Genomic DNA, 237,349 nt, shown 5'->3' on the forward strand with positions numbered 1-237,349 from the left:
CTCTCTTACTAAATAAAGGTGTTTTACTATGCCAGAAAGCTTCAGAACCTTTCTGAAAAACCTTTCTGTAGTGAAAAAAGGTTCTTTAGGTTATATAAAGGCGGTCATTCATTATCTCTGACTAACACATTCTTCAATGCATTACCTGCAGAAAATTCAAATCTAGTTTCCAAATTACAATGTATATGTACCGTAATTCATTTGCAATTCATTCAGGGGACCTGCCAGCAATCATCGTCACCCCGGCCCACATCCAAAAACAGAACGTGAAGCTACAGGAAGGGTCGTGAAAACGGTTACGATAGGGTACACCTGAGGTTTACTGTGATTAGCATAGCCGTGAATCCATCAACGCTTCTCTCCTTCAATGAGCCGGAGACTCTTCCACAGCGGATATGCAACCGCACCTGCATCCAGACTGGCCCTTAGTCATGGTCACTCCATCACTACATCCACATTTCTGCTAAAAGATACTTGACATTAACAACTTTTCAAATCAAGTGAAACTGTTATAGGGAAGCATTTACCAGTAACTGGGCTCTAAAAATGGCTGGGTTATTTTTGACCCATAATGAATAAATATTGGACAAAAGACACCGCTGGGTTAAAATTGACCCAATGCTGGGTTGTTTTAACCCACCTGCCCATGGTTGCACAACAACCCCCCAACATTGGGTCATTTTTTTATCTAGCATGTGTTCTGTCCAATATTTACCCATTTTGGGTAAAAAATAACCCAGCCATTTTTAGACTGCATTGTGTGAACCGTCATGTACCCAAGTACGTTTGACCCCAAAGTACCAGAATCTGAAACTTTAGGTGTACGGGTCAGAATCCACGTACAGTACAGTACTGTGAGTGAGTCTGTAACAATTCCTTATAAGCATCCATTCTTTGATTTACTCATTTGGTTAAAGTGAATCCATTACTTGGCTTCACCCTTGCCTGCTTCTGATAAGTTATCGCATTAAATTATATACAGTATTATCATTCACTGTTATATAAATACGATTCGAGCAGCTGCAGGATTTTTGCCCGCTGTGTTTCTCTTTTACACTTATAAGCTCAGGGTTTATGGAGCAGAACCATGATATTCATTCCTTTAGCCTCGTAAAGCTTAACCATTTTGTTACAGACTCAGACAGATTGATCATAATAATGTGAATGTCTTCATAAATACATAATTAAATTTAACACCGGAGGAAACCGCACAAAAATGTCTGTAAAACAGAATGGATTTCAATTAGATATCCCTATAAAAGTAAGCGAGAGGGCCAAAGTAGCTATAAACTGTCAATTTGGACGACAAAGTAAGACCTATAAACTTCACTACATAAACTGAGCAAACGACATACATTTCAAACGTGTATGCCTACTGGATTTTCTGCTTTAAAACCTACCAATATGACTAAGCATAGGAATGAAAGTTTCCTAAACTTAAAAGAAAATTTTTTTGCTTCAGGATTCAGATGATGTTTTATATAAATCTTGAAGTCAACAAATGTTTTTCTGCTTCTTCTGTGCAATCGACTAAATTCTTTTCCCACAGATGGGCCGATTAAAGACAACAGTGAATCAATAAGACAAACGACTGCACAATAAATACACTTTCAACCTGACATCTTGTTTTAGACTCAACGTTTTACATATTGCTGGTTATACTGCAGAATGACAGATTTGACATTGCTCATATAAATATACGCTTGCATGTTGTCACTGTCCAATATGAGGTTTTGAGTTTGGATCCTTAAAAACGCATTCATTATTGATGACTGTATGAAATTGAACACCTGCCAAATATTTCAAAAAATTCTTGCATTCAATACATCAAGATGTTCAACGCCATCTACAAAAGCTTTCCCAGGATGTGATCTTAGGAAATGAAAGGGCTGCGTGGGCACAGGCGGACAATTGATTGACCCATGAGTAAAAGAATAAGAGGCTGAGTCTCCTCCTGTTATCCTGCTACTATGGTGAGAAGCCCCAGCACCTAAAGGATAAAGGTGTTGTCAGGGCAACATGCTGGAGCCTTCTGGGTTCTCACATTTCCCGTGTTTTAAGTTTACAGAGACGGATTGTGAAAGCAAGACAAAGCGTGGATGATTTCTCAGTACACCTGCGCTTGACTATAAATCCAATTATATGAGATACGAAAGAATGTGGCTCTCGCCGTGAGTCTAATAACATCCAGCAAGCCCTGGCGTGAACTCCCAGGTAGTCCGTGTACACACAACAGATCTTGCTTTCTAACCGCTGCTGTCAACTTGAAATGTCTCAATGGGACAACAAATAGCTTTGAGGAATGACAGGGCAGCACCATTACAGCTACAGTATTGTATGTCTGATGTTATTAAGGAAATCCCACTGGTGATGGTTGAATAATGGCATGCTATAAATCATTTCAAGGTCATGTATACTACTGCAGCATACAGTACTGTACCAGCAAATGTGTAAAAATCAAACCCAGTGATCTGTGAAAATGTCAATGGGGTAAAGAAAGACAAATAGCAATAAAGACTTGGCTCGATATTAATACAAATATATCTTATGAGTTTTTATTGAATAACATACAGGGATATTTCAAATTCAAACAGGTGCATTTCTGCACCTCTTGCAAATATAAAATCTTTTTCAGCTTTAGTAAAACACTTTACAATAATATCGTATTAGATCATTAAAGTCATAAAAAGCTTTCAAACTAGATGGTTTGGGATAGTAAGTATTTAACATTAAAAAAATGACTCACCTCTTTACACCTTAGCACAAGGAAAATTTGGAGAATAGAAATTTTGGTTACAGTTTATTTTACCGTGTCCATGCTACAGTATAATAATGCATTTAAATACGGAGAAATAATGATTAGTAACACTGTAAAAAAATTATGTCAAATCAACATATGAAGAGTTTCGTTGCAAAACGAGAAAATTTTTCAGAAATCTTGTTTTTTGGTTGTGCATTTCAATTAATATCAATTCAACTGCATTGGGTTTGTTTTGATTTAAACCTTCATAACTTAAAAAATACAGCTAAGTAGCACCATAAACAAAATAATAACATGACAAAAATGTTTTGACAAAAATGTTAAAAACGGAGTTATGCAACGAAACTCTTCATATATTTTTGTTATTTAACTTCACAATTTAAGTTAAACAATTTCAACTTGTTTTTATAAGTTATGTCAAACTTATACGTCAAAACTTAAAATAATACGTTAAATTGACTTGCTAAACCAAGTTGTTTTAACTTCATGCTTTTGTTATAGTGAACATGTACTTAGCTGCATGTAATTATGCATCATTTATTGCTAATACTATATTAATTAATATGTAACAAATACACTGTTAAATGTTTCCTAAATTTCTTAATCTTGAATTTATGCTTAAAGTCCAAGTGTCTTTTAATAGTACAGTGCGGACACAAGGTGATACAAAATGTGGTTTACACAATGCTTTCACAAACGCTTCTCATTTAGCAATGCCAACCAGCTTATTTGAGACACTCTCAATCCACTCTTTGTGAATCTCCCGCACATTTTTTGAATGGATTTTGTTTCACAATCCTCTCCAGGGTGCGTTTATCCCTTTTGCTTGTACACTTTTTTCTACCACATCTTTTCCTTCCCTTCGCCTCTCTATTAATGTGCTTGGACACAGAGCTCTGTGAACATCCAGCCAGCCTCTTTTGCAATGACCTTTTGTGTCTTGCCCTGGTTGTGCAAGGTGTCATGGTCGCCTTTTGGACAACTATCAAGTCAGCAGTCTTCCCCATGATTGTGTAGTCTACAGAAATAGACTGAGAGACCATTTAAAGGCCTTTGCAGTTGTTTTAAGTTAATTAGCTGATTACAGTGTGGCACCAGGTGTCTTCAATATTGAACCTTTTCACAATATTATAATTTTCTGAGATACTGAATTTAGGGTTTACCTTAGTTGTTAGTTATAATTAGTGATGCACCAATGTATCGGCCACCATCGGCATATCGGCAACAGCACGAGAAAGGCCGATACCGATTGTTTATTAATTAACCGCATAAAGGCAATGAGTTGCATGTCTGTTGCACAACCAGCATTTTTAACAATAATTATCAAAATAATTAAATACTTCCCAAAACAAAATAAGTTGTAAAAATTATACTTTGTCAGACATGCAATGAAGGAAAAAATAATAAATCACGTAGTTAATCTTGTGAGATTACTCATTCAAGTGATCCATGCGGTCTAGAGTATTTCGGCAAAATGTCAGCGGTCTGGGCTTTCATCAAAATCTTGGATAAAGACTTAAAAATCACCATTTGCAACGAGTGTTCTGAGAAATATCAAGAGGAGGTAGTATTGTATACAAGTGTTTAATATCGGTATCGGCCAGAAGTTGTCTGTTTAAATTGGTATCGGCCCCCAAAAAAATCCTAACGGTGCATCCCTAGTTAAAATCATTCAAATTAAAAGAAATAAACATTTGAAATATATCAGTCGGTGTGTAACGAATATAATATAATATACAAGTTTTACTTTTTGAATGGAATTAGAAAATTAATCAGTTTTTTGATGATATTCTAATTATATGACCTGCACCTGTATATGTGTTAATGTTCAACACTGAATAGATTCTGCTATTGGTATCGGCTGAATTAATTGCATTACTTCTTTGGTTTACATTATTAATACCCTCACCAAAACGTCTAGGGAAAATCAATACAGTGCTGCTTTACAGTTGAATTTATTAATATCTCAATCACTTTATTTCCACTTCATGATTAATTACTGTCTATGGTTTTTATGAATGCGCGAGTGACGATGTTAGCGTACGCATTCTCTCGGTTGATCCTCGGCTCGAGAGCACACAATGGTTTCCAGACGTTCAGATAACGTGCCCTCTATCTCCATCCACCCAGGCCATTAAAAAAACATAAAACGCCTCTCACTCACGATGATTCATGCCAAAATCAATACATACTCTACATCCTAAACAGCCATTTAAGCTGCAGCACAACAGGAGAAGGGAGCCAATTAATTAGTGCCAAAGCTTTACTCGCTATACAGGATTAAAGGCTACAATAGTATGCATAGAAATCCTGAAGGGTAATGTGTCATTGAACAGAATTATTACAAAATTCAGGATTTGTAAAATATGCTGATTATGTGTAAGCAATCTGCAATTACTGATCTTATCATTTGTATTATAATAAGCAGATATACTTGCACAAAAAAAAAAAAAACGTGACATACATGTAGCATACTAAAATTTCAAACGTATGCTACTAAGGAACACAGCAATGAGGCTCTAAATATGTCCAGCAGGCTTTATAAATGGCTTTATCTTCTGCTGACTGCGCTATGAAGGGTCCTGAGGGGGCTCGAGCCCCAAGCTCGCTTCTAACCGAAAAGATTAGGATGATAAACCCAAGCATGCTCAGGGACTCAGACCAGTGACTTCATCAGAAAAAAATCCATTGAGAGCAGAGTTGAGGTTCAGTCAAGCTCCATATGAGGCTTCAATATACTTATACATCAAAATGCCATTCACTATTCACAATCTAGTGAAGAATATCGGAGAAAAAAAAGAGAGAAACTGAGCGAAATAAGGTGAACTGAAGGTCCAACATAACCCACAAAAAACTCATACAGTATTCAAATAAGAACATTAGTGTATTCATTTTACGACATTGCCTTTAACTTGGTACACAGAATATTATTACACTTTTAGTAATGTTTTGTTTCTGAAAGCAGCACAACACAAAGCAACATACAGTATAGTAATTCGGCGAGCGATATACAGTTCATACATTTCAGACGTACTGTATCTGAAACAGATAATCCAAAATGGCAACATGTACAGTATCATTTTTAACAGAAAGGTCCATGGAGTGGTTTTCAAAGTTGTATTGACAGACATTTTCACATAATATTTGACGACACTACAACAAGTCTCTGGGATAAACCACGTTTCTACAAGTGTCATAAATTACAAAATCGATGAAAGTAAGTTGCAGTGTGGGATTCTTGTGTGACAGGGCGAGACCGGTGACACATCTATAAGCAAGAGCAGCCTGTCAAAGCAAGACATATTGTGAAGTACATGCGTTTCCTATACAATACCAAAGAATGAGAGATGTGTCTCAATGTCATTTTATAAAGACTCATGCTAAACAAGCTATTAAATCTATAGTAATGAATATGGACTTTCGCTAAAGAAACCCTATGACAGCTCATGAGTCATTCATTACGGTTGTCATTCGAATGATACTGGTACCACTTTTCATTGCATTCATTTGCATTCACAGCATGTCCTGCTTACACTCCTAATAAAACGTAAACAGAAACAGCAAACGTTGAAATGATTAAACGTGAGCTGGACGAAGTGGGAGTAACAGTGTAGGTGCTTTTGTTGAGATGGAAGATATTTATCGTTTTGGTCGGTCAATGTCATCGATAGCTGCGAGGAGCTTCTGTCTCGCCTTCTTGTTGATGTGGGACCCGAGGCAGACGTTGACCAAGTTAGTCAGCTGCTTCATTGAATACTCCTGGACACAGAAAATTAAAATACATCTCTGTTAGAGACATCCTTTGCATCAGTGCTTTAAACCGACAGCTTACAACGGACTGTGAAAATCATTTGCATTTTTTAATGAGGAATTTAGCTGTGTCTCAAGAAACCTAGGCAGCATTTTTAAGCACGTTTGGAACGAGGCTGCTGAATACGCTTTGAGACACAGACACTGCCATAGTTTTAAAGGACTATCAGTTAATGCTAGATGATAATGTACACACTGCAATTTCAATGAGCTTTTCATATGGCCATTGAGTTCGCCAAATTAGATTTTATTTTTAATGCTATTAGATGATATCCATATCACATTTCAAGTATGTACAACACAAGTATGTGTTATTTAATAGCCTTGTGATTTTAACTTAAGCAGTAAAACAGTGTTATGAGTCTGAAAGGCCAAGATACATTGTAAACTCCACTAAAAAATTTGTTTGCAAGCTCACCTAAAAATAAAAAAATATTAAAATATGAAAAATGCTATACATGTATTTTTTTAACAATATTATCAAACTGTGTATGTATTTAGCATGTACAGTATGCATGTAAATACTGCTGTTTATTACAACACACTTGAAGCTGGACCACAAAACCAGTTATATGTAGCACGGGTATATTTGTAGCAATAGCAAACAATACATTGTATTTGTCAAAATTATAGATTCTTTTATGCCAAAAATCATTAGGATAATAAAGGGGACATATTTTGTTTAAGTGCTATAATTGGGTCCCCAGTGCTTTTATCAACCTAGAAAATGTGTAAAAGAACAACCCAGTAACATAGTTTTGATAAACCATTCTCTGCAAGCATGTGAAAAAATAGGCTCCCCTTGTGATGTCAGAAGGGGATAATACTGCCCCTTAATCTGCACTATCCAATCACAGCACTGCCATTTAGGGCAGAGATCAGCTCATTTGCAATTAAAAGGACACACCCATAAACGGCACAATTTTGCTCACACCTACAAGTGGCAATTTTAACATGTTATAATAAATTATCTATATGATATTTTGAGCTAAAACTTCACATATGTAAACCAAAGATTTATTTGAGATTTTAATAAAAAGTCTTGTGTTAAAAATGTCCTCTTTAAGTAAAGATCACGTTCCATGAAGATATTCTGTAAATTTCCAACCATACAGTAAATATATCAAAATGTCTTTATCATTAGTAATATGTGTTGCTAAGGACTTTATTCGGACAATATTAAAGGCGATTTTCTCAATATTTAAATTTTTTTACACACTCAGATTTCAGATTTTCAAATAGTTGTATAGGCAAATATTGCCCTATCCTAACAAACCATACATCAATGGAAAGCTTATTTATTGTTCAGATTATGTATGAATCTCAATTTTAAAATGAATTGACAGGTTATGACATTCAGGGTCACATATGTGATTACACAGCTAAGTCATGTTTGGGTAATTTACGGTTTACTAAAAAAACTTTATGATTGACAATGGGCCTTGAATTATTTGTTCAAATATTAGTTGAATTATTCATTGAATTATACCACGGGCCTGTTAAATGCTTTATTCTGATTGGCTGAGAAATGTTCTATGGGTGTTGATAATTTTTTTGTAAACCGCACACCTAACCTGTCAAATGTTTTAAAAATAGGCCCCAGAGGTGCGTTTCCCTAAAGCACCGTTTACCAACTACTGTCGATAGTTTCGCCGTTACTGACAAAGTTCAACGATTTGGTGTTTCCCGAAACAAATATTTACAAGCTGCATCACAAACGTGTGTGGTTTGAATGACAGCTCCTCACCTGTGGTTAGAAGCATAGTTTTTTGTTGTTATAATATGTAGACTAACGTTGATCATGCTTTTGAACAAAATAAGCAAAAAACATGTAGTGCATTCTATATCCATCATTCTAAATATATATATATATATATATATATGAAAAATATTTTACGTCTTTAAGTTTGTAAACAGAATTAAAGCGCTGCATTTGAAAACTGCGCATGTGTGCAGACTTACGAGCTTTAAGACCCTGGGGAATCCCTGTGAGAAGTGACGTAAGAGGAAACTTGCGCATGAATTAAATATCTTAAAAAAAACAACAACAGATAACTAAACCACGATAACAAAATCAGTCATCCGGTGCAAAATACGTTATTGACAGCAGTAATCTGACATTAAATCGACTTGCACAGATTAATTAGTACTTCACCTCCCACGTGACATCATCAGCTATGTTGTTGAACCAACATGGTTCAAACGATGAATGTGCTACAAAGTTACTATGCTTTCGAGAAACAGTCTTGACAAGGTAGTTAGTTTCTGCAACTATGCATCGTACTTCGGTGGTTCAGCAGCGAATTACGTCATTGTACAGGAAACGCGTTTGTGGTAACCGTGGTATAAGCGGAATAATTGACTACAATACACCTGCAGTGGAACCTTGGGTATGCATTATTTTCGAATAATTCAATGGCCTGTTGTCAATTATTTTGTACATAATGCACACAAAGTGGTAATGCACCACAGGTGTTCATTATTAATTTTAAATAATTCAAAGGACTGGAGTCAATTATTCCGCTTATAAAACATTCAACATGTTACCACAAACATCGCTCTGGTGCCTTTTTTTAAGACATCTGACAGGTCAGGTGTGCATTTCACAGAAAAATAATCAATACCCATAAAACATTTCTCAACCATTTTAAATAAAGCATTTAACAGGCATGTGCTATAAATCTTTAATATTGACTGAGTAAAGCCATGACAAAGATAGAAATCAATTTTTTTTTACAGTATTACATTACGAGATGTTCGCCTGTATTTCACAGATAGGGTCATACATTATACTATTGATGTGCCTTAATATAGATGGAGCTTTTATTGTGTCGTTCACTGCCTGCAATCTTACCCTGTGGTTTTTGATGAACTGCTCCATGTCGTTCTCAGTTAGGTAGTATGCTTTGATATAGGTCTCTACAAACTCTTTATCTGGAACTGGCCTGAGGTCTGTGAGTTTCTCCAGCTTCATCAGGAACTGCTGGAAGTCCAGCTGCATTAGCGCACGTCCTTCATTACTGCATTTCTTCACATTAGCGTAGCTGGCAGACAGCAGAGGAGAAGAGACGTGAGTGAGACAGATGCGGGGTGTCCATGAAGTGTTGACAGCGCACAAAACATTAATTGTGGGAACAGCCTGAGGTAAAGTGTCTGGCTCAAGGGTGATATTTATCCTATAGTTCACAGGTCACCTTGTACCCAAACTCTGAGTGAACCTTCAACTTATTACTCTAGCTTATTTATCTAGACAGACAGAGAGAGACGGACACACAGAGAGAGGCAGAAAGAGTCACCCTGCAACCTTCAACTGATTAAACAAGCTTATTTATCTAGACAGACAGACTGACCAAGAGAAAGACAGAAAGAGAGAGAGAGAAAGACCAATTCGAGAGAGAGAGATAGAGAGAGAGATGGATGGATGAGGTATGGATAGATTATTTAATAAATGTGAATGCAATTAGTTAATATTAGACAGACTGAGGGATATGACACAACTCATCCTTGACAGTTAAGAGGCACCAAACGCTGAGGGCCATTTCTGGTCAAACGCAACCATCACTTGTCATTCGTACGGTCACCCATTCATTTGTACATCTCGTGGGTCTGAGCTACACACGTGGGGCCCAGCATTCATCACAACAGTCGATTTACACTGTGGTCGCATCCAAGGCAAACAAGTAGCCACGCAGAGTTCAGCGATGTTGACACCCCTGTTTACTTTTTGGCTGACAGCACTGTAATTACTTTCTGTGAGGAAAAGGATATTGCAGGGCCTGTCGAGTGTTTCCAGTCGATTCATGTTTTTCCCAGCCTCCGCCCCTCACCTGTCACACTCCGGTTGATGGGTGGGGGCGATAAGAAACGCACCTCAGCACCACTCTGACTGCTCACAGGCACAATGGCTAATATTGGCACCTTACGTGAATAAAAACAAAGATGTGATCCTGGCTATAAAGATTTTTAAGCTGAAACTCGAGCCTAAAGTAAACTTCTGCCAGTGTGAGGTCAATAGCAGAATGTGCACTAGTTACCTGCATGCAGGTGTCTCTGTATTTGGAATTAAAATAAAATTGTGCTGGTTATTTGACTGAATGCACTACAGTATAAGGGGGCCACGAGGTAGTAGTGTGCACTGTCACAAAAAAAAAAAAACTGGCAGGCACCGCCTACTATTGGCTACAAAAACTATGTTCAGAAACCTTTGGGTGACGTCACAGACACTACGTCCATCTTTTTTTTACAGTCTATGGTTAACCCTAATATAAGTGCGCCCTAAGGTGCAAAGGGGTACTTTTTGAAATGGTACTGCCCAGTGACAGCTAGAGACCTTTTTTATTCAGACAGTGTTTAAAAGTTAACACATACAGTACATACAGTTAACAATAGCAGTAAAAGCTTGTTATCATAGGGGAACTATTTTAACTGCTATATAGCACCTACAGCATAAAGCACCTATGAAGAACCATCCGGGGGAGATATAGGTGCTATATTGCACTTTAAATGGTTCCCCTATGATTATGAGTCAGTGAACCACTTTTAGTGCTATTGAGCACCATTTGTGTGTACATCTAAAGCTAGAGGCAAAGATATTCAGGTAGAGGCCACTTCATAACTTTTGATGTGGCATTAATGTGTTGGCATAGTCTGACATTGGCATTTTCTCTTTGATTAACATTTAACAACTCATAAAATGACTGAAATAAGTCAATCTAAATAAATATAGTCTAACTTAAACAGCCTTAATAATGCTGAACCTGAAAACTTGCTGTGCAGACTAAAACAAAACTGTTCAAATGATGTAAGTATCAGAGAGGCAATGCTGCCAGAACGTTCAAAAAAGGCTATTATAGCTTGACACAGATGACTCTATTTAACTTCAAATGCTCTTTTTATCCCAAAAGTGTTCATAGCCATTTTCAACCAAGTCACCCTTGACTTTATGATGTAGGTATACTGTACAGCTGGATCCTGCCAGAAGGTGTTTGGTTATGCAGCATTATATAGCATTTATTTGTTTTGTCTTCCAACTGTACTGTTTTTGTCTCACGGTGGTACTGTAGACCATGTCATTTCTGGACCAACAGCCTTTGCTCCTCCATTACTTAAATAAATTCCCTAACCATAGACTAATCCCCTACAATCAGACAGAAAGATACAGTACATTGAAGACCCTATTACAACCCTACAATCTAACTGGTTAACTGCAATGCTGTTCCAGAAACGATATTGATCCAGGAACATGTCCTACTTGGGTAAATCGCTTTAGGCCCTCAGGGTGTGCAAGTATCTGTCCTCTTGGGTCTTTGGGATTGAACAATACAGGAAGGTTGTGTATATAGAAGGCTTCCTCAGATATACCAGGAACATACGGCAATCAAGGTGGTTAAATGCCCATTGCGGATGAGGACCATCTGTATGGATGACAATATAATTCCATCACTGGACTTCTCAGCTGTTTTATCCAAAGCCTGTTTACCTTGACAATCTCTGGAACCTGCATGTGCATCTTACAAGCTAGGCTATATAAACTATTAATAGCTCAAGGAACAAAAAATCTGATTTCGTACTTCTAAAGCGAGGCATTGCTTCTACAGGCTATGATAGAAAACCTCTCTGATGTACACAAAACTCGTGTCAAATGCAGATCTCCATAACACCGCGGAGGTGACAGGCTCCTCAGCATTTCCCCGAGCACGAAACACAGATTGTTCGCATACTGAACATAATGCGCTGGTATAGGTAAAAATGATAGAAAGACAACAGCTCCCTGGAGAGGACGCGAGGCCTCGTAGCTGCTCATCGCACTACGCCTGCAAATGTTCCTATCGTTCATTTTCTTAGCATGAGGAAACCGGCTCTCGCCTAATGACAAGCAGATGCTAGCTAAAAGTGGAAACGGGAAAGAAAAATAAATTTGAAGAAATTCAAATGACCTTGATGGATTCATCTACGAAGCTTTGGAAATAAAATGAGAAAAGGCATTCTGCTCATGGCATTTGATGAATCCTTACAAAGCTAATGCATCTCTGTGTACGCCTAAGGAATGAGGCAAAACTCCTCCGCATAAATGCACTGATGAAAGGTGTGCCAAACACAAGATTGATGAGGCAGCTGAAATTTTTCTTGCCGTTGCTTTAAATCAAACATTGCACGGGTGAAATTTTGTATACTATCCCCTAAAACTCAAGTGATGAATACATATTTTAGCCACAAATAGAAAAGGGCGTACATTCATTGAATCAAGGTGTGTAGATTATAACTCGTTTAGTGTAGATGTGTCTGCTTTTGAATGATGTGAGGCACATTGATCTACATCTATACTGAATATCCAATCCATATATTTATACAGTATAGATGCTAAATAATCCATGTACAAACGACTCGACCCAAGGCCAAACCCAGCACAGATCTCTCCAATATAAACCCCACAGAGAAAGGGTGGAGAGAAGGAAGCCACTTTTAAGAAAGAATAACATTAGGTCAAGCCTTGAATTCTGTAGATGTCATTTGAAATAAAAGTTCGTGGTCTGAGGAGGCAAAACTTGAGCTCCTTGACCCGAAAGCAGCATGCTGTGTTTGGCAAAAAAATCATGTTATACAAAGCCTGCTGGCAAGATCAAGCTCTGGGGCCACTTTTTAACAAAAAGGGAATTCTGTGTGGCGAGACAAATCCTTGAGGAGAAACTGATTGGGGGGTACGGCTGCAAACTTAAAAAATAAAGAAATGAACGTTCTTAAAAAATGGATAAAGGTAAAGGCTTGAGATAAATTAGTTGCGTTTCCTCAGGAGATTTGCAGGTTTAATATAAACATTAAAAAGAGTGGTAGAGAGCCTCTCTCTGTAGTAATACCCACTTCCATTAATACAACCACTTACTGCAGTATTGACAGAGTAATATAAGGTGCTTTGCTCTGCCCGTTGCTGCCCAACCCAGAGGGCCCAAAATTAATCAGTATTTATCTGTATGTGACCCAGCTGTAAGCTATTTTATTGTTTAGGAAAGAATGGAGTACTTGTTCCAGCAAAAACACTGTGTGGTAGGGAATTTATCTACAGTATGCAGGTGGTCCGATATACAGTACATTTGGATCAGGTAAATAGAGTACCTACCCCTCCACTAATGTCCTGTTGGCCAGACGGATACAGTGCTCCCATAAGACATTGGACACTGGCAGAGGAATCCGAACTATTTTCGAAACATCTCCAAGTCTCTGGTTGAACTTCTCAAACTCCTGCAGAAAAAAAAACATTTAGAGAAATGTGTTAGTATGCAGCATATTTGTCCAACTGGCACAACCTACTGTGAGCCAAATCAAGTGGCACAAGCTAATTTATCTTGTTTTTCATCTCGATTATGGGCAGTACATCTTTTTAGACACACATATTATTTAAAAAATAATGAAGAAATGTGCTTATTTAATTGACCAATCAATCTTAAAGTTGTCATATAAAAATTAAATATTGTGGTTTCTTTTTTACAAATGACTTATCTGTGATCTTAATTATTTTAAAAAATTAATGTGCCCTCATAATCTTCAATCAGAAACGCTAATCTCCTCCACCTACTCGAAATGATCTCTCTTTACTTCACAGGAATGACTCTAGGGCGGGCCCCGGGAAAAGATCGCAGCGATTGGCAATTAATATGACCCAACCCTTAACGATCCAATCAGTTCTGCTGTACCTTTTTTTTCTCATTTCAGAAGCCGTTTCACTTAGAATTTAGATATACGTCACAATGGGGAAAATAAGACAATAGATACGTCTGTTTCATGGCGACTTTAAGGAAGCAAGGTATAGTTAGGACAACTTGCAACACACTTTGGTCAATACAGGACATTTTGTTTATTCAAAAAAGCCCCAGCATCACTTGTCTTGAAATTAATTGTTGAAAAGGCAGAAATTTATTACACAAGTGAAGCTTTGATCGATGTAGCAATGGTGATTTAAAAGAGGATAAACTGCACAAAATCAACAGTATGAAAGAGCATCATAAAAATGTGGACAGCGCATTAAAATCCCCTGTGAACTCCATGCATCACTTGATTCATCGTCTTTAAAAACCTACTGCGCAACATATTAACTCTTTTTAAAAAACCTGCCAGCCAGCACCAGCATTTTTTGTGATTTTCACAGAAGTTTAATGCATTCCAGAAAATGTTCTTCTACCATACAATATATCAAGTGAAAAAAAAACCTCTGCTTTTAAACAAAAAAAGTGTTTCATCCTACATTCATTTGTTTTCTTTTTACTACTAAAGAGAAAATTCTTCCCTGCCAATGACGTGTTTTTTTGGCAATCCGTATTTCCCAACTTATAAAACTCGGAATTATTCCCTTTGGGCAAACAGTTCAAACTCTGTGTATGTTCTCTATCAAAAGTCCCTTCACAAAAACAATTATCTCAGCTTTTTGCCCAAACAATTTTGTCTTTTTGAAGAAACCTTACAATATTTGAGAGGTGACAAAAAAAGTTTTTCTGAAAGCAGAGGATCTGTTCTTTCATTTGATATGTTGTATGTTTATTTATTTAAAGAAGAACATTTTCTAGAAGGCATTAAACCTTTGTGAAAATAATAAAAATGCTGGTGCTGGCTGACAACTTTTAAAAAAAAATGCTGGTGGGGAAAGAGTTAATTGACTAGTCAGTTTGTGTATCAGCCAACAGTCGCCTCCTACTGTATTGAATGGTGCACCGGATGGTGTTGGAACCATCTGGATGAGGTGTCATACACAGACAAAATATTTTTTACCTTAGTACGCTGCAGAAATGCTAACAAATCTGCGAACTAATTACAAAATCGAAAAAGTGGAGACAGCAAAAACATCTATAAATATTTCATTTTTTTCGACCTTCAAGATTTGCTATCCCAAACCTCCCTTCAGCACATATGTTCAGATAAAGCTATGCCACGTACATAATCTGTGCCGTACAATCTGGCTGCTCATGAAGGTGTTGATTCAGCTGCGCTTAAGCCCATTTTTCTTTCACTTGTGACAGGAAAACACACCCATAACTTTCTTAACACTCTGACATATGGTTTATTCAAAAGCCAAGGATTACATGTACCGTGTATTTGCACCTTGAATGTTGATGCAAAGCCAGAAGCACTAAAAATGCTGCGAGCTGTCTGGGTTATTTTCCTGCATTTAACCCTTCTTTACTCATTTTTAAAATATCCACTTTAGTTTATAACTTAGATACATGGGTTTAATAAGAACAGAAAAGAGACAAAAATCTGCCTTTTGTTTCAAGGTTCAATTAAAATTTATAGACCCTACAAGAGACAACCCGCATGAGAAAGTAATCACGGATGAGATTAATGCTCTTAGTCATTCTGACAAGTATTCATGCAAATGTTGTGCGGATTTTGATTTCCAACAAGAAAAACAGGCTCACTGTAAAGAAATACAGTGATGTGGTTAAAAACACATGGACAGCTACAGTAACTCACTGTACTGTATATCCTAAAGCATTACTATGTCAGTCCTGAGGTCATAAATACTGCTTCATCAATGATTAACAATAACAATCTATCTTTAAGGAATATTTTACCTAAAGTCTTTTTACTCAGCACCATGTCTTTTTAAACCTGTATGACCTTTTCTGTAAAACACAATAGGAGTATTGCAAAATGTGTTTATTTTCAATCTAATGAAAGTGAATGGTGATCATGTGTTGGTGTAGCCCAATTAGTAGAGCACTTTGTTAGTAGCGCAAAGGTTGTGGGTTAACACATTTTAAAAAGATTAGGGCTCTGCGATATTGACCAAATTCATGCCTTTGTACTTTTGGTATGAATGGCGATTTTCAACAAAGTGGAATAAATGTGAAATGTCTCAATTACCTTTATTAAAGGGATAGTTCACCCAAAAATGTAAATTTTGTCATCATTTACTCATTCTCATGTTGTTACAATACTGAATAAATATCTTTGTTCTGATGAACACAAAGAAAAGTATTTTGAGAACGTTTGCAACCAAACCGATCAGAAACCCCGTTGACTTCCATAGTAGGACAAAAGAATACTATGGGAGTCAATGGGGCTTCTGATTGATTTGGTTACAAACATTTCTCAAAATATCTTTCTTTGTGTTCATCAAAACAAAGATATTTACTCAGGATGTAACAAAATTAAAGTGAGTAAATGATGACAGAATTTTAATTTTTAGGTGAACTATTGCTTTAAAACAGTGTATGATAAATTCAAAGACAGGGTTTTTCTTACAGTTTGAGAATACACAGCTGCACAACATGTGAGCTGGTTGAAAAGCTTATGTCTGACCCCAGTGTACATTTCTGCCAGAGCTTCTGTTGCAAAGGAGGGTCATATCAGACCATACTGTACCAATAGACGGTATCCTGGTAGGAAAAATATTGATATATTACCAAAACTTATGCTGCGTTCACACCAGCTGTGGTAGAGGGCACGCAGGGCGAATGAGGCGTTTCTCATTTGCGTGTCTAGTTTGCGCGAATTCAGCACGAATTCAGCATCTGGTGCGGTATGGCGAATGGTGCTTTTTGTGCATTTAGCGTTTGACGTGAATTTGCGGCTGAACTTTGGTGGATTTTCGCGCTGCGTTAACCAATCAGGAGCCTGCTTACTGCTGTGGCGACAGCCTCACCCAGACTCACTCATTCAACATGGAGAAACGCCTTTATATTGTCCGTGAGCAGTCACCCGAAGCTATACGACACAAGTTCTTACTTCTATAAAGACAGGAATAAACTCAAATAAACGCTTGGAAGAGTGTCAGTGAGGAAATTGGGCAACCTTTTAAGTAGTAAACACACATTTCACTTTTAAGTCACGTGACCTGCAGCATTTCCGCCATTTTTTATTCTATTTTCCCCCTATAGTACGGTGACCAAATACAAACCGGTAACTCTCTCGATAAATGCACGTTCAACATCAGCCATCTTGCAAACAGAAAACCGAATTAGTGCTGTCACTTTTTATTCGATATTCGAATATGCATTCGAACATGACGTGAAATATCCGTATTCGAACTATTAATAAACCATCCGGTTTTTAAAATGCCATGTGTGGTGCATTTTTTACAGTAACACCTCGTAATAGGAAGGAGGCTGAGAGTAAGACCAACGACAGCAACTGTGCGCACGAGAGGGAATCAAATGGGACCAAAATGAACCTCATGTGCATGTCAAGATAGAATTATAGTTTGTATATAAAATGGCATATTGTTTATAGTGTTAAGTATTATAGCAGAATAAAAATAGGTGTTAAAACGTTCGCATTAGGAAATTAGCATGTATGAAGATAATTTCATCATTTTTACAATGCAATGTAAACTTTATATTAAACAACAACAGCATTCGTCTTGTAAACGGATTTGAAATGATCATGTGCTGACTGCTGCGCGTCACATTGAGGACAGAGTCAAGTGAGATCTGCTTAACTCATCTATAAGTTTAATTTCATCTCAAGTATCAAAGGGTTTGTGCTCTCTATCATTAAAAACGGGTAAGCAAACAGGACGCGCAGGGTTAATGTACTTGTGAATGACGGCTCACAAACGCGCGGGATAGGCTTTGTATGTGTGCTTTTTGTCAATGAGATTACTTCTCACAAACACGCTCAAGCCCGGGATATGTGTGCTTGTCAATGACGGGCATTAAATCCGTCGAATTCCGCTGAGTTTTCTGCCGAAATCTGCGGGCGCGAATTCCGTTTGCGTCTGCCTATATACTCCTGCTGCTATTTAAGTTCTCACGTTATTGTTTGTAACTGTTCTGAATCGTTTTTTCTATATATATAAGTTTGTTATTCATAAGTTGAAAACCTGCTGTTTCAAACATTAAGTAAAAAAGTAATTCAGACAACCCTGTTTATGACTGTCACTGTTAATAATTTTGTGATTCAATCTCCATTACGGTGTTTTTTTATGCGCACGGGGGGGGGGGGGGTTTGCTAGATATTCGAATATATTCGGATACATTGCATGATATTCGAAATCCGTTCGAATTTGATTTTTCCCAAAAGTGACAGCCCTAAACCGAATAGCACTTGCCCCTCCCACAAGATGTGGATTTCGCCTCTGACGCGCGTCAAACCCTTTTTTCCACGCGCCTACTTCACTTCACTCAGTATAATTTTTTTACATGATAAAAAATGTCATATCATGATACCAATGATATAGCGACGTGATGACGTATGGTGCTTTTACGTTCCCAAAGTCACTTTGGGAAAAAACATTTGCCAAAAAAATAACTGTTAATCACTGACTTCGGTTCATACTGTATGGCTTCAGTGGACTTGGAATATGTAATATTTAACATGTATGCATTTGGCAAACGCTTTTCACATAATTTAAGCAATACTAGGGATGCACCGAATCCAGGATTCGGATTCGGCCGAATACTGGGCTTTTTGAAGGGGTTCGGGTTCGGCCGAATCCTAGATTTTTTTTCCACCAAACCGAATCCTAGGCTTGCGCTACGCTGGTCGCCGTCACGCGGCCGTTGATTACACACATCAGGTGCTGACGTGGAGATAAGTTTTTTCTTTCGGTGAGCCTTAGGGGCGGTTCACATTTCGCGGACGCACCTGGAAAAAGAGCGTGTCGCACCGCATCGCTTTCATTATGCATAGGCTTATGGTAATTGCCAAAATAGTTTTTCCCACTTGTCATCTTGGCATAATGTTGCCTTTCCATTTTTTTACAGTTAAAATTAAATTAAATGAAAAATACACTGCTGTGGACGTTGTTTACTTCATTAATGTGTTTTACTGTGTTCATAGAATAAGGATGCGAGTAGTATTCGGTTTCGGCCGAATCTTAAACAGTGGATTCGGTATTTGGCCGAACCCAAAAAATCTGGATTCGGTGCATTTCTAAGCAATACATTTTTTAATCAGTAAATCAATGCGTGTTCCCCGGAAAATTTTGCTCTACTGATGATGACGCAATGCTCTATGAACTGAACTACAGGAACACCTCACATAAGATACTTTTAATGCTCGAATGGCTTTGGGAGCTTGACAGCACCTTTGTGATCCACAGAAGAGAAGATGTGGAACGGCATGAATGATAATGACAGAGTTTTGTTTAATGGATGACCTGCTCCTTAAATCAATTTGCAGACAAAATCGATATAAAAAATCTCATTTGACCTCCAGAGTTTGCTCAAGCCCTGGACCGAGATCTAAAATTAGTTTCTAACGCTGGGGTGAAAATAACCTCTCCTTGCAAAATGATATTTCATTACACAAATAACAAACTGTTCACTCAGTCCACAGCAGTTAGTCATTCCTGCTGTACTGTATATAATGCAGACTATCGACTGTGTCAGGGCACCTGGACGTCATTTTTTCAACAATCTAAAAAAAGCAAGAGTGAGTCACTTCAGTATTTCCACAGTTACATCATTAATTCAGTCCCCTCGGTAAACAGAGACAAATTGGCTTCAACATACACGCTTGGCGTGGGTCTGAAATAATGGCGCTGGGAGTAACGGGCAGAGCAGCTCCACTTCATAGTCGCACAAAGGTGAGCATTGTTTCTTCATTAGGAGCCAAGCTTTCAACTAAAATTCCAACTAGGTTCAGGATTTATGTAAATCTGCCCTGCCGCCACATGATTATGCATATTTTGGGATTCACAGAGCCTTCTCTGCAAATAAGCCAAAGAGATAATTCAATAGTGAAACCCCATCTGCTCCACGAGCACTCTTTTATTTCAATGTATGTGTCAGCCATTTAAATGACATGCAAAATGCATACACAGGCTAATGAGTAGAGGTTATCCAAGACATGCGGACAAATCGTCATACGTCACTGCAAAATGAACTTTTCAACTGTTAAACTGGCCCCTTCAAATCTTGTTGCTCCCAGAGCCTGGACGTTTAAATAATTCACATCCGGACAAATAATTGATACCCATGATCTTTAAATCCAGAGAAATTCATCAGGCACAGCCATCAGGCAATGGGGAAAAGAGGAGAAATTAAAATATGTGAAGAAGCAGCTCTTCTACGGAAAAAAAATGCTCCTGAAGAATCTCAGGGAATACACACATCAATCAAGTCTGCTCAGCGGGCATACAATTGTTTGTTTGCTTCAGAGGAAGTCACAACTGGGTCTGTGTATTATAATGTAGAGGTAACATCCTTAATATGCCACATGTAAATAGTGACACATGGGAAAAAATAGCAGCATTTAACCCAAATCAATATGTGCGGGCATGGGCTATTCATCTGCTGGTTGACATGAATATTTACTATTGTTATAGAAATGTGCTACTGGGGGGTAAATGGTGTAAAACTTTACCCTTGAAGCACGAAGTTTTCCCAACACTATTTGAAGTAAAAACATATTTACATTTTTTTACAGATATAAAGAATAATTCCTTGAGACTCCCTGAAGCAGATATCCCAGCACTTCTTCAACCTATAACCATATCCATCTTTCCAATGATTGTTCGAGGGAACACTTGTCACTCTCAGTTAAACCTAACACGTCAACCTCAACTTTAGTCCTCTGTGTAATCTCCTGACAGTGACTATTTGACACTACACGTTTCGATTGCGGCTCGCCTTGTTTCCTGTAAGGTGAGTGCACAATTGAATGAGACAAGGCAGCTATGGGCATCGCCTTGAGTTTCTTTGAGATGAAACAAACCATGCTGTAATTGACTACAGAGACAACGTCCATTTTTTAAAAATAAAGCTGGCTGGTCTTTACGGAGTCGAAGCGTGTACCGACCCCCCTCCCCTACGGTGTTATAATGCGGCCCAACACATTACTCTCGCACGTAAAACCCATAGCACGACCGCACAAACACATTACCTTTAAAAGGACATCCACGTAGACGTTGTGCTGTGACATTATCTCTTTAATGTCCCATTTTACTCCCACCATCAGTAAAAGCATCTGTTCGTAATCTATGGCTTTGGCTGCCACTATCCAGTAAATGGGCTTGCGGAGTTCACTGGCGGTAGATACAGTCTGTAGAGGAAACAGAGCAGGTCAAATTAAAGAGTACTATAACAGTGTGGCTGATAAAAATGAGATTAGAAGCATCACAAAGCTTCATTTCACATTCATTTTAATCTTTGAGATGACCTCACTCAGACAATATTAGATATCAAGGTTACATTTTTACAGAATGTTCTTTACATTATTTATGTAAAAAACAGTAAATCATCAAAAATTATTTTAACTGTGTTATTAGAGGCAGAGTCATGTATTTCCTTGGAGAAACAATTGTTAGTTATTACAGTTTAACCTCTTCAACCCTGAGGACCCTGTCCCGGGTCCAGAATTTCGTATTTTGACTTAATATAAAATATTCTTTTAATCTTTGATACTCCGTCATGGACCCCAGTAACACATATGAGATACTGTTTGAAAGCTTAGAGTCTCTACTTTCTGCAGATATGCATCACTTTGACACATCTTTTACTGTAAGAAAGTTATTTACACTTAATTTACACTATCACCCCCCCAATATTTTTTGATATCATATAATATTCACATATTTCATATTTTTCAAAAATGACAAACATGGGCAAGTCTTATATCAAATGAAAGCTCTCACTCTCAGGAATAAGGCTACAGCATTATTTTTGTTCTAATATCAACACATATCCAACAATCATCAAATGAATAATATGGTAAAAAATTGTCTTTTGTAAACATATGTGAAACTTGAGTGTGAACTGCCTCAGATAGCACATATAGCCACAAATGATACACCATCTTTTATTTTAGGTCCTACTCTAAACAATGAGTCCATTCACAGCATTTTCTTTGGTTTTTTGCATAATTAATCCCTAGCTTTTTATTATATGTGCAAAACAAAAAATTAATATTTTTATGAAAAATGTATTTCCGCACCCTTCAGTAAAATGAGAATATCTTTTGAATGCGACATGCTAAAGAGATCATTCTTTTTTTGGGTGTTTACTGTCTGCTGCTGCTAACAACCAGAACTGTCTGCAGTCTGCTAGAGCACCCAGAACCAGAGTTATACACTATCAAAGACAGTGTTTACAACATAAAAAAGAAAATTTGGTGTTTCATCATATGAAAAACAACATAAATAACGATATTTGTCACAAACAGCAGCTTTTTATGTAACTTCAAAGGGTTTTCTTTAAAATGATATAAAGAAATTGCATTTATTCCACTGTATGTGGTTATGGGGACACTTCAAATGTTCTTAGGCAGAAATTGTATACAAAAAGGGTATTATTCCTCCCTTCAGTTGGAGTAAAATAACTTTTGCATAGATTATGATAGAGAAAAAATTCCATTTTCCTCTGTAAGCTGACAATTGCTGGAATCAAACAAAACTGTCTGCAGGGACCTGAGATACCCAGGGCCAGAGTTATATACTTTCAAATAAAAACTTTAGAAAAAAACATCAAAAAGCGCCTATTTATTTTTGTGTTTATTAGAGGACTGATATCACATACAACCATGTTTACCACTTTTAACAGTGTTTTATGTAATTTCAAAGGGTTACCTGTAAAATGATACCAAACTTTTGTATGTAAACCTCTGCATGTGGGTATGGGATGCTTTTGAAATTGGGTAGGCCAAATCCAGGCGAAAATCCCCAAAATAGCTTCAGGGTGTAAGAAGTTAACAAAGTATGCCTTGCTAAAGTACACAGACCATAATCTAATTCTCAAAGTCAATGATATTATAGCTCTAAGCAATGAAGCAGAGTTCATTATTTTGATTACTGCATGAAATATTCAGTAAAAAACAACAAACAGGGACATATTGACTTACACTTATTATCTTTTTTGAATTATCAACTAAAGCCTATTTTTTTAAAAAACTGCACTGTTATTAAATCAGGCTGTTATTTTAATATATTTAATGTACTGGATTTATATAAAAAATAATGCATATGGTTGATTTGTCAATTATTAAACATTTGTGTACTCTAAGATTATTTTATTTGTAAGTTTTCAAGGATACAACATTACAGCTTTAACTTAATTTATTAAATTATGTATTGGTGAGAACCGGGGCAAAAGTAACGTGGGACGAAAGTAACAAAGCGATTTTCTTCGAGCCCTGATAACATTTGCATCCCAAACTATGACAGCATCTTTAGCACACAAACCCTTGACAGACCTGACAAATATTGCGTTATTTAATCACCGTTTTGCGCGTGTAGATTCAGAAATGTGTTTTCAACCACGATAAATAAAGTCTTTTTTTCGCATAACGCGTTGTGTTTTTCGTTTATGTGTTACAATACTGATCAATCTACAGGTCATTTACTGCTCTAACACATCCTAAGTTTGAATTCTCGAGTTTTTCAACGTAAAAGTAAATCAGGTTTAAATGTGAAGAGATCCTGTTGGGACGAAAGTAACACTTGTTATTTTTGTCCCGCTGCTAATACTGTTGCATTATGTTGAACTTTTATATTATTCTAATTTGATTTCATTTAATTTCATAGTGTTCATACTGTTGAAAAATTCTCAAAAAAAAAAAAAAAAATTCTTAAAAGTTTTATTCTCAAAAATGTAAGTTTGTACTGTTGGTTGCTTTTGAAAACGTGGATAAAACTGAAATTTTAAATGAAAATTTAATTTCATGATTTTTTTACAAAGATAAAATACAAAATATGTTTGCAGTTACATATTTACAAGATCATAGTCATGCATATTTAATGCATATTGTTTTGACCTACATGTATGTTACTTTTGTCCCTGCAGGTGGGGTCGAAAGTAACAATTCACTACTTTTGTTTAAATTGAAATTATACTGAAGTTGTTTTACATTTTTACAAAATTCCACCTGGTATGCATAGACCACACTCATGAGTTATTGACCACAGCAAACATGTATCTCTGTTTAAACATTATCTTTTAAAATTAAGTTTTTCTGAAAAATGGTAATTTGGCCCCCACTCTCCCCTAAAGTGTTCTGTGCTGTTTTTCCTCCATAATACTTTGTTCAGCTATGAGAAAACAATGAAATTATAAAAATAACCTGAACTTAAAGACGTGTATTTGGCTTTTAGGTATAGATATTTATTTGTGACCCAGGACCACAAAACTAGTCACAAGGATACATTTGACAAAATTGAGATTTATACATCATCTGAAAGCTGAATAAATAAGCTTTCCATTGACTGATGTATGGTTGTTAGGATAGGATAATATTTGGCAGAGATACCTCTAATTAAAAATCTGAAATCTAAGGTTGCCAAAAATTCTTAGCAACACATATTACTAATGATAAATACATTTTTTATATATTTACGATAGGAAATTTACTAAATATATTCATGAAACATGATCTTTACTTAATATACTAATGATTATTGGCATTAAAAATCTATAATTTTAACCCCGACAATGTACAGTATTGTTGGATATTGCTACAAATATACCAGTGCTACTTATGACTAATTTTGTGGTCCAGGGTCACATTTAAGAATAAAGATGAAAAGGTAAATCATATCAGGAGCTCTGGTACATTATTGGCTGGTATCGAAGGGTGGCACAAAAGCCATTTTTCAGAAAGAAAGTAATACAGAAAAACTGAAATAGAGCTTCTGAGTCAAGAATTGAAGTGATAAAGTTTAAGTGATATTTGTGGCCACAACATCTACTATATAGTGAAGAAAGCATCATGCTGCGAGGTTGCTTTTATCATCAGAAGCTGAACATAAAATATAAAAATATATGACAAAACACAAGCAAACTGTGTACTAGGATCATTTCAATTGTTTTAAAGGTCAACATGCTATATCAGAATAAACTATGTCAGCTTTTACACTGTAGTGTCATTTACTTTTTTACTCTATCTACAGTAATCTTGTTGAAGTCCGTCATCAGGTTTTTTATATCATAAAACCCATCAAATCAACTGAATAGAGCTCATCAATAGTGCTTTTTAATGATATAAGAAAAGAGATTTAAAAGACAACACTGGAAACCTGCAGCAGTCAAGTGGGGAATTGAAATTGCTCTTATAGTGGGAGACGGAAAAGGTCAAATCCATAAATAGTTGGATGAAACTGACCTGTGAGTAGAACTGCTGGAGGAAGGGCTTCTTGGCTGAAGGCATCATGGTGTCGAGGTGGGGCTGAAGGAGCTCAAACTGCTCCGCCAGAAAAACGCTGCAGGAGGAAAATGAACCAAATTATACAGGTTTCAGGTAAGGCAGTGGTGTAGTCTACGTGATACGCAGGTATACGCCGTATACCCACTAGAAATTGTCAAGGATTTCCGTATACCCACTAAAAATAGCGCGAGGATGCGTAACAGCATGGTTTTGTGACATTTTTAAAGTTTAGTCATAATATAGATGTGAAGCATTGACCATTAGCATGCTACACTTGCTACTTTAGCGGGTTGAAATACATATTAGGCAATATACTTCATGCCGAACTGCGCGATCCGATCGGCGTATGAATTTCTATGAAATCAGATTTATAGTGACGCGAAAGTAACTGGGGAGCAGACTGGCGAGTGACAGCAAAGTGCCGTGAGAGAGACTCCAGTTATCACATGGAGAAATCTGCTTTGACTCGCTCTCGCGGTACTTTGACATCACCAAGAGGTCTGCTTAGCGCCAAATGAAGACGAACCTACAGTGTAGCTGCTCACGCGACACTGTAAACAAACAGTCCAGAGAAGTGAACGAGTGCTGCAACATAAAATCCATAGAGTTTACAACGCACATGTGAGTAAACAACATTTAAATCATCAGTCCAGTTTATTACTTTATCTGGAGGTAAGGCTCCAAATGCAATAAGATAAGCGCGTGTTTATGTCCTGATGGTTTTTAGCTGCCTTCAGTTCCTCTGCATGTTTGCTTGTGCTTCACAGTGTTAAACTTCCCTTCTATGTGTTCATTTATATATCTACGTTCAAGATGTATATGATCTTAAACTTCTGTTTGGTTTGGGTGTCTAATATTAGGCTACATGATGGTCTTGTAATAATAATTATCTATATGCCATTTATTTTCATTTTTAGACAATGCTTATATTATATGCAAAAATAAGCTTTTATATCAATGACTATGCAAATTAGAGTTAATTCATGGTCATCTTAAATGTGTATTCATTAAAAACATTTACACCATTAAATTACACATGGTAATGTTATCAATAGTTGTCAGATAATAGCTATTGAAAGAATTGAATATTTTTTCTCCTTTAATGCATGTGTTAGCCACAGATTGAAGATTTATTTAATTTTAATTAACAGTTAAATAACTTTTGTCCCTGAGTTAGATGTTGATTAACACTAAACCAGTCTAAAAATCAGTCCAGTTTCCCCAGCTGTAAACCCATTGGCTGTTAAAGTCTTTTTTTCTTATAATAAACTGACATGTTGATAACACGTTCAGTTTATGTGTTTATGAGTACACTTTCAGAATGCTCTTAGTTACATGAATATCTATACTGTATGCATCTGTGAGTGTGGTGGTGCTTATGAGGTGTCGCGCTAGGACGAGTAATAAGGGTGAGAGGGAAAAATCACAGTATACTCACTACAAAAATCTAGACTACACCACTGAGGTAAGGGGTCACTCACTCCACTTCTTCACTGCTTCTGTATTAGGGACTTGTCTCTTCATATGAAGAGCTCACATGCAAAAGTATGTCTGACATGATTTCTTGTAAATGAGCATTTTTTAATGTACAAAGCGGAATTGAATGGCCTGAGGCTGGAATTAAGTGGATTTGAAGCAAAAAGAGTTGATGATCACATAATACGTGCCGAGAGCATTCGCTTAATATCATTATGTCGGTGGCATTAAGTGGCTTTTGCATCTGCGTTCCTTATATCAGTCCCTCCAGAAAAACGCAATTATGTGATCGTATGTTTCAACGCATAATCAGCCAAAATTCTTTTTTTTAAATACGCCGCACTTTCGGAACATAAATTGCAGATTTCCGTACACAAAATATGCAAGGCTTGCATGATTTCATAATTTCCGCATTTTCGTAGCAAAAATCACATATATGTAAGCAGAAAGTAAAAAAATGTTGCATTTACTTCACACAAGCGCAGCCATGTCCCCTGTTGCCATGGGAACGTTACGAAGGAATGCGATTATGTGAACATCATTGAAAAGCTGCAAACAGTTTTTGCAAATTCCCGCAGTTTTTGCAAATTCCCGCAGTTTTTGCAAGTTCCCGCAATTTTTGCAAGTTCCCGCAATTTCATCGCATAAAATTGCATAAATATCCTGCATATTACAGCGCATTTTTTAAGAAAAGGTGTCACAAGATCAAGGATTTTTGCCTGCAACAATCACAAAAAACTGCTTTTTTCTGGAAGGACTGTTATTTGTTATTCCATTAAACTACACTGGATGATAAAGGACCGCCTTAACTAGGTCGTCCAAAAATATATATATATTCGCTGCACAAAAGGCCGTCAAGTGTATCTCGGAGAATAGCGCGCACGCTCTTCACACCACGAGCGGGCACGCGCGCCACACGGCCGAAATGAGAAAGACGTGGTCCGGACCGTCACTGTCTGGAGGATAACTAGCCAGTTGATAAAACATCTTGGAGAATAGCGCGGACGTGCTTCACACCGCGAGCGTGCACGCGCACCACACGGCCGAAATAAGATAAAGACTTAGTCCGTCATGTCTGGAGGATAGCCCGTTGATAAAACACGTGTCCGTGAGAACGGTAAGTGGTTTATTCAAGCCTGTTATTGTATTAGTCTATAATTCTTGCAAATTTAAAGTTAGCTAGCTGGTGATTTTGTTGTTTGAGCAACCTGCTAGCTAGGTTTCACTGTCTGTTGATTAGATATAATTGTTGAGCGCTCTTGCTCACTTTATTTATGTGCATTATTTACATGCTACAGTAGTTACACTCCTTTAAAATAATGTAATTAATAGTGGGAAATAATCAGTTTGTACAATCATCGCGCTATCTATCATCGTTCTCCAGACGTTCTGCAACATCTGCTTCAGTTTGTGTTTATTAAACCTTTAGTTTCACTTCATCACACAGCTATTTCAGTTAAAGGTAAAAACATTTAATTAATTAATAATCTAGTATGTGTTCATTTTCTGTCATCTTTTCTTTAAAATTAAGTTTTATTTGAGTGTTTTTAATAAAAATATTTTCATTTTCATCATGCCCCGCCCCTTTGATTGCCCCAGCCACATACCACCTTAACTAACACATTTTCTGCGGGAAACCCTGAGGACTATATTTCATGCCTGTTATTGTTATCTTGTATAGAGTACTGTACTAGAATAGCACAAAACACTGCTATATATAACATTGAAATTATTATGAATTAGGGTGTTTTCACATATACACTGTTTAGGTCGGCCCAAATGACGTGTCGCTCCGAGTACGGTGCGTTTGGGTCAGTGTGAACACAACAGCCGCACTCGGGTGCGCACTAAACAGCCGCTCCGAGACCGCTCTAAACAGGTGGTCTCGGAGCGGCTGTTGCCGAACTCTGGGGCGACCCACCTGTGGTGTGAACACTGCTGGACCTCGGGCCGAACCAAATACTGGAAGTTCTCCACATGTTTGAGCCCCTGGGCTTCCGTCGTGAGGTGAGCCGGGTGTTATATTGTGGGTTAACAACAAACAAGCCAATCCTGGTCCGTTGCATAGAGATTCGCTGTCTCCTTTACATTTGCGCTGATGATTTTATAAATGCATAGCTGTCCTCCACACACAAATAGTGACATTACGGGCTTTTAGCAAACGGCTCCGTGAGAAAGGCTTTAATAGAACAGCTACGCAATTTCGCGTTAAAGCAAAGAAACTTCGCAAAGACGTACAATGTTTATCTCCACATCTTGATAGCTGCGCTCTCCCTGTCAAGCTGGTTGTCGTGGAAACGTGGGGGTGGTCATGAGACGGTAAGAGCTGTCAGAGACCAATGACATCGCTGACCGTTGTCACATGGTGTACGGTGCGGCATTTCGAGTAAAGTAAAAAATATATATATGTGAACACGGACCGCACTAACTGAAAAATGATACAAATGTATTTTGGTGTGCTCCGAGGCCGCACCACGGTGCGCACCAACATATGTGAAAACAACCTTAGATTAGAACTTAAATATAGAGTACAACTTCACCTTGACTTTATTCACTACATACTATGTTGTTAAAATGTTTTTTTTCCTTATGGTTGAACAATTTCCGCTGGTTACAGCCATAATCCGCACTTGCATACTTTGCACACATACCTTTAGGCATGAATCCACTGGGTATAATGAGTATCTGCAATTTAAAGTACTGTACTTACTATACTAAAACACAACACTTTAATATATTTGTTACTGTATAATGTGCACATGACAAAAAACTATTGAACGTGTCTGTTTCAGATTATTTCTCAACATTAGCTACATATCGAAATCAAATGCCACGCTAAGGGTTTCTATTTTAAGATCTAATAATGAGATTGAAAATGACCATAATCAAGCTTAATTTAAACAGCTGAATTAATTTTTGTTCTGCCGTTTGGCCTTACACAGCATACCACTTAAAAAGCAAGATGATGCATTGTTACTAAAGAAGAAAATGAATGCTAATAGACTTAATAGTCATAAAATTCTGATTATAGCAAATTAACTGCAACCATTACACGAGTCAAAAAAATCTGCCTGCTTAGAAGGAAAAATGAACCTTTTAAACTGACTGAATCTGTAATTACAAATCACTGATTCTCATTGCTGCCAATGGCCGTGCACAACTGGGACCTTCAAAAAGAATTAGTGCCCACCCACCACCGGCACCAGCTGATTTATGACTAATGACTGCCCACACAGAGCGATAGGAAATCATTGTGGATTATGGGATGAATATTTGCATATGACTTCTAATATATTTCTAGAAATCAGGGTGTGCAAGCTACTGTACAGTTTACATTGCAGCAAAAACTCTGGATGAAAAGAGCAGCACTTATACGGTGGTTACTGTTGGATGTTAAATAATTGATATTCAAATGCAAGGAAGGGTTGTATAATTATATACAGTATGCTGCCAGCCAATTTAAAAAATAAAATTTAAGTTGGAATAAGAAAAATAAGTTTTTTCTCAATGGAGATATTTGGGTGATTCTCACGAAACCATTGAAACACCACGGCACTAATGATTTTAGCTATAAAATGTGTAATATAGTAATATTAAAAAGCATCAGAATTAACACAATACTGTGTTCTACCTTGCATAATGTGTAATTTCAACATAAGAATTTATAATTTCTCAATTTTATCTCATTTTCTGTTGAAATTCTCATTACCGCAATGTGTCCGGCTGTGTTTGAACATGCGTTATGTTGTAATTTAATCAAATTAACACAAAAATATTTAGAAAAAAAATAAATGGATGTTTTGCTAGACTACTTTAGATGACAGAAAAAATATTTACTGAATATTCATGTATAATAATAATGAAGAGAAATTAGGAAAATGAAGTGTCCATGCCTGATGTTCTCATCCTCCGCAACACTTTTTGAGAACAGTTTAAGCACACATGGACCAGTTACTTCAAGATGGCTACCAGGTAAGATCATTTTTTTACAGTTAATTTGAAATATTGTCTTGTCAGAATGCTTACACGACATTTTGATTATCATTACCGCAACAGATGCTTATTAAATGTTAATTTAATTAATAGAAGCATAATACTTTTATTTTAAATGCATGTGCACTGCAGAATCTCCAAATTATGTTATTTCAGGTTTGTCATGTCATTTTGAAAATATGTCAGTGTTGATGTTTTCTGACTGTTGCGGTAATGAGATTTTTTAGGACTAATTTTTTAAATTATGTAACAAAAAGTGTTAAATGATAAGTAAAAGTGTTTAAATTAATGTTCCCATTTACTCCAGACTTTGTTTTTCAATGTCTGGTGGGAAAAAAAGTAAATTTAAGCAATTTTTACATTTTCATGCTTGACATTTTTAAAACCAAGTTTTCGAGAGAATCACCCATGTAGGTGATAGATACTGAATAATAATATGTTTTGTATGGTTATGCATGTATACTGTAGCACATTTATCTTTCACACGTTTACGTGGCTCTCTGCTCAAACTCTGTGGCCTTCATTGATTATTCCCTTAGGAAGTAAAGGGGAAAGGAGCAAATAAGAGGATGTATAGACTTTAACCTTCTCAGAAAACAAACAGTGGTTTCAGTGCACTGCATTCTGAACATGTACATGGCCAAGACCTTCACCTCCGGGACGCTTTCGTTTTGTGCAAAGAAGGATCTGTTCTTTGCAGAGAGGAGCATTCTCTTAACGTTTCGGATCCGTTCTAATCCTCTGCAAACTTTTCGACTTCCAGCGCAGCTCTTGGCGGTAACCGAACGCCATCTGGCAGCGGCGTAACCGCGTCCAAGGCGACTATGGGGAGGATCAAACCCGCAGCTCATGTAGTCCATCTGAATTCGGGAGGGAGTATTCCCTGCTGTTCAGAAAAAGCTTAGGGTCTTGCTGAACAAGCAGTCGGATAGAAAAAAGGTCAGAAATGGAGGAACTGGAAGCCGAAACCATCTTTTAGGCTCAATGTCTCATCGGGATTATTGTGAAAAATCAGGAAGCTCCCATCGGCCCCTGCGGCCTCGCATCACTTAATGAAATGAACTCCCAGGCTGTCGCCGAAGCAGACTCGGTCCGCCTCTGTTGACTCATCAGGAGGAAAGCAAGGCTTAATGGGGTTCGCTGATTAGATAACAGCCACGCTGATAATATGACTGATTGGTTCAGACAGGCTCGGGTGAAACGTGATGGTGGGGTTAGGAACTCATCACCTAGCAACAGTATGCCCGAGCACAAGGCACATCTCATAAAAGTCAACCAGCTCTTTAATGTAAATGCATTCATTTGCAAGAGTCAGTTCGCTTCTGCTACAGAGACCGCTAAGGTACAGCTGGATATAGGATATGGATGCCATCTGGCTGATTTCTTTTTTTAATGCATTATGCATTAGTTCTTGAAACGTTGACATTTCTAGATGACACTAGTTAAAGGTACAGTTCGCCAAAAAATGACAATACTGGATTTCTTTTGGTCTCAAAACGCATTTTTTTTGTACGAATTTTCTTTTCCACACAATGCCAGTATACAGTGACTGTGTCTGTTTTCAGAAAGCCTAAAAATATATTGGCCTGTTACTTTGCAGAGCTTTACATGATTATGTTGATGTTTATAAGTTAAATTAACCATTTACGCAGTTTTTTGTGTTTTGGGGGCTTGACAAGTGTGGACATACGGAAACAGACAATGGAAATGTTTAATTTGGTTTTAAATGACATTTTTTATATTTATTTTTGGATAAACTATATCCTTTGCTAAGATAATTTAAAGTAAAACTTACAGTGATTCGGTGGCGACGACTCTCTCTGCCAACCCATAGAGCGATTCACTAGCTGTAAGGACCACAAGCTGACTGAGATGAGGGCTGGGGACTTTCTCCTTCCTTTCCTCAGGAGTTGCATGAGAACCTGCACTTTCTCCTCCAGCCTCCTACAGAGAAAACAGATAGATATTAGATATTTAGCTAATAACAACTAACCCCTCAGCACTTACGATATGAAAATTGCTAACGTTAGCATAATTCTTGCCGTTGTTTTAAATAGGCTACACAAGAATGATTGCTGGCTGCTAATAAAATAAATGTGCCTGTCTTATCAAAAATCATGTGTTAAATTTATTTTTGTTCATATCTTTAATATTGATTGAATAAGGTCACATCAAAGATTAAAATCATAATGAAATGAATGGCTAAAATCAGAGTTTGATGTTCATTATCTCAGAATTAAAAATTTTAAACTGTATTATGGTTATAACTGACAAAAAAAAATGTTTTGTCATAATTGTGCTGCTTTTTCTCACATATTTAGACATTTGTATCCATTTGTAATTGAACTATTGTTAGAAAAGGGCTGAATGAATGAATACAGTGTGGATACCTGTCTATTATAGACCGATATATAAACAATATCCACTTCAAGTATATAGACAAAATAGTATTGACAAATTTGCCTGCAAACTTAATTTTAAGCAAGTGTTACAACTAACCCCCTGCCCGTTACAATGAACCCCACCTATGGGGTAAGTTGTAACATTTGCATTTCTGTCACGTTTGGTGTTATTGTCCAAGAATGTTAAGTACTAGAAACAAACTTCAAATGTTCATTTGTAGCAGAGATGTGTGTGTTACTTGGGTAAAAATATAATTCATCAAACTCAAATATTTTTTGAATGATTGAGCCAAAACCAAAAAGCGTTAGGTTGTGCCCTGCTCTCCCCTACAGTAGGGTCTGTAAAATGAATGAACTTTTAAAGAAACACATTTTGGATTATTATATTTATATATAACACCATTATAACACTAATAAGCAAATCTGTGACAGAGACCACATCTTTTTCACAACAGGTAGGAAATCTAGGATCAGAAAAGTTTCAATCAGAAACATTCCCATTGTGGAATAACAGATGATCAGATTATGCCTAAATGTTTGATATCCATGTCATCTTAAATGCTTTTAGTTAGGGTGACACATCAAATACAAATAAATTCAGGAATTAAAAGTCTTGCATTACAAAAAAAAATGCACAATAAAAGCATTTCACTAGTTCTTCTGGACCCCTGTATTTCATATCCTACAAAAACATCTAAAAATTGTGTCACATTTCGAGACAACCAGATGATATTTATGGTTAAAAATATCACGTTTTAAACGTTGGCTTCAAAATCTGAATCTACAAAGAAAAATACTCACATACACCATAATGTTGAAGCAAAAATGCATGAACAGCCTGTGCTTTGTGTTGACTGCTGAAGCATGTGTTATGTTTTGGATGCTGGGTTTCAGCATGGGACATTGGCGTGCTGGTGTTCCCAGCAGGCTTTTTAACTAGGTTAACAAGCAAGATTTTTCTTGGTAGACCAGCTTTCCAAAATTCATGCTGGTCTAAGCTGGTCTATTAGGAAGGGTTTAACCACATGCATTCTCACTTAAATCCTATTTATAACTCAGATTACCACAAACACCATCAAACTGCAATCAAGTTCTTTTGTTCCATTTAAGTCTAATGTGCTAATGAGAATATAAAATATTACAAATATAAAAAAAGACACAACTATAATAAAATGCACATGTTAAGTACCAATTCAGCCATCACATAACGTTAAAGAATCATCTGACAAAATTGGTTTGGGATATTGCATGAGCGCATTGGGATTTGGTCTTTGTTACTTCGTCATTAACATTCAAAGCATTGTTCTTCACACAATATCCTTGCACAAACCCATGTTCTCACTATTCTAAATGAATTTTGAATAACATACGTGTGGACAACTCCCAGCAGAATGAAAACGTGTAATTCATTCACAATGCATTGTTTAACGTTAATGGATTCATGTCAGCGTGAAAACAATAAGATCCAGGTTTCTTAAGTGCATAGAAAATCTTCTCACGCAACATTTCTGCTGGATTCACAACCCGTGCATACACACACACACACACACACACACAATTGTTTTCACCCTAATTGTAATGAATGCTGATGAATCCAGTGCATGCCCAAAGTTGGTAATTAATATAATTCGGGCATAAACCATCCCCATGTTAGTGTTTCCTACACTCTTCTTTATGGCCATTCATTCTTCTTTGCAAATATATTCTTATCCTTGTGAAACACGGATTCATGTACAAATATGGGTGGATAATGACCCATTGTTTTTTCATGATTTTATGCATGAGCCTGTCTATGTGCATAGTTATTGACAGTCTTATTGTTTTCACACATGCATACACAATCTGACCTACTTGTTTAGTAGGCTACCACTATTTTAAGCATTGCTAGATCATTACACACTTTTCAGTTCAATATACTGAAACATCAGGAAGAAAAAGTTCATTTATAGTACTGACTGAAAAAGTACCAAGACTTGATATAGGTATTTTTTGTTTTTAAAACCATTTATTGAAGAATAATAGTATGTATTAAAAGCATGGGGAAAAGGCAACAGATATTCATTCAGAGAGCCGCTACCATAATAAGTGTCACTTTGTTTTAGTCTAAACATGAATGATCTGGTGAGATGTTACAGTATAAAGAGATTCAGGTCACTTCTTCCAATGTCCAAAGTCACCGTTTAGGAACCGCAAAGGAGTATTGATCTTTTGTCCAGTTTAATATGCTCAGAATTATGTGGGCACCACACTGAAAGAATGAATGTCATGGGGTCAGAACAAATGTTCCCAAGCATATTCATGTTGAAGGATTTAAGACGAATCTTTCATCCGACGGCTCTATAAAAAAGAGATAATGTCTGCTGTAGCGATCAGTCTGTCCATGAAATGACCTTTACAGGACCATGTTTGATAAAATGGGAAACGAAAGCTAAATACAATTCACAAAACTTCAAGTTCATGTTTCACGATTGTTGCTTTACGTAACTGGCATTGCTTGACAAAATCTTTTAAATGTCAAAGTGAAAACATTTCTTCAAGACCATCTGAAAAAAATCCAAAACTACATTTGTTTTAACTTGGACATAAAAGAATGAGCAGTATCAAACGCCCAGATAATCCTTTATTGTAAAAACAAAACACAGCACTACACCTTTAAACAGACACCTTTATATCCACCGTTCAGACTCTGCCAGCAGCCCATATTAATCTAAAAGCAGACAATTGTGAGCTTGACAAATGTAAACCTCTGATGTAAAACTCTGTGACAAATATAAAACTTCTAGACAAATCACACCTTTATTTTACTTCCCTGCGGGTAAGCTGAATGATCAAGACACGACTTGAAAAATATAGGCTCTGATATAGGCTCTTTCCTTTTGCACTTTTTGTATTTGAGCAGTTTGAGCTCTTTCAGCCCCATCTCGACACCGTAATGCCTTCAGTCAAAAAGCCCTTTTACTCACAGGTGCGACTATTTATGGATTTGACCTTTTCAGTCTCACCTCATATGAGGTGATTTCAATTCCCCACTTGCCTGCTACAGGTTCCCAATGTTGTGTCTTTCAAACCTCTTCTCTTATATAATTTAAAATCACTATTGATAAGCTCTAGTCATTTGAAGTGATGGGTTTTATGATATAAAACACCTGATGACGGATTTTAACCATATCAGATAGAGTAGGGAAAGTGAATGACACTGTAGTGGTATGCAAAAGCTAACCGTTTTTGCTCTGCTTTAATAGGTTGACCTTCAAAACAATTGAAACAGTCCTAGTGCACTATTACCTAGTGTTTCATGTCATATATTTTCATATTTTAACAAGATGTCCAGTTCCTGATTATGACAAGCACCCAGACAGCCTGAAGCTTCTATCACTATATTTCACTTTGATGTAGATGTGGTGATTGTAGATTTGAGCCACACATATCACTTAAACTATATCACTTAAATTGTTGACTTAAAAGATCCATTCAGTCCTACTGTGCCACTTTCATGTTTTTCTTTTGAATAATGGCTTTTTGGCGCCGCCCTCCCATACAGGCCAATTATGCCAGGGCTCCTAATACAGTATGACTGGAGCTGTGCCTGTCCTTTATTTTGTATACCTTCTTCAAAGAGTTCATTTGTGTTTTGAGGGATGAGCTTTTCTAGCCAATGTTTGGGTGTCAATTGATCATTAAATCAGCAGTGCCAACTGGGACAACCACTTTGTTTTACATGCCCTTTACTGTATTTTGTCTTTCTAAATCACAGTCCAACTTGGAAGTTTTTTGTGAGAATGTCATTCATTTAATGATTCAGAAGTACAGCAGATGCTTATGGTAAAGTATGGCATAGCCTTCTTAAGGCTTCTTATCAGCACAGTAACAAAATATCAAATAAACAAAATAAAAATGTCACATGACATCTCTGCTATAGTTTGCCCAAAGGCATGTGGCAGGCTCTGAAGCCAGCTGGAAGATGGTCTGACAACATCAAAAACTAGCTTTCTGGCCATCACACCAAACACATCCCCAGCATCATGCTGTGTGGATGCTACTTTGTCACAGGCCCTGGAAAGCTAAAAGGGTAAAAGAATGCAGCAAAATACAAGGACATCTTGGAGGAAATCCTGATGGGGTCTGCAGAACACCTGTGACTTGGGAGACAACTGGCTTTCCATGACAATGACCCCTCGTATAAAGGCAAAGCTACAGAGGAATGGCTTAAAAACAGCAATGTCAATGTCAGAGTTCAAATCTCAATTGGATTAAGACTTACTGCTCAGACTTAAGACTTGAGAGCCACCCCCCCCCCCCAAAAAAAAAACAGTCCAATAAGACTCCAGGCAGCAACTGGCAATGGTGCATCTTTGAAAAATGACTGTACTGAGGTCAAGACAAAAGGTTTACATTTAAATTTCTAAATGCATAAAATATTTATATATAAATTCTGACATGGAAAAGTGTTTTATGTTAGTACACTGTAAAAAGAGATTTGTTGGTTCAACTTAAAAAAAGTTACTTGGTTGAGTTCATTTAATTTAAAAATACAAGTTGACTCAAACAAGTTGTGTAAAAAATTGTTTTTATTTGAATTAAATTAAGTTACATTTAATTATATAAATTATGTTTTTAATTTACATTTTTTAAAAGTTTTTCAAATAAAAAATTTAAAGGCAACCAAGTAACTTGCTTTTTAAGTTGAACCAACTTATTTAGAAGTTTAGTATAATACTGATTAAAATAAATACCCAAAAATTCATTAAAAATAAATTTGTTCTAAGACTCCAAACTACAATGTTCAAATATTCAAATATTTTTTGAACACCCAAAGACCGCACCCAAGGAAAAAAATCAGTAAAGTATTTGTATTTGTATGTTTTTATGTGCATTTTGGAAATTTTATTTTTTAATTATTTTATAATTTGAAAATTATGTATCATTCAGTAAAATTTTTAGGTGAAGTTACATAAAATACATGGATTAAAACCCAGTTAGCCAGTTTAGACACTGGTGTTGTTTGATGGCGCATTGGCTTGCTGTTGGCATTCCAATTTATCCCAAAGCAGTTTAATGGGGTTCAGGTCTGAGCTCTGTGCAGCACAGTCAAGGTCAAAGATATCAATACTTTAATGGACGGTGTTTTGAGCAGAGGACATTGTAAAGCTAGAACACGGCTATTCTCAAACTGCTGCAACAAGAAACACAATTATCCAGAATGGTATTGCATTAAGATGCATCTTCATCTTCAAACTTCAATTAAAGTCACAAAGCAAAACACATTAAGTAAAAATGGGGTGTCCATATAATTCTGGTCACACAGTTCTTGAAACAACAGAAACAATTATATAATTATCTAAGCTTTCAAGACATTTTAAATATTTATTAAGTGTACATCCAAAGAAAAAGGAGGTAAAATGGTATAAAACAATCGCCGAGTTGTTTTACATCTGCTAATAATGAATTTAATGAGGTTAGGATTAACAGATTCTGTATCTGTTTAAAGGAAACATGAAACAGGATAATAGGATTAGTAAACATAATATCATACATAAATTGGGGATTAAGGACTAATAAATCTCCTTTCTACTCCCTGATCTTCTCAAAGGATACAGACTCGAATTACAAAGTCAGTTCTGTAATTCACTGAACACAAGAACTGTTGTGTGAATAATGACCTGCAGGATAAACAGCTATGTGAGAAAGATAATAGGAAAAATGTAATTGAAAATCTGTGCAAATAAGCAATGAGTAATGCCAATCATTGACTGTCACACATTACATTGCAAAAGTTGATTGAGACGCCGCACATAAAACATAAGGAAAGATTACAATTGCATTTCCATCCATTTATTATAATTGACTTCAATAACAACATATTCTCCTAGTCAATGAACTGGAAATACCGTAATCTTTACTTATTTAGACTGAGAAAATAAACACAGTGTAAATGTGGGCGACCAGAAGTTATTAATCAATGCAACATTTCAGTCATTGATCACATGAGAATTCATACTTATTTTATGAGTTGGCTAATTCGTATGAATTCGAAGAGAATCGTAGAAAAACATGGTTATCATTAAAAATAGCAAAACCCTTCCCTTAACCCCAACGTCACAAGGGCAAAAGGAAACTGTATAAAAATGTATAAATGTGGTCGTACGAATTGCCATGCAAATGCAATTTTGGTCTCTTTGAGTAAAGTATCTTTTGGACCGGATATTAAGAGCGACTTAAGAGTTGTCTACTACTGTAGTACATCATGCTCTACTGTTTACCAAGTATCAAGGGAAATTATACTGAATTAAGCATAATAATTATTGTGCACAGTTGCTGCCTTTCATTTGAAAACCTCACACAAAGAATCTTAAGGAAAAATGGACTTCAATAACAAGACCTGTATACACAGAATTACAGTATAGGATATAACAGCCAGTTTTAAAGTGTGGCTCATATCAACTGTTATGATAATAGGCATATCCTCACAAACAGATGTTGCAAGTAATTCGATAAAGGTGGGAACAACTAAATAATCTCAAAACACTTTTAGCTATTAAAAAGAGGTTTTTATCATGGCTTTATTACAACCCACACACCTTTGCATATCCTTTTTTCTTCCTGTTTTTCCTCAAGTAAGAAGACTTTGAGTGATCTGAACTTCCAAAATGCAGACATTCTGTGGAAATGTGATAACCACAGAATGTCTGCATTTTGGAAGTTCAGATCACTCAAAGTCTTCCTACTTGAGGAAAAGCAGGAAGGAAAAACAAGGATATGCAAAGGTGTGTGGGTTGTAATAAAGCCATGATAAAATGAAAAACAAAAAGATGAGCCTTGATATAAATAGTACTTTGCAAACTGCATTATCTGCATATGAATAGCACTCTGTAAAGGACTTACAATAAAAAAGTTCTCACTTAAAATGTTGTCGTAACATTTGTGTGACGTATAAAAAAAATTAGCAAAATACAATTTGTGAAATAACATTAATTATATAACTGTACAATAAAAAGAAAACAGTTACAATACTTTGGGAAAGACAGTGTGCCCTCAAACAAAGGCCCACATGCTGATAAAATGAATAATCGGAAAGTTGGAAAGCGCATGAAGCACCAGGGTGCAGCTGAACACCTGTTTTATCTCTGGTCTTGTCTTTTAAAAAATCTGAAAAGCTTACAAACACAAGGACACCCTGAAGTTCTTCAGTCACAACTTTAAATCAAAAAAACACAAACACTGAATAAACGTCTTTAATGATTTTCTTATGTCTTGCCATGTTTATAAGACAAAATGTGACCCTGCCTGTGCAAACCTAGATAAAGTAATTTTTTGTGATGTACTGTTTGCTACATAAAATCGTCCTAATGAAAAGACCATTCTGTAAAAACATAACCTTGATATCTTTAATATTGAATAATTAAGATTGAAATTATAGTAAAATTATTGATTTGACGCTTGTTATTTCAGAGTTTGATTTTAAGACTTCAGCCTGGATTTCAAATGCAAGAACGATCATTGGAAGCACCTCTTTAAGCCTAGAGTACAGTTCGTTTTTACAGCCGAACAAACAGCCGTGCAAAGCATAGTTAGTTTGACACATAAGTGTACACAGACGTTTGATGCATGCGCATTGCAACAAACTATAATACGTCTCCTGGCCCACATACTCCTGTACGTCCATGTGCGACCTGTGTGTACAGAGTACCTGCAGTTACAAAAATCCAATGGTATGCATGGATCTTGTCACACACACTGTATGCTGACCCTCATGTATGAGTACTGAACCATATTTCAGGCTACCCTATAGGGTGGGGTTATCTGTTTGTTCGACTAGTCAAATGAAGCAGAAGTGTGTTAATAAGCAGCTCTTACCAATCCTTTGGCCACATCCACACCAAGCCAGTGCTTCCCCATCCTCTTTTTTTAATCTGTTTTCCTCTGTAAACATGGAGTTGTCCCAAGAAATGTGTCCTGTGTGAACCACAGACTGTATAAAAATATGAACGAAGTGTCCATGATGTCACCCATAGGTTTGTGAAGAGCTTTTTTAAGCCAATAGTAGGCCGTGCCTGCCGTCGCGATCTTGGCTGCGCGTCACTCGCGAATAACCGTAAATGGGTAAAAAGGTGGGACGTGGGGGAACCACGCCCGCCTAGTTTGATTCTAGTGACAGCAGTGGCAGTTCACCCAGAGTCCAGGCCCTTAATTTGGCAGATCTTAATATAATTTAGTCGGATGAATTACATACACAGTTGTCTTTAAGGGCAAAATTAGCTATGTAGACCAAAAAACACGTTTTGTACCAGGCTGTAAACATATTATTTTGTATAAATTTGGTCATTGTAACATGGGAATTGACTCGCTTTTGGAGCCAGCCTCTAGTGGCCAGTCGATGAATTGCAGTTTAAATCACTTCCATATCGGCTTCATCAGAAGGTTGCCTCTTGGTGTGAATAAAAGGCAAAAACAATGCCTTAAGGGGCGTGTCTTAGTGAGGATGCATGTGTTATCGCAACAAGTTACCATTCAGCTCTTTAACACGGGTGTTTTAAATACAGATCAACATTCATGATGAGAAATGTGCAAACTGGAATAAGGCAGAGATCAAGGAGCTCCACACAATCCATGCTAAAACTGAGATCGATCGCCAGCTTCATAGAACAGCGCGCGTCATGCAAAGTTCATGATCAGATCAGAAAATAAATGCATGCACATGGTTTCTTCAGAGAGAACCAAATGTACACATTTTTTCATTGCATTTTTTGGAATCTGTTAAAGGGCTAAATATACTGATTGGTTGTATACACGAACATGCAATGGTGTAGGTTTCAAATGTATCCACTTTGGGACCCGGTTTCAAAAAATAGCGGATTCAGGCTCCGAAAACGCCAGATTGTCTGGATAAAACACAGATACTACACAACATATACAAATGAACGAGTCCCAGTGTGGAGAAACTGTAAAGTGCCGGTAAATTTACAGTAGTAGTTGCTTAACTCTTTCACCGCCATTGACGAGATATCTCGTCAATTAAGAAAAAACGTTTCCCCGCCAATGACGAGATGTTCCGTCTTTCCGCAATACCGCTATTATCCACTAGGATACTTTTTAAACCCGGAAGTATTGCCCTATGGCAACCGGCTGCGTGTCCGTGTCTGTTTTAAAGATCGCTCTAAATGGGATCTCTATGAAAAGTCCATCACAAAAATGGAAGTATCTACGCTTTTTGCTCAAAATGTGGTGTTTTTGCAGAAACCTACCCATATTCAAGAGCTGATTACAAAAGAACCACTGAAGGTAGGATGAAACGTTTTTTTTTTGTTTGAAAGCAGAGGGTCTGTTCTTTCATTTGGTATATTGTATGTTTATATATTTAAAGAAGAAAATTTTCTGGAAGGCATTAAACTTTGGTGAAAATCATGAAAAACGCTGGCGCTGGCTGGCAACTTTTTTAAAAAACGCTGGAGGTGAAAGAGTTAATGAACCAACTAGAAAAAACATTTTAATTTCTAAAACAGTAAGGAAACACAATATCAGTTCTGTTTTTAATAAAAGTTAATATTAGTTAATAGTAGTAATGCAAGCTAGACCGGTAGGAATGATTTATTACTACATCTTTCTAAATCAGTTATAATACATAGTTCGGCATAATTGTCTTCTTAATGACCTCTAAAGCTGCTGAAGTGAAATATAAAAGGGGATAAAGTTCCATCACACAAACCACTGCTTTATTTAAAAAAATCAATACCTCATCTCGAGACTCTTTTTCATGAAGTTTGCCTCACTGCAAATAAACTGAAGGCTGAAGCAGTGCCATCCACAGCTCAGCATGAGAGTTATTAAAAATGAGAAGAAAGGAAAAAAAAATGGAATCTGATAAAACGCTACCAAAAAGCAGAGCAATGGTGTAGCATTCGCCACAACCTCATAATGCTTAATCTAATCTGCTTCCAGACACTGAACAAAAAGACTAAGAGTGGGAATGCTGAAGCAAGGAATAATCCATTGCATTGCAAACACCGTTGAATTAAATTGAGAGCAGCGGCTCTCGTGGCTGAATACAAGTGGCCCTGAATTTAATGATTTACTCTGACTTCCTATTTGTAAGTTATGATCAAAAAAGCAGATTTCGAGTAACTTCACTTCATAAAACCATCATGATGCTGACAGCTAAAAGTATTTCAGTGTTGGGTGAACCCCTGAAAAACCTCCAGGCAACATATTAGCAAATGAGCGCCACATAATGCCTGCCTAATTACAATCTGCTGCATTTCAGATGCTTATGAGCAATCAGTAACTGGTGATCAACAGATTGCCAACTGCTGACCTAGCAAGCTCATGATAATTCCCAGCATAAAGCGATTTCATTGACACACACTTCATCAAGTGCTTTAACAACATTAATACCGAAATGCATATTCATTCAAGCATTATACACAAGCTTGAAGCATCAAGCTTTTGACATGAACATATTTTAACTTTTGACTGACAACACCTCATTAGAGGATAAATTAAAAAGCACCAAACTGAACTTCACTTGTCTCTATTTAATGACATTTTCATATGAATTTACTGTAGGCCTAATTAAACCTCTGAACTGTACTTTCGGGACTGTTTGTTGAATTGCAAATAATATTTGTATCCCGTCGGTGCTCTTTGCTTTTATAATGACAGCTTAGTTAAAGAAAACTGCTTAGACACAAACTTCACACACACCCTCATTTATTTCTGTCCAGTCACCATCAAAACCATGCTCATTACAGCCCTTATCAAGACAAAATTGATCCAAAACATTTTACGTTTTAACAGTCTCATCTTCCAGAGCGTTTCTCACACATTTCCCGTTTCCTTTGGATCCAGCTGCCCCCTTTTCTCCACTCCTCATAAAGTCCATTACTGTTACACTATGAGCCCCTTTTCTGTCCTCATGCCCACATGGGTACAAGCTGGTGTATTGTCACACAAATTAACTCATTGTCTTTGTGTGTATGTATTTGTGTGTCACCCTCGACTGGTAACATTGAGAGACCTCACTGTGCTCAGCCAGCAGGACCCATCACTTTGTCTGGCTGTCACTTTTGTTTAGCTTGAGACCCAAATGACTGTTATTTGCTTGATTAACTAGATCCTGTTCAAATCAGCTGGTATTTGAACTAGGTAAACACAGTATATGTAGACATAAATAGACAAAGATATATGGCACACAAGGGCAGAGCTTTGTAAAATAAACAAAATTTTGGCATCTACAACAAAGAATATCCAAAGTTCCTTGTAGGCAAGGCTTGATGTATTTTCATAACAACAACAGTACGGACCAATAAATAAACAGCCCTCGCACATCCGAATGGTTGAAGGCAGGTGCATCGGACAAGGGAAATAATACAAAGAAATAAAATCCTAAAAACTGCTGTAGCTTGCAACAAAATCCAATATTCATTGAGATAGCAACTTTTTGGTCAGTCGTCCTTTGAAATTGTTTGGGTCATGACTGAAACATTGCTATCTCAATAAATATTTGATGCATTTTTAAGCTACACTGTCAAATAAATGCAGCCTGAAGTTAAAACAACTTGGTTATGCAAGTCAATCCAACCTCCTATTTTAAGTTTTGACTAGTGATAACTTATAAACAACTTTGTTGCTAAATTTGTTAAAGGAGGGGTGTGTGATTTTTGAACAACACTTTGTAAACGCAGTCAGGCTGACTACCAAAACACACTTGTAGCCAATCAGCAGTAAGGGGAGTGTCTACTAACCAACATCGTTGCATGGGTTGCGTATGTGTGGGGTGGGTCTATCAAAAGAAGGTCCAGATTCTATTGGGGTAGGGGCGTGTTTGTTTAGTAGATTTCAAATATCAACATTGGCTTTCAGAGATCATGCACCCTGCCTTTAAATTAAAGTAACAAAAATATCATAAAAATAATCATTTTTACAGTACAAATACAGTGTGGGAAATTTTCATCTTTTTCAAGAAGCTACAGATGTTATTCCTCCATTAACATTTACATGATGAAATGATTATTATTAATCTTTAAATATTGCTGTAGTGTGATAAGCTGACTTTAATGTACTCAAATTTGGTGGGTTGGCTTAGTGTAATAATCTGTAATTACAATAAAGCACTTTTTTACATTTAGGTTTACCGATTTTCTAATGTGCCACAAACAAACGTTATCATCTTACAATTAATCTTCTTATAAAACCAAACTCACTGAAGAAGATATTAGGCAATACTGACAAATATGCAAGAAGAAATGTGAATTTCAACTGGAAAACAGGCTTATATGATATCTCTGTTATCAGTACCAAATGGTTTTACTCGTATGTGACTATTCCAAAGAAAAATTGTACAATGACTGGAAATGAGTTTTAGACAATCTCTTTTTAGTCAAGCTGATAACATTGTATGTCCTTTGCTCTCGTCTAAGACATATTGGCCTTCATTTATCAAGGGAGCGCATGACAGAAAACTGCGTACGATTGTTTCCACGCAAGACTTGGCATTTATCAAAATGGACATGAGTGCAATTAAATCTCACGTCAGGTTTCACATACTATGTCATACGCAAGGTTTGACTTAGCCTTAAGATATACGTTTTACTCGTTTAATACTAGTGAGAGAAATTGCTTTAAATGTATTCTATGTACGATTGATAAATGAGGGCCATTGTGTTTATTTTAGATATAACTGAAAATCACAATTACAGTGAGACAAATTAAAGCCTGCCAGGATTCTGATACTACAAAACAAGAGCATGCGGTGAATGTTGCCAACGCACTTCTACATACTTTTGTGGTACACACACAAAGCCTTGGATTTATAAGTAATATTTTCTGAGGTTTGGATTTGCACTTTGATGGCATCTAAGGCATTATATCCACAAAACTTTTCTTAATCCTCTTGGCTTTGAGGTATACCATCACGGTATCATCTGGAAAAATGCTATGTCCTCCGCACATGGTTCACCACAAGCCCACCCAGTTGAAATATGACTGTTGTTGTTGGGTCTTGTCTCTATAGCAGCAGCCGATAAATAGAGACATCGGAGTTGGACAAAATGCTCTATTAATGTACCTTGCCTCAGATAGAGAAGTGTTTCAGATAATGTGATGATGTGGTATTGGCATGATGGCGGATTTATTACTTTGAGGTATGAAACATCTACCTTGACATATTAACGAAGGCATAATGTGTTACAAATAAGCTATACAGCATGATAAACAATGTTCCTAGTCATGCTATACTTGAAATTAATTTTTGCATCTGTTTTGTGACAAAAAATCTTGGCTTTACAAGATGCTGAAGGCAGATGGCATTCCCCAGATACATTAAGGGTCCTTCAGAACAGAATTTTTACAATGCACTGGCTTTAATTTTACTTTGTACTTGTTTCGTTGCGAAACATGGTAAAAAAGTTGGCAAATACATTTCTTTGCTTCATCTTCTAGTAAAATGTGTCTCATTAGAAATACAGTCATCAATTGCATGTGTGGTGCAAGTTCATGGTTCTTTTATCCATCCTAATGTCCTTCTCATACAGTAAGTATCTCTTAAATTTAGAGGATGGGATCGCTCATACAGTATGCGAACAGCTATGTTGCTTTGGTGGGAAAACGAATATGAAATCTGCAGTCCCAGGGGCACACAAAAATATGGTCCTTTCAAATAGCAAAGATAAATTGAAATCATCATATTTCAACTGAGTGAACGCCATAGGCAATTGAATGTCGGTTTAGGAATTTGCGCAAACATTGATGCATCTTCTGAAAGATGACTTCTGGCTAAGAACTGGCATTTTAGGAAGACCAGAAACTCATGTTCAAATATATTTATTTACAGTTTTTTCTCTAAAAGCTCTACAGCTATAACAAATAATGGGAAATTAATTACAGAACGAGTCGCTAAGCTGGAACTTACTGAAAGTACCTTGCTTCACTGAATTTTTGCAAGAAGCGCTGTTTATTAAACTACCAATCCTCATGACAGATGAAATAAAAAGCAGCACTTAAGTGAACTTCCCGAGAGTGGTGGATACTAGGGTTGGGCGATGTCCCCTAAATTGGCAGTTGACGATGGTTACGTTAAACCATCACGATGGACAATGATATCGTTAGGATAACACACGTCACGTCTCAGGCATTTAGACTATAGTATTTAAAATAGCATATATGCATTAGTTATATTTTCAATTAATTTATAGAGCAATTCCCGCAAAGATTTTAGGTTAACTATAGTCTATAGAAGAGAGTTAGTGTGTGTCGACTCGCAGCGGAGTAGGGTGGGGGCATGGCATCATGATGGTGTCTTTCTCATGATATCGTCCATCCACACAACCCTAGTGGATACAAAGTGCAAAATGGCAAAGAAGCAGCAAATAGTTACTCACTCAAAATATTAACTCACAATTACTCACTGGCTCCAAACCCATATTTACTTAACACCAAAGGAAAACTTTTAAAGTTTTCAAACGTTTTAAATTAATTGATCACTATTTTTAAAGCTGATTGAACGGGGTATTTATCCTTGTTCTGTGATGTGACATGTAGACAAAAAAAATGTTGTTTGGGTCTGTAATGCCTTAGAAGCTTCCTAAAAACCTCTCTTAGATAGCTCTATTAGGGGGATTTTAAACAAGTGGTTTTGCACCTATTTGGCTCCCCCTACTGGCTTAACTTGCAATCTCATTACTGATTGGCTGACTTAGCTGCCACTCAAAAAATGTAGCCAATTACTTTAAAGTGGAGGAGCAGTGAGATGCCTGTGATGTCATAAGCATCAGTTTTTCAGATTGGGTTGTTTTCTGGCTGACATTTCTAAAAGAGGAATTTCTATGAGACTGAGATGTTTAGCATGTCTAGCAATTTTCGTATGTTTGTGAATGCGGGTAGACTACCATTATTCAACAAAGACAAGGTAAAAATGGTTTTTCATTCTCTGTCCCCTTTAACGCAATTACTGTATAATGAATTGAGCTTTCACATGACACAAAAGCTTTTGTCCACATCTACAGGATATGTGAAGTCATTAGACAGTTTATGAGTTTTAAGTCATTATTTACTTAAAGTCGTACTGTAACAGCAGCTCTAATTGAGCTTTAACTATCGCTAAATAACATAGTCAGTATGTATTCGTGAACTATACACCAAAGTCTTTATAAGGAAGTCACGTCACTCCGCCACCATGTTTGCAAAGTCCCTCCCACAGAGGATGACATCTAGTCATAGTTGGGGGTGTGGCAAAACTGGAGTCGGCGTGGGGGAAAACATCACGAACATCGTGTGTATTTGAAAGACAAAAATGTTGTATTGCGAGTCGTTGCCGGTCGGCAGACGTAGATTACAAAATTAACTGCAATAGCTTATGATTGCCCATATTTAATTAAAAACTGGTTCAATGACCCAACCAAATGGCCAGAGGTGTCGTTTCCAGACATATTTTATTGTCTGTTTGATTCTCCACGTAAGACATCGTGGTAGCTGTAGCGGTAACATTAGCCTATAACTCAATTGTAATTTACCAATTGTACATAATGCTTCACTCCAAACTATTAATCCTTTTGTAAAACATTGATCAGTAGTACGAAGTTGCAGAGGGACTGTGCTGACAGTTATCCCTAACTCACAGACTGCAGTCTGTATTGAGTGTAGACCTTGAACTACTCCGCGTCATTAACTAGTGATTGGCCTATCAAGCGAGCCTTCAGCTAATGACACTAATGTGAATGAGACATCCCTTATGAAAAACAACTATAATCTTGTAGTATTTTGGGACATACTATAGTATATAAGTACTATAGAGGTATTACTTCAATTCATAATTTGTTAGTTTATTGGCGGAACAGAAAACGACACTGCAACTCTTCGGCATGATTGTCCAGTGTATTTCAATTGGCGCGAAGGTAACGTTTCCCCCACAGGCTTAATTCACATCACGTGATGAGGCGTTCCCAGACCAACCGTCTGAACGTATAGCAGCGACGCATTTTGTTAATATTAAATATATTTGCTGTACATCACTCAGAAAAATGAATACATTTCTATTTCTTCAGGTAATCTTTACCTTGAAAGTTCAGTGTTGTGTACATTTTTCACCAGCAGTGACTTATTACAAACTGCCAGAACATCAAACAGAGCAGGAAAGCGCTCAATAAGGACACCCTTACCTGTCGGATCGTATCCTGTGGTAGGGTCATATGGACAGATGTCCTTATGGACCCTTTATAAGCAATGGGCAGAGAGAAAGTAGGAGGAAATAATTACAGCCTCACCCTGGGCAGCCATCATTCCAGTCTGTTACAGGAGCCAAGTCACAGTGCGTCGGCTATCGCAATCCTACCACAGGCTTAAGGTTAACAGCCAAGCAGTTGAATTAGATGGAAAATTGCCAAAACCTCTGTTACCTGGGAAAGAGTGATTCTCAAATGCATCGTGATGAGCCACTTTTTATCCGATTTCAAAATAAACCATGTTTGAAAGGCTCTCTTTCATTGAAAAAGGTCATTTTGTGATTGAGGTCAAATTTTCAAAATTTTAATTTGTGATTCTAGTTTTAGGAACATCTGTTCTGTGTGCATGCCAAGGCAGCTGGACTTTAGCCACCAAAACTGGAATTAATGCTGGTTGGAGAACCAATGGCAAGAGTTCAAGTAAACCCCTTGGGATTGACACAACGTAAAGAGTTTAAACGCATGGCAAGAGTTCAAGTAAAACCTTGCAACGTTGCTGGACCGGTGTGTGAGGTAGAAAAGTGAAAATACAATGTTTGCATGTTGAGAGACAGGTTAGCATCAGAGGATGGTAGCTGGCTCTGGGGACTTCACTATCAAACACTACGCTTCAGCAATGCCCAACGGCTGTCAGGTCTACTGTCTGCAAACATACACAGGTAAAAACACTCCACCTATATTACAAACTTTAGTGAGATATATCACTGTCTACTGCAACTCTACACTCCACAAATGCCACTCTGATGGGAAAACTCAACTCCTATTTATATTTTATTAAAGTCCCCATGAAATCATCAATTCTTAACTCTTTCCCCGCCAATGACAAGTTATCTCGTCAATTAAGAGAAAACGCTTCCCTGCCAATGACGAGAATTCCCGGCTTTCCACACTTCCGCAACTCATACAACCCAGGAATTACTCGCTTCATTCGCGCATGCAATTCTAAAAAAGTTTTAAAAGAGTTTACACGCTTCATTCGCGTATGCAATTCTAAAAAAGTTTAAAAAGAGTTTACTCGCTTCATTCGCGCATGCAATTCTAGTCATCGAGACATTCACGCGGAAATTCACATCATGGGAGGGGCTTCTGCGACTTCGCTCGCTTCCTGTAATCACGTCACTACTAGAGCAACTCCTGATTGGTTAACGCCGCATGTTTTTCTGCCAAAGTTCAAAATTTTCAACTTACGTGTTTGCCTCTGCAACGCTCAATCCGCGCAAACTATTCCGCCTCATTCGCGCCGTGAGACATCCAGACGTGCGTAAACGTGTCTTTACATTGACTTAACATTGAAATCACTCACGCTTGACACCTCTACCGTGGCTGGTGGGAACGTAGCATAAACGCAGCACAGTAAAATATTTCCGTAGAAATTACAGTATTACTGGTTATTACTGGCAACAAGCTGCCAGTAACTTACTTTAAATTTTACATTTATGTTCTTTACTGGCAACAGTTTGTTCAAAGTTAAATGAACATGAAGAATTTTCAGTCTTTATCTTCTACAGTAAGTTTCTGGCAATCAGCTGCATAATTACAGCTAATTTTTTACAGTGAGCATAATGATATCAGCAAGGCGACTTGGGCGGAAACATCCGTTAACTCCACCCCCTCCAACTTAAGGTCTGATGCCAGTACCATTTCTGAATGAAACATCTATCTTTCTATATTCAATCAAAGCACATGAAACGCAAGCCACACCCAATATTTTTCTTGTGTGATATTAATAAATAGCACAACTGTCTGGTTTTATAAGATCAAACTTCTTATCACTACTCAGTATTAAACTGGAAATGTAAGTTTATCTACAACTGACCTGTTCTCAACCCATCCACCATCTTTGATTTGAAGTCTGTAACTGTGAATTATGACATACAGGAAATACTACCCGACCTGTGTAAAACAAGAAGTCTCATAATGAACAGGATTTTTTTTGTGAGCACATATTATGCTTACAAATATAGCTGCCTCTGCCTCAACCCCTCCTCAAATTCACAAGCTTACATGGTAGTCAAGCAATTCATGTGAGGCAAACACCAATCCTGAACCTTTTTAATTCGCTGAATATCACAGGGACTCAGCTAGACAAAGTAATAAAGGAGTCCAAAACCGGCAGACAAGTAAATTTGAAGGATTAAAGGGAGGTGACTGGAAAAGACAGTTTGCTGTGGGTTTGTGACTGAACACTGTCAGTTTTAAGCCTTACATCTGTTTCTCTGGTCTTTGTCCAGTGAGTTGCAATTTTCATTAATCCAATAAAGAGAAGGCAATTATAAACATGAACGTGTGACATGAATGCGTCAAGCCTGAAAATGGATTTTACAAAATCAGCCAGTAAGAAGCTGCCGGTAACAATAAGTGGTAAATGGACGATTAAAATGTTATCTTATATTTGACTAAATTTCAGTGCATGAAAATCTGGCTGATCTTTATTAAAGTAATCTGCAAAACTAAGGAAAAGAGGCAAAACTTAGTTAATGAAAAAATTTGAGCTAGTTGAACACAAATAGCTGTCTGTGCGTGTAGCCTAAAGGTTTCACCGTCTAAACATTATGTTTAATCCAAGGAAAGCACGCAGAGGGTCTTGCAGGGCGGTTGGTCCTGCCACATAGGCAGTAATGTTTTAAAGAGCTTTCAATTCCATAGTCTGCACCACCCGCAGAATGATATCATTACATCTGGAGACAGGAGGTGCATATACTGTATGTACTAGAGGAAATACTCTACGCTCCCTTGTGCAGAAAAACAGCAGAGAAATAACTGATGTCTGACATACATTTCCTGTAATATAGAAGCTGGAAGGGAATTTTTTGGTTTTGGGATTTTCTGATCTGTACATCCTACAGTAATTCCAGCAGGGCCATATACATAAAACAGTCCATTGAGATGTTACAGAGCAGTAGATGTTTAATCTAACATGACATAATAAAAACCAGACTTTGTCAGCAAGAAGCACACAGTGTTTTCAATATGTAATACTATTGTGTACAGTATATGCATCTCTATATATGCCTTTGCAAAACTTTCTAGAAAACATGAATATGATTTATTTAATAAAATGCACTTTCCATTCCTTACAGACTCGTTTTCAATGCGTACATTTACAACGGTGTCAGTTCTCCCGTTTACTTTAACAATATACAACGTGTGAAGCCATAACAATTGATCAACATGAAGGAGCCAAATTTTAAATACCTGCCATCTCTTCAGCCATTATGCTTATTGCTTTCAAGACTCTTCCAGGCTTCAGCGCTATCAATTTTCAACGCTACTGCTGACACCTGAGGTTCTGCCGGGGCTCCTGGGATAAGCGATGCAGTGGTTTGATATGCGATGCGTGAGGTGCATAAGTCTTAAAGCTGATCTCTGATCTCTCCTGACAGCCAGCAGGAACGCGGTCCCTCAACGCTCATGACCCATAAATGATGGGGATGAAGATTATGTCTTTTTACTGCTGACAGCTAATGTGCAGCCCTTTATTTTCTGGTGAAATTAATGATAAGATTCTGAGTGTGAATAAAAACCCAGTTCTTTTTGGTTTGTGAATCAAGTTATCTACTGTACACAGACAGCATCCTAACTGCATCCTCATTAGTGTCAGATGTGAGTGGAGCAGAAACTTTTGTTAACAGCCAATGATATGCAAGACAGACCCATCCAAAGCTCTCTGCCGATTCTGACGCTTACATGTACAGTATGTAGCAACACAAAATATTAACAATGAGCAGAAGAACACAAGCACAAATAAATATTTTGAGGAAAATGAATACAAACAACACATTTGAATGACCCTAATGATATTTACGGATTATTAGAATCAAATAAACTGTAATTGACAAATATCATCAAACCCCTTGCTGAATTAGAAATACATTTATCATGTTTATGTTATGTTTCATTTTCAAGCATTTCCTTTAAAAGCTGCATAACAGATATCACATATCTCTCATAAGCCAACTAAATGGTTAATTTTAACACTAACACTATCTCATGGCAATTTGTAACTAAGGTGGCTAAATTAATATGTATGACCTAAGTTTTCGTAAAATGTGTTTAACCCTCGAGATGTTGAGTTTTGGGGTGGAGCTTTATTCTCGCTTTTTCTTAGATAAGTGTACATGTATGTTTCATGCAAAACTCTAGTTGTTGTCTCGTGAGATCAGGTTGATAAAATTATACAAATTGTCCTATCTGCATAGCCTTTGATGTTCTGCAAGCTGCAAGGCATCACTGATGCTCAAGAGGCAAAACAAAACACTAAATAACCTAAGGGGACATAAACTTCTAATAAAGATTTAAGAGATTTCAGTTAATGTAAATGCAACAACAAAAGAAACAAATTTTGCAGATTCTGCAAGGGCTTTATAAATGTAAAAAAAGAACCGTACATATATATTTAAATACCATAATGGATATTTAGATGTAATAAAAAATCTGATAAATGTTGCTTTAATAATTTTAAAAAAGCAAAGCATTTCACACTGCTTACGATGATTGTTCTCAGATTTATCTGCAATATTGGGCAAAAAATTCTTGCTGAGCACGAGCTTATCTACTGTATCAATGCTACCTGTAAACAAACCTTAAAGGGGACATTTTACAAGACTTTTTTAAGATGTCAAATACATTTTTGGTGTCCTCAGAGTACATAAGTGAAGTTTTAGCTCAAAATATCATACAGTATAGATAATTTATTTTAGCATATTAAAATCAGGACTTTGTTGGTGTGAGCAAAAATGTGCCGTTTTAAATGCAAATAAGCTGATCTCTGCACTAAATTGCAGTGCCGTGGTTGGATAGTGGAGATTAAGGGGTGGTATTATCCCCTTCTGACATCACAAAGGGAGCCAAATTTCAATGACCTATGTTTTCACATGCTTGCAGAGAATGGTTTATCAAAACTAAGTTACTGGGTTGATCTTTTTCTATTTTGTAGGCTGATAGAAGCACTGGGGACCCAATTATAGCACTTAAATATGGAAAAATCAGATAAAACTTTTAAACAATTAAGAGAAAACATTGCCCTGGCTGCCAATGACGCTTTCATGACAAGTTTTTACGGTCATCTTTATTTCCACTTTAATCCACTTAGTGGAAACTGAAGCGTCAGCTAATTCTACAACATTGTAAACACAGTGTATGCTTTGCTCATAGATCTAAATCTGATCTCTAACAAAAGTCCTTTACAAAAATGCAATTATTTCATTTTTTTCACTCAAAATTTGGTATTTTCTTTCATTTTAAATAAATGGTATGTTTATAAAATTTTACTGGAAGGCATTTTGTGAAACTTTTGTGAAAAGCACAAAAAATGCTGGCTGGCAACTTTTTTCTAAAAAGTCTGGTGGGGAATGAGTTAAAAAGTACAACATTGTACCTAAAGAGTGCATATTAGTACCTTGAGGGCACATAATGGTACCAAATGTATACATATCTGTACCTAAATGGTACACTTTAGGATCTTTTTAACAGCTTTTGTACCTTTGTTTCTGACAGTGTCTGATGACTAAATATTCTTCATACAGTGTGTGGTCAGCGAACTAAATATTAATATAGAGACATAATTCCATAATTCATATTAGATTCTACATCAAAACAAAGTAGATCGCAAGTTGGATAAAAGTTTGACTCGGCATAAAAAACAATGTTATATCCTACATAGACTGGTACCGTTCATTGCCCTTTGACATTCAAGGCATCAGGGATCTGAGAGAAAGGATTCAATTTAATGACAGCCTATTTGTGCGGATGTAGAAGTATATGGTGCATTGTGGGTACGAGGCCTTTGCCCCAGAGGGCCTTAATGGGTGCAACCATGGAAACCACAGGACATTTATTAGGAGCGCATGGCCGGCTAAGTGTGCCGGGGGTGATTAACTCAACTATGGCTGCTGTAGTTGAAAGTAGAAGGGGGCAAGGGAGAATAGGGCTGATGAGAGGCTATAAGGACCAGAGATAAATGCACACTACCATTTCCACTCAGATTCATAATGGTCGCACAAGAGAGCATGAACCACAAAAGAGAAAAGGGAGAGAAGGTGCGATTTAAGCACCAGGTTTTCACTCACCATATCTATAAGGCTCTCCTGGATCCTGCTAAGCGTAGTTCTCAACCTGCTGCTGATCAGACCTAACCCAGAAGATTCATACTGTAAGAGACAACAGAACACACATTGTGAGGAACAGGCGCCCTTTTCTAAAGCACACAAACACATCACACATACAAAGTAAACCCCACAGCACTAGACTGCACACGCTACCGATTTCCAGAATTTTTCAGTTCATATGCACACAGCTCCCACAGGCCTCAGTGTGTTTTACAACTTATGTTCATTAATTGCTATTTAGTTTTTCATTAAGACAGTAGGATGAATAAGATGGGAAATCCTCCTGTGATCATTCGCTTGAAATGTTTTTACAAATGCAGAAATTAATTAAACCAAGTCGACGTGTTGTCAATATGCAGTACATCTGGTCCCAAACTGGCAAGCTGACATCGATGATTTAACTGCAAACATCAAATCAAATTTACTATGGGCACAGAGCATACCTCTGGTTTCACAGACAATGCTTAAGGCTAGTCCTAGACAAAAACACATGTTTGAACGGTCTCAACTGAAAATAACTTGCACGTACAAATCTTAAAAACAGTGCCAATTATTTGTATTAAAGGAATAGTTCGGCCAAAAATGATATTAAACCCATGATTTACTCACCCCCAAGCTGTCCGAGTTGCATATGTCCATCGTTTTTCAGACAAACACATTTTCGGATATTTTAGAAAATGTTTTATATCTTTCAGTTGATTAAATGTAATGTCAGACGTCCCTAGTATATTTTCGGCTTTAAGCTCTTATCCTGAATGCGGACGCTACTAAGATGGCGGCTCTACTGGAAGGTAGTTATTTACGTTAATACACTTTTAAATATGGATATTTCTACAACAACACCGCGCGGATTACCCTCAGAAGACCTTTGTTTACCATCCTGGAGCCGTTTGGATTTAATTTGTGAAGGATGGACGCACTTTTTTTGGACTTGAAGGTCGTGGACCCCGTAACATTACATTTAATCAACTGAAAGATCTAAAACATTTTCTAAAATATCCGAAAATGTGTTTGTCTGATAAGCGATGGACATATGCAACTCGGACAGCTTGGGGGTGAGTAAATCATGGGTTTAATATCATTTTTGGCCGAACTATCCCTTTAAGACACACGCTAGTAGCATATTTTTCTAAAGCATGTTTATAAAAATGCTTCTTAACTTCTTCACTGTCTGTGAAACCGGGCTTTAATCTACTGCTGTTCAACTTTAATAGGAAGCTTTTAGGAGTAGCACTGAATATACATACAGTAGAGATAACATGTGTAAGTCCTGCTCCAGAAAACTGGAATATGTGCAGATAGCTGTTCCTGTGGCACATCATGGGGCATTCGTGTAAATGGACTAATTACTTCTAGCTATGTCATTAAAACTCATGGGGTCAGGGACACATTTTATGTGGTGGGTCTCTGTCCACAGCCCCAAAATGCAGGCTACAGTAAAAAGAGAGATGTGATTGTCAAAGCAATAAAACTGCACATACTGTATTGGATCATGTTATCATTTTTTAATAAACCAGATTTAAATCTTCAACTCAACAGGCTAAAGAGATCAATGAACTGAACTGAACTAAGTGAAAATTGAAAACCATTGGCACTGGGACCTTTGTGCCCACCCCATATTTGAGAGCCCGGGATAATGTTCAAGGATAACCTCTTTAGATAAAAGCCTAAAATCTTGCTGAGCACAAGCTTAACCAAAAAGGCTACCTGTATGGCTACCTAAAATGAAAATAATTATGGTTCCTCAACATACATTCAGTCATAAATGGATCTTCAATGGCAGGGGTTGGCAATGTTGGTCCTGGAGTGCCAATGTCCTGCAGAGTTTAGCTCCAGCTCTAATCAAGCACACCTGAACAACTAATCAAGGTTTAAAGCAAAGGTTCTCAACTCTGGCCCTTGAGATCCACTTTCCTGCAGTGTTTAGCTCCGAAAGTGACTGCGGTTACGCCCACTGAGTGGCAAAAGACAGAGCGGCAGAATTTGTGTACAGTGTGAAATTAGCAAAAACACGGTGAAAACTCGTCTAAATGGGAAAAAGCTGTTGTGTGATACTGTACTAACAGATTTAACACCAATTTGAAGTTAGCGTTTTACAGACTGCCAAGATACAACAAAAGGGGAAGTAAATAGATAGTTCATGCCAACGTCCACTGACCACAGGTGGGTTGACAAGTTGCTAAGGTCATTATGTCAGTGTTTTTCTTTGGAAAACATATATTCCAAAGCATATAATCATATTTTATTACATTTTATAAATAAAAGTTTTTGTTTTACATTTAATATTTAAGTGCATTAGAGGTGACACCGAATAGTCGAAGATTCGATGCATCGATAGGAGAAGCCTGATTCGACTACCAATCTCACAGTCGAATCGTCGCAGATGTGTTATGAATCCTTTAATTTTGGCCGTATATGGGTGCACTGTGCACAAATCTGATTTCACATAATAACAGCTTCCTCCCAATATATTAATATACAGCATATTATTATAATTCTGCAAATAATATGTGAAGTAGCAGCTTTCAATATTTTTAAAATGCGTTAATAAATTCAGCAACCCCTGTGACCGGGCTACACGTCCATAAGAGGTTCCTATGTTAAAAACCATTGCCTCTTTGTTTCTACATTTAAAAGAAAAAGCTGGCAATTCTGGCTATAATTTCATTCTTTTAATAATTTCTTTATTTTATTTTATTTATAAATCACTCTGGGTTATCTGGTGTATCTATTTGGCTTGTGTTTTGTTTTCGTGCACTTGAGGCATTTTGCACATTTGTTCTGCACTTTGTTACTTCTGACCTTATTTTATAAAAAAAAAAATGATTTATTACAAACGTAAATTCTGATCTAATTTAAGTCTGTACATTTTGGATAGCTTTTCGTTGTATAGATTTCGCACTATTGCGTGCTGGCTGGCTGGCCATGCTTGCATGCAATTTAGCCGAACGTGCTAGGTGCTCTTCGTCTCATATTTAGAAGTTCATCAAACTAAACATTAAAAAACGGATGTTTTCGACGGGTATAAGTTTTTAAAATGTATTTAAAACATAGTGGTTATCTTGTCAAACTACAAAACAGGTAAGCCGTTTCTTTAAATTTCGGTGATGAAACGGAAAATATCTGCACCGAACCTATTTTATGCCTGACACGACTGTCTTTCTTGTGATTTAATATGGTCGGTGTTCACTTTCAAATGATAGAAAAGAGATTCCTGAAATAAATAATATCATCCCGTCTTTCTGTTTCTAAAGTTAATACAGAGATGATCAAAGTCAAAGCAAGCAATCACGTATTTCTGTGCTAAATAATAACGCGTAGTGTCTATAAAATCATTAATTTCAGTGTTTTTCTTGTTATAAATTAACGTTTAATGAATGGTATATAAAGATTAGTTTTTATAATTTGCAGTAACAATCACAAATTATTTGTCATTTCTCATTTGTCGTTTTTTTTTTGGTCATGACTGCTTTGACGCGCTTAATCTCCAAATTAATTTACACTGTAAATAAAAAAACACTGAATTAGCCGAGGTTTCCAAGGCAGGATCACCTTTGTTATATTTTTAGGTTTTACTTATCAAAATGTATTTTTGTGTGATGTTCTGTAGATCGTGGCTTTAAAATGTTATGTGGAATAATTAAACAAATGTTGCCTTACATTTTACCTTAAAAATATATATATAAATGCATCGTCAGTTTTGTCTTCGTTTATTACTTGAAAGACAGTTTTTGTCACTTTATCAGAAAGTTGTTTATGTGTGCTGCTTGTGAAAGAAAATAAAAGTTATCAATTTGTACGTGGTCTGACCCCCTCCCAACCCATGCATACACACATAGATGATTCGACTATCGGTCGACTATGAAAAGATTCGACAATTCTGATTCGAATATGTAAATCCTTAGTCGAGGACAGCCCTAGCATTAACATACTTTTACTCAAGTAAAAGTACACAATTTTAATGTAATTAGGTATTAAATAAATTTTTATATGCAATATAAAAGAATACACAGTATGATTCTATGCTTTAGAATGTAGTGAAGTAAACACATTTCCAAGATAAACACCCTAATAAAGCACAGATGCTTGGAAAATGTAACTAATCAAACATTTAAAGTATTGTCCACCTCTGCTATCAAGTCCAACTAAATTCAATTTAAGCTGATAATAGTCGGTTTTACTGGCATTTTCGCAGCAGACGCCAAGAAAACAAGCCATTTCGTTGAATGTTTGGCACTTAACAGAGCGTGCTCCGGCGTGGTCACGTGGAGAAGTGACATCAATGCATACCCTCTATAGAGGATATGCACGTGACATCATCTTCGGCGAAAGTGACTGTGGTCACGCCCACCGAGTGGCAAAAAGTGTGTGCAAACACATTCAACAAAAATTTGGAGTGGTCTTTTTCCAGACTGCAAAAAACACTCAAAGGAGAAGTAAATCAGTAGCAATTTTGGGATAAAAAATCCTATAAAAATACACCAATGAATACTCTTATTCTATGTAATTGCAAAGTTTTGTCAGTGAGCCGTCATTAAAAAAACATCCATTATGATAAGCCTTGTGTTCTACAAAGGTGGGATGGTTTAATAGTGTTAGGCAGACAAACATATATGTCAGGAAAAGCTATGTCTGGCCATATGCCAATTTCCACAGACTGTTTGTTTGGCAAGTTGTTAGGGTCAGTGTTAAGGCCAACTAAATTCAATTTAAGCTGATAATAGTCAGTTTTACTGCCACTTTCACAGCAGCTGCTATGAAAACCAGCCGTTTTTTTGAATGTTTGCCACTCAACAGGGCGTGCTCCGGCGTGGTCACGTGAAAAAGTGACGTCAATGTATACCCTCTTACCAGAAAACTGCAGGCAGGTGAGGTTGATCAGGGTTAGATCTAAACTGTACAGGAAAGTGGATCTCCAGGGCCAGAGTTGAGAACCTCTGGTCTAAAAAGTCACCTGAAAACTACTAGTAGACAAGGTTTTATCAGAGTTGGAACTAAAATCTGCATGACGTCGGCACTCCAGGACCGACGTTGACTACACCTGTTCTATGGCATTGTTTAGCAGCATAATTTTTAAGAGTGTAGTTAGGACACATTATCTCATTTAGTTTATTTTTTAGGGATTTCATAAAATATGAAAATAATATTACATTTACTGTATACAAATAAAACATTTAAGAACATCACTGTTGCAATTCTGTGCATTGCAAAAAATGTAAGCAATATTTTTAATTAAAAAAATGAACTAATTTAAAATCTCTTTTAAAAACAGACACAAACACAAAAGTGCAATATACGGGCACACAAAATCTTAAAGCTATTTCGAATCGCAGGTTAAAAATAAATGCATAATGGGCACTCAACAGTACATCGATCATACCAAGTAAATGCAAAGCACCACCACAGATAACACGAACACTCAAACTATACCAATGGGTGAAAACACAGCACACAATGGCCCATAGGGTCCAAACTGCAGTCTTACCCAATAGGCAGGGGTTGTCTGTCTGGACACCCCAGCCTGAGAGCCTTGAGAAGGCACAGATGCAGACGGTATGTTCTTTGCATTAAGAAACAAAAAGCAAAAATAAACCAACAGAAAATACATTTGCAAGATAATGTTAAACTAAAAGCTTGCTTATAGGAGATGGGCTAAGAATATATTTCACTTACAGTCCTTGCCTGCCGTACTAAAGCATTGTATTAGTAACAGGTACATTATTTTCATCTAATAAATATTGATTTATGTAATTAATCCCTCAGCATAACATGTAATTAAATAAAAAGCTTAATTGATTAACAGCCATATATTTATTTGACACATATGAATTAAAATCCTGATTTACAGTAACTGTATGTAAAGACTTGCCTCAGAGAAAGTTTAACATCATATTTCACCATATACAATTTCTTTCTCAGCTTCGTGAACAAATGTCTGCCATGGGGGACAATAAAATCTTTGACTGATTTGAAATTTTTTGCCAAGTTTCCAAGAGCTGCATCTGTTAGCAGGTCAGACGCATTGGTGCATGCATCGCTCACTGTATCGGCAACATTTAATAAGGCTTTTCCATACACTAAAGCACTCCATCATTCTCGGGGTGATCCTATTTTCAGATGAGGCACTCGCCCTATTCTTTCCATTTATTGCCTTTAAGCTAAGTTATTAACTTGAGGCAAGAAGTAATGAATGGCAAGACCGATGCGTCTTAAATTATGCTGATACTCCGGCAGCGAACAATAGCGACCGGGCCTTTCAGATCGTAATGCTGTTCATTACTGAACTAAATGGCACAACACATGATCTCCATCTCAATGCGAGATTGAATGCCGTATGTGTTTAGAGTCAGCCATGGGTGAAAGTGAACCCAAACAAGAACATCAATGTCAGGCGCTTGGTAAATATTAATTTAAATAATGATATTTACTCATTTGTCTCTGTAGACTGTATACTGTTAGTATTGTGTGTTAGAAATGTTGAAAGCATCTTAAAGATACCGCAGAATTCACTCAATATATCTCTTTTCCTGCCTGGCCAGCAGAGGAGGAAATAAAATAAAATAAAGATGAGAACTGTTTTCTTATTTTATGTGCATCCAACCTGGCAGGGTTAAACTCTGGGTCTATTTCAAAGCAATATCAAACTACATGCAGTTATAACAGATTATAAAAATGGAAAATATTTTTAGATACAGATCATAGAAAATAGAAAAGATTCTGCTAGTATAAGTATAAAAGTGAATTATAATAACAAAAGCCATTTTAAACAACATTAGTGATGATGCTAAATTATACTCCGATTAAAAGAAACACATTTTCGGCTAGATAAAACAAAAAGGTTGCAAACCAAACTGTACTACAGTACTGTTCCCTATAGAATGCAAGGGCACTGAATTCTTATGTGATGATATACAAGTTTTTGCTTACATAGTTCAGCTGTAGCTGAACGGAGCAAACAAACAAATATTTGCAAAGTCTGTCTTGTATGTATAGCATAAACAGTGCAAATTAAATACGCTTGCTGTGCGTTAAAAATGTTAAAAGATGGAAATATTATAGCTGAAAGACAAAAGCAACCATAGGCTGATGGCACCTTTAGCCATAAAAGCATTATTGTAATGCTGAATGTTGAGCCATCAGGACCGAAGAGAAGAAGAGAAAGAACACCTTTCTAACCTGACCTGATATATAGCCGTCTGTGTGGTGAGATTAAAACTACTGTCAAATCCCATGACAGAAACACTATTTTATAGTTGATTAAAGCCAGAGACTCCATTTAGATGAAGAAGTGATGTTGGTTATTCAGGCGACAACCAATCAAGTCCAGGCTGACAGTTTGATATTACTGAAACCTTCAGTCTTGCTGAAAACTTCTTGTAAAAATGTCAGAATACCCACAATGGAACACTAAAAAGGCAATAATATTTGCACCAAATGGTTTAACGGCGCTACACCTATGGTTAGAATAGGTTTTTAAAACAAGAAGCTGTTTAGGTGGTCCAGCAGTAGGTGATAAAGGGGCCATGAACCTGTCGATTTTATTGTTTTATACAGTTGTCTGAGGTCTACTTATGATGTTCGTGTGGTTTTTACATTAAAAAAACCATCAAAAGCAATAAGTAATAGGCTATTTTGTAACATGGTTCTGATGCTGTCAGGAGAAATGGTTCATTTGAAGGAGCATGCCACATTGAAGACCTGGAAGTAAACGCCCACTGCTAGGATTGGATAGCTTCATTCCCCGTCATTACATGTGGGGAATTGTTTTGAAAACCTAAATGTGTAAAAATAGCAGCCGAACACATATATGTTGAGCCACAAAAGATTCTGGGTGCTAAAGATGATACACATAAATGACAATACGTATGGTAAAGTAAAAAAACATTAAACTCAACGTGACTAAATTACCGTATACAACACAGTAAGCGCGCATCAGAATCTAAACCGTGGCTGATAAGTCCTTATCAATGACTTTGTATATTTCTATCGTGTTGTAAAGTTTCTCTTACATACACGTAACGTTACATACCACAGTTATATGATAAAAAAGCTTTGTTGAGTGTTCGACCTTTCAAACCTAAATTACCGTTTACAACAAAGTAAGCAGGCATCAGAATCTAAATTGCGGCTGGCAAGTCCTTCCTTATCACTAACTTTGTATATTTCTATTGTTATCAGGGCCAGCGCTAGCTATAGGCAGAGTAGGCAAATGCCTAGGGCCTCAAGCTTGGAAGGGGGGCCTCCATAACTGCTAAGTCCATGTGGCCTGGTCCGACAATCACTACTGACAGCATTAAATAAAGTTTTAAGGTGAGTTCAACTTTATGCGGCGCCGCCACTGCAAGAATAAAGTTTATATTTTAAAAAGTTTGTATTTAAAGTCGAACAGCAAACAAAACTGGCGTTACCTAAAGTAAACTGTCTGTATATCTTGTAAGTCCTCTACACTTTATTTTAGTTTTCAAATCATGAAAGTAGTTTGTCTGTTTAACTTCCAGTGGCAGCTGATTTGTATGGATATTTAAGGTAGTTTATAAAAAGGTATTGCAATAGTCTGATAGATAACTTTATACTGTATATTGGTTAAGTAAGAGGGAAATTCTTCTTTATACCAAGTTAAAATAAAAAAAAAACAATAAAAGTTTTCTAGGAGGTGTTCACCTGTAATTTTTTTACGGTTAGGGTTTTGCAATGTACTGTTGTCTTTTTAATTTTACTCTTTGGAGAATGCAAAACTGTTATCCTGTGTTATCCCAAAAAGGTGGTGGTTTTTAATAAATGTGACTGCCTAAAATTTTTAACACATGTGGTTTTGCATAATTAGCATAAAGTTAATCAATTTGTTGATAAAATATCATATCCAATATTAGTGATGCTTTTAATCACAGTCTCTCTTCAAATCCAGCCTCAACTTCTGGCTTCTTCACAAATTAATCCGGGGTACACAAAGTAAACAAACACTCCACACGCGAGCTGGAACTTCTTTAAAAACAAACTTTAACCACGCAATCCTAATGTTATGTTCTGAGCCTCCGAGGTAAGGTTATACAGCGACTGTGTTCTTCCACAACCAAAAACTCAGTTTCCATGGGTACTCATAACAGATCACCACATCAAAATAAAAGTAATTTTGGTTACATTTGGCAATCTTTAAAGACATGTTTACTGATTGTTGAGACAATGCATACGTTAGCTTTGCCCCTGGCCAACACGTGTCACGCGAAGCTGTGGGCGGGGCTACAAAAGTAGTCGTTGCCTTTTGGGTTTGGAGGAGGGGTTTAAATTCAAATCTGACTTCACATTTCGGCACATTACTGAACTGACCGTTTTTTTTGTTTGGTTCCAAAAACTGTTAAATTTCAGTAACAAGGACTTTTTCAGGTCTGAATACTTGCAGGATGTCCATTTAAGTATGATGACCTCTTATATAACATATTATCGAGTTAAACCAGTTTAATCCGCTTACCCGCTTCCTACAGTATCCCTACCGTGTCTATATATATAAATATATATTAATTTCTCCCAAGGGTTTTTGTCCTTCTAGGAGTTTTTCCCACCGGGTTTTCTCCTAGGGGGTTTTTTCGTCCCAGGGAGAGTCAGCCAACTTTGGCTTAACTTAGCACTTTACTGTATACGTTACATTATTAATACGCTCGCTTGTACGGTTTAACCTTAGCCGCTATATTCTACTTCTTATATTATCTATTGATTTTCTTTGTTCTCCTCTACATCTACTCATGTAAAGCTGCTTTGCAACAATTAACAATTGTGAAAAGCGCTATATAAATTAAATTGAATTGAATTTAATTGAATTAAAAGTGATTTTGTTGAATCACCGCTGTTTTAAGAAAGCAGTACTGCTGTGAACAAATCGTTCTCTTCAGACAGACCATTTAAATGAATTACTTGCACTGTTTTGTGAGACTTTTACAAGACTTTTCACTGACATTCTTTTTCAGACATCTCTAAGTCTGTCATTTCGCAATGGTGGAAGCATGGTTCAAGAGCAGTAGGATTAATTGAAATGACTGATGTACTTTACAAAGGTCTGACAAAACTAAATCAATTTAAGAAGAGTTGACAGGCAAGAATAAGTGTCATTATTCAAAACGCTTTGGTGGCTAAGCTGGCATAAGTTACAGTATATGATCAGCTGGAGACTGTCCACAAAAGATAACTAGTGTGCCCTAGGGAGCAAGAAAACACTTCTCAACAAAGCTACCAAGGTGTGGGATATTAGAGGGATATTCCTGCTGTGACAAGAGCTGTAAAGTGTCTGTAGATACGGCTTGTTGAGGGAGTCTTGAAGAGTGAAAATTAAGAGGATAGTTGAGCGTCTGTCTAATTTTATTTGAGAAGGCAACTGATAGCCAATTCATGCAGCTAAATGTTAAGGCCGTACATTATCAAAAGTCTCCATTAAAATGATTTAACTAATATACAAATCTAAACTTTAGACGTAATTTTGAAATCTTCTAAACTCCACCTATGCATTTCATAGATTAATATGACTTTATTTGAAAAGCTCATATGCAAAACTTTCTAAGTGAATCTTACATTTTATGTAAATTAGCATTTTTTATCAGGATCTTGATGAATAAAATAAATGCAAAGTTTATTCAGTTAGTAACTGAAATTTTTTATTTTTACAAATGTCACTTTCATTTGTATTTGGGGGGGGGGGCTAAATTTATTACATGCATTCTTATTAACACTGTTTAAGAGTTAGCAGATTTCTCAAGCTAAACACAGGGAAAGTGTCAAAAAAGCATTTGAACGTACGACGGGTTATTTCTGTGCCGAATGTTCAAACATGAAAGATTCATACGTAACAATCTTGCTTTATTTCTTTTATGGCAAATTTTAGGGCAGGAAGTACAGTGGAAGTCCTTATATGGGCACTTTAACCGGAATATCGCACACATACACCAAACAACAGCTGATAAAATAAATCCGAGAAAACTAAAGACTCTTTGGATATATGAAGGACGTAATCCTGCTCTATAGGTACTCAAGATTAACATGAGATAAGCAGAAACAGCGTGTGTTATGTGAGTAGGGCTGGGCAAAAAAAAAAAAAGTACAAACATTGACACTTATGATAAAAGACTCCAGTCACTTTAATGTCCTTTCTAAATAAAGGTAAAATACTTAATAATTCAGTCAATTTCCTAATATATTCTGTAAACCTTTTTAAATCATGTAAACCATGCTGTTTAATGGATTCCGCCATCAAACTGGTATTTCTGAATGGCCTGTGGCTGAGATTAAGTAGATTTGAAGCAAAAGTATTTGATGAACGTATAATATATGCAGAGCATTCGGTCAGCTACACACTGAAGCTCACTGCAGTTTACCGCAAAAATAAGGGCTTTACATTTTTGGCTGGAATTGTTGGCATCACTTTATTATATCTGTTTGGTTCAGCTTTCACTATTTAAATTGCAATATGTCTAAATAACTGCAATTGAATTGTTTCAGCCACTAAAGTGACTGAAATTTAGCTCTAAATTTTTAGCCTGTTGTTCAATTTTCATCATCCATCATCCTCATGAGGCAAGCATATCATTAAGCGCTGGCTTACACGTACATAGAAGTAATTATAGAACAGTGAATGCCCAAAGGGTTTGCAGACATTACACGAAAAACAATGGTGGGTGTGCTTTTCTTAATAATGAGCATGCCATCCAGAGAGAATATGCAACACAACACAGCAACATCTATTTGTATTTAATACATACTTCATAATGTTAAGTATTAACACTCAAGGTGGAGGAGGGAAACAATGGTGTATTTGGTGCGTGTTTCATATTCATACCGTGTCGTTGCGGCCAAAGAAGGTGTAGACGGCATAAAGGTAATAATCAAAGAGCTGAGAGACACAGTGGATGACATCAAAGGCGATGGGTTTCAGAATATTCATCATCTGCATATATTTCCCTATGAAAGTGAAATAAGGTAGTAAAAATGAAATATTCACAACAAACACATACAGTTCAAAGATTTCAAGGGACTTGTTTGTTTATTTATTTTCTCTCTCTCTCTCTCTGTATATATATGTGTGTGTGTGTGTGTGTGTGTGTGTGTGTGTGTGTGTGTGTGCGTGCGTGCGTGTGTGTGACAAATTTTCATAATATGTCCCCTTTAATAGGGTTAACAGCAATAATTGTTAAGGTAGCAATGGTCAGTAATGTTTTAAGGTGGGGCTTAGCAATGGGACATTGAGTAAATTCAGTTAATTTAGCTCCATTGAGTATTTACATACAAATTGTCTTTGAGCTATTGCCCTGACCATCCCATCAAATATTTATTCAAATGAACTAAAGCCGTGAGCAGACATATGCACAAAATATACTTAATGACCGGAAGTTGAAGCTGAACACAGCTGTATCCATGAATGCACCTCTCTCATAACAATTCAGTTATTAGCCCGTTAATTCGAAAGCAAATTGAGGTCCCCTGCTTAGGGTCAACTTTATCATACACGATCAGTCTTACGCAGGCATGAGGTCAGAGGTCAATTACTCACCAACCAGGCGAATCACGTTGAGGGTGGTATTGGTAAGGATGGGTGCATTGGCTTTGTTCAAATTGTAGTCGGACCTCTTCCGGCTTCGGAGGGTCTCTCTGGACACGCTGATTGAGAGGAGACAGTGAATGCACACACAGATCCAAGATCAGTAATGCAGTTTAATGACCCTTAAAGCTGTAGAGACTCAGTCATACTCTTTCTTCATTAATCTCTTCTGACTGAACTGAAATCAGCCCATCTGGTTTGCAGAGTAGGTATTTATCAGAAATGTATGTCATTGCATATATGTCTATATAAAGAAAAATGTAAACCAATCATTGTTCTCAAAACAAAATGGAGACTTTAAGACGGGAATCGAACTTGGGTCCACATGAGCACACTGGTGCTTTATGTCGACGCACTTACTACGGGGCTATATTTTAGTTTATTTTAACTTGCAGGTACACATTTTTTATCAGTATGTGTGTTCCTTGGGTTCGAACCAATGGGCAACCTTCCGATCTCTCTGATAAAGCCAACACGGAAGTGACATAAACTGCAAATTATTGACAGGCCGCTAAAGGCTGGCTCCAAATTGTCCCCATAGACCCCAAGGTTAAAATGGCCAACTTTACAGCACAATTTTTTTTTGTAACTCATCCGTTTAAATGATATTAAGCCTTAAAGTTCTGCATAATTTAGGGCGTGGCCACTTGAGTGACGGTTGAACAGCCACTGCTGTCACTACCGTCGAGCTAGGTGGGCGTGGTTTCAGTAACCAGCCACATGAGTTTTACCCACATCCCGTCTCTCTTCACATTTTCAGTTATCAGTGATGTGCAGTGACGCACTGCCAAGATGGCGACCGCGGGTATCGCCAACGACTGGCTTCAAAAAAGCTCTTAAGAATCCTATGGGAGACATCAAAGACACTACATCCATATTTAGCAATGCTTTAGCAAATATTTGTTGTATTTTGTGACTTCATCAAACAACAAAAAATAAGCTCTACCAACTAACTCCAGCCTCTCCTGCCCCCAAAAATGTGAATGTAATGCTCGAGTTTATCAACCATTTAAGATGCATTAAACACCAGGCACAAAAGCCACATATTGTGAGCAAGGGTGAATTATTTTGTCCTTGTAGTCACGCAGGAAACTCATGTTATTTTGAAAATGCAAAATATGCTAGATCCCTCAAAATCTGGCAGTCTCTAACAATTAAATGTCACAACATGTAATGCCTCAGCTGATTTACTACAGGGAGAAATGTCAGTCATCTATGCAAGGAACAAACAGGCATTAAATATTCATCAGCGTACCCTACTTAAACAACATCCTTAATCAGAGTCTTGATTTAGCATAATATGAAGCAGAATATTTCTATCACACTTATAGCAAACCAAGAGCAATTTCAAATTGTGAAAAATATGAGTGTTTGCACACATTTACAGCTAACAAACAACCATGTGACACAATTCAGAAGGGAACTGTTTTAACAAACTACTTGAGACTTCGCTCTATTTGACTTCAAAGCTCAGAATGGCTCTAAATAGAGGCCCTGTGGACTTAAAAGGCTCGTTCTGCATAGAATAATTAAAGCTCTTCTCACCGATAAGAGGCTAATGATAACTGTGTGTGTTCACACCGTGCGAATATAAACTACATGAGCTGCTTGAGAAAGTGAACAGGAAGTCTGCCCTTGTCTTGGTCTAATGAACTAATTGATGGGGGCGGAGCTTAAGCTACTCTACTCTTTAAAGGATTAGTCCATTTTCTAAAAAAAATCCAGATATTTTACTCACCACCATGTCATCCAAAATGTTGATGTCTTTTTTTTTCAGTCAAGAAAAAATTATGTTTTTTGAGGAAAACGTTCAACGAAATTTCTTATTTTAATGGACTTTAATGGACCCCAATACTTAAACGTTTTAATGCAGTTTAAAATTGCAGTTTCAAATGACTCTAAACGATTGCAAACAAGGCATAAGAGTCTTATCTAGCGAAACAATTGGCATTTTTGGCAAGAAAAAAAATGCCCTTTTAATCCACAACTTCTCGTCTTCCTCCAGCTGTGTGACGAGCCGGCGCGACTTCACGTAATTGCATAATGACGTCGAAAGGTCACGTATTACATATGTGAAACGCACATTTGCGGACCATTTTAAACAATAAACTGACACAAAGACATTAATTAGAATCATTCGACATACAACAAACGTCAGAACGGTCCACTTTTTCCACACTTGTAAAAACTGGGGCGTAGTTTCGATACGTCATCCATGACCTCTTGACGTGATGACGTATTACGTGAGGTCGCACTGGCGTGTCACAGGACCGGGGGAAGACGAAAAGTTGTTGTTTAAAAGTGCCAAAAATGACATTCGCTAGATAAGACTCTTATGCCTCGTTTGAGATCGTTTAGAGTCCTTTGAAACTGCAATTTAAAACGGCATTAAAACTGTTAAGTATTGGGGTCCATTAAAGTCCATTAAAATGAGAAAAATCCTGGAATGTTTTCCTCAAAAAACATAATTTCTTCTCGACTGAACAAAGAAAGACATCAACATTTTGGATGACATGGTGGTGAGTAAATTACCTGGATTTTTTTTTTAAGAAAATGAACTAATCCTTTAAAAAGCCACAGTAAAAAACTATAATAAAATGCTTTTGAGTGATAATACCGACCTCTTCACAGGCACGTCTCCTGTTTGTTCATCCACGTAGTCTTGCTTAAGCTCATCAGGTACATCGCTATCACTGTCGTAGTCCTGATACACGCCCTTTTCCAGCTCATCTGATTCATACTGCACATAGAGGAAACAAAATGAAGAAATGTTAGATACTGTTAGCGAAGGCTTATGGCATGTTGCCCAAGGGTATTCAAAATTTAATCATGGGTTTGGTTTTCTTGCTTCATACTGTTCATAGTGTGATTCTATAAACTAGTTTTTTTTTTTGAGTGTATATGCTAACCCTGGGTTAAGATTATTTGCATGTACAGAAAGAAAACAAGATCTTTATGTGACCTCATTTTTTGTGATTGACTGTTTTCTACATATCTATAATAGACAATAAAATCATAATAAAATCATCCTACATAATGTAAAGAACATATAAATATAGCCTTGAAATTGATGTCAAATGTCAAAGATTGAAATTAAAGTGAAATCAGTGAGTGATATTAAACTTTAATGCTTCTATCTCATATTTAGATTATGAGACGTTAACCTGGTTTTCATACACAGAGTCATATACTGTAAAATAACCACTTGTCCATCAGGTTTGTTTTAAAGGTGCAATGTGGGACTTTTAAAAGGATCTCTTGACAGAAATGCAATATAATATACATAACTATGTATTATCAGAGTTGTATAAAGACCTTACAAAAAAAACTGTTTTTGTTTTTATTACCTTAGATTGAGCCATTTTTATCTATATTCACCACGGGTCCCCTTACATGGAAGTACTGTTTCTACAGTAGCCCGAAATGGACAAACTAGTAGATCGATAGATTGTGTTTGTCCTGTGGCGGCTACCTTAGCTTAACTATGCATTTCGAAAGGGAGGGGTGAGCTGTGGACTTAGCCGTTGGTTGTGATTCACTGTATCACCACAAGATTTCGCAAAAAGTCCCATATTGCACCTTTAACCTCCTAAGAGCCGAGCTTTGGTTTGTCTTTTTACTTACTTACTACGCCTACTTACTATGTATACTATGAATTTGGACATACTAATTGCCTCGCCTAGTGGTATTCGCCTATTATATAGTAACAAAGTGTGTTGTGTTGTCAAGTTTATTAATCACTGGAAAAATGTTCTTACAGGCACATCCCTATTGTGTATGTGTGGAAATGTCATGTTCTGTTCCAGTGCTACACTGTTTAATAAGCTTTATCTTTGGCACTACATTCAAGGTGAAATGTTTCATTAAAGCAGGGAAAAAATTCTGTGCCAGATCTCATTGATTAGTGCAGTACAGCCCTTTGAACAGAAATTTAACAAATTACAAAAATAAAACAATTATGAAAATCTTTATTCTCTGAGGATTAAAGCTGACCTTGAAATAAAATGTTTTCATGTATCAAAAAACATGCTGCGAAATCAGATAAATATAACATTATAACAATGCCTCCAAAAATTAAAAAGTTTGGTAATAAAAGCCTGTATAAACCAAGTGTAGATGTACCACATTTTATCTTAATACCCATCACAGTTGTTTGCAGTAACAAAACGTGGAATAATTAACAATGCTGCATCCATAATGTAGTGCACTTTGTTTCTTTAAGGGTTAAATCACTTCTACCAAGGGCTCTTACTCTCCACAGTCCACATTCAGTGTTTGTTTTCATTACAGCGATATCATCAGAAACGGCAAGCACATCCGAGCGTTCCTAATGATGAGTTTACTCGCCATATAAAACAGTGCCCTCTGTCAATGATTATAAGGACAATCAGGCAGTTAACGTTCCAAAATGTTTATGCATAATCACATTTTCGCTCTATTTATTTTCTCATTTCACCAGTAACCCAGTTCTGCAAGCACAGTTTATTGATTATTAGATTATAAGCAAGCATCTGATATAAACATATGTAAATTACAAAATAACCATTTGCTCTAGACTAATAGAAACGGCATTAAACAACTAGAATAAAGTTTTAATTTTAGATGGTTTAAAATGTCCATTTATCCAAATACTTTGAATGACTTATATAATCTAATCCTAACGCACATTTAGACACTACTTTTTACAGATAGTAAATAGTTTATATGTAATAAACATGTAATACTACCAAAATATAATATAAAGTGTACCCCGTTAGAAGCCAGGACGTCCTCCGTTTCTTCTTCCTTATTATCTATCTGCATCTCAAATGGGTTTCCACCCTGTAGGAACTGCTCAAAGAGAGAAAGATCCTCAGGTTTTGTGAATTCTGGTAGTCTGCTGGGAGATACCGAGGGAGACCGACACTGACCCATGAACTTAAACTCCTGAATAAGACGACAAACAAATGAGATTCATCAGATTTGAATTCACTTACTGTCATTATATTGCAAAACTGAGTATGCATTTGTTAATAGAATCTTAAAAGAGAAACACATCTACAGTAAAGCCCGGGATACACTGCATGATTTTTGGCTGTCCCAGACGAAACATTACCATCCTAAAACAATTGTGAACGTGGCTCTTCATAGGTGGTCCAATAATAGAGGTTCAAAGATGGACGTTTTCCTGCTCTTGCGTTCAAAGATGGCCTACGATAGTTTTCTGACAGTGTCAGAAATTCAGAATGATCAATGCACAGTGTGCCATGACCTGCGTACCAGGGTATTTGTTTACCAGTAGCGCATGCTGGTGATGTTGTGCTAACTTTTGTCGCAGTCATCACAGCCTATGATTCAATAGAGCCCTTTTCACAAAGACAAAATACACGGAAAATGCATCATGGATTTTTCCAAGATCATAAAATGTTTTGTTCATTCACACTGCCAATGATTTGCCGGCATCTGCAAGGTCCCGGAAAGACACGTGACCTGTTTAAAGTCCTGCATCTTCTACGCAGGCAGCGTCTGAAGTTTGAATGTTATTTATTATTTCTCTCTCCAAAAACCACTCGCGTGTATTTTTGTTTATGATAAGACTATAAAGAAGCGCGTGACGAGCCTTTCTATACTGGTGAATGATCTCAATTTCATAGTGGATATTTGACGAGATCCCTGACCTCTGCTTTAATCCAGTTTTTCAGACATTTCGATATATATCGAACGATATATGTTGTTGGGATGACGTGCAGGCATTTTTGTTTATTATAAGCTCAAATGAGCATGTGACGCGATATTCTTTTATGCATGAATGATCTCCGCTTCATCGCAGTAAGTGACGAGCTAACTTACCTGATATCTGCTTCAGTCCAGTTTGCTGACATTTCTCGTCGTGAATGTTGTAAATCCCTCATTTTAAAGAGTTGAACCAACTTCATGTTGCTATGACACGTGCATCCTCACTACAGCACGCGAATCATTGTTTATACGTCTCATTGATCATTTCCTGATAACCGCTTCAATCTAGTTTGCAACATTTCTAGTCGTGAATGTTGATACGCATGTAAATCTCTAGTTTTAAAGAGCTAAACCATAACTTTTGTTGTAATACGACACGCCCATTACGGCATTGTTTCGGCTTCTTGTTCACACAGAGGGTTTTCCGTGTATCTTACTAGGTCCTCTTTCCGGCAACAATCCCAGAAGATTTACGGGACGTGTTTGCGTTCACACAGAAGCTTGTCTGGCAATTTTATGGGTATTTTCTGGGACCAAACGTCTGTGTTAGTGATGCACCGATGTATCGGCCGCCGATATTTATCGGCCGATTTTTGATGAATTTGAAGCCATCGGCATATCGGCAATAGCACGAGAAAGGCCGATACCGATTGTTTATTAAAAAACTGCATAAAGAAATCCATTATATGTAAAAAATGAGTTAATGTTGTTAATAAAATAAATGCTGAATTGCAAAAAACACCTTTGAAGGTTGTCATGCTGTCTTATTATATTTGTTTTAGCTTAATTTGTGCCTCTTTTATTATGTTGGTCAGTTGAATGTTAATTAGATCCAATCCATGTTCAGAAAAAATTAATTGATGCAGAAATAAATTAGCTAATAGACCAACTGTATAGTATTGTATACAAGTGTTTAATATCGGCATCGGTATCGGCCAGAAGTTGTCTGTTTAAATCGGTATCGGCCTAAAAAATCCTAGCGGTGCATCCCTAGTCTGTGTGAATGGGGTTTAGGTGTCATTATTGTACAGTCTATATGCTTGTCGTACCCAAGTTAAAACAATGCATGTTGCACAGTGTGATAAGGAAAATCCTGCAGTGTATCCCGGGCTTTAGGGATCCAGAACCGAATTAAATATCTCACTGGCATTAGTGATGACCTCAGGCTTAATATGAGATATTAAACTATGTTTAAAAAACACTTTGCCCCCAAAAATGTAAAAATGTATCATTATTGAATCACTAATATATTGTTAATATATGTTATGCCTTCCCTGCTCTGTCCATACAACTTCAATGACACATGTACTGTAATGATGCTGGGATGTCATAGCACCAAAAAAAAAAGAAAAACAAGAAACCATAAACAGTTTGCAAGACTTTGCATTTCGCAGAAGAAACCATAGTTAAAAAAAAGTGACGCAGGTAAGTAAACGATAACAAACTGTTTGTTATTGGTTAAACAACTACATGAAAGTACACCTACAGTATCTTGCAGAATGAGAAGAAAGATATTTCCTCAGTTCTGCTAAACAGATTAAGCGGTATCGCTCAGTGACCTTAAACTTCTCTTAAACCGCTTTGCAAATAAGAGCTCCAGCAAGAAACCATTATGCAAATGAGGCTCATTAAACTGCACCACTGATTATGCCAGTCAGTGATGATACTTTCAAAGCCCCTGTTTTTTTCTACACATGAACTAAAGCCACTTTCTTTGAAAAAGCACCTGTAAGTCTATCAAAGAACAGTTTATTGAGTGCCAAAAGTACTATTTAGCATACAATAATTTAAAGAGATGCTTTTCGGTTTATTCGTTCAATCCTCTCTCCTGAATCTACTCACATCCCAAGATGTAATTTGTTTTGAAACAGATGACATCTTGAGTACCGATGGGATAACAACTTACACTAGAAAATAATCGGTGAGGACGCTTACCCTCATTTATCAAGCTGTCAAGGCATTCTTGAGATTAAAACCGCGTGTGAATGTGTCCATTACGACAGGAGAGCAAGAGAGGAAGATGACGAGAAACAAAGAGAGATAATATTTCCTATAAAAACCACCTACAGACTCATCTCATTTTCTCACATAAAAAAACACTTAACCTCGCAAAAAGTCAGTTTTAAACAAGTGTTATGTTTTGTTGACCACAGAGCCTGCAGCCATCTCACTTCGTTCTTTTTATTTTCATACGTAAATGCAAAATCTCTGTCACACTGCCGCATGACTTACGTGAAGCTGGGCAATACTGAAGTTTGACTTCACGGGACACAACTCCCAAGTTTCGTTTTCGAGAAACATTCGCAACTCCTCCAGGCGGGTTCTGTTGGTGCACAAAGAGACATGAAGAGAGGTCAGCACATGTCAATGATCCTTTGCCATTCAGCTCATTGAATATCAAATGTATTGACATGAATAGTTCAAAAGAAAAGTCGATCGTGGTTTGAGGGTAGTCAGGCTCTGAGACAAGCTGGCTCGCCGCCAGACGGGGTCAATTTAAGCAGCGTTGTACAAAATGTCAGCATCGCACAATTCATCATTACAATTCACAATGTGCATTACACATACAGAAGAACATAAATTCGAGTGTCGAATGCCAGTCATGATACGTTTCTCTCTTTGAAGAACAAACCAGCAGTTCATGTATTTATCAAGAACTTGCCTCTCAGGATTCAAATGAGGCACATTGGTATTCAACAATACAGCAGAGTGGGCCGGGTGTTTGACATTTGAAATATCTGTTCACATCCTCCATCCGTGATATTTTTATATACACCAATTGTATAACATTTAAAGGAACAATAGATGTAGAATATCACTTCTGACTTACTAGTCAGAGTGTGCAATATATATGGCAATGACAGCATTAGACGTGCAGCAGGCTGACAGATAATCGGTTTGTGGATGTCACCCAAGCGCTTGAATATTCAGAATAAATTTCAAGACGTCCTCTTCCTGCGCCCTCCCTCTCATTTGGCGAAAAATGCCTTCGTGCTGTGGATAAACAGCATTGGCTTGGCGGCCGCCTTTCCATGCTGGCCAAACATTTTCACACTTCAGTATCTAACAGTAACTTATACGCATTATAGATTTATTCCAGCAGAAGACTGGAATCTTAAATGGACATTTGCTTTTAACATGAGCTCCAGAGATGCAGGTCTGTGATATAGATGACATCATATAATGACTTCACACGGGTTAAAAGCTGCAAATACCAGACAATATCCAGAACGAAAAGTGATAGTGACTAAAGAAGTCAGCAAGGGCCATGAGCCGGTTATCTCACCTGTGATAGTTCTTAAAGTAGTTTACACTTTGTCTCTTAATGGACTCCTGCAATACCTCCGACTTGCTTCCGCAGAACTCCTCTCCCACCTGCATTAACCTGTCAGCCGAGAGACAAAAACCACAAAACAGACAAGAGAAGAGGAAATGAATAAGGGGTACAGTGCAGGCTGGAGGAAAGTGGTTCGCTCTCCTAATTAACCCCAGAAAAGTTACTTTACATCACGTGTCCCAACAGGGGCGGAAAATGGCGCCTCTTTTCACACAAGTCAGTGACCCTGGTGGAGAATCAATACAGAGGGCTATGGTTTCACACACAAAATGGCCTTTTAATTGAGCCCTGCTAATGGGAATGACCGCAACGACCCTTCTCATTGAAGAACAAGCGGTCTCTTTGATGCCCCCTGCTCTGGTTTTGTTTTTAGGGGGTTTCTCATGAGGTTGGATGGAGGGGGAAAACCACACAGTACGCCCCAGTAGGCCAATCCAATTAGCACTAATGAGAAAGTGGGTCCGTACCTGCTGATAACATCCAGCACCACAATGAAGTCGTCGTACTTGAAGTTAGACATGTCTGTTCCCAGCAAATAGGCTTTCACTTTCAATTGGACATCCTGGGGGTAGAGGTGAAAGGACGAGAGGTGGGGGGGTCGGTCATGAAGCTAATGAAAGAACGGAAAACGAACAAAAACTAAACTAGTAAACAAGTGCGCTCCCTACCTGCCAGATCCGTGTTAAGCCATGTTCCAGTTTCTTTTTTACATAGCTGCGGCCCACCGTGGATTCGTCCGAGCCTTTTGCACTGGGGTCATCTACAAACAAATGCAAAGACAAATAAAGTTGCTGATAGCTGCAAACTATACATATGGGTGATTCTGGCGAAATTAGACTTATGAGGTGTCATGAAACATTTTGATAAAAAAGGTAAATGCAAAGTAAGGGTATCAAAAACAGAAGCATACAGTTACAAACATCTCTTCATGTACTATTTTGCACATGATTTCAAATGACATCATACAAACCAATTTTGTTGTTTTTTCCACATTTAAGAGGGACATTTTCATTACCGCAATGTGTCCATGACTGGATTTGGGTTCTTTGACAGGGAAATATTTATAATTAAAAAATCTAAAAAATAAAACGCTTCAGTGCATGTTATACTATAAACATTTACAGTAAAGAAACATGTGATATTTGGTGATCATTGGTAAATGTGGAGACAATAATAGGGAATATTAATGTGTCTAAGACCAATTTTCTCATCCTTCGCAACAATTTTCAACCATTGTTTAAGCTCTCAAGGAACTAACATTTTCACAAAAAAAATAGTTGGAAGGGACATAATTGACTGTGACACTCAAGATAGCTACCAGGTAAGCAGTTCTTGTTTTTTTCTCTCCAGATAAAAGTTGAAATTTTGTTTGTCATAGTACCTAGAATTTTTTTTAGTTCTCATTAGTGAAACATGAGTTTGTAAATGCATATATTTAATGTAATATAATGTTGCGGTAATGATAATTTTTGATAATGATAATCTAAAAAAATTTAAATAATTCTATAGGAAATATTTTTTAAATCCTCTAAAAATAATGGTTATAGTAAGTTCAGACCTTAATCTTATGTGCAAAAAAATTGGCTTCAAGGGCTTATTAAAAATTCTGATGCTGGAGACCTTCATAATCTGGATTTCGTGAAAATCACCCCTATGCTTTGGGTTTTATTAATACACACAACTATACAGTAAGTAGTAACAGTTGACTCAAACCCTGATGAGTGCTACGGCTTAACATATATTCAACAAGTGCCCTAATCCCAAGGCCATGGAACTGATTTGAAATGACATGCTTATTTTAAATCAACACAAAATAAATTACACATGTGCACACATGCATAATTAAAATTTCTATAAGAATTAAACATGACATATGTTAAAATATATAAGTAACATTTTACTCCATGCTTGACATTGAGAATTTTGAAGTGCATGAAACTACTAAAACTGATTGCTTCAATCTGGTGTAGTCTTATCTATACAAATCTAAATGACATTCACCTGTGAAAACGGAGCATAGCAGATTGTGTATGAAAAATGCACCAAGCATAAAGAGCTCTCCAACCATTGGCAGACTGCAGCAGTGGTTGTCAGGATGACAAGGAGTTTGACATTGAATGTTGAGTGTTTTTAAGACCTAACTTTGTGTAATTGCTTGGCTTTAAATGGCGTATTCAGGTATTCAGATATTCAGAAAGAAGTATCTAGTGCTTTATTCATTTTATTGTCAAGATTGTTAGACTTTTGCTTCAGTTTAGTTTTGTCATCTGATTTTTACTGTGTAATGAATTGAACTAAAATGTTAATAATTTTATATGCGTACATTTAGTTGAAAATGCCTAATTTACCTTCATTCAAGAATTTCCTTAAAGGGACACTCCACTTTTTTTATATGATCATTTACAAGCTCCCCTAGAGTTAAACATTTGATTGTTACTGTTTTGGAATCCATTCAGCCGATCTCCGGGTCTGGCCGTACCAAGGACGTTAGTCCTTGATTATTATGCCAGAATGAGAGTATAGTTCCTAGCCATAACTGCTTAGAAAATCCCAACTTTTAATTTTCCGTCGGTCTTAGTACACAATGTAATTACAGAAGTGTCAAGTTTTAAATAGGAGAAAATAGAAACTCTGATTATATTTTAGCGCGATGCTAATGGTCTAATCAGATTTAATGAATTATGCCAAGCTATGCTAAAAGTGGTACCGCCAGACCCAGAGATCAGCTGAATGGATTCCAAAACGCTAAAAATCAAATGTTTAATTCTAGGGGAGCTGCACAATTAGCATTATTTTCAAAAAAGTGGAGTGTCCCTTTAAATTTCACTGATTTTTTTATGCCAGTATATAAAGTTCTTGCTTCATTCAAGATACCCCTGACACCCCATTTTACAATGAGACTGATAATGTGCTCCTCCTGTAACAAGGCAGCTGTCACTTCTCATCGCAAGTGTTCCTCTTGACATACCAAAATGAGCTTCATTAAAGAGGACACGATTCAGAGTCATCAAAACGTACCACCCACTTGAGTCATGTATTATGACAGTATCCGTTATGTAATATGCTGGATCTAAACTAAAACTGGGACCTTGCAAGAACACTGCGCCAGTTCTTTCTTCTAGCAGCATCCTAAAAGCCCATTAGTGACTGATTTGGAGCACTTTACATAGAGAACAAATCTACAATACATAAGCCACAAAAAGTGAGATCTGGATGGACGACTCGAATTGTAATGCACTGTACAAATGTCTGGAATGTGAAGATTATTTTTTTTATTATTTAAAAATGCTAGTACAATATGTAATGACAATAGCAAAAAAGACCATTCTTCAGATGTGGAATAAGCAATTTGTACTTAATTTTGAAATGTGGCTCACAGAATTTAGTAGTGTTTTATATATGGAAAAGATTACATACGAAATAACTGGTAAACCAAAAAAATTCTTACAGATTTGAAAGCCATTTTTTGAATACCTTAATAGTGATCACTGATTTTTTTTATGTGATTCCCTCACATATATAGTGGTTGCCTTTTTCTTAATATAATAATCTTTAGAGTGCAATAGTTTAAGTTTCTACATAAATGATTAAGTATTCATACAAGAACATTTATGGACAAATTTTTATTTACTTATTTGTCTTATTATTTTTTTTTATATTTGTTTATTAATTTATACATGTATACGTAGATGTATGTTTCTGCACACATACTTGTTTTTGATATATATGTGTATTTCTTAAGTTATTTATTATTTTATTTATAAAAATTTTATGCTGGCTTTGGGGGGGGGGTTCTTTGTATAATGCGAAAACTTTAAATAAAATATAAAAAATATAAAAAATCTATATTTTTATGCTACAGTTAAACCCGTTATTTGGATAAATGTATTGTAAATAACCATCACATACAAATGAAACATAGTGAAACACAGTAAACAAGACATCACATTTAACTTTTCTGTAAAATAATCTATAAAGATGTTTCCATATATTTTACAGTAAAAATCTCAACTATATTTAACAAGAAGACACAAATACTTTTACAGTTAAATACTGTTAAATATGGATATCACCAATTCCCTGAGACTCTTAACATGAAATATTACTTTTTTTGTCTATATTTGTTATCAATTAAGTACATTAGGGTGCTTATTTTTCATTTTATGTTGTTTAAGTAATGTTTTGTTTTGTATGCTTGTACTGTGCCACTGTTGTTTAATATTATCATGTTTCTCAGCTAATAGAATTATATTTTAGTAAGGACAAAAAATAAATGTTTAATTACATTATACTAGTTTTATCAATATTTGATATTAAATATCAAACATATAAACATTTCTATAGCATCTGCCGAAGTATATTTATTACATCTATTTTATTACTAAGCTTGTTGTAATGCATTCTGGCAATGCCTCGCCTATAAACAATACTTTAAATGCGACGCTGTCTTTCGAATTTGACCCAAAGTACATATTAGGGGCATAATAAGATTCCCTACAGTTTAAAACAGCCTTCTCGTCTTGAACATAAATAAGATCTCTTAAAATGCAGCATTCATAGGCAGTTTACTAGGATTTGGAAAAGATAATTCATAGTGCATCTCATCATTGCCATGGCCATTACACATCCATTATAATGGAAATGGAAGGAAACTTGCAATGGGAATGATAATATGACCCACAGAGACAAACACAGCATGAGACGAGTGAGTTAAGGGCAGCGAATGTGGGCGACTGACTGATCTTAACATCGACATGCGATAAGCGTGACTCAATGCAAAGCAAAGTCAACCTCAGGAGGAAAGAAACATACATTCACGCAAAAACCTTTGGGCAGATAGATGTTCTCTGAGGATGCGGAAAAGCCGTACAAATTTTAATGAGAACATAAAATTATGGAGTGGTGGAAATTAAGATTTGTGTCAGATGTCAGAGATATTATGACTACACAGTAAACAACAGGAAGACTATAGCCAGGAGTAACAAACATGAACTACATGACATATGCTTGCTTTTGCTTGATGCAGTTACTTATAAAACAATGTAAACCTAAAGATTTTATATTATTAATAAATAGCATGTTAATATACATTATAAATTGTATACACAATATTTCTTCTTGCATGGACTTTTAATGTGTGCGGCTTGGCCTCTTGCTCGAACCTGAACAAATGCGGCATGGACTCTTTCTAGCAGCTGAACTTGTAGACTCTTTTCGCAAATTAACTTTTTTGTTCACCAATCAATTGAGTAATAAATGAGTAAAAAATGACAAATAAATAAATAAATGAATAAACTATTGCCCCGCCCCCCAATACTATTGTGTATCGTCAATCTCACAGGCTGACAATATGACGATCTCAAAAATGGGGCATATCGTCCAACATTAGTACAGTCCCAGTACCATTTCTTTCTAAGTGCGCTTCATACACCTTCAACATAAAAAATGTGTAAACATAAAATGTAAGTGGAACACTTAAAAAACCTTATCGAACAAAAACCCTGCGAGGGATTTTATTTTCTCATTGCAAAAGTCACCACACACGCCACCGCCTGAGGGCTGCAATAAAACCACATGCTCTACAGACACCCTCCACCTGTCTTCTTTATTCTGCCAGTGAGACAGTGAAACAAGCCACAAGTATCTTGGGACTGTCAGATAGAAACCTGAAGCCAGGCATTGATGAGATTTTCACTGGCTGAAGCCAGCAGACTGATGCGTGACATTCAGAAAGCAGTGCATCTACAGAAAAAAAAACACATCGCTCCCTTAAACCCCAGAGAACCACAGTCATCACTCAAGAGTTTCTGCGAGGCGTTTGGTCTCATCTTAAATTTGCTGGGGAGAACTCGAAACCAAACTAGTTTCCCATTTTACAGGAAGTGCATGTAAACAATTGCCCCCCTTACAAATTCTTCAAACGCTGGGTTTGCATCATGCAAGCCTTATATACGCTAAAAGTTGCATGGACAACAACTGCAAATCAAGAGAAAACGCAACATGGTGAAATATTAATATTTCACATCAACAGAGCTTCAGGCTCGCTTTACCCTTTTCCACACTTAAAGCATGAAGGATTTTGATAAAACAACTTTTTATGGCTGTTGGCAATGAAGCCCAGGCTTTGAAAGCAAACCCAAACCAAGCAACGAAAAATAAATGAAGGCTGTCGATGTGTGTGAGCAAGTGAACACTTTGAATGACAGATTACGATTCTGCATGCAAGCATTTCTTTTTGTCCCCAAAGTTTAATATCTTCACACTGAATGGAGATAGGAAATATTAAAGGGCACTGTCAGAAAGAAAGGTACAAAAAGCTGTCACTGGGACAGTACCCTTTAAAAAGGTCCTAATATGTAGCATTTGGGTATGATATATGTTCCTCTGACTGAAAGTGGGAGTATGGTACCAATATGTACCTTTGAGATAATAACATGAACCCTTAAGGTAGAAAGGTTCACACTATCAGAAATAAAAGTACACAACTGCACCGTTTTTGTCGCTGGGTGCCCTATGGCTCTGTTTTGTACCTTTACAGGTATACTAAACACAATACGATGTTGTACCTTTTTGGGTACATTACTGCACCTTAAGGATCTATTGTGTTGGTAACCTGGAACAAATCTGGAACAAAATTGTTCCTTAATGGTACACAATATGTCCATAGGGTATAAAATTGTACTCCAAAATGTACAACATTTCAATGTATTGTATACCCATAATGGTACAAAAATGAACCTTTGAGAGTACTACCTCAGTGACAGAAATGGTACAGTTTTGTACCTTTTTTTCTGACAGTGTGGGGTTAAAAAACCTTCGAGACCAAGATCATGCATGTACAAAAAACAGATCAACAGCTCTGTATTATGGTCACTGATATTCAGGGTTAAGTCATGTGACCTTATTTCATTCACTTAAAGGAAAACACCACCAATTTTCAATATTTTGAAATTTATTATATTTTAGCATTTAGCCTAGCCCCATTCATTCCTTAGGATCAAAACAGGGATGAATTTAAAAGCCAGCAAACACTTCCATGTTTTCCCTATTTAAAGACTATATGATGTAAGTATGGTGGCACAAAATAAAACGTGGCGATATTTTGAGTGGATAAAAATGAGAACTATATTGTATGGCGGAAGAGCACTTCGTTTGCAGCACTTTGACCTCTGGCTCAGTAACATCATCATTCCTGATAATTCCCCCCTTTTGCTTAAACTCAGTGAGAGGGGGAGTAATGATGTTACTGTGCTCTGAGGTTGAAGTGCCACATTTTATTTTGTGCCACCTTACTTACTTGTATAACTACTCATGTAAAAGTCTTGAAATAGGTAAAAATGGAAGTGTTTGGTGGTTTCTAAATTTATCCCTGTTTGGATCCTAAGGAATGAATGGGCCTAGGCTAAATGCTTACACATTCACGGTGCACTGTGCAAATATATAGTGCAAGCATTGAAAAAAGACAGGTATGTAATAATTTGTTTAAGTTAAGTTAAGAACAAAGTAAAATAATGAAAAATGGTGGTGTTTTTTTTTAATGAGCTCTTGAAGTGAAGAGAGAATTTCTTTTTTGTTAAAAATTACAGGTACGTGTGAGTTTTTCCAGGTAAATATATTTCAATTTTTTTAGCATACAGTATGATGTCTCCTTTTCATTCAAGCTGACTTAACTTCACAAGGTTGTTCAAACCTAATGATTTGTGTTATTCCAGCATGATTTGAGAATATTTCAAAGTGCAGTGTGCTTCAATAAAGGCGAGAAATCTGACCTTTTGTACAAAGTAGATAACATGTTTAATGTCACAAGTGCACTTAAATTTGATTAGTGCCCGATAAATAATGCAGAATCTCAAATATTTCTCATATTCACTCAGAATCTCGTCTTTCCATTTAAAAAGAAATGAACTTACTGTCAGAGTGTCATTAGATTATATGAATAGGTCAAAAAACTACTCAATCAAATTGACCTAAAGTTCAGTATACATACTTTCTGAATAAAGCTAGGTAAGAAATACCCAAAATGTGAACGCTGGTCCCCTTTACAGTTACTTTGTTATATCTTGTAGTGTCTGTAGGCGAATCTAACTCAAATCTGATTGGCTTCAAACTGATGCTTAAAGGGACACTTCACTTTCTTAAAAATTGGCTCATTTTCCAGCTCCCGTAGAGTTAAACATTTCATTTTTACCCTTTTGGAATCCATTCAGGTGATCTCCGGGTCTGGCGGTACCACTTTCAGCATAGCTTAGCATAATCCATTGAATCTGATTAGACCATTAGCATTGTGCTAAAAAAATAACCAAAACGTTTAGATATTTTTCCTATTTAAAACTTGACTCTTCTGTAGTTACACTGTGTACTGACAGAAAATTAAAAGTTGTGATTTTCTAGGCCGATATGGCTAGAAATATACTCTCATTCTGGTGTAACAATCAAGGACTTTGCTGCTGTAACATGACTGCAGCAGACATAGTGATACAGGTATATGCACTGCCCGAAAATTGTCCCCTGTAAAAGTAACCAAGGGGACTACTATTTTCGGGTAGTGCATAATATCACTACGCCTGCTGCAGCCGTCGGTCTAAGTACACAATGTATAAACAAAAGAGTCAAGAAACTGGTTATTTTTTAGCGCGATGCTAATGGTCTAATCAGATTCAATGGATTATGCTAAGCTATGCTAAAAGTGGTAGCGCCAGACCCGGAGATCAGCTGAATGGATTCCAAAACGGTAAAAATCTAATGTTTAACTCTAGGGGAGCTGGAAAATGAGCCTATTTAAAAAAAACAGACTTAAAATACTTACATTAACCACACTATATTTAATTTAAAACATAATATTACCACATTAATCTAACAAAGGTAACCCCAATAGTCTCCAAAATGAAAATTATGCTTCTTTGGTTAAACCTGAAGATTATGGGCTTTTGGAGGTGAATCAAAGAGCTCCTTGGCTCCTGACAATAGAGTTGGACTTCCTCCCAATCATTTCAGTCCTTGAGGAGTGCAGCTATGCAGAGCCACAGAGTAAATCACAGCAAAGCCAAATACTGGAGAGGACAAGCAAAATATCATCTCCCTGGCAGCAGCTTCTCACACATATACACACATCTACAAAGCTGCATGTAAACAGTCTAGAGCACACTGCGGTGATTTCTGCATACATGGGAATTTCACAGGAAGAAGAAGAGCAGAGTAACCAGACACAGCAATGTGCTAAGGGAAATAAAAAAAGATTACGAAGGCGGTAGCACGACAGGCCAGAGTTCACTCACTAATGATTTCTAACACGCAGGACTTCTTCAGATCGAGCGTAATGAATTTACACAGGCACCATTATTGCATCTGAGGGACTGCCTTCAAGTTCCACTCCCTATCATTTTATTAAAATAGGATTGGGAGAAATGGTTTTAGAGCATTTTGTTTTTAGTCTACACTTTTAAAAATAAAGGTGCGATGCCATAGAATAATTATTTTTGGTCTCACAAAGAACCTTTCAGTGAAAGGTTTTCAGTCAGTCATTCATTCTGGGGAAACTTAAAACTAATATTACATATTGAAAAATTGCCATATTAGGTGACCTTTGAGTAATATGAAATAACAATACTTCTGCAGTAATAAATAATCTTTGTTCATTGTGAAGATTCTTGCCTTTTAAACACAGGAGCCACTGCTTATATTAAATGTCCTATTTGGACTACCGTTTATTGTCTATTTTTAGATCTAAAAGAAAACAGGGAAATCCATCAACATTCAGAGCCTGGTTGCATTGCTCTCCCCAGGATCTAACAAACAATTACCATAATGGTACACAGCTTATGCATTTGCTAATTGGCCGAAACCAAACCATTCCAGATAAGATGAATACAAGATTAAAAAACTAAGAAAATAAAATCAACACCAAATATTTTTCAAATGAAAATAATAAAAAATTATTATGCAATTACAAAAAGAAATAAAAATTATTGAAAATATATTAAACATTCAATGAAAACCCTTTAAATAGCAGACCTCCGACTCACGCTATCATGAACCGTGGCACAACCATAAAAAATAAACATGAAAATAAGACCCAGATCTCAAGCTCATTGTTTTTTTTTCAATTAGTAGCGTGCACTCTAGCAAGAGAATTAATATAAACAATAGACCAATTTCGTGTTTGCAAACAGAGATGACGTTTTTTTGTGGGCGGAGCCAAACTGGTTGCAGAAAGTGAAAGCTCCGCAGTAGGGTTGTTTAGCATTAAACCGTGATTTTTATGGATCCGGTGTTCTGTCGAAGTCTGATTCCCCTATGTTTCCCTTTAGTGCAATGTTTCTTATAGCGTTTTAATCACGTTACGTTTATTTTTTAGATAAAAAGTTTAAATGGCTTGGCTACTGATATGCATGTATGTAATGTATATGTATTGTTCTTTTTTGCTAAATCAATTAATTTTACAGTCTGAAGCGCTAAAGTCCATATAAAAGCAATATATCATTTATTATATATAATAGCGTTTATTAAATATTTAATAATTTTCCTGTTTTATATTATTTCTTCCTTATATTTATCTTACGTGTTTGTTCTAAAACTATTATAAAATATTAAGGTTTAAACATACATTAAAAAGGCCTGTTTATATATTAATAACACTTTACATCATGTGTGTGTGTCTGTGTGTGTGTGTGTGTGTGTGTGTGTGTGTGTGTGTGTGTGTGTGTTATATTTATATATTTATTAAGTATGTAAACATAATAATTTTAGAACAAACAGGAAGAAGACATTAGCTAAGATATAAGGAAATAAAAAGAAATAATAGAAAACGAAAAAATTATGAAATATAAAAAAAAAAAATAGGAGCTAGGGAAAATCGGGTTCATAATCGAGGAAAATCGATTCCGATTATCTATGCGATTTTGCCTAGCTTCTCGGTGAACTACGGGTCTGTGTATTAAATGCCGCTCCATCTGAAAGCAGCTGATGGCGATTTACTTCTAATCACGGAACCGGCTTTACTGATGACGCGCGCATGATAATCGCAGTCGATTTTTTGCACAGCCCTAGCTTATTGTAATCATAAACACCTATGTTTATCTTCAAATGGTGTCTTCGACGATGGTATTCTATAAAAATGAAAGCCGTCTTTTTTGGCATTCTTATTCTGACACTTAACAGCATAGATATGTATATAAAGGCTAGATGGCTCGTCCGCGCTGATGGCCAATTGAGTTGAACGTCCGCATTTTGGCGGCCATCTTAGGACAGGGCGCTCGCTCACTCGTAGCATTGAGTTTTAATGATGCAGGTACTTTTAAATGACCATAACTTGCTTAATTTTTTACCGATTTTCAAACGGATTGGTTTGTTATAAACATCAAAGATGTACCTATGACACTGAATACGTATACTAAAAATAAATAAAAAATTCATGAAACATGTTAAAGCATCCATAATTATAGCCACGTTAATAACGTTTTTAAAAAACCAAACCGTTTGTAAATCCGTCAAGAATTCAGCAAGTTACGAGCATTTTAGTTGGCGTATGTCACTCACCTTCCGTCCACAGCAGCAGGGAGCAGCACTATGGCAGCACTGACCTAAGATGGCCGCCAAGTGACGACACAGCTGACTCCGCCTTGAGCCATCTAGCCTTTATATACATATCTATGCTTAACAGCACAACAGGACATTTTCTAGTGAGTTATCTTGCTCTTTTCACTCGTGTCTAATTCATTTCCACTGTTTTTCTGCAACCGCATTGCGCGCGCAGCTTGCAGTGACGTAACTGTGACGTCTACTCTAAATTGGTCTATATATCATGCAGATGTATTAAGGGTCAAAATAGATACACAGCTTCTTTTTTAAATTCATAAACAAAATTGTGCCAATACAAATACAAAACACTGTACAAAATAAACATTTTCCAATAGAAAAACAAAAATAAACTAGTGTGACCTTAGCCATCACATTCATCTTAATTTCAGCATTAACACATCAAAAAGTTATGTGTTATCATTCGTTAATGCACAATAAACTAACATGCTGTACTGTACTGACATAAACTAACATTACCTAAGATTATTACACGCCACATTGAAATGCTTGATTCTGATTGGCCAGTAGGGACTTTCAAGATTACAAGATTATTCCAAGATTACAACTGCTTAAAACTAATAACACACAGATGTAACTCGGATACTGCAAATAATTTTGACAAGTACCGTTTAATATTACACAAAAATTTTATATAATTGTATCTTTTAATACCATGCCAGGCATTATATCTACAAACAATTAAACCAAATAGTGTGAAATTTGAACGCCTAGTCTTGCCTTATCTTATAAAAAAATGGGTTTTCCTCACGGAATGTCTGTATTCGTTAATAATCGATAAACTAATAAAATATTTCAAATCAATATTTAAATGTTCCTTACCTTACTTATGAGGTAAACAGCCATGTAATAAGCGGGATGATGAACAGGCAGACGGTTGTTATACAAGACCCTATCACACTGTTGGGGGTTATTTCTGCAATATCAACTGGCTGTCTATACATTATCCCTTGCTCAATCAATGCTGGAAACCTATTTGCTCATAAGTTCATGTTAGCTAATTCATTAAGTACAACCTTATTAGAAAGTGTTAGCAAAAAGGAATAACATTTCTAATAATTTTAACTGTGATCTAGTGTTGAGCACACATTGAGCCATAGAGCTTATGTTAAAATCCAAACAGTTCTGTCTCCATCTCATTCTACCCACCATTTCCTATCAACTCGCTGAATTCTTCAAAGAACTTCCATGTAAACATGATATATAAAAAAGGTTATCACTCAGTACCATAGTACTGTATTAGCGCTTTTCCATTGGATAGTACAGCCCGGTACGCCTCAGTACAGCTCACTTTGGGGGGTTCCACTACGTACAGTACCTACCCAGTGCCCAATAGTACCCCAGTACCACCTCGGATAAGGTTCAAAGTGAGACGTACTGATACTACAACGTGAGGTGTAATTCTGCAGATCACTGATTGGTCAGCGGGAATCGTCACTACCAGTGTCATTGCTAAATGCAAGATAAGCTTACCCTCATGCGCCCGCGGCACTACATTTTTATGGAAAAGCAAACAGAGCCAAAGTAAAGCGAGCAAAGCTGTGTGATACCGAGTCACGTCATACCACACAATGAAAAAGCTCCATACGTGTTCTATCTGCACCATAGTATTAAAACAATGCCGTCAATGACTCTGACACATCTTATCTAATGACCCTGGCATGTTTACAGCTTCAGTCTATTCAGAAGTAATAAGAAGTGTAAAATAAGACTGGTTTCTCAGAACCATCCATCATGATAAATCTGAAAGGATGCAGAGGTACAGATATTTTCCACTATGAACAGCAGGAAATGAGATTCTATTATAACACAGCTATTAGATTGTCAAGTTTCTTATTAAAAAAGAAATGTAATTCAAGAGAATCTCATGAAGGAAAATACACAAGTGATAAGTGCCAAGTACAGACACGAGTCATTCTGTGACCTGCAATGACAGGGCAACATGACACTGGAGGGCTCAAGGAAGGATTAGTGCTAATTCAGTTCAGCAGGCAAAAAACAGGTTTACAGGAGGGGCATTCGTGAGCAAATTAATGCTTAATCAGATGAGCATAAAATAAACAAAAGTAACTTTATCCAATCAGGAACACCATCATTGAAAACACATCTTCCGGGTACAGTTCATATATTTAGAAGTTTCAAAATAGTCCACTTACACAGCAGTTTGATCCCAGAAAATTTCCGTAAAATTGTCAGAAAGTCTTTTTTGTGAACACGAACACATCCCGTAAAATTGACTGGGATCGCTCCCGTAAAGGGGACCTAGGAATATTGCCGTAACAATTATGAAAGAGTTCTGGGTGAACAAAAGACAATGTCGTAATGGCCGTGCCGTACAACAAGAATGTATCATTTAGCTCTTTGACAGGAGTACAGATAAACATTGTCAAAGATTGTCAGAAGAACTGTCATTAAGTGTCATTCGTTCAATTATGTAATTTTAAATGCAAGGATGACATTGTTTGAGATGTCTTTGTTAAGACAACTTGAAATTAACCAATGCACCTTAACTTGTCATGACAACTTGACATTACCAAAACGACACAACTGGCCACTTTTTACCAGTAATACAAATTTAATTTGTCATTAAAATATCATTTAGTGTTAATACTCTGTCATATAGTTTTATAACAGCGTCATGAATATTTTTCTTGACCTCAAGTACAGTGGTACAAATATAATTTGTCATTAAAATCTCATTAAGTGTGAATACTCTGTCAAATAGTTTTATAACAACATCATGATTATTCTTCAGTTCATAATGTATTTTTAAGTTTCCTCCACGTGTTTAACAAATAAAATCAGTTATTAAATAATAATAATAATAATTAAAATTGAAAAAATTATATGTTATTGCATTTGGAGACCGATTCACCTAAAATTAAATGAAAAAAGTACAATAATGGGTTAAGCCATGCAGCGTTGTGTCCATATTGCTACAAAAAGAATTACATTCAATTAAATTAATTAAATGTTTTGCTAGTTTTTTTCTTCTATGTCAGAAAATTTCAGAACCCTTTGTGTGAGGAAGAACAAATTCTGTTAGTTGTCAGTTTTTTATGTATTGTGCACATACATCAAATTAAGTATAATCATGTCCTTAACATTTTGCTAAGGTATTTAAAATTATTTGACATAGTATTAACACTTATAGACATTTAAATGACAGTTTAATGTAATGTTAACCCATTAAGCTAAGTAGTTTCTTAACTTTGATAATTATTCTGCTATGTCATGTTTATGATAGATTTATGACATATTGGTTTATGTCAAGTTGTCCTAACAAAGACATCTCAAACAATGTCATCTTTGCATTAAAAAAATGACATAAGTGAACAAATGACATAAAAGTGCATGAAATCTCCTTCATGTCATGATTATGAAGGTGTCATGTCAGTCTTATGAACACCCCTTCAAGTAAAGTGTTACCAAAAAACATACCAAGTGCACTATAAATACATCACGTATCTTTACAGGATCTTTAGGACATGTGCATTGGCAGTGTGAATGAACCGAATCAAAATCCCGGATGCATTTTTCCTTTATTTTCCGTCATCTCTGCGTGAAAAGGGCTTCTGTCTCCTTAGGTCTAAACTGATTCCAGGTCAGCTATCTGCCCCATTTATTAAATGTGAAGATTATAAAGACATTCCTAACCCCATATTTACCCTGGGGTGTAAACACACAGCACGCAGAGCGCTGGAAACCAGACCTCTGTGTGGAAAAAAAACGTTGACTTTAGGAGAACCTCAGCATTAAAGGGGATCAAGCGAAAGGAAAACATAATCACACGGTCAGTCTTTCAAAACTGCCCAGTACATCTGTTTCTTCAGTATGTGACCTGAGGGAGGTATTAAATATAAAACTGTTCAAATCTATTTCTTTGAATGTACTCATTCCCATTTGACCTTTACTTGATATGGACAAACAACAGAATTTGTTACATATAAAACTAAACAATGATGAATGCCTCATTCAGAAAAAGCATCTTTCCCACATCACTCTGGCAGGCTCAAGCAATTTCTCCATTCTCACTCAATAAAGCGAAAACCTTCATCCAAAGTTACAACATCTCAGTCCGTTACTCAAGCGCATACTGTATGCATGCCCAAAAGCGAACAGATGGGCTTTCCCAGCAACTAAATGAAGTAGGGTCACAGACACCATTAATCTAAACCTCAAACTAAACCAAAGAACTGATCTTAAAAAGACCGACTCGGACACTAATGGATATTCCTTTCGACTGCTGGGCTTAGTTTTTCCACACATGGTTGTCATTGATTATGCACGTTGTGAAATTAGATAGCAGAGCAAGTCACAGGCCAGCGAAAGCAATTTACCTGTTGATAGCCTTGCAGGCTAAGAAAGTAAAGTCTTCTTGACACGGACGATGATGAATACTGCACGCAATCGTATGCAACGAGAAGTGTAATTGTCAATTTGACACAGGGATTGGTGCATTATTCAATGTTACGGACAAATGTCAGCGTAAGGAGTTAAGCATACTGGTCTTATGACATCCTGCGCTCACAGCGGAACAGAATAAAACTAGGATATATGAAAAAATCAAGATGTTCGATTTTAAAGTGAACCAATCGTATCACAAGAAATGCTTTCTTATCACAAAAACATGCTTTTTGGAGAAAGACACACATTTAATATCAGTAAGATTTGAATTAAGATTTCAGTGAACATATTAAAGGTCCAGTGTGGGGGTTTAAGCGGCATCTAATGGTGAAGTTGTGAATAGCAATTAACAGCTTAGTACACTGCTCACCCATCAATTTCGAAACGCAAAGAGAAACTACAGTGGATGTTACATGACAAAGCGATTTTAAACCGAACAGTTTGTCCATTTAGGGGTACTGTACAAACATAGCTGTGACTTTGATGTAAGAGGGCCCATGGTGTATGTAGATAAAACATCTCATTCTAAGGTAATTAAAACAATACAGCTCATTATGTAAGGTTTTTATACTCCACTGATAAAATAGTTATATATATTATATTGCATTTCTGTCAAAAGATCCTTCCCACACTGCACCCTTAAAGGGACACTCATTTTCCAGCTCCCCTAGAGTTAAACATTTGCTTCTTATCGTTTTGGAATCCATTCAGATGATCTCCGGGTCTGGCACTATCACTTTTAGCATAGAAAGAAAGAAAGAAAGAAAGAAAGAAAGAAAGAAAGAAAGAAAGAAAGAAAGAAAGAAAGAAAGAAAGAGAGAGAGAGAGAGAGAGAGAGAGAGAGAGAGAGAGAAAAAGAGAGAGAGAAAGAGAGAGAGAAAGAGAGAGTGAGAGAAAGAGCGGGAGAGCACTTCATCAGAAACTCTCCATTTGTAAAATGTCACTCTGGACATTTATGATTCAGTAACTCTAGAATCAATTATTATAGCTCCTGGCATTAAGGGCTGAAAATGTATTCAAGAGATTGAGTCTGTTCTTATCAACTAACCAAGATTAAACTTTTTTCTATATTTCACTGTGTCTTAATACGCACTTTACAGGACACTGGTTTATTGATGTTATGCACTCATAGTTATAGTAACCAGTTTCAGAAACTTCACAAACAACAATGACTGATGGTCAGATAAAAAAAAGAGATTAATTTACTTTCAATGTAATTTCATGAACACATGTTTAAAAAAAAATGCTTTTGTTTTGTAATAGGTAGGAAAAAACTTTGTTCCTAAGTGACTCAGGGTTCCCACACCTTAGTTAACTTCAAATTCAAGGACCTTTCAAGGACTTTCCAGGTCCAATACCCTCAAATTCAAGGACTAAATGTGGGGACACATTTCAAGTGAGAGCAAGGTTACATTGTGTTACCTTTTAAGATACATTGTTACAGTTCCCTATTGAGGGAACTCGTGCTGCATCACTGCCGTGACACTTTGGGGACGCCTCCAGGGGTAAGTGTGTCTGAATGTGTATAACTAATTCATGCAATGGTGAGGCTTAACGACAAAGACCGGGTGACGCGGGAGCCAGAAAGTATCGCTATCAAAATATTGCCAAAGACGGCGTTACAGGGACGCAGAAAGTATGGCAAGGGAGACGCAGCGTCTCGTTCCCTTCTAAGGGAACAACAGTTACATACGTAACCAAAGACTTTTTCATGTGTCAAACACAACTATGCAAAAAAGCATTTGGGTATGAATCAACATTCACATACAGAAGATATAAGCATTTAAAGCGAACAGTTTGGCACGTGTGCTTAAAATGATATGATATTGTCCTACACTACAGGAAATAATATGGATTTTTTCCAGAAAATGTCTTGCATAAAATAGATTCAAGCACTTTCAATGACCTGTATCTATTTATGTAAATTTCAAAAATTTCCCAGGGCCTTGAATTTTTCCTCCCAGATTCACAAACTTTCAAGGATTTAAAGGACCCATGGGAACCCTGGTGAATGAAAAGTAACGACTCATAAAAACCAATAGTTTAAACTCCTCCAGAACATCTTATTAGGCAGATGGTCGAAATATACCCAAGCCAGGTGCACAAATTGATGACACAAGCAAGATTTTCTCTGCTTATTCTCAGTAAGCCAAGATCAAACGCTTCTGCACAGCCAGAGGATTCTTTAGCGTTCTGTAACTCAGATTAGACCAGTCACATGGAAAGGTACACGTCGGCATGTAAAAATGAGGAAGGGAAGAAAAGACTGACATCATCATCATGAAGAGGTGACACTGCAACATCTTAAGAATATAAATTATGTATCAGAGCTGCAAACTATCTGCTTGAGTTCCTAATTAAAATGGCAATGAAAAGTATGACTTACAAGAATATGACACTCTCTGTGCCTGTTATATCTGAATCACAAATGAAGTTAATTATCTCATGCTTAATACAGACAGTGACAACATAGCAAAAAGGAGAATTTGAGGAACCCTAAATAGCCAAAGAAAATGTCAGAAAAAACTGATGTGTAGCAAATAAGAATAAGAAAAGTTTCTTTAGTGTATTTTGTTATATTCCACTGGCAGATATTTTTACTTGGCCGAGCATAATCCTCACAACTATTTTATAATATTGAATAACACTACGATTACTATATACAGTAAAAGCCATTTTTGCAGTGTAGTTGAAAAATTACCACTGTGGTGAAAATAATTGCGGTGTGAAAGATCCGTTTTTGGAGAAAAACATGGTGAAGTGCTGAGTTTACATTACATAATAATCAATTTGGGGAGCTACAGCTTAATTTAATGAATAGGAACAAGTAAAAAAGGATTACACTAACATGAAAAATAGTAGGACTACAGAGAGAAAATATCAAGACATACAGATACATAAATAAGCACAGGGAAATAAAAATGCACAAACACGGAAAATATTACTTTACCTTATTAAATATTTATAAAAACAACACAAAACCATCATCAGCAATGCCATCTATACGGCCACTAACTGTCTAAATGAACATCGTATGTTTCCTTCTGTAGGGGTTATTTGAAACTTCGATTCAATGAATTTCCAATGTCAGACATAACCAAGAACAAGCACCAATCTATCTCAGCACTGCTAGGTGACCTTAGAAATCGAAGCAGAGGAAAGAACAGAAAGGCAACCGATACAACCACACTGCACTTTGCTATCAGCACAGCAACCCTTTCAATTACCGGCTCAGGCTCCTTGACCACTGCTGTGTCGATTACAACCCCCCTGAAAGCCATTTCCTCTATATAGTGAGCATAAAGGCGTAAATTTAATGCTTATAACCATCACAACATTACTAGTTTCCTGAAACACCAGCTCTTGCTGCTAAAACTAATTTATGATTATATAGATAGGAGGAGTCAAACTACAGAGGCAGTCGTCATGCTGTTGTTGGTTCAAAAGAGCATGATGTGGATGTTCACTTTGAGAAAGGTTACAAAAAACACTGACACAAGTAAAAAAATAACTTCTTTAATCAGATAAGTAGTTCACATACTCTGAAATGTGTAAGGGCAGGTGGCGGACTTCAAAGTCACCATAAAACGGAAATAGAAATTGTCTTCTTTTTCATATCGTGACGGCTTCATGATGAATACTGAAATAAGAAAAAAATGTAGGACGGGACTGGATTTTATCCTTTGAGAAATTATTGTATTGTTGGAAGTTGGGCCATTTTGCTAATTGTTAATCGGTGTGATTTTTATTGGTAGATACAAGTCTTCGATAGCCCTGCCCTCACACCAGTACTTGTGACAGAAAGGGAAGAGAGGTCGTTTTTGATTAAAGATTATGAGGGCACATGAATTGGAAAAAAATAAAAATGAAGCACACAGATAAGTTATTTATAAAAACACTACAGTGTCAGAAAAAAAAGGTACAAAATTATATCTTTTCTGTCACTGGGATGGTACCCTCAAAGGATTATTTTATTTACCTTTATGGGTATACAACACATTGAAATGTTGTACCTTTTGAGCTACAGTATTATACCTTAAAAACCTCTTGTGTACCCAAAGAACAATTTTGTACCAATTAAATTTTAAAGGTACAAAACAGTTAACTGTTCCTTTAAAGGTACGCAATAGATAATGTACCCAAAAGGTAAACCATTATATGATGTTTAGTAGGCCTATACCTGTAAAGGTACAAAACCGAACCTTGGGGTACCACCCAGCGACAGAAAAGGCACAGATTTGTACATTTTTTCTTTTATTTAAAAAAAAATTATGTTTTTGCTTTTATGGTCACTTTAAATCTGGGTCATTTCTTGATTTATATTCTTCCTGTAGTTTCCCATTTCTCCACTTTTACCCTTTAGCATGTTATTAAAAATTATTTTAATCATTATCTTTGCCTTGCTTTCTAGCAAAAAAATCTATATCTCATTATATTAAGATAAATTAACATGGCAGGCAAAATTCATAAGACACAAAATAGGACTGTCAATTGATAAAACTATGTTGTCGAGTAAACAATATCCAAATTAATAAAAATCACCAATAATTGTGTATACAAATTCACTAAGACCTCCCAACATGTTGTAGAGTTAACTGCAAAATAACACTAGGATGATTTTTGCTACAGCGAATGACAAGGGAAACTATTATAGGTATGACGTAGAGGTCCTCAAGGGTCCACTTAGATCCGAAAACCCGAGGTCTGACTCGAGATCCGAGCGGGTTTGGGTCTAAAAGTTTCACGTTTGCCACAGATATGGGTTGGGTATATTTAAAATATAATAGCAGTATTGGGTCTCGGGTAGTTTAAAATTAATGTGTTTTGCCGAACAGACCAGAGATGACAAAAACTATCTTGTGTGTGTGCATAGATGTCCTTTAGTAACCTCTCCTCTGTCAAGAGCACTTGTGACATTGTGTGTCTAGCGGTAGGTTAAATTTCATAGACACACACACACCCATCAATCCATTTTAAATGTACATTTTAGCGGTTATCTGGGTGTCGTCTTCAGATAAATGAATCAGCGGGCCAAATTGGTTTACGAAGCCACCGGGGTTACTTTTTGTCAGACTAGTGTGTGCGGGCCTGCAGACTGCACACATGTTGGTGCCGTTTACATTCGGGTCTAGTAGGATTAAAAAAGCACCCATTTCATTGTTAAAAAACAACATTCATTTGTGTATTTAATATAATAATATGTGTTCACGTGGTTTATGGTTTAAAAAACACATTATTTTACACATAACGTACATTTTTGTAGCTCCAGATATCCTGTCTTCCTCAAATGCTTTGATTTTGTACAAAACTCATCGAATTGAAAAGCGCAGTGTCCCTGATTGGCCAGCTAATCTGTACGTTGTGATTGGCCTGAATACCTTTGACGTCAGCCAGAAATGTTACGCTCCTTACCATGAAAGATTTGCTCACAATGCAATGCTAACAAGAGTTAACTTACCGGTTGTGAGTCAAAGCGGGAGGAATTATGATAATGACGGTCGTGTCCACATCAACAGGCCCAGGAAGTAAACTGTTGTCTACAATCCGTGTGTTTGTTGTTGTGTTTGTTTACCTTGGGGTTTGTACCTTTTGCATATCGTTAACATGTACTACAAACTTACACGCTAAAGGAAATGTAACATTGTAAATCGGATAAAAGATGCTCTTTTCGGGTCATTTTGGGTCGAGTACATTTCTTTGGACCCGAGAAGACCTCTAGTTTGATGTAGTAAATATTTCATATATATTTGTGGAAGTGTTCAGTAACAGGAAAATCTACAAACTATAAAAAACTGAAACAATATGTCAACATCCATGTTTTTGTGTGTACACTTGTTTGTATTTATTTGTTAACCCAAGTAAAAAAAATCAGTGACTTTGACTTGGCTGTCACAATGCTCCATCTGTTGAGCTAGAAAGCACGCTTGACTTACCCGCTGCAGGAGTCGCCTCTTCTTCTTTGTAGTGCTCGTCGTGCCACTGCATGGTCAGGTAGTAACTGAGCATCACCTCCCACAATGCCTTGCAGAGGTCTGTCAGGCAGGGGATGTAGCTGTCTGGGGTAATGTGCTGTGGAGAAAAGATAAAAGCAAGGTGATGCTTCTGTCTCTCTGCATCAGCCTCTACAAACTCCTAAAGTTTCACTATGAGAACCACATGTATGTTTAGACTTCATGAAGCTGTCCATTATCAAAGAAAAACAGGAACTTATGATGGGCCAGAGACATCTCTGGTCTATGATTATAATATGAAAACAGTTCTGAAAGGAGTTATGTCAGGGTGTCAGATTAACAGGGAGAAAATGTATTGTACTGAAAAGTGTATATGAAAAGTTTAGTTGCAAAACAAGACAATTCTGTTAATTAAATTCTGAATGGAAGAAAACATTTGAGGAGAACTTAAATGTTGTGTAAGTAACATGTGGAAAATGTATGCTTAAATTGGAAGCGACACATTCATGGACCATGCATGCATATTTTTTGTTTTTATACAGGGGCGCATCTGGTACTCACAATCGTAACTATGGGTGCTCCACAAGAGGAACAAAATACCAAAAATTATAAGTGGATCCTGATGTGAGGCAAGAAAATCCACGCCCAGGCACTTACAGTTAGAAAGTGTATTTTCCTCTTTATTTTAAAGGTGACATGAATGATTGAATGGGGTATTTATCCTTGTTCTGTAATGTGACATGAAGACAACAACATTTTGGTTGGGTCTGTAATGCCTTAGAAGGTTCCTAAAAACCTCTCTCAGAAAGCTATATTAAGGTGGGGAATTTTTAACGCTTGGTTTTGCACCTGGTGTCCCTTTTGGCTTAACTGGCAACCTCATTATGAAATGCAAGCACTTGATGCTGATTGGCTGCCTTTGCTGCCACTCAAAAGAATGTAAACTTTGCAGTCTTCAGAACATGGACAGACCAAAATGTTACAGATAGAGGAGCACACCTCGGAACGCGACTCGACATTTCGCCTTGAACTTCGGGAACACTGCTGCAATTTACCGAAATTATATTGAAAAGGAGGGAATTGAATGAGAGTGCAGGGGGGGGGGGATTTTACGTATCATCTATCTGTTGTGCAGATTGGGCCATGTTCATAATGTCTATCACTTTTTGTATGTTCATGAATGCGGGTAGACTACTGTTATTCAACCAAGATAAGGGGACATATCATGGAAATATGACTTTTTCCATGTTTAAGTGCTATAATTGGATCCCCGGTGCTTCCATCAACATAAACAATGTGAAAAAGAACAACCCGGTAACTTAACTTTGGTAAACCATTATCTGTAAGCATGTGAAAAAATAGGTCATTGAAATTTGGCTCCCCTAGTGATGTCAAAAGGGGATCTTATTATAATAATACCACCCCTTAATCTGCACTATTCAACCACTGCACTGTCATTTAGTGCAGAGAGAGGAGTGGACCATTATTCACCATCATGGCAATCAGTGTTTGGGTCATTCTATGGAAAGTCAATTTTTCTGGCCCGTAGCCTTTACAGAAATATTACACTTGAAACAACCTTTAGGGTTACAATTTTTTTAATGAAACAATATGTTATTTGAACAATTACACCTTTTTGAGCCATCAATTTTTATTAATTAATTAGAATTCCAAGCACAACAGAAGTGCAGTGCTCGTCCCCAGAGTCATGTACAGAGGGAAAATGCTTTATTTTGAGATCAAAAACAGTGTTTTCTTCCATTTAAAATGCAATAATGTGTCCATAACTATCAAATATATGCTGTAAATTACATTAAAAGACAAAATGCTAAATAAATATTATAAAATATATAATGAAAGTAGTGGTCCCCTGGAGTTGTGTCACTGGTGTTACCGTTTAACAAAAAAGCTCTTATTTTTAAATCAAAATCACACTGATGACATCACTTGACTTCCTTCTTTCAATTTCCTGGAGATCTATGAAGAGACGCCCATATAAGTTCACGGTCTCTTTTCAGTTATCAGAAATCTTCTCAAGCTTTTAGTTTAAGTCATTGGTATGACCTCCCTTATATTGTTTGGGAATTGCAAAAAACTAGAATACAAATTGATTAAACTACTTAATTTAGTGAATATACAATGATTGACAACATGTGGTTTGATACTTTGCAGCAGAAATTTTGTAAAATGCAGTTTTCATGAAAATTGTCACTGTTACCTTCCTTATGGGTAACAGCAGTGAAGATCAGCAACACCAGTGACTGGTGATTTGTTGTGTCACTGGTGTTACTCTGTTTTTTTTTGTTTCACTTTAAATACAATCTTTTACATGTGACATGATGATACATTTTAATTTGTTGGATTCTGCTACACTTAAGAATCAAGCTTTAAAGCTAAATTTTTCTTAATAATATTTCATAAACACCTTTAATATTGCTGAAGAAGTAAGGTAACACCAGTGACAAAAGAAAAGGTTTATACAGTCTTTATGCACACAAAAAATAAAAAATCATTAAGCTGTCATTTATGTGTAGTAATCTAATAATGTGGTCTAAGTTTAAATGTAAGAAAAAGAAATCAATTTTAAGACATCTTACCATACCAAAAGTGGACGTTTCTGTAGAATGACTCGTTTGCATTTTATTAGCTCATTTGCATTTAAAAGGACACACCCAAAAATGGCACATTTTTCCTCACACCTACAAAATGGCAACCTCCTAAAACCCGAGCTTTGGTTTGTCTTTTTTTCAGATTTCTTCCAGCTATTTGGGGTTGAGAAGAACCAATAAATATAACCAATTTTTTTTCTTTGAACATGAAGCAGTGTTATTGTCCATGTTTGTGTACAACAGGTTCCAGTTACACAGAATTAAGGATTATGGTGTAAACAACAAAAAAATTTGATGTCCACGTATGTCCAGTTCTTAGAGGTCGAAATAAATGATCTATATGATATCTTGAACTAAAACTTCAAATATATACTCTTGTAACACCAAAGATTTATTTTACATCTTAAAAATGTCTTGTGAAATCTCCCCTAAGACAGGGCTATATAAAAACAAAACAAGTTTCAGCCCAAACAGGCCTTTCGTCAGGTCACATCAGGATCCACTTATCATTTTTTGTGAATTATTACAGTTATTAAAAAAAGTTAGCTAAACTACATATTTAATGTACATTAAAGAATGTTTTGCTTGTAAATGTCTCTTTGTAAATCTTTATTAAAGAAAAAACTTTATTTGGTAATTTTTTATGTGCTCCTAATTTTTTTTACTTAGGAGCACATGTGCTCCTTGGGAAAAAGTAAGTGTGGAGCTGTGAGTTACTGCAGTTAGTATTACCCCATGGTTAATGTTTGTAAGGGAGATGAGGTGATGAGGATTGGAAAGTGATCTAGTTTTCTCCTGTTTTCTTCATCAAGAATGTCAAAATGTTAATATGATATTCATGAGCTTCAGAACAGAGCCACTTGAGGTTTGTAACAGAGAATTTCGCATCAAATTCAATTGACTTGTATAGCAGTTCAAACAGGCACATGCAGCACAGCTCAAACTGAGAATTAGCCTGCTGAGTGTTAGCAGTATTCATCCAACCGACAGTAAAAAAACTTGCAAAAATTAATCAAATTAATTATTCAATTATTTGTATTTTTATTTAAATTGCATGTTAATGCCAGCTATTGGTGGTACCAAGGCAACAACATAACCCAACAGCTTTTGTGGCACAAATTTATCTTCCAGTAGAGTCACTCCAGAGTAGATTTCTTCAGATAACAAGCTAAATAAATAACAATTAAATTACCTTAGTTCAAATCATTCATAACGAATTTAACAACTTACAATAAAAAGACACTAAAGATCTGCTGAGGACCTCAAGAGAATGTGACATTACAGCATGTCTGCTTAAATGTGCGTGTGTGTCCTTAAATCTAGCCGAAGACATTTGGAGGACAGTAAATCTGACATTGCGAATACACAAGAGGTAATGATTGACCTGCTGTGGATCTTAATGAATATTTACCATGCGATCAATCCTTCAAAACCTCTGAGAATCTTATACATTCCTTGAAACGCTATAATTAGAATTAATACCATAGAGACAAACAAAACAGGCTCCTGTCTGGTCAGAGTCTGAGATGAGAGACGGTATATCAAGAACAAAGTGAAAAACAGTTCGGCTTTGCTCTGACTTCTGCGACATTGGACTTCTCAGAAGACATGCCAGACTCCCTTTGGTGGCCAATGCAATTTGTGGCCAGGGAACTCCGGCATAAACTTTGCCATGTCTGAGAGTGCAACATCGGAGACTCATCCACACACATATTCATCAATGCTGTCAGCTGTCTTCGTCTTTTCTTTTGACTGAGCCTGGAAACTGCAAACTGCCGGGGCTGGTAAATTACGATCGGATTGAGGTTCAACAGGACTATTTTTGGAGGAACGGCACATAGCAACATGGCCTTCAGCTTTGGAAAAGCCAACACATTTGCTTCTAAAGGAACAATTTGTGTTTTATAGTGGGTACTTTCCCTAAACAATTGTTCACAAATGGGGTCTCATAAATTAGGCGTCGCCGCTTGTAACCTTTTACCTTCGGAGTATTTACTGCCAAACATTTACCTAATCAACTTTATTGTGGTTTTAGTTGGGATCTACGATTGAGGTCATTGTGTATGAATTTTAAATATCTGTTGAGCAGATGGCACAGACATGTTGCCAGTGCATTTTTTAGTTTTGGGGAGAAAATAAAACAATAAAAGCATATAATAAAATTCGGAGAAAAAGTATAAATGAAGAGCTCAGATGCAAAAGCTGCTTAACACCACCTCTGTCAAAAAAATATGATGATATTGACCGAATACTTTCGACATATAGTATATGTTACTCAATTTTGCTTCAAATTCGCTTAATCCCAGCATCAGGCCATTCAGAAATACCAGTTTGTTGGCAAAAAATATTAAAAGTCAGGTAGATTTTTTATCCTCAATTCCGTGTAATACACAACCGTGCAAGGGCTTGACATTAACACCCGCCAACCCGCAAAATGCAGGTAGGTTTCGGCTGTGGGGGGTAAGCCAGCCAATCCCACTAGCCACTTTGGCAGGTTGAATATAATTTTTACAGCGCGAAATGATAAACAATGTGCAATGCTTCACTGGGAAACTACAACTCCCATGAGCACCCAGCGCAACGCACAGAGACCGTTTGTTGAGACATGCGTGCGCGCGATCAGCGGAGTGTTGCGGACCAAAGCGCCACCTTCCAGAGAGCACGCGAGAGCTGAGGGATTTGGGAATGCCCAAGAGGACGCAGTCTGAGCACATACACACTTCAGGAAAGATAAAACAATTGCATGGAAGTGATTGAAGAGCTAGAAATTGTGTGCTCACTCTCAAGGCAAGAGCGAAGAGAAATTCAGCGCATACCTGAATGCACACGAAATCAAACGAAACCAGCCAGTTGAGAGCCGTGCATCATTTTAATGTAGGCTACTTTGGGCAACAATAATGCACTCTCGACATTTGTCATTAAAAGTCTTAAATCACTTTAAACAGAAACCACGATCAAGCTTATAAAATATGATCTGCATAAACAAGTTGACAGTAAAATTCAGGTACATTTCTTGACAGTATTTACTGCTGTTGTTAATAAATATTTAAAGTGTTTGTCTTAGGTTTTTGTGTTTATCTTTTTAGTTAATCTTCTACATCCCTGCTCCACTTTTAATATATTCATTCAAAGTTAATCTATTGCTGCTTTACTAGCATGTTTTTCATGCACCTAAAGATATGATACTGATATACCTGGTATATAAATGTTGTCCTAATTTGGGTGCTCAGACTGCATTTGAAATTCAATCTACATCTAATTTAGCTAAACCAAGAAAATTTGCTCGAATTAAAGTCATTTTAGGATGCCAAAGTCAAGTTTAATCATTTAAAATGTATTTTACCAGCAACAAAATTGTGGCCAGTGAAAATGCTGAGTGGCTAGTAACTTTGGAAAACAAGTAGCCACTTTGGCTGGTGAGCAAAAAAGTTAATGTCAAGCCCTGCAACCGTGTTTACATTCAAACTCGTCTCCCTTGTGGGTACTAATGGCGCTTTTCCATTGCATATTACCCCACAGTTTGGTTTGGGTCAGATTACTTTTGGGGGCTTTTGCACTGGGTGCAGTACATAGGACCCGATACTTTTTTGGTACCACCTTGGTTGGGGTTCCAAGCGACCCGAGCTGATACCAAAGTGTGATGCGAAAAAACTGTAAATCACTGATTGGCCTGAGAGAATAGTCACTACCAGTGTCATCGCTTTAATGTAAAAGATTAGCTTTACCTTCATGCTAGCTTGCGCGTTCTCAAACAAACCTGTTGTCATGTGCTCTGCTACAAGTTCTCAAACTCCATTTTAGCGATGAAAAACATCCAAAGGTTGAGAATCAGGATTACAATAACATTCGCGACGCACACGTTCGCATATATGCTTAAATGCAACTTAAATGAGGCTCAGCGGAGCGCGTCGACTGGTGCCACGGGTGTTTGTACAGAAACTAATGTGAGATAGAAGTAGTGACAAAGGCGATGTGCAAACATATATTTGTGGTGGCCAATTTTAATTTCGTGGCGGACTGAGAAATAACATTAAATGAATATATGGGGATGTACAGCATTCCAACAACGCTCTCATTGGTATGATGTCACAGTAGTAGGCAGCGCAAATATAATGACACACCTATAATCCCTCCCACTCCAAGTGTTAGTAAACTCGATGGAAAAGCTAACAAAGCCAAAAATGAGGTGAGCTGACCAAACTTGACCCAAACCAAAGAGTGGGGTACTATGTAATGGAAAAGCGCCATTAGATCAGAATACAACCAGAGTATGGTAGCCACATGCTTTACAGTGCCCCTAATATGTGGTTCATTTCTTTACTTTTACCTTTTGAATTCTGACAAATCTTCATTTGCAATGCTACTACTAGCATCTTTAGTAATTTTGCAACTGTTTACTGTCTTGTCCAAAGGGATTTTTAGTAGCTTAGAAGAGGCTTTTGTTAAAAAAGTTGCATGCACTTAGAGGGTTTTGCAGCAAAAGACAGTTAAGTTTGTTGAATACCAATCAAAATGACTAAAGTGACAATTGTGTAAATAAGGCATTTCAATTATTGACTAATAACCTGTTCATTGCCATTAAAGTGAAATTACTGAACCTAAATGTAAGAGCCTGATTAAAAAAAGCTCATTTTCAAGAAAAGATGTCAGGCTCTTTAAATATTTTCCTAATTTAATCACATATGTTATTGCACGTTGTTCAAGTGGTCCATATGACTTTCAAGATCACAAAATCTTTCACATTTCACTGACAAATTTGACCTTGCCGGAAATTTTTCCTTTTGTGTTTTACAAATAAAGTCAGATTTGGAATGCAATGAGGGTGACGAAACGCTGACTAGTTTTGTCAGAGAAAATCTTCCATTTCAAACATCTGTGCAAATTAGATTTTAAGTAAAACATCAATGATATCTTGATAAACAAAGTGTTTTCCTTCATTTCAAGAAAAGGCCGCTAACGGAAATCACTCTAAATCTCATCTTAAGCGCCTGTGCAACCCATTGAGAATTTAAAACAAACAATCAAATGAATAAAATACACGGAGTCACTTTTGTATTCACACCCTCGTACACCATGCGACCTGATCCTGAGTGGCTGCAATAAATCTAATTAGGTCTGCGCTACACACCGAAAAAGCTCTGGGCATTCAGAGGTGATTCATCACTTATGGTAATACTGCAGTAACGGATAAATAAGCTCATATGAAACCATCCCACACAACTCATTACAGTACAGCGTCTGCAGCTAATGCAATGAACAGTGCGTGAAGTATTACAGAGAGGAAAAAGCGCAACATTTGCCGAAGCTCCCAAAATGTAATACCTCGGGCCGAAAGCAATAATACTATGAGCCGCTTGTCTCATTTGAAGTTGATTGATTGTTTAAGGAAGCTTGATCCCTTCTTTAAATAAAGTTGCCCAGCTGCCAGTTTTGAGTGAAAAGGGAATCTTACGGGTACCAAAAGATGCTGGGATGGATTAGCACTGATCCAACGGTTAGATTTTTGTTGATGTGTAATGACTCCTGTAGGTGAGCAGAAGGAGAAGTCAGCTATCTCATTCAAACAATCAATCCCCAATTCTCCCTGGATGACTTCCTGTTACGAGGTTCAAGATGAGGCATTGTTGCCTGGCAACAATAAAAATCCGGATGATAAATGTCTTCCTAATCTCAAACGAGACAGATTAGACAGACAGAGGAATGGAAACGTATCACACCCTGTGAGGGAACTTCGTGATTCAGGTTTGTGGACAGAAATGATAAGATAGAAATGACTGTGGTCTGTGAAGACTGATTGACTGGTAAGCCTGGGAGTACATGAAACAAAAATATGAGAAAGTTACACATTTTTTGGACTGTAAATACAGAAAAGAGAGTTAAAATTTTTAATTTAAAGGGGCATGTGGGTCATTAGCTTTAAAAGGATTTTATATTTGTAATGCATGAACGCCAAGTGACCAGCATAAGCTACTTACTGTAGTAAAGGCCTGGGCTTTCTTAATGCAAGCGAGTCACGTCCACTTTAAAATATGAATGTATTTTTCTTGAAAGTTTAGCAGGGAAAACGAAGTAAAGAAGTGTTGCTGCAGTCAGCAGGCTGTAAATGTGTCAAGTCAGCAAGTCTGTGTTGCGTCTTCTCTATCAAAAGCAAACAAAACTCATTCTCTAGATGGTCCACTCAGGACATTATGTGAATCTCATATTGGGCTACAGCTTGGAAAGTCACACGTGTATGGTATAAATACCAGGACAACAATAGAAAGTACCTTTTAATATAACTCCACAATGTTTATTGCTAAAAAGATAACATGACAAAGTAATGATTTTGTGTGTGTGTGTGTGTGTGTGTGTGTGTGTGTGTGTGTGTGTGTGTGTGTGTGTGTGTGTGTGTGTGTGTGTGTGTGTGTGTGTGTGTGTGTGTGTGTGTGTGTGTGTGTGTGTGTGTGTGTGTGTGTGTGTGTGTGTGTATATATATATATATATATATATATATATATGCAAAATGGCATTTTTGCAAAAACACTTGGAGTTAGGTTCCATGTGTTAAAACGGGTTACTGCATTACCTTACATGAACTAGTAATACAAAATTGAGATTATTATTATGGCAACAATAAAGTAAGAATGTAATTTACAACGCAGTAGCAGTAGTGCTGCAGGATTTAAGCACTTTTATGTGATATTGCATATTGTGACTAGTCTGAGATGCGAAGTTAAATCAGCTCTGTAAATCTCTCTGAAGCCCAGAAATCACTTCACTGAACGTCAAATATCACTCAGACTATTTTTTTGCCAAGAGTCGACCTCTGACACCCTCCACGGTGAGAAGCGGTGTTAAGCAAAACATTTTTTATACCGGTATAATGGAATGAGAAGTGATTTATATAAATGCCCTGACCTGGGCTTAAATCATAGCACTGCATCTAATAGGCAACTTCTCTGTACCTGGCAGCAGCTCATCTGAAAGTCTTATTCGTGGGTTTGATTCCCAGGAATTCACACATTGGAAAAAACATCTGCAAAGTGCATAAATATATACGTTCGCTTAAACTTGCTGCTAAAATGTCATAAATTTTACCTATATCTTACTACCCAATACTGTAATATAACTTTTACATCATTCATGCAACTAAAGCAAGTAACTTTCATTCTTACTTTAGATTAAAATCACGCTTAAATGCTCTTACAGATCTAATCCCAATGTCTGTGCGGCTCCCTTCACCAGCTACATCAATGAAGCCCCCTGCTGTCTTAATGGACCGAATTAATCAAACGAAATTCCACTGACAAAACTCTCCATGTCGTCTCAAAATTGTCGCACTAACACCCAGAGGATGAAAGTGAGCTATAAGTATGAGAGCTGGACAGCTCAGAAGATCAAAGCTAAACAGCTCAAAGTATGAAACCTCAACATCTTTAATTCTAGACAGCTCTGATGATATCTAATCAACTCACTATACACTCACCTAAAGGATTATTAGGAGCACCTGTTAAATTTCTCATTAATGCAATTATCTAATCAACCAATCACATGGCAGTTGCTTCAATGCATTTAGGGGTTTGGTCCTGGTCAAGACAATCTCCTGAACTCCAAACTGAATGTCAGAATGGGAAAGAAAGGTGATTTAAGCAATTTTGAGCGTGGCATGGTTGTTGGTGTCAGACGGGCCGGTCTGAGTATTTCACAATCTGCTCAGTTACTGGGATTTTCACACACAACCATTTCTAGGGTTTACAAAGAATGGAGTGAAAAGGGAAAAACATCCAGTCTGCGTCAGTCCTGTGGGTGAAAATGCCTTGTTGATGCTAGAGGTCAGAGGAGAATGGGCCGACTGATTCAAGCTGATAGAAGAGCAACTTTGGCTGAAATAACCACTCGTTACAACCGAGGTATGCAGCAAAGCATTTGTGAAGCTACAACAAGCACAACCTTGAGGTGGATGAGCTACAACAGCAGAAGACCCCACCGGGTACCACTCATCTCCACTACAAATAGGAAAAAGAGGCTACAATTTGCAAAAGCTCACCAAAATTGGACAGTTGAAGACATTCAGATGGTAGAGTCAGAATTTGGCGTAAACAGAATGAGAACATGGATCCATCATGCCTTGTTACCACTGTGCAGGCTGGTGGTGGTGGTATAAGGGGCTGGACACACCAAAACTTTTAAACGCGGCTGAAAACGCCTTGAGGACGCCGAATGCCAGCTGTTTTTCAGCTGAGTGCCAGCTTTCTTCAGCTGAGCGCTTTGATAGCTGTGATACTTCAGCTGCGAGCCGGTTGGTTGCTGTGGTAATGTCCCGCCCCTCCTCCACTGTGATTGGGCGGCCGTGTGAGAACTGACATTGACGAGCGGAGCTTTTCTCCCAAAGTTGAATCTCTTTCAACTCTCGACGCTCAGCGCAGAGCGTGGAAAAACCGCCGAGCGCCGGTTTTCAGCGCGGAAAACACCCGCTAGCTTCTGGCTTATTTGAAAAACGCCAAGCTTCCATTGGAAACAATTGAAAACATGCGCCGGCCGCGGGCGTAAAAGTTTTGGTGTACACAGCCCCTAATGGTGTGGGGGATGTTTTCTAGGCACACTTTAGGCCCGTAGTGCCAATTGGGAATCATTCAAATGCCACAGCCTACCTGAGCATTGTTTCTGACCATGTCAATCCCTTTATGACCACCATGTACTCATCCTCTGATGGCTACTTCCAGCAGCATAATGCACCATGTCACAAAGCTTGAATCATTTCAAATTGGTTTCTTGAATGACAATGAGTTCACTTTACTAAAATGGCCCCCACAGTCACCAAACCCTAAAGAGCATCTTTGGGATGTCGTGGAATGGGAGCTTCATGCCCTGGATGTGCATCCTACAAGTCTCCATCAACTGCAAGATGCTATCCTATCAATATGGGTGAACATTTCTAAAGAATGCTTTAAGCACCTTGTTGAATCAGTGCCACATAGAATAAGGCAGTTCTGAAGGCGTAAGGGGGTCAAACACAGTATTAGTATGGTGTTCCTAATAATCCTTTAGGTGAGTGCATAATCCACAAACAGCTCAAATATTGAAGAAAAACACCACCATTTTTCAACAATTTACTATGTACTTACTTCAACTTAGATACCACACATACCTATCTTTTTTTTCGCCGAGTTTACTTTTAATCTTTGTACAGCGCTTCTTGAATGTGTTAGCATTTAGCCTAGCCCCATTCATTCCTGTGGCTCCAAACTAAAGTTTTATTTTGTGCCACCATACTTACTTGTGTAACTACTTATGTAACAGTCTTTAAATAGGGAAAACATGGAAGTGTTTGGTGGCTTCAAAATTCATCCCTGTTTGGAGCCACAGAAATGAATGAGGCTAGGCTAAATGCTAACACATTCACGAGGCGCTGTACAAAAATTAAAAGTGCACGCATTGAAAAAAGATTGAAAAAAGGTATTTATTAATTTGTCTAATTTGAGGTAAAAACATAGTAAAATATTGAGAAACGGTGGTGTTTTCCTTTAAGTCACATCAGAGTATAAAACCAATGTCACATTATTTAGCATTGTATATCCAAAGTGTTCAAAAAATAGTATTAAGACACCTTAGAGCAGCGGTTTTCTAAATGGGTGGGGCGGGCGATACGGTGCCTCAGTTTTCTGACATTTTATAAAATGCCATTTTTTTATTCTGTAAAAAATATAGCTACCAACCAACAGCACTACATTGCATCATTTAATGTGGGGGTGTAAAGGGGTGCACGCTGAATATTTTGAGAACAACTGCCTTACGGTATGATACCTCAACAGCAGACAGTATAAAAACTAGAAGCTCAGAAGTTGACAGCTTGACAGTTTAATTCACATCCTGCTGAACAAGGACAGAAGACATCACAGTCTAAGCATATGCTCTACAGCACATGAAGGTGTCAGTGAACAATGTTTTGTAGAGATGAGAAAGTAATGGTGGATGTGAACACTATAATCCAAGTGTTTTGAGTCATAACACCAGTGCTCATGCGCTTGGCACGCTCTCATGTTCAGCTGCAAGGTCAATATCCACTAAAGCCCATCGAGAGCACTCTAGAGTCTCATTCAACTGCACTGATGGTACACATTGACACTCAACCATCCTGCATCCGAAAGAAACGCTTGTGGGCCCTTTTTCACCTTTCTTTTACCTTTTTTAGAAGGTTAAACTTATATCCAATGTGATCATGTGCATAAACACATACTCCTGCTTCTACCGCGTTCATTTACCTCTCTCGAAGCATCAGTCAAGACTCCGAGCCGAGAGACAGAATAATGACACGTTCATGTAAAATTCATGTGCCGCGCTTCTGCGTTACGACGTGACCTATGGGGGATTTCAGTTACGCTGCATTTTAATCCCACTGAAGTTCAGAGTTCAGTGCTGAAGTGATTGCCATTAGCATATTGCTCGCTGTTTACGATTGCACGCATAGGAGAGATTGCGTGATTGAGACCTAGAAGGATGACAAATTCGCATTCAAATTCTGCAATGCTGCGTGACGAGAGGAAGGAAAAAATCGACGAAAATCTCACTTATGTCAAAATACAGATCAACTATTCATTTTCTTTTCCTCTTGGAGGTTCTGAGGGCAGCACATTCAAAATGAAAAGTAAAACGAGCACGCTGCTCTGCTGAGAAAACACAGACGTCATTTTTAGCATAGCAATCTTCAGACAATGACAATCAAAAGTTTCACCTCAGACTGCTGTAACCGTTAGCCATACAATTTTTTGTGCAAATATACACAAAACAATACCGTCTCAACATTACACCCTTAAAACCAAGATACCCCAGAATGCAAAAATGAGGCAAGATGCAAAATAATCTGTGGCATCATATGGGGCATCACCGTCCAGCACGTTTCTCCTCTAACATCTGTTGATCATACCATCTGAACTTGGACATAAGGGAGGTTATTTTTACTCAACAGATAGTAACAATACTCCCTTCAGACACTCGAAAATAGTAAGACCAGGTGCTAAAGCATCTCTGCCAAATATCTGAGCTTTGTGCCAATAGTAGGTTGTAGGAAAAACTCCATAAACACCAGCAGCATGCTTTGGAAACAATGAGCATATCAATTTTAAGATGTCCTAATGAGGTCATTGGCCACACATATTACTAATAATAAAATTTGTTATATATTTATGGTAGGAAATTTATAAATATCTTCATGATCTTTACTTAAAGGGGACTTTTTTAAAGATGTAAAATAAATCTTTGGTATCTCCAGAGTACACATGTGAAGTTTTAGCTCAAAATACCATATAGATAATTTATTTTAGCATGTTAGTGTAAGTTGTAAGTGTGAGCTAATATTAGCCATTATTGGGTGTGTCCTTTAAATGCAAATGAGTTGATCTCTGCACTAAATGGCAGTTCTGCAGTTGGATAGTGCAGATGTAGGGGCGGTATTATCCCCTTCTGACATCACAAGAGACAAATTTCAATTACCTATTTTTTCACATGCTTGCAGAAAATAGTTTACTAAAACTAAGTTACTGGGTTGTTCTTTATCACATTTTTTAGAAGGGATGCACCGAAATGAAAATTCTTGGCCGAAACCGAAAAAGAGGAAACCAAGGCCGAAAACCGAAACACCCAAATAAATAATGCCAATTATTAGTACCATTGCATTTATTGCTATGACTGTGTACTAACTTTACTTTACTAAAATCAAGGCATTGCAATTGCATAAATTAAAATTAAAGTTTCAAAGAATAAATCAATTACAAATTATGCACATATTTATTTAGCACTTTGCAACAGTGTACAGTATAAAATAAAATTCAAACTAAAATGTTTAACTTTACCCCACTCATGTGTATAGGGGGCCCACGCTGTACAAAAGTAAGAAGCGATTTTCTAATAATATTTATTTAAAATTGTAAAAAAATTATATTTAAAATTTTATTATATTACTCAAATGCTATGCACAGATATGTAAGAGAATAATGACAGCATTTTTCACAATGTTCTGCTTAAAAATTATGTCAGAGAGAGGTTGGTTTTGGCGGTTGTTAATGAGTAACAGATGTAAATGATCACAACGCGCTTAAGCAGGCACGTTACAGGATAATAAGTGAACAGTGTCCCAATGTCAATTGAGCTAAAGTCCTTATCAGTGGCCGAACCGGCATACAAGATATACTGATTCACGACCTCGGGAGCTAGGGAACAAATTGAGACACAGGGATACTAAAATACGTCCGCACCGCAGATATGTTGCTTCAGAAAAGCATGGGCAGGTCGCGGTTTCTGTTTGCGTCATCACAACATCTTGGCCATATTGTTTCGGTGATAAAAGTCTTATTGGCCGAATATTCGGTTCATCCCTATTTTCTAGGTTGATTGAAGCACTGGGGACCCCATTTGAACATGTAAACATGGAAAAAGTCAGATTTTCATGATATGTATCCTTTAAATGATTTTTGGCATAAATAACAACTTTGACCCATGCAAAGTATTTTTGGCTATTGCTACAAATATGCCTGTGCTACTTATGGTTTTGTGGTCCAGAGTCACATATATTTATGATTGTAGTTACCTTTTAATTAACATTTTTGGTGTAAACAAGCCTTTAGTAGAGAGTAACAGATTTTTTTCAGAAAACTACTGACAGACACAAAGCAGCATACATAAAAAACCAATATCTAGGAAACGATAGGTAGGGCTTTATCTATTGCATAATATTTTTATTTACGGCACAATTACATTCATCTCCCACTTGTGATTACATACAATACGAAACTGGATAAAAGCTTTTTTGTTTAACATCTGAGAATTCGTTGCTTCCATACAAATGCAAATTTCACAGCATTTCGTGCAGAGTTGCTGCGAGGTGCCTGGCAGAAACTCCATTCTCTCCTTCTAACTGATATTAATTGCTTCATGACTTGCTCATGAATGAGATTGCTTGCCGTTCGCTGCGCTCTCACTACAGCTAGACAAATATTCGCAGTTTCCAAACGGAGGAATATAACCTATTTTACGCCTGTCTGGAGCACAATAATAATGGAAAAGCAATGATTTCATGCTCGAACAATGTACCTGCCTAACACAGGTAGCAGGTGTGTGTGTGTGTGTGTGTGTGTGTGTGTGTGTGTGTAAGTGTGTGTGTGTGTGTGTGTGTGTGTAAGTGTGTATTGCACTTATATGATTGTCCAGGACATATGTCAACATTTGAGTATGGATGGGACTGGGCATACCGTGCAAAGATCCCTGTACTGCATCTTCTGAAACTTGGTGTCGGCATTGCCAGCACACAGTTCCACGTATCCCAGAACCACCTGGAAGACGGTGTTGTGGATGGCTTGCGTGAAGTGCATGTGCAACTGGTCCATGGCCGTCTGGGGAGAGAGCGGGAAAAGGAGGAGTCAGTTGCTGGTTGAATTAAAACCTTTTATTATTTAGCTGAAAAAGCATATCAATATTGTGTAAGCCATTTTTAAAGGTCCAGTGTGTAGATTTTTAGCGCCGTCGAGAGGTGAGAATGTAAATTGCAACCAACGGCTCAATCCAAACCAATCCAAAACGCGCTCCGTAAAGCAGTTTGTCTATTTAGGGCTACTGAAGAAACATGACGGCGACTTACACCGCGGGTCCCCTTACATGGATGTAGATAAAACGGCTCATTATAAGGTAATAAAAAACCATATAGTTCATTTCGTAAGGTCTTTATACAGATAATATAGTGATGTATATATTATTGCATATATATTATGTATATTATATTGCATTTCTGTCAAATTAAAACTTATAAAAGTTACACAATGCACCTTTAACTTTACCCTTGCTCTAAAGAACAGTGTAGTATGCGTGTAGTACCTGCTAATGCTCAAAATAGCAAAAAACAGCTCTAAAAAATACCCAAAAGTCTATCAGAAGCCCCATTAACAACTTGTGGCCCTTTTACAGCAAAGGCATCCGATGGGTCTCAGGGGTAGATCTGTTTGAAGGTAAAACCCTGGGTAATAGTGGGCTCAGCTCATACTCTCCGAGGAGATGAATCATTACAGAACACCACAGCGAAGATCAGTACGGCCCCGCCGGGGAATGAATAGGCTTTGATACAACTTAATTACGATTCTTCCCTTTATCTTTATCTTTTCTCAACCTTGAGCGGATCTATCTCTAAGCTTCTGCCGAGTTAAATGGAAACGGCAACATATTTGCTATTCTCCTGCAGGTCAGTGCATTCAAATGATGGTGGCTGGAAACAATCAACTTTTTTTAATGCACAATGGAACTGATGGTAAGGTATCTTACTCTTCTGTAACTACCCTATAAGAAAAGAAGAATCTAAACACAACAACAAAAAGCAATAATACAGCTAAAAGGAAAATGCAAAGGAAATTAGTCGTGCCGAGAAAAACGAGCAATTACATCCATTAGACGAAAGTAACAAAAAACAAAAAAACACAGCAAAGATGAAAAGAATGAGAATTAGCAGCACAGTCAATAGGTTAATTGCGGAGATTGTGGGAGAAAACAGAAAGAAAAGCACACAAAATGTTTTTACAAATGACGTAAATACCAAAACAAGGTTCGCATTTGACGAAATCTTTGAAGCTGGTCGATCAACAAACATCTAGCTAAAAGCACGGTGGAGCATCAAGGTTCACAGTGACTTTGGAAAAGAAACTTTTAAAAGTGGTTTTAGCCCCTAAAAGCTTGTTTTTGCAAATTGCTCCCTGCATGGATTTAAACATTAGCATCCAATTTAAGTCCCATGAATCACCTAATGATCCCTTCAGCTCTCAGGGCATCTCCAGAGGACAAACTCTTAAAATCATCACAACTCTTTCCAAGGGTTATGCGTGAATCTTGGGAGTCAGTAAGCATTCTGTAATTATGTGTTGACCAATTAAAACACTTAATAAGTAACTACTGATCAAATGGCTGTAGTTTTAACCAAGATTGTACAGTAAATAAATTAAGCGTGTCTAGGATCCAAAATGAATGTTGTATGTTGTTGTGGTGGCTTTAAGTGATCCCCTTTGTATTTTGACACTGAATGTCTTTGAATCATATAATAAAACATCAATCCAAGTGGCATAAAGAGTGACAATATACGCAAACGTTAAGCAAACTATTTTTAATGACTAAATAAAACAAATATAATAAAAAAATAATAAATATGATACAACAACTAATATATTGTCAAGATAGATATCAAAGTATTTGGACACCTTCTGTTAATAAATTTGCTCCATGCATCCATTGAAAACAAGGTTTCTTCACTTTTAGGTTAAAGGTGCAATGTGTAATTTTTAGAAGGATCTTTTGACAGAAATGCAAAATAATATACAAAACTATATTATCAGGGGTGTATAAAGACCTTTTTATAATGGACCATTTTGTTTTTATTATCTTAGAATGAGACGTTTTTATCCACATACACAGAGGGTCCCCTTACGTGGAAGTCGCCATTTTGTTCCGCCATGTTTTTACAGAAGCCCTTAACGGACAAACTTTTTTTACTAAGTTGTCTCCGTCAATTACATGTTTTTCCGGTGGCGACTACCATAGCTTCTCAATGCTTTTCAAAACCGAGGGGTGAGCAGTGGACTGAGCCGTTGGTTGTAATTCACAACCTCACCACTGGATGTCGCTAAAATGTACACACTGCACCTTTAATGTCAAGTGAAGTTAAAGTCACGTGATGGTCTCGTAGGGTAGTCCTCCATACTCGAAATGTGACCTCTGCACTTAACCCATTGCAGTAAGTAGTGAACACATGTAGTGAAAATCGTGAACAAAAACACACAGAGAGAAAAAGAGAGAGCGGTAGGCTCACGGTAGAAAAAAACTATTTTTACCGTAGGGCCTGATGTGTGTAAATCCTGCTCTCTCTCTCACTCTCTCTCTTACTGTGTGTGGGCGAGCGAGTGAATGTATAAATGAATAAACGCAGGGCAGCTGCTAATCTACTCAAGAGGCTTTGATGATCAAAATGACATGTGGAAGGCTTTTTAAGATGAAGCAGGGGACACACACACACTTGCATACGTACACACAGACAGTAAGGACCACACACACATACAGTACACAGTATGCACAAAGAAAGACATGCATATCAACATTAAAAGGACATCGACAGTACAAATACACATCTTACGTTTCAGGTATTATCATAAATAGGACACAAGTACAGAACAATAGCTATGACCGCAAAAGCTGACACTAGGAGATCCCTGTTCAAAGGTGGTTGCAGTGTTTTATTTATTTCCCACTTGCTTTTCTTCCCATTCTCTGGGATTTCTCACCAGCCTATGTAACCATCCATGCCTTATATTAAATCCTGTAAAAAGCAGGTCTTTAATCCTGTGGCTCAATGACAGATCAACAATGGCAGTGTGAAATACTACGAGCACATGGTTTTATAAGGCGATAGAGAAGGAAAACCCTGGCAGGGGCAGAAGTCTGTTGATAATACAGTTAACAATAGAGGAATTTTTCCTGGATTTTGCTTTCGCTTTCGGCTCATTCTAAGGTAATAAAAACAATACAGTACATTTTGTAAGGTCTTTACACACCACTGATAATATAGTTATGCATATTATATTCCATTTTTATCAAGAGATCCTTCTAAAAGTTACACATTTAAGCACATTTAAAGGAGTAGTCCACTTTAAAGATGGGGCCCATTGACTTACCATAGTATTTTCTTTTCCTACTATGAAAAGTCAATGGACCCCATTTTTAAAGTGGACTACTCCTTTAAAGAACACTTTTTAAAAAAACATTTTCCAGCTCCCCTAGAGTTTTAGACATTTGAGTTTTACAGTTTTGGAATCCATTCAGCTGATCTCTGGGTCGGGCGGTACTACTTTTAGCATAGCTTAGCATAATCCATTGATTCTGATTAGACCATTAGCATAGCGCGTTTAAAAATAACCAAAGAGTTTCGATATTTTTCCTATTTAAAACCTGACTCTTCTGTAGTTACATCGTGTTCTAAGACCGACGAAAAATTTTAAGTTGTGATTTTCTACGCCGATATGGCTAGGAACTATACTCTCATTCTGGCGTAATAATCAAGCACTTTGCTGCCGTACCATGGCTGCATCAGGCGCAATGATTTTACGCAGTGCCCAAAAATAGTCCCCTGCTATTGAAAGTTACCAAAGGAAACTACTTTCAGGCGCTGCGTAATATCATTGCGCCTCCTGCAGCCATGTTACAGCAGCAAAGTCCTAGATTATTACGCCAGAATGAGAGTATAGTTCCTAGCCATATCTGCCTAGAAAATGGCAAATTTTACATTTCTATCGGTTCTTAGTACACAATATAACTACAGAAGAGTCAAGTTTTTAGCATTTTTAGCACAATGCTAATGGTCTAATCAGATTCAATGGATTATGCTAAGCTATGCTAAAAGTGGTACCGCCAGACTCAGAGATCGGCTGAATGGATTCCAAAACGGTAAAAATCAAATGTTTAACTCAAGGGGAGCTGGAAAATGAGCATATTTTCAAAAAAAGTGGAGTGTCCCTTTAAGGCAAATATTGCACAGGTATTAATCATCATCTGATTTTGGGGGGTGAAAGCTGTTGGGGAAGACTGATGTGTAGCTCATATAAAACATATGCCAGATTTCAATATAAATGTAATAAACAAAATTTGATGATAATATCAATTGGAAATAATCAATCATTAGCTATGAATTTGTAAGGGGTTGGGTTTAAAGTTACAGTGACTCACCTGTGTCTTGCCTAGAAGCTTATATGCCAGTTGAACTTTGGTGTAGTGAGAGACATCAAAGTGCTTGCAAGTTTTGGACAGAGCCACATCTAGTTGTTCCTGCATGAAAACGTGAAATGAACATGATCAGCAAAAGTTCACGGGCATAATAAGGTGTGTATGTGAAAAACACCCAGAGGAAAAAAGACTTGCAAATGTGTGAGAATGAGGGGATTACAATCACAGGTTTAACTGACAAATCGACAGCTTCATTTAAAGGTAAAGATAAGCCTACCCATTCATAATGAAATGGGGTGCACGCATCGCTACAGAAATAGAAGCACGTTGTGAATCGCTGTAATTGTGGCCCTGTGGCTGTGTTATCCGCTAATAACCGAGATGAGAGAGCCAACAAGATAAAAAAATGGGTAGAGGCGGGAGAAAGCAGATATGAAGAGAGAAACATGAAAAGAGAGGGTGAGGGAGTAGTCAATGAGTAGAGGAGTTGTGTGCAAAGCTGGGTGCCATCCAATTACAGAAGCCTCTGCATAAGTGTAGATGCCACATACAGGCATCACCACTGGGAAAAGCGTGGTAATATAAACTTAAAAACATCCACCAAACACTGAAAGGCAGAAATTGATTTAATAAAACACAGTCCATCTGCCCAGGGGCCTGAGGGACTAGATGTTGGCAGACTGACACCCTGGGTACCACTGTTAGACGTAAACGCATGGTCAAGTGTTGCATCTGATCTGTTTAATTCATATAGTGCTGAAGTACTAGGAAAGGGCATCTGCTGTTGTTTAATCTGCAATCTGCATGTAAGCGTTTTTAAAAGGAACAGGGTGATCTTTGTCATGGATTAGATGCTATACTGAGAAAAGGCTGCCATACTTTTTAGTCCGAAAATGAAAGATTTGAAAGTGACATACCTCTATTTGCTCCAAGGTGTCTTGCAGCTTGGAATTCAACTCACTGAGGAAACAGAGAGGGAGAGAGAAAGTTTTGATACTTCAGCGACAACAGGAATTGTTAAGCAGATGTGGGAAAAACATTTTCAGTCAATTGAACACCCCAGGTTGCCATTGTCCTCTGTTGGACGCAACAAACCACCAAGCACATTATACAGCAATGTGCCAAAGAAACAGCAGCTTTTTGATTGAGAGAAATGGGTCGTGGAGGTAGGAGCGCACTAAACAACAGAAAAGCAGACTTGAAGACAGACAATGACATTTTTTGCCTATGGTTAAAAAATTACATTGACATTTGAAAATCACAAATGTACTGTGTAGTTTTAACAAGTGTGGTTTGTTGTTCGTCTTGGACAGCTGAAAAAGCCCAGGGTGCTGTGTTTTGGTGGAGCTTTAAAAGGGAAAGAATAAGAGCTTCAACATCCTTAGAGTTTACTATGCTGACAGTCGACCAGCTTGATAAAACCCACTTTGAAAACTTAAAGGGATAGTTCAGCCAAAAATGATATTAAACCCATGATTTACTCACCCCGAAGCCGTCCGAGATGCATATGTCCATCATTTTTCAGACAAACACATTTTCAGTTATTTTAGAAAATGTCTTATAGCTGTCTAATGTCTAAAATCGATTCTGAATCGCAAGGCTCCGATTGTACTACGTGCGTGTACTACGGCTCTGTGATCAGTAGGAAGTCCTTATCAATCTAAATTTACTATGAGTTTGAGTCGTTTATAATGTGAATTTAAAAAAGGAACACTCGTCAAACACAATCATTCAAAATATTTTTATTATCATGAAAATACCTGAAACAATCTGAAAAACAGCGATATAAATATTCCTTTAGACATTTCCTGGAATAGCGTTTGTAATCCTACTTCTTCTGTGGCACAAATGGCATTTCTACACGAGAGCGCCCCCTAGCTTTTGGATGTGGCGGCATTTCACCGTAATTCATTCAAATTCATTCATTGAGAAAACGCACATTTGCACGATTAATCGTCACAGCCCTACCCTGCTCTCCCCTCTCCACGTATTGCAACACGTGTGGACAAATGCTGTAGTGGGGGTTATATAGCATGTAGCACACAGCTGTTGTGCCTTGCAGGTAATTCATTACAAAGGCAAAAAAATGTAATCAAACAAACAGGTTATAAAAAAATAAATGATAATGTCATCTGTAAACACAAATAGCGAATTCCATACATCTCTGGATGGTGAAAGCAACATTTTCCATCTTATGCTGCGTTTACACCAACCGCGGTAGAGGCACGAAGCGCGAGTGATTTCAATGATAAGTCAATGTGAAGACTCGTTGACGCGCGTCAAGAGGTCCCTTGGCGTGGAAGAGGGGTTAGGCGCGGAAGACGCGTTTCCGCCTATTTCGCGAAGGCGCGAATTGAGCGTTGTGCGCGGTGAGCGCGAATGGTGCTTTTTGTGCATCTTGCGGTTCACGCGAATTTGCGGCTGACGCTCGAGTTGAAAAATTTGAACTTTGGCGGAATTTCGCGGCGCGTTAACCAATCAGGAGCCTGCTTGCTGTTGTGGTGGCAGCCCCGCCCGGAATCACTCATTCAACCAACGCTTGATATTGTCCATAAGCAGTCACCCGGAGCTATACGACACAAGTTCTTATTTCTATAGAGGAGACAGGAATAAAAAGGACCTCGCTTGGAAGAGTGTCAGTGAGGACATTAGGCAACCTGGTAATTGTAATACACACTTCACTTTTGAGTCACGTGACGTTTATCAACCCCCTATAGTAAGGTTACCAAATACAAACTGGTAACTCTCTCGATAAATGCACAATCAACATCCATCATTTTGCAAACAGACAACCGCATAGCTCTTGCCCTTCCCACAAAAAGCAGAGTTTGCCTCTGACGCACGTCAAATGCTTGTTTTTTCCGCGCGTCTACTCCGCTCTACACACGTGAATGCATCCAAATTGTTCAAGCGGCAAACCACGCGCGGTAGACGCGATTTTGACGCCCGAAACGCGGTTGGTGTAAACTCAGCATTAGCACTTTTCTTCATGAGCTCATTAAACTTCGCCTTTGTTATTGTTTTGGAATGGCGACCTCTAGGGGTGAAATCCTACACATTGTGCCTTTAAGTCTCTAACTTATAACTCTAAAAAGTTTTTAGAACACCCAGATAAACTGGCCAAGTAATACCCATCCCTATTTAAGTGCTAAAAAGCAACATTTGTCAGAGGCTTTTAACAACATACCAGGAGCTACTTTCCCGGTGGATAAGCAAAATCACAAACCAACGATTAAAAATGACCACATTTTATTTCACAAGCAAACTCATCTTGACAAAAACTGCCCAGTGTCTTTGCTTGGCCATTGTTGGTGAAACATTAGACAGAATGCATAAAACTTTTCCATCCGGTGTGCTTTTCCTACCTAGGGAGGTGTTCCTGTAGTTTGTTCAAATTCATTCCCATAAGCACTCACCTTTTGCCTTGCATGATTCTAGATTTAGGAACAACCCCCTAAATATCAAACCCTACTGGAGTGCAGAAACAAGAGCCTTTTTAATTAGCATCAATGTTTTTCTGTCATGGCAGAAGACCAGAAAGAAGCTGCAGATAACAATGTAACCTTTCCGTGGAAGGAGTTTTAAAATCTTGAAAAGGCTGATGGGAGTATTTGCTGGCTTTGCTGGGATTGAGTCACGATTTCCTTCGGGCAGCTCAGAGGAACCCCATAGTCAAATGAAGTCCATCAATTACATCAGATTCTCTTAAAGCATGGCGTCTTGTCGAGCCTAGCCTTGTCCTTTGGGGAGGCCTTGTGAAATCACATTTTAATGAGCTTTCGCAACAGGATACGTGGCACAATAAAAACATTTCAATTCAAACAGTCTCTTGTCATTACCACACATTAGCCCAGAACATGCTGGGACAAAAGACAAAGAAACAAAGCAAATATTTTCATGTTTCAAAAAACATTTACACATAAAACATGATCAATAATAGCATGGGGGTGATGATATTCAAAGGATGTGGCTGGATTTGTGGACAGTGTTTGTAAAATATCTCCATGCTGGGCGGTAAAACAATGCTGGTGGGTTCTTCTGTGGCTTAGGTTTCTCAGCAATTAACTCTGAAGTCTTGCGTTTGACAAGTGAAGTGTCCATTACTGACAGAGATAAGCGCTGAAATAAATCACTTAACTACTCACAGACCAAGGAAGCAATTATTTCGAAACGTCTCAAAGATAACGTTAACACCCAGAACGTGTTTACCGCGAACGTCTTGTAAACCAAACAAGGGTTTGAGAGGCGCTTGGTGGAAAAACTTTACTTGGACAAAAAAAACTTGGAAACTGTTTAAAGCGTGCATGTAATGCCCATTTTTACAAGAGGTAATATAAGTCTCAGGTGTGTTCAGAATGTGTCTGAAGTTTCAGCACATAATTTTAAGAGCATTTCCAAAATGCCCCTATTTGGGTTGGAGCAAAAATGTGCTGTTTTTGTGTGTACTAAAAGAGACATTAAAGGAATAGTCAATTTTCTTTAAAAAAAATCCAGATAATTTACTCACCACCATGTCATCCAAAATGTTGATGTCTTTTATTGTTCAGTCGAGAAGAAATTATGTTTTTTTAAAGGAAAACATTGCAGGATTTTTCTCATTTTAATGGACTTTAATAGAGCCCAACACTTAATACTTAACTCAACACCTAACAGTTTTTTTCAACGGAGTTTCAAAGGACTCTTAATGATGCCAAACGAGGCATAAGGGTCTTATCTAGCAAAACGATTGTCATTTTTGACAAGAAAAATAAAAAATATGCACTTTTAAAACACAACTTCTCGTCTAGGTCCGGTCCTGTGATGCCAGCGTGACCTCACGTAAATGCGTAGTGACGTAGGGAGGTCACGTAATACATATATAAAACGCACATTTGCGGACCATTGTAAACAATAAACTGACACAGAGACATTAATTAGTATCATTTCGATTACAACAACGTCTAAACGGTCCTCTTTCTCCACACTGGTAAACACTGGGGCGGAGTTTCGCGTTCGTCCTCTGTGACCTCTTGACGTCATGACGTATTGCGTGGGGTCGCGTGGCGCATCACAGGACCAGACCTAGACAAGAAGTTGTATTTCAAAAGTGCATATTTTTTATTTTTCTTGTCAAAAATGACAATCGTTTTGCTAGATAAGACCCTTATGCCTTGTTTGGGATCGTTTATTGTCCTTTGAAGCTCCATTGAAAAAAAATGTTAAGTGTTGAGTTAAGTATTAAGTGTTGGGCTCTATTAAAGTCTGTTAAAATGAGAAAAATCCTGCAATGTTTTCCTCAAAAAACATAATTTCTTCTCGACTGAACAAAGAAAGACATCAACATTTTGGATGACATGGTGGTGAGTAAATTATCTGGATTTTTCTTTTAAGAAAATGGACTATTCCTTTAAGTGCTTTCAGTTAAAATAGCTCTGATTTTACTGAGAAGCGCAGAGAAAATAGCGGACAGTGTACAACTTGCAGAGGGCAGAAACTTTGGTAATATGGGACTGTCAGTCAGCAGCCGTGGGCAGGGCTTCAGCAGTGTGACATCACATTGCTAATCAAAACGGAATATCTAATGAGACTGCTTTGGTTTACGGTGATTAAAAAAGAAGGAGAAGTGGATGTTTTTTTTTTTTAATGGTGGTTGTGTTCACACACTGCCAACACGCATTTAAGTCCCAACAGCTTGTAAAAGTGGATTTTGTACAATAGGGGGCCTTTAAGGCAAATCGTTCTAAAAAATCTATTTGAAATTTTGAAGGTCAGTTAGCAAGCAAAACTGACAAGCACATGAACACCAGCAATCTATAGATTGACAAAAGCCTCATGAACGGGACACTGAATTCTTATTCCCTTTAAAATGTTGATGTTTACACTGACACTGTAGCTGTCTTTAAGACTCGGCTAAAAACCCATCTCTTCCACCATTACCTAACTTCCTAATTACAGATTTACTATCTTTATTTAGTTACCCTTCTCTTTATCTCTTTCTCTATCTACCTTCCTCTTTATCTAAAAAAAAAAAAAAAAAACTACTAACATACCCTTGGCTATGTATATTGTGTTGGACTTGATGAGACTATTTCCAGTGCACTTATGTATTGCTGTTCTTATGTTGCCATAATTGCTTCTATTGTTTACCTCACTTGTAAGTCGCTTTGGACAAAAGCGTCTGCTAAATGACTAAATGTAAATGTAAATGTAAATGTTTAACAGGGCACAGGGGAATGTGGATCTGAAATTGTCCTATCATAAGATCACAGAATTTTAACCTTAAAGGGCAGAGATAGCACTTTTTCACTTAAAAAGTAAAAAAAAAATATTCGCAGACTGACATTTCACACAGTGATATTTCCCATCGGTCTTCCCTGACTCACCGATCTCAGATACGCTGTACGTTGCTTCTGAAATTCCTGTCAGCACTCGCCTGCAGTCATATCGATAGCTGCCTCTAAACGCCCCATAGATCACCATCTCAATACATCCAATTAAACATCTTATCACTTCTCCCCGTAGAGAAAGTGATGAACAAACTGCAGCGCTATCCACATAACAACACTGGGATTCCATTAAACAGGCTGTTACTGACTGGGGCTGTGGCTGTTGAATATAACTCAACTCTCTTGGAGTATTGACTTAAGGCCTATACCATTCAATTCATTCTGAGGATTTTGGAGCGATATCACTGGGATCACTTTCAGATTGCTTTTTCCAGCTGATGAATAATAAAACATTGATAGTCATTCAAAAAATTTTAAAGAGCAACTATCGTACGATAGTTTACATTTCCTTTAGTGTGTAAGTGTGTATTAGTACATGTTAACGATATGCAAAAGGTACAAACCCCAAAGTAAATGATAATACAAGTTATCGTTTCCAGATAAATCTCTTCTGTTTTGGACTACAACAAACAGATTAGGCAACAGTTTACTTCCTGGGCAAGGCCGAAAATATCATAATTCTTCCCGCTTTGACAGCCTGTAAGTTAACTCCTGTCAGCATTGCATTGTGAGTGAATCTTTCAAACATGGTAAGGAGCATTATATTTCCAGCTGACGTCAGAGGTATTCAGGCCAATCATAACGTACAGATTAGCTGGCCCTGCGCTTTTCAGATCAGAAAAGGCGAGCACTTACGGCGCATTCACATGGGGCGTAAGCGTTGACGCTTCCCATTCACTTTTAATGGGTGACGTCAAGCGTTGGCGAACTGAATTGTGGATCCGTCGGCGCCGCGTCAGTGCCGTTGCTCGCGGCAGAAGTTGAACATTTCTCAACTTTTCAAGCGGCAACGTGTGCGTCAGCCAATCATATCGCCTTATGCAAATAACCTAGGCAGAGCCAGCCAATTACGTTTATGGAAGACCGGAGCTTGTGTTGCGGCCACAGTGATTGGCTGTTGGTCATGCTTCAGACAAGCCTTCCGTTAAGCGTTAACGCTTACGCCCCGTGTGAATGTACCGTACCGCTTTGTAGCAATGCATAGCAGAACTTAGAGGGGAATACCTTAGCATTTACAGGTAAATACCTACTGACAGCCTCATGGCCATCATGTCATTGTCCAACCACAAGCATTTTTAAGGCAGAATGTCAAGTTAAAATGTTAAACCTTTTGACATTTGGTATTCCATTCCATTCCATTCTGTTGCACCCCATTCAGCTGTTCTAACATAAACTGACTTGTTAAATGACCCAATACTAGGGTAGCATAAACAAAAAAAAATTTTTTTTTTTAATTGCTTAATTCGCATCACCACTAGGGCTGGGTATCGATTCAGATGTTCCAGATCGATTCGATTTCGATTCACAAGATCAAATTGATTCGATTCCTATTCCGATTCTCGGGACAATTTTGATACTTGATTCTCGTTTCAACTCAATGAGTCTCCTTGTTTTTAAATCTCGCCTTAAGACCCATCTTTTCCAGGTGGCTTTTATGTGATTTTTTAGGTTTTAATATTGGTTTTTATGGTTTTGAGATTAACATTGTGTATATCATTACTACTGACTGTTTTACTGTGTTTGTAAGGTGTCCTTGAGTGTCATGTAAGGCGCCTAAAAATAAAATTTATTATTATTATTAATATAGATTTATATTAATATTACTACAGCTTTTCACCTCTGCTTTACAAATCATGCATATAGCTTTGTTCTTGTTCACAACACTATTGTTGTTGTCTTGCTTGTGAAATCTAAAATGCTTCTATACCTCTGACTTTTTATGTGAAGGTGGCAACAACGTCAACAAAGCACCTAAAACTGCCATTTTAAGCACTGAATGAATGAATGAATGACAGGCTCGCCTCTTGCTCCTTGGTAACGTTCAATGTTTGCGGAAATAAATATGAAAAAAATCGATTTGTGGCCTTTGAAAATCTATTCTGAATCAACGATTAATCGAAAAATCGCCCAGCCCTAATCCCAACTCAAGATACTCAGCAGATGCTTGGGAACTATTGGTAAAATAACAGCCCTTCAAATTATCACAACTTAGTCACGGTTTAACAATGACAATCAACCTGACTCAGAGTAATTTAGAGGCTGACGTCCACACCCACTTGTTAAGAAGCTCATTTTTAGAAAAAGCATCCGAAGAAAACATAAACAACCAATGACGCATCTAATGCTGTTACATCCTGAACACTGCTAGAGTGTTAATAAACAAGCACAGCAAGTCTTAAACACCTCTGATAGTCACTGGCTATCAAATTAACAAACAAGCATATGAGAGGACATTATGAATCATTACACAAACAAATAATGTGCGCGGCCGATAAGCTCCATACTGTCCTCTGTTCATGTATGGTGAAATCTTTTTTAAGTCAACTGCTTCAAAAATGTTCCTGCTAAAGGTTGTAATATTTGTGCTACAGTGAAAAATTCAATAACTACACCCAGAAGTCCCAGAAGCAAAACACATGAACGAAACTACACCAACCGGACAGGAATTTTGCACTGATTTTTTTAAAGAATGAAAACATTACTCCTACTGACACAATGTGCTAAGAAAACATCCGTCATGACTCAAATCTAACAAATTTTACATTTTCGTAAAAAAATATAATCCAAACTGCTAAATAATGCCAATGTTACAAAGCACTGGCCTGTTAAAAATATAAATAACAAATATACAGCTGCATGGCTGGTAATAAATATTTATTGCTGGTAAATGTTCTCAGTTTTGCACTATTGGCAGGGGTGGCAAAAATGTGGTTAAACAAAGAGAAACTTAACAAACCAAACACTGAGTACAATAACTAAATAGATGCTCTGAAAATGTCTACACTTTCATTCAATTCTTCTTTTAAAGGGAGAGAGATTATTCGTATTCAGGCAGGTTTTCATGCACGGATATCTCAGTCTGCAGAGAGGACTACCTGGAGGCTGATCAGATAGAGTCAGCAGCCAATGTGTGTGTGTGTGTGTGTGTGTGTGTGTGTGTGTGTGTGTGTGTGTGTGTGTGTGTGTGTGTGTGTGTGTGTACATGGTAATTATCACGTTGTGGGGACCAATTGTCCCCACAAAGATAGGAATACCAGTGTTTTTGTGACCTTGTGGGGACATTTTAATGTCCCCATGAGGAAACAAGCTTATAAATCTAACAAGATGATGTTTATTGAAAATCTAAGGTACAAGAAAGGTTTTTGGGGCAGGTAAGGGGAATAGAATATATTGTATGGTATAAAATGCATTACGTCTATGGAATGTCCCCACAAAACATGGAAACCAGAGTGTGTGTGTGTGTGTGTGTGTGTGTGTGTGTGTGTGTGTGTGTGTGTGTGCCAAGGACTGAAAAAATGAGTGGACTGGTAGTATAATTCACCCCTATACATGAGCTATTCTGCACATTTCCTGTCTCATCTCAATGACATTTAGATAAATACACCTTATTAGTGCCGGTGCTGACATATTAATGGACAGCTAGAAGGTATATTTGCTCCTCAGTATAACAATTGCTGACAGAGCAAACCTTATGGTTCCTATATTTTTCAGACACAAAATGATACATTTCCATAAATATTGTTGTCAGTCATGATTACTGAATAAAGATTAAAATCGTAAACATTATTAGTGCTGAACATTACTGGACAATAGGGATGTGACGAGATCTCGTGCGACGAGATCTCGCGAGATTAAATGTGTATCGCGAGATTAAGTGTGTCTCGCGAGATTTCTTGTGTAGGTGAAATTCTGGCCGTTTCTCAAAAAAAAAAGGCTGCATCCTTCGGAGGTCGCATTTTTAAACTGCATTTACTTCATAAAGACTGTCTTTTTAGAGACTAACAATTATAAAGTTTACTAATAATTTAGTTAATCGCAAATTGTTGTAATATGCTCACGACTTGCGAATGTAATGCTCAGTTAATGATCTGAAATAAACCTTAATGACGTATGCAGCCTGCATATGCGACCTCCGGAGGAGGCAGTTGCAGGCGCCTTTTTTAAATGATATTCTATGGGCATGGAGCGTTTGCGTGCTGTTTATGCACGCTGAGCGCCTTGCGGTTTTTGCCGGCGGCCGCAGCACGCGCCTTTGAAGGAACGCTGAGAGCGGAGAAGCGCCCGACGTCATTCGCGTCTTTCCATTGTCCACTCGAATGAGGGGAGATGCGGGCCTTACGTTGTGGTGAGGGAAGTTTACAGTTGCTTTGAAGAACCGGACTCCACTCGCTCACTCTCTCCTGCGTGTTTGTGCACCTCTCACCCTCAAACAAGGTCAGATCAAGCATCCTCTTTTTAAAGTTTCTGCTAATATGACAGTCAACAGCAAAAGAGCGCACGCTTCAATATTTGATTGACAAGACAGCTGACTAGGTGGTTGCCTAGCAATATTAAAAGCCGCGTCGACACGCACTGCTCTTTTTTTTTTTAAAGGCAGTGCGTCGCGCCTTGCGTTTCCAAGCGTTTAAAGAGTGGTTGGTATAATTAGCCTCTTACAGTGCATGCATTATATTCTGTCTTTTACTGCATTTGCTTTTTTGTTTGGGTTTCCAATAATGTTCGTTTGGGAGCTCGTATGAAGTCTGAGACGTGTTGTGTTTTTCTGTAGATCAGTGTCAGATGTGAAGTCTCAGCAGATTAAACCATCACAGAGTTTACATGATTTAATGTCTGCATGTTCATTTCTATTGTAAAGAAATGGACGTATATTAAATATTCAAATGGATTTAAACATTGTTTGGCTAAAAAATAAGCGTTTTTTTCCGTCTAAAGTGAAAGTGAAAGTGAAGATAGCATCCGAGACGAGTCTACTATCGCCCCCTGCAGGCATTTGTTATAATATATACATAATGCTATTTATTTATAGACCACAAATGTAATGTGTTTGTTAATGTAATGTTGTTTAATGTAACTTGGTTTTAATACTTTATTTGAACCAATTATTATTGCATCTTCGTTATTATGTAATTTTAAAGGCTACTGCTCACTTGGGTCTATTTTTATTACCCAAAAATAACAAATTACTTCATTATCAGTTAGTAAAATAATTGTTAGGGGCAGTCCTTGATTAGTTAAAACATTTAAAAATAACATGATTTCAGTTTCTTATTCATTTATTTTATCATCGAGGGTTTCTTAAAAAGTGTAAAAATATCGTCTCGTCTCGTTCTCGTGAACCCAATCTCGTGTCTCGTCTCGTCTCGTGGATTAAGTGTCTCGTCACACCCCTACTGGACAATATGCATTCTATAGACCTTTTGCGAGTAGACGTCACAGTTACGTCACTGCAAGCTGCGCGCACAATGTGGTGTCAAAAAAACTGTGGGAATGCATTAGACACGAGTGAACGAGCAAGATAACTCACAAGAAAATGTCTTCTTGTGCTGTTGAGTGTCAGAATAGCAATGTCAATAAAAGATGACTTTCATTTATATAGTATACCATTGTTGAAGATACCATTTGAAAATAAACGTAGGTGTTTATGGTTGCAATAAGCCCTTAAACCAACAGTCTGGAGTGATGAAATCATTTGGAAATCTATTAATAATTAGAATAGAAAATAAGTAGACAAGATGTCCGGTGTTCCTTCGAAGTCTGTTCCCTCTATGTGTTTTTTTTATAGTGTTTTCATCAAGTTACATTTATAATTTATTTAGAAATAATAAAGATTTTAAAGAGTTCATTACATCAATAATATGACCATTTATTAAATATTTCATAATTTTTCTGTTTTTACCTTATATCTTAGCCTATGTCTCTTTCCTGTTTGTTCTAAAAATATGATGTTTACATACTTAATAAATATAGCACACACACACATGATGTAAAGTGTTATTAATATATAAACAGGCATATACAAATAAATTTTTATGTAGACATAATAGTTTTAGAGCAAATACATAGAATATAAAACATAGGATATAAATTTAAGGAAGAAATTATAGAAAACAGGAAAATAATAAAATATTTAATAAATTATATTATATAGAACAGTGGTTCTCAAACTGGGGACCGGGGCCGTGAGATGGTGCCGGGGGGGCCCCAGTCTTTTAACATTTAAAAAAAACATTAATTTGTCATGAATTCTGTGTAATTAAACCTAAAAAATATGGCTACTAACCAACAGCACTACTTTTTATAATTTAATATGTTTTGTTTCATTCAAATGTTACGTTTTAGAACAAATTAAGGGGCGGCAGTGGCTCAGTGGTTCATGTAGGTTGTCTACAAACCGGAAGGTTGGTGGTTCGATCCCCGGCTCCACTGGACCAAGTGTCGAGGTGTCCTTGAGCAAGGCACCTAACCCCAGCTGCTCCCGACGAGCTGGATGGCGCCTTGCATGGCTGACACCGCCGTCGGTGTATGAATGTGTGAGTGAATGGGTGAATGTGAGGCAACATGTACAGCGCTTTGGATGGCCATAGGTCTGTTAAAAGCGCTATATAAATGCAGTCCATTTACCATTTACCATTTAGTCATAAATGTTCTTTGGGGGGGCCGCGAAGGAATGGACGTACACAAAGGGGGCCTTACGCTGAAAAAGTTTGAGAACCACTGATATAGAATAGATATAGAATACAATAGTATTGCTCTTATTTGTTATTTAGCGATTCATACTGTAAAAATAATTGATTTACCAACAAAGAAGAATACATATACATTACATACATGCACATATATGAGTTGCCAAGCCATTTAAAGTTTAATTTATCTAAAAAAATAAACGTAATGTGGTGAACCCGATATAAGAAACATTACACTAAAGAAAAACATAGGGGAACACCGGATCCATAAAAATCACAGTTTAACGCCAAAACACTTCACACCAGTATTGCAGAGCTGTCACTTTCTGCCACCAGTTGGGCTCTGCCCACAAAAAAACGTGATCTCTGTCTGCAAACACTCAAAAGGTCTATGTATACTATCATATACAATTTTAAAATTATCTGAAATTCACATTTTTTTTAACTGTGGAAACACTGCCAATTTATAACTTAGGCACAACTTAGGTACTCAACTTTACATACTTTTGTGTCATCTTGACAAAATCCTAAATGATAAAGGCTGTATTAAATGCTTAAATGATCGATATCTGTATTAAAATATAAAATGTAAGGTGTCATATGATGTTAAAAAAAAAATAATAATATTATTTTGTGAATTTTGTGTAATGCAATGTTAATGGGGTTTAAAGGGACATTCCTTAAACCCGACCACACATTACTAGTGTCAATAACATGGTGGCGACCAACATACTACAGCGAGAATAAAAGATAAGCCTTCTGTCTTTGTGAATTCATTTAGGTGGTGTTACGCAAATCTTCCCACACAGTGGGGGCATGTTTAAATGAGGCATTTTAGGAAGGAAGAGCCTTCATTTTTATAAAGAATATCTCTATGGGTTTAAGACTTAAATCTTTGCAACTTTACGGATCTTCAATATGCACAAATAGCTTTAAACACTCCAAAGATGAGGAAAAACATGAAACTGCATCATATGGCCTCTTCAAAATAAAATATTAGTTTGAAATCATCAACCCAGTAAGTGATTCTTCACAAACCTTATACAGTTGTAGTGTTTGAAAGTGCTGGCGGCCTTCTGGCATTCTAAACACAACTGGATCGCTCCTGCATAATCCTCCTCCTGTAAAATCAAAGGGTATTTTTAACTGAATATCAAAATAAAAGTCCTGAATTCACTTCTTAACTATCAATGTCACAGCGAAAGTTTATAAACACATTTATATCTTCATGTTCTTTTTTAAATATTGGATGGACAAATATCAAACATAACCTTACCTCCAGCATCTCACTTAATCTAACATCAGTTCTTTGCTGTAGGAGACAGAGAAGAGAAAGTGTCTAAGATACATGGCATGGGATAATACGTCTAATAGAAACTTGGACAGAAATACTCTGTTTATCCATTAAAAATGGAAATGAAGAGATTACTAGAGTCTTTATGGTCCTCAAAGACTTCAGCAATCCTGTCAACAGCTGCCGGCGTCTCTGATTGGCCAAAAGCCCCAGACTGGCTTCAGTAAAGCCCCCTTTAGCAGTACGAAGCTGTCTGCAAAACGAGCCAAAATAACAGCTCATTTGTGCTCATCAAAGATAATACAAAGATAATTTTCAAAACTTTTGGAAAAAAGCTCTCTGACCTTCGCGCATTTGTGCAGATAACTGCAGCCAGCTGCAGGTTGGTCTGCAGAGATGTCACTCTCTCAAGCTCCTGCAACACAATAATGATTTTCATCAGACAAGCCTTTACTTTGGAATCCTTTGGAGTACAAAAAAACAACAAAAATGAGACAATGGACAGTTTTAGATACTAGCCTAGATATAAGGTTGTCATAGACACGCACAACTTTAACCTCTGTGCTTAATGGGTTCAGACCGGAATGGAGAAACTCTCGTATATTAAAATGAAAAAAAATGAATGTCCACCGTGAACAATAAGAGAAGAGAGAGAGAGAGGGGAGAGTGACAACAAGCTTGCATTATAGGTAAGAGAAAGGCAGTGTTTAGGTAAAAAAAAAAACATGCATTTCAGCCCACACTGTGCCCAACTGTAAACTAACTGAACAGTTGAAGTTTGAAGTTGTTTTGGCAAGTTTTTCCTTCCATTACAGTTTTTGAAGAGCACAGCCGTCACATCCCGAGGTGAACTCATGCCTTTCAAAGTGCATTAGCTCTAGTCGGCACAAAACCAGCCTTCAGCGCAGAAATGTCACGTTAAAGATAATTGTTTGGCAAAAGAATACAAGGTGGAAACAAACGATTCCACAGACAGCCGGCTAAAACAGAGGCTCTTTGTGTGAAGCATCACAAGGAGGAAAATTTTAAATTTTTAGGCGACTATCAACAGGAAGAACATTATGGAGGCTCTACGGCAGGTGTGGGCATTCCTGGTTCTGGAGGGCCACTGTCCTGCAAAGTTTAGCTTTTGAATTTTCAGGTGTGTTTGATTACGGTTGAAACTTAACCTTGCAGGACAGTGGCCCTCCAGGACCAGGAATGCCCACACCTGCCGTAGAGCCGCCATCATCAAACAAACATGAAACTAAACAAAAGTTTGATGTTAAATCTGTAAAATTATGGAAACATATAACAAACTGAAGAGTCCTGGTTGTTTAGTTGATCATCTGCAGATTAAATCTGTGCAATTCATTCTGTAAACATTTTTAGACAGGTGGTTTCTAAAGCACTCTTGGATTTGCAGGAATAATATGCTGAGACAGCTCATCAAAAAAAGGTGTCATTATTTAATCATTCTGTTTCAAACTGTAAAGACTTAAGCCCTTTTCACACAGAGATTGTGAAAAATACACAGAAAATGCATCCAGGATCGATTTTTGAAAAAATAACAAATATGACGCTAAGCACTTAGTTCCGAGCAGTTCCCACATGACTTTTATGTGATCGGAGTACTGTTATTTTGTAAGTTTTGTCAACATTCCGTTCACTGTGAGCGCAAAGATACATGCATTCTCTCATCCACGTCTGTCTCACTGTACCTCTCTCACGTGCACGCGCAAGTCAAAACACAAATCCTCATGTATTTGTTCAGTTTTATGCATTTCATGCGAGCTGAGGCAAACTATCCCTCGAATTTAAAATATAATCATCTGCATCGTGGCGTTGCTCTCTGTCTCTCTTTCGCTCGCACGTGCAAAGAGCTGCGCGCTCATGCTGTCTGAAGTCAGATTACTATCCTGTGTATGTTTGTAAAGTTATATGCATTTCAAGCGATTGTCTTTAAAATATGGATCGCGTTCCGCTGGACCGATGTGTTTAAGGCACTTCTGAAGGCACCACTACTTTGACACGTGTAGCCTTCTGCAACAACACTAAACAATGCATTGAATTGGGTAGTGTGCGCGTGCGTGTGTGTAAATGCATGATTTACAGTCATTAAGTTGTGGTGTTATCCCGTTTTTCCCAAAGTCATTTACATTTTAATCATTAACATTAAAGGCACACTCTTTTTATGACTAAAATAACAGTAAAGGGTAAAAAAATAATTGCCAAAAATTCAAACGGATAAAACGGAATTTGCAAAAATTCAAACGTACAAAACGGAATTTGGGAAAAAATAAAACGGAATTTATAGGGCCCTACACATGACAGTTTCTGTGCAGACACCCGAGGTGTCAGTTGTTCCACCACAAACTGCAAGTCTGGAAAACACTGGTATGATGTTCCTGATTCTCAGCCTGCGGATGTTTTTCACGACTTTAAAGGAGTTTTGGAACTAACAACAAAGCAAACAACAGGTTTGATCGAGACAGTGCACCCATGAAGGTAAGGCAAATTTTTTAGGGATGACTTTTTTTAGACCAATCAGTGATCTAAAGTGTTTTCACGTCACGTTTTAGTATCAGCTCAGCTCGCTTGGATCCCCAACCAAGGTGGTACTAAAAAAGTATCGGTACTATGTACTGTACACATTGGAAAAGCCACCAAAAGTAAGCTGACCCGACCCGTGGGGTACTATGCAATGGAAAAGCGTCATTAATTTTATTAATGTGTCACCATACCAGTGATTTATCATTATAAATCCATAGAAAAGTCATAAAAGTTGATATTGAAAATAATAATGCATTGTGACATAACTTGCTAAATAGTACTAGAAATGCACTGATATTACCGGTAAACATTTCCATCCACCCATCCGGATAGCCGATTATTCAGACTGTCAGACTGTTATTTATTCATATAATTCAATTCAATTAACATTGAACATTAAACTAGTAATATCTGATTTCTTTATATTTTCAATAGACAGTTTTCTTTTGATTGACATGATACTTTATATCGGCAGATTATTGGCCGATATATCGGTGCATCTCTACAAAATATTATTGCAAAATACAATATATAAATATAATATAATGTTAAAACATATTTAAAAGCTGAATTTTCAGTTTTATAACCAATATTTTTAACATTCTTTCTCGTCAGTCTCTAATATCTGCATTAACTTCTTCTGGATGATGCAGTTTAAACACCAAAATGTTTACACTTCATAATTCTTTTCTATCACCAGCTGCGACACCAAATCTGCAAACTATGTCAACCACAGCAATTCAAGGAGAGACTTTGTAATTTAGTGGATTCAGTCTGGAAAGATTCAGACAAATGTTCCACTCTCACAAACAGGAAGAAAGCTGCGTTCTCATCTACTTTATCACACTAGAGTCATTAGAATTATTAGTTCAACGATAGCCCTGCATCAGCACCAATGATGCACCTGTGCAGACGTGCATCTTCTACACCGAACCAACAGCCCTTATGCGGGTCCCACACAACCTTCCTTATCTGCTACTATAGTGTGCACCTGACCAGAGACAATCCTTAAGGTATCAACATTGCTCCTATGAGCAAAGCATCTTGATGAAACACAGGCTGCATCATTGTGCCTGTGGCAAATATACTGCAAACTGATGTGGATAAAAGGGTCTGCTAAATTTCTACCCACAGAGAAAGAAACAGACATAGACGGGATGATCTTACCTGGCTCTGTTCCAAAGTCTAAAGAGCTTCCTACTGTATATGGACCGCATTTTCAGGTATAACACAAGAAAGCCAAAAATGAAGTAAAAAAACACAGTAAGCCTTTAAAGGGGACAAGACTTGTTTAATACATCAAATAAAATTTTGTTTTCCTCTGAGTACATACTGTATGTGAAGTTCTAGCTCAAAATGTTTAAATTGCCACTTTGTAGTTGGTAGCCAAAATTTGCCTTTTTTTTTGGTGTGTCCTGTTAAATGCAAATGAGCTGATCTCTACACTAAATGGCAGTGCCGTGGTTGGGTAATGCAGATTAAAGAGCAGTATTATCCCCTTCTGACATCACAAGAGGAGCCAAATTTTTCCTATTTTTTTCACATGGTTGCAGAGAATGGTTACTAAGTTACTGGGTTGTTCTTTTTCACATTTTCTAGGTTGATAGAAGCACTGAGGACCCAATTATAGCACTTAAACATATAAAAAGTCAGATTTTCATGATATGTCCCCTTTAATACAGTTCAGCATGGCTGAAATACAGTCATATCTCTGCAAGGCTCATAACAAACCGTGCTGCTGCTGTGTAAAATGGCTTGTGGCAAAATGGCAACAACAGACGTATGGGAGGTAAAAGCTCTTCAAAAAGGAGGAACGTAAATAACCACTCTTCTCTCTAAAAAGCCCTTGGGAAACACTTTTCAGAAGTATGTGTCTGTTCGTTTGAGTCAAGTGTTTAAAAATAATGCTACAGTATTAACATCCCCTGTTGTGACCCATTGATTTACGTTCCATGACTATGTATAAGAAATTTCCAGTTTAAAACTGTAAGCAATGTATTTCTGATTTGAGTGACACTGGTAAAAGTGCACCAGTGTTGAGGTTACAAAGCAAGTCTGTATCATGGTAGATCTACATTTTTCGAGAACTTTATTCAATAAAAAAATTTATGTGATCTCAAACAGGAAATATGTTCCTCCAAGCATAAATAAGGCATATGTTAAATATAGGGATGTTCACATTGACCGTTTAACCGTTAACCGAAGGTAAGAAATTATGACCGATTAACATTATCAGTTAAAATAAAAAATATTTGTTAATACATGGTGTGTGTCCTCATGAGCCGACAGACATTTCGCCACTTTTCTATCTTTAATTTGTGAATGTCCTGTAAATGACACAAATGATTGCTGCCCTGACGGTCTGATAAAGTAATCATTTGTATGAGAAATCATTTGTATGCGTGTTTGGAAGCTGAACGGAGACGCGCGCGTGTCCGCGCAAGATGACGCGGTCCGTCTGCGCACATCCGGACAGACGTTCGCTGATGGCCTCTGACCCTAATCATAAACATCTAGCTCTTTTTGGACAAACGGAGAAAGACGACGCAAAACCAAAACTTTCTGAAAAGCGTCCTGCTTAAGAAATGACCACTGTGGTAGATGAAACGGAGACAATCTGCCATTTGGATATTAATCCACTGGACCGATCGCGTGCTTTTTAACAAGGTATGTTGCGTGAATATCTGATAATGTATGAATCCTGGTTCTGTTTTTGATCTGTGGCTGCTGTTTGCACGACGTAAAACCAAAGACGACGCAAAACCAAAACTTTCTGAAAAGCGTCCTGCTTTAGAAATGACCACTGTGGTAGATGAAACGGAGACAATCTGTCCTTTGAATATTAATCTACTGGACCGATCGCGTGCTTTTTAATAAGGTAATGTTGCGTGAATATCTGATAATGTATGAATCCTGGTTCTGTTGTTGATCTGTGGCTGCTGTTTGCACGTTCAAATTAAATGTTTTGTTTTTACTAGTTCACAGACAACCGTCAACTGTATTTTTACTCAATGACAATTTCATATTAAAATCTTATCAGTTAACGGTTAATGTTCGGTTTAGAAGCTACGGTTGTCGGTCGGGAAAATTAACTGATATAGTTAAATATAAAATGTGACTCTGGACCACAAAAAGTAGTAAGTCTTAAGTAACAAAGGTAGCCAAAAAGCCAAAAATACAATTGTTCTTAATTACCTAAATATTCCTAAATATATGCACATTGGAACTTCACACATGAATTTGTTCTTATACTTGGTCTTACGTTAGTGAATTTGGAGTTTTTTATATGAGCGGCCGCATGCACAAGGTCGGCAATTTGTATAAAACACGCCCCAACCAGCTCCATTTAAGGGCTTTCCGTAGCCCAGCACTTGTCTATAGGAAATTTTAGAGCAGTTTGTCACCAAAGCAAAAGAGCTAGAAAAGAAATCCATGCTTTCAATGGAGGAAGCCAGATATGTATCCACCTAAGTAACAGATATTGGTAAAAATAATTATATAAGATGCGATAACGTCTGCATCAAAAATAAAAAAGACAGGAGGCCTAGATCAAGTGATTAATGTTTGGACATCTTATTACATTCCATTCCATTCCGTTTAAATTAAGCAGTTGCTTTCATAGAGATTTTAAAAAGTAAGGAAGCAAAGGTGAAGATGTCATTACGCGCATCTTCTTTATGTGTAAAAAATATTATATAGCCTATAAAAAAATTAATATACTGTATATAATAATATTATATTACATAATAATATAGAACATATTATAATATAAAATATATTAATGTAAATAAATTAACATTATTTTACCTACATTATAATTAGCCTAGTATTTGATTATAGCATACGTAACCATTGCATCCGTGTGATATTAGTTGTTTTTATTTTTCCGTACATTTAGAACATTTTTGTTGAGTCAGATTTGTTCCTGTAAAACTACCATTCGCACATCTCACGCACAAATTCATGCATAAGCATTCTTATTGAATGAGACCTATTGTGTGGGTCAAAATTATACATTTTTCTTTAATGCCAAAAAACATAAAGATTGTTAATTTCCTACCGTAAATATATTTTAAAAATTATCTATATTAGTAATATGTGTGATAAGGACTTCATTTGGACAACATTAAAAGGCAATTTCTCAAAATGTAGATTTTTTGCACCCTCAGATTCCAGATTTTTAAGTAGTTGTATCTCTGCCAAATACTGTCTTATCCTAACAAATCATACATCAATGGAAAGCCTATTAAGCTTTCATATAATGTATAAATCTCAATTTCCAAAAATTGACCATTAATACTGGTTTTGTGGTTCAGGGTTACAAATGTGCTGCTCTTTGTTGGTGAAGACATAATTTCAACAAAATTGTACATCACTTGAAAATTTCCAAACAGGTTTTCCAAATGCTCATACTAGTAATAAACAGGTAAACCCACCCCAAACCATGACATTGCTGAGCCACATTGACATATCACTCAACAAGCAAACAAACTTTAGGGGAGTCAAACTATAAAACAAACTCTTTTAAACTCAAAGGAAAAAGCATAGCATAGGAAGAAATTATACATTTTCCCTTTAAAAACTGTATAACACCACACTATAAAATGTTGCTGGTTATGTAATAAAAAAGCACAAAGAAAGTATTAATGATAAAAAGCATCGGTACGAACAACAAAGATGCCATTAGCAAGGTTATGGAGATCATCAACAGCAAGCCCGTTTAGGTCAAAAAATGTCACTAGAATCCTGTTTGTTTGTTTTCCTTGTAATAATGAAGAATGGCATCCAGAAAATGCCATTACCTAACAATCTAGGCTGAAATGATAAACTAGGCTTTTCTCTTCATTTATCTTTGAAATTGACACCAAACACATTTTCTTTTGTTTAGCATTTCAAATACATGTTTAGAGGCACTACGGGGTGTTTCAGAGATATAATACATTTCTATCTTACCGATCTCACCTCTCACCACACAAATGCTTATAAAATAGCTTGGACAGCACAACTGTAGAAAAGGCACATCAGTGCAACAATGACTCCTGAGTTATTTTCCAGCACAACACGTACTGAAATCGGAACGGTGAAAAGAAAATGTGATGGGGAAAAAGCGGTGTATTGTTGAGTCGAGACCTAACACCTAAACAGATTGTGACTGAGAAAGGCTGTGGCATTTGACACAAAAAACAGCTGTGATTATACTTTTAAGAAACATTGTGATGCTTTGCTTGCTGGCAAAAAAGCATTTTCTTCACTCACAGAATGAAACATCTATACTGGTACAATTATACATTTTGCATTTTGAACAACTAGCAAGCATGGATTAGGAATTCAAATTGGATATCTGTTTTTAATGTACAGCAAATATTCTCAAGAGTCCAGAAGGAAAACAAGATTAATATTGGTCTATAAATCAACACTACTTATCATTCAGTTAACCAGAACCCCAAGCAGTCACTATCAAGACAGAGTCATTACCAAACAAACATAAATGATTACATGCATGGATGCTGGAACAAATCTTGGCTTTTCTCAATCAAAACTTTACCATTTCCTGATCATTACCTAACAAAAATTTGAAAATGGCCCAAAGTGATCCTTTTTTTTAAGCATTTTAAAGTGGTTTTTCAGGATGAGAGAAATATAACCAGAGGCAAGCGGCCACAGAGCCTTAGTCTTTTTCTTCTACTTCTGTTTTGATGATAAATCTCAGGAAAATACTCAATTGAGATAAAAAACACAAAGTATCTTGAGCCAATCTGTCAGTCACATCTATGAACTGCAAAATACACTGTATCACTCATGTGTCTTTTAACAAAATACTGTATTTTTTGTTTTAGGATAAAATCACCAAAGCAAGCAGGATGCTGATGAAGGCCAACAAGAAATGCACATCTGCAGCTCCCATTTTATTTCCCTGGTCTAAAGTTTGAGTGATACAGAATATTTAACACAATAAAAACATTGGATAATGTTTTAACATTGACTAATCTACAGTAAATTCATTTACATTGGCCTGTTTTTTGTAGTACCTATCGTTTTTTGGCATATTGATTATCATTGACAAAACCATGGTTTTACTATACTGTAGACCTTTCTCACAGTAACCGGAAATACGCAATCGTCGTGTAAGCGGAGTTCCTGTCAAGCGTCAACACACTAGAAAAACATAAACCAGGGCAAGTTTAAAATGGATCAAAGAGTCTACACAACTTCATTAACGGATTTGCGAAATATTACATTTGCTGATGTGACACGACTAATGGAGGAAAACTTTTTCCATGAAGAATTTGTCCATAAATTTCTAGGTAAGTAGAGAGCGAGTCTAACTGTTACTGAACTGTGAACTAAAACGACACATTATAAGTCTCGCTGGATAGCCTGAATCCACTTCTGTCTAACTTCACCATCAACAGGGAATTGATGGAACAGATACGGCTTTTTACATTGCCTTGACTGCGGAGGAAGTAGATTTCCGCGACGATTGCGTATTTCCGGTCATAAATACGGAAGTTGTGAGAAAAGTCTATAGTAACTATAGTTTTATTATAGCCATGGTTATTTTTTGTAAGGGATGTTATTCCACTTGAAACTTGTTTATTCATAAAAATAAAGGTAGGCAATGCCAATGAAGGTTTTTGAAAGAACCATTTCTTAAATTCTCAAAACTTTTTCCACTATCAAGATCCTTTTGTGCAATAGAAAGGTTCAATGGATGGTATAGATGTATTTTTGGAAAAATACAAAATGATAAGAAACCATTTAAGAACTTTTATTTTTTAAAGTGTACTGCAATGACTAACATGAACTTAACATAGTAAAAACAAAAACAAAATCATTGACGCTACCCTGCAATGAAAAATGCTGGTGCTGGCTGGCAACATTTTTTTTAAAATACTTTGGGGAAAGAGTTAATTTATCTGATAAATTATAGCTTGTGTGAAGTGAAACAGCATATGTTTATATTTCATATTCATGTTTTAAATCTCAGATTTTTGTGATCCCTGGAATCCACTAAACATTCACTGTTCAAACACAATGTGACTACAAAATATACAGATCAGTAATCAGATGTAAATTAAATACCTTCTGCTGACTTAATTTACCTCGTACAACGTAAACCGGATGTGACAGGTTGCTTACCTTAACATAGGAAGGCTGTTTCTCCAAAATGAGGTCGGCCACTCTTTTAGACACCTGTAAGATGATAACGCAAGCTAAAGGTTAACATCTGTTTAGCACTTGTGCATTTAACCTCACATTTTAATCACTTGAGGCATTAGCAAAGACGCTAAAATTAGAAAAACATGAAACATTTGACCCATTTCAACTTTTCATGTCATTTTTTTGATCTGTGACAATGCCTGTCACAACATAATAAATGTTTCGGCACAATCAAACATACAGCGGGTGATAATGGCTCCACAGAAGGTCAGGTCGTAAATCTAAAGTGTGCTGTGGCATGCTCTGATCGATATGCATGTCACATGGCACGGCCATCGGGAGCGAGAAGGCGTGACAACTGTGAAGTACCGCCGTGGCGGTAAGAGCCGAACAGATGGCAGACTCAGCTGAGTAGTGCCGTATGTTAGCAGAAACCACCGTGTGAAAACCGAGACTGACTGGCAGGAGCATGCTGAAGTGTGTGTGTGTATGCGTGAAAGATAAAGCCAACTAAAAGCGACATTTTCAAGAGCACCTCAGTTTATGTGCATACATACTGACTTGACTCTTAAAAGAACAGTTCACCCAAAAAATGACATCACTACTTACTGACCCCTATACTTCATACTTTTTATAAATGTATATATACGCTGACATAATGTTACACTGCATTTTACTTTCTCACAGACTTTCAGAATTCCTTTTTTCTCTAAAAATATTCATGTGAAGTACAAGATTATGAGAATTTCAGCAATAGAGAAAAAATACTGCAATACTTGGAAATACTGATGTTTTTTTTCTCTACCATTCCTCAATGACACTTTCTTCAGAAAAATACATTACAGCTATCACTAAACTCACTCAACAAGATGATGGTAAAAATGTAAAGATACTGTGAGTATAGAGTCGGCATTGGAAAACTACTGGCCAACATTTGCTGTATCACACCTTGTCAAACTTGTAATTTAGCAGCGATAGAGCAAATACGGTAACAACCCGGCAAAGCTGTCTGTCAGCAAGGCACAAGACCGCCAACATTCCCAGTGCGCCTACCTCCAGACTGAGCCATGCACGGGTAATAACTCCAATTAGAAATCTATTAAACAGAGCTTGCACCAGATTAGTAAACAGCCTGCAATTTTCCCTAGCTGGTTTTACGTATCCAAATCGCGTCAGCGAGGAACCGTATTCAAAACAGCACTCGTTCCACCTTATTTTCCAATTACGACAACATCCTTAAAAGAACACAAACAAATTTATTTAATTAATAAAGTTCAGCATTAAAATTATTCATTTTACCAAATGAGTACAGGAAATAGCTCCCAAACAAATATCTAATTAGCTAAAACAGCATTACATTCAATTAGGATTGCAAAGAAAAACTCAATTAAATAGAAAAAGGCTCAGGGTGCATCCAAAGTATCTAACCACAATGAAAGCCCAATGGTGCACTAAACAAGTTATCCATTGGCCCTGTTCAATATGACAATATTTATATCAAATGCCAATCGATTTAGGTTTACTGCCAGATTGTAAACATTGAAAGTGTGCATTGTTAATTTGACAGTATAGAATGAATATCTGTAATGCTTATCTGTTTGCGTCCTCGTGCAACTACAATAACTATTTGGCATCTTTATTATTCTCCTCACCCTATGAATAGTTGCGTATACAAAGCACTGCAGGTATTCTGTTTATTGAACTCTCCTATAATGCACTATTTACTGATTTATTTTGTATATAAAAATCCCTTACATTTTTATGCAGCTTTAAACTTAGCTTTGAGTCATTTACCATTGCATTACAAAATGGGACAATATTTCACTCGGAAAAATAGTAAAACAAATTAAATGTTATAACCCAATTTCCCAGACCATCCACTGGATGATACGCACAGGACTGTCACTAAAACTCACAGGACTCCAATGTGTAGTCTACATCATAAAGCATAGGGCTATTAGGCTATATTACAGGGCAGCATTTAACAATCTTTTATAACCTCCCAACCTCATCAGTAAATGGCCGTTCACGCTATAGACGATAACTTTTACTATAAAATTGTTCTATATTGAAGGGAAAAGCGGAGTTCACACCACAACTATAACAATAAAGATATAAGGAACGATATTGTTAGTCCATAAAGTAAAATTACCTCAGGTATTAAACGCTGTTGCAGTGAAATTGACTATGTAATGTTTCTATTCTACATTGACTACACGGATAGATAAGATGATAGATTACACAAACTATATTTACTGTTTAGAGATAAGTTTTAAGATAGGATCTTTATTGCCACTGTACATGTACAGTGAAACTCGGGGTAAAACACAGAGTGTTGAGGACATTCGCTTATAGCTGTGCAAATGCAAAAAACAGCATATTTTAAATGAGGTTAACAATTAAAAAAGTTTTCATTAAAGGAAATCTACAATATTAGTTAATGCTATTTGTAAGGGTGTCACGATTTTGATTTTAAGTCGAAATTAAGTCACAACCTCGAACTTCAAATAAAAAATGGAATCGTCGATGCTGCCACCGTCCCATGTCATGTCCGGTCTGCTTGCCAAGCAGAAAAAAACACACGTGTTGAGTGCTGCGAGTCAACCTTTGCTAGCTGAAAGAGAACATGGCAGGACCTGTCGTTTCTCTAAACTGAGATCTGTTCTGCACTGTAAAAAAATTCCGTAGAAATTGCAGCTGGGTTGCCGGTAATTTACCGTAGATTTAAATTTATGTTTTTTACTGGCAATATTTTGTTCAAAATTAAATTAACATTAAACATTTACAAGTCTTTGTCTTTACAGAGTAAAACTAAAAAAACAGCATCAAGCAAAACATTCTGGGAAACAAAATCTGAAGCAAAAAACAGAAAAAGGTTGATGATGATTTCTGGTTCCCAGAATATTTTGCATGAGGCTGTTGTTGTATAGTTTTATTCTGTAAAGATAAAGACTTGTTAATATTTAAAATTTATTTAACTTTGAACAAACTCTTGCCAGTAAATAACATAAATGTAAATCTACGGTAAATTACCGGCAACCCAGCTGCAATATCATTGTAATTTCTACGGATTTTTTTTTACAGTGTGTTTAAGTTTCACAACAACTTATTTCAGCTGCTTAAGAGTTATGAAAACAGCATTTAAACATGACTTATTGGGGTAAAGTCTCACAATCTCATCTGACAGTAATAAAAGCGCGTTTTTAAAGTGCAAAGAACTGACAGATGTTCATCTGACAGGAGGTTTTGTTTTATCAGGTATATGCGTGTGACATATGCCCGGGAAAGGGCATCTCTGGGTTCAAGGTCAGATATTATATTTCATTAAAGTCTAGTCTAAAAATGGCATGGCAACCTGTTCTTTCTAAAAAAATCAAGAATCGAACCAAACCGTGACCCTAGAATCGAAAATGTAATCGAATCGAGGATTTGAAGAACCATGACACCCCTAGCCATTTGCGTACATACTGTGGAACAGGAGTGTTGCATTAATATAACGGTATCGTCCGGTGATGGACACTTATTTCATATATAGTTATCGTTATAGTTAACGCTATCATGATAAAATGGACTCTAAGGCTTTTGTATTCCTCTATCAAAAACAAATTTTTAAGGGTGCAATATGGGACATTTAAAAGGATATCTTGACAGAAATGCAGTAAAATATACATAACTATATTATCAATTAGGGGTGTAAAGATTAACCGTGCAAATGCGTGTTTTCTCAATGAATGAATTTGAATGAATTACGGTGAAATCCAGGCACATCTGAACGCCAGGGGGCGCTCCCGTGCAGAAACTCCCTTTGTGCCACAGAAGAAGTAGCATTACGAATGCTATTCCAGGAAATGTCTACAGGAATATTTATATCACTGTTCTTCAAATTGTTTCAGGTATTTTCATGATAATAAAGAATATTTAAATGATTTTGTTTAACGAGTGTTGCTTTTTTAAATGCACGTTATAAACGACTCCGACTCATAATGATTTTAGATTGATAAGGACTTTCTACTGATCACAGAGCCATAGTACACGCACAAGCTGTGCTTGAAACAAAGAATCGCAGCCTTGCGATTCAGAATCGATTTCAGACAGGCATTTTTAATGGGACACACGGTTGAATCGTTACACCCCTATTATCAATTAACTGTATAGTTTTTATTAGCTTTAGTTATTTTTATCTAATGACAAGGGTTTTCTTTACATAGAAGTTGCAATCATGTTTCTAGCCCTAAACGGAAAAACTCTTCTACAGATCACATTTCGTCCCTGCGTTGTTTCAGATGACGACATGTTTGTCCTGCTGTAGCTTCTCATTGCATTTCGAAATTGAGGTTGGTGGCAATCTCACCGCTAGAAGTCACTAGAAAACCCATACACATACATTTAAATGTGTTTTTCTGAACTTAAACTATACCTTTTTTCTTAAAAAACATATTAATATGGTAATGCATTTACTACATTAGTTACAAGTACTTTTAAAGGGATACTTCACCGATTTAGCATTCAGCTTTGTATCTGTAGAAACCCGGCAGTATTACTGAATGACCATGTTTCCCTCCCTCATTTCCCCCTGAGAGGAGAGATATCTGCATTTTGGTTCTGCAAAAAAGTCCTCCGATGATGTAATATGACGATTTTTGCATCATCGGAGGACTTTTTTGCAGAACCAAAATGCAGATATCTCTCCTCTCAGGGGGAAATGATGGAGGGAAACATGGTCATTCAGTAATACTGCCGGGTTTCTACAGATACAAAGCTGAATGCTAAATCGGTGAAGTATCCCTTTAATAGTAATAACAGTTAATTTAGCATAATTGCATGCAACTCTAAACTCTAACTCTATCCCAACCCTATATAAAGTACGTGTTTTTCAGTAAAGCAGACGTTTTTTCCTGTGTTTTCGAAGCTTTGATTGTGCTTACGGTGCACAATTTAACGTGTGTTCAGGTTACGTGTGTAAAAAACCCAGTATTTTTCTCTATATCGCTGTTTTCACTGTCCTAAAAATGGGCTGATGTTTTCCTTGTTTGATAAAGTCCCTCCATCAGAAATACGTAACAAGTTCTGAATGGGTAGCTTGATTAGTTTGTTGTGATTCAACAGCAACTTAACTTAGCCAGAGCTGTTTGAGCTTAGCTGGCGACTGACATATTCTTGTGGGCGGAGATCAGTCAAAAACTATTATATAGAAAACATATACACAGGAAGTGGAGGGCTGTAGTACAAAACGGACGTTCTCTGTAGTCCTTAAAAAGCAAATTTGTTAAAGAAAATATATCGCTTGGCATTGCACTTCAAGCTGTATAATTCTGCAGGCATTATTTATGCTCTAACAGCAACCTTTACACACCAACTAAAGTTTGAAAAATGGGATCACGAAAAACGGCTGCCCTGGTACACTTTGCAGAGGTGGTCATTGGCACGGTTCAATTTGATTTAGACGTCAGCTGTCACTGTGAAACATTCTGATATAAGAAGCACAATTAAATGCAGATTTAAAAGAATATTAAGAGCAGTCTGCTCTGCGATTAAGCCATAAACTCATAATTATCTTCCAGTTTTTTTCAAAACAATTATATATTTTAATGATATAAGCGTACTTGGGCACTGATTATAAACTGTAGTTGGAGTGCAGACCAGCGGGGGAGTGGGGACAATCACACGGTTCGGTCCAGTTAATTATAATTAATTTATAAGTGCACCCTAAATCTAATCAATCCTAAATGCTAATAAATGCAACATATTGAATGCTTTTCTTATGCATGTATACAATAGACATCTACAATAATGTGACCATGCTTTGCTTTAATGTTAAGTCTAGTGTTTAACAACTAAAAACTCACTGTGAATCACTGCAATGTTTTTCCTGCCTTTAAAAAGCCAGACTTATTCACATTTCAGACAAGCAATTAGCTCAGTGATGAGCTTCTGCCAGTGAAGTGCTAGCAGAAGAATAAGCTGCCACCAACAATAGACCATATGGATCGCTCTTCCACCAGCCCACCCAATTCACAATAACCACAAGCGACACATCCACATTCAGCAAATATGGGTGCTGTGGAAAGAGTCGTTTCCAAAAGGAAGACACGGATTGAAAGAGAAAACACACACTATTGTCGTTCGTAAGGTCATGTTCTCTCACGTAAATGACACTGGAAAGGCTTTTATGCATCATGAATAAAACATCACACTACTCGAGCTATCGGCAAGATTTAAAATAATGGCATTCAGCAGGAAGTCTTAGTCTGCCCCACGCAGAGCCCCTACTCTTTTGCCTGCAGCTGGCTGTCACGACCCGGGAACAGCGGCTGGAGCCGGGGTCCCCGCGGAGACCCCAGAGCCGGCACGCGCTGCCATAGAAAGGTCTGGAGAAAATATAACATCAAGAAGGGTCATCTGGTGTCGCCGGTGACAAGACAGATGTGCGTAAGCAAGCATTTCAAGATAAACCAACAAAAAGGTAACATCCAAAACACATTTCTAAAGCTGCAAGGCAGAGGTGAAATGTGCATCACTCCAGATGAAGTCAAAATGTAATGTCACACAAACACACAACAGCATGAACCAGAGCAGTAGTAAATAAGTTAATAAACTGTGACCCGGGAGGAGATAGGAGCACAGAGTGGCAGTAATGATGCAGCACATGCCTCATGTCAAACTATATCACAAACTAGCTGTTAGTTTTAAACATTGATTTTTTTAAGATATCCCCAAATCTGATACTTACGGCTGCTTGCTGTCTCTTCAGCATATCTCTGTAATCTTCCAGTTCCTGAAGGTTCAGATCCGGAGGGAGTTTCTGTTGGGCACAAACAAACTTGTCAAACTTGCACATTTGTCCAGCTTCAAATAGCACTCTTAAAAATAGGTTTTTATCACCCTGACCTAACTTTTGACTTGATTAAAATGTTTAACGACAAGCAGATAATTGATTATTCAACTCGAGTTTATAACAAACGAATATACAAACAACAACTAATGGCCCATTCCCAAACAAGAGAAACAAAGAAACTAAAAAGCCAAGTCTCACAAAAGAGTAATTACTTTCCTCTTGGCTGAAAGTCTCATTCTGCACAGATTCTGCAATGCACCAACAAATCTAATGAGACTTTACACTCGCCGTATATCCATCAATCTGGGGTATGTGACGAACAGCGCAGACAGTGAAGACCCCTTTATGCAGATCTTACACCCTTATGTTCTGGGGAGTACGTACTGATGTAGGTTAGTATACATGCTTGTTATTTCTATTAAAGAATTAGTCAATATTCTTTTAAAAAATCCAGATAATTTACTCACCACCATGTCATCCAAAATGTTGATGTCTTTCTTTGTTCAGTCAAGAAGAAATTATGGTTTTTGAGGAAAATATTCCAGGATTTTTTTCATTTTAATGGACTTTAATGGACCCCAACACTTAACAGTTTTAATGCAGTTTAAAATTGCAGTTTCAAAGGACTCTAAATGATCCCAAACAAGGCATAAGGGTCTTATCTAGCGAAACGATTGTCATTTTTGGCAAGAAAAATAAAAATTATGCACTTTTAAACCACAACTTCTCATCTTCCTCCATTCGTGTGACGCCCCAGGACGACCTCACGTAATTGCGTAATCCTGTCGAAAGGTCACGTGTTACATATATGAAATGCACATTTGCGGACCATTTTTAACAATAGACTGACACAGAGACATTAATTAGTATCATTCTACATACAACAACGTCGGAACGGCCTTCTTTCTCCACACTTGTAAACACTGGGGCGTAGTTTTGTATACGTCATCCGTGACCTCTTGACGTAAAGTTGTGGTTTAAAATATTTTTTTTTCTTGCCAAAAATGACTTACGCTAGATAAGGACCTTATGCCTCATTTTGGGATCATTTAGAGGCCTTAGAAACTCTGTGGAAAAAACTGTTAAGTGTTGAGTTAAGTGTTAAGTGTTGGTGTCCATTAAAGTCCATTAAAATGAGTAAAAATTCTGAAATATTTTCCTCAAAAAACATAATTTCTTCTCGACTGAACAAAGAAAGACATCAACATTTTGGATGACACGGTGGGGAGTAAATAAAAGAAAATGGAATAATCCTTTAAGAGAACAGAGCGGATATAATACGAATATACATCAAGTCATATTTCCTCATCTAAGATGCATGCCCCTACGTTGCTGAAAAATTGCATAGAGAATAATTTTGAAATAGGATTATGACTCTATACTTAAAGATACAATAGGAGGAAAATTCAAGAGCTTATGAAATGCACACACCTCTAGCTCGTATTGCACCATGTCGAAGGAGTCGCTGGAGAAGTACACTTCCTCAATGCTGTCGATGATTTCCTGCTCTTCCTGGGGATTGGTTGGCTGCTCTCTTAGTTCTCGCAGCTCCTCCTGAGGAGAGAAAAATGACTTTAAGTGTTGGCATGGATATCTTGCTACAACTGGGACACAATCGTGGGGAAAACAACCTCACTCCTAAAAAAGGGGTTGGAACATTGATTATTTCTTAAATCTGGCTCATAGTCCAAAGATTAAATGGTCTTAGCACCCATCCCTGAGGAACACACTTCATGAACCGTAATGAGAATCAGTACAGAAACATCAATTCCACTCAAAACAGCTTTGGGAAACAAAGCCGTCCTCTTTTCTTTGAAAAGAGATGCTGAGAGGCCCATAATGTGTGATGCAATGTGGTTAAAAGAGCTTTGGAGTCGAGATTGAGATAAACTTTTTGAGCCATATTCAATTACAATAGCAGATGTTAAGGGAGCATTTAAAAGCAACATTTTTTACAGCAGTCAAACCTATATGAAGAAATCAATCCATATTGTTTAACCCCTTATTCATTCTGTACTTAAAGGTGCCAAAGAATGCATTAAAATAATATATTAACTTGTTCTCTGATATCTACATAGAAGGTATGTGGCTTTATTAAGAGTTTATATGATCCAGAGATGGCTTTACATGTACATTTACAACCCTAGGATTTGCCTTTAGTATTAAATGGTCAATTATTACCTTATTTGAAAGGGTCATGAATAATAATGTTGAGCTCTGCTTTGATTGGCTGTTTCTCAGAGCAGACAATATTGCTTTTGGAGCCAATGCTGTCCAGTCCTCTATTTACAGTGAATTAGCAGAGGCTAAAAATGCTGTAGATGGTAACAGAGAATCGCATTACTGGAGGGGCTCATGCACTTTCAGTAGCTCTGTGTGTGTGTGTGCAAACAGTCATTATGTTTGACTTTGAGCCTGTATCAGACAAAGATACAGAATTTGAGTAATGGATGAGAAAATTATCTTGTTTGAGGCTCACGATTTGTCATTAGCATATATAAATACAGTTTTTAATATTACGACACATTTAAGTAACACTTGACAAAATATTAAGGATTTCCCTATAAAGGCCGCAATTTGATGTCATTGTAATGGAAGCTGAGATATGAATTGGCCTGACAGACTTTAATCTCCTTTAAGACGCTCCATGCAGTATGGATGCAGTACAGGATGATGTTGGCAGCGCTGTGAGGGAGCGTGGGGGAACTCACTGAGGTACGGCATCCGCATCAGCAGGGGGTGGGGTGCTATGAGTCACTCTTTACTGTGTACACGTTCAGGAAAAACTATAGACAAAATCTCTGGGACCAGTGGTTAGCATTGAAGCTTTAAGACTCTATGAAATTGGATGGCTTTTGGTCTGTTGGCTTTGAGGTTGTCTAACGTGTATGCTTAAGTTATGTTTTTATGTATTTGTTTATTTATTTTGTTTATTTATTTGGGTCCCCATTAGCTTCCACAATGTGGTTGCTAGTCTTCCTGGGGCCCACAAAGTGCTAAAACATATGTACAATTAAAATACACCAAGTAAAACATGCATAGGTTTAACATACATATAACATAACCACATGTATACTTTTGTACATCACACATACAGCATTTAAAAATCTCATTACCTATATCAGTCACAAATTAACTGGTATGTAATGCATACATGTTTTTATGTATGCATTACATAACATAGTGTACCTATTTTTGTCCAGTAAAATCAAAGGTGTCGATTTTTTTTCAACATCGAGGGGTTGTAAGATATACATATATTTTATAAGAATAGTTGTTTTAATATAGGGGGTTGTAACTGCTAGGTTTGATAATCTCCTCTGAAATTACATCTCTGAAATAAAAAATTTGTTTATAGAGAATATATCTTGGGAATTTCTGTTCTTGTTTTAAGCATAAACATATATACGCTTACAAACACAGCCTTAATGCTAACCATAATTCCTTACTGTTTTGTGAGCCCTAAGAAACCAATATCCATAAGATGTTTGTCTAAATTATTAGAGAAATAAACATTGAGAGACATTCAGTGGTCTAAAACAAACCCTCTAAATAATTTTCATTACAAATCATAAAAGCACAACAAAACAAAGAATGTGAAATATAAATGGAGATTGGGGCTATGTTTTGGAAAGAATCTCGAAATGCAATACGAATCACGATACATGGACTTGCTGTGCAATATGTTGCGATACATTCATTGTACTACTGTAAAGCAAGACAATATATTGGGATATTTCCTTTTTTAAGAATATAACAGCACTGTAAAAAAAATCCGTAGAAATTGCAGCTGGGTTGCCAGTAATTTACCGTAGATTTAAATTTATGTTATTTACTGGCAAAATTTTGTTCAAAGTTGAATGAACATTAAACATTTACAAGTCTTAGTTTTACAGAGTAAAAATAAAAAAACAGCATCAAGCAAAACGTTCTGGGAAACAAAATCTGAAGCAAAAAACAGAAAAAGCTTGATGATGATTTTTGGTTCCCAGAATGCTTTGCATGAGACTGTTATTGTATAGTTTTATTCTGTAAAGATAAATTTTAATATTTAAAATTTATTTAACTTTGAACAAACTCTTGCCAGTAAATAACATAAATTTAAATCTACGGTAAATTACCGGCAACCCAGCTGCAATAACATTGTAATTTCTACGGATTTTTTTTACAGTGAGGATATCATTTTTAGGAAAGCTGTCATTGCGAACACACCATCATATGCAAACTTTAGCAAAAAAAACAAAATAATGTGTTGCGCGTCCAATGTTAGTCACTGTATAAGTTCAAAGATAAGAAAATGCTATTTAGTGGTCAGGATGTAAACTCACAAAACAACTGCCATAAATAAATAAAAATGCCAAAAAAAAAAAAAAAAAAAAAAACGATATTGATATTGCGATTTTGAGACTACTGCCATACGAAATGTCACAATACTTTACGGGAAAATATCAATGTTTTCTTACATCCTAATAGAGATAAAACTCAGCTGTCAACATTAAAATTGTATATGTTTGCTAGCAGCCCTGCTATTGTTCTGCTATTAATCTTATTTGAAGTATGTTTTATAGTTTATGTGCAGTTTTTATTTACTTTTAATTGTATGTGTTTTAGCTTAGTATATCTCCTTTAAGGTTGACTTGTATCATTTTGTCGAGGGACAACGGATGAAAAATTGCATTTGGCTAATTCTGGTACATTTACAGAAATGTTTTATTAATGTGCAATGCTCATGATAACAAAATAAACAAATAAAAATAATAAAAATGAAATAGACTGTTGGTTTCTTAGTTTCAAACAGTATAGTGACAAATGAGGTGTTAATTAAATCAGAAATTAAACAATCAGATCTGGTGAGATTAAAACATCCTCACATAACTTTCCACGCAAATTGGCAATTGAATAATAAAACCAAAAATTGTACTAATTAAAATGGTCACTAAGTCTTTGTTTAATTATATTTAAATTCAGTTTGACTGACAGTGTTTACATAAATTAATACATCGCCTCTCTTTATTCCCTGTACGCAGAGATGAATGAGCCCGAGTCTATTTGCACATAAAAGTGTGTGACTCAACGCACTGTACATCAATCAAGACTCAAGATGAGTGAGCTTAAGTGTTATTGAATGACGCATATCAAAAGCATAACAGAGCATTATTTAAAAGCAGAATATATAAATAACAATAAGTCCTGGAGTCATTGATGTCATGTCCATTGTGAAAATATGATCAAATATTTGAGTCATGGCCAAGGGCGTAGATTTGTTTTGAACAGTGGGGGGTTGAAGTATCAACTGTACACATGCATTTATTAATAACTGTATAAATATTTGTGGGGTTTGTAATTGCTATTTTTGATTTTTAAGGGGTTGCCTCCTAGAAACTACAGTACACCCGTGGTTACACCACTATTTCCCGGAACACGGTACACCTGGTCCCGAACACTGTAATTTGTAACTTTACAATTAAAAATGAGTTATTTATTAATAATTAACATTTTCCAGCATGCAGTATGCTCATTATCTGTGAGACAGAGACTACATAAAGGCCCACTGGAATGAAATGTGATATGGAAAAACATTACTGACGATGATAATAATGACACATGTGTAATAATGACATAAAACAACTTTTATCATCAATCCTGAATTTTGCATTGCTATTCTTCATGAGGTTTTTACAAGACTGTTTCAATTATGTGATTGTAGTGCCATCTAAAGGAAACCTGAGACACAACGAGAGCAATGGATCCGCTCTGTAGCTCTGTCTGGCACTTAAAAAAAATCCCAAAAGACATTTAAGGATTTAACAATTTTGTTATTTGGCACAGATCCTGTGCCAGTGAAAACTATTTAATTGCATTAAAATGTGTTTAGTACACAAGGTCCTCTACACTCACGAAACTAATGCAAGATAAAGACTAAGACAGTGAGCCAATAAGGGACTGTGAACAGTATGCATCCAAGTAGGCTACCTGATCCTGGTTAAGTGACAGGAAAATTTCAAATAAAAATACACACCTACGGTCTACTAAAGTTTAGCAAATAACACATTACTCCTAAAATCCATTAAAACTTCAGATACATTATATTATCAGGGGAAACTTGAAACCAAGTTTTTCTCTAGTGCCAAAACATCAAATGGAGACACAATCCAAATATTGATCCACTAAAACAAAATATAAGGATCGTAATCAAGAAACATTTCTGTTTTTGTTTCTTCCGCTCTTAATTTATTCTTCACGCCATTCCAGCATCTATGGCTATTCATGGAAAAAACTGGTTAATCCATACACAAGTTTATCCATACACAGGTTGTGGGAGGGGGCAATTTGGTGTCCTAACTTGCATGTTTTTGGCCTGTGAGAGGAAACCGGAGTACCCAGAATAAACCCACAGTGACACAGGGAGAACATGCAAACTCCACACCCAGCCAGGACACAAACCGGGGACCTTTTTGCTGTGAGGCAAAAGTGCTTCCCCTTTGAACCACTGTGTCGCCCCCTTGTGGCAAGTTTAAACTAGAGAGTGGCAAAAAGAAAGAATAAGAAGAACATCTATACTATTTTCTGCAAGATAATGAACTACTAAATCATATAGGAACAAAAAATAATACAATTCATTCGTAAGTGCTGACAACCATACAATACTGCATTTGTTGCAAGACTCACTGTGCATTCAGTTTTAAAGAAATAGTTCAGTCAAAAACGCACTTCTGTTATCTTCTTGTCATTCAAAACCCACATGCTGTAATTTTTCATAGAACGCAAAAGCAGAAATGTAAGAATTTTTTAACAGATTTTATCATTCAACAACAGTTCATAGTGACCAAACGTGACCAAAAAAGTGTGTAAAGATTCTTTAAAAGAAAAAAAATCTTTGCATTCCACAGAGAAATCATACAGGTTTTAAACAATATGATACCTGACTCATTTTTGTGATTAATTAAACATTGCTGCAAACTGTGCTAAGCTACCTCTCCCAGGAAACGTTATCTAGTGGTATAAATGAGCATTTGTTGAAATTGTGATACCCAGTGATGTTTCACCATGTATACAATTGCTTATGCTTGGCATTGAATCACACACCTTTAACCCTGGAGAACCCACGGGTCAAATTTGGCCAATGTTAATTGCTGCTAAGAGAAGGGTTCTTGGGTTCTCCAGGGTGAAATTACATTTAATTAAAAACATATTTTTTGGAATACATTGCTAAGAATATTTATTATAATTATGTCTGGGTGTGTAAAAAACATTGGCAGGACAAGTTCCGTGTAAGCATCTAGTCAGACCAATCTAATATATTGTTAATGATGAACTGTTAAAAATGAAGATGCATGTCTCTAACTAATACAATGTTCCCCTATACTTCGCCTTCAAATTAATTGTAATATTTGGACAAGGTCTATTTTTCATGCACTCGACTCTCTTTAATGCCACAGAAACACTTGGTGGCTATGTGAGTGGGCCAATCCATCATTTTCTGTGTACGGACATGGACAGACTATCCGTTACATTGATCAAACACTTTTTCACTACCTCAACCGTTTGAAACAAAGCCCACTAGGGATCCAAGCCAGAAGGCACGGTAATTCATCTTTCAAAGTGAGTAACATTATTAAATAAATTAAAAACAATTGTCTTTTGGCAAGAACATAAATAGGGATCTACTAAAATCAAAAGTATGTGAAGAAATATCAGAGCTGACACTGAGGTCTATAATCACCCAAGAAACGTGGAACAGACAGAATGCTTTCAAAAGAGCTCGGATCACAGAACAGACCTGATGATTTAATTAATCGGTGTAAGAAAAAACACAGATTAACACAAAATAAAGGTCTTATATAAAGGTCTAAGTTGATTATTTTAATGGATATCTTCGGGAACTTTGGGAAAAGATCCTGGAATAAGGAACATGTCTATGTGTTATAGACAGAAAATCCATTCAGCTCATGGCTAAAGGTGTGGATACTCTACATGAAGTGTTATGGCACAGACCTTAACATGTCCTATTCACCTCTTTCATATAACTAAAGTCTTAGAGGAAAAAGCAAAATGTGTTGCACATTTTTTACTCAGACAGGCCTGTTAATGCAGATGAATGTTAAATTTCCATGTCAGTACATACCGTCAAAAAACAGAGCTACATTTATACAGTAGCAGAATACAGTCTGAAATACTCATGCACAATTCAATAAATGGTCAATCGCATTACAAGTGAAGTAACACTCTTCAGACTGAATTTTGAGAGTTAAGTTGTTGTGTGCTGCATGTCATAGGTGTGCTAACAAATAATTTTGAGGCTGTCAATCTGTCTTATGTTATGATGAATGACAAAAAGCAAGGATTATGGTTAACCCAAATGTTAACTGTTCAGGCTAAAATTTATTATTTCGCTTTTGTAAACAACTAGGGCGAATTGCCCTAATGTGGGACAATTTTTTAATTTCAGACTTGTGAAATGTGCTTCCTATGCTTCACCCTCATACATGACTGTGGAAATTTGAAAAGTCATGTGATTTTTGGTGTGCTGCCATAGGCATTTATGCATTTTGGGGCGACCTACAGTACAAGCACTAGACCTTAGGTGTGCCACAAAAGGCAGTGTCCCACTTCAGGGCCCTATTTAAGATATTTGTCTTCCCTTATTAAAAGAAAACCACTGCATGTATATCCCATATAGTTTTAAACAATCCAGGGTTTCCCGCAGCACTTTAAAGTTATGGCGGCCCACCTAAGCTGGGATACCCTACCACCTTAACTAGGTCATCCAAAAAAAAATTCCACAAAACGCAACATGGCCGAAATGAGAGAAAGACATGGTCCATCACTGTCTGGAGGATAACTAGCCTGTTGATAAAACATTTAATTCATTAATAATCTAGTATGTGTTCATTTTCTGTCATAGTTTCTTCAAAATTGAGTTTTATTTGAGTGTTTTAAATAAAATATTTTCATCATGACGCCCTTTGATTGCCACGCCCCTGGCCCGCCCACCTGCACAACCCTACCACCTTAACCAACAAATTTTCTGCGGGAAACCCTGCAATCCTACTGATCAAATCTCTGAAAAATAGCACCATTTTGAACAAATTAATATGCAAATAACTACCCCAGCATCACAGTTTATTATTGAACATAGCTAAACTCAGGCATTGGTTACCTTGCTGGGGGTCCTGAAAGTCTCCAGAGGGCTCATGTCAACCACACTCTCTTGAGGACTTTTCAAGCCCTTGGGGAAAAACAGTATTATATTAATAACAATAAATACAATACATAACAACAACAGTCCATCTGATCTATCACCCAGAAACAGCTCTGTATAGCAACAATGTATGAGCACACCCTATGAAAAATCTGAATGTCCATTTAGCGGTTTTAAAGAAAGCATTGACTATTCTAGAAAGTAATTGACTAGAAAAAGAGGCTGTGTTTTGAATTGATGTAGTAAATGAGCATCCATTTTGTGCATTATGAACAATGAAAGACTCCTGACAACCTCTCGTCGTTATATGTATTGACCATTCTCGCGTGTGATTTCAAATGCACTGATTTAGTGTATTATAACACTATGCAGATCATCAGTAAGCTCTTCTTCTATGGAAATATATTATAGCTAGCAGGCTAGCTTATTAATACGCTTCCGGTTTCGTCAACGACATGAAAAAGTAGGCAAAGATAAAATGCTCAATAACTCACCTGACGGGCCATCAAAGACTTGATTTTCTGCATCTTATAGTTAAAAGCACTAAGCTGTAAAGCGCGATGATGTTGTGTTTTTCTGTCAAATAGCGAATCAGTTCCTGTAGTCCTAGACAGGTGCCATGTTTCACTGCTGACGTCACGTGACAGGTTATGCGCAGTACATCACGGGAGATGTAGTTCCGTTGTTTAAAGTTGCTAAAAAATATGTAAAAAGTATATGTTTTGTATGTATATGTTTGTTTTGTATGACTGGTTTCAATTAATTGCATATGGTGAGGCTATTTTGTTTCTTACGTTTAGAATTTAAAAGCATTTAGCAGATAATTTCATCAAAGTGACTAACAAAATTAATTCATTAATCTTAAAGGGGAAATATCGTGAGAATCAAATTGTTTCTATGTTTAAGTGCTATAATCGGGTTTCTAGTGCTTGTATCAACCTAGAAAATGTGAAAAAGATCAACCTAGTTACTTAGTTTTGGTAAACCATTCTCTGCCAGCATGTGGAAAAATATAGGTGTGTTCGAGATCATCCGGCGCTGCGCAGACCGATCGGCGAGGTTTGCCGATTGCAGTCGAGGGAGGAACTGAAAACGGAGCCATCAAGCCGGACACCTGCTGCTTGCCGTAGTGACGTGTGCCCCGTTTTTCCTTGTTTTTAATCGCAAATGAAGAGAATTAAATGCTGAATTTGATAAAACAAACCTTTTGATAAAAAGTTGCAACCAGAAACATTTTATATCGAATATTTTAATTGCTGCTTATACTGTATACCCGAAAATAACAGGAAACAAGCCTATATTATTAAAATACCAATAGAGTTTGTTATTGTCATTTTTATTTTATTACACGACACAATATAACATATTTTAGCATATTAAAGTGTTTTTTGCTGTTTTAAAACATGAATTTATAATGTTTATTAGTGGAACTAAAGGTTGGATTAAACTTGAAACGCACGTGATCGTTGTCATCAGTGAGGCGACCAATCACGTAAAGCTGTTACGTCATCACAACTCCGTGCAGCCGCTCTGGAGAAGCTGCACCGGCTGAGCTAGCCGGCTACTCTCGAAATGTCTCGCGGTACTTTAAAACCATATGACACAGTCACGTGCCTGCAGCGCCAGCTGAAGTCGGACAAAAATACTAACCGGAATGCACTGCTTCAAGTCAGCCACCGATCGGTCTGCGCAGCGCCGCATGAAGTCGAACACACCTTATGTCTTTAAAATTTGGGTCCACCTTGTGATGTCAGAAGGTGTTAATACCGCCCCTTAATCTGCACGATCCAACTGCGACACTGCCATTTAGTGCAGAGATCAGCTCATTCGCATTTAAAGGGGACATTTCACAAGACTTTTTAAGATGTAAAATAAATCTTTGGTGTCCTCAGAGTACACATGTAAAGCTTTAGCTCAAAATACCGTATAAGATGATTTATTATAACATGTTAAAATTGCCTCTTTGTAGGTGTGAGCAAAAATGTGCCGTTTTGGGTGTGTCCTTTTTAAATGTAAATGAGTTAATCTCTGCACTGAATAATAGTGCTGTGGCTGGATAGTGCAGATTAAGGGGTGGTATATCCCCTTCTGACATCACAAGGGGAGCCAGATTTCAATGACCTATTTTTTCACAGGCTTGTGATTTATAACACTTAAACATGTAAAAAATCTGATTTTAATGATATGTCCCCTTTAAAAGGTATTTTTAGCTAAAACTTTGCATACGTTCTCTGGGTACACCAAAGATTTATTTAACATCTGAAAAAAGTTTTGTGAAATGTTCCCTTTAAGGTGATAAATCTCAAAGTCATATAAGCAATTGCAGAAGAACCAGTAGTATTTGTTTATTTAGGTATTTTACAACACAAAAATATATTCCTCAAACATAATATGTACCTCATTTAGTTTTTTATCAATTTTATACTTGAAACATAAAACCCTGCATGTATATAACCATTAATAGGATTAGTTTTATTCATTTCCATGGCTAATTTACAACTATAATAGGCTAATTATTACAAAAGTAATTTCATTGAGTGTCTCTCATTGTTTTTTGGGTGGGGGTAATCATTACTTTATAAAGATGGTGCTAAAAAGAGTCTACTAAATATCCAGACGTAGGTTCTATACGTGTTGAAGTGTTGTTTGTTGGACTTCAGTTTAAACAGACTTTTCTGCTGATGGCAGACACAGCCAATGACAAAACAATTTAGAATTCTTGGAAAATGGAACAATCCCCCATTTGTTTTGAAATTATGTCATACGGCTCACAGAAATGTTTACAGCAAATACCAATGAGTAGGTGTTGAAGTGAGCTTTTCTGACTGACTGGAGATTATAAGAGACCCAGTGTTTTTGTCAATAAAGTTCCACGAATATCCACCACTAAATTTCCCTGTCAAATGAAGGAGTGGCACCTCCCCCAGGCACCTGAACTGTTGATATAATACTACTGCTCCTTCTCTGAAACTGAAAATAAACAGTTGGAGGTATTGCTGAAATCCTTTTTTTAAGCCTTTATTATTTGAAACACGGTCTAGTATCATATTTTACCAAGGTTGTTGATAACGTGATACTGCTTAGAATCCTTTATCATGTTAAAAGAGTCTTTGAAGTCTTAAAAGAAAAGCAGAATCATAAATTATTATTTGTGTGATGAAAGAATTTAAAGAAAAAATTCAAAATAACTAAAATATTTCTAAAAACCTTTATTTTAAAATAACAAGTCATCCATCTGTGTTTAAAATATAAACAGGTGCAGGTGCAACACATAGAAAATAAAACAGACAGAATATGTCTGCTTTAAATTCAAAAACTGCTACCTATGAAATGTATGGAACGGTTATGTGGCAATAAAATTTTCACAATACATTGCAGTGTGCAAAAAAATACAGTACAAAACATGTATATCATATTTACATTCACAATGCAGGAAAAACAAAACATTATCTGATGTATTTATATAAATACTCTTAATTTTTTATTAAGCCTGTCGCTATGGAAAAAAATTCATAATTCTGAATCATAAATATATACATATTTCTTTAAGAATTTCAGTGCCCAGCACGTTTCATAAGAATTATGATCTTTCAAAGAAAACAAAGTAGAAGTGCTTAAATGTGCGACTGTAGAGAGAAAAATTGGGTGGGGGGGAAACGTAACAATCCTTTACAGCCAATGGTTTATCTTAACATTTAGCACACCCGAGTATCTCTTTCTCTCTCTCATTTAAGCAGACTCAGTGTTGGCGTTTCAGGCACATGTCTGATGACATCATAGATGGTGGTATGCAAATCTTTGACTGAATCCAGCCGTGCCAAAGACCTGCAGGATGCCTGAGAAAAACACAGGGAAGAAATACTGAAACTGTTCTGAGGCAAAACTGCACATGCAAAAGAGTAAATAATGATCCCTTCATCTGGGGGTTTCAAACCTGTGTTGATTCCATTTTCCCAGGTACAGAAACAAATTCATAGATCCCAAAGTCTTCAGTTGCGTCTTCGTGACCTTCAAGCATATTATTCAGATTAGTAACCTAGCACACAGCTTTGAACAAATAATGCAAACAACATATTGAGTAACATAAATGATTGATTCCTGCAGTAAATTATTTAAGTTAAATAATTATTCCTGATGGTTGATGGTGATATCATTATCCACTTCTTTAAAAAGAATTTGTTTTAATACACCCTAAATAAATACAAACACTCTACTTAGCAAACCAGATGTTACTTAAAAAAGGGAGTGACTGTGTATGTAGTCAGGTGAAACCATGCCAGCAAGGTGGAAAAATCTTTATAGCACAGGCTGACAGAAACCAAGCAGATATGATTATGGTAGTTGTAATGTTAATGGGGTTGGGAAGTATGTTTGTACAGAGAGACTATGTACACATTACTGCTTAACAACAATGTTATATTATAGTGCAGGGCATGCAGTAAACTTACCGGACCTGTGCAGTCCTCTCTGCTCCGTCATAGGCCTAAATGACAGGATCAATCAATCAAATGCAAACGAGGCGTATATATCAAATGTTTAAATAGATGAAAGTTTTCTCCTTACCGCCTGTAGATAGTATTCATCACTGTAGAAACTAGATAAAAAAAATAAATGATTGGTACACGCGAAACAGAAAGTCCTACGTAGCAATGATTATCCTTGTATATTTGAATAACATGCCTTACCAGCACATAAAATGAATGATTAGCTTATATTTGTTTAAAAATTATACTACAACCAAATGAGTCTTTTCAAAACAACTCGGTTCACACAGAACATAAATGTTGTTTTTATTTTATCAAATGACACATTATTAAGGTGATGTCTGAATATCTATAAAAAGCAGGTAACTTACTTCTCCTTGAATGGCAGCTCTTCCTTAGAAATACAAACATCATACAGATAATGATAACCACAGATGAGACTGTAATGAAAGTCAAAGGAGACAGGGCACTTCCTTCTTGGAAATGTTTTTCTGTTCCTGGAAATACAGTTAGAAATATAACAACGTAAAAATGATTTGTGTTTTTCTGAGTTCACATTTAATACACAGAACTGCTTGTAAACAATGCCACTGCCAGCCTCTATTTACTTTTCAATAGAGCAGCAAGACGTTATCACAGGTGGGACAGATATGTAACAACTGAACAGCTTGTTGGGACTATGTATTCTGAAAATTAATGGTACACTGTAGAGCAGTGGTTCTCAAACTGGGGGGCTCGAGATGGTGCCAGGGGGTCCCAATTTCTTCTGACATTTTATTTAAAAAAAAAAAACATTAATTTATCAGAAATAAGGCGTAGTAGGCAAAACCTCTGAAAATCAATTATAGCAGCTTTTTAACTTTGATGTACCTTTCTCAAATCTGGCCACCACCAGTGTAAACTTGGTCTCGTCCTGCTTCTTCGTCACATTGTTGAACGCTCGACACCAGAACTCCTTAGCCTGAGCTAATTCATATGATGTCACTTCAAACCGTGTGCCAGTCATGACAACCTCTGTGCCATTCGTCGTCTTAGAAATCCAGACGCAGCTGTTGGGAGGGTTCGAGTCGGCAAGACACTCAAAAAAGACCAGCTCCCCTGGGTTCACCGTGAACACCCCTCCAGTTTTTAGACCCTGCTCAGAGTTTACTGCTAGGTTATAGGGTCCATCTAACACATTTGAAAAAGACACAAAAAAACAGTATTAGCAGTTTGTTTTCCATCCGTTTATAGATCAGAAGACATGTCAATGTACTGCTCAAATGTGTTAGTTCATAATTTATTTTAGATCTACATTTGCTTCAAAACAAATCAGGACTGGAACTGGAAGCCCCATGTAAAAGCATACTACACTAAAGAGATACTTATACCAGCAAGTACATTATGTAGTAGGCTACATTATTATTTTGTGCTAAATAAGAGTATAAAAGTTATATACTACAAATATACTACATGGCAGTTTCCCGCCAGGGTTTATATTAATTCAGGACAAGGCCTTAAAGGGATAGTTCACCTAAAAATGAAAATAGTGTCATTAATGACTCATGTCGTTCCAAACTTGTAAGACCTCAGTTCATCTTCGGAACACAGTTTAAGAGGTTTTATATTTAGTCTGAGAGCTTGTTGACCCAAAAATAACAAAAATTACGACTTCATTCAGCACTGCATTTGTGACGCAAATGTGCAAGACTAAAGTCACGTGACTGCAGTGACGCGGATGACGTGTTATCCTCAGACATGTTTGCAAAGTTTTTTTTTCAAACTTACATCGTGTGTCTCCCTCAGACTGTAAACGAAACCCGGGCGCACAAAAAAAGCAAAAAAACAGCTGGGGGGCACCAGAAAACACATCAGCCTTGTCGTACTTCATCCACACGGATGACTGCAGTCACGTGACTTTAGTCTCGTGCATGCGCTTCACAACAGACGCGGAAGAGAAGACAATGCTGAATGAAGTCTTAATTTTGTTATTTTTGGACCAAAATGTATTTTCGATGCTTCAACACATTCTAACTGACCCACTGATGTCACATGAACTACTTTGATGATGTTTTTATTACTTTTCTGGACATGGACAGTATACCGTACGTAGATTTTTTTAATGAAGGGTCAGCAAGCTCTCGGACTAAATATAAAACATCTTAAACACCGCTTCCAAAGATGAATGGAGGTCTTACGAGTTTGGAACGAAATGAGGGTGAGTCATTAATGACATCATTTTCATTTTTGAGTGAACTATCCCTTTAAGTAGCTTTTACAAACAAATCTTAAAAAAAAAAAAAACAATACTGGTGTGCATCTTGGGACAAAACAATGGCACTGATATATGTTAAAGGCGGGGTGTGTGATTTTTGAAAAACACTTTGGAAAAGGGAGTCGGGCAGAGTTCCAAAACAAACTTGTAGCCAATCAGCAGTAAGGGGCGTGTCTACTAACCAACATCGTTGCCTGGGTTGCGTATGTGTGGGGCGGGTCTATCAAATAAAGGTCCAGATTCTATTGGGGTGGGGGCGTGTTTGTTTAAGTGATTTCAAGTGTCACATTGCCTTTCAGAGATCATTGCCTTTAAGATATACCAGTACAAGGTCTTTTGAAATTAAGGCAGCTAAAACATGCATCTAATGGCGGGTTCCAGGCAGGTTTTTAAACCCGTGAGTTACGACTTCAAAACCACGACTCACGACCCTATGCGTTCCAGGCAGCCTGTAACTCGTGTTTTTACAACCTTCTACCGGTGAAAGTGCACTGGAACGGCAGTCAAACCCGTGACTTCCCACCCGTGAACTCGTACTAGATCGATGTACTCCCAGTTCAGAGTCGTGAGTCGTGGTTTTGAAGTCGTGAGTTACGGGTTACAGGTTGCCTGGAACGCAGCATTAGTCTGCGACGATAAACCCTGCTGCCCCTAAAAGTATAGTTCATTCATCAGTATACTTCAGTGCACTTGAAAAAAGTATACTAAACCAGCTACAGCCTAGAGATTTTTAGTGTATTGAGATAAGTGGTCTCAGAATAGCACAGTTTATGTTTATTTTTAGTGTATTAAAGGATAATTTTTACAGTACAAAATAACTAAGCGTACTTAAAGTTTATTTTAGTGCACTTTTTTACCTGTGCCAAACTGGAGAAACATCAATATTTAAAAATTTTACTGAAAAAAATGTGACAATTTTTCCCTGCAAAATAATAAAAAACAAATAATATGCATAATATTAATCGCATTATCTAATAATGAGAAACATTTAAAAAACAGCTGGTTCTATTTAGAGTATACGTGAAGATGGTCCGGCATTAAAAAAAGTTTGAAAGCCCCTGATATAAATGACATCATGTCAGGACAGATCACATGTAGAGTCTGAGTCACAAAACCAATAACAGTTGATTCTCAGACAGCAGGAGGAACGAGCTGGACAGCTTGTAATGATGAACAAACTGGGCCATGTCAGATGATGAATTCGTTTACAGTAACAGCTCATCTATAATAACCAAGAGATGAATAAATACTTACAATACACACTTAGAGAAGTTTCATCGCTCACTTCACGACTGATGTAGTTTTTGGCCTCACAGGTGTACTGACCCATATCATCTTTACTGACAGGGTTTATGATAACTGTGCCGTGGTCTTCTGAGAACATGTGCCGCTCGCTGGGAACTATCATTATGTTATCCTTCATCCATGTGTACTGAACGTTGGTGCCACTTTCAACAGAGCATGTCAGCGTCACATTATCTCGCTCCTCAATGAGTTCTGCCTCTGGGCTCTTACTGAGAATGGGTTTTGACACAGGCACTAGCAGCAGAAACCATCAAAAATTAAGTAAGACAATATTATATAACACACAATAATTACAATAATATTAACACATTTGGAGTTATTTTAGTAAATGTCCTTGCTTTTCCAATTTATAACGTTAGAAAACAGGGATCAGGATACAACAACTGACTTTCAAACCCAAAAAGTGCATCAATCACAGAAGTAATCCACACAGCATCAAGGGTTAATAAAGGTCTTTTTGGAAATTGGTGAGGCATTGGTGCGAGTCCAAGATGGTGTAGTTACCAAAAGCATTACAGTTAATAGTTTGAAATATTGATTATTATATGATTATGTATTTAAATTTTCTTACAAAATCACATTCACATTAATTACCTGCAGAAAACCTTTATTAACCCCTTGGAGCCTTGTGAATTATTTCTGTGAAGATTGAATGCACTTTTTAGGGTTTAAAGTTAGAAGTTGTTCCCTGTTCCCTGTTTTTTACCATTATAAAGCTCGGAAGAGCAAGGACATTTACTAAAATAACTCCAAATGTGTACTTCGAATTGCTTGAGGGTGAGTAAATTATGGGTTCATTTTGGGTTATCTTATGTTTTTTTTTACATTATGTACTATAATATGACATAACAATAAATGTTTAGATAGCTCTTAATAATAAAATCAGTTTTTCGTACCGCTAACTGTGATGGTTACTATTTTTGTGACAGCCACCGGCGTCGAGCTTCCTGGGAAGATGAAATTGATCTCCAGCTTGTACTCTCCCTCAGCGTCCTCATCCAGATGTTCAATATATAGTGAGACATCAGGCAAACTGAGCACTGGTTTATTTTTCAGGCGTATATTTTGGATATCACTGGAATCAGTGAAAGTGACTAGAAGAGTATAATTGGGTTTAATCTTGTACCAGGCGCCCTGGAACTTTACATGCTGGACATCAAAACGAGGCTCAACTTTGAGAAGCATCGAGCCCCCTAGTCTCCCATGCTGTGTAGACTCCAGTGAAATATATTCCATACCTGTTCAATAGAAAATGTGCATTACAATCTTGCACTGGTTAAAAACACTTCTGTTTAACATTTCAATGGTTGTTTCATGCGGTTAACTGAAAGAAAAAAAAATGCCTCGCTTGTTCAAGGTGCAGCAGTTATAAACAAGTATAAATTCAACATTGAATTACATTTGAATTTACATTATGCATTTAGCAGACTCTTTTATCCTAAGCGACTTACAGTGCATTAAATCTATAAATTTTTATGTTTGTTTTTTTCATGAGAATCAAACCTATGATCTTTGCATTGCTAATGCAATATGTTACCAACTGTGCATCCAGGACTGTGAACAAAGCAACAAAAACTACTGTGTGTGACCTTGCCAGTGAATACCAGGCCTAATAATGAGATTATGAGCATCGAAGTTTAATTTCACATTGATTTCAATCTTAGACATAACCTTACTAAATTAAGAAATCAAGGTTATACCTTTATATTCTTTACATCGAGATTATTTTATGTAGAAAACAGTCGGGGAGAGTGGGGTAAGTTGTCACAGTGTCTAACATTTACTGAGCACCATACATGACAATAAATCTTATACCAAATGAAAGAAGGAAGTCTTGGGCACATATGTTGTATTCATTACATTTTCAAATCATATTTCATTACGGAGTTATAGACTGTTGAATAGAGAATTTCACTTGAAACAGTTTGGAAATAAGATCTCTTAACCCTGGGTTATCTTCGTTCTAAACCCTGCTTTTAACCCTATAAGGATCGTTTCACACTTGGGTTATCCCTGAAAGTAACCCAGGGTTATGAAACCCTGCTAGCCCTGCTTTTGTGGAGTTAACCCCGCATTGCAGTGTCAAACGCATGCAGTGTGAAATAAAGCAGGGTTAGAATGTTATAACCCCAATTAAACCCAACTGAAGCAGCTAATCAAGGTGTTCAGGGTTGCTTGATAATTACAGACAGGTTTGTAGGAGTAGGGTTTCAGAAACCTGACCTAGGGTTTAGCACAGTGTGAAACATCAGATTATGAATACCCAAGGCTATTTCTTAACCCCTGGTTAAGTACGAACAGTGTGAAACAGATAACCCAGGATTCTGAAAAACCCAGGGTTAACTTTTCCAGTGTGAAAAGCATGTGACGACTTGCCCCAAACTGACATGTGTGCTAATGTTGGCTAAATCTCAGGGTAAGCTCAACATAGCACATCAGCTAGTATCAAAAGACACGCTATTGTCTCTTCAAAATAAGAAAATTGTCAATTAACGTCAGATTAGAGCGATCTTGACCACATGTGAACACAAAGTTACCTATAAAAGTCGTCGTCACACAAAGTGGCTATTTGATATTTGAGATAAAGCCTCTAGTGTTGGAGTTATGAACGGTGTGACAACTTAGGCCTACCCCGCTCTCTCCTAAATCACAAAAAAATACTTTAGCTGGGTTTTTTTTTCACAAACTGGGTCACATTAAGGCTATGTCACCATCTTCAGAAGCTTAAAATGGGTGGTTTAATGGTTTTTCATGCATTCTGACTTATTAACACAGTTATAAAGTTGTTTCCTCATGCTAAACGCAGGCAAAGTGTCAGTTGGGCGTGTTACAGAGTATTTCTGTGCCGAATGCACTTCGACAGGGTTCTTACAAGTTTCGGAAAGTTTTTTCCGATTACAGGTCCAGCTGACGTTTCAGGGGTTTCTATACGCATCACTTCTTTTTATGTGCACTTTCCCCGGAAAACCCCGCCCTGCCGTCAATCAGCGGGAGACGCTAGAACTTACAAACATCTTATCACACGACAGCTTTGTTTAATTACAAAACTCAACAATGTCACGAAAGAAGAAGTGTGTTTTTTGATGTAAGGAGAAGAAAGCCAGCCTTATGAAAACAATGGATATAGTTTATTATCCGGGGTCAGTGTTGGGGGTAATGCATTACAAGTAACATGCATTACGTAATAATATTACTTTTCTGACGTAATGAGTAAAGTAACGCATTACTTTTTAAATGTACACATTAATATTTGAGTTACTTTTTTAAAAAAGTAATGCAAGTTACTTTTTTAGTTTAATTAATTTGATTAAAAAAATAATGCACTGAATTAAACTAAACGTACATTATGCACTCTAGGGATACACACCTGAGCGAGGTACAGTTTGAGTCAGAAACTGAGATGGCAGACCAGAGCTCGAAATTTTTGTGATGAAATATGCAATTTCTGAAATAGAACTTTTCAGTCATAAAAAACACCTGCAAGGCCTGAAAGAGATCAAGCCTCAGTTATGAAAAAGTAACTAAAAAGTAATGTAAGCATTACTTTCCATGAAAAGTTACTAAGTAACGCAATTAGTTACTTTTTTTGGGAGTAACTTAATATTGTAATGCATTACTTTTAAAAGTAACTTTCCCCAACACTGTCCGGGGTAGCAGCGGAGTTTTGCGTGTGCGCTGGATTTCATTGAAAAATCCCAACCGGGTCACGAGTTGCATGCGGTGTTATAGTTTTGCATGACTCGTACTCGCTCCTCCCGCGGTAGTAACTCCTCCTTCTTCATTTTTTTGTACGTTATTGGAAAGATTCGGCAATCTTTCTTTTATAAATCTGATTAAACTAAAGACTCTTCAAAGATATAAAGGATGTAATACTACTCTATAGGTTATCCAGATTAACATCAGAAATGCAGAAACAGCATGTGTTATGTGAGCTTTAATATTCATTTTGATCACTGGACAGACTTACCCTGCAAAAAAACTGCAATGTTTCTCATTATCATTGACTTTGCTGGTTAAACATTAAATCTATATCTTTTGCTAATCTGTGCAGTTGGATGCTCTATTTACTGTAACTGTAAAATTAGATACTGCAATCGAAGGCATCATCTGTTTCCACATATCCAAACATTTAAAAAAAACTCAATGTAATTTTTTTACATATAATTTCTGCTGTATATAGATTTCATTGGCACTTGCAGTTTCTTCCAGAATTTATTGTTAATGAAATCATACACACAGGTCTGCAGTTTAATCACCATCACCTGCTTTGCTTGATCCATACCTGCTGTGAGCAAATATTTACCAGCTTCTCAGAATGATAGTGATCAAACATGAAGTTCTCTAAACAGGTCTGTAAGGCAAACACTCAAGCAGTATTGTGCACTGCATCACGTCACGCTCAATGCAGCAAGACCTCAGGTTGTAAACAAATAAATAAGAAAACACGCTCAGGAAAGAGCGTTAGAGTAATCCTGTTATTACTACTAACAAGACAATGTATTGGTTTCCTTCAACTTCTAAACTTAAACTATATCATTTCTCTATTTTTTACTAAAGGATAGCAGCAGCTTGGATAAAATGAACACACTGAAAGGATCAATAGCCAGCTTTAACTGACAGCTGTTAATCTGCATCACGTTGCTAGCAAGGTTGTGTGGCAGCAGGCAGGTAGGCAGCACGCAGGTAAACAATGTCCTACTCCTCCCATTGCCTTCTGCCCGCAACTACCCGGACATAACCATCTCTGCCTCCAGTCGCCCTTACTGGCAATGCTGTGCATAACAATAGTTAACTGTGTGGCTCGTGTTGAACGCTAAATAATAAATAAGTACACCCCTATTGCATGTACAAAAGAGCAGGTTGGGTGGAAGTCAAAAGTGTGCCTGCATGTGTATACATCACACTGGATTAATGCACTACTAGTCCTGGTCCAAAACAAAAGTAGGGATTATTGTGGCGATAGCAACATTGCACTAACACCACCATGACAATTGAACATTCTTACTTAACAATTCAAATGAACAGCTCCCTATGCATAACCAAACACAAACACTGGACTGTTCACACCTAAGACGATTATCCTTTTGTGCAGCAAACAAAATGCACATATAACATGTCTACTGGGAGGTAACACAAACCTGACCGTGAATAATCCACTTGAAGGTTTTTTATTTTTATTTTTAACACATCATGTGACGGAAAATGAAAACTCTGTAAAGCGTCTGCCACTAGTTCGAGTCACATACATACTGTAAGGCCATAAATCAGACATTTGAGGAACAAGTGTCACCCAATAAGAGTTTATAAATTGTAATTACATGCATGTATGGTCCAGATAAAATTTTGGAAAGAATAAGTGCGTAATACAATTTATGAATTAATCAGAAAATATTTAACAATTTAATATTTGTTTAAGATATTTAACATTTGTAAGATATGAGAGAACAAACATAAATTTAAGGGCCACTGTTCGAATACTCAAAAAGGAAAGGTTTAATATTTATCTTACTCATAATTAAATTAGGGAATTGCAAACCAATGACAGTTTCAGCGTTTCTAGTTTTGTACCTTTGTGTAACATCAAATAATGTTAGGTTTTCATTTGTTTTCTCGAATCAGACATCAATTCTATATTTAAAGGTTCACTTCACTTTACTTTGATAAATAAATACTTCATATATGTTTCTAAAGATAATCTTAATTTAATGTCAAATTTGGTTGATTCAACGATGTTGAAAAATACACCTGTCTGAATTTAAAATTTAAGATCAGAAATACTAGAGCAGGTTATAGTGTGTGTGTGTGTGTGTGTGTGTGTGTGTGTGTGTGTAATATCCCTACTAATGTTTATTAAGGACAGTAAAAAGGGATCTTACCATGAACAGCGAGAAATAAGGTGCACATCAGTAGAAACATGGTGCCTCCAACACATTCCATTTCTGCAATATAATCTCTAAAAGCTGTTTGGCTTGTGACAAGAAAAGGGAACTGGTGACAGTATTTGCCAGGGAAATGAGAAAAGCTAGTTCAGGCCCCTCCCACATGCCATTTGGACACATACACCTGGATGAGGTTCCAAAAGAGTGCTGTCACCCTGAGGGCCAGAGACAGTCTCACCGATGCACATTCACAGAGAGATAGACAGTGTCAAATCACAGAAAAATATCTCCTTTAAAACGGTAGTGGTAGAGATGCCGATGCCACAGGTGTGATACCAGTACAGATTCACTTTCAAGTTCAAGACAGACACAGGGGTCATTGATCATGAACATGGAAAGTTTACCTGAAACTATGCACGACTTAAAACACAAAACAAGTGCTTTATACGCACACACTAATCCTAAAATGGACAACCGGATGTGACCTTAAATATAACAGTTAAAAAACAGATTTTTACTACAGGGAACACCCAAACATACAAAGTCAATAAAATAGGGTATGTACATAGATCGCAAATTACCAATAATGTAAATACATTTAAATTAATATACTCTGCAGATGCTTTTATCCAAAGTACCTTGCATTTAATGGGTTTAGGTGATCCCTGAAAACCGAACACACATTTATAGCAAATGCAGGTTAATGTTATGCATTGGATTAAAGAAATTATATATCGAGGACTTCTGATTAAACTAAACAAATCAACTTTAACAAAAAAGTTGACTTTACAATTTCCCCTTCTGAGTCATCGTTTGTTTTATGAACATTAGAATTGTGTGTAAACTAAGAAAGATGCATACATACACATATAACCATTTGACATCAAGACCATTTTAAAGGTTATTTTATGTTTTACTTACGTAATGTACAGGTTAGGGTGCAAAAGGGTTTACACAATTTACCCTTCAAATTCAATTAACTTAGATTTTGGTCTTTCCCACACGGAGTAAGATATGCTCATTGTATAAAAGGAAAACACCACCGTTTTCAATATTTTACTATGTTCTTACCTCAACTTAAGACAAATGTGTGCACTTAATCTTTGTACAGCGCGTCATGAATGTGTTAGCATTTAGCCTAGCACCATTCATTCCTTAAGATCCAAACAGGGATGAATTTAAAAACCACCAAACACTTCCATGTTTTCCCTATTTATAAACGGTTACACAAGTAGTTACACGAGTAAGTGTGGTGGCACAAAATAAAACATGGCATGTTTTTGAACGGAAAAAATTAGAACTATATTGTATGGCAGAACAGCACTTTGTTTGCAGCACTTCAACCTCGGCGCGCAGTAACATCATCACTCCTGACCGCCCCCCCTCTCGCTCAAACTTCCGTCAATATTACTGCATCAATATTACTGCGCCTGAGGTCGAAGTGCTATAAACTAAGTGCTCTTCTGCCATACAATATAGTTTCTTATTTTTATCCGCTTATAGAATCGCCACGTTTTATTTTGTGCCACCTTATGTACTCATGTAACAGTCTTTAAATAGGGGAAACAAGGAAGTGTTTGGTGGCTTCTAAATTCATCCCTATTTGGATCCTAAGGAATGAATGGGGCTAGGCTAAATGCTAACACATTCATGACACACTTGCATTGAAATAAAGATAGGTATGTATTAATTCGTCTAAGATGATCTAAGAACATAGTAAGATATTTTTAAAAAACAAACGGTGGTGTGTTCCTTTAAAGCAATGAATGTTTATGGTAACATCAAGTTTAAGTGCATGTAATTTTAGGTTTTAGTGTACTGTATTCTAATGTAACATATTTATTAGGAATGCACAGATATATCTGCCTATATCGGCAGATAAAAGTATTTGTTCTACTATCAGACATCAGCCGAATGTTTAAAAATAGCTGATGATCAGGGCAGATTACATTCTGGCAATCAAAAGTGGTGGTAAAACACATCAGAACTCATAATGTGTGATTCTTTTCAATTGGGTCAAAATGACAACAGAATTGTACACTCAGAAAATAAAGGTACTAGAAGGTATAAAGTCACTTGAGTGGTACCTTTTACAAAAGGTACACTTTGTAACTAAAAAGTGCACATTGGTACCTCAAAGGTACATATCTGTATCAAAATGGTACATTAAAAAAAAATAACTCTTTAGTTCGTATGTTCTGTATTTCTAGGATTACAGAACAAAATTTTTTAAAACAACTAGTAAAAAACGAATCTATCAGCATCAGTTGTTGTTATTCTTAGTAATCGAAAATCGGTACCCAAATTATGTATCGGTCCATCCCAAATATTTATGTTTTTATAGTTTTTGAGTAGTAAATGGGCTGAATTTCTGAATGTTAGCCCCAACATATTGTACCACACATGGCCAGCATTGGTGTAAATGACCTTTATTTGGACTGAGAATCATCTGTTTAAAAAACAAACACACACACAAACCTAACATAATTAAGCCCAAGGCATCATTTCATTCTCCCTTGACATGATCCTCTCATCTGTCGGCCACAAAGTCTTAATGTGCTAAGCAGCACATGCTTCTAAAAGTCACTTGGACAGATAATCAATGGTTTCCCCACAGTCTGACAAGAGCTCCATCCTCACTCCAGCGTTCCAGCTGTCTGCTGTGCACAACACTGTAAAAGCCCCTTAGTCCATCTCAGAACCAGACGTCTTCCTCTTTTTCTTTTTGCTATGTTTCTTATGCTTCTTCTTTTTCTTTTTTTTCTTGGACTTGTCCTGTAAATATAAAGGCAGTTACTTTAATAGCATGGACAACATTTTTAAAAAATCTGCTAAAATCCCCTCAAATTACAATTACATGATGACTTACTGTAATTTTCTCTTTTTCTTCACTACTGTGTTTCTTCTTTTTGAACTCTCCCTAAAAAACAAAAAACAAAGCTAGTATTTATTCCTAGTATAAATTCCTGTAGTTATACGCACAAGAAAAGTACAACTTTATTCTTTAAAAGTTCATTTGTGTGTTTTTAAAGAAAGTCATATGGGTTTGGAACAACATTAGGGTGGGAACTTAATAATTGTTATTTTTGACTGAGCTGTTCCATTGTGGTAACAAAGTTTAAACAAGGATTAGTCTTACATCTACATCAGAGTCCTCTGAGGACTCAGAGAGGCCCTTTTCAGATTTTATCTTCTTTCGACTGTCCTTCTCATCCTTCAAAACAAGAACATATCACTTATGAAACACAGGACAGACCACAGAGAACTGTTAAGGATGAATGACTTTATATGAATCATAATATACCTTGTCTTTCTCGCCATCCTCCCTGGGCTTCTTCCTTTTTTTCTTGGACGACTCCTGTAGATAATAAACGAAGTTGGGATTTAGTCTTACAGAGACAATTTTTAAAATCATTAATAGTTATTCAGATATTATGTTAACTTAATTTGCACTGCAAATTAATATTTAAGAATGCAAATAATAATTGAGAGAAGACTGCAAAACAAACCAGCAAAAATTAGATAATTTTAGTGTACTAACTAAAAAACCTCTCATAACTTGCAATACCAAACTTTTAGCAGAAATGTTTTCCAGAGATGTGAACGGCCACTAGTACCCTGCTATCAGTTTCTGACTCTGTGTCAGATTCGTCAGACGCTTTCCTGGCAGAAGATCTTTTCCTCTTTTTCTTTCTTTTCACATTTCTCTTCTCATCCTGAAATTCAGGCAAATAGGAGAACAAGGGAACATTCAGTGACTATGCATGGCCCATTTAGAAATGCATGCAAATAAACTGATCAATGGCACAAATACTTACATCATCTTCAGATTCTGAGGAAGTGGAAGAAAAATCAGAACTCGATGAAGAAGAGGAAGATGAAGAATGCTTGACCAAACACAACAAAAGCAGAATTTGTTAGATTTTAAGCCACAAAAAGCCAAACTTATGATGAAAACTCATGATAAATCCCTTTTTTAGGATGATATGCATATCGCAATGATATGCAATAACAAAATAATTTTAATACTTTAAAAAGTTATGTTATAGCTTGATGCAGATAGCATAGAGACCAGCGAGATACATGATGTTTCATTTAGCAAAAAGAATGTGAATCTCGGGAAATTTTATTATTAGTAATTAAATATAATTTAAATAGATTTTACAAACGTTTATATTATTGCATCGCATATCATATTATGTAGCAAAATGTATTGCTAAATATGACTTTTTTACTTCAATATCATGCAGCCCTACTTGATAAAGAAAAAAACATTTGAATTTATTTCACTGAAACGTAGAGGCTGTTTACACCTGGTATTAAGATGTGTTTTGGTCAATCGGATCACAAGTGGACGACATTAAATACAGGTGTAAATGGGGTGTAAAACTTTTTGAGCTTGAAGAAATTCAGAGGTAGTATGAAACACATTCGACCTTTTGTTTTGTTTGGAGCATGTGGCCGAATGTGTTCAAGCAGCCATAAAAGAGGGCTTACTCTCCGGCTACTGATCTAATATAGTGCACTGAGCACAATATTTTAATATTGGAAATGACTTCTAGCGTGAACAACAGTGTTGAGCACTAGCTTTAGGCTTTCATTGATAAAACTGAAGCGGCTGCTCTCCCCCTCTTTCATTTGTTTCATTTTGTAAGCATATAGGGGCGTGAGCTTATTCTTAAATCTTTGGTGTCCCCAGAGTGCGTATGTGAAGTTTTAGCTCAAAATACCATATAGATAATTTATTAAAGTATGTGGATAGTGCAGATTAAGGGGCGGTATTATCCCCTTCTGACATCACAAGGGGAGCCAGATTTCAATAACCTATTTTTCACATCCTTGCAGAGAATGGTTTACTGTGTTGATCTATTTCACATTTTCTATGTTGATACAAGCACTGGGGACCCAATTATAGCACTTAAACATGAAAAAGTCAGATTTTCATGTCCTCTTTAAATGAATGCAGGGGGATTTGCCAACAGACCACCTCCTCAGAAAATCAAAGCAAAAGCGGTTGAAAGTGGACACAAGAGACAGAATAAAATACCATGTGTAAACGTGAATGTGTCTGTCTCTCATTCATTTGTGATCCAGTCGACCAAAACACATCTCCTAATACAAGGTATAAACAGCCCCTAACAAAGTGACCTAATGGCAACTTTTCTATTGACAGGAAACTACTTCATGCATTTTCATGGTTGTGGAAAATTTGCAGTCAATTTAAACACAGGCTGGTTTTAAAAGAGGTTTGCTGATCACAAATCAGAACACCAGCTCTAGCACATAAACCAGCACCACTTCTGTGTTATAAAGAGCTGTAAGAAGTACTAGTGGCCCAAGGCATGAAAATGGAGAGCTCTCCTCACCCTGCTGGACTTTTTCTTTTCCTTCTTCCTTTTCTGAAAAAACAAATAAATAAATGTAAAATCTGAAAAATCACAGTCAAGCTATTAAATGTTAACGGACTTATCACTATATAAACTTTTACCTCTTTCTTGTCTTTCTCCTTATCTTTTTCTTTCTTGTCACCACCACCAAGTACTTTTTCTCTGTTCTTCTCCAATACCTTCTTCCATCTCTGGTAAAAAAAAAAAAAATAAGTGACAGTACATATTATTCAAACGGTACAGATAAAATGGCTGGGAAGCGCTTCATGCAAAACAACCGTACCTCATTCATTTTGTCCTCGAAATCTGCCAGGGCTCTTGAGCCCTTCTTTTTCTTTTCCAGTTGTTCCTTTACTTCCTCCCTGATACACAAAATGAACAGGAAGACAAAAACATGAACAAAAAGGATAACAAATCACATTTTTGACAGATGAATACTAATCGTTTCTTCACACCATGACGGCCGTGGTCTGCTGAGATAATCCTGAATGGTAGGGCCTGCGTTAGGTGCGGGTCCTCGTGCCCTGGCAGCAGCTATTGGGTTCAGGTAAGCCTGAAAGGCAAGAAACCCTAACATCAATAATGTAGCCCTCAATCATCATAACAAACAAACACACCCACGAGCATTAACGTTTCACGTGTTGGTTACTAAAATAACAGCTAGTGTACTATACATATTTGGATGAGGGATATCTACTGGTGAAACATTAACGGGATTTATTCATATGACCAATAGAAATGAAGCAGCAAACTGTTAGTATAAACACAGAAATGCATGTTTAAATGTCAAACGTGTGCTAGTCGAGGTAGTAGAACGTCTGAGCCAAACACGTTAGCCTCACTAGCTTAGCATAATTCACACAAACGCTAGTATCAGGTTATAAACTGAAAAAGTAACCTGGTTATAAGGTTCAAATAAGGTTCTGTGAATGGATGTGGATAGTTTGTTTGGTAACTTGTTTTGACGTGTTCGCATTAGTGCTAAAGGGCCTCTTTAGCTCTCTCTCTTCCGTCAGTGATTCAAAAACATAGCACAAAACAAGAATATACGAGATTATGCGGGGCAACGCAATATTTACTTACCACTCTGTTATCTCGCTTTCCCATATCTGTAGATTTTGCCTATTACCCGCAGGCTAAAATCTATTAATTTGTCTTTTGTTTACATGTCTCTGCTGCTGGCGCTAGCTGACTAGGAATCTTCGAAGAAACGCCACCTAGCGCTGCCTGAGCAACACGTCATGCTCAACATGAGCACTAGGGGGCGCGAGAGCTTTCTTCTTATTCTTCTTCTTTCCTTTTTAATGGCGGATGGCAAACAACTTTTGGAAGCATTAACGCCACCTACCAAAATGGAGTGTGGGTTTGGATATGTTTAAATCCTAACAATAGCTAATTGTAATAATAAAAATTATAAAAATAAATAAATAAACTACCTACTCTATTCACCTTATTTTCCACGACAACAAGGGCGGCGCCATTGCGCTCATTTTGTCAACGTACTTCCGGCTGCATAGGATGAGCAACTGAGGCAGTGGCTGAAGGCGACGCGTTAAACTTAAAAAGCTCACTCAAGCGCTTTTATGTTTGTTTCTTACCAATTTTAACGGACGGGGAGCCGACTGAGGAACACCCTAATCCCAAGTAATGGTTCGACTACGATGTTCCGGTAACTTTAAAACACGCCGGGTTTTGAAAAGGTGGTCAGTTTCAGGTAAGCTATCTTAGCTAAATGTGCTCTTTCGCCTAACGTTAGATTTGTGATGTCCGTTCTACGAATAAACTTAAGATCAGTAACGTTAGTTTATAAAATGCAATTATTTTGAATGATTTTCATTGCGCACCTATATTTTTATATCTAAGATGAGACAATATTATAATATTATAGTACATTACATTCTTACAGTAGCTCACGTGTTTCATACAAGTTACAGAGATTTCAGATGCTAGGAGGTCAGTTAATTTCTCATTCAGATATTGATGATAATGACCTATTAAACGACATATTATTTAACACTGAAGTTAGAGATTGTGTGTATAACGTTACTGTCTCTTTTTAATGCATCTCTCTCTCACACACACTGTTCTGTAAGTATGGATGTCATTTATATATTAATTCTCATGATGCAATTTTCTTTTAAATACTAACATAAAAATGTTTATTGTTATATTATTTTTACAGATGCATTGATGTTTAGTGATGCAATGGACAACTGTGAGGATGATATACAATCAACGTGTTCCTAAACTGTGATGCAGAAACACAATGAGAGGATCCATCCGTCTCTGACCACAACTACACTTTAAAATCACAACTCAACCTGAAGCAACCTACCTCTGATATGGGAAAACAACCTTGGAGTTTCCCGGACAGGGCTTATGCTGGTCCCAGGCTAAAATGCTTATTTGAGCTACGATAATTTAAAAACACCTGGTACTAACATACCTCAACATATATGAGTGCCATTGTTTTGTCACAAGATGTGGTTTGTTTGTAAAAACTAAAATGTCCTAATATAATTAAGGCCTAGTCCTGTAAACCCTGTCTGAGAAACTGCTTCAATGCTTCTGCTTCATGTGTTGAGCTGGCACAAATGTACATATCTCTGCTAAGAAACAACCATCTTTGTCAGCTTTACACAGGGTTGATATTGCATGCATTACACAGTCGCTAAGCACATCACCAGTACATACACCAACAGCTTCCAGATAAACACTTGGGATCAGCTCCTGATGACTCTGATAAAGCTGCGTCTTAATTCATTGCAGGGTGGTCTTGCTGAAAAGTTAGTTGTTTCTTAGTCCATAGTAATTTTTATAAACCTTTACAATGTGACCTGATTTTACCTGTTGTAAAGTTACATTAAACCTTCATACAGTATGTGATCAGATGTCATGCAGTGATATTAAACATTTACAATGTGATCTGTTGTGCATTTATATTAAACCTTTATAATGTGATCAGATATTACCTGCCATGCAGTTATATTAAACCTTTACAATGTGATCAGATGTTGTGCAGTTATATTAAACATTTACAATGTGATCAGATGTTACCAGTCATGCATTTATATTAAATCTTTACAATGTGATCAGATATTGTGCAGTTATATTAAATCTTTACAATGTGATCAGATGTTACCTGTCATGCAGTTATATAAACCTTTACAGTGTGATCAGATATTATCTGTAAGGAATTTCTTAAACCATATGTGAGCTTTGTAGATTCCACTTAAAAGAATTTAAGTCTCCTGATTTGAAGGAATAAGTGTTAGCAAGTTTGCAAATGAATTTTATCATGGTACATTACCACATAAAAACGAAATAGTTATTGGACTGGCTAAGGTGCACATTTGCTTTAAAAAAAGACGAAATCACTGTGTAAATATTGGTAAGCATAATTACTTTAATAATGCTGCTCCATCAACTCCTTCTGACAGGACGAGGTAATAAAATATGTCCCATAGGTTACTTGCCGCGGCCGCTTCATATCGTCTAACCACGAGACGATTGATGGGACATTATAAGACTATCCGAGCGTCAAATGAAGTTTTCTCCGTGCTCCTAATTTAAAACATTTACAGCAGTTGCGATATTTGTCATTTCGCTAAAGCTATAGTGAACTACAAACAATCTTCTAACCACCAAACTAGCTACCGAATCCACTGTGCCATATTAGCAGCGGAAGTCGGTTGACAAAATGCGGAAGAGCGAAGAATTGAAAAGGGGCGTGGCGGAATAAGGTGAATATTGCGCAAGAGCTTTCAAATCGCTCTCGCGATATGTTGATGTCATACGCAGATCAGTCTGCGCAGAGCCGCATGAAGTAGAATACAGGTTTTCAAATTGTCATCTACATGTATACTATGACATGATTCAATTTATTTACAGATGGCAATGATTATATGTAATTGTTTCAAGCCACTTGTAAATATAATGCAATGGCAACGTCATGTGAATTTGGGTGACATGGTTAAAACGTGAGGGAGCGCTCGAGTATCGATGAGCCATTCTCACAAACTTGTTTCACAAATAATTTTGGTTTTCTTAAAATATGACCTTAATTACCACCCAGATTGTTTACAAAAACTTGTACAAGAAATTATACAGAGAATTATGGAATTAAAATAATATAGATAACATAATACAGAGAATATTCAAATATTAATATAAATTTAAATGTCCGTGTAAAGAAACCATGTTCTTTCAGTTTAGTCTCACTTCAAAGTCAATTTTACAAGCCAGTTTTACACACTGGAATATTTATTTTACAAAAATATGAAAACGTCAGGCAGATACAAAAAGGCAGAAGCAGCTTTTCTCAATGGCAAATTGGAATCATCTTTAGGTGGGCCAGTTTAATACAAATCATACAGGAGCCAGAGCCTAAGACAAACTTTAGCAGCAAAACGAGTCCACAGAAAACAAAACACTACCATACATCATTCACCCTTCTTTGAACAAACAAACAAACAAACAAACAAACAAACAAACAAAACTAACATGGTCATATAAAAAGGGCACTGTGACCAACATTTTCATTTCAGTTTGGTTCTTGCAAAATTTTACAATTCTTACAAAGGAGCTAAATGAACTGAATTTAGCAATAAAAATCTTAAATTCAAAAAAATGTGCTGTTTTAACATACGAACATAGCTTAAAAGAAATTAACTTCGAACTTCAGTATTTCATTTTAAAAGGCATCACATTCTATTTAAAACATGATATACCATAATTAATAGACTATTCAAGACGTAAATCAACCAGACAAAAGATTTGTCACATACAGATGATAGTACACACTGTGACCTTAATCCTTACTTGCAAAAAAATAAAAATTGCAAAATGATTTTAACTCTGAATTACGTACACAGATCAAAGAAAATTTGAATTAAAGCACTGATAAAGACAAAAGTTCTTGATGCATTTCTTTATCCCCATAACAAAAGCATTTTACTAAAAGCTGACAGCATAAAAGCTAAAATATAATATTTGATACTTTTCATTTCTAGCCAGCCAACGTGGAAAGGAAAAATATTAACATAACAATACACACCACAAAAAAAAAAACCCTGAACAAAACGTTAAACTTCTAATCAATGTGCACAGGTAAAAGATTTTTAAAATAATTATTTTTTTTAACGATAATATGAATCCTTAAAAGAAAGACAAAAACATTATAAGAAATAGGATAAATATAATGATTAGAAAATGAAGATACAACCTCTCGGTTTGCTGAATTTTTCACTTTGTAGAATGAACCAAATACATATCATGCACTCCAAAGTGTTATATAACGGTTGATTTTTAAAGAATAATATACAATTATTTTTAAGCTGCTAATAAAACAGCATTATGAGTCTTATGTAATGAGAATAATTAATTTCATACAGTGTCTGTGCAGCAGCTCGACGATAAAAAATGTGTGCACATTGATTAGAAAATGTCTTTCATTGTGAATTACCATATTACATTATTGAGAATTATTTGTTAAACTTTCCAGCTTTGCAAGTTTTGAGCATTTTCTGTCCGGGATAAATTATATCGTATGTTTCACTGCTAAATCATTAAAGAAGAAATAAAACCATACGACAAAAAGACTAATAAAATACAATAAAAAGATAAAATATTTAAAATGTTTTAAAAGACATTTTTGTTACTGTTCTGTTGGAAACAATTTTGCCTAACTGATTATAATTGTTCAAGTCTGCAGTGATACACGTGGCTTTAGCACCATTAGCTCATCACTGTTCAATTAGATACAATTTAGATTACAAATGACAGAATGCAAAGCATTACTATCCAAAGACAAAATGTCAATAAATAAAAACAAATTGAATAAAACTGTAGAGGAAATTGTAGTAGGGAGCAAAACATCATATGTACCAATGTCCAGCAATTTCACTCAGTTTGAAAAGTATCTTAAAATGATCTGATTACATTACTCAAACGAGTTACAAAAATCACTAACTAAAACCATTTAACAATAGCAAAAGAAGCTAAACATAAATGTAATAAAACCACAACAGGTTTAATAATAATAAAAAAACATTTCATGGGGAAAAGCACTGAGATGGGCATATCCAAGGTGCTGGGTTTTTTTTCAGCATGATAAGCACACATCATGCCAAATCACTATTAAGATACATTCGTAAGCCTAACATTTAACACATTTAAAACACTATGAATTATTCACTGGACTTACCAAGATTAGTTTTATACAAGACCCACAAACAAAAAAGTTATACTGGTTTACACTGATCAATATCTAATGCCCTCTGAAAACACCAAACCCAATCAAAGACACATTGGAGGAGCGTGAAACCACACCATGTCGGTTCGGTGGAGGTTTTGACGACGATGGTGTCATACACAAATAATTTTTTCTGTGCATTATATTGTACACGCACATATAGTTTAATCGGAATATGAACAACTGATTGGGAATCAGAGAGTATTTGTAAAAATGTTAACAGTACAAACAGTGATCTAATACATAACATATAATATTAATAATAATAATAATATTATATAAATAAAAAATAAATTGTGAAATGACCACATTTATTTTATTATCCCATCCAAAATGTTTCCAGAACAATGTAGGTGAAGTTAAGGAAATGTGAGTGAACGATGACACAACTAACCCAACGGTTATTCTGCTAACTTATATATGAAATCAAGACAACGGAAAGCTGAGACCATGTTAGATTAATGGTTAAGATAAAACCTGAACCATTGTTGAAACTAAAACTAGAGTCATAAATAGACCTGAGTATGGAATGTGACAGAATCAGTATACTGATCCTGAGAGTATGAATCAAGCATCAGTGCTTAACTGTATGAACCTTTCATTGTAAAATTGTAATACAGTGCCTGCCGATAACTCCTTAAATCTGCTAAAACAGACTTACAATCTAAATCTAAACCTAAATTCAGAAGCAGCGCCTGTCCTTCCATCCCTCAATCTTCTCCGTCACACACTTCAAATGAAAAGCATGCGAACATTACAGCTCATCACATATATTGTGATGATCATGTATTTACAATTCAGTGAAATGGATAATTGAAGGATGTAATGCGTATAAAATAACCCAGACTCCATCGATCAATAACGTGAATAATGTACGCTCTCCAATACTCTTAAACAAATCTCACAACCTGACCTTAAACATAACTACTTTCACTAGACTTTTCATAACTACCTGTATTTCTACTCATACCTACACTTTCATACATTAATTTTTGTTTCCACCTTGGCATATTTCAACCCCTAAATTCGACATGCAACCCGGGTGCGGGTCAACCTTCTACTACGTCGGTCTCGGCACTAATCCAGGGTGCAGACTGTTTGGTACGAGTCAATAATATTTAGCTCTCTACACAACAACCTACACCTTCAAGTTCACTAAAATTAAGACATACATGCCAAAAAAGATCAACAATCAACACTGACATAATAAAATAGATGAACAGGATGTAGAAAAAAAAAAAATACACGTGGAATAACATTATAAGGAAATGTGTTGTTAAATAGTACTTGAAGCGTCTGGTAGCTCCATCCCAGCTGATTCAATAGTGAACACGGCAGGATGCTCAAGGACACTTGGAAGGCCGTAAAAAGTGAAATGCAATTACCAATCGAACACTAAGTGATCCTGCGTGTCCTTGGTTATGCAGTCATTAAAGCGGCTTGAAACAGTTCCCTCAAGCCTGACACCAAGCGTGAACATAAAAAACGAGTATTTAAACGTGTAAAATATAAGGGTTCCGTTCAACGGGCCCCAAATTTGCAGTAGTTGCGGTGCTTGCTTGTGATATCAAAGACTGAAATGAGCTTACATTAGAGGTCTTCTCAGGTCCAAAGAAATGTACCCCACCAAAAATGTTAAATTACCCGAGACCGCTAATATAATACCCGGCCCGGGTCCAAGGCACACGTAAAACTGTTAGACCCAAACCCGCTCGGGTCTTGGGTCGGACATTGGATCTGGGTGGACCCGTGAAGACCTCACATAAGGCAATGCTGTATCCTGGCAGTGATGTGCAGCTAAGACTCAATACAGAGCGGTACGTGTCAATCCCACAAGACGGACGATCCCTGGCTGGCAGTGTTGTGATTCGGTTGAAGTCTCAAACGTTATTCCAGGCAGCATGTTTATCTGTTGTTGGTTTGTATTAGTAGTGACAGGATCAACCGATGATAAATGTATTAAGTCCTGAAAGCAGCATGTGATGTTGTGCTATGGAAGACAATATGGGTCTTGAGCCCAGTGTCTAGAATTGAAGTCAGTGTCTTTAAGCAGCTCTCTCCTACAGGGAGGGCTTTTTGCTGGGAAAGGGTTGAGCATACAGACTCTTGCTGGTGCTGTCTAAACTCTGGAAGTATGGGTGAGACAGTGCATCATAAGCTGATATCCGTCTGGAGGGGTTAAAGGACAGAAAACGCTGCGTAGGGAGAAAACAACAAGAGAAATGTTAAATAAACATAAGCTTAGGGAACCAACGTTGCAATTTGATGAAAAAACGTATTATTGAGATATAAAGATCAGTATTGATTGATCTACTCACAAGTAAAAGCGATTTGCCCAGCTCATCCATGTCAGGCACCAGGTCCTCTATGGGCTGTGGAGGGCGAGGGGAAAAGGCACTTTGGGGCAGACCCACCTCTTGTGGCCAGTCTTCTGGAGAAGGGACACCTACCACGCTGGAATTTCACAATTAAAACAGTTAAAATGATGGCTTTCTATTGTCTTTCATGAAACAGTCCAACGATCTAACTCGCAGGTATCGCACACCGGACGTGCACATTACATAGGGTGAGCTTAGTCAGACAGATATGAAAATTGTGTGTTAGCAGCCTATGTTAATCGTTAACAATTTGGGACAAATATTATGTTATTTAATGTTAAACTTTGTGAGTGCCGCTCTCCGTCAGACATCACCGGTGTGTGTACATACATAATGTGTTGATTTTTATATACATGGCGTGACACGGTGCAGCGCTTCTTGTCCAATGTGCGGCCCCTTAAAGGCGAAGTGCACGATTTCTGAAAAAACGCTTTGAAAAAGGGAATCGGCCTGACTTCCAAAACACACTTGTAGCCAATCAGCATTAAGGTGCCTGGGTTGCGTATGTGTGGGGCGGGTCTATCAAAAGAAGGTCCAGATTCTATTGGGGTAGGGGCGTGTTTGTTTAGGTGATTTCAAATAGCAACATTGGCTTTCAGAGATCATGGACCCTGCCTTTAAGCCATTGGTTGCAATTCGCAATCTCACCCCTAGATGCTGCTAAAATCTACACCAGGGGTCTCCAACCTTTTTGTGAGCAAGGGCTACCACAATAGATAAAACAATCAGGAGGGCTACTTTTTTCAGCCCAAAAACTTTTTTATTTTACTTGTTGATATGCTTTATTATTGTTTAAAATGTTAACATACAAAAAAGAAGCCAAGCTAATAAAAAAATATGTAAGAAATAAATATTAAAATTAAGGCTATTAATAGAATGTGCTTTGGCGGGCAACTCACAGACTCTGTGCGGGCACCATGTTGGAGTCCATTGACCGACACAGTGCACCTTTAAAAGCTAAAAATTTACAGACATATACTTACTCAAAAATCTTGCCTAACTGGTCAACATCAGAATTGCCACGGAAAAGAGGGCTGCAAAGAAAGAAAAAAGGTAAAACATTTAACTTTACAAATAACAATTTTAACATAAACATTCACTGTTTAATTCCTATTAATGCAATGCCCGAATGACGACTTTTCATCCATTTATAATCAACAAAACTTTAAGCAGTATATATACACAGAAGGGTATGTTCAACTAAGGAAAACATGTGACCTGTATGTGAAATCCAAGCTACATTTACATTTTAGGTATTTAACAGATGTTTTTGTGCAAAACAGCTTACAAAAGTGAGGAATGACAACAGAGAGATATGTTTTAGGCTCAAGTCTCATAATCCAGTTATGCGATTTGGAGAACCAAAGTTTGATTTCAATAATTTATTTCTAATTTATTACAATCTTTGACATCTATGCATCTATTTAACTGCAGGAACAGCCACACAACAAGGCTTTGTTTAAAGATGCAGTCTCCCAGTCTGATTTCCAGAGGAAAAGAGGCCGAAATTAAATGAAATAAATCCCTTATACGCTACATTGTACAAACAAGCTTCCAAAGCCACATAACAGACATTGCTTCACTGTATATGTGTTGTTTCCTCGCCAGCCTCTGGCTGAGCCCGTCAGAAGGAGAGAGAGGAGATCTGAGGGCTTTTTCAGCACATGTACGAGTCCACCAGACTGAACCGTTGCTGGTGCCTGTGGCTTCGGGCCAGTCAGGACACCCGTGGGCGAGCATGCTTCCTTTGGCACTCGCACAAATACCAGGAGCCGCAAGCACAGGGCCCAGTCTCCAAAACACACCACATGGAGTAAAAGAGAAAACGCTATTTATCCCTGCCGTCTGCTTTAGCCATCCACATACCTCTATGTAAAGGAGCAAAAATGAAATGTAGCAGGAAAGCAATGATTATGATCTATAGTTAAAACACAGCGATGTAGTTTATCATTACACGGTCTAGTCCTCAAACAGATTGCATAACTAATGTTTGCTCATGCATGCGTTACTGTAGCTTAGCAAAGATCATGGGTTCAATTATCAAGGAACACACATGCTGATATAATGTATAGCTCGAATGCACTGCAAGTCGCTTTGGATAAAAGCATGTGGCAAATGCATTAAAGTAATTTTGGATGTTATAAATGCTGTGCATGCAATCTCTTCCACAACCACCAGATGTCGCACTGCTGCAGGACAATGTGAGACAGCGCATCAAGTGTATTCAGACAAAGAGCCAGTACTGAGCACGTGCAAGGCCTGCACACTTCCTCGGGCCTCCATTATTTAAAAAGCCCACAGGAGACTTAACATACAGACAATTGTCTCTGCATGCTTTTCCAAAGAAATGTAGTCACAGCTACTGTATAAACAGCAGGGTATACAGGTGTGTCATCGTACGGTTAAGATGCTCAACATTCTTCGCAGGTGAGGAGGTCTAGATCCCTTTTCCTTTGAAGCAGCTTGTTTATAGCAAACTGCCATTATCGTGACTTTAACATGCCTCTTCTATGAAAATCTGTGGGTTTGAAATGTGAAACCCTTGAAGGCAAAGTCAGACAAAAGCCGTTCTATTTTCTAACAGTGGAAAAAAAACTCTCACCTTAAGCGGTGTCATGCCAAAACAAGTATGGCTAAAAATCTCGGTCTTCACATTTGGTCTTCCCCTGGGCTACTTGTTAGTCTGAATGAATTAGGGGCTTTTTGCACAAGGCAGACATTATGCCGGGCCAGAGGCTTCCTGAGTGAGTGGGCACACACAGAGTTGAGACCGGGCCAGTACAGGCAGTCGAGTCACGCTCCGAGTGCCAGCGTCTCTATCCACATTCCACCCAAGTGACCTCTGGAATGCATCTGTGAAAACCGATTCGCTTTCGAAAGTGTGAATCTTCTCTCTCTGAGCATGGTAAAATAGCAACCTATTTGAAAGTCTTTAACCAGCGTTAACCTCGCAGTGTCCTAAACATGGCAACTGATCGCTACATAAAAGTGACATTGTACTTGGAATGTGAATTTAACCCATCCAGTGAAAAGTGAACACACAAACCCGGAAAAGTGGGCAGCTATCCCTACAGCGCCCGGGGAGCAATAAGTGCCTCATGTGCTCAAGGGCACCTCAGCCGGCCATGAGACTCGAACTGCGACTCTCGGGTTACAAGCCTGACTCTCTAAGCAATAGGCCGTGACTACAGCTTCTGAGGAATACAAATACAGACTTGCACGAAACATGACTTTCCACCGAAACCTAATGTGCATTGTAAGAGTCGGACGAGTTTGAGGATTAAACCTTTTATTAAAAAACTCAGCAACATGACAAACAAAACAGTGAGGGCTAAAAAAACACAAGTAAGCTGGCAAACTTCTCGAATGCCAGTGTTTTTTCTTCTTTTCAGGTCAGCGTTAGCACTCCTTACCCCTCAACATTTCAACTTAAACAAAGCCATACAATGTGTTGTTGGCTGAGGTGCGCTGTGTCTTTATAACTCCCGGTTGAATCTAAAAGCCGTGTTACTGGAGTTGGCTCTCGTAGTGCTGTGCACTTCTTAAACATCAGAGGGTAAACCTGGTCCCAGGTGCCCTTTAATCTGCAACAGGTGGCCTTTTAAAAAGCTTTCTTAATCACCTGCAGGAGGAGAAAAGAAGGTGTGCTGGTAGTAGCAATAAAAGCTCCCTCACCCCCTTTATCCTCTCACAGGGAGGCGTGCCAGGAGCCCAGCACTGTGATGAATGCGCATATGAGACCAAACACTTTAATGTATGTTCCTATGTCCCCATGTAAGCAAAATTTATCTAGATGATAAAGCGTAAAATAAAAATAAGTCTCTCATTTCCACCAATCCACCACTTCAGCTTCTCTTCAGATTCTGGCTGTGAGGTAAACTAATCACCATTGGCTACTTTAAAGGGGGTGGACCCACTCAATATGCAGGTCTGGCTTTGAATGACCAAGGACCGCCCAAGAGGCCATAATGACTGACAGGTAAATCAACCAATCACGTTTCGCTTTGTGCCGCGTCATGTTTAGGGGCTTGGAAATGTCACCACAGTTACCGACCAGTGTGCAACCAAAGATATACATAATTAAGGCTAGATGTCTTGTCCGTGCTTCTAGCCAATGGAGGTCGACGTCCGCACCTGGCGGCCATCTTGTCACAGGCAGCTCGCTCACTCGTAACATTGTTTTAATGGTGCATGTACTTTTTAAATGATTTTTAAAAAGTGTTGGTGAATTACAAACGTCAGAGATGTTCTTATGCACTCCATACTTATGAATAATGTTCATGAAACATCCAGAAGTATATGCCACAAGTTTGTAAAAAAACATTTGTAAATCCATCAAGATTTCAGTGAGATAAGAGTATTTGTGAAAACTTGCCTGTGACAAGATGGCCGCCGGTGATGACGTTAGAGACATTTAGCCTTTATTATGTATATCTATGTGTGCAACCATCATTGACATAGTCTCTAAAGTTTATAACAACAATAGCAAACACGTTAAAATACCTGCATACTTTTAAACACGCAGCGTTTACTTTATCTTGTTGAAGCATATTGTCACCGATGTAAACATGAAAGCGGTCGTTCTCGATCAGACGGCTTTGTGATGTTTCCAGGCGGACCGTTAAAGATAGCGACACTGACATCTCCTGGAAATCCTGTATAATTCAACCAATCGGCGAACAACTTGCTAAAGTGTTTCCAGAAAAGTATTCCATATGCATCAGCCGTTCAGTCAACGGTCCGTGGGCGTAGACTATCCCCGCCATAACTTCCTGTTTTAGTGGAAATTACGTCGTTGACGCATCAAACAAAGCTGCGGCACCTCAGTAGGTCTTTAAAGGAAAACACCACCATTTTTCAACATTTTACTATGTTTTTACCTCAAATTAGAAGAATTTATACATATCTATTTTTTTCAATGTGTGCAGTTAATCTTTGTTCAGCGCGTCGTGAATGTGTTAGCATTTAGCCTAGCCCCATTCATTCCTTAGGATCCAAACAGGGATGAATGTAGAAGCCACCAAACACTTCCATGTTTTCCCTATTTATAGACTCTTACATGAGTAGATACACGAGTAAGTATGGTGGAACAAAATAAAATGTGGCGATTTTTAAGTGAATAAAAAATGAGAACTATATTGTATGGCGGGAGAGCACTTAGCTTATAGCACTTCGACCTTGGCGCGCAGTATCATCATCACTCCTGACTACTCCCCCTCTCGCTCAAACTTTTGTCAATATTACTGCGCCTGAGGTCGGAGTGCTGCAATATAAGTGCTTATCCGCCATACAATATAGTTCTTATTTTATCTGCTTAAAAAAATCGCCACGTTATATTTTGTTCCACCACTTACTCGTGTAACTACTCATGTAACATTCTTTAAATAGGGAAAACATGGAAGTGTTTGGTGGCTTCTAAATTCATCCCTTTTTGGATCCTAAGGAATGAATGGGGCTAGGCTAAATGCTAACACATTCACAACGCGCTATACAAAGATAAAGTGCACGCACTGAAAAAAGATAGGTATGTATTCATTTCTCTAAGTTGAGGTAAGAACAAAGTAAAATATTGAAAAACTGTGGTGTTTTCCTTTAAGTTTAAATATCAATACAGCTACCATGCTAACAGACAGCTACCTCTTGCATGTGCTTGACATGGTACTTATTTCTACTACTGCGTATACATTTAATAATTACATTTTCAGATCTTTAAGATTAAGCTTTAAATCTTCCTTCAGTTACATTCTGCTGAAGCACTGGATTATTGGGTTGAGTCAGCTAATGTTATCTGCTAGTTATCTGCTGGTCTTGTAAAGCAAACACTTTCACAATGAATGCCGCCGGAATGGGCGGACAGGTGGGACCATTAGAACGTGAAACACAGGATGTGTGTATCAGCGTTTTCCATGACAAATCCTCAGCTCTTGGAGGGGGAAACATCAGCGCGTGGAGGGCAAGGGGCAATTATTGACTTTACTAACAGCCAGGAAATGAAGTATGTGAACACACAATGCAGCATGTTCAATGCAGGTGAACCAGGTATACAGTAAATCACATTAAACATTTGTAGGATTACATACATGCTTGAAACATGGACTGCTTTTTGGTTTAACCGACCTGTAGTATGTAATCAAATACTGTTATATGCATCATATGTAATGTCTAATAAATAACAAAATAGCAATACACAGATAAAAATTGTCCTGCCGTATTCAATCCGAGTACTTAATGATTTGCGAAACCCCTTTTGGGGATAGTCGGAAAAGTCCCAAATAGTCCGCAAACAGCTTTCACCCCCCTGAGATGTTTTATGCAGAACTATACATAATTTGTGATGTGATACAGGCTACATTAAAAGCCACAGAAGCAGCCGTTGATGTCTTAAACCGTTGAAACCTGCTGTCACTGGATTGAGCAGCTTAATAAATGTGTTGAGGCGAGCAGTTGGAAAGATTCGTTGAACCACACACAGATGAACGGATGGATCACTCCAAAACTGCTGTTCCCTGTCGCAACCACAGTGACGCTTACAGTTTTCATGTAACTTCTAATAACCTCCAGCAAAAACTTGCACGTGTTAAGCAGCATGACCTTACAAAATCTGTACTACATTCCAAATGATAAAAAATAGCATGAAATACAATTGTTTCAAATAAAACAGTATTTACAACACATCTGTAAAATGAAACTGCTGCTGTGTGGACATACAAGGATTTGTGTAGACCAATGGTTCTCAAATGGGGGGCCGGTGCTGGGGGGCACCAGTTTTATGACATTTTATCAAATACATTAATTTATCATGAATTCTCTGTAATTAAACCTAAAAATAAGGCTAGTAACCAACAGCACTAATTTGTATAATTTAATGTTTTGTTTAAAGGGATAGTTCGGCCAAAAATGATATTAAACCCATGATTTACTCACCCCCAAGCTGTCCGAGTTGCATATGTCCATCGTTTTTCAGACAAACACATTTTCAGATATTTTAGAAAATGTTTTAGATCTTTCAGTTAATTAAATGTGAAGTAACGGGGTCCACGTCCTTCAAGTCCAAAAAATGTGTGTCCATCCTTTACAAACTAAATCCAAACGGCTCCAGGTTGATAAACAAAGGTCTTCTGAGGGTAATCCGCAGGGTTTTGTTGTAGAAATATCCATATTTAAAACTTTATTAACGAAAAGAACTACCTATAACTAGCACTGTTTTTTGTCATAAATTTTCTTTGGGGGGCCGCAAAGGAATGCACACTTTGAAAAAGTTTGAGAACCATTGGTGTAGACTCACCCATCATCTGTTCTTTAAAAAGTGTTTTAGCTGTCATTTCATATACTAAAGACTTTTTCTTTATCTCCTTATTATGTAACAAAACTTGTTTCTTAATGTTTTTATATATAATTGCTTTATAAAACTCTGCAACTCTGGGCTTCCCCATCTCAGTAAATGTTATCTGCTGATCAGCTTTGCAAATACATTTCAATAGCAAGTTTTGCATACTATAAAACCATGCAGTGACAAGGGTGTATGCAAAAAATCTGGTCATCTGCGTTTAACATCTCACACATCAGTTTTACATTTAAAGGTGACATAGAATGATTGAACGGGGTATTTATCCTTGTTCTGTGATGTGACATGTAGACAAAAATGTTTTTGTTTGGGTCTGTAATGCCTTAGAAGCTTCCTAAAAACCTCTCTCAGATAGCTCTATTTGGGTGGGGGATTTTAAACAAGTGGTTTTGCACCTATTTGGCTCCCCCTACTGGCTTAACTTGCAATCTCATTACTGATTGGCTGACTTTGCTGCCACTCAAAAAATGTAGCCAATTATTTTAAAGTGGAGGGGCAGGGAGATGCCTGTGATGTCATAAGCATCAGTTTTTCAGATTGGGCCGTTTTCTGGCTGACATTTCTAAAAGAGGAATTTCTATGTGACTGAGATGTTTAGCATGTTTAGCACTTTTTGTATGTTTGTGAATGCTGGTAGATTATTCAACAAAGACAAGGTAAAAATGGTTTTTCATTCTCTGTCCCCTTTAAGTACCCAGGCCTTATTACCAACTGAGCCTGGATGTGGCGGTTTTGTGGCGTGTACCTACCGTCGTCTGAACATCTCGGCAAAGATACAGCCGACACTCCATAGATCAACGGGAGTCGCGTAGCTGGACTGAAGCAGCACCTCTGGAGCTCGATACCACAACGTGACGACCTGCACAAACATAAACATACATTTAGACTAAAGATGCATCAATATATCGACCAACAATCGGTATCGGCTGATAAAAGCAAATTTTTACACTAATTGGCCAGTAGTCATTGGGTGATAAATCCTGTCAATCAAAAGTGAACAGAAAATGCAATGAATTTGAGCTCTGTGTATAGAAATGCAAAGAAATTATATGAATGAATAACAGAATTTAGTTAACATAACCACCAAACTTTCGGTATCAGCATTGGTATCGACAAATATCACTCTGAATAATCGCCTATAGTTGGAAAAATGTAATATAGGTGCATCTCTAACTTAGACTTTGAATACATCAAAGCCATATAGCATTAACAACGCAAACCCTCGCTATTGGTCTAAACCGGCTGTAAATTCAGTCTCATCTCCAAAAGCATTGACGATTAGCGTAGTTTACTTAACCGTAACTGGTATCACCCATAGGAATTGCATAACTATGAAATCACAGCTGGCGACTGTGTTCATTCGCTCTCTGTAACTTTAAACACATCTTACGGACCAATCATAACCAAGATGACTGCATTGGCAAACGCTTTCGAGTCGTCTCTGTATGCAGGAGACCGCTGTTAACAGCTACAGTAGGGAGAGCCTCCAGACAAAACCCAGTGACCCTGCTCCAGGGTGGACAGTTTCCAGGTGCTTTCCCTCCTCAGCCTTCTCTCTTTCTCTCTCTCTCTCTCTCTTTCTCTCTCTCGCTCTCTCTCTTTCCTCCCAGTAGGCGCAGGGCCCAGAAACCCCCGAGCTTATCAGCCAAATCAGTTAGGCCTGTGTTTGTAAGCAAAGCCTGAAGCGTACATCAGTGTCTTATAATATAAGACGTTCAAGTGTACGACAGAAGGAAATCCAAACTGGAAGTTCATCACTAGCATGGGAAATGCAGTGCATACAATGTATACCGTTCACATTACACCAAGGAATTGCGCAATTTAAATTGTTCAGGCACACTTCATTTCCCGTAAATTTATTACGTCTAATCCTGGATTTAAAATACACTTATATGTTTTCAATGGTGTGATCGGAAGGTTACGCTCAAAGCCATTTCTGGGAAACCTGCCCAGCAACTGCCACTATAGTGAACGAATGCTAGATAATGACTCCAAAATCTATCCATACTAATTGAATGCAAACTATTTCGTTAAACTGTGCTGACATATTCGAATATTTGCATAAAAATTTGAACGACATCAAAAATTAGCTTAATCGATGATTACAAAAAGGTTTACATACACATGCGACCTACAAATACTCATATGTAGCTACATATATTCATACGAAGAAGCATATTTTTAGCATGGGGACCGCATGCGCTCTGTTAACACATTCTGATTTGAGTCTTCCTGGTTTAGTAGAAATGGGGAGGAAGTTGAATGTAAAATGAAGAGGATGAAACAATTTGGCCTCTTTGTTGCAATGTGACCACAGCAAAGGCACGAGACATGTACTAAAATAGATCCCCATGGCAATTGCTAAGACTTTGACTTTATAAGGATAAAACTATAATGCGGTAATGTTGCACATTTGAGGCTGCAGATTTACCCCTGACTTTGATAAAAGTAAAATATTTACATTGGCTTATCTAAATGCACCCTTTGATATTCAGCTCTGAGCCGATTCTCATTGAGCACCAGTTAACAACTATTTCAAAATATACTCATGTTTAATTCAAGCCTGTTGGCCTGACCTGTCTCTATCATTCCAGTTCAAACATTCTGGCCCAGCTGAACCTGTTAACTGCAATGAAACAAACCCTAAACTGTTGTCTTATCTGAACCTACCCGACCAAAGCAGAAAAAATAAAAAGAGTATGCTACATGACTTCTAGGAAGAACCACACACACCACTGCTAACTGAAGTTCTGTAGAATATCCGTTTGTAAGACAGTGTTAATAAAAAGCTACACCGCAAAAAGAGACACACTTATAGACATACGCTTGCACATTATCTCATTTGTAAAAGCTACAGATGATTTTAAAATCCTTAAAGGTTATGTTAAACTGCGGTGATCTTCACCGTAAGCTCCCTAAAACATAATAAAAGGACATCAAAATTCATCATTCTGATAATGCTACAGTTGAATTACGGTGTTGCGCTTGGTGACATCACAAGAGGCTTAGACTGAAAAGCTGTTTTTTAGCAAATGTCATTGCAGAATGTATCAGCCTTGGTTTTCCTCGACATTTCAGTCAGCGGTGACACAAAAGATGCCAGTGGCCTCTTTAACATTTACCCCAGAGTTCCTCTGTTAAACGACGAATGCCACAGTTTTGCATCACTACACCAATGATAGGGCGCAGGGTAGAGTTTACTCACGGCATGTGGCTTGGCTTCACATCAAAAAGAAAGCTCAGGTTGGGTCATATGACGCAGGCATGTAGGTGGCTTTTGATGTAAAATCTTGATGTACAAGAAAGTTACAGTTAAACTGTATGATCATTTCTCTACAAGTAAATAAACGTCTTGGGGAAGTTTAAAATAAAACCACTGAAGTATGTGGGCTACTAATAAACTAATATGCAGAAAAAGGTTTCTATAAAAGTTTCTTTTAGGGCTGCAAGATATACTGAAATCAGTGGTATATCGCAAATGTGCATATAGCAATACACATATCGCAATGGTTTGCAATAGATAAATGATTTTCATACCTTAAAAACTGATGTTTATACGGTTTCATCGGATGCACGCACGTTGTCACAGTAACACGCCTAAACCAAAGTATACTTCAAATCTGGATTTATTTATCGGTCTGGTTGGTGGCTAAACTGATCTCTGGAACAAATACCTCATCAAAAATAAAATTTTTGGTTTGCTAAAGAAGAGGGGAGACAACGAGCATGTATCACAACATTGTTATACTTGATATATATTATATTTAATATTATACAGTATCATTAGCTCAGTGTAATAGTTGATACACGTTATATGATAATGAATGTAACTGACATGTAATTTATTTCCCTTGTTATAAAAAAATAAAATGACTGTTTTTGTTAAATTTCTACTTGATGTTGCATTTAGTCCTTAAAAGCAGTTTGTTGATGTTGTTGCTGCTGCTAAAAATGTATAAAGTCAAAGTTTTAGGTCGATACAGAGAATTTTCAGTTTTTAAATACATTTTGTTATTATAAAAATAAATTTGACAAACATAAGCATTATTGTATTGTATATCGTGCCATCCAGCAACTTATCGTACCGCACACCGTATGTTTCTTTAATATTGTGCAGGCATATTTAAATCATTTTTATGAAAGAAATACACTTAAAACAGCACAGTATATTCATATGTTCTTATGAAAGATTTACTACTACTAATAATAATAATAATCTTTAAATAAAATCTGATAACGGGTAACGTTAAGAAAACATATCCTTTAAAGATACAATTTGTATAATCAGCACCGCTAGAGGGCACACAATCAAAATAATAACAATGACGTAGATTAATGAAGCTCTGAAGCAGTGTGGAAGTCTTATTTCAGAATATTAACAATTATAAAGTTGATTATTATTCTTAGTTAATCGTAAACTGTTGTAATACGTTTATGACTTGCGGATATAATGCTCAGTTAAGTTAAAGCAAGCTGGATGACGTATGCAGCCTGCATATGCGACCTACTTAGGCTGCAGCCTTCCGATTGAAAAACGGCCAGAGGTAACTTATTTCCTTGCCTTTTTTTGAAACTATTGTTGCTTCGTCACTCTCTCCTTCTCCACCAGGATTTCCTCTCATTTGTTTAAAAATTGCCACTCCAAATCCATCAAGTAAATAGATGTGCTTATGTTTGCCACTTTGTTCCACGTCACGTGAGTGACAGCCAAACGCCGCAAATGAGAAGAAGAGAGGAGAGAAACGATCGGGTCTGAATAGGGTTTGGTTTTACACCGTGTGAGTGTAAGCAAGTTTAACTGAGATAACATCTAGATTGTTGTGATGTAAATACGTGAACGCAGTATCTGAATACAGGGAAAATGTTGTATATGCAAGAGAATCATTTACAAAGAGGATCGTGTGTATGTATGAATCGAGATCTTGATTCTTTTTCGGACAGTGCCCGTACAGTCCACGTACAACAGCACATGGGCGTGAAAATATTTAGACAGGACACTCCACTATAAACAATTATACTAAGGAAACAGACAGCATTTGCACACACACTATCGTTTTTCTTCTTTAACTTTTACTTCTTCCAAGAACAGAAAGCTGTGGAGCATGTTTGTTACCATAATGTTTGATTCTTGTTCTTTGTTGTCTTGTTGTTTGTTCTAAACTGTGTTTGCAATGGTGGATCAGTTACTTTTCTTCACCTATCCTGATGTTTAAATGTACTGTAAATGTCGCCAAATCAGTGCTGCCCTGATGCCCTGTTAGACTAATAATTTGAATAAGAAATCATTTGTATTGCGTATAGTCTCGAACGCAGCCATCCGAGTGTAGCCGCGGGGAGTATACTTGGAAAGCTGCGCGGATGCGTGCGCGCGCGAGCCGGACGTGGAAAAAAGTATACCCCGGCCTTTACCCGACAGACACTATTATTTCCACATTTGTCCACGACACTGTTGTCATGTGATTTCTACGTCAGTAAAGGCGGTAACAAAGGGTAAAGTGGATATTAACGTCATTGACAGGCGACTGCACTGCTGGTGTCATGGTTTAGAATGGCAATTTTCTCATGATTTACAAGTAGTTAAAAACATTAGAGATATTGTTAGTAATCAGCTGAACAAATATATAACACTAGCCTAGTGCTTTTTGGATATTTTACTAATTGTACCTTTAACTGTTGATACAGTATTTTTTTTCACTGCATACAAAACTTTTAAAAATTGATTTCTATGCACTAAGAGATGCCACTTCAATTAGCAAGCTAACATTCAAATTCTCTGTATTTTTCTCTCCCTTTCTAGGTTTCTAACTATACCAGTGTTTATGAGACAGCCTGCAGAGGATTTTCTGAAACTGTCCGCTAATAAAAGGGTCAGATAAAGCAGCTCTGGCTGACTCCAGATTAAAAGAGAGCATTCTGTGCATTCCTATCTGGTGAGACAGTGTGGGCCCACTCAGCACGAGGGAAACGAAACGTTTTTGCAGCTCCGCTAAGCGCCACCGATCGAGCATATCCACAACGGTCCGAAGGCTCAACTTTTGCACCGGCCACCCTGCACTTCTTCTTACCCCACCCCAGCTAATGCACTCTAGCCCCCATTACCCAAACCCCTCCTTTAGATTTACCCCAATAGAATTAAAACAACACATACACAATGTGACTCAGAATGAGTGGAGTTGGCTTGGAGCCTCTGTTTACATTGTCTCTCTCAAAGGAAGCGCAGGATGAAAGGCCCCTTAAACACAAGACGTTCATCCGCATTCTTTCTGCCGCCCCCGGAAACTTTTAAAGGGGCAAGTCCACTAACTTGGCAGAGGACAATTCTGCTTGCACAAACCAGCCTCCACCACGATCCATTATTCAGTTGGAAATAGATCAGCGAGTGATATCATTAGCTAACTCTTGAAAGTCCTTTGTACCTTATATTGCACTCTAGAAACACCACTAAATCAAACATCCTTGACCAGTAGCTTTAGTTAGCATTATCATGCTAGCGTGCATCTAACAAAATTTACAAAATAATTTTTAGCAAGTATGCATCTTTAAACGTGCATCTCTAATGGGAAAGGGTAATAAAAATGTTGATGATTCATCTTGCACTTACACATTGCGGCCAATGAAATGCTCTGTACAATGAGTAAGCCCCTTCCCCTAATACCACCCACTGCTGCAAAAAGTCAAGCAATTTTTATGGGGTCTTCCAGACACTGCCAAGTTCGCGAACGTTTTTATCGAAAATACAAAACTGGTAATATGCTAAAATAGCTAGCTGCAGAAATGTATCTGTAATATAATCTCTTACAGTTGGATTAAAAAAACTGGTTATTCTTGCACTGCCATTTGCTGCGCTTGCACACTATGATCATACAGCAACGGCCCTCCTTACCTCCCGCCATGTTTTGTCTTGGGACGAGCCATTCTTTGCCTCCCAGTCAAACGGGCTGTAAACACTGTTATCGTGAAGCCCAAGAGTCGTTCTGGGTTTTCCCCTGCTCGTTTAAAATAGCTACAATGCCACCAGGTTTGACCAAGATTGGAGAAAGAGATAAATGAAGGCACAAGTAGGCAGTATGCATAAACTGTATACAGTAAAGAGAAAAAACCTCCACAACTGTTGCCAAAGTATGCAGAGCTTACAGGAATGCTGTATGGGGCCCTCTCGGAGCGAACAAAGAAAGCACAGTCAGACTCTTTTCCCCAGCGCTACCACATCCGCACATCATTAGTTGGAAAATTCCTGATATATGCTGTAATTTTTTTTGCTTTGGTACAGGCAAGTCTTTAATATCCAGATGCCATTGGATCCTGCATTGTACCCCCCCACTAATTCAGTCCTCTTACCCGATTGGCCTGCATCCAATGAAATGTCAACAAATAATGCCAACAAGGTACGGGAGCAAGGGTTCAATACTCTCTGTGGACAGCTAGCAAAAAAGGTCACACAGGAAATACCAAATAAGACGCTCACCATGCATTGCGCTACGCCAGTCTTTGTGTATTTGTTGGTGTTTAGAAGCCCCCCCTTCTTTTTCCGCTGGAGTTAGAGTATACAAGGCAGTTATTCCCCCTCCTTTCTGCCTTTTGGAATACCGGAGAGATATCTAAACATTCCCAGAGTGTGCCGCACGTGCTCTCCTGCGTGCCATGTTTTCCTTTTTCCAGACAAGCCGCTGCCTCTCAGTCTATCCAAAGCAGAAGCACATTGTCTGGCAACGAACGAGCCGCTGTGCAGAGCTCGAAGGAAGACTCTGGCAAAGTTTAACTTAAGCCAAAAATTTTCATAACTAAAATGTATGATTTGGACAGACCGTCTTTGATGAATTTCTAAATTTTGAATTTCGAATACATCACTTGGGCGTTTTGAGTAAATCTACCATTTTGGACTAATAGAAGCACAGATCTGTTGTGATAGGTGTTGCTGTATCTCCTCCAAATCTTGAAGAATGATAAGAATGTGATCTACGCATTAAGAAATATTTTACTTGAGAGTACTAGCTTTTGGTTGTCAAGACACGCAGTAAACCTTTCATATACAAAACATCATTATTGTTCCAATAGCTGGAAGTTGCTAAGTTGCACATTCAATACCATTTAAAAACGCCAACACGATTAAGCTTCTGTAAGACATCTGTCAAGACTTCCGTTAGAAAGCCTCTTCTGTCCATCCGTCGCCCTCATGCCTCCTAAATCTTACTGGCTACAAACTGCCATAAGTGGAAGAGCCTGATTTGTTCAGGTCATGAAAAGACCGTTGCTTTGGTTTTGCACTGGACAGTGCAGCCGAGCTTAAAATGGAAATCCCATTAAGCCGACTCATTTCGTGAAAGAGGCAGAATAATTTCTGCTGTCGAACAATGAGTCATTTCCCCTGCCCACGCGTGTATAGAAATAACTGCAAGTTGATTTAGGGATGCCTAAATTCATTTTCACAGTCAGAGCAGGGATTTTTAAACATGAAAGGTCACCTGAGTGCCTCTTCTCTATTCATGGTCAAATCACAATGATTACCAAAAGCCTGCGCCAAGCACAGATGAAAACAGGCATATGTACAGATCTGACTGGTCTTAATGAAAGGGGCAGATGGAGTGGACCGTTATATGGCATTATCAGTTTGTGGCACTTCCCTGCCAAGCTGTTTGGATAGCCAAAAAAAGTCTCATCTCATTCATGTGCCAGCATAAGTAGCTACCATTCACGATCACTACGGTGGTCGTGAAAAGATTATGTCGCTTCTATGAAGTTGTTTCAAATTAGTGTTAGTTCTGTGATGAAAGATTTTTACCATACTCGTCGCCATAAAACCAACAGACTTTGTAAATTAGGAACAAAATTGCAGCCTTGCCAAGATCCTTTGTTCAATCATAACGCTTTGTGGTGCTACTTGTCATTTACACTGTCATAAAGAAAGATCCCTCGCTCTTACCGGGGCAATACCCTTTAAAAAGGTCCTAATATGTATAATTTAGGTACATATATGAATACATTTGGTACCAATATGTACAGTTGGTGTACAAATATGCACTCTTTAGGTGTACTTTTTGAAAGGGTAAAGCCCCGGTGACAGATAGGGACCATTTTATCTGACAGTGTTTTTGCCACATTTGCAAAATGATTTGGGTTAGAGACTGCTTAGCAAGCTACGGTCGCTAGGTGATGCAAACATAAGGGATTCATTCTTCCATCAGAGGGGAAGGAAGTGACAGGGCCCACAAGACTCCTACAGCACAGGCTGTTATGAAGTTTGTGGTACGCCGAAAAACGGTTGCAGGAAAAGACGGATTCTTTTTTATCTAAGCATAACTGCAGCTCGTCTGCTTCAGCTACTACAGTAAATCTACACAGCTTCACTGAAAGCAGAAATAAGTCCCAAGCACCTCTGTTTAATACAATATGGAGATGGAGTCATTTTTTAAAGTTGCGAATATAAGATATGAGCTGATAAAATATCTCGGTACATTCTACAAAAAGTTCAGACTTCTGCTTGATATCACTGTAAACTGTATATGCGGCATATCAGTAAATATGTTTTATTTAGATATCAATTAAAGGAGGTATAATTTGCACAATAAATAATTTAAGGCACTTGCCTACAGTTTCCTATCCAATTTCATGAGTAATGTGGTGCACATGATTTTTGCTCAATTAGGTCCTTATCGCTTCCATGGGACAATCCCAGCTGCCTTAATTTCAACAATGACTCCATTTGGTACGTATGGAGAAATCAAAAGATAACAAGTAAACACAACATGCAGTTTTTAAATTAATGTTTTTATTATGATGGAAAAACTAAATCCAAATCCACATGGCCCTGTGTGAAAAAGTGCTTGCCCCCTAAACCTAATAACTGGTTGTGCCACCCTTAGCAGGAACAACTGCACTTGCAATGAGTCTTTTATAGTGCTGTGGATGAATTTTGGTCCACTCATCTTTGCAGAATTATTCTAATTCACCCACATTTGTGGGTTTTGAGCATGAACCGCCTTTTTTACAAGGATTGAGGTCAGGACTTTGACTAGGCCACTCCAAAGTCTTCATTTTGTTTTTCTTCAGCCATTCAGAGGTGAACTTGCTGGTGTGTTTTGGATCATAGTCCTGCTGCAGAACCAAAGTTTGCTTTAGCTAGAGGTCACGAACAGATGGCAGGACATTGTCTTTTAGGATTTTTTGTTAGACAGCAGAATTCGTGGTTCAATTTATCACAGCAATTCAGATCTTCACACTACCACCACCATATTTTACTATTGATATGATGTTCTTTTTTTTTAAATGCTGTGTTACTTTTAAGCCAGACGTAATGGGAACCTTCCAAAAAACTTTTGTCTTGTCAGCCCACAGAGAATTTTCCCAAAAGTTTTGGTGAACATCTAGAAGTTTTCTGGCAAATTGATAAGAGCCTTTATGTTCTTTTTGCTCAGCAGCGGGAACTCTGCCATGCAGAATAGGGATGTTCATATCAATTAATTTTCCCGACCGACAACCGCAGCTTATTAACCGAACATTAACCGCTAACTTATAAGATTTTAATATTAAATTGTCATTGAGTAAAAATACAGTTGACGTATAAACAAAACATTTTATTTCATTGGAATGTGCAAACAGCAGTGACAGATCAACAACAGAACCAGGATTCATACATTATCAGATATTCACGCAACATTACCTTATCAAGAGCACGCAATCAGTCCAGAACCAGATGTTTAATATCCAAAAAGGGCAGATTGTCTCTTTTTCATCTACCACAATGACCCATTTCTAAAGCAGGATGCATTTCAAAAAGTTTTGCTTTCGAGTCGTCTTTCTCCGTTTGTGCGAAGAGAGATGTTTATGGTCAGAATGAGAGGCCGTCAGTGAAAGTCTGTCCGGATGTGCGCGAGATGGAGACGGCTCCGTTCAGCCAAACCATTTTCACCATTTGTGGATAATGGTTCTCACTGTGAAGTCCCAAAGCTTTAGAAATGGCTTTATAACCTTTTCCAGACTGATATATCTCAATGACTTTTCATTTGTTCTTCAGCGATCTTGCGTCCTTGTGTTCTCGCTCTATGTCATCATTAACCGTCGAAGTTCAATTCCAATTCTCAAGAACACAAGTAAAGAAGAAGCATGAAAATACCCCGATGTGTTCTTGATATCGAGGATGCATCGAGTGCAGACTTGCGCGCTGAAATCATGTTACGCCCCAGAAGTCATTGCGGCAAAACAATGGCGGAGGTCAGGTGACCAACAGGAAGATCGCACACATCTCAATTCTCACAAATGTGTTCTGTGTTCTTGCGACCTTCTGAGTTCGTTCTTCCGAGGTCGCCTGGCAAGACCGATCTCCACGAGAACTCAAGTCCGTTCTTTGCGTTCCTGGAATTGAGAAACAGCCAGAATCTTTTGGTCTACTTCACTTTGTCAGGCAGGTCCTATTTAAGGGATTTCTTGATGACGAGCAGGTGTGGCATTAATCAGGCCTGGGTGTTGCTAGAGATACTGAACTCTGGTGTGATCAACCACAGTTAAGTTTAACGAGGGGCAAGCACTTTCACACAGGGCCATGTGGGTTTAGATTTTGTTTTCCATTCATTATAAAAAGCTTCATTAAAAACTGCATGTTGTGTTATCTTTGATTAATATTTAAATTTGTTTCATGATCTGAAACATTAAAAGTGTGACAAAAATGCAAAAAAAATCAGAAGGGGGCCAACACTTCTCACACCACTGTATATGGTCTAATGTATTTTTAAGCAGACAGTTTAATGTATTTTTACCAGCAACTATGGTGTTGTGGGGGAGGCTAGTGTTGTTCGTGGGCGAATTTTAGCATATGCAAGTTTATAAGGTCATGGACTCAATGCCCTGAGAAACATGTGCAGATAAAACGTACACTGTAAATCCCATCTACGTAGCTTTAGATAAAAGTGTCTGCCAAATGAATAAATGTAAACTACACAGTTAAATGCAAAGCTCATTTGCATAAACAGACCTGACAAAACATGGCACTTGATAAAAACCCCCAAAAAAGGGATATTCCTTTTTTCTTTATGCAAAACAGATATGACAGACTTTGCTCAAACATGATGCCTGATTCAGACTCGGTGTTTCATAACGGTAGTCTGTTTTGAATCACGGTAATTCTACAAGTGTTCTGTTCGGCAGTTATGACTCAGCCATCACATTTGGTCCATTTAGCAATTCTTGTAGGTAACTCGGAGTTCATGTCAGCAGGGCAGATCGGTAGCTAACGTTAAGTGTTTTAACACAATACGTGGCGAAAAGCAATACCAGCATATCTACGCGCACTGTTTTTGCATACACAATAACGACATTCCTCTAACTGACAAGAGAGAGGAAATGTTTTTTTAGATGCTCGTAGGGCGGGTGATAGGGGGATTCCAACCACAGGAAAATTAATCAGGAGAGCCATTGAGTCCATGCTCACTGTAAGCACCCCCTCTACTTCTTATCACTCTTTATTCTCAGGGCATGCAGGGTGGGCTGAAACGTAGGGGACATTTTCTAATGGTAGATTCCCAGGTGATCTTGCAGAGACTCAGTTGGCTAACGACTTAACAGCCAGCAGTCTCTCATTAAAGAACTGAAACAAAGTTTTTTGCACAGCGACCGAAACCACTGAAACCACAAGGAGGCTCTGGCACTCATTCAGAACCTGCAGGCTGAATGAGTTGTGAAAAACAGGGTTAATGTAGCATGCTCTCGCTCTCCCTTCTGCATGTGATATGGGCCATGTTAATGGCTAAAATTAGATATGATTACTTAGATATTTGCTGTAAAACTCTTGACCAATGCGAGCCTTGACACTTTTTAAAGCGGAGATTTTGTGCCAAAAATGCTTGGAGGCATGTTTGCAGCAGAAGATAGTCAAATTTGTTAATTACCAATGAAATTACTAAAGTGACATTTGTAAGTCTTTTTATTCCAATTACTGACTAATAATCTTTTCATCATCATTAAAGTAAAATTACTAAAGTGAGTGCAATCTCTGGTTGTTCCAAGCCACTGTAAACTTCTGTCACCACAACGTAAGGCCCGCCTCTCCCTGAATTCGACTAGAAAAATGCGAATGAAGTTGGGTGCTTTCCGCTCAGAGTTGACTTTTTCAACTTCAAGCGCTCATGCAAGAACGAGTGGCACGGCAGGCAGCAAAAATGCAGGCCGTTCGGCGAATTATCATCTGTCTATGGGCCATATACCACCTAAAAGTACATTCTCCTGTTTCAGTAATATATGACCCATGTATAGGAAAATTCTTAAAGTCTTGTAAAACAGGTTTATTTATGATGTGCATGTCCAAAAAGCAGAAAAACACTAAAATCATTGTACCAGGTTGCGCGCTGAATACTTGCTTGTCATATTCAGACTCGTAATTCATTGCGCAATTTTTTGCGACACGTAGCAGCTTTAAAATTTATTTAAAATAGGGTGGAAGTTGAGCTACAAAGCAGATAAGCTGTTACTGATATTTTGGAGATGACGAGAAAAATACCTGCACCTGAATAAGAACTGGGCTGAAGTTGCAATATTTACGCATTGCCCGGCACCGACACGATTGTTGCACGTTAATATTGTCTAATGATAGAAAAGAGGTTCCTGAAATGAATGATTTAAGAATCATCATGTGTTTCTGTGCCTACTGCCTACATGAACACAGAGACGGTCAATGGGTCTCATTCACAAAGCATGCGTACGCACAAATTTGTTCTTGAAATGTGTTTTCGGACGTTTTAACTAACAAATAATGAATCAACAAAAAAATTCATACTAATAATTTTTCTAAATGTTTGCAAAAATGTAAGAACAACTTAATCATGAACAAGGAAAAAGAACCCTTTAATATACAGTATATCTGTGTTATATATTTTATATATTTTTTCCTTGTTCATGATTATTGCATATGTGTGGTCTTAGTTGTGCTTACGTTTTTGCATACATTTAAAAATGTTAGTATGAAATTTATTGTTGAATCAGGATTTGTCAAATAAAACGTCCGCAATTTTTGTGTAGGCATGCTTAGTGAATGAGACCCAATGTTTTAGCAAGCCAATTTCAGGTATTTTTGCGCAGAATAATAAAACGTAGTGTCAATAAAATCATTAAATTCACTTTTCACGTCATAAATAAAAGCTTAAGTATTGTATATCGAAGGCTTCGTTTTTAATCTGTCGTTTACATCAATAATTACATCAAACGTTTTCATTTTATGGTCATGACTACTTTTACACTTTTACTTTTACACGCCTTTGGCCGAGGTTTCACAGTGTGTTTCACCTTGTTGATACATAAAGGTTGATAAGGACTAGGGATGCACGATCTTGATTTTTCATTGCCGGTTTTTATACCGGTTTTCTTAACAAGCAAATTGGCCGATTCCGATCCGATTTCCGATTTTTTTTATCAAGCAACAAAAAAGAAAGAATGAAAGTATACATACACAATATGTTTATTTGGTATTTAACAGGCTAAACTTGGTTTGGCTATTGAAACCAATAACTGTAACCATCTAAAATTAACAGCAGTAACTGTGCAGTAGGCTACGTTCAATACAAACATAAGTGGTTAAATGAGACCATAACATGGATGGTTGAGTGAGGGTTGATGGTCTTGCCTGTTTTGCATTATCAACAGACTTTTGATACTTATTGTGTAAATTGTGTAAATTAAATGTCTGACCAAGTTTGTTGTGGTGAATGCAGGGCTCTCAGGTTTTATTTAAAACTTTGGAGTGAGATAACATCTGTTAGGGGAGAGACCCCTCTGCCCCACCAAATTCTCAAGTTTTTGCTAGCAGTTCATTGTTACCTATTATTCATAACTGACCAGCACAAATATAAATTATAACAATTGGTAAGTCTGATAAAAGACAGACAAATTTATCCAAATTAAATAAATTGCTCTACATATTAAAAAATACAAATGTATCTAAATTAAAATGAAATCTGTATTATATACAGTAGGATTGCAGCACTTGCCATCAGCGTGTATTTTAAGCTGTGTTTAAGGGAGAGAGAAGGTTACATGTTTAGTACTACATGGCAATAATAATGAAATACATCTCTGGTCCTTTCACTCATTTCAGGTTAGTTTCAGGTAAGCTAAAGCTTCTGATTGCAAAGCAGTTGGAGAGTTTTTTAATAAATCAAGCATGATTTAACACGTATTTGGCTATATTCAAGAAACCTGCATTATTTACCGCATTTATCAGATATTGCTCTTCTAACTTTCACTCTGTGCGTGCACGCGCCGCGCATCCACGTGATTGACATCAGAGGAGCGCGAGAAAAACTCGAGACAGCTAAACTCGACAGATAACTTCCCTGCGCCTCTTCCATTAATTGTATATAGTAGGAAAAGTTATCAGTCTCTTAGAAATACAAGGTGTACGTGTGTAAACTGACTGAAATGCGTGTATCTCACAGTGAATGCATGAGACTTGAGAGCCCTGCGAATGTACTGTTGTTAATCTCCGCGATTAACTTGTCCTTTACAGACATTGCAGCTTGCAATCTTAATGTCCTGCACACAGATTTCGAAATGCTTTTACACAAAACACATGTTTGCGAATGATAAAAATGTAGTCTGTGCACGCGGGTGCACTTCCGCAAAAATCGGCCGAAAAAATACAAAAACGGCCGGTTGCCGATCGCGCAAAAACCGGCCGGTTCCGATCTCTGGGCGGTCAACCGGTGCATCCCTAATTAGGACTTGGCAAAAAAAATTCCCATCAAACTGAATTCCGCTCTTCTTCACAAAAGACCTTCAAGAAAAGGACAGACAGTGTCCGTTCAAAGGCTACAAGTTATCTTCTGACATCAGAGCTCTCCTTAGGAGAATGTGACTTCAAAGGTTGGCAGGAGTGAATTGACAAGAGACTCAATCGCCCCATCCATTTCATCTCAGCATAGAGCGCTTTGTGAGGCCAAAGACATGGAACAGCCTCTGCTGGTTTCACTTTACACATTATGCACTTGCTTTCAGGCGCATCTCTGATCGGTGGCCTTTCAGTGTTACCACATCTGATTGGACATCAACCAGATTCGTCTCGAGGGATCTTATTGTCAGTATAAATGGTTTTTACACTCCTAAACCTACTAGAGGGCCATATTTTTTTATATCCTTACTATACTATAATAGACATTGAGACATCTCTTCAATCTGGAATTTGGTTGAGCATAAAAATACATTAAAGCATTTAAACTGTCAGGTGAAAGCAACAGTTACTCACTACTGAAGTAAGAGCCATCTGAAAGCTGTAGATGCGCGCCAGACCAAAATCAGCCAGCTTGATCTGTCCTCCGCTGGTGACTAGAATGTTCTGAGGTTTAAGATCTCTGTGGACCACGCGGTGGGAGTGGAGGAAATCCAGACCCTGCAGCAGCTGGTACATCATATCCTGCCAAAAGAAGACCAGAAGACCATAGTCATTCCAAATACACAAGCTCAAAATACATTTTAATAACCTTAGGTGGACAAAAGCAGCATCAATGTCAAGGATAGTCATTGTGATGAATCATGGGAATATCCAACACGTATTTGTAACACAGTGATCCATGTCACTGTAAAGCTAAAGTGTGTCAGAACAGACCCACTGCCATAAGGTTCGATTGCAATAGGCCTTTGCTTCCCTGCAGCTGTCTTGGGATTGCAGATTATTGTGAATTGATTTGTTCACTCTACAGGCCAAGATGAAATCAGACCATAACTCGAACAATAAAACGAGATTGTGGGGAAAGAGTTCAGGCACAGAATGGCCTAACTGTCATTTCCTCTGGTAAAAAATGCAGAGATACACAAGTGAGAGACTCGGGAACTACAGGGGACTGACTCATAAATATGCTTGGTTTCAAAACTTAATAACCTGCTATAGGGGCTTCATTCAAAATGCATTAAAAGCAACTTAACTGCCTTGAAAAATACATATACATACAATAATCAATAATTTTGCAATCACTTTTAAAACACTGACTAGACTTATTCTAAGCCAGTATCACATTCCCAGAATGCAACAAGAATGCAAGATGGTGGACAGGCTAGAGAAATTAAATTTTTGTATATTGTGTGCCAATGATAATGAAAAATAAGTTGAGTCAAAAGTAGGAAGGGGTGCCGACTGCTGAACATTTGCTCACAGTTGCTCCTTGACTTGTTCCAAAGCAGAGGTATCAAGCCGTGGCAGCCTACCCCTGAAAAAGCCGCTGCCAAGACCTCACAAGTAACATGGATCTGAGCCCACAGTACTGTTCATTCACCAACCAGCTGGTGAGTGATTAAAACCACTGAAACAATGGGGTGCACACTCAAGCAGAAAACTGCAAACGGCGCGAGTCAGTCCGGGCGAGTGGAAGGGGATGGAGGTCCCGACAATGATCGCACCAGGGGCCCACGCTGGGGAACGCGTGCAAGTCGGTGGCTGGTGTGCCTGTCGGCCAGCGTAAACAAGCACCCTTTCTGAAGAGCCATCCAGCCATGACCTCCCAGACCTTCAGGTCCGGCATAGAACAGGCAGTTATTCTGGGAGCTCCTAAAAACTGCATCCCCCCTACCAGTTCCTCTGTTTTGGCCTAAAATAGCCTGAGGTTATCCTACTTATGACAATAGTGAACACAACCGCCATATAAGCATGACCCAAGGGTAAACAAACATATATCACACCTCCCCTTATAAACCATATATTATTTTGGTACCCTGTGTGACCTTTTGCAGACATTGTGCTACTAATTTGATCAATTTAAACACACCCAGGACTGTAACAATTCATACTGGTTTGCTTAAAGTACTTTTGCAAAATAAAAAAGGGGCAGTATACATAAGGTGGGGGGGGCATTTGTGTGTACTTATTATAAACAGTTTCGAATTAAAGCATTATGAGAGAATTGTTGCTCTACTTTACCAACCTTGATATACCTGTCACACAATCTTGTCATTATATAACAAAAAAATCATTCAGATTCCACCTGTTGGGAGCCGTGTCTTTGTTGTAACATGCTATTCAGGCAACAGAGCCACCATAATTTACAGTTCAAACATTAATGCTTCAAATTAAAGCAACAGTACCGACCTGAAATAACCAGGCTTTGCTGAGAGGCATTCAGGCGCTAAACAAAAGAAAGATTTGATAGCACCTGTCCTAAAGTACCTCTTCTCGGAAAAGGGAGGAAATAAAGCAGAAGAATAAAGAAAACTCCCCAAAAACAGCAGTCAAAACAGAGCTTCCAGAAGGCACCCCCCTTTCTCATGCTAATTCATGAGAGGCAGCCATATTGTTTATTGTACCCAGGCACAATGCAGGACATCTGCCAGTTAGCGTTGGTGTAATTCCTTCCCCATGCTTCATTAGGCTCTCCTTTATGGCCCAGACACAGGCCTCGAGAAGACGCAGGGCAGAAGAGCCTAGTCGCACTCCCCAACGCAGGGCCGGCCGCTTGATCTCCTTCCAGCTCATTTGATTCCTGGGCCCGCGCTCATCAATTAGAATGCGGTGGGTCTAAAATGGGGCAGGAGTGGGCAGTTTGGGGGCTGAAATGGGGTGGAGGCTGGGACCTCTGCAATCTGGTGTCCTTAGGAGGGTGGTGAATGAGGTTGTTGGGCATCTATGGGAGGACCGCACAGAGACCGCAGTCTACATCTGATGTCTGTTATCTGGTTTCCCATTGGGAAACTCGGTCTGTGTGGCCTTACAGAATGGAATCTCACTAATGCATATTCAAGGGTCTTTCATCAGCTGCACACTTATATATTCTGCTTCTCAAGACTACTCTGTTTACAAAATGAAAGTTCACTAAAACATTTAAATATTTAATTTGCTTAGTCACATATTTTCTTCTTTAGTGAAACAAAAGATATTAGAACAAATTTGATGTACTGTGCCTGTGTGCACAGTACCCTCCATAAGAATTAGGACAGTAAAGACAAAATTGCTCTGTTTGCAGTGAAGACATGCTATTTTATAACATTTGATTATAGCCCTTTTCACAAAGAGATTACAGAATCAAGCTAGGCAATATCCCATTCATAATCGCAGACAAATAACCTGCAATAAGGAACGCGATATTGCCTAGCTTGTCAGTGAACTATGGCTGTGTAGTAAGTTCCGCTATATCTGAAAGCAGCTGATAGAGATTTACTACTATTTAAGGAACCGGCTTTACTGACAAGATGCGCATGACAATCGAATGCAATTTAAGTCCAATTTGGTAGTAGACCCTACGCACTCGGTGTAGCCTGACGTTGCTGCTGCAACAACAAGTTGCTGTTTCTTCTTCGTTTGTCGGTTAAACTTGCGAAGCTGCTTCTTCATTGACAATCACACTGCTACTGTGGTTACAGGCGTGTATTCTGCCTATCAATGGGCTACATTCTACAACGACGCAGACGCGTGCCTATGGCCGTAGGACGTATGCACAACTATAATAAGCCCTTTACCATGCAGCCATAGTATTTTTATTTATTTCTGCAGTAAAGTTGGGCATTTTTACATGGGTGTCTATAGGAATTCACTCCAATTTGTATTCAGTCTCTAGCAGCCAGGCGATGAATTGCAGTCACTTCCGTGTTGGCTTCACGATAAAGATCAAAAGGATGCCTCTTGGTGCTTTCACACACATGCAGTTAAACTCCAGTAAAGACACGACGCATTTAAAGTCCTGCACTTGGTTGGTTTCTGAAGTTTTCCACAGCATTTGAAGTTTGCTTATATTCTGTTTTCTCTCGCGTGCATCTTTGAGACCATTAGGAGAGTGTGACGTGCTGTTCTATTATACTGGTGAATGATCTCAGCCTCAGGGCGGACAGTAAAGTGCTCCTGGATCTCTGTTTCAGTCCTGTCGCGAATTTTAATCTTCATTTAATTCCTCCCAGTGTCAAAGAGTTGAACGAGAACTCCTTGTTGTGATGACATGCATGTCCTCACTGCACGGCAATGTTACTAGGTCCGCTTTACGGGAGCAATCCCCTTTTGTGTTCACACAAAAGTCTTCCTGCCAATTTTATGGAAATTTTCTGGGACCAAAATACTTTGTGAATGAGGGTTATGTTTCAACACATTCAAGCTTTACCAACAAAGAACAACAACAACCTTTCAACCTGACTTATGTGTGTTGTCACCAAATTCAAGACTCAGACTGAATCAAACTGATACTACATGTTCTCTGGTTTTGATGTATGAACAATAAACGCATCAGGACACAGCTCATCACTTAACATTTGTCAGACAATTGTTTCAATATGCTCATATTATGGCACTTTTCCATTGCACAGTACCCCACGGGTTGGGTCGGGTCAGCTTACTTTTGGGGGCTTTTCACTGGGTCCAGTATGTAGTACCCAATACTTTTTTAGTACCACCTTGGTTGAGGTTCCAAGCGAGCTAAGCTGATACTATAACGGGACATAAAGAAACTGCGTCACGCTAAACACAAGATTAGCTTTACCTTTGTGCTTGCGCTGTCTCAAGCAAACCTGTTTTCATCTGTGCTTTCTTGTAAGCTCCCAAACTCCCTTTTAGCGGTGAAAAACATCCACAGTTTGAGAATCAGGAACACCATAACAGTATTTTCCAGACTTGCATTTTGTGACATTCTGTACTTTTGGCTTAGATTCAATTTTTAGGGGTGGTTTCCCAGACTGGGATTAGACTAGTCCTAGACTAAAATAAATTTAAGAGCTGTCCAAACTGAAAACAACTTGCACTGACATATCTTAAAATACATCAGTGCCCTTTGTTGTGCCTCAAAATGCACACAAGTAATGTTTTTAGTAAGGCATGTTATATTTTCTAATTGAACTAAGACCTAGTCCAGGCTTAAGATAATCTCTGTCCGGGAAACCACCCCTAAAAATTGAATCTAAGCCAAAAGTACAGAATGCATTTCTTACATTTCTTGACTCCACAGCAAAAAGAGCAATTTGTCTTTCATTTCATGTAAGGAGCTAAACTAATTATTATCGATATCTATTTATTGTGGACTTAAAAGCTTTTAAAAAATAATTTTAAAATTAACAAGGTTTTGAATTTTGAAAATGTAGTTTTTTATTTATCGCCAAAAGATTGTGTATGATTAGGTCTAACATGGAACTAATTTATCTCATAAGCAAACCACAGGCATCAACCTGATCTCACATGCAAACATACTCATTTTACACAGTGGCAATTCCGTTGAAGTGAATTGTACGAACAATTTACTATTTTTAGTGAAAGCGTAACCCCAACGTTACTGTATGTTTCCGTACAATCTGCTTTTAGCCCAAAAGAGATTGTATAATTTTTTTTTTATTAAACCTTGTTAAATGGGTACATACTGCCATGAGATCGTGTTGAAGGCATAAGCATCCCTCTCGACACACAATGCTTCCTTATTGATACACAAAACTATAGGTGTCACCTTTTAAACTTTTCAAAACTTTCCTTAGCTTCTTAGTTTCCATTTCAGTTTGGCACAAGCGACAGAGAGATATGGTTTGTTCCAACACTCAATGTAAGATGTCCTAAGGGTAGACAAATTGAAATATGATGATTGGATTTGTAAGACTAGCATGTGGGAAAGAGTCATCACAGATTATGTGAGAGCAGATGATCAGAAAGAAAAAATCCGACATTTCCGCTCAACACTTTTCAGATGAATGTAAGAGCACACTAATTTGGGTCACACAGCAGGATTTTTTCTAGACTAATGAAAATGATATCTGGACTGAACGACTTATTGGCCCTTAAGAAAGCACCTAGAAGTCCACAGGTTTATCCTCAATGAAAAGCTAAGATACAAAGACATACACACTTACACAAACCCTCTGAATGTGCGCACACATGCACACAGCACTGCAGCAACATTCCTCTGGCCAATCTTGGTGAAAGCCATAGCTGAATGAAAATAGAGGCACACAAGCACCCAGCCCTTTAATTAGAAGCCCATCCACCACATACACTGCCCATCAAAAGGACAAGACTCTGTGATTTGAGTTCCATCCTTCATCTGCATGCTCAGAAATCCAAAACACTCATTTTTGCTCATGTGCCTTTGAAGTGCAAATGAAAACTATCCCTTAATTTAAATGAAACAGCTGTTTGGGGAGAATATGGAGCATGGGAAAAAGCTGCTCGATGGATGATTATTCAAAGCACATAATATAACATGTTTACATGATTCAAAAGCTAAATATGGCAAGTTTTAATTTTCATTGTGGGTGTTCTTTAATTCAAAACATTTTCAAGAATATGTAAAATGTTGTTTGCAAAACCCAGTTTACTGGGTGTCATTTTTTAAGGAAACAAGATACTTATCAGGAAAAGTAGGCACTTGATTTTACCCATCAATAATTGACTGGACAGTAGACAGTGGTGGTGAAAAATGGACATTGAGGGGTTAAAAAGTAAAAGGGCATCAACCAAAAAATAAAATGATTTAATTAAGGGTCAAGCCCCGAAGGGGAGAAGACCCCTTTTGTATCCGTTAGTTTTCTTATTATCCTTCTTCTTCTTCCGCCATTGTGGTCTATGGCAGCCTATAGAACCGTACGTAGGAAAGTTATGAAATTTGGCACACTGATAGAGGACTGTCCAAAAAGTCTCCACAGCAAATTTGGAGTCATAATCTCTAACCTGCTAGCGCCACCAACAGTCCAAAGTTGCACTTATGTTTTTGCTTATAACTTCTGATCCATACGTCCTATAAACAAAATTGGCTCAAGACGATTCAATTGGACCATATGACGTCATTTTCCGTCATGAAAATTTTTTCGCCATTTTGAATTATTCGTAAAACCTACTTTTGCGAACTTGTCCTAGAGCTTTTGCCCGATTGCCACGAAAATCGGTATGCAGCATCTATAGACACTCAAGGCAAAAAGTTATTAAAAGAATTTTGATAAACCATTCCGTTTTTGTATATCGCGTCAACAAATTTTACATAGAGCGCAAAAAAACAGGTTTTAGTGTGTATCTTCGCCAATCTTATGTCTATTGACGCCACACTTGGTAGTTGTGATGCCAGTAAGGATCTGAGGGGGCATGCAGAGTTTTGTCACAGCACCACCTAGTGGTCATACGAATGTTGTACATGCTTATAACTTTGGCTCTGATCTGTGTTTTTTCATGGGACTTGTTTCGCTGAATTCCAGAATAGTTGCCGAGTCCAACGTTACCAAACATGCCAGATTTCGCCTTACAGTTAGCCCTGCCCAGCAAAACAGCACTTAAAAATCACGCGCGAATATCTCCGCGAGCGTGATTCTGATCGACTCGATAACACCATAGGAAGAACATTGCATTACCTTCTGAACAAAAAGTTCTATTGGCGTTATATTAAAAATTTCATCAGAAATGGCCGAAAATTGCAAAAAACTAAAAATTACCTTAACATTTTGTGTTTTTTACACATAAATGGTTATAACTTCGTAAAGCAAAGAGATTTTTTCACCATATTTGATACGCTGATGTACGACCACAAAAAGGCTACACAAAAAAAATTGTATGCTTGCACCACTAGTTGGCCTTATAATTGAAGAAAACCTTTGAAATCAAGCCACCCTATGGTCATACAACTGTTTCTTCACTAAACTAAAGTGTATAGTCATAAAACTAGCTAGATGTAACACAGCTATGACCTGAGGTTGCATGCACAACTTTGTCATTGCGCCACCTAGTGGTTTTGAGATAGAAATATGGTATTTTTGCCTAAAACTACTCCAACAGTACATCTAAAATCTTGGGTCATCATGTATTATTCCTTTCATGGCTTGGAGATCATTGGTGCATGCCAATTAACTCCTTAGCAACCAATTAGGATACCTTATCAACCCTTTTTACAAGAGCTATATCTCTGCATCAGAACATCGTAGAGACATGGGGGTGGTCTCTTTTGACTCATTAACACCACTGTAACATTTTGTGAGCTGAGAATTGCCACTGCAAGCACCACTCACATTTTCTTCAGTGTTCTAGTTGTCAATGCTCCTCGAGAAGAGAGGGAGAGACTTCACTAAATGAGAACAGTTATATTATTTAGTCTGAAATCAAGAGATTTTCCTAGGTTCTTTAAACTGCTCATCCGAATTCAACTTTACTTTCTTCTGTGCCCTTTTTGGCTTGACCCCGGCATTGCTGCTTGCAGCTATATTTTAATTTGGTTTTGATTGTAATTATCAAGAATACAAAAGGATTTGTAATGCACTGGCAAATTAAAATAAAAAATTAAATCAATAGGGTCCAATTTCATGTTGACTTTAAATGCGTTTTGGGCTTAACACATCAGGTTTTAGTTTGTTTGACCGATTGTGGCTGCAGGTACTGAGATAAAACTGGCGGTATGATGGTACCTTTATAGTTTCAGGTGGCACTCCTGGATCAGGTGCTTTCTCCAAATATGTAGTTAGATCTTGGTCCACATGTTCAAAAACCAAAGTAAGTTTGGTTTCCCGATCACTCCTGGAAACTGTGCAAACATCAAACAACCTAGAGGAGAGAAAAACAAGGCCTTTTTATTAATAGAGATCACTTAATTAACTTAATTCACTAGTCATTTCAGGTTAAATTGTTTTCTTGCATCTAAAGCTAAGCAAGCCAATGAAATACTACCTTTTATATATGTTCCTCATTAAAATGTACTTTTCTGTACTGACCAAATTGCTTGCCAGCCTCCCCATTTTCTAATAAAGTCACACTTTTTAGTTTTGTGAATGGAGTGCTTCTTTCATTTTTCTTTCTGTGTGTGCTTGAAAACACATTTTTAATATTATGAAGACTTTGTTCTACCCATCATTTTACATGAATATAGTTAGACTTTTATACACCATCCTTGTTGACCCTTGTTGAGAAAGTTTCTACCATATGTTTGCACAAAAGACTTGAAGTTCCTCTAAAGTCAGATATTAATTGTGGTTTGAGTTTGACACACCACAGAAAAATGTGTTATTAACCACCCAACAAAATGTGAATGTTGGAAAAACATCATATTTTATTTATAAGTTATTAAAATCTTGGAAAAATAGGCAGCGTTCTCTGTTCTCAAGCGGTGGGGGCGTGTCCACTGTCTGCACTGAAACCACACCCACTCGCTGGAAAGCCGCAGTTTCTCGCAACTTTTAAATAAAGCTACAACCTAAATGGATGCTTGCGATTGTGTTAGGGGCGGGGCCATGCACGGTGGCTCAAGTGCGTCATCGTGCCACCGTTTTAGGCCCGCCTAAAAAAATCCATGGTGAAAACTGTTTAACGCTCTAACACAGCAATTCAGTACTACATAGTTTACTTCTTTGTGGCATTTTTCAGCAATACATTTATAATGTATTTAGAAACAATTTCAAGACTGGCGTTACAGGGACTTTAACCAAGCAAACAATTTCTTGATCTCTAACGAAATATACTAGTCAACATTTGAAGTGGATCAAAAACGTTTATCAAATTTGTCCTAAGACAAGAACGGGTACTGGGTACTGGTTTTAAGACAACTTTTAGGAAAGGTTTTGATCCACTTCAAATGTTGACTAGTGTATTTAACAGAACCATTCTACACAAGGTATGGATGGTTAAACTTCTGTAATGATGCATATGATATATGTGCATAATGCATGAAATACATAAAGCATAAGCACATGTTGCCTTTTTTTTCCAATCGCAAAAGTTGACATTTTATAAAAGGGAAGCAGTTTGATGCCCCTTACAAACATCTGTTTGATGTCTCCTACTAAGATAATAAATTATTCTTGACTTACAATGAAAGTGAAATATATCTAATCTATGAGAAAAATCTTTCATAATAGAATTATCCAATCCCATGACATCACAAAGTGAATTTCTCCAAGAAAAGCATCTCCTGGAATCTAATTTGTGCTTTCACAATGAATTCTCTTAACCAACAAAACATATGGCATGAATAATATTCTCATTATAAGCACTGAGAGGTTGACTGTACTTTCAGAGAGCTCCAAACACACGGCCCTATAATATTCTCTGGCCTTAAAATCTCTTAACACCAGAGTGTTGAGACACTGTAAGATTTACTTTCAATGTCTTTTCTGCAGTTTCCCCATGACAACCAATCTTCTATATACAGTACAGATAAAATGCCAGATATACTATATGGTCAAACAAGAGACAAATGGCAAGGTCAGGCCTTGAGAAAGGCCAACCAATGACGTGAGTTCTGTCATGAACGGAAAGAACTAGATAAGCCAATCAAAAAAATCAATCTAGTAACTTCCAGGACAGAGAAAGATAATTATATAAAGTGATATCACTACAAGATTTACCTCCAACCCACTGAGTCATTTTGACATTTATATGCTCCAAAGCTAAAATATCGATTGATACAAGCAAAACAAAGAAAGATGGCCGTGATCCCACCAACAAATTAAAATGCATCTATTCAGGTGAGAACGATGACTGACTACTCACAGATATTTGCGCATCAATGGTTTCACATCTGCACATAAAGGTCAACAATGGATATCGTTTCAGTTGACAAAGGGAAAGTGAATTGTTAGTGAGGTGTATGCGTCAGTGGTACTAACATTTGCATTTGACAATCTAATTATCAAAACAATGAGACCTCCATAGCTGCATGAGACATTCTGTGCGAAGAGAAACTGTAACTTAGTTGCATTTGGAACTTTGAAGACCCGGAAATTCAATTTTACCTTTAAGGCTTGTAGTGGACATAATACCACAAGCTTTTATCAATGGTCCATAAAACGGATATCTAGAGATGTCGATTGATTTTGGAACAGACACAAAAGTATTACCAGTACATTAAATCATTCAAGTGAGCATGTTTATGAATGATATCAGAATGACAAAATATTAGTCAGAGTTGTCAGTTTGGGTGCCATCGCTGGGCCTGATCCACATTCAGAAATGAGCGTAGTCTTGGAAAGATTTAAAAATGTGTTCAACAACAACAACCCACACAACTGATCTGTTTTAATCAGTAAATGTAGTACTTCATATCAATTATGTTATATTGGGGAAAATACCTCTATTTTAAAGTTTTTATGGGGAACTACCTTTAACTAAGGTCAGTAACATGCATGTTACAGAAAACACACACAACTTGAGAAAGCATTCAAAGTCAACCATACACAAAACAAACCACTCTTAAAGCTTGGGTAAGCAAAGTTTTTCATAAACATTTTTTGTTTAAACCTTTTTACTTTGTGAAAGTCTAATAAAGTGGTCTAAATATCCATATATTTCTAAAAATCCACAGGATAAAATGCGCATTCAATGATTGCATTAAGGCAATGATAGAATGTCCTACCTGCCCATCAAGATGTGTTATTTGTATAACTCTGCCCACCATGTTACAACAAATAACTTTATTCCTAAATAAGTTTTTACATTTGTTGCCATTTTCAAATTACCTGCTTTGTACCATAATGTTGAATGAGACATAAGGCAATTGAAATAAGGAGGCGTGGCTTTGGAAAGAACTTTGAAAAAGGAGGGTCGGATGTTTCATAGCTAGCTTGCCGTTGCTAACTTCCATTAACCATAATCCAAAATCCACACCTAAGTTACACATCTATCACCAACACCCCCCCCCCCACACACACACACACACACACACACATTTTTACCTGACCACATTGGGATGCTCAAAGGACTCCAGTTGCCTCAGTACCGCCACCTCGCGGATGGTAGACAGGGGCATTCCCTCTTCCTCCGTCTGCACCCGAACTCTTTTCAGGGCAACGAATCGCCCCCCGTTCTTCAAATCCCGTGCTTTATACACTTTTCCGTAGGCACCTTCGCCGATCTCAGCCACCGGCTCGTATTGTGGGGTCGTGCTCTCTTTGTCCATGATTCTCACGGCGAGGTACTGAGGGGAATCCCGAAATGTGACGAGCGCGCGGATATCTCACAAAGGCATTATACGGGAGAGCGCCACTGGCACGTGCAACGCCTGTAGAGCCCGAGCACAAAAGGAAGCAGAGGTAAACACGAAAGTGATCAGTTAAATCCCATCTCATCTGCAGTGTTCACAATCGCACAGAGCTGCTTTACAGCCATATGTCAAGGAAAGTGCATTTAACATTCACATCTGGAGTTCTCAGCAAACTTATTACTCGTTAAGCTCCTAGTTAACGCAGGTACACCTAATGTAAGTTGTTCCCACGCAAAAAACGATTATTATCTAACACGTGCGCGTGTTGTCAATACATATATGCACGAAAAAGCTAAATATGTTCAGAGTTTTCGCATGACAAATGTTGTCCCTTATGCTCTTTGTGCCACACAGCCTCGAGCACGTGGTTGTCTACTGATTTCATTGTTTAACTCTGCATATCAATAAACCCTGAAACTAAACGCATTCGCATTTGCGCCCATGCGCTCGTCAAAGCCATTAACCACGCGGCGGTATTTAAAACGCCATTCATTGATGTTACGCTAAATAAATGCAAATACACGAACAAACCTACAGACAAAAGTTAACTAGAGCTTGTCAGTATAGTTACCCGGTTTATGAGTGTCGCGTCATTCATAAAGTTGAGTAAAGCAGCGTGTTCACGCACATCACATCAGTGTCCTCGCGACTGACCACACAGGTAGTGGGATGGTGCACGCGTTATTAACCCCCATCTTCCAGCGGGACCACAGCACTGCAACTAAACTGGCAAATCAAGTGAAAGCAAGAAATCGTCTCTCACAAGACGGCAGTGTGGATCAGATATTCGTGATGTTCATCGATCTGCAATAGTCGCCCTTCTCTATGTTTTTCCCATCTATGCAGGGAATATGCAAGCTCGTGTGTGTGCTCGCTCTCCTCCTCGCTTTCCCACGCTGGCTGAATGTGCCTTGACCCCCTTCAGAGCAGTTTGACACAGAGCAGGAGCGTTTCCGCATTCCACACTGACTACAAAGACTCACCGCCTCCTCTTGGTTTCTCCTCCCTTACCATTCATACTGCTTTTTGTTTTCGTCTCGGTGTCAAAACGGGATCACCACAGGGGAAGAGAACTGGGAGGTTATGCGATGCATCCATTAAACTTTTTATCATTGCATATCTGATGACCCAGTGAGACAAAATGAAGTCTCTCGAATTTGGCAGACCATTTTATTCAAAGCTATGTTTTTCAGTATGTGTGTTCCCTGGGACTCGAACCCATGACCTTTTGAGCTGTGAATGTTACAGTCATGCTGTATTAATATTCTGCATTTCTTGAACCATAAGTGTCTTGTATTCTGCTCCTGTAGCTCAGTTAATAGAGCCTTGCGATAGCAGTGCAAAGATCATGGTTTTGAGTCCCAGGGTGCACACACATGGCAGATTTATTCAGAGTAGGCTAACTTCAAATAAAAGATCCTGCCAAAATGCATAAATAAAAAAGTTGTATTGATGTGTTTTTTTAAGTTGTTAAAACAGTTCACAGTGAAATATTTGCAGTGTGAGGTGATAAGCTCTCGCTTCTGTCATAATAAGACTCATGCTCAAGGACCCTAGTCTGCGGTTCAGGGCCAAGAGATATTTCATGCTTTTCACATCTTGAATGTCCTGTTGCAAGGCTTTTTTTTATAGCTTTCTAAATGAGCACTGGATGATTATTGGATTAATAGATGCAAACGTAGAAATGTTGAATTTGCCTCTAGATCCAATCTTAGCAATATGTTTTGTCTTTTACTAGTATAGTCAATCCAGAATTTGTTTAATGTATAAACTAATACTACATATACAAATAAATTAGGCTAAATATAAAAAAGCCTGATTAGGCCTGTTTATTTGTTGCATTTTAAACAGGATATATTATTTTAAAAGTAAAGTGTTGATAATTGAGGAAAGAATATTGGTGAATCTTCCTAAATGAATTGCATTGTTCGATGTGACGGGGGGGCTTTGTAGTTTCGTGAGGTGAATGAATCTGCTTGTCTTGAGTATTCAGAGCAACTGAACGCTCATTGATTTGAGTGAGAGCCGTTCGGCATGGGGGCAGAAGATGAGTCTGAAGTAGGTTTGTCTGCCAATACAGTTTCCCCATGTGTGCCCCCACTTGTCAACTTAAAATTCAACTTTTTTGCATCACAAAGCACACATTACACACAATGGGGTCTAAACCAATAACTGCAAAGGCTTCCCTGTACATTTATGCATCAGGATTGTTCATTTCAAACGAGCTCTGAGAGCCATTTCCCAGATTGAATGCATTACCATGAATACACATGGCTGATTGATAAACAAAACAATTAAATTGGTTTGTGTGTGGTATGCTTACTGTCTCCAGAGACATGCCAAAATAGTCATTTTGAAAAGGAGGAATGCTTGCTGTGTTGGGTGTAGCTAGTTACTAAGTAATTAGTTACTGTAATTAGTTAATTACTTTCCCTTGAAAAAGTAAAGTGAGGGATTATTCTTATTTTTCCTGTAATTTAATTACAGTTACTTCTGATGTAACTAAATACTGTGTATAGACTGTAGAACAATTATATGTAATACAATAGTCGATTTAACTTTTCTAAAAATTCTAAATTCTAAAAATTAAGATCTAACGTTTAAATGTATGTTTTTATGTATCCTTCTCACTTTAAATATTGTGGGAATTTAATAAAAATAATCGTATCACTCGATGTTTCAGCCTGATCTCATGTAAAATCATACATATTTTAGGAGTTGGCTAATTCGTATCAATTCATGCGTTAATGAATTGATTGCGCAAAATCAAACGATTCTCGTGAATAAAACAACAACGAAACCTAACCCCAACGTCATAGGTGTCAAGGTAAATCGTACCAAAACTTACGAATGTGGTCTTATGAATTATTACAAATTGGCCAAATCGTAAAATATGTACGAATTCTTGTGAGAGCATTAGATGTTTCCAATTCTTACTAATAACTGGTTGGTGTTTAGCATTAATATTACTGAGATGTTGGCTGTTTTAGTAAATAGCACATATTAATGCCTTATTCTGCAAAACCTTATTCTACATCCTTTACCCTCCCCTTTTCTACCATTACTTAAAATTAACAACTACTTTACTAAGTATTATTAAGCAGTAATTGGAGTATAATTAGGCAAATGTAGTTAATAATTAGTTCATAGTGAGAATTGGACCCTGTAATGTACTTTATATTATATATTTAATAAATATATTTATTTATTTTTGAGCTGTTTCAAGCCTATTCTTGTATAATTTACTAAATCTGATTTAGAAAGTAATTAGTAATAAGTAATGAAATGCTTTTTGGAGAGGGTAATTTGTACAGTAATCTAATTACTAGTGCTGGGCAAATATTAATCGCAAATAATCGCATACAGATTTTTTTTTTTTAATTTTTGCAAATAAGACCGTTTCAGCAGTAACAACATAAACAAGCGGTTGTTGCGGTCCGCACGTAACTTTCGGTAAACTCCACTAAGAATAAATAACAACAAAGTTCTTTAAAAGTAGTTTATTTATATAACAAGCAAAACAACAACACATAGATTACATAGGAAACCAAAACATTTGTTATTTTCGACGAGGCATTTGTTCAAGAGATCAGTTTAGCAACTAGTCAGACTATTAAAAAAACGAAACCGGAAAGTAAGGTTCGGATCCAGACGTGTATCACGTGCGTACGATGAAACCGTCTATATATGTGTGTGTGTGTGCTGTGTGTAATTATTATGTATATTTACACATACATATATACATTTCAAATCTTTTTTATTTATATATATAATTTTTAAATTTTTATATAAAAATATAAATAAATCTATATACACATGTTAATGTTTTTTAAATACATACATGGATGTGTGTGTATTTATAGATACATAATAATTACACACCGCACAAATTGTATATTATGCTAAAAATCACTGTTATTTTGTATGCGTTTTATCGCGATTAATCTTTGCCCAGCACTACTTATTACATGATTAAAGATGTAATTAATAACTAGTAATTAATTACTTTTTTTGATTAACTTACACAACAGTGGCTACTTGTCAAGTTTGTGTGAGACAAATGAGCACAAATGAGTCAGGGAATGTATGTAAAACAAGAAAGAAGCAAAAACCGAGCAGATATTATCAGAAGGCACGTGTCTTAAGTTAGGTAATGGAAAGGTAATGGAGTAGTGAAATAGAGATGTATCATGCGTGTTTGCGTTGTGTAAGAAATGTGAATTTTAATTGTTTTCCTGTAAAAGCTTTAATGGTTTACCAAAACAAACGCATGCTTTAAAATTAAATGTGAAGGAAAAATGAATAATGTAGTCAGCAAAAAACACCTAAATATGTAAATCTTGTGAGGTTTTCCTGTCTTTGTTACTTCTCTCAAACAACGTTTTTACTTCTCATTACAAAACTACAACAGACCAGTATTCGTCAGTTCGGTCATTTGTTGCATGGGTTAAGTTTCCAGATGTGACTATGCATAGACTTTGCTAATCATTAATGACTGCAGGTTGACCAGAGTGAAAGTCCTAGTCTGGATGAAAGGGTTCAATCATACATTATCAGTGCTTTTTAAATGACGATCTCTATGGTTATTTGAGAAGCTTGAGTGGCAGATGGGGATCAGTCTGTCTATGTAAGAGACACTCTCTCCAGTGCTGAGCCACAGGGGAACAGGTGACATTCTGCTAGATTACCTTTCCACCCCATACACATCTAAGCAGACACCATTCGGCCCGACAGCAGCCCCTTAGATCGGCTTACTCAAATCAGATTCAGCCACACATGAAGGCAGCATTTGTGAAAGTGATCTCAATAGATCTCCTGTTACTCTCATACTCTTAGCTGATTCACTGTCCCCTCGGTCGACAGAATAACTGCTTTCAAAGTGTGACCACACCCAGAAACGTAGTGGGTGGGTGGCTGGTAAATGATAAACTGTGTTATGTTTGGCACACATCCAAGGATGAGCACAATATCATTACCGTTAGAAAGTTAATGCACAAATAAAATTGGTTAAAAACAAATTAATTCCCACTTACAGTGCCTGTAATAGAGTGCTGCAGGGATGATACAGTTTTGTAGGCCAACTTGGAAGTTAGCGGGAAACTTGTTTTCTCGCCAGAATTCCTATAGATTTTTCCCATAGACTTTTGTATTTTCGCAAAAAAATAAGCTCTGTGTTAACAAAAGTTAAATACACTTTCACGTTTTCTCCAACAAGTTAATCTTCACAGATGAATATGAATTTCAACGTGTAAATGCGTTCACTAGAAATATAAAAGCTGAATTTTGACTTCAGAATTTTGTTAATCCGTGAAGACTAACTTGTTGGACAAAATGTGTGTCATTAATGTTTGTTAAACACAGATCTTATTTTTTGCGATAATTCAAAAGTCTATTGGAAAATAAATGGCTTTTTTGCGAGGTATCCAGTATCCCGCTAACTTGGGCAATACGTCATCCCTTTCCCATGTTAGCCACTGTTCTCAGCTGGTTATTTTAGATCTTTCTGAAGGATTGGACACCACAAACAGTAATCTCCTTAATATTACAAAAAGATCAGATACTTTATTGGTTTCATGTAGGCTAATATACGTAAAGCTCAGAGATGGCCTACCAAATTGAACTCCAGATGTTAGCACAAATCAAATATGGCAATACTACCACTGAAACTTGCAGAGCTGATTGTGTACCTAGAAAGTTTTAGAGGCAGGTGCGGTCAACAACACCCACACTTACTTGTTTACACATTCACCCCATTCAATTAGCCAATACATAAGGAGCCCTTACAATTACGCAGTCCTGCACCTCGCTCTTTAGTTATAGGGTGATAAAAGTAGGTCCACCCATTCCTTTGGAGACCTATAGTCATTAAACCAACCTTTTGCGATATTTTTTTCCAGAGTGCAAGATTAGAACAACTACCTCAAAGTGCAACTAGTTTTATTCTCGAATATTTACTACTTTCCATTACTGTCAGCATAGCTTTGACACTTTAAAGGGACACTCCACTTTATTTGAAAATAGGCTAACTTTTCAGCTCCCCTAGAGTTAAACATTTGATTTTTACAGTTTTGGAATCCATTCAGCCAATCTCCGGGTCTGATGGGTACCACTTTTAGCATAGCTTAGCATAATCCATTGAATCTGATTAGACCATTAGCATCGCGCTAAAAAAGCATTGAGATTACACAGCGCCTGAAAATAGTCTCCTGCTATTGAAAGTAACCAAGAGGACTATTTTCGGGCAGTGCGTAATATCTTGGTGCTCCTGCAGCCATGTTACGGCAGCAAAGTCCTTGATTATTACTCAGAATGAGAGTATAGTTCCTAGCCATATCTGCCTAGAAAATCACAACTTAAAATTTTCCGTCGGTCTTAGTACACAATGTAACTACAGAATAGTCAAGTTTTAAATAGGAAAAATATCCAAACTCTTGGGTTATTGTTTTAGCGCGATGCTAATAGTCTAATCAGATTTAATACATAATGCTAAGCTATGCTAAAAGTGGTATCGCCAGACCCGGAGATCAGCTAATTGAATTCCAAAACTGTAAAAAAAATCTAATGTTGAACTCTAGGGTAGCTGAAAATTAGCATATTTTCAAAAAAAGTGGAGTGTCCCTTTGCATTGAACCTTAAATTCCATTTTAATGGACTGATAAAAAAGACTAGACAACAGATTTTTGAATTTGTCATAATCTTTATGATAAGGTTTTTCTACACTCTCTGAAAAATATAGTACAAAAGCTGTCACTGGGATGGTAAAAGTCCTAATATGTACATTTTAGGTACAGATATGTACATTTGGTACCATGCACAGGTACTAATATGCACTATTCAGGTACAAAGATGTACTTTTTTAAAACTGTACCGCCCCAGTGACTGAAAGCTCCACTGGTAGTGTTGCGCTTTCAATACCAAGGTCATGGTTTGGATTTCCAGGAAACGAACAAACCCAATAAATGTATCCCTTAAATGCACTGCAAGTCATTTTGAATAATAGCGTCTAAAAACATGCATTCATTATAACGTGAAAAAAATACAAAAATGGTCCTTTGCTGTTTCTGGGGCAGTGCTATTTCAAAATGTACACCTTTGCACCTCAGAAATGTACATATTAGTTCCTCAAAGGTACATATTTGTACTACCAAATGTACATATCTGTACCTAAATGGTAAATATTAGAACCTTTTCAAAGGGTACTGCCCCTGTGACAGCTTGGGATATATTTTTATATTTTTTTCTGACAGTGTATAAGTCAGTCACGTATTTATCAGGAAGGTATCATTGCTCAAAAAACCAACAAACAATGAGAATCGACACAATGATGCAATGCAATGGCTCAATACGGTCTCATATGAAACATCTGCTCTGAACATCTCCACTTAAGCTTTGCATCAGGCACAGAGACAATGCTCAGTTGTTTTCCATGTTGGATTGATTTTTCATCGTTTCTTTCCTTTTTTTCACCCCTCTTCACTGAAGTCCAGTCCAGGCAGTTAGTAAAGCCTTTTCCCAACACAGGCCCCTTAAGACAAGACTCTTTCTGTGGCGCATTCCCATGGAAACCAAGTAACTAACTTGAGGAGGAACATAAAAACCTGCTTTTTGGAGAAAGGAGGAACACCTGCCACCTCTGCAAATGGAGGGCCAAACACACAGCGCTTTTACACATCATACAGAACACACTTTCACTGGCTCTCACATCTGTTATCACTTACATAATAGCCATCTATCAGTGATTTGTGTGGAGACAGTGCCCTCATGGAATAAACATTGTAAGGATATCTCACAGATCTCAAAGCTTTCACTGTCATTACAGAGAATCAATGCTAACGCTATGCTTTTTGTTAATTTACATTTACGTTCCGAACTTTTTATACGTCACGTTTACATCCGCAGTTGATACTAAACAGCATGAACTATTCCAGACCAATATTTCCGCTCCAATGTTGGATTTGTACTGGCTTTGTAAATGTGGTTAAACATAAAGACAGATAATCCATACCTCACTGACTCATGCGTATCTGGCATTTTTCAGAGAGGACTGGAGCTATACAAACTGTAACTAAGAATTGCAGTATTCTGCATCCATTCAGAAATATATTATGCAAATAAATGTAACACACACACATAAGCAAAAATATGTTCACAAATTTTACAGATTTAAAAATACGTAAAATATGTGTACACACACACACACACACACACACACACACACACACATAAATTGTTAAAGGGATAGGTGACCCAAAAATGAAAATTCTGTCATCATTTACTCATCCTCATGTTGTTTTAAACATATATGAGTTTCTTTATTTTAAAAGAAGATATTTAAAGAAATTATGGTAAGCACATAGCTGCCGTAACCATTGACTTCCATAGTAGGAAAACAAATATTACGGAAGTATTGTGATAAATGATGAAGATATTTTGATAAATGATGGTAAGCACCAGGGCCGGCGTCAAGGGGGGGCATTCGCGGGCAGTGCCCCCCCAAACAGGTTGTTGTGCCTCCCTACAAAGTTTTTTATTGATTTAATATATATCAAGAATAATTAAAATAAATTAAACATTGAATGTTTCATGACTTGTAATGTAATCAAATGAGGAAAATATAGTTGATATATGTTTTCTTCAATTAAAATAGACCAGTTTCTCTGATTGGATGTATTGCCGCGTCTCACCCGTCTTACGTCTTTAGCATATTTGTGACTTGATACTAGCAACGTGTTTTATGGATTGTGTAAAATATGGATATTAGAAAATTTAGAACGAACCAGCACCGCCTGCTTCATCTGACTTCATGCAAACACAGACTGGCTCAAACTCAGAGATTAGAGGTCGAGGTGGAATTTACAAATCTACAGGACACTGTTTTAAGGAAGTTTAATGTTCGTACACGCCGTCTTCAGCTATTATAAAGGTAAGTTAGCGTTGTTTTAAATTACGTAAGCTTAAATGTGAAGTGTGGCTATAGACCGTTAACAGCATTACGACGTGATTATGGTAAAGCGGCTTTTTTCAAGCTAGGACGCGGTGTGCGCTGCGCTATGCACCCCATTAATTTCAATGGCTTTCGCCGCGCGAGGGCGGTTTGTTGCGTCGAGCAAAGCGCCGTGGTCGAAGTTCAATAGTTTTGCACATACTGTAGTTTGTGGTCTTTTGCACTTTATACGGGAAATGAGCTGACAGTCTGTACCAGTTGTATGATTGTGTGCTTGCACTGTATTTGTTGTTTTAATGTCTTTTTTTGCAAGTTATTGTTGCTATTGCGTGCCCCCCCGTTGGAAGCCAAATGCCCCCCCTGTTAGTTATGGTCTGACGCCAGCTCTGGTAAGCAAACAGTTGATGGTACCCATTGAATTACATTGTATTTGTTTTTACTACTATAGAAGTCAATGGTTACTAGCTGTGTGTTTACAATCACTTATCGAAATATCTTCTTTTCATCACAAAAATTATTCATACAGGTTTAGAACAACATGAGGATGAGAAAATTGTTGGGTCAACTATCCCTTTAACTTGAATTCCTACTTTTTTACAAAACAAATGTGCTTAAAAGTTTTTTTCCTGTTTGAATGACATTTCCCAGGCTTGCACGTTCTGCTATTAATAACTTATTGTCTTATGCAGAAATAGTTTTCAAAGTCATGATGAGGAGAAAATAATGACAGAATTTTATTTTTGGGTGAACTCTTCCTTTAAGGGTCAGCACACTGCCGGCTGCGAGTGCAACGTTCTGGAAAGTATCAAGAGTTTTTTTTTATTTGTTCATTAACAGCATTAATCATTAACTGAGGTGCCATTGTCCCAGGCCAGCTGTCCACTGTTTATTCTGCTCCAAGCATTGGGATAGCAGAGCTCACACAGTGCTGCCTCTTTAACTTGCTAAACTGACAGCTGCTCCTCACATTCATGTGAAAATGAAGCACTGTTCCAAAATCACAGAATGCGCTGAGAAATACAGATGTATACGATACATCATCATTACATGTGAAATACTTAGAGAGTTCACACTGGGCCAGTTTAGGTAATTTTTTTCCCCTCTGTCTCTAGCTGTGATTGGTTGGATTTATTTAGAAATTCTTTTGATTTATTGAAACAATTCTTGGAATGGTGTAAATATTGCCATGCAATTCATGCAACCTTCTGTTTGTTTAATATAATTTTTGCATGATCTGTAGCATTTCATGGTTGTCAATTTAATGCCACTTGTTATATTAGTTTTGCGCAGTGCTACTGCAAATATTTACTTTGAAGCAACCAAAACAGAGAAGGAAGTGTGCTGGTGTCATCTTTTGTGTGAGAGAAATGTAGGATATCCGATTTTGTCGCTTGGCAACAGATTTTGCTTGCATTATCAACAATGACATTCCAGAGGAAACTGTGCTTCACATCATATACTCATGTTATCGCTTTGTCACTACCATATTGTGAAATCATATGTGTTTAATGATAATAACCACACATACTGTAGCCATAAATTCATATAGTGCTTTCAAGTTTTATGTACGCCGTAAAAGAAAATAAAGGATCATTTTATCTTTTATCACCAGAGTCTTTGATTTTGCCTTTTAATGTGCCGCAAGTAGTACTTTGATTCTTAATATAATAAACTCAGGTTAAACAATATAAATGTAACAAAGTCTTTCTCCATTCATCATCTGGAGCAAAAACTGATTATTATTTGAGGTTTATATTTTAAAATGTTCTTAATATTAGTTATCATTTTGCAGTTTGTTTGACTACTTACAATTTCATCTGTAAAGTTTTCAATGTTAAAAGTGTTCAGGTTCAGTTAAAGGGGTCATAGTATGAAAATCTGCCTTTTTCCATGTTTAAGTGCTATAATTGGGTCCCCAGTGCTTCTGTCAACCTAGAAAATGTGAAAAAAACAACAACCCAGTAACTTGGTTTGGGTGAGTCATTCTGTGCAAGCATGTGAAAAATTAGGTTGTTCAGATTTCGCCTGTTTTGTGAGGTAGATAGCCAGGCCAATTACAATAATACCGCCACCTTCATCTGCAATATCCAACCACAGCAATGCCATTTAGTGCGGAGAGAAAGAAGGTGTTTCTCAATGTCAAGGATACTTCCTTGGCAGGACTGGTCTTTCCAAGTCACTTCTTTCAGAGGCTAGGCGAGGCTCCTCTTTAGCATTCGGAGAACACGTAAATAGAACAGGCTTGCAAGTGCACGTCATTACTTCAGTAAAAAGGTGTGCTTTTGGCGCTGCGCGCATAGGATTGTGGGTGATTTAACAGCGCAAAGGATACACATATGAATCCTTTCCTGTATATGGGATATTTTTCGAACGAAGGACTCAGTCCTTGGTTAAAATTCCGAGGATCCTCGACATTAGAACAGTCCTTCGACGGATGTCGATGACGTAGCATCCTCGAAATTCTGGCTTCCGAGGATCCTTCCTTGACATTGAAAAACACCTAGAGAGAAAGAAAAAATTATTTACAGCACAATAGAGTTTGCAACAAACCACCCTCATTGTGATCAAACATTTTATCTGCTCATTTGCATTTTAAAGGACACACCCCAAAATGGCAAATTTTTGCTAGGACCTACAAAATTGGAATTTTAGCATGCTATAATAAATTATCTAAGAGGTATTTTGGGATAAAACTTAAGCACTCTGGAGACACCAAAGACTTATTTTACATCTTTAAAAAATCTCATAATATGACCCTTTTAAAGTCCCCATGAAATCAAACTTAATTTTTATTTTTTAGTAAAAATATGTTAGGCTTAAAGGGACACTCCACTTAAAAATAGGCTTATTTTTCAGCTCTCCTAGAGTTAAACATCTGAGTTTTAAAAATCCATTCAGCTGATCTCTGAGTCTGGCGGTACCACATAGCTTAGCATAATTCATTGAATCTGATTAGACCATTAGCAGCGGGCTCAAAAATAACCAAATAACCACTGATATTTATCCTATTTAAAACTTGACTCTTCTGTAGTTACATCGTGTACTAAGACTGACGGAAAATTAAAAGTTGTGATTTTCTAGGCTGATATGGCTAGGAACTATACCCTCATTCTGACATAATAATCAAGGACTTTGCTGCCGTACCATGGGTGCAGCAGGTGCAATAATATTATGCAGCCCCTGAAAATAGTCCCCACAGTTAACTTTCAATAGCTGGGGACTATATTTTGGGAATTGTGTAATATCATTGTGCAAAATTTGCATACAGAAGATATACTGTAAAGGCCAATTCACACTGATCCAACAACAACCAACTCCACACTGTAAAAAAAATCTTTGCTGCCTACATTTTTTTGTTTGCCTTTACATTTTTTGGTTTATTCAACTCAGATTTACAAGTCATTTCAACTAACTTTTATTTTCCTTGAAGTGATGAGGTGCTTCAACTTGTAAAATATAGTTGAAAAACGATCAACTTATAATTTAAAACAACTCATCTCTAGTTTTTACAGTGCAACAAAGCCCAACTTTCTAATGTCTTATTTACTTTGATCCATGCCAACAGCGGTTTTATACTAACACAACAAACACATTTGTTGGCGTTTGTTGGTTCAGTGTGAATTGGCCTTAAGCATTTAAAACGTATAGTTTATCATGTGCACTAAAAAGTAGTTGTTTCTAGTAAATGGGGCCAATTTATCAATGTTAAAATATATGCAATAATTCGTGTTGCATTTAACCATATGGCCCCATCAACGCTGTGTTTGTAACAAAGGAGTGTCAAGTTAAAAATAGTTCAAAACATAAAAACGGGACCGACCAACTAGTCAATTCTGAAAATATGTAGTATTGCACAATCTACCTGAATGAGTTTTAAGAGCTCTAAAAAGAATGCAAACGCTTGTTTAGAAAGTTTTCGTATTTAGATGAATTACGGCCGTGTTAACCGCAGAATGTAACATGGAACCTTTTGGTGGTGCAGTTCTGTTATACAGCTGATGTGTGTGTGAAGTTAAATAATTCCCATCTGGCTTGTCTTATTGAGTAATTTGGTGACAGAGTCAACCACATGAGCCAAAATACCTCTGGCTCTTTCTGTCTGGCACTGAATGCATGTGTCTGTATACCCTTTTGCATATTTGAAAAACCATTTCTTTTGATTACATCACTTGAGTACAAACTTGCCCTGGCTTCCCTCAGTAGTTTTATTTTTTTTCATTTCTTTCCTCGTCTGTATAAGGTAGAATGACACGTGAGTTTTGTGTGTATGTGGGTGGGAGGGCAGGCGAGGAGATGCATTGCATTCACCACACCTGAGCAGAATTATATGTCCTGACAAAATGATTTATGGCAGGTATGGTGATGTAAGTCAAATCTCATGAAGACGCAGCCAGTTTTACCTCCAATATCTTAAATATGACATCATTTTGTGATACATGGGCCATTTCTCAATATGCGTTCTTACTTGTGTTCTTGTGGACTTGTAAAACGTCATCAGTCGCGGCCCAAGTACTGTGCCAAATAAAATTTTGCATCAAGCCAAGTTCACATAACATCTCCGGATGTGTTCTTGATCCGCCCATTTTATCAAGGATGCATCAGGAGGTGACTTGTGCGGACTTCTGACAGCCAAGTTTCCCAGAATCCATTTAGCGTTAACAGCAATTAATTCGAAATATTATAAATATTGCTCTTTCTGTGTCATAAAATGTAGGAGGATTTTTTAGGAGCTGTTTAGTCGAGAATATAGATGAATAAACTTCAAATATGTGGTCAGTTAGAAAAGATAGCACTTATATTAAAATTTCCTTTTGGATAGTTGAGTTCCGGTGAATCAGCGGGTGGTCAGCGGCCCATACACCGACGAGGGCAGCCTTATCTCGCCAAGTCCTTCTGAAATTTTCTGCGATCCCAGTCCATCTGCTCTGCCCTTCGGTGTCTGATGGTCAAACATAATATATTCCCTTTGGATATATCTAACTGCCATTTTTTTGTCTCATTCATTTTTTTCTCTTTATTATTTATATGAAGTATTATTTGTTATCCTTTTAACTGATGGTAAAGTTAAGTTTTATAACTTAAATCACATATATTTTTATATAATCTTAACACTGTATTAAATTACTGCGCTTTAACTGGGTGTTTTCCTTGTGTTTATTATGTTGTACAATCGTGTATATAATAGTTTAGTAGTATTAAAATAAATGGTTTTATAATAAAATAAATAAATAAATGTGTTTTATATCATACTCCAGTTTGTAATAAATACATTAAGCTAATCAGCGCATACGTGTTGCCTTAACAACATATTAGGGTTTTTGAATTTGATATATTTAGTTAAAAATACATTAAAATAAGAATAGCCAGGACTGCAGGTATTGGTTAGACTGAATGACGACCTCAAGTACTCTTCTGTTCCATTTGCAATATAACCGGACTTTCGTCCTCCCGTCCTCGGGAGTTCGTTCTTCCGAGTCTGAACTTGCAAGTCCGAACTACAAAGGACGCAAGTCCGAACTTGGCTTACTTGGTAGTGAG

The 237,349-nt window shown here is 37.3% G+C and overlaps 4 protein-coding genes across 6 annotated transcripts; all 4 read right to left on the reverse strand.

Moving 5' to 3' along the window:
- Positions 1-5,626: 5,626 nt before the first annotated feature.
- vps50 (VPS50 EARP/GARPII complex subunit) lies at positions 5,627-160,345 on the reverse strand. 2 transcript variants are annotated; one of them, XM_065291982.1, is made up of 29 exons: positions 160,205-160,345; positions 159,669-159,737; positions 151,940-152,062; positions 150,404-150,475; positions 143,653-143,706; positions 134,325-134,395; positions 134,116-134,233; positions 133,963-133,998; positions 133,725-133,807; positions 120,655-120,697; positions 119,741-119,839; positions 115,243-115,383; positions 99,393-99,528; positions 78,126-78,217; positions 77,925-78,019; positions 77,407-77,505; positions 76,353-76,443; positions 73,155-73,331; positions 71,027-71,145; positions 68,358-68,464; positions 67,647-67,768; positions 61,314-61,388; positions 55,790-55,870; positions 32,904-33,052; positions 25,598-25,694; positions 21,389-21,547; positions 13,686-13,807; positions 9,426-9,615; positions 5,627-6,520 (listed from the first exon to the last, which is right to left on the reverse strand). In XM_065291982.1, the coding sequence occupies exons 1-29, from the start codon at positions 160,235-160,237 to the stop codon at positions 6,401-6,403; spliced, it is 2,973 nt and encodes a 990-aa protein (XP_065148054.1). In that variant the 5' UTR covers positions 160,238-160,345; the 3' UTR covers positions 5,627-6,400. The 2 variants fall into 2 exon arrangements, with proteins under 2 accessions (XP_065148054.1, XP_065148061.1); XM_065291989.1 differs by lacking the exon at positions 61,314-61,388.
- Positions 160,346-162,904: 2,559 nt separating this feature from the next.
- On the reverse strand, positions 162,905-173,741 carry hepacam2 (HEPACAM family member 2). Its single transcript, XM_065292001.1, has 9 exons — positions 173,630-173,741; positions 168,650-168,991; positions 167,703-167,987; positions 165,065-165,364; positions 164,566-164,691; positions 164,274-164,304; positions 164,159-164,193; positions 163,645-163,718; positions 162,905-163,546 (listed from the first exon to the last, which is right to left on the reverse strand). The coding sequence occupies exons 1-9, from the start codon at positions 173,688-173,690 to the stop codon at positions 163,436-163,438; spliced, it is 1,365 nt and encodes a 454-aa protein (XP_065148073.1). The 5' UTR covers positions 173,691-173,741; the 3' UTR covers positions 162,905-163,435.
- Positions 173,742-176,045: 2,304 nt separating this feature from the next.
- fam133b (family with sequence similarity 133 member B) lies at positions 176,046-180,261 on the reverse strand. Its single transcript, XM_065292012.2, has 11 exons — positions 180,103-180,261; positions 179,475-179,572; positions 179,303-179,381; positions 179,121-179,210; positions 178,999-179,031; positions 177,451-177,519; positions 177,250-177,348; positions 176,937-176,990; positions 176,772-176,846; positions 176,502-176,552; positions 176,046-176,407 (listed from the first exon to the last, which is right to left on the reverse strand). The coding sequence occupies exons 1-11, from the start codon at positions 180,124-180,126 to the stop codon at positions 176,318-176,320; spliced, it is 762 nt and encodes a 253-aa protein (XP_065148084.1). The 5' UTR covers positions 180,127-180,261; the 3' UTR covers positions 176,046-176,317.
- Positions 180,262-183,264: 3,003 nt separating this feature from the next.
- On the reverse strand, positions 183,265-223,907 carry cdk6 (cyclin dependent kinase 6). Of its 2 annotated transcripts, none has more exons than XM_073812681.1 (8): positions 223,496-223,907; positions 222,560-222,885; positions 219,302-219,437; positions 211,218-211,385; positions 195,745-195,854; positions 188,634-188,684; positions 187,591-187,726; positions 183,265-187,467 (listed from the first exon to the last, which is right to left on the reverse strand). In XM_073812681.1, exons 2-8 carry the CDS (start codon positions 222,781-222,783, stop codon positions 187,333-187,335), a joined length of 960 nt encoding a protein of 319 aa, XP_073668782.1. In that variant the 5' UTR covers positions 222,784-222,885; positions 223,496-223,907; the 3' UTR covers positions 183,265-187,332. The 2 variants fall into 2 exon arrangements, with proteins under 2 accessions (XP_073668782.1, XP_065148095.1); XM_065292023.2 differs by having other exon boundaries at positions 223,439-223,906.
- Between the last annotated feature and the right edge of the window lie 13,442 nt (positions 223,908-237,349).

Source organism: Paramisgurnus dabryanus, chromosome 19 (genome assembly GCF_030506205.2).
Source record: "Paramisgurnus dabryanus chromosome 19, PD_genome_1.1, whole genome shotgun sequence".
NCBI classification, from domain to species: domain Eukaryota; kingdom Metazoa; phylum Chordata; class Actinopteri; order Cypriniformes; family Cobitidae; genus Paramisgurnus; species Paramisgurnus dabryanus.

Coding starts and splice junctions, on each gene's coding strand:
- fam133b (XM_065292012.2), bottom strand. CDS start 180,126: ATGGGAAAGCGAGATAACAGAGTG. Junction 177,349..177,450: donor CCTCAGAATCTGAAGATGAT/GTAAGTATTTGT, acceptor CCTGAATTTCAG/GATGAGAAGAGAAATGTGAA. Junction 176,991..177,249: donor AGTCAGAAACTGATAGCAGG/GTACTAGTGGCC, acceptor TATTATCTACAG/GAGTCGTCCAAGAAAAAAAG.
- vps50 (XM_065291982.1), bottom strand. CDS start 160,237: ATGCAGAAAATCAAGTCTTTGATGGCCCGTCAG. Junction 133,999..134,115: donor TGAGGACCATAAAGACTCTA/GTAATCTCTTCA, acceptor TGTCTCCTACAG/CAAAGAACTGATGTTAGATT. Junction 133,808..133,962: donor GATTAAGTGAGATGCTGGAG/GTAAGGTTATGT, acceptor TTGATTTTACAG/GAGGAGGATTATGCAGGAGC.
- hepacam2 (XM_065292001.1), bottom strand. CDS start 173,690: ATGGAATGTGTTGGAGGCACCATGTTTCTACTGATGTGCACCTTATTT. Junction 168,992..173,629: donor CTTATTTCTCGCTGTTCATG/GTAAGATCCCTT, acceptor TCTATTGAACAG/GTATGGAATATATTTCACTG. Junction 163,547..163,644: donor GGAAAATGGAATCAACACAG/GTTTGAAACCCC, acceptor TGTTTTTCTCAG/GCATCCTGCAGGTCTTTGGC.
- cdk6 (XM_073812681.1), bottom strand. CDS start 222,783: ATGGACAAAGAGAGCACGACCCCACAATACGAGCCGGTGGCTGAGATC. Junction 188,685..195,744: donor GCCGAGATGTTCAGACGACG/GTAGGTACACGC, acceptor CTTTCTTTGCAG/CCCTCTTTTCCGTGGCAATT. Junction 187,727..188,633: donor CAGTTAGGCAAGATTTTTGA/GTAAGTATATGT, acceptor GTGAAATTCCAG/CGTGGTAGGTGTCCCTTCTC.